Source organism: Falco cherrug, chromosome 3, assembly GCF_023634085.1.
Source record: "Falco cherrug isolate bFalChe1 chromosome 3, bFalChe1.pri, whole genome shotgun sequence".
NCBI classification, from domain to species: domain Eukaryota; kingdom Metazoa; phylum Chordata; class Aves; order Falconiformes; family Falconidae; genus Falco; species Falco cherrug.
Window position 1 is genome coordinate 97,961,623 of NC_073699.1, and position 241,241 is coordinate 98,202,863.

At 44.3% G+C, this 241,241-nt stretch overlaps 1 protein-coding gene and 1 long non-coding RNA gene across 10 annotated transcripts; one reads left to right on the forward strand and one right to left on the reverse strand.

The window, feature by feature from the left end:
* Positions 1-14,801: 14,801 nt before the first annotated feature.
* LOC129735652 (uncharacterized) lies at positions 14,802-24,890 on the reverse strand. Its single transcript, XR_008731445.1, has 4 exons — positions 24,759-24,890; positions 18,397-18,620; positions 16,767-17,258; positions 14,802-16,426 (listed from the first exon to the last, which is right to left on the reverse strand). It is a non-coding gene; the product is annotated as an uncharacterized LOC129735652 (long non-coding RNA).
* On the forward strand, positions 24,782-237,115 carry ATXN1 (ataxin 1). 9 transcript variants are annotated; one of them, XM_055705407.1, is made up of 8 exons: positions 24,782-24,902; positions 47,705-47,803; positions 55,197-55,463; positions 79,952-80,076; positions 130,861-130,951; positions 150,648-150,771; positions 226,979-229,019; positions 236,220-237,115. In XM_055705407.1, exons 7-8 carry the CDS (start codon positions 227,139-227,141, stop codon positions 236,748-236,750), a joined length of 2,412 nt encoding a protein of 803 aa, XP_055561382.1. In that variant the 5' UTR covers positions 24,782-24,902; positions 47,705-47,803; positions 55,197-55,463; positions 79,952-80,076; positions 130,861-130,951; positions 150,648-150,771; positions 226,979-227,138; the 3' UTR covers positions 236,751-237,115. The 9 variants fall into 9 exon arrangements, with proteins under 9 accessions (XP_055561382.1, XP_055561381.1, XP_055561383.1 ...); XM_055705406.1 differs by lacking the exon at positions 55,197-55,463 and adding an exon at positions 94,322-94,461; XM_055705408.1 differs by lacking the exon at positions 55,197-55,463 and adding an exon at positions 126,181-126,322.
* Positions 237,116-241,241: the final 4,126 nt, after the last annotated feature.

Below are 241,241 nucleotides of genomic sequence, written 5' to 3' on the forward strand. Positions count from 1 at the left end.
CATTCAGTTCAGGATTATACATGATCAGCTTTAGGGCCTTGTAGGAGCCAAGAGAATATAAAGGTTGTCAGAAAATTGGAGGCTTTATACCAGGCTGTTCTGATTTAACTGGCAGACCATTTAAAGTTGCTGAGATCTGGGGAGAAGCAGAGCTTTTCAGAAATGTCAGTCTGCTGAGGAGAGCGCTGCAGTGTCTGACTGGCACCCACTCTCCAAAGCACTGACCCTAGCGCTGGCAGGAGAAAGGCAGCACCATCTTTAAGCTCAATTTTGTTATTATTGTTCAGAAGTTTCCCCCTTTTCTGAATAGATAAGCTTCCCTTGGAGATGTAGTAGCATCTGGGCTTTCTTGCAGCTGAGTTGAAGCCGCCTGGTTCCCTGAAATGAAGTGACAGCTTTTAGTCTTCCACAGGAACGTGTGAATGTATTCAGGTTCATTTATAACACACAGGGAAGAAAATTGATATTGTGGGGGGGAAAGAGGTAAGAGAAAAAAAGTCTTTGAGGGCTTCATCTGCCCAGGCCGGGAAGCGATGTAATGCATCCAAGTACTTCAGCCCACGTGAGCAGAGTAGTAATGGGATGCACACATGCACACGTGTGCACACACACACACACGCACACGCTTGCACACACACACACACGTGCACAAGCTGGGATCGTTTTCAGCCAGTTATTCCTTCAGTCAAAGGTATTTTTCTTAGTTCTAATAATAAACACTGAAATCTGGGGTCAGTGCAACATACAAAGATAGCCTTTAATATACACAACGCGGGTTACGTCAAACTGTATCCAGTATACAATGACCACATTGTTTCTCCTCTTTTTTTTTTTTTTTTTTGTTTCCACAAAAGTATAAAAGAGCATCATGCTACAGACAGCACATTTTAGTCTGAAGTGGAACTGGCAGAGGATTTCAATGGAAAGTTGATTTATTTCAAGGGATTATGGGAGTCCAGGGATAAAACTGGCACCCGGCCACAGGGAGAGCCCTTGACCTAGAAGCAGGAACAGTTTTCAAAGCTGTACATGTACATAACTGAGCAGAACACTTTAATTTAGTGCAGAGCATAACCTGAATTCCTTCTCTGAGGGAAGATGAAAGAAAGAAATTTTGATTCTTAGTAGGACGTTGGAAGCTGTATCCAAAGCTCTTTGCCTATTTTACATCTTATTCTGCAGCATTGCAGGAAGCAATTGTTTGTGACAAAAGGCCACTTTCTTCCCTGCTTAACTGGGAAAGCAAATTGAGCTGCCACTCATAAAACCAACTGGATACAGAATTAATTTGCTTTTCCTGATAGACGAAACAAGTTAACAGGCCACTGCAGGTTACTCTCTGAATCAACATATGAAACGTAATTTCATTGTCTTTCCTCCCCCCTTCCTCTAGGCCTTGAGCGGTAATTATAAAGACTTCAAATCTCCCTAGTGACATCAGCTGGTTAAAAAAATTTGGATCACAGGAATAATATAACCCAGAGCCTGCTTTCAGCAGCATTGTTCACACTCCAGAGAAGGTAATCCTATACAAAATGCTCTTCTGTAACTATGCTCTATTAATTTTAGTGGTAGTTTTCAGTAAGCTTCACACTGGGATTCACATCATCTGGCCTATTCCTTAGTCAGGAGGTACAAAGCAGAACAGCAACAGAACAAGTCTTTAAAATGATATTTTGGAGCATTTCATGAAGACCGTGTATTATATCAAACATGCCACAATAATTACATTTACTAAAACTTCCTGAGCAGTAATAGGCTTCTAGCTCGGCTAGCCTTGAAATCAGTCATAAACTTCAACCACCTAATTAAGCGCCTTATTCTGCAGCTTTTAGTCCGGCCAAACATTCGCAGGCATCTGTAGGTATCTGACCTGAATCAAGGGCTCTGGGTTTGAGCCCTGTGTTTCCAGACAGTGCGTCTGACTGATACTGCAAAACCACAAAATGCCAGATGGTTTCAACATATTACGTAGCTCCCTGTATGGGCATCCACTGACAGCGTGTGCCTTCCCGAAAAATTTCACATGCTGAAACAACTTCTTGCAGTGTAGAGACAACACTGCGCCTGAAAACAAAGATTTAACGATGTTGGCGTTGCTCAGCCTCTTGTCAACTTCTGGTCTGGGAAAAAATTTCAGCTGTTCTAAAATTAGAAGATAATGTAACGCTGGTTAGAATAGGGCATAGTCTGGGCAGGCTTCTTCATTATCAGCTTCCTTGTTGAACTTTAATCCTTGTTTTACAACCCTTCCACTGTTTTGGGTTGAGCTTGCATCATGGGCACAAGCTGCCCGTCGGGGCAGATTTGCAGAGCAGTTTTGTTGTGTGCAGTGAAACGAGACTCATGGATTCGTCTGACTTGTCACCTGTAACGAGTGGGACTGGGGGGCCATCGCACCACCCGGCCTGTGGCTGGGGGGATCCCACCTAGGAGGCTTGTGGCCTGGGGGGGCCAGGGCCAGGGAAAGCCATCCTTTTGCTATGTGACCTAAAGGAATCTTGACGGAGACTGGGTCCCCTTGCATGCTGACTGGTTTGCTGGTTTCCTCATAACTCGCACACAAATACCCTGGATCTCTGGGGAGATGGGAAAGAGCCATGGAGCCAGCTCTGTGCGACAGAGAGAGCCTCCCTCCTCAGTGTACGCATTCAGCCTTTTGCCAGGCTCTGGAGAGCAGGCCCTGACCCTTTGCATTTCCCGAGCTAAGTCTTCCAATGCTATGAGGTTCTCTGGGCACCCAAACTGTGCCTCTGGGCATGCCCTGAACCAGCACTGGCAAAACTGGTGGGCTTGGTGCCCGCTTTGCTGCTTAACCTGGGAAGGAGAAAGGAGGTAAACTCGGCTCTCAGAGGAGAGCCGTTCGGTTAGTCCTGCTCCCCTAACACATGCAGTCAAGCCCTAGACAAGGCAGCTTTACCCGTGTGTACCTTTGTCTAGCTCTGGCATTTGGGATCCAGTGCCAGGTACTGCAGGAGATGCAGGCAGTGCGAATGGACGGGGTAAAACCTGGCTGTGTTTGTCCTGCAGGGGAGTTTGAGACTCCCGCCCAGGAGCCCCATGAAATGCAAGGGTATTAAATCCTGCCTGCAGACAGCTGCCAGAGTCTTTTCTTGAGCATACCAGCTTCTTCCAAAGCTGTAAGAATCGGGCCTTGCAAGTCTGATCCTGAAATGAGCAACACCAAAGTGTCTCCCAGCACGTGCTGAACACAGCGATGAACTGGTAACTCATTTTAGCCTTCATGCAGGGGACGGGCAGTTGCACGCGTTTGGTAAGGCCAGCTTTGTGCTCAGCATCCCCACTGTGATGTTCAGGAATTCCTGAGAGGCTGCCATTACAGGGCAGGTACTACCATGCTATGTAACACGGTGTACATCCCTTTACCCCACGTCCTCCATGTCCCTTCTGAAGAAGTTTTAGATTTGAGATGTCACAAGTAGTCTAGATGTTGATGCAGACCTTGCAGTCTAGGGTATTTACCCTGCGTGCATCCTGCTGAAGAACTCTGCATCGGGATTTCATGAAGAGATAGGGAGGACAGGAGATATGCATTTTCTTTAAAGGTTGAAAAAAAGTCATCCTGGTGTGTGGAATGCTTTTTGCAGCCAGGTTACCAGGGACATTCTGTATGCTTGAGCTCATTTTCAGCTTATGTTGTAACTCCCCTCCTTGGCATTAGTGCTAGTAAGTTTGTAATCAAATACATGGCAGCCACACCGCTGTGCCAACAAGGTTGCTTTTAATTCACAGCCCTGTCTGTGGTTTGGTGGGAAAAACATAATTATGAAATCCCTTGGGAAAGGGCTGTCTTGATGTGGCCAGACGTCTTACCGGTAGTAGGTATTTATGTAGCATCTTTTCTACTGATAGAAATTAATAAAAAGGAAGACTAGAAACACTTTCTGTTGCTTTTACAGAGCAAGGAAACATGTAAATTATTTTACTGTGTGTTGCTTATAATTACTCTCATATCTACTAATTATGGCAAAGAACAGGAGAACTCTAATGACAGTGGTGTTAACTGAATAAAATTTTAGTTACTTTAGCTTTAGTGAACAATTTGTCTTCCTCAACTTGATTGACTAATATCTTAGTTGACAAGACTCCCCATTCTGTATATTCATTTTGTAGTTAGAGAGGGATTGTTTATAATTTACCGTTTAAGTCTGAGTGCTATTATTTTGTGCTGTCAAAGAGCATCTGTTACACTAGATAGCTCTTCGTATGTTAGCACCACACAAAATAAAGCACACCATCCACACCAGCTAGCTGGTTTGCTGGTTTGCTCAGAACATTATGAGCACCCTGCAATGTTCAGCTGTGTAAAGGTGAATTTCTTTTGAATGGACAGAAAATGGAATTGCGTAAGTGAACTCTGGGCGGTCATTTACAGCAGGCTGAGCTTGGGTTACCTGTGTAGCGCTCATTCACACAAGCCGTTCGATCCAGATTCAACACTCTGGTTCTCTGGGTGGGGTAAAAGCCAGGCTAAAATTTGGTTGTAGGGATTCGATTGTGACTCGATTATCACTACAGGCATCCCAGGGTTTTAACCACAAGCTTTCCAGAAGGTAGCCTATGTACTTGCTGCTCCTATAGGGCAATTTATAAGCGGACTGTAACTAGAAGAGCTGAATTAGATACAACTGTGTGCAGGCAAACTCTGGCATAGCTTTCACGGTTGGCTTTGCCCATACAGACAGAGCCAAGCCATTTCAAACCACATCAGAATTAATGTCGTTTACCTTGTGACAAAACCTCAAACCCCTTCAATGAACCCTAGCAAGAGACCTGTCATATTCAGGGCTGGTTATGAAACTTCACTTCTTTTATGCTCAATTATAAGTCTTTATTTCTGTTTGGTTTTTTGTTTGTTTTTTTGTTTGTTTGTTTGTTTGTTTGTTTGTTTGTTTGCCTGCAGAGTGCAGTAAAAGCAGTGGTTTATGAGGCTCCATTTCCCTGTACCTCAGTGGAGAAGGCAAGCAAGGGCTTTCAATAGCGCAGCTGGCACCAGGCACATCTCATTTGCCAAAAAGGTACTGTGCAAGGTTTTACTACTACTGGCAAGATCAGCACCCTTGTTCAGTCATGTTACAGCGCTGAAGTCATAGAACATACCATCACTCTCATAACATCACTATGAGCATGATGCTTCTTCCTACAGAAATATTGGCTGTGTCCTCATAGACGAAGTCAAGTCATACACTGACTGTAGGTGGGTAACTGTGTTCGGCACGGGGCTCCTGTGCAGCTGAGGTGGCAGCCCAGCCAGCCTTCATGGAAGCTTTTCCTTTTCAAAGCAAAGCTGACCATCAAAAGCCCAGAATACACAGTTCATCTCAGCTGTGGTTGTGGATCCCCATAATTTTAAGAAATCAGGACTTACGTTACCTGTTAGAGACCACACAGCTTGTCAGTAATGAGCATTGTACTTTTTCCAGCTACTCGTAGACCCGCAAAAGTATGAGGTTTAAAAGAACATGAAAAACTTTCTTCAAATGTAATAAAGTATAAATAACAAAGAATTGCACATCACTAGTTACATCAAGCATTTATTGTTCCATTCTACCTCGCATTTCCTTTGATCTATTTTTAAGTCATTACAAACTTTGTTAAAGTCCAAATTCCACAATCTCCCCCCCATTCCCAAAAGCATCCTTTTGCCTTGGACTCACATTTTGAGAAGCCTATTTCTTTTGTGTTACTAAAATGCCAAGATTTTAATGGAATGCTTTATTAGGTTTCCAAATGCTTCTGGCCAATAACAAGCAAAGTTCAGCTCAGTAGTTTTAATCTCAGAAACATCAAATCTGTTTTCCCTGCATGTGAGAAGAGCCATGCAGCTCTTAAGAAGATTAAAGCTATAAATTCTAACATTACAGGGGCCAGTGCTTTCACAGTCCAGATCAGTCTGGGTTATTTTATGCAAGTTTTTCCTCACGTGAATGTCCCAGACTATTGATAGCTTTCAGTTTTGCCTGGGCTTCCCCCACCGCCCCCCGGCCCCGTACTCAGGTATGCTATTTGTAGAAGGTGGATACTACATTGCTTTTTCTTTTCTTCTTTCTCTCTGCTTTATTTTAATGTTAAGAGGCAAATTATATCATTTTCATTACCAGTGCAGCTCACAAAACCATCTGTTACTCAAAAACATCAGGATCAGCAGTCATCCTCCCTCAAAATAAGCAGCTGTAAATCTAGAGTGCCTATACTTTCTAAATGCAGAGAGGCTTTTACATTAATCTCCCGGACTTGCTGAGTAGCTGGTACGGTGCCCAAACACAAGTAAGTAAACTCAATTAGTAAAAATAGACATGATGGTGCAGTTCAATATATGGCATTTAAGCACGTGTGCTACAAACCAGCAGTGCTCGGTTCAGGTCCCAGAGACCCTACTTTGTACATAGGATTTGGTTGTTTTCATGTTTACAATGCCTTGTGAAAAACAACGGTAGCATTTTATTTTCACAAAGGTGTAGTACTGCTGTCATTTACACAGGTGTAAACCTGGAGAAACTCAGCTGACTTGTTAGGCTCTGGATGTTCAGCAACTCCAAAAAATTGCATTTTTCAACTGGCGCTTGAAAGCCAGTACACAAAGTAGCTTTAATGTTCATGTGTTTTATATATGCAGAATTACACGGAATGTACTACTGTAGGCAGATAAGAAACATTTGCAAGAAACAGATACTTTTTGGAGCTTTGTTCTGCATAACAGGGCAAGTCTGGGTACATTAATTTGCAGCTTAAGACTGTAGAGAAAGTCTCCTTCTTTACCCCTTTAGCAATTTAGCAGACTACACCTCTTTTTTTATGGCAAGCTGATCAAAGCCAAATTATTCAAGCACAAGTTCTCTAAGATCCCTGTGCTCCGCTGCGTAACAGAAGGGCTTAGGTCTGGGTGTGGTGTTCTTGACCTTCTAGTCTTTTGTCTTTTCAGCCTGTTTTCCTTCCTCTGTCTGCCCGGTTTTAGCCAGGAGAGCGATCTAAAGAGACCCTGTTTGTTTTCCGTGCACATTATGATAGGCTGCCATTGTGTAACGACATACAGTATGCAGGATAAAACACCCTGCTTATTATAGCGTAGTTAAAAGGCCTGTCACTGTTTCCATTTCAAATTCCTATTTTCAGGAGTTCACTACTGAGCCGTAACAAATTGCAGGCAGGAAACTTGGCAGTCACATTCCCAGCCTAAGAGCAAATTCTTTTACCAACTTTAAATAAATTAATTAATTAATATTAATGGCATGTGCTCCCAGCATGCAAAATAAAGGAGGTTTTGTTATTGTTTTGCTTTGTTTTATCCTTGAAACAAAAGATGAAGATTAAGGAGAGTATTTACATACTGAGTGTCCCTATACAAGAGTTACACAACAGACCAGGAGCAGTGTTACCAAGTGATGGAGAGCATTATCTGGTGGGCATTCCTAATTCTCCTAAAAGGAGTATCAATACAGAAGGGCTATTAATTAACACATACAAGAAAAAGCTGGGAAGAGCAAGAGGCAGTTGTATATCACAATTACTTACAATGCTGACAAACTACGGCTTGATAACCACGATGGGTGAGAGCGAAATTCTTTGGGGTTAACTTAAAAGGAACAAACATCAAACCAAAACAAAATAGTAACACCGCAGAGTTGAAGGGTTTGAAGTAGAATAACTACTAGGTGAAACATTTTCACGGTGAGCATATTTTCAGTATATTTTAACGATCCAGGTTTTAATTATACAGCCAGATATTTCAGAGTCTGAAGTCCTGAAATAAGCAGAAAACAGTTTCTGGTCTGTTGTCCAGATAGCAGAGATTTCACAATGGTACATGCTCCTAGCTTATTTTTCTCTTCACTGAGGATTTGAGCACTATAAGCAATCTAGGAACTAGTGACCATAAACTACATGAATTCAACATGTTATTAAGGGAAGGTGAGTAGCAGATTCAGAGGAAGCAACATACTGGAACTTAAGAAACCAAATAAACATTTTGGCTTGTAAGAAGCATTAAAAATACTAACATGTAAAAAGATAGGTGAATCCTCAGAAAGCATGGTAAAGTAGGGAATGTCAAGTTGCAGTTCTTCTGAAGAGGAAGAAAAGGGGCTTGGTGGTTGTTGGAATTCTTGTTTCATTTTGTTTTCAGGAAATTATATTTTTTTGTAGGTTAAAATAAGAAAACACTGTTATTTCACCTTTGGAGAAATCTGCCTTTTTACCTGCCGATCATTTGAACTTTCTGAAAAATCAGCTGGTCTCAGAACCGCACTCTTTTCTCAGGGGATAACTGTTCTGAGAGATACATCAAATAATGCAGTACCTGGCTGCATCATTTGCTGCAGGCAGCCTGTGTGCCTATGTTGTGAACTCTCTGGGGAGGAAACTTGGCCTCACATAAGTGATCTGAGCGTCTAGTTCAGAGAAGAAAGGGGCCTTGATCCTCATTTAGGGATCTGAGGGGTTATTAGAATATGAAAAAAAGATTTTAGGAAATCACCAAGGAATAACTTCCATGAGAAGGCTTTCATTTCCAGCTACACCATGCAGATTTTTTTATCCATTGGACAGACCTTAAATGTGTTCAAGGTTGAGATAAATGTGTCTTGGTTCAGATGAGTGTTTCTGAAGGCCCAGCCGTGACTCCTGTACAAATTGAAGCTTTCAGGGATTCTTACGGAGGCTGCCAGCTCCTCTTCTGCAGTTTTCAGGATGATCTCTACAAGGGACTCGAAGAAACCGTTCAGCTTGGCAGTGACTCATGCTGAGCTATAAGCTTCTGGGAGCATTCTTGGGAACCTCTGATACTCTGAAGAGTCTCTGGCGAGAGACAACACTGGGGCTGGGATGCTTGCCCAGATTATAAACTGTGCAGGAATTTCTCTACAGCTGATAAACTCTGTGCAGGACCCTGCAAAGTATATACCTTTTATAACAACACCTACAGGCTCTCAGAAGTACCTTTTGGGGCAGCAACCACCGGCATACAGTACTCGTGAGCTCTGTCCCTTCTGCCCACTCCTCCCACACTGGACACATGGTTTGACTGTGAGAGTTAAGGCGTGACTTGCTGTTTCCCACCCTCCCTGCTCCCCCCCCACTATACATTTGTAACCAGCAGAGGGAAACAGAGGGGCTCCACAATTAGAGGAAGCATGTGTGATAAGCGATGAAGGCTCTACAAAGAGTATATCCTACATTAAAAAAGGGCTGAAGCCTTAATGCAGCGGAGGGGGCAGAGTCTCTTAAATACAGCTTCAATTTGCAAGATTATAGGGGGGTATAAAAAAAAACCTATGGTTTGAGCTGTGTGTGGAGGTGGCTTGCTTTGGAGGTGAGGGAGGTGGTAGTGCTTGTTTAGCCATCATGTTTACTTTGGGGCACAGTGTTACTGCCGGGGACAGACCGGCAAAAGGAGCGGTATCCAGAGAATAACACCAAAAGCGACTGTGGAAGGGGCAGAGGTGGTCTTGGCTGGGACTCTCTCTGGGCTAACCCAATTTGCATCTATTGGCAGGCAAAGGGTGTTGATCTGTGCAGTTACTGCAGAGTAGCTGGTGTCCTGTAAATCCACACCCTTGACTGCCTCACTGCAACATGTTCATGAAGGCATTCCCCCAAGCACATAGCTAACTTTATATGTATGATTCAGAATCATTAAGACAACGGGACAGCTTGTATACCTTGAATCAGGCACCAAGTTTACACACCTAGCTGAAGACGGGCCAAATAAGGGAGAGAAATGACTTAATAGTTATTACCTAAGAAATGAGATGTATCATGGAAAGGAAAGAGACAGATTAAATGGCAGGAAAACCATCTGGTAATCCCACTTTTGTAGCATGTTGTGTTTTTCAGACCCGTTACGCATGTAAGTGTGTGAAATAATCTCCTGAGGTTGGTGGGAGATGTCCTATCACTTCAGATTTTTAACACCAGAGTGGGATGGTTGGCAGAGATAGTTTACGAAATGGGAAGGGTTTTAGTCAGTCTGTGTTGCTAAACAAGTATGAAAGAAAACATAGATAGAATCATGGGTTTATTTTTGTTTATATTAATACTGCTTTCTCTTCTCCTTGATATGTGGAACTGTTGCTTTTCTGAGTCCTTGGCTCAGTCTTGGGGAAAGACAGTATTCTGTATTGCTTTAATAGTAGTAATACTTGTACTTCACTGTGTCACCACTGTTCCATGAGACAAAAGGATAATTTTTACTATCCTTATTCTACAGACAGAAGAGCAGAGGGAGTGAGGATGTCACAGGACTAAGACCTAGGGACTAAAAACCAGGTTAGGATTGCCGGTGAAGCAGCGATGTCTTTAATGGATCAGTTTGTGTCACAACCTTTCCAGCTTGGAAGAAGGATAATTTAGGGGGAATATGACAGATGTTTGCAAAGTTCTGGGTAGCATGAATAGTATGGGTAGGGACTGGCCATTCTCTGTCTCGGTACAAGAGCTGGGAACATTGAATTCCTGGAACTGGAAGCAGGCAGGATAAGGTGATCCTTCTTGCCTCAGGGACTTGACCTGTGCAGCGTGACATAGCAGACTGTGGATGCTTAGAGCTTACATATGCTGATGGGGGAGACCATACAAGTCTCGGAAGGTAAATCCATTGAGGGTTACTAAATAGGCAGAAATCACATCCTGCTCAGGAAGCCCCTTAAGCTGAAAATAGTGGGAGGCTGGAGAGTATGGGGGTGGGGGTGGGGGGAAGTTGTGTATAATGCCCACATCTCCTTAAGCATCTGTTTATGACCACTGATGTCTTGTGGCCGCTGTGTGGCCCTTCTTATGTCCTACTGCGCAAAGAAGACAAGAATATAAACTGTGCAAAATCCATAGTGAGGAACCTTTCCAGAACCAGCATCTCTTGAGTAGAAACAGCTTGTCCTGAGATGGACCTGCCCCTAGGTGTCCACTCCTCTCTTGGCTATTCTTGACCCCATGGCAGAGCAAGCCATGCAAGAGTGACTCTATCCCTGTGATGGAACCTACACTTCATGAGGGTTTGAGAATTACAGTTTTTGGAGAGGCCCTGCAGCAGAAGATGTGCTCTGGGAGAAGGCTAAGAGGTGCTTTAGGTGAGCTTTAGGTGTTTCTGGTGTACTGGGTGCTCAGCTAAGTTCCATTTCAGAAAACTGCTTTCACACTGTTGTGTTCTTCTCGTAATTGCACCGTGCCAGGGCTTCTAGAGCTTTGAACAGGCATCTTTTGTTACCTTAAGTATAAATAAATTAATAGTAGCATATGAAGGTGATGTGACAGCAGATCCAAAGTAGGAAGACAGGTATAAATGGGAGCTCTCCTGTGGAAAAAGCGGGCAGAGTGAAAGAAAGAGACATGATAGGACATTTCAGCCAATACGGGAACAATTATTGCCTTTAGTTGAAAGGCCTTTGCTGAAGGGTAAAAAAAGAACACAGGAATATGGAAAATCACTGAGGGAAAGATGCTGCCTTTGTGCAGCAAGAAGTCAAAGTGATGCCAGTCTAGTTACAAAACGGTCTGCACAAGCAGAAATAACTCCAATTTAAAGTGATATCCTACCTCAGGCTCCCTGTCACTTTTCTCAGAACATTTAAAAAAAAAACCCAACCAACTGTGAAGTTACAGGGTTCTTTGGACATATCCCTGTGACCTTGCAGAAGAAACAGGAAAAATACCCCCTCAGCTTGTAAGTGGGTGGAAGGTAAATGTTTACCATGCTCACCTAGGTTGCTGGCCAAAGCCTTGCAGGCTGAGGACTTCTTACCCTCCGGGCAATACACTGCCATGCCTGCAGTCCGCCTCTGCCTGAAGATTTTCCAATTGACCATGACTATGGATCAGTCTAAGTGGATACAGCAATCCCTTCATACCAAAATCATCACACTGAAATTCATGTTTATGCACTGTCCAAAGTTGCTACTCCTGTGCTGCAGGTGACTGCAGTTTAGTTGCAGACAATACCTTTCGAAAACAAAGAAATACAGTTCTTTCCTGTGTCAAAGATGCCTGTATTTCTGTATATATAAATATATATGAAAGATTACTGTATTTCTGGTTCATACTGTATTAGTTATTAGTTTTCTTTTTGACAGCATAGTGAAAACATAGATACAAAATAACTTTGGTCTTGGACATAAAGCAAAATTTACTTACCTCTGTCTTGGAACCAAGGCATGAGCCCAGGTTTACCAATATTGGCTTAATTTGGTAAACTTCAGTTCTGAATTCGCATGATTTTGTTTTGGGGCCAAGGCCTATGTGTATCACATTTTGTGAGGAGGTAGAGACAGTGAGAGTAGAAAATAGCTGTAACTCATATGTTGTGCTTTTTCTCAACAAAAGATCAAGATTTTTAGTGTGTGAACAAAACGTGCAGGCTTGGCATCAGGATTGATCACAGTGGCTCTGAAGGTCTGGTAGGTCTATGATCCATGAGGTAGGAAGGATTTGTGCAATAGACCAGAATACTCAGCTGGAGCCATTAAAGGACTTAGGAGTCAAAAAATCCATGTTTTCAATTCCCAGGTCTGCTCAAAGAGGTAAGCAGCCCATTCTAGCCCGTTCCCACCCTCCCTTAAAAACTGATTGCACTTACCAAAACATGTATAGCATTGGCCAGAGTCTTTAGAAACTACATTGCCTTATATACGGGTAAGACGCTTTAAGAAAGGTCAAGAGTTATTTCCCAACCCTAAGTGTTTACACGATAGATGCTAATCTAATCTGTCTAGACCATAACGCCCTTAACAGACAGAAAAAAAACCCTGGCAAGTGAACTCCCAGATAAGTCTCTGTACCAGGTATGATTTAAAGGGACAACACGTGTCTCTTGCAATGGCTCGTGGCCTCTGGCTGCTCCCTGCGAGCAGCTGGGAGCCCTTTCCCAGACACCAGCCGGGGGATTCTCCCTAGGTCTGCACTGTGATTTTGATAGAACGTTAAGCCTCATTAACAGCACTGCCTTGGCATCCCTGGAAACCAAGCATTTTCCACAGAGTAGAGCTTCCCCTCTGTGCCCTGCTAGTGTACTTTGACCCCAAGATGAGGTGATCACTTCTAGGAATAAGACGTAGTTTAGTTTCCATTCGTGCTTGGCCCTTCTGCTCACACCAGCCGCTGGGGTAACTGCAGTGTCAGAAGAAGTGTACAGAGACCAGGACATGGAGGGATACTTCAGATGGCTTAAGTCCACAGGCTATAAGCACCTAACAGGTCCTAATAGTTATTACTTAAGAGGTGTCTACAGCAGTTATGCACCTCTAGAGAAGGGCTTAGCACTTTTTTTGTTCCACTGGTCACTGCTGGAACAGCTTATGGGGCTAACTGTGGCTGTGGTCCATCCTGGCATGGTCACTGGTAGGTTAGCTGGTCTTCCCGACAGATCGATGACCTGTAACTGACTGACAACTTATTCAAACGACTAAATCAGTCTTGATTTTAAGACTTCAGAGGATTCATCAGTTTTCTTAATCCCTTGATGAATTGCTTTTCCTGTTTGAAAAAAGCAACAACAAAAGCTTCTTATTTCAGATCTGCATCTAAGGACCTACTGTTATTTTAAAGCTATTGAGAAGCTATTGTTATTGAGAGAGGACTTTGCTTCTTTTAAAAAATCAAGACAATGATAAAGTAAACATTTTTTTACCTAAATATCCCATTACCTATACGATAAAGCTTGACAAATAATGATTTGTACAGCAGCCCTACAACCCATACCTAGCCACAGAGTGGTAAAATAACGGAATTAACATCAGCCTTTCCTTTGAATTCACTTGCAAAGGACCTCAGCATTTTAGACCATAAGATTTTTCTCTTTGAGTCACAGTGTAGTACTACACGTTTGCTTAGTCTTTGTGAATTCTTTGCTCTTATTTCACTAAATGTTAATTCGCGTGAGATACTTGTGGCTTTAAAGGGACAGCATTGGCCTTCTGTGTCTACCAGTCTAATTTCCCTCCACCTCAAAACAATCGTGGAGTTCTGCAGAACATCATCAACATCCCTGTTCTGACAGGAGGTACACTCATTTCTGTGTGAATACACAAAAAATAAAGACGTTAGTCATATTTTATTATGCTCACACAAGTGGCACTTCAAGTTATACATTCCAGATACATTAATTGTTCAGATTGTGTACATTTTTAACTTCCCTGAGGAAAGCATACCTTAATTAGCCAGCTGTAATCCAAACTATAGTTTCACATTTGTTAAAGCTGTTAAAATATCAGCCACATATGTCTGAAATAATGAAAATAACTGCATTAGCGAAAGTTATCTGAATGCGAGAGGGCTATAAATAGATAGGAGGTGGATTGGACAGTCGGCGGATTCCGAGTTGGAATAAAAACATCTTACTTAAGCCAAAAACATGGCAACCAATATTTTCTGTTATAAAAATATTTGAGATGAATTTCATTTTTATGAAAGCTGTCTGAAATGGAAATGAATAGCAGAAGTTCTCTCTTTATTTACAAGCCAGTGTTAACACCTTAAGTGTAAAGCAAGGCACCTCAAGAGCAATGGCAACAAACCTTTGATTGTATTAAAAAATCCTTTTTGCCAGGGGATAGGAATGACTGTATGGTCATGTTCTCTCAGCGTAACCTCCACCTTGATAGTGCTTGTCATCTGAGCAAATTGTACTATAGGTCTGTGAAGTGGATTACTACTGTCCACTAGAGGCTGTAATGAGACCAACAATGTCATTTTATGACAAATTGAAGACCTAGACTGTAATGATCAAAAATTGTGAAATTACTTATCACACTCAATACAATCACCGGATTTCCCTGAATGTGAATTTTTTTTAAAAAAAATCTCTAACTTCTTATACCTCTTATTCACCCATTTTTTGTAGATATTATTAATGGTATAAAACATGCAGTGTAGATGACACATTACAACTAGTGGATTGAAAGACAGTTTCTTCTAGACAGTGGACATCTTGCATGTCAAATTGATTAATATCTTTTGGTCAATACTGTATTCAGCTGGGAGTCATATCAGTTTCAGCACATCACCAGCAGTAAATAAAAATGCTTGAGTCAATGTGGGTTCATGTCCCTCTGACCACCGTGGTGTCAGAGCCCCTCTCTGTACTGCACTCAGCCAGCGGACTAGCATCTATCTTGGATCTCTGCTCTCTTTCTCTCCCTCGAGGGGCAGGAAGGTCTGCAATGAAAGAGTTTTGTTTTGGAAGTTTGCTGCTGCTTTGGTGTATGTACCTCTTGCTACGTGCCCTCCTCGGAGGGGGCAACATGATGGGGTTTAGGGTGGCTCTTAGCTGCTGCGAGAGTACACTGCAGGAGTTTTGGGTAGCCCTTGACCAGGACCTGACTGCTTCGGTTCTGAGTTCTCTTTATTCCCGTTGTCTGAACTACCCTGGTGGCAGGTAAAGTCACATTTACCTTCTACAGCAACTGACTTTCTTCTCTGGCTTAGTTCTGCGCTTCTGGGTCAATAGGCTGCAGTGCCTTTAGAGACACTGAGGGTCCTCCGTCCCAGCCATTCAGCAAAGGTCACATCAGGTGCTGTTTCCCACCCCCACTCCTTCACCGGCACCCCCATATTTTGTGGTATTCTTTGTGGAGGGAATATATAGAGCCCCCGTGTCGGCCCTCAGCAGGGGAGCTGCAGAGGCACAAGGACATATTGTGACATGGCGGTATATCCTGTGTTGTCGGGCAATGTCCGTGGAGGCGTAGTCCCCTCATTTCTTGTCTGTTAATGCAACCAACATATACCAAGTCAAAACAGAGGTGAGGAATGGCTTGTGAACCTGACATGGTGGTGGCAGTTGTGGCACTTCCCAAAGCCATGGGCTAAGGCTGCCTGCTGGCTCAGGAAAACAATATTGCTTTGACTTACAGTGGACTTAGATTTTAGGGGTCTCTTTTCAACTCTGAAGCAGAAACACAGACAATGGTGTAAAAGCCTGGAGTGTTGGCAAAAAACGTGGGTCCTGTGGCAAACACCATAGCCACAGAGTGGAGGAATACACAAGCCTCTTACATGAGCCTGCTACAAAAGGGAAAGTTGCCCAAAGCTTGCTTCAGCATGAATGTGGCTTCTCTTTCTCTGTGTGTGCCACACCTCTTGGCAAGGTGAACCTTTGAGAAGGAAAGATTCCTTTCTCCTGAGGTAACACTCTGTACAACTGGAATAAAAAAGGTGGCAGAAAGGGAGAATGCTGCGTACTCAGAATTAAACCCTGATGATGGGTCTGCAGCCTCTCTGGGGCTTTCACTTGATTTTCAGTTATCTCCAGTCTCTGTCTCTCTCCTTTGGTTCCTTTTATTAAATCAATGAGCCTTGCATTAGCTGGGTAAAGATAATTTTGCTGTCTGCTTTGCTGCTGTAGGTTCACTGTCTCATAGTGCTGAGCGGCACGTTAGTCCAAACATCTTGGCCTGTTGCTGCTTCTGTCCCCAGACCTCTCCTAGAATGGAAAACGATGTTGGGTTTCATAGTGAACCTGAACTAAAGATGCAGCAGGCGCTGTGGTAAAAGATCCTTATGTTTCATGGAGCTAGTCTACATTACAGTATCAACTCTAAATCAAGAGCACTGCAGCTTACAATGTTATTATTACGTTCTTTAGCAATTACGGTGAACTAGTGCAGTCATTTATAGAAGGGACCACTTTGCTGATCTGCATAATGACAGGCTGAGTCCTAGGGTACTTTGCATCTAGACTCTAATGCTAGATTTAATGCTAAAATCTAATGCTAATATATAATGGACACATAGGAGATATACCTGCACTAGAAACACGGTACCTTGGAGCTTATTGTTGTGGCAGACTGGTACAAGCCGCAATGAACAGCCTGGTCTGGATGGCTGTGTTACAGGGAGTGCACATCTGAGGCCTGTGACCCCGCAGCATCCCGCTCCACGGAGCTGGTACATAACAGCCTTTGCTATTCATGCAACATTTTTTGCAATGTCCTTGGGGTGGGGAGAAGCTTCATCTGTGCTGTACCTCCCTTCCTGATGCCAAAGCAGAGAGTGAATGGCTCCTTATGGATCACTGTCAGGTTGCATGCGAGCATAGCAGCCCGCTGTCCTTCGGCTCTATTCCTCCCATTCATTGCTTCCATAATTTTGTTTCTCTAAGTTGTACCTGGCTCGGTAATTTGATGTTTTGCCTTTTCTTCTAAGACCTGAAGACCAGACTGAGCCAGTCCAGAAGGAGGATACTTCCTCTGGTCTCTGGTTTGCATCCGTGCTCCTTATTTGCCCATCGCTGCAGTTTATGGCACTGCAGAGACCTGTGTTCAGAGAAGTAAGAGGGTAAGGAGCTGATGCTGGAGCCACGGGGAAGTGTAAGTTGACTTGGTGGGGGTGGGGGTGGGGGGGTGGCAGCAGATTTGGGAGAGGCTCACAGTGGTTTGCGTGCAGCTGGGAGAGATGCGAGGGGATCTTTGATGAAATGCGTGCTGAGGAATCCAGAGGGAGTTAGTACCCAAACATGCGTGGTTCAGCCCTGCCTGTCTTGTAGTTCAGTGACGGTATGAGTCAGAGCCTCTTTGGTCTGAATGAAGTGGAAGGTACTTTCTACAAAGCAACTCAAGCATATGCCAAGGATCCGGATAAATAAAACTAATTCAGAAAAAGGGAGTGGGATGCAAGCTTTTGCTCTAAATCACTTTGCAGCTCTCCACAGCGAAATGCAATATGGCATCTTAAACAAAATCACCCTCTTCTGACTCTCGCAGAGGCTGCTTCAGAGCATTCCCTGGCTTCCAGCACAGTTTTATTTCCTCCCTTAGAGAGACAGACCAGCCTTGACTGAGCAACTGATTTTCATGCATCCTTTAAACCAGCATTCCCTGCCATTTCTGAAGGACAGCACGCTTCGCTAGCTGCCTCTTCCTTCCCCCTTAAACAATATAGGGTTGGGGATTTTTTGTGGTTATTCGGTTTTTTTTCCCCCCTTCCCAGCTCATTTCTTTCCGCCTGCAAAGTGATTTGAGATCCCCGCGCCGCAGCCTGCCACCGGAGCGGGGGGACTTGCGTGGAACAGTGGCGCGCAGGGCTCCAGCCCGCCGTAGAGAGCCAGCCTGGCCTTCCAAGTGTTACAAGGGGCAGGAGGGAGGTAAGTGGCGAGGCGACCCCCCCCCTCCCCTCCCCCCCAACCCCTCCACCTCTCCCCGCCCCCGCCCGCTCCCCGGGCCCGTCGGTGCCGCCCGCGGGCAGCGTGCGGCCGCCACGCAAAGGGTTAAGGCCGCCTTGGCCCGGCGGAGCTGTGCGTATGCAATAATCTGTGTGGCTCTCTTGGCCGCCTGCCAGAGTGTTGCCTTGCCTCCTCCTCCTCCTCCTCCCTTCTCCCCCCCCCCCTTTTGCATGAAGTAGGATCCTTGAGCTGTTGCAGAGGCAGCCAACTGCTCCATATTTGGCTTCTATTACCCATTTACATGCTGGAGAGAGGAGAGGGAGCGAGCGCTGGTACCGCAGACATCATTTCTACTACAGTGGTGGAGACATCCCGGACCTGTGTCACTGCAGGGGGAAGGAAAAAAACCAAACAAACAAAAAAGCAGCCCCAAGCCCCGTGATCAGCTAGGAAGACATTTGTGTGCGAGGTCCCCCCCCCGCCAACCCCACCTCCACTGACACTTTACAGTAAGTGGCTTTTTCTTCCTCCTCTGCTTTCTGCCTGCCCCCCCCCCCCCCCCCCCCCCCCGCGGCTTCTTCCCTTGTTTAGACTGCGAACCGCCGGCGATTTCCAGCTGGAAAAACACGGGGCCGCGGGGGAGGGGAGCGCACTGCCCACCTCGCCGCGGGGCTGCAGCCCGCCTCGCTGCGGCCGCCCCCCGGGCCGGCCCGGCGCGGCCCGGCCCGGCCCGGCCCGCAGGCGCTGCTGCCGCGGGCCCGGCCCCGGCCCCGGGGGAGAGGGAGGGAGGGAAGGGAGGGGGGGGCGGCCGCGAAATGGCCGAGGGCGCCGGCGGAGGGAGCGGGGATGCGGGGACACGGGGCGGGGGGGCCGGGGCGGCCCGGCGGGGGCAGCCGCTCGTACAGTCCTGTCCCCCCCCCGGGCACCTTCCCCCTTCCTCACACGCACCCCCCCTCGCCCCCGGCCCGGGCGGGGTGTGGGTGGCCGCGGGGCCGGTGGACATTTTGCGAACGGCCGCTGCCCCCGGTGCGGCGGCCGCGGGGCGTGTGTGTGTGCGGGGCCGTGCCTCAGCGTGTGTGTGTGTGTGTGGCAGTGTGCGGGGCCGTGCCACTGTGTGTGTGTGTGCGGGGCCGTACCTCAGTGTGTGACTGACTGTGTGTGTGTGTGTGTGGCTGCGCGGTGCGGGGGGGCCGTGCGGTGCCCGTACGCCGGGCGGGCCCGGCGGGGCGCAGCGCGGGGCTGGGTGCCGGCAGGGCCGGTCGCCGCCGCCACGGCGTATGTAGTACGGGGCTGGGCGGCTGCCGGAGGGTGAATGAAGCGAGGAGGAGGAGGTGGCGGCGGCGGCGGCGGCGGCGGAGGCGGAGGAGGAGGAGGAGGCGGCGCTGGGGCTGGGATGTGCCCGGCGGCAGCCCCGCTCCGCTTCACTCAGGGCCCAGGCCGGCTGCAGACGCCACCCGGTACTGCCGGCCGGGAGAGCGGGGGCGGGGGGGCCGGGGCGGGAGGGAAGGCCGGGGGGAGAGGTGGGCACCGGGGGGGCCGCCGCCTGCCCGCGGGGTGCCGGGGGGAGCGGGCCAGGGTTCCCCGCCGCCGCCCCGGGGCCCCGCTCGCCGCCGGCCGCGGCCGCTGCCCGCCCGCCGCTCACCTACCGCCGCCCCCCGCCTCGGGGTGTGCTGGGGCCGGGCCGGGCGGCTGGGCTAGGGGGCTTGCGTTTGTTCCCCCCCCCCCCCTCCCCCGGCATCGTAATTTACCGGCAGAGAACGAATAAATGACCCCTTGTATGTTGGTGGGTGCTGAATCCGTCAGTGCGATTCCTGAGAATATTAAAGTCTAAATTAAAGCATGCTGGAAAACGTTAGCTCCTACTGTAACTGTAATAGCGATAATAATAAAATGACAGAATTGGGAGCGATTTACATGTTATTGAAGAGGAGGAATTACTGGAGAGTAATAATAGAAAAGAAAACAAGTCGGAAGCCCGTTATATAATGCACTGTGTAGACAACGAGAGCGACGGGCTATTTTTATTTTGTTTACCGTATGCTGTGTAATAGGGACTCCTCCGAGCAGCATCTCTTCCCCCGTGAGCCCAAACTCCAGATAGAATTGGGGGAAAAATTCTGAGTGTTCCTGTTACGCCCAGACGAAGAAATCCGGGTGTGTAAAACCTTCCTCCTTACAAACGTTTCCTGCGTACGGATCGGCAAGGGTGCAGGTAGATGACCTTTGCTGGAGACCTCTTCCCTTTGGTATGGTAGAGAAATTCATATTTTGTAGCGCAGGTTATGCTTTAACACTCATGGTTATGTATTTTATGCAGTAATGGTTACTTTACGTGTCAGATGTGGTCAGGCATAGTGAGTTACTCTGCTTACACACCGAGAAGTCAAGGACTTTTAATTTCAGTTTCGAATGAAGCCTTCCCCTAAAGGAAAATCCCGGCTCTGCGTTAAGCTATTTCTGTTCGGGTGATGGAGATAGTTCGGTTTTATGATATGGAGCAAGGGTTATGAATGAGGGAGAGGGAAATTGAGAATGGCCAGGGAAAATATTACGCTGTAGTTATTTTTGCAGTGCTGTGAGATAATAGTAAGTTGTAATTGCATGTTATTGCACCTAATTTGTTTGTAAAACCGGCCGGTATTTTACAGGCAGCAGTTTTTTTTGTAAAGGGTGGCTGTAATCTCCTCACTTTTTACATAAGGCAGAGGTCGATAGATTTTCCTCCGCGCTTGCCTGTCTGTCTGTCTCTCTCATCATGTAGCGACATGTCAGCAATGTAGGCTTTCAGCACGCTTACTCCAGCCCTGATCAGTCATGTAATTAGATCAGGCTGCCATGGTAACAGACGGTATTCACGGTCCAGTCAGGTGTGTGCGCGGCTGGCCGGCAACCCACCGGGCTACCACCAGCCACCCTGCCTGTGCCACCGCGGTGCTGCACAGCCGGCATGGCTACCACCTTGGGCTCGCCAAACATCGAAGGATGCTGGTGGTGGTTGCCTAATGGTTGAACTTCTCGGGAAGGGTGTTCTTCGCTGGCTGTAGTGTCAGGCAGATGGGACGGTACGTGGCACGCTTAGCAGGTTAGCCAAATTGCCAGTTCGACTTGTATTTATTATTAGCAAATTCACGAAGGTGTGGTATTTGTAAAAATGCTTTTGGCTTACAAAAGCTTGCATAAAAGTTTCTTCCGAGTGTGTGTGTGTGGTTTTTTGTTTTTTTCTCTTCCCCCCCCCCCCGCCGGCCTGACTGGTTTAACTGTTTGGTGGCTGTAACGGTGTTTGTGACGGTTCACATTCCAGCTTTCACATTTTAGGCCACAGGCTTGTTAGTCTCCACTGGCATACTGTACTTTATACCTTCTGGCCAGTAAAATGAAAATCAGTGATACCTGATACCACCATTGTCACTTGGGTCTGTTAAGCCTCTTCAGAGCTCTTAGCAAGGTCTAAACCCTTTCCTGTTTTAGGTGAAAGCTGACTTCAGTTTCTCTTGATGAAAAACCTAAGTATGTATTATTAAAAACAAGATTCTCAGCAAATACTTTGTTTCCAACATTGGTTTGTTTGGTTTTTTGTTGTTTGTTTACACCACCACCACCACCCCCCAAGCTAATTAGCTTCAGACTCTATACTGCTCTTAAAAATGTATTTACCCGAGCAATGTCTATTTGTTTTTAGTGTTTGGACATCACTCTTTTAAGCCACTTTTTCACAAACATGGGTATAATTTTTTAAAGGCACCAAATTTGGCACGCTGTTCCAATGTCATAAATCTGGAGTGACTCCAGGGGACGGGATTGTGAGGCACTTACATGGGTGTATATCTAGAATAACTCCATTTATTGGACTTAATCCAGACATGTAGTAGAGTAACGGAGCTCAAAAAGTGATCTGCAGCGTATCACTGTTATTTTTCTTTCTATCTTTTTACGGCAAAAAGCACTGTGGCCTTAAATAGGATTTTTGCCTGATTACGGAGCTGCATTAAGCGTCTGCAGAAGTGGTTAACACCCCTATTCCAGTCACTAATCTTGCATGCACTTACACTAATATTGAACTTGGCCTGGAGGATTTCATGTCTCGATGATGAGAAATCATCAGCACCCACAGCTCCCGAGCGTTTGTAGTACCAGGCTGGAACGTAATGCAATCCAGAAATATCTCAGTAAAATAGATATTTTAATCGCTGTGATGGTAAAGCACCGGAGCTGGAGGAGGTAATGAGGAATGCCTGTCGGTGGTGCAGCTCCTGCGGTGCCAGGCAGCCGGTGGTCTGGCATTTGGTGTGACGAGTTTGCAGGTCTCAGCCTGGCTGCTGAGCAGGGACGTTTCTCCTTGGAAGGGTGAGGGAACAGGGAGCTCATGGGCAGTTTCCTACACCCTAAGTGCAGCTTTTCAGTGCCTCAACTAACTCGCCTTTCTTGTTAGGAGAGAATATCCTCCTCTGCTTGGCACGGCCGCCTCCGGTTTGGGCCTCCGTACCGAGGAGGTGGCTTGAAATAGAAGAGCCTGTTCGGGGGACTGGCTGGAGAGCGTGGAATAATCACGTGCAGGACGACTCCTGTAGAGTGAGCCTTTGTGTATCGCGTGCTGCTTATACATATTTTATTGTAAGACAAATTACCTGTGTGACAAAGAGCATTAGAAAGTAATTATTTTCAACAAGATCAAATATACAGTAGTTAAAAGACTTTTTGAAAATAAACAGTGTAACTTTTCTCTCTTGCCCTTCTGGCCTGATCGAATTTATTTAGAAAGGTTGAAAAAAATAGCCTTGTTTTAAAAGACATTTACAAGGGACCTGGAATTTCACTTAAGAAAAATTTTTATGTAATAGATTCAGTGGCCTAGTTTCCTGTTAATTAAGAAAATAGACACTTAAATGCAGTCACCTGAAAAGCAACTAAGGATTTAAACATTAGAATTGTTTTAGTAACGTAGCTAGTAAAGCAAAATCAAGGCCTGATTTTCCCCTTGCTGAAGTTTAGCATTACATCTTGGTAGACGACAGTCAGGATTTATCATTGTCATTGTTGGTACAGTGCGCTGCTTTTGTTGTGGTGTACTAATTGAAGGGGAAATGCAATAACGAAGTATGGCAGGCTGTAAAGGAAATGCGTGTCAGAATTGCATGGATGGTCTGAAGCACTGGCTGGCTGCAAACCTACTCCAGCGTGTGAGGCAGCTCACGCTGATGCTGCTTGAGGGAAGTCGGGCTGTGTGACAGCCTCAGCTAAGCATACAGGTTGTGAATGATTTGGCTGCTTTGGAGGACTGTACAGGTACAGTGTGTGCAATTCACAGAGTGCAGACGACGGATTTTGTTGTAGGTCTCTTCTGAGATTGCTGTAACCAACTCTGCTTTAACAAATAGAAATATAATTAGCATGAGAAACACAAGTAAAAGGCTTGGCACAGGTAGATGCTTCATTGCAAAGAAATGACATGCTTTATTCCAGTGACATCAATAGCCTTAGCTTTGCAAACTGAAAATCCTGACCTCATCCTTTCACTTTACTTTTATTTAAAGCTCTAAGTGTGGTAAGTAGGTATTTGGATAAATGCACTGTATTTTGGATTCTTGTTCAGTGGTTCATATTCTGTATATAAAGAAATTGGAAGATTTTTACTTCATTTTGGCTGAGCTGGTACGTGACTAATGTTTTAAAATGCAAGAAACTTTGCAGACTCCTGACTTTTGCAGAATGACAAAAACCTGGTCGATAACCATAATTCCTTTTTGATCTTAGTGCATGTGTTTAGAATGTAATGCTTCATGGGTTTTTGTTTGGTTTTTTTCACCTCAAAGCTGTAGTCTGAAGTGGTTGTAGAACACATGCAAATCTGTGTTTGTGCATTGGTCCCAGTCTGCAAAGTTACTTTAGTACATGTCCCAGTGAGGGGTTTGCTGAATGAGGGTTGATTAAAGAACCTATCAAGAGTTAAGTATGTGTGTAAATCCTCCCATAAATAGGAACGAGTAAGTATGTTCATAAACTGAAACAACAGAAATGCTTCTCAGTGAGGGAGAAATGGTCCCACTAAATCCTTTTATTGTCCCGAGAGTGATAAAAATATTTGGTGAGACTCCAAGTGAAAAACTAAAATGTATTTTGTTTAATATGTAACGTCAGCAGAAATTCAGTGCTGGCTCTTCATAATTTTACTGAGCAAAAATACAGAAATAGAAAAAATCTCCACACTGGTAAAGTTTTCCTTTGTTTATATTATTTGGGAATTTTCAGTAATATGCATTGAGTCTAGCATGCCACCATTAATGAGAAAATAGCGTACAAGGTAGCGGCACGTTCCCAAAGCTGGTTATTTTTCACTTAATAGTAGCAGTTGCAGCAGTATGTTTTCTGGATGATGCTCCTCCTCAAATAAAATATATTCTGTTGGCAGTGAAGACAGTCATCTCAACTCGCTTAGGATTCTTCACCTCATTAAGATCACATTTAGGGAGAGAGCACTCAGTTTGGATAAATGGCCTCTGCTCTCTACTGTATGTGCTCTGCAGAATTAAATGTATAGTTTATTTGTGCTTGAGTAATAGCAAAAGCAGTCTCTCAGTTCTTTGTTGGGATGTCTTAGCATGTTGTAAATTGTTTGACTCTTAACTGTGTTTTTGTTTCTTTTTATTTTGGTTTCCACCCTCTCAACTCCTGGATCAACAGTCACATTGCAGGCCAAGCCAGATGCGCAAGCAATACAAGCTGTGAATTTATTCTTGACCCCTGCAGGACAGTGACCACCTTCGTTTTTCTCTTCACCGTACAGATATGCACTGCCACTAAGGTGAGAATGTAATGCTTTTTATTTCCTCTAACCAGTGTACGCTGTCTGCTCTGGGCTTTAATCAGCGTGGGCACCTTAGGGTGCCCGTGGGGTTACCTACCCGGGACACTTCATACTTCCCTTGCCTGGCAGTAGAGGTCCTTGAGAAACTCTTGGTTAAAAAAATTCCATTAACTCTGGTGACTCAGTTCGGTGACTTACAGGACAGTGGGCTCCAGATGAGTGGTGTTATGCTCACCCCAGGTCAGAGCATATTCGGTTACTAAAAGATGATGGTATGAATGGAAAAGTTTACAGGTTTTGATTTTTGTTGTCAAATGCCACACGTAAAATTGTATTAATCACTTTTACGAATATTTTCAGTGGTTTTTGTTGCTTGCAGCCTGCTTGACTTTTCCAGTGTCTTGAGTTACTCCTGTGCACTGAACTTGGTCCTGGCATTGCGATACTTCCCAGGATAACTAGTCACTACTGACGTGCCTGGTGTCTTTAACTGTGGTTTGAGGAATGTTTTCAATTCTTCTGATTGTTTTCCCTGAAATGCTGTAGCCAGACGGGATGTATTAGCGCACATATATCAGTCTGCTCTCCCTCTCTCCTCTCTCTCCTTCCCATATGGTTGTGGAGAATACCTTGAAAGAACCAAGTGTCGAGGCTCAACGAACATACTGCCAATAAAAAGAACATAAATTTTTATTTTATTTCTTTAATCTGATTGTCATTAAGCCAGCCTGGTTTTTTGGACCTGTTACATGATTTTTGAGTGCTTGGGATTGGCAATACTGCTAATGCTTAAAAAAAAAAGATAAAGGGTCATAAGAAAATTGCCTGTGTCTTTAAATAAAAGAAAATGAAATGTAGTGGTTACTTGCAGAAAATCAAAGGATTTTTTTTTTTCTATTTACAGCCAGAAAAATTAATTACTCTAGCATTCTGCTTTTGAGGGGCTGATCAGAAAGTCTCCATTGCAGAATAACTTTTTAATGTCTGCGGCATGTCATGGAAAAGTATGCAGCACATAATTTACATTTTATTGTGGCTGAGGGGAAGGGTGCTGTGCTTTAAGGGGAAGTTGTCTAAGAAGTAGTTACATGCAAAGACATGCCTGTTACGGTTTACAAATGAGCTTGAATGGTGGGGGTAGATTGTAACCACTGTATCTCTTCAGAGCAGTAAGAATTTCTTTAGAGTGGAAAACCAGACAAAGTGCCTGGGCACTGACACATTTCGTCTTTCCATTTTGGAAGAAAACTGACTTGGTAGCAGCTCTTGACTTGGGAGGTGGATAGAAGGAAGCGTTTTGTTATGACATTATCGTTTCCACAGAGCATTTCATTTTTTTCTGAATTAGCTTGGGCTGTATGAAATTGTATTTATTTGCAGAAGTAATTACTCCAGGAAAGACTTACAGCTCTTAATTAGAAGTAGTAATCTTTATAGTGTATTGGTCAAATCCTATGAATAATCAGATTGTGTTATCCACAATGTGTTGCTAAGTCACCTCAAATATTTTAGCATCTGGCATTTCCTGCAGTTGCACGAGAGAGAATATATTACGTGTTAGGCAAACAGTTTGGGTAAAAAATATAACCTAGTTAAGTCTGGTGCAGAGGCATGACAGGACTGTAGTACTGTACTGCTTTTTTCTGTGCCAGCGCAGCTTGCAGTATAGTGTTGTAGTTCTAGACCTTAGATCAGATTTGTTTTGGCTTCTTTTCTTGTCGTTGGACATTTTAGTCACTAAGTTTGGGGTACCTCTGTTGGCCTCATTAGTTAGTTCTCATTTTCTCTAGGGAGCGATCAAAATCAGGCCCACTGTATAACTAGATGAGTGAAAGAAGCGTTGCTGAGGTGGAGACTGCCTGCTTACAAGCATTCTCTCTGTCACTGGATGTAACAGGGGGGAGCTCACAGTAGTGACACGTGAAAGGAACGTGACCTGGCGCTGTGCAGCGAGCAGCCTCAGATAGGTTACACGGCTTAAGACAGAGCATCACATGCAAAAACCCGTTGTCTTTCTGGCTTTCGTATTTGTTTCGGGGTGAAGGTGGTGAGACCCTGCTCCGTTTTAGGCAGGCCTGGGTTATTACCATCCACAGTCTGTCAGAGGGATCAAACATGGAACGTGTTTGAACGCATCCAAAATGAGATCTCAGAAACCTTGCTTTAGTCCTGATGGCCCTACACGTGCGTTCGTGGCTTTACCAGCGTGAGGAATCATGTGGCTTCAGGGAGTAATGTCGCTGTTGTGTGTGAGCTCCCAGTGTGCTTACCCTTCTAATTCAAGCAGCATTCTTGCAGAGCCTGCTAAACATCTTGCCTGAATAAGGACATGGGGATTAGTAAGAATAAAATTAAAACAAATACACAGAGATACAGCTTTTTTTTTTTTTTTTTTTTTTTTTTAATCATGACTTCAGTTAATTTTTGCCTGCTCTACAAAACAGAGTTATTGTTATTTGTTCAGAGCATGCACTGCCTCCTTCCACGTAGGCAAATGACTCAATGCTTTCTTTTGAACAGTTGCGTTGAGAGGATTTTGCATGAGAGACTGGACACTTTAACAACTAAAGAGTTCTTTTTAATCTTTTCCACTGTCAAGTCACTTGGTATCTATTAATCATATTATAATATTGGGTTGAATTTAGAGCCGCAGCCCATTTCTAAGAATTTTTTTTCTGATTTTTCCATGAGTATGCCTGTACACTACCTAATGTAACTTATTTTTTTATGTAAGACATAATTTATGTTTTATGCAGACTTTTGGCTACTGCTCTCTGTAAACGGACAACAATCTGCCCTTTTAAAATACTTTGTAGTGAACATAAAAAGAGCTAATCCGTCTCTATAATAGTGTGTCCAGTGGTGGCTTTTTGATTGCCATATCTGTGTCCTTTTATCATAACTGGTTTTGTTTCTTCCTTCTCATACTATTTATGAAGGCTTACAGTGGCTGTAGGGCTAAGGGAAGGTAGGCGATGGAGATTTTTAACATTTTAAGAGCACAAACGGAGATGTGAGCTAGGTTTAATTGGGTAGTAATTAGAAATAATTTTATTTTTTTTCAATTGGTTGTGTTGTGTGTAGCTTAAAGGTAAATTAAATGAAGTGATGTGAGTGCAGACTGGTGTCTTAGGAATGAGGCTTTGTGGTCCCCTCAGCCCTACCCCATCACCTCAGCTGCGACCTTTCATGTTTTTGCTCTGCTGTTTGTTCAGCAGGTATTGAAGGTCTGGTGTCTGGCTGATTGAAGGTTTTGTAACACCGTCTAAAGTGTAAATGGAGTTGGTGGTAGTGATCTTTCTACATAAAAACACAAGGTTCACGTTCCTAATGTGCTATAAAACATGACCTTCCAACTTCTGTTTTAAAAAACGTGTATCTGCAAGTGGAACAAGGGACTTGCTGTCCCACGCACTGCGGCTTGTTGGCATTACTTCAAAGCGTGGGCTTTTGAATGTTAGTGTAAGTATTGAGAGATGGAGAACTGCTACGTGCTGAGGGCCAAAAGTGGTGAGATGACTAGATGCGATGTACAGTTGAGTGTGAGCCTCAGCATCTGTGTGCGCCTTCCTGCCCTCTCCCTTGGCGGTGTGTGTTGAGCAGGGGTGTGCCGGTGAGTTTTGCTGTGCCTCGATACCAGGGGCATGCTTTTGGGTGATGAAGGTTAGCCCCCGGTACCAGGGGTATTTCGGTTGAAGGTTAGCCCAAGTGGCAGCTTCTGCATTTGAATGTGTTGGCTGAGGGGTTTCTCACGGTGAGATGCTGTGATGGAGGCAACCCCCAAGTCTGATAATTGCTTCTTTATCTTCTGAGCAGTTACTTAATGGTGATCAACCCATTTTGCGGCTAGCTGTAAGCATGACTTAAGGATTTATTGAGTCACTTTGTGCTCTATAAAATAGAGTACAAATGTTGAAGTGTTTCTCACTCGTATGGGAGCGTGGTTGTGACTGTTAGCACATTTTTGTTTGTCAGGTACCCATGCGTGAAAGCCCTTGTAGTTTTGTAAATTTAACATTTTCTGTGAGGCCAGCTACTTGAAAGAAAGTCAGGCTTTAATGGAGAAGGATAATTACAAAAAAGAAAGCTTAATCCTCCTTTAACGTGCTTGGAAATTTTGTGCTAGTGAATATTTTCTCATTGGTGTGGTTCCTTTTTAGTGCCATGTGCAGTTGCTGAGTAGAGAGTGATTTTTCAAATTATTATGGTGGTAAATGCATTTCTCCTCTTCCGTAGCCCCTGAGCATATCACCTGCCTGGTACTGTGCCATATTCATAGTTTTCCCCAGATAAATCTTGACAGCAAGTAGATCCGGAAGAGTTTGAAAATTTACTGTGTGCAAGAAAAAAAAATCTTAGTAGAAGATTATACTAGAAGAAGTTGTAAGTTTATTCTCCATGTACCACTAGTGGTTAAAAACCCGTAGCACTAATCATATGTAATGCATTTTTATTTACAGATTAGTAGGCTCTACTCTGACATATGACTAACAGGGAAGCCCCTCCCTTTAACAGTTGTATGTCATCTGCTTCAGAGAACTAATTACTTGGCAATTCCCATTTGATAATTCCCTCTTTATTTTCTGATGAGTTACTTAACAGTGATGAGCTTGTTGAGCAGAATACCGTGCTTAATCTGTGCTTCAGAAACTACAGTGCGGGCCTGGGGATATCATTGTTTCCTAAATGCTGTGTAGGCTTGCCATAGGAACATTGAAACCACTCTAAGACATGTTAACAGTTCACAGTCAACGGTAAGCTTAACGTGAGCAGTGCACAGCATTTGCCAAAAAATAAAAAAGGGGTTTAGATTACTTTTGCACTGCAAACAGAATGTTAAATAAGTAATGTCTCAAAAAAAACCCCGAACTAAAACCTAACATAATTTAGACATCAGGAAGCAGGAACTTGTGTCAGAGAGACCTTTCGTGTATCATTTCTCCTCTCCGTTGAAATAATCAATCAACAGGAAATTTTATTCTTTGAAAAAACCCACTGTTTCTTGTAATATCTGTTTGATAGTTCAGCTGATACTGGTAATTGTTGTGTTGTTTTAATATGAGAGACTTAAGTAAATTGTCACTCTGTTTTCTCTACTGTTACCTGTCTTTTTTTATTGTTCCCCAATCCCTTTTCACATTCTTTTACTGTAGTGGCCACAGCAACCCTTGTTTCTGCCTGGGGAATGCATTACAAGTCTTGCTGCAAATGACAACATTGCAGTGTTCCTAGAGGGTACCTGAGTTCAGTGGTGCTTAGCTACAGCGTCAGGCAAGGGGATTTATGGGGTGAAGTGACATCAGCCTGCTCATGGCAGTCCTGGTAAGGTCAAAGTCTCTCCTGCAGATCAGGAGTCAGATGGGTCCTGTTCAGGCCCAGTGTCTCTGAAATTCAACCATGTGGAACCATGCTATTGAATTTGATTAAAATTTTATTATTGACTTCAGTAGAGGAAGGTTTGTGGATCCACTACCTTCACTTTGACTCGCTGGTGGCATTATCCCACAGATGCTGGTATCTGAAGACTTGTATTTTAGCTTAGCCAGTGCTATAAGCTAAAAACTGGGCTATTTTTTCTTTTGCTTGAATAAGAAGTGTAGTATTTTGTGTATTAGCTCACATGACATTGCATCATCGAGCTTGCTGATTTATTAGATATTCACAATGATAGCTCTTGGCCAGTACTGGAAGCTGTGTCACAAGCTTGTTTTATCAATGAGAAAAATGCATTTGCACATAGTTACATGTGTTTTTTGTAAAATTAATCAAAGGAACAGTAATTTTATGAAACATAGAATTCAGAACAGATTAATCTACTTTAATTGTGTTCATGAAGTACACCAGCTATAAAATCTTCTGAAAGGAATATTAATCAAGTTGATCAAAGGTGGCTTGAAGTACAGAATTCAAATACAAACACAATTACTTTCTATCTGTCTGTATGTTTGCTGTAGCTTGGGTGATTATTTGTAAATTTTTAAAATAGAAAAATAGGTTCCATTTTGCTTTTTGGATTTTTTTTCCCCCCTACAGAATGTGTCACATTTTAAAAGCAAAGATACAAGAGGGTAAAACAGATAAAATTTTGCATTTTATAAAATGCAGTAACTAGGGAGCATAATAAGCTGTTAAAACCCAACAGAAGGTCACTGAATCATTTTTTCAATTTTTTAGAATCTACTTTTCTATCCTATGTGATTTTTTTAATGACTCAAGGTATCTCAGGTAGTGCTGTATAGGCATTGCTGAAAACAGAAATCATCCGTCAGAATCAGAAAAGAAACGCAACTGTGAGCAGAATGCCCCACCTGTGATCTGAAAGGTTCACTTACATGCCCTGGGGTTGTCCCTTGACAGATCCTTCTTACAAACCATTACAGCTGTTGTGGAGGGTCCCATCCCACGCCGCAGTGTCATACTCCTTTTAGAGAGGCACCCAGAGTTACTTAGATGGTAATTTGGGCTGGTCTTCACCTGCTCAGAGGTGCCCTGTCCAAACCACGCTCTGTTCACCTTGCTCTTCAGGCTTAGTGGCATTTCCCAAAGACTGAGACTCTATGCAGGCAGCATTGCCTATGATTTCCAAAGAAATGGTACCTAAGGACTACAGATTTGGTCCAGGCTATTTTCTTCCCTCAGCAAGGGGAAGCAGTGTTGGTTGTCATTAAGATTGAACTTTTCAATAGTGTTTGGGCCCTGACACACCGATACTGGTATTTCTATCAATAGTTATGCAAGTAAAGCACTCCTATATGAATATCATGAACAAATCTTTCAGTTAAGGCAAGATTTTAGTTATACTAATGTCTTAAGATTTAAGCATCTGGTTTAAAACAAACTCAACTCATTTACAGTGGAGGTTTCTCTGTTGACAACTGCTGTGTCTCCCTGACACCCGAATGAAATGGTACCTTGCCCCCTAGTTTACTACAAATGAGAGAACAATATAGCCTAGATTTTGTATTTCTTTTCTCTGGATTCTCTTTTCCCTTTTTTCCCACCAGCTACCCTGGGCCGTGTTAGCATGATTCCTCTGTGAGCAGTGCTTGCTGATGGAATAACCAAAGATGAACTGGTGGATCTGCACAAACACTTTGACTTTGCATTTCCCAGTTTGCAGAACTGAGATGCTGCTTCACCTCTTCGCTTAGGTCTTGTCTCTCTCCTCGTTGAATCAGGGATGAGTTTCAGGTTTCCTGCTCAGTCTTGCTAAACTTTTTTGGATCTCTGCTGTGATCTGGCCTGATATTCTTGTTGTTAAGGACACAGTCTTGGAAATTACTTGTGATACCCTTTGTGAACTTGACAGTTGATTGATTAAGTTGTGGGGAGGTAAGTGACATGGCAGTGCCGTCTCTGTAATGCGTCTGTGTTCTATTTTACAGGGAAAGAGTGTGATGGTGGATCTTATGGACCAATAATCTATAGTTTAAAATTGCACTGTGTGTTTGTTTGTCTAGCGCACAAATATGTTATGTAGTGTCTTAAGATACATGTGATGCTACAATACTGTAAGGACTGAAGGAGGAGTAAAGTCCGTATTGTGTTCCATATTTGCACAAGCTGACGATAACTCCATCCTGGTGCCTAGTCTTCAGCTGTGAGAATGATACAAACCAGCATGGGTACATCCTGCCATTTGTTGGTCACCGCCAGTTTATTTTGATTGCTGCTCAGCAGCAGTTTCAAGGGGAGTACAGTGTGTAGTGACTGAGTGAATTAATTCCTGAGTGGAATTATGACATTTGTTACATGACACTGCTATCCAGATGTTGTTATCTGTTAAGAGTACAGCCAGAAAGGGCCCTAAGGAAAATTGAGGTGGGTAGAAGGTTTATAGTAAGCATCTGAAACACATTAAACAGCAGTAGTCAAGTACGCCCCTGTTACCTAAGGAATCACTTGTTGAATGTCACGTTGGCTGTGTGGAATGGAAGAAATGCAAACTAAGACACGCTTCTGCTGCATGTGTAGCTCTGCGATGAGTTGCGTTCATCTGAGCTGTCAGCTGGCTGGCTGCGGTGTTTGGTGCTGTTTATACAGCTCAGCCAGAGTGTCTCTATGAAACCAGTAGTGCTGTGCACCCTCTGCTGCAGCAACCAGGGTTTTTATGCTTCTTATCTTGTTTAACGTGAGCTGTGCGTATTCTGCGGAGGCGCTCAGCCAAAGGCTGTGGTGGAATAAGGGGTCAGGTCCCCATCTGTTACTTACTTGGATGGTTTAAATGGAACCACGTGGATGTCAATGCGGTGTGACAATACATGGGATCTGGCCTAGGGTCTCTGGGGTGTGTCGGGGCCCTCCCGACTCAGAGCTGTTGCTGACAGGTCAGCATTGCTGATCAGACACTGGTTGCTTGTTAGATATAGCAGCTGAGCATTCACTTCTCTTTTCCTCCAAGGGAAAAGGGAATGAAAACCGTTCCTCAGTCAGGGATCACCGGTTGTCTTTCCTTCCCGTGCTTCAGGTGGGTGTGTTTGTGAATTAGACAAATCTTGCTTTATATAGCTTAGACAGTGTTTTGTCCTTTCCATCCTTCTGTCCTGTTTTAACCTTTTCTAGACTTTATTCATTTATCGCTGGCCAATTAACTTTCCTCCTGATCCCCTTCTCTACCGAGATTCTCCCCTGCTCAGCAGTTCTCCCTGGTTGTGTGTCTGACCTACTTGTACAGCTCCCTTGCCAGGTTACCTGCACGATGCTTCATTGTGTGTTGGCCCTTTCTTTGGCTTGATTTTTTGTGTGTTTCTGTGTGTCTAAAACCCATTTCTGCTCAGAGGGTTTCAATACCTCAGTAATTTTCTGCAGAACTGCAAATTTGAATGTTGTTTCATCTACCTCTTTTCCTTCCCTGTTAGTCGTAGCCGGACTCTGAGCTTTGCAACCCCGATGATCTGCCTGGACAAGCCTTTCACTCCATACAGCCTTCCCCTTCTCCTCATGGGAAAAACCCCTTTATTTCTTCTCTGAAGCTTGACTGTTGGGTGCCCATTTCCCTGGCTGAACATTGGATTTTCAGTCCCACGTGCCCCTGCCCGTCTTCCCTGGCTTCCAGCTGCAGTGACTTTTGACCTGGCCTCTCGCTTTTCAGGCTTGTCAGCTGGTCTCTTAACAAATCAGTTGCATATATTTGTTTGTATAATTTTATATGCTGGCATTGTACAAAAAATAAAAATAAAAATCATTCAGTTGTTTTCTCTATAACTGAGCATGAGGCAGGAGCCACCCCCTTTGGGTCATTTGTTCATAAAATAATGGGGTCACTGTTACTTTAGTATCATATCGTATGGTCTGCTAACCAAAGGATTCTTCTGCTGTGTTAATAGAAGCACTTCAAATTGTTAACTTTGGTAAGCTTTAAAAATATAATAAAATTTTACATGTTGTACTGGTGGGACAAAAGTAACAGCTTGGATAGTTTTTCCTTGAGCTTCAAGTCATTCTCATACCATGACTGTGCTCCAGTGGCAAAGTTCTGTAGTAACAGGTTGCAAAACTTTCAAGATAAAATGTAAGCTAAACCAAAAAAGAATGTTTGAAAAGCACTTCATTCAGAAAAAGAAAAGAAATTGAACATGGTATGCATTTTGAGTGAGGCTCTTCAGTGAGGGAAGAATTCCTGGACTGCTATGGAGAAGCACAGGAATGAAGTACCCACTGAATGAGTGAAGTTCACAGAAGGTATGAAGTGAAAAAATGTGAGGGGTTGTTGTTGTTGTTGTTGTGCAACACTGGTTTTGCCAAGAACTGACTATTGGAAAGGTATTGTGGTTATAGCAGATTTTTAAAAAATAATAAGTATTTTGGTTGATAATTTTGTAGATGGTATGTTTTCTCAAAAAACTAGGAACAGAAAACTGTCAAAAATAATCCTTTTATCTGAAAATTGGTACGCCGCCTTCTTACAAGTAACAGCAAAAAAGATACGAGCTAAAGGATGTAAAAGGAAAATACATGTTTTCCAAATGGAATTTACTCAGTGTACTTAACAATAGCTTGAGCATAGCTAGTTCCACTTTTCCTGTACATAGCTAACAGTTTCCCAAGGTGAGTGAAGCATCTGACAATACCCCAACCCCATGCTTACCAGATTACAAAAGTCAGTTCAGGGAGCTCGGGAGGTATGAGTTACTACTTTTAAAATCCTCCATTAAAAGTGAGACTAGACTCCGTATTGATGGAGTCCTTTTAAAGGCAGTGCCCTTTTAATCAGCAAACAGGTCCTCTGTGCATCAAATAATTAAAAATAGAGCAAAGTTTCTGAACAAGGCGTCTGGCAGAAGCGTCTGTACTTCCATCTGTGCGTGATTAGCAGAATGTTTCATGATATTTAAATAGCACCAGCTTTGCTCTCTTTTTTATTATTTGTTGTGCTGAAGACCTGTTTGCTTGTTAAGTGGTCTTTTTTGAATAGTTACTGGCAAGGAATCAGGAAAGTGTATGAAGACATCTTGTACACACTGCAAATGCCAAATTGTCCCTTTTTTTTCAAAGAGACACTGCCCTTACTATTTTGTTGAGAGGAGTGTTACCACATCCTTCATTTGGTTTTTAAAATTTCTTACGGACCAGTTCGTTTCAGAGGGAGTTGGGCATGTACCGTGGTCACTGCCTATGGACTACAGTTTCACTGATAGGGTTGTTATTTTTATAACGGCGGAGCTCGCAGGCATGTTGCAGCGCGAGTACGCACCAGGGTGTATTTGCAGAGTACGTGTGGCGGTTCAGATCTGCAGCTTCTGCTGGCGGTGCTGGGAGCCACGCATCTAATCTGCCGTGCACATTGCTCTGCAGCCTTACCCTTTCAGCAGGGACGTAATCAGCCAGGCAACAGCTTTCCAAGTGGTTTGGAGGCCTGGAGCCGGGACTCCTTGCTGGCAGCCATTCAGCATCAGATTGTGCACTCTTGGTCTCTGGCTAGCAACACAGCGCTTCGCAGTTGTAGCCACTGATTTCCCTACGTACTAGTGGAGTTTTCATGTGTGTGTCTTTTACAGAGACCTGTGTGAGTAGGTACGCGGTGGAAAGCTGCGAGGTGCATGGCTGTGGCTGGCGGAGGGCAGTTTCGTTACGTGCAAGTGCCCACTTGTTCGCAGCCAGCACTCCGATGGGTTCAGAGGTCCTTTGTGGAGAGCCAGTATTCAGTCTTTGGGCAATTTGTGTTCTTGGATGGGCATGGAAAATAAGAGCTTTTGTGGCGTGTATAAGCGGGGTTTACTCTCTAGCTGGGCTTTTTATTGCTGGTTTGTTTTGGTTTTTTTCTTGTGGTGTTTGAGAAAGGGTATGGTGTGTGATGTGTGAATGCTGGCATGGGTCATCTCTTAACTTCAGTTCAGGACTTCAAAAGAAATTGTGGTTACTGCTGAGGGGAAAGCTGTTCACCTGTCAACAGAAGCGTAGAAACTGTGTGTGTTTGTACCTCAGACAAAACACTGAGAAGCTTTGGCCTTGGGGAGGTAGCCTGCTACGAGTCTCCACGCAGGGTTCACCTCACCTAGCTAGTGCCACGTTACTGCTGTCTGCCGTGCTGTTTCTGGCACAGCTTTGCAGAGCAGCGTGCTCTGGGGTCTCAGAGCAAGTTCTCCTCAGCAGGGTTAGATCTGACGTGGGCAAGCGGTTGAAAATTTGGGGGGAGCAGCAGTGGGACCATTTTGCAAATGCCTACACATGGGGTGGTTTGGTTCCCAGGCACCCAGGGAGGCCGGGGGATGCATGGATAGGTGTGGAGGAGTTCTGGGAAGGGCAAGAGAGGGAATAGTCATATTTTACTGTAAAAGCTCCGGGCAACACGTATGCCCATTCCTTCAGCTAGACCTCTCTCAACTAGCACATGAAGCAGTTCCACTCACATTTTACCCACATTACTCCTGAAAACGTAATATTGGTCCTCTTAACAAGTGGTGTCTGCAGAAAGAAGGAGAATCGCTTCTAGAGCTGATTTGTGATCAGTGCAGTTTAGTGGGCCTAATATGCCTTCCTGCTCCTGGAGCGATGCTAGAAGGAAGACTTCGGCTCATTTTAGAAAGATGTATAAAGTTGTGTTGGTAGGTGGGTTAGACTAAGCCAAGTTTTGTGTTTTGCTCCTAAAACTTGTTCTCAGAATATACCATAACGTTTTTTTTGGAACAACTTCAGCTTATGTTGTGAATGTGAATTAATTAACAGTAGTATGAATTGCATGTTATCCAACGGAATTTTTTTCCCCTGTGTCTTCTGTCATGCTCAAGGTACTTCAAACACGTTAAAATAATGAGTTCAGCTGTAATGGTGCCGTGGCTCTGTAGACAAACATAGCCGTCTTCCTGGGTACAACAGGAGATCAAATTCAAGGACAGTTTTGCTGATCAGAGTGGAAAGAATACTGGTGGTGATGTTAGTATTACCCCTGCTATTTTTTAAAAAGCATCTGTGACAGGCTCCTTATTTTGGCAGACTGGGTTTTGCTGTTTATTACTTCATTTGTAACTCTCTATGCGGTGTAAACAGAATGATGAAGAATTGCAGGGCACATTATTCATAAGCTGTTGTTTAAACCTCATTGTTGGATTTCTAGCCCTGATTATTTCACATCATGACAAACTACATGAAAAAGTTGATAGCCCTTGATTTCCTGAAACAAAACCAAAGCTTCCTTTTATGACCCTGCAAAAGCACATTGTAGCAAAGCAGGTAAACCAGATTTCAGCCTAAGATGGTAGCATCCTGTTGATTTATGTGAAAAATCAGGGTTCCATTAGTTGTCTGCAGGTCTCTGGAGAGCCTCAACCGCTCAGAAACAATTCCTTTCAGCTGGCTGGAGAGAAGTGTGGAGAGCATCCAACATTCAGACATCCCCAAGTACAAGGATTATACTGGAAATGTTGATGACCAGTCAGTATAGAGATATTAGCAAGTATTTATGTAACTCAGAGTTGTTGACTACTGTAGACATGTTGTTTTAGGCCCTGTTCCCACTGGCGCTCCTCCTGTCGACTTTTGGAGGGTTGGGATCAGACCCCTTTCACTCAGATTTGGACTGGAGTTAATTAAAACTGAAAGAAACACGCACATTCTTGAAATCAGCTCCAGTTTCAGAGGAGAGAACAGTGGAAATAACTGACCTGTACAATGATACTGAAGTACTTTATTGCATGGTCAAGCCATACACTGAAAATAAAGCTTTTCTTGAGTTATTTGGGCTATTTCATTTTGTTCTGTAGCTTGTAGTGTTGTCTGTTAATGGAAGGTTCAGTGCGGTTTTTGTGCATTCCTTATAAAGCTGTTCTTTGACAAAGAGGAAAATGTATCTATCTAATTAACGCGCACCTTCCTGTATATGGCAATAGGCATTCATTACTATCAGTTTGTACTATTGTGTGAAAGCTTCTCCAAAACTTTGGCAGCTTGGTAGGAAGGAGTGGCAGTTAAGTGCATTTTCAACTCTGCAGCTCTAATGTATGTTGCTTTTAAAGACACCTACATATTGTAATAAAAATACCCCTTATAGCCAAAGATATGTAACCACAGTCTAGATAATTACAAAAGAAAGAGACTCAACTAAGTACTGAAACAGGAAAAAAACCCAAAAAACAAAAAAGAAAGATCCTTTTTTTTTAAGAGCAGTAGAAATGATAAAGGAAAGAATTACTAGTCCATAAGTACCAAAAAAATAAAAAGCTCAGTGGTTCACTGTATGTTAAAGTTGCTATCAGTTAGGGAATAGGTGTGGTACAAAAGTGTGAAATACCAAATACTATAAATTCAATTGATATGCAGGGCTCACTTGCGCTCCAGAAAAAAGAATAAATGTGTAGCTTTGCTAAAAACAGCAAAAGCCAATTTGGGGAAGTGTATGAATACTGCTAGAAAAGCTGAACAATACATCTCCATGTAAAACTGCATGTGACTGGTGTAAATGCTGCTCTGTCGCAGCTAGAGCTGCTGAAATTGTAAGCAGGTAGCAAAAATTTACTGTTTAGTATTTCATGGATAATAATTGTTCCGAATGCTTTAAATAGCACAGGAAATGTAGTGTCACAAACTTGACATTTGAATATTAATACTGATACTGAAACAGTCTCATCACAAAGAATGTCAAGACTGTAGGACGAAGGACAGCGTTTTGATCAGACAAAGACAGAAAAGTTTTAAAGCCGTTTAGATAGGTTGAAAAAATGCCTTCTGAAAACTGGGGCAAAATTACCTTTCAGGATCGGACATTTAATATCTAGTTTGGGCAATATCGCTATACAGGTAAAGTTGGAAGCAAAGAGATATTTTTCTGTCATTTCTGTCTTCCCTCCTCCTCCTCCATTTGCTATTTGATGAAGACTGTCTCAAAAAGGTTAATAGTCCAGGCCTGCAGAGTGTTTTGGATTCACTTGTACAAATGTGAGTGGGGGGGGGTTTCAAGAAAAGATGCATGGACATGTATAGTCTTTACTGTCCATTTTTAAACTTGCTTGAGATGTATTGTAAGTGATCTTCTGTAACATCAAGATTTGGTTATGAGTTACTTTATTAAAGAGAGACCTTTCTTTTCTAAGCATAAAGTAGGGCTGACACTTTTTTTTTTTTTTTTTTTTTTTTTTTTTTTTTTAACAAGCAAGCTTGCTCTGCCCACGTCTGGTGCTGATGGGTGTGTGTACAATCCCTTACTGTAAATTCTTTATGGCTTGCCTGGTTCTTACAAAAACATGTGGTGAGATCAGGAGAATACAGCACTTCACATACAAATACTCAGTAAGTTGCAGCCTACCTACATGATGGAGCACAAGGACCGTCACCTTTTTGCATGCACAGTGTAACACACTTCCCCCAAAGAAGGTGCAAAATAAAGATGGAGACTGGTGAAAATCACTGATGATACCTTGCAAACAGAAGAGGCCAGCCAAAGCCAAGCCCACATGAGGAACAGGAATATTTCTGTTCTAGGGCGGTGGTGTGGTGGATGGTACCCCACTGTTGGTAAATCTGATAGCTCTTGGCATTTCTTTTGTTATGTAGATGATTTGCTAAGTCACTTAACTGGTGGTAGTGCTGATAGGTACACTGCTTTCCAAGATTCCTTATCGCAGAGTATGTAGAGCATGTTTTTGGCTTTGTACTGCTGGCATAGGTTGTGCCACTTTGGTTCTAGCTGTTTAGCTATGTGCAAGCTAGTTAAAGGGATTTTCTTTTTTTGGGACAGGAAGGAAAAGTTTGTCAGCCGCCTTTCTGAAAGTCTTTTGGTAGTTGTGACTTCTTTTTCCCTTCAGAAATGTATCTTGCACTTTCAGACTCTTATTTTCAGATGTCTTTAATGGTAACTTTTATCTTTACAATGAAAATGCAATTTTAGAATACTTTTGCACTGTATAATACTCCTCTCTGCACAAACTGCTTACCAGGCAAATTAAAAAGGTAGGTATGTATTTAAAAACCAACCAACCAAAACCAAAATACAGTTTACCTTCTGAAATATTTATATGCTCACAATTGTAGGTGCTGCAGCGTATTTATGACGAAGTGGCACCATTCTGCTCTGCCAAGTGTATGCAGCTCCCTTTAGCTGTGCGTTACGCGCTGTAAGCAGGAGGAGGAACCGGGCAGGTCACTAGAACCCTTGCGGTGCCTTTGTGTGTCAGTGGCAGTAATATACGCAGAAGCAACCCCGCTGATTGCAGGGGGATGTTGGGGAATCCAGGATCCCCGACAGTCATCAGCATTCCTGTCCAAAGGATGAAACAGCAGCATTTTTATTAAGGAATGCAGATACCCTGCTGCTGCTGTGTATATACAAATGGGATGGTCTCCTGACCCCCAGGTGATGCCAGTGGCATTTTAACCTATCCAAGTTGTGGAATCCGTTAGGAACAATCTTATTTTCACTAGGGAGACCTGGACAAGATAGTAACACATAGAGATCTTACTCTCCAGGGCTGTGCAGTTTGTAAGGCAGTTCACAGCACGTACAGAGTGGATGGGAAATGTTGTACTGGAAGCATTCCAGTTTGTTATTATTTTGAAGTCATTTTGCCCAGTCACAAATGCTGATGATTGTTTAGGGAACCTCTAGATCTACAAGAGTGGAAGGTGAATCTCCCACACATTAGGGTAGGTTGTAACTAGCAAATGACATTTTATTTTGTGGCCAGCTATTCAGCCCACTATCCAGACCTCTGTTCTAAATAAAACCCAAGAAAACAAAATACTCAGGAGACTCTGGCCTCTTACGAGGGTTGCTGCTGCAGATGATTATATAGATCTGTTTTACTGCCTGTCCCTAACACCAAGATTTAGAAAAGCATCTTGATTTTGGACTGCCCAGAAACACAGCCTGAACTAGGATAATCATACTGAAACAAATTACTTTTTTTTCATCCAGTATTTCTTCAGCTGTTTCCCAAAGTATCAGCTACATCAACTGCCAGTGGTAGGATAACAGGTTAAATGAATCTTTCTTTTATTTATTTATTTTATTTTTTAAAAACCCCTAGTATAGCTACTTTTAGAGACACAAAAGTAAGTTGTTAAGATAACATTAATATTCTGATTTAGTGCCTGAACCTGCCCCCTTGATGTCAGTGCAAATTAATGGAATTAGGATCAGACCTTCAAAGAATAATAATAATAAAAAACCCCCTCTAAACCCCAACAGTAGTGTCTTAGAGCTGTCCAAGTTAAAAATATGAATGAAAAATTGTGACATATGCCTAATCCTCAGCTAATTTTCATGGTGAATGGAATAATCTTCCATGGAGCTGTGAGTGGCCAATGTGTTATTGTACATCGGGGCCCTATTAATCCATAGATTATTGACAGAGCATATGGTAACTGCTCCAAAGCATGCCATATACAGCATGCTTTTATCTTGGTATTATTGTTTAAAACTACATTCTAATATGTTACTGGGGATATATGTAGTCTTGGGAAAACTGTTTGCACTGTGACATTTGCTAGCAATATGGTATGTGGCCAGGATGTACACTAGATATTCAAATTATGTATGCTGCAGAAATTGCAGAATTTGTGAATTTGTATTTAAAATACTTGCCATTTCTGGAAATACCCTGAGGTGTAACTGTCCACAACTTCCCTCTACTAAATAATTTTTAAATATTTGCTTTCAAAGCTGACTCATTAGCTAGCTGGGGAGCGAGTTACCCAGCTAGTGATTTTAAAACCTTACAGTTAGGACTGTGACCCAGAAAGTTTTTTTTAGTGTTATTACTGTCCTGTTCATGAATACCTGTGCAGTACTGAAGCCTGTTAGTCAAATGTCCAGCCTCTCTGAGTGCCGTTTATTACATGTAATGCCTTTTAGAAAAATTGAGAGACAGCTAGGAAGAGGTGCATGCAAGACCAGAGACCCTGATGTAGTTTTAATCTGGAGATGTTTCACCTGGCATCACTTGGCCAAGGAGGAATAAGTTGCTCATGCCTCTGGTCACGCTACCTAATTACACTGGTGATTGTAATTTGTAACCCCTTGGGAGTAGGTATTCAAAGCCTGGCAGAATAGACTGACATCTGTCCTTCCTGGGGGGATATTTCAAGATGGGGGGGTGGGTTATGGCAGTGTTAGGGGTCTTTCACCTGAAACTATGAAAGCTGGAGCCTTGCTTGCCTGCGTGCCTTTGAGGGACGGGGAACTGCCTGGGGGCAGACCACCAGATTCTCATTTTTCCCGCCTGCCCCTGCCCACCCTTTGCTGTTGCATTTCGGTGAGACTGATACACGTATATTTGTGGGATTTTTGTGTGATAAAGAGCACTAAATGCATTATACCTGTATCTTACTCTTGTAGGTATCCCACTAAGTTCAGCAATAAATCATCCATCCTCAACCTTCTAGGCAAGTCCACTGCACTTTGGGCACTTGACTTTCCCAGGGGCTGCAGGCAGGGGTGTCTCCTGCCCTCCCCACCCTCCAGTGAGCTGCACCTTAGGGAGATGCTGGTGGCAAGGCCACTGAGCCTTTCCTGAAGCTCCTGGGATCAGGGACAGGAACCCTACCACCCGCATGTCCCCAAGTGCCTGTGGGTGCATGCTGGAGGCTGGCTGCTTCCCCAGCCCCGGGTGCCTTTCTGAGCCCCAGCCCGGCCGCGGTGCCCGGAGCAGTGGTGGGTGGGTGGGCATGCAGCGAGGTGCGCCCTGCTCCTGGGACCCCGCTGCGCTCTGTGCTCCCACGGTGCCGCGGCTGCTCCCCAAAGGGGTTGTTCTGCTGCTCTGTGCTGCATCTCATGCTGCATCTCGAGAGCGTGCTCTTGTGGGTGCCTGATGCCGGTGGTGCAGCTGGGGTGTGGGTTAGAAAGAGGGATGAGGCATGTAGGGGCTGCTTATCAGCCTGCACAGTCTGCACAGTTTCAGGATCCCCCCAAAATACTAAGGCAATTAATTGCTGAGCCTGGAGTTTGTTTAAATACAACTCTGGTATTGCATAATGTCTATAACCCAGATTTTTCTGTCCTTTAAGAACGTGGCTCCTTTGGGGTAGCTGGATACCACATGGTATCACAGGCACAACAGTGTTGCATGGCACCTGCGTAACTGCGGGGAAAGTATGCGCTGTTGTAGTCACCGCTGGGGGCTGCGCGCTGCAGAGTGTTGTTGGTTACATTGGTTAATTGGTTTGCAATGTAACGGTGGTTTTTAGTTTGTACTCGGTGGTGGCAATAGTGACCAGTGACTGTGGTGTGTGAGCTGAGCCTGCTCTGAGGAGCAGTGACTCGGGAAGGCAAGCTGGCTGTCAGCTGGCGCTGGGTGCTCTGTGGAGGGCTCCTCTTTCACTGGGAAAACCTTAGGCAAATGGAAAAAGACTGAAAGCCTGCTCAGCTTTTACACAGGTGAAGTGGGATCATAAAATTATCTTTTAAGTGTGCTGATTGTTTTGTAGATTGTTAATTGCAGGTTTTCACGTCCTTTCTTCTGCTTCTTTCCTGTCCATTTTGATCTCTCTTTCTCTTTGAATATATGTATGGGGTTTTTTGGTATCCAAAATTCTTTAGCGATCTAATGAAGTAATTAAATGGAGTGACTTTGAAAACACAGTAGGATAGCTTAGTGAATTTATTTGAAAATTCGTGTTTAACATACAATATCTTCTGTAAAGTTACCAAACATTCTGCAAGCAGTATTGTAGTTATGGCTGTTTTCAGAGAACTTGAGAGTTTGGTGGAAGAAAATCATACTTCAGAGTAAACTATTTTCTACTTGTTTTCATTATGTAAGGGAATAAAACTGTTGCTGTCAGTGTTTGTGGGAACCCATCCATTCCCCAGACCTTGTAGTAAATGCTAATACTCCGCAGGCCATTTTTGACATACTGAAGTGTGGAAGTGAAAAAAACCTTATTTCATTATTTACATATATGCAAATAACCTTTTTTCTTCCTTTTTACACTATCTGTGACAGCTTTTTAGAAAGTCCACTGCAACCCCAGTAGATGGGCCCGAAACAGCAGAAGAAACCAGTCCTGAAAGTTCAGCCTGGTTCATATCTGAGTGTGCCACCTCTCTTGCTTCGTTGTGAATTCACATCAACCCACTGGCACGATAACATGGAACGAGCTGCAAAGTCATCCACCACTTTTAATCTTGAGCAGTCAGGCTGGCAGGAGAGTAGAAAATGCTCTTCAGCAGGAGGTTTGATGTCTAGAAGAGTCTGAGATGGAGCACAGACTTGTGCCACATATGGGAGTAAATGGTCGCTGGGATGAGGATAGCCTTGCTCCTGTCCCGTGCCTGGTGGTGCCATGGTGCAGGACGACAGAGGAGGAGCAGCAGGTCGTACCCCTGGAGCAGGCACCTAGCTGTGTTCCCCTGGTGCTTTGGTGGGCCTCGCCCACGCGTGGTGGCAGGGAGGTGCCCACCGGGGGCTTCGCTCAGGCACTGTTTGTCATGCTGGGGCAGCTGGGGCTCATGAAGCTTTGCTGGAGTTGAAGTGAGCTGTATAACTGGTATCATTTTAGCTTCCAGTCATCTGTAATAGTACCAGGAGGCTGTTTCTGCTTTGCATAACTTACTAGAAAAGATATTTTTACTTTCCTATATGTGCACCTTCTATAGAACATGAGGTGTAGCTTTTTGTCAGGAGACAACATGAACTGTATTTTCCAGTGTCACGACCGGCAAGTGTGAAATCTGCATGAAAATGCTTTTCCCAAGCATCCTTTAGGCTGACTAGAGAGAAGTACTGCTGGGTGTGCAGGATGCTCGTACATGAGTTTGGGGCAAGTAACTCCTCTGGTCCCCGCTGGTGGCAGTGGAAGTTATCCATTGAGTTGGTTAGTAGTCAAACTGGGGAGGTGATCTGGGTAATCTCCCAGCCTGAAGGATGTGAGGTAGGAACAGGTGGGAGGAACCCTAAGTGATATGAGGGAAGCAGTAGGCTGGGAGAAGGAGGGTTCAATAAAATCAAATAATAAAACACACCCATGAAAGTGCAGGACCTTAAGTCTGAAAGAGTAGCTCTGTGCTTACATACTCGGCACAACTTTAGTTTCCGATTTGCCTCCTTCCTTCAGGCTTCCTCCTGCCAGAGAGGTGGTCTGCGTGCCTGCTGTCTGCAGCTGGAGGGTCCCTGCTCTGCTCATGCCAGGGGTGGCAGGGGGCCACAGCCAAGGGAGATTGCTCCTGGGGGGGGCACGCTTGGCTGGTTTTCCAGAGCATAGACTTCAGGCAGCAGGGCATTAGAAATATTATAGGCTATTAAATATATTGTTGGGAGTATTTGGTTCCACTAACTGCTGCTTTTAATAGAGTTCAGATTTGAGATTTTTGGGACTGAGAAGGTTTGGATGTAAACTTTGTTAATTTGGTTTGAAAAAGGAAGTTCTTTCATGCTTTGAAGGGGAAAAAAACACAAGAAGGCAGAACTGCAAGTCTCTTCCTTAAATCAAAGTTTTCTGCCTGAAATGGGAACAGCTCAGCAGAACAGTTTAAGTAAACATGGCCATAGCTGCTTATCTGAGACACTGGCATCCTCTCTTCTGTGTTGCTTTTTTATGGTATCTTGGCGTCTCTCAGTCACTGATGTGTTTGTTCTCACAGCACCCCCTTCACAGCCATATACTTTCATGTCCGTTTGATACTTGCTGCCAAAATTTGAGGCTTCATCTGATGAGCTCGCTCCAGGAGTGTAGGTTTTCTACACCTCTGTAGGTGAGATTTTTGGTTTGCTGTCTGAAAGGTCTTTCCTGTAGCCCCCACTTTCTTTCTCCCTCTGTCGTGGCTTCTTCATTTATTATGGGGGAAGAAACAGGTAACTTTCCCTGAGTCACCTCGAGGTTAGTGTTCAGCACAGAGCAGGATATAACCTAGGCCAGAGACGGCAAGTGACTACTGATGATGTCCACTTGTAGCCTATGTGGGAGGTCAGTGAGTGCAGTATAAACACTGGGAGACTTGCTGAAAATCACGTATGTATGTCAGAGGGCGAGGGGTTAGGTACTGTCCTCTAAAGCCAGTGTCTGAGCATGGGATCACGATTCTTCTCCTAGATAGAAAAAATGCGTCATATTGTGGGAATGGCTTATTGATACCTAACAGTACAGCTTGGGTTCTTGCCTGTGTGTGTGAAAATGCTGTAGTCTCACACTGGTTCTCTTACCCAGGAAGCACTGCCACATGTTAAGGAACTTTTGTGCATGAAGTGCTTCCACTGTACCGTTGCTTGAAACTTCATTATTAAAATTATTTTTTATTTTGAGTTCATATTTTGTTCTTACAACCAGCTTCTAAAGGAACAATTTGTTTTAATTTGTATGTGAACAACAAAAATGTTTTAGTTACAGAGTGTAGGGTAACAGTTTATTTGATAGGTCTAGTAAACTAAAAAGTTCTGTGATATCTGGTAGAGTACTTCTGCGTGTTCTGTAGATGTTCTTTAAAGTAATGGAAGAGTAAGAAATGAGAAGTGAGAGAAGCTTTTTGGTTTTTCATGGGAATTATTGTGTGTATTTGTGAGGCTCTAGTATATGTTCTTCCTCTTTTTGGCTATGTTATGAGGAATAAATAAATTAAAAAAAGTAAAAGAAGACTGTGCCTCTCTGCCAGTTCTGTCATGCTTCAGACAGTAGTGCATCAGGACATAGGAAGTGATCTCAGCCATGTTTCTAGTCCTATTTTTAAAAAGAGATGCTTCTTGATGAAACAGTCTCCAAAAGTATAAAGCTAGTACACATGCAGATCTAAGTATATTGCGTTGCCAGCGTCAATCTAGTACATAAAGAGCTTCACAACTGTTTGGATCTGCTCTTCTTTCATAATGGGCTGCAACTTGTTTACTAATGCTTGAAAGCATGTACACATCAAATAAATCTCTGGTATTTGGGCCATAGTGTACCAGCATTATGCAAAGGGAAGATTAATCACACTCTATATTAAGCTACGATCCACTTTACTCTTGATTCCTAACTATACTAAATCAACCAAACCATCAAAGAACAAAATTAGTGGAAGTGTTCCTCAGACAATACATTAATTTTCATGTTTATTTGCCTTATTGTTAAGAAAAGGGCAATCAGAAGAGCAAATCTTGGGGCTCAGGGCATTATAAATTAATCATAAGACACAAAGTGAGCTTTTGGGTGTGGAAAACTAGCAACAGATGGAAATGCTACATAGCTGCATCATATGGTGCGTACGGTGTTGCTGCAACACCTGAGAGGATACACACTCCCTTTGCTGGTGTTGTTAATAGATAGTCTTTAGCACGCATTATTGGCAAATCTGACACAGAGTGAATTTGCAGCAGTGACTCAAAAGACTTTCCTAACATGAAGCATCTTTACTGCGTATCATTTTAGCTCTTTCCTGTTTTTACTCTGCTCTCTTTCAGCGAAAAGGTCAAGAAAAGCAGTAGCTCAGTGGCTGAATTTTTCAGAAGTGCTTTACAGCAGCGAAAGCTGGGAAACCTCTTAAAGTGGTGTCTTACTCAGTAAGTTAAGCCTTTTGTTCTTAAGTTCATTTAATTTCCCTATTTTTTTCTTGAATCCTAGGTATCAGATTAATTGAAGTAGCTTCTATGGTATCTCAAGGCAGGTGCGGAACCCCTCACCCCCCCCCCCCAGCTTTCCCCCTCCCTCAGAGGTGGCCTTTGCCACACGAAACCTGTCAGCTTACCTTGTTAGACATGGTAGCGTTGAGTCAGTTCTGTAGTTTCATAACATGACTGTCTGTCTGCACTGAATGTGCTTGGTTGCCATATTCAGGTTCGGAGAATTACAATATGTAGTGTGTGCCTCTTTTTTTCTTCACTTTCCCTGCACACGTTTGTTTGTGCATGCACCCACACGCTTAAATAACGCTTTCCCTTTGCCGTTGCACTCTGAAAGCCACCAGCTGCATTAACGAGAGGTTTTTCAAAGCCCAATCAGGAGCTTTTGGGCTTTCCCTAAAGCAGTAAGATAGGTATATTTGATATTGCTATCACTATAAGGAATTAAAGAGAATCCTTTTTAAAAAATCCTTTACTTTACAGTACTTCACAGTAACAGAGGCACACAGGAAGATTTTCTTGACGTAGCTAGAGCTTCAGCTAGCACGGGTGCCTTACTGTTGATTCAGATTGAAGGTCAGAGCCTTAAAAAGTTAAGTGCTGAATATTAAAATTTAATTTATAGCATTAAATTAGGACTGCTTATAAGTTTAACTAGCCTTAAGGGTGCTAAGTATTTCCAGCTGAGGCCAAAAGGACTTTCAGCTGGTCAGCATTTCTTGTGGTTGGGCCTGATACTACTTACTGTAATTTTCTTGCACACCTGATCTTGCTGCATTTTTCGCAGGTGTGAATTTCTTTGCTCGCATCTTTTCATGCCTCATTTGCTAACTCTTCTGTTCTGCAAAACTGGCAGGATGACAGCAGGCAACTCCCTCATCTTTTTGTGTTAGGATTAATCCTCGGGGTTCTTTCTGATGTGTCTCCAGAAATACGTATTCAGCTTAGGCTGAATGCTGATTTGATTTGTAATACTAAAATGTGGATGATGCAGATCACTTTCTGAGTATTTTCTGCCTCTTAAAAAGAAACTGTTGTAGAGGTGTAGATTAACAGTTCCAGAGTTTTAAGCTCTCTGACACATAAAAAGCGTTCTTAAAATGCAGGTGTACTTTGGCATGTGCCTAAGTACTTTGCTGAATCTCTGTGTTTGACTTCATTTAGCCTACTTGGAGCTTTACAAATAACAATTAGATGGCTGGTCATTTAACAGATTGTGGTATTTTAGTACTCTGAATCGTGTTTTTCTGTTTTGGCATGATAGACAGATTTTTCTTTCAATTTCAGATTATATGGTTTGTTTTTACTTTAGTCTTTTTTTACTTGTATGATTTAATAAAATTTCTGTTTCAAGGATTGATAGTTGCTTTATTTGATACCTGTTTATAGGCATTTATTCATTACTTTTTCAGTGTACTGATATTTGTCAGAAGATAATGACACTGTTTCTTTTGTCAATGAAAATGAGGCTATAAATTACTGTAATTTGGGGATACATTTCTGGTGTGAGCAAACGGTATTCCCTTAGCGAGTTTTCCGCTATGGAAAACTGGGTTATGCATAACATATTTTAGAAAAGACCTGTATTCCTCTAAAGAGGAATGGCGTTTTGCAACTCCTGGAAACGATAAGAATCCAAATGTATGTATATTTGTATTCAAAGTATGCCTCAGGATTTGCAGAGTTGTTTCTCCTGGTTCACATAGGGGACTGGAAATGGTTGGTTGCGGGTTCTGTTCCTGATTTATTTGATTTTATTTTTATTATTTTTTTTTATCCCAGTTCTGTAGGACACGAGGTGAATAGTTCAACTCTTTGCACCTTAATGCAGTCACTTGCCATGTTCTTCCCAGAGCTGGCCTGCATCTGCCACTAGTGCAGCTGCATTAGGTCCTGATGTCATGATACTCACCACCACCAAAGATCGAAATGAAAGTCACACAGATGTGTGGCTTATTTTACTGACAAGCACAAAAGGATTTAGCAAAATTAAGACTGAAGAGTAAGCTGTGGGAGGGAGGATATGATGTATTCTTCCCTGCTAAAATCATAGCATTAACATTCTTGGCAGCATCACTGAGCTCCACAGTAACTTCTGGTTTACATTTTAAAAACGCACCAAATAGCATATACTGTTTAATTCCGTGTTGCATTACGCAAGAGAATGCGATTGCCTCAGAGAAGCACATCTGCATTGCGAGAGTAAATTCTCCTGGGAAGTAAGCGCATCTTCTGCAGAAGTCAGTGAGGCGTGGGCAGGGCATTGCTATTTTGGCGAGCAGAGGGAGCCCGCGTTGGAAAGCTGCCTCACCTTTCACTTTCCATGGAACTTACCCTTTCTCCCTGTTTCAGGCACCAACCACTGCCACTTGCTTCTCCTACTGCTGGTGTGGGGCTGGGGATGCTTTCAGTGATCGATTAAAGCGTTAATCCGGGTTTTGGGAGTCATGGCCTTTGCTGTCTGTCTGGCTCGGCTGTGATCCCTGAGCAGGACAGGCTATTAGGGAGCAGTAAGGAATGCAATTCAAAAAACATCTGGAAGAGCTAAGAAAATGAAGAACCCCAAAACCACACTTCTGTGATAGTATCTTCTTTAACTGATAAGCTGGCAGCAGTTGATGGCAGGTACGGAATTCCTGGCATTTTTATAATGTCTTTCAGTTTGCTTCTTCCAAGGCGCTCTCTTGCTGGAAGCAAAGTCAGGCTCCTGCTGTCTCAGTTCAGCTCAAGTTCTTGCTGTCATCCTAAAGCTTGGTTATGAACCCCCCTGTTCCTCTTATCAGCACGCATGATATTTTTATGGCAGCGTTTAGCAAAGACTTTCCAACAGCGCCTATGACAGTGTAATTGTACCTCTCTGATAGAAATAACTCCCTCTTTAATGGGGGGCTCTGGATGCTTTCTAACACAGCTTTCTTCGGAGCAGGCTGGGCATCTGGTCGGCTGGTCTGTAATGTGGGTGCACAGAATTTCTATTTATATATAAATACATATATAGTTTATATATAAATTTCTATTTATAGATTTTCTATTTCTCTCTATATATTTATATAGAAATTATATATAATTTTTAATATAAGGCACTGTTCAAAGTAGTTATTCATAGTTTGCTGTTAAACTGCAAGACTGGAGTGAGAGAGATTCCACAGGGGTCTGTCCTGGCTGTGGTAATACTCATTGTTTTCATTACTGGAATGATTGATGGAGCAGAGAGAGCAGTTATTAAATTTACATAGGATAAGAAGCATAGAGGGGGGCCGCAGGCTCCTTGGAGGGCAGGATTAAAGTTCAGAGCTGCCCTGGCTAACTGGAAGAATGGTTTGGGGTAGAAGAAAACGGGGTACAAACTTAGAAGCGCTGTACAGGGGTAGAAATATCCAGTCGCATGACACGGGATGGGGAATGGCTGACTCAACAGTGGTCCTACAGAAGAAGGTCTGGGAGCTGGAGTTGGGCTGTGTTGGAGGCAGTTTGGCCTGGTTTAGTTGAATAGGGTGTTAAAAATCACAGCTGGTTCCTAGACCACCAGAGAAAACCAGCCTGCAGCAAGTCCTGCTTTCCTGTCCCTTGGGAGCTGGGCTGCCAGTGCGCTGCTGAGTGGGCAGCTTTTCCTTCCCTCCCCTGTCTCTGTGGCTCTGACCCCGGAGCTGGCAACCCTGCAGCTCCATCCTGAGCGCCCGCGGGGCAGAGCCCCGGCTCAGCTCCCTGCCATGCTGACCCGTCTGTGCAGGGCAGTGCATCTGAGAGAGAAGGGGATCGTAGACCTGAGGCTGTAGGTATCATACAGTCATACAAGGAACGATTTTCCCATCCCTGCCCCTCGAAAAAGCACTGTTTTGGGGTGCGTAAAGAAAAAAGCACAGAATGACCCATCCATTTCACTCAGTGTTGGAAATGGCTCAACACCTAGTTTGGGGCACAGCACAGTCCAGAGCCAGCTGGATGGTGGCCAGGGAGAAGGCATGATCAAAGATTTGGAAAACATGACCTGGGGAAGAAGATGAAAGAATTCTTGGAAAACATGACCTGGGGAAGAAGATGAAAGAATTGGGATTGTTTAGTCTAGAGGGGGGAAGGCCAGTAACAGACATGATAGCAGCGTTCAAGTATGTGGAAGGTTCCTCCTACAGGGAGGAAGGGAATAAATCCTACTGCACAACTGCTGGGGTCAGGACAGGAAGAAATGGGCTTAATTGGAAGGTGGCAAGACTTAGGTAAATGTTTAAGAAAGCTTCCAAGTGATAAGGGTATTTTGGTGCTGCAGTCATTTGCCTTTGAGAAAGCCATGGAAGCATCATCACTGGAGGTTTTTATAAAACAGACAAACCTCCTCCAGGAATATTTTGGGCATTGCTTTGGAGAAGGAGGTGGAATACATGCTTCTGAAGGTCGTTTCCCAGGAAATCGTGAAGCTTTTTTTTTCTTTTTTTTTTCAGTGATCCTGTGAACTTAGCTAATCTCTAATAACCCAACAAATAACTAAGATAATGGCAATTCATTATTGCAACATATCAGTGGTAAATAGACAGCTGATTTATGCACAAAAACCGATGACGATGATGATATGCTTCTGCTCTCTGTTCTAGCTAAAAAAAAATAATAAAATCTGAGTAAGCTAATTTTACTGGAATGTTTCAAAAGGCTGTTCCTGTAAATATATTACTCTATACAGAAATAGAGGAAGTGATGTTGGTTGGCTCTGCTTATTGAAATATTGTGCAAACACAGTCAGTAGCCGCTAATGCATAGTGTGGCCATAGTAAAGCCAGCGCTGCTCCAGGAGGCACGGGAGTTTTACACCAGAGCGTGGTGTTGTATTTTCAACCTAGATGTTTGTGCACTTGTGTACTTCTTTTATGTGGAGTCAGGGAGCAGGCTGAGAAGAACTAGGCTTTAATTACCTCATTGCTATCTATACACATGAGTTATTCTTCTCTGTTGTCTCGTTACATTAAGTGCATGAGGCAGCAACTGAAGAACAAACCTCAAACTTGTCCTTTGCTTCTTAAGCCAAAAAGCACTTTGGCAGCTCCTGCAGCCATTGTGATTGCATCTCCCAATGTGTTTGCTGTTCAGTGTATGGGGGTGGCACGGAGGGAAAAGAGAGGTTCTTCCCCATAAGTGTAATCTTCGGCCTTGAGAAATTGCTTGCGGTGTCCCCACGGATACTTTCCTCCTCTCTTTGTTCTCGCTGGAGGATCCCCTCCATGACTTTGCAAGTTTCTGCAGGTCCTCTGAAGTCTTCTAACTCAGGTTTCTGTGATAGAACAAAAAAACATAGAAGAAAAGAGTATTTTCCTTTTAGAAACACTGCACCCCCCTGTCCTTGTTGCTGCGCAGGGCGGGAAAGAGGAGGTCAATGCCGCTGTAGCCCATGGGAGCAACCTGGGTGGTGGAGGGTGCTACACGATGCCTGTAGGAGAGACTCCTGAGTAGGTAGGGCCAGGCAGTTTGGGTCTGGTGAGAGCAGCCAGACTCCTTGTCTCCAGCTCCTGGCTCGACAGCCCTGAGGGGGTGTTTTGTCACTGTCATCCTGGGACTAGGAGCACTGGTGAAGGGTGGTGCAGAGTCACCATGTGCCCAGCACGGATTTAGCAAGGCTTATCGTAATGCTGGCAGGATCCACACTAACTCTGCGTGGTCAGACATCACCACGCGCTCACGTCCCAGGCCCTGCAGCTCTGGCCACACAGTGCTGCGTGAGGAAACACCAAGAAACGTGCTGCTGAGCCGGTCCTGGTGCTTCTGTGTCTGGAAGAACTGCCCTGAGCACTCAAGAGTTGCTGACCATCACCTCTTTGCAAAAGCTTCCTCCTTCTAATCTGCTGCTGTGCAGGTCTGTGTCCTGATCGAGCGTGATAACAAAATGAGGGCATGCATGTACAAGTGCACATACAGACATATATTTTTGGCCTCTTGCCTTTTTTTTAATTTGAAATACTAGCATGCGTTTGCCTCTGTCCCAGCCTATCTGCCATGCATCAGCAAACTAACATTCTTCATGATCTTGAGTGTCCCATCTCACGAGAAATGAATCAGCGCTGCTCTTCCTGTGGAGGGTTCTTTAGGGGGATTTAAATCGTTGATTTCAATTGTGACTATAATCAGCAAGCAGGAAAACCTTGTTAAAATAATCAGCTTCTAAATCTTGTTTTGCATTTACTCTTTATAGTTATTGTCCTTAAAGAAGGGAATGCTTTCAGTACTTGAAATAATTTTATATCTCTTTTTTTAAACATAGATTACATTATATTTCTACAGATGTTCCATCAGTAATCCGCTCCAACGTAGATTTCTGTGGGTCTCTAATTTTTCTGGTTTTTATTTTAATCAGTGGTGCATTTTCTGTTCACTGTTTACTAGATTGTATTTTTGCATGTGGCTTGTATTAGGCTACATTCACATGAAAATAAACGTTCAGCAAAAAAGGAGATTTTGAAACATTTCTGTCATGTAACTAAATGGTTCCTTAAAATAAGAGCTGGAACATAGAAGGGAAAATAGAAGAAAAAAATTAAACTTGTTTTGCCTTAAAATTAAGCCATTTTTAAAAAGAACAGTCAATTGTAGTTACTAAGTATTTTTAAATTATTATTATTATTATTTTTATTATTATTTATTTGGTCACAGTATCTTAAAGAGTTTTGGGAATCATAGATCCTAAACTCTTGCACATCACTTCCATTAAGAAAGTATCTGACTCTTATTAATTTTCTTCAAGTTCCTTTCTGATGTTTGAGCTAAGTGTTTAACTCAGCCTGCTAAATGCACTGAAATGATGAAGATACTCTCCTGTCTGGTCTGGCAGGAGAGACTGCTACTGCAAGCTGATATAGGGGTGTCCGTCAGTCCTGATTTTAGAAGTGTAGTCAGTAACTGCTGTCAGTACCAAGTCTGATTCTCTTTGAGGCTTGAGCAGCAAAGATCCTTCTCGAAGTGCTACTTAAAAGAACCACCTAAATTCAAACAGTTTCAATAAATGCAGTATTGGAATCTAACACAAATTGTCACAAACTAGTTCAGAATATGTCTCAATTTATATACATAAATGCATGAGAGAGAAGTCACTTCTATATTAGTCTGCATGTGGAAGGTGGTGACCTGGCCCAGAGGGAGAGAAGAGGGTTGCATAGCAGACCGAGGAGAGGAACAGGGTTTGGGGCTTTGCTGTTGTGTTCCTAGTCACATTCTTGGATCTTGCAAAAGCGACTCTTGCCTTTCGAATTCATGCAGTTGTAAATGAGGAAGTGAGACTGAGCCTTGTTGGGAGATCTTAGGAATAAACTTTTAGGAATATACTTTGTTTTCTGACATGCTACTTCATCTCCCCCAGGAAAAGGCAGCAGATGGCTGTTGGTCCCATGGGGGGCAGCAAGCTGAAGGCACACGTGGATCAAGCTTGATAACACTGATCACTTGTGGAGTCTGGCGGGTCTCTTCTCAGAGAGCTTTGCAAACATGAGCTGGAAGTAAAGATACTAGACAAACTCACTGTCTTCCCCTAGTGTGTGTATGAAGGCCAGTTCTTGGAAACTGGGGAAGGAATTAAGGATGTGGTGCCGAGATAAATCTTCAGTGATGTGCATGGGCAGATGATCAGGTGATTCCCTCTTCCATTTCTCTTAGCCACGACTTCTTTTGCTGCGCACCCTTGCTGGCATTGCTCCTGGTCAGAGTTCATGCAGGGGGAGAAGTTATTACTCCTGGCACATACTGTGCTGCTTAACTTTTAGCAACATGAGCTCTGCGCTCTATCACTTACACCTTTTCTTCTGTTCTCCTAGCTTGACACCCATCCTCAGCCAGCTTTGATGCAGGGTATCACCCTTGCCTAGCTGTGTCTTGCATCTCAGGTTAGATGGATGAGTGCATCTGATGGCTTCTTTTGAAAGCAGATGTGTGGAAGCGTGTATATTGCCAGAGGGCTGTGGCCAAGAGACACAGGAACCTTTTTGCAGAACTGTCAGTAATGGTTTGTCATCCATTCATCACTCTTTAGCAGCCTCCACACTGGGGGTCTGAGAAGCCCCGTGGTGGGAGTTACATAGGTGCAGCACTTTTACAGGCTGAGGGCAAGGGAGTCCTCACTGAGCCTGTGTCTGAATTCTGATCAGAATTTGTCACTGTCTGCAGATTAGTTGACGCTCTATGTCCACATGCAAATTGTGCATTGCATTTCAGGAATCGCCTGCAGAATATATAGAAGCACTCACATCGTGAGTTCAAAAATAAATCAAAGAGCCCACAGAGTGTGAAAACCAGCAGTAAAATGGGTATAAGAGTGTTTCTGCATGGGAAGACCCCAGACTGAAAAAAAATTGTGCATCAGCATCCATGAATCTTATGCCGGTTTTGGGTTTTGGTTGGGTTTTTTTGTGGTTGTTTTTTTTTTTTCCAAACAGATAGCCGGTGGAAGCTGTAATCAGCAGTATGTTTGTTTATAGAGTTACAAGGGGGAGTCCAACACAGTGATTTGTGGTTGCAGACTGATTCACTGCTGCTGCAGCCAGCGAGTGGTGGGCAGAGTGGGCTGGATTTCAGGAGCACAAGAGACACTCATTGTAGGCAGCTTAGAGGGACCTTCCGCGAGCGAGTAAAGAGAGCAGCTCCTCTGCAGGCAGGCCAGAAAATGGAAGTAGCAGCTCGCAAAGCCTCTAGACAAGATTAAAACCGACAGGAAATGAAAACTAACTTCACTGTTTTACTTACAGGCTGACCGCCCTCCCCCTTCGCTAATGCTCACGGTGTCTGTAGGAGAGCAGTTCCCCTACCTACTTCTTGGAATGCGCACGCTCGGGTTAGAAAAGTGCGTGACCAAAGTGCAGAGCCAAGCTCTGCTGTCAGTGGGGCTGCATGAGCCTTGGCTCTCCAGGCAGCTTTATTTTAGACACGCAGTTACTGTCATTATCTCTGTAAAGCTGCATTTAAAAGCAAGGATGTGTGTAAAGAAGGAAAGTACTTCTCTTTCCTCTCTCCCCCTCTCGCTGCCTGTTAATCTGTTACAACAGATCTGTTGCTGTGCAGAGCGTGTTAGGCTCAGCAACTGCTCTCCCTCGGCGTACCTGCCAACTTTTGAAATCTATAAATAAGGATGTTTGGAGCGGGGGGAATAGACACACCTTCGAACTCCATTGAAGTACTTGGACACAACATGCTTATTTTGGCAGGATGGATTGGGAAAAATGGGGAAAAAAAATATATATTGCTACAATATAAGGACTATCTCTCCCAAATAAAACAGCTGGCATGTATATGTGGCTAAAGCAGATTTGCTTAGATTTATGCTAGTCATGCTGTGAGCTGCACTAAAAGAAAATGAAACAAGTCATCTTTCATCCCCCTCAAATGCAGACCTTTGCCAAAGTTTGTTTCTTAGAAACTAAATGAACCTGATGAAGCAGGATCTTGTGCCTAAAAATAGAGCATTTTACTTTCCATCTTGCCCCTCACAGGCAGGGTATAATTTTACCTCAGCCAAGAAGTGAGATGAAAGGAGATTTGAGCTTTGCCTTATATCTCTGTCCTCTTTTGAGCTTGTGACAGAGGGACCTCATCTTTCCTGACCAAGTTCAAAAGTGCAGCGAGTAGGGATCCTAACAGGAAAGAACCACCATTGCAAGTTATGCGGTCAGGGCAGCAACTGCATTTTGCAGGTAACGTGGCCTTGCGTATGACTACATGGTTTCTGCTACCCAAGAATGTGGTGCTTGCTCTCATGGGGCTAAATGTTCTGCTCTTGGAGCAAAATGACCTTTGCAATCCTGAATGAAAAGATGGAGCTTTAAACCTAACTTTTGCAAAACCACCTGAGCTGCAGGTATTCTGGAGCATAGCTGCGCAAATATCCCCAGCTGTGCTTTAGGATTCTCGAGACGCGTGCGAGCTGTGTGGCTGCGGCTGCCTCCCGGCTCTGCAGGTGCGTGCTGGTGGGGGCAGAAAGGGGCCGGGGGGTGTGTGTGCTGCAATGCTGCAGCCTTCTGCCCTTGGCACCCATCAGGAAGGCAGAGCCTGACTAGCAGGCACAGAAAAGCTGGCCATCGGCCAGGTTGAATGCCAGGATCCCAGTGACAGCTTCCTTCCCCTCTTTTCTTCCACCCCACCCCGCTGAGTGGTTTGGAGGGTGGTATCCCAGGGTGCTTGTCAGGGTGCGTGTGTGTGTTGTGGGGTCTGTGTGTGTGCTGTTGTTTTGCTTTTCTGTGCTCCTTTGCATGTGGATCTGTCTGCACCTGTTTGCCTGCTGCTTTTCTAAGCTCGCGCGGCGTTCTTTGATTCATGGGATCGCAAGCGTACGAGCCGGCGCGCGGCAGCTTGGCACGGCCGTTTCATTAGAGCAGAGGAGGCCTGTGTCCTGCAGGGTTGTTTTAGTAGAGACATGTCCCATCTGCTGCTTCTTATCACCCTTTTTATCTGTGCTGCTGACTCATGCAGTGTGGTCTGCTCAGCTCTCCGTTGCAGTCACATCGCACTTTGAGTTACCTTTACTATGACTCATGCTTGTTTTTTCTCTTGCCAAGTGTCAAGCCAAAAACAACCCAGTCTTGTCCCTCTCTCATGTGTTCTGTCCTATCCTACCCTTTACTTCCAAGTCTTGAACCTCTGTCATAATCTTGTCCTTCCCCTCAAGTGAACCACCTGTAACTAAGTTTTAAGCTGTGTAATTTCATCTTCCATAGCATCTCTGCACTCTGCACCTGAGGTTAGCAAGATTGCCAGGCTTGTCCTAAAGTATGTTAGTTCCTCTTACTTGCCTTCACAGATCAGTTTGGTGGAGAATTTTTTTTTTCTTTCCTCTGTTTAAAGAAAAAGCGTGTTTATTAGTGTTTTGGTATGAAATTTTGCATTGGGACAACATGTGCATATTCCACGTCTTCATATGTAGTATAGGCATACAGATCCAGAGCCTCTTGACTTGAAATCTGCCTGCATGTTGGGCTAATGAGACCACAGTTTTGGACAACTTGTGCTGAGGTTTCCCTTGCTTGCTCTTGGCCTGTACTTCCAGAATCAGCCCATAAACCCAGGCGTGCTTCCTGCATGGGCAGTCAGTAGCGTGGTACACCAAGCCTGAAATCCCTACTTGAACTGCTAGTGCATTGTGTCTAGGTTGAAGAGGACAATCGAGTTGTGCTACTGAAATCTTGGCATTTCCTTGTTTCAGATGAGGGGAGTTTTGCCAGTGATTCCTTTGTGGACAGATTTGTGTCCCCTTGGCCCTTTTCAGTGCAGAGATCCCTAAATCCTTTGCAAACGAGAGCCTGGTATGTGTTCCACCGAGGAGAGATGATTGGCAAAGGTTGCCGTACAGTTAAACTGATGCCAGGTTCTGTATCTTACTGTCCTGAGCCCTTAGTCACGTCAAACTTCTGCTGAAGATGGGGTGTCTGGTTGAAATCTCTTTGCCTTGAATAAACCTTGTAGAATTTGGCTTGTGTGTTGCTGTTGTGGTAGCTATTTTGATGTCACAGAAATTGGCCTAGAAATGGACGAAAATTATTGGAAAAATTTTTAGAACAGAAAGTGGGGGTAATGCCAGATTTTTTTAAATTTTAAAAAACCCCACCTTTTCCTCATCGTCTTCCAGCAAAACACTAGACGGGTTTAGATTGCTGTGTCAATTTTCTTTTCTAGGAACAAAATTAGAGTTTGGGTTTTTTTATTGGGTCATACACAAATGATGAGAACACACAGCTGTCTCTTACAGACTTGTGTGTAGAAAACTCTTTTCAATGATAAACGTGTCACATTTTTTTAGACCAAGCTGCTTAAAACTTTTCCAAAAGCTAAATTCCTTACAGATTTATCTGTGCCCTTGGATGTAGCCTTTGAAGCTGCACCACCTGATCAGGCAGACTCTCCAGTCCCATCTCAGCTCTCTGAGGTGGACAGAAGTCTTTTCTGTACCTGATCTGCAGGGGCCACGTTGGTTGGAGACTCGGTAGCTCCTTCCCATGGAAGGCACCGGACCATGTTTCAGCATTTCCCTTGTGGTGCGTGTGCTAAACAGTGCCTTGGATGGATTGAACCCTTTGCTGATAGCTGTTTGGCCTGAAAATATCAGGGGATATGTAGTAAGTGCAGAAGCTTTACCCTTCCAAGCTTGTGGGACTGACCAGCTGTTGGCTTTGGGCTCTGGGCAGGTATGTCATGTCCTCCCCTGTTCCCAGCTCTCCTTCCTATTTAGCTTGAAAATTTCATGGTTCTGTGAATTTGCTGTTGCTGGGTGTCCCTGGCAGTGTGTGCTGCCAAGCTTTGTTGGTCCCTGGTGTAAATAAATGGGGCTGATGGTAAGCACACTACTCCATTGTTTCTGAGAAGCATCTTGTTTTCTTGTAAGCCTGAAGGAGTACGGTCCCTGACTCCAAACCATGACTGTATGGCCCTCCTGCCCAACACATGGCATCTGAGTAGGAAACAGGGGTTGCTCGTTCAAGTGCTTGACCCTTGGAGGACAGTGGATGGTGTGTGTATATATATATCTATATGGTGCTGTCCCTGACTGCGGATGGTGCTGAGGTATGTCCCGGACACGCAGTCACATGCCATGGCTGCACCCCTGGGAAGACGGTGGCATGTGGAGACTTCTCCATTTTCTGGTTTCATTTGGGGCATGAGGGAGGAAGTGTGGGTGTGCGGGTGGCTGGTGCTGTGCCCTCCTGCCAGCTACTGGGGGGTGGCTCTCACTTGGGCAAGAGCAAGGTGGTGCACCTCCTGCCTCAGGACACTGGGCAACATCCATACAGGCTTAGGTTTACTCCATGGCTCGTTTTACCCATATGCAAAACAGGTGTCTAATGATACCTGCCTTTGTTGTGGAATTGAGGCTTAATTAATTAATTAATTGATGTTCACTAAATGCCTTGAGATCCAAGAATCACTGTGTATGCCCCAGAGCAGCAGCAACGCTTTGAGGTTGGAGAACCATCTCCTCTCCCATGGTGAGGTTTCCGAAAAGGGAGAGGCTCCAGCCCCTCCCTCCCTGGCTCCTCTCCGTTTTTTTTGGATGAAGCGGTGCCGTGCTGCACGTTAATTGTATGGCTTGCTCTCACTGACTTCTGCCTAAATCAATCAATCAATCAATAAATAAATAAATAAATAAATAAACTGATGTGCTTAATGCAGTCAGCACGTAGGGCACTTGCCAAAGAATTTCACAAAGCAGCCGAGCTGGGTTGCCAAATGTCATGTCTTTTATATAAAGCATTCTTCAGGAAGCAAAGTTGCACTGGGGGAAAAAAAAAAAAAAGAAGAAGAAAATGTTATAAAAACTCTCACTGTAGTAAGAAACATTTTCTTCCCCCACAGGGAGAATGTCTGGGCCGTGTCATGGTGGGATCAAGGGAGTCTATTTTTATTTCATTTTAAAGGCCCCTCTCTCATTTCTTTTCTGCACTCTCCCACCCGAAGAGTAACTCTTTACCCTGCTGGCTTGGGGAACTCAGTTTAGATTAGCATTCAAAAGCAGGGTTGTGGAATGGTCATCTTATATGTGAAAATACTTGTCAGTGGATTTTTGGGTGGAGAGAAGGCTATTTAAACAGTGTTGGTGTCAGAATGTTTATTAGTTTAATACAATTAATGATTGAGGAAAGCAAATGGTTTTTTTTCTTTTTTTTTGTGGGGAGTGTGGGGTGGCAACAAAACTTGCACATCAAAAAGAAAGTCTGGTGTAAATGCATATGAATGTGTTTTTATTGAGAGAGCGTATACATGCAGTTTATACATTTAGGTGCCTGTGTTTAGCTGTGCAGCGTGTCACCTCTGCGAGCATGAGCGGCAGTGGTTTGACCCCGATTCTCCTCTGACAGGTGAAGTTTGCTGTGGGATCTGCTGTATTCAGAGAGGTTTGGTGTCAAACCCTGCTTGAACTGCACCCCACGACTTGCGGGGGGCTCTCAGGAGCCGGGCAGAGCTGCCCAGGGTGAGGTGGCCCCTGCTGCATTTCCCCAGGGGCAAAGGATGCGGGAGGGTGGGTGGGTGTGAGCGGGTGGCAGGCTGAATCCGGTGTTTTGGGGGTCAGCGTTGTGGCCCATGGGCTGTAGGCTGGGCATGGGTGTCCTGGGCATCTGGGCTGAGCACCAAGCAGGGTTTTGCCCAGTTTCAGGGCCCTGCAGGGGTCCGACAGCAACCGGCTGCTGCTGCTCAGCTCGCCCAGCTGCTTTCTGGTAAAGCTGTGGGAGGGTGAGTTTTGGAAATCTGTGCAGACCCATAGCACTGCTTCTGTTCATCCCTGTACTCCCAGTTCCTATCTTGGGGCGGTTCTTACAGCTCCAGAGGCCAGAATTTTTTGCTCTAAATTAAAGCTTTGTTTTGGCAGCGTGTTGTCTGTGAGTGTCTGTGCTCCCTACGGTGCTCTCAGCGCTGTGCACTAACCAATTGACTTTTTTCAGCCTGGTGTGCGCTTGCAGTGTAAATGTGATTCATTGAATCGGTATAAATAACAGAGAATTGGAGCTATACTGAAGTTTACAAAACAGCGTTGAAATTGATTTCCTGAACTTCAGTCCTCTACGGTATTTTAGCTCACGGGAGTATTTAATCTAACAGCGTAACATTTAGGCAGTAGTGTAGTCTCGCAACTCAGTCCTCCTCCCTTGCTATAGCTACAAACTTGACTGAATATGAATTTAAACTATATATAATTCTGATTCTATCCATATCCATCAGAACTTCCATCAGGCACCACAGAATTTCCACACATGAAGCACCACGTGAATATTTCCATCACATGAACTTCCGTACATGGCACTGCAGAATAATTAACAGGGTATACATTAGCGGTATGTTACTTTGTCCTGTATTTCATCGGGAACAAATCAGCACCAATAATCAGGCGGGCAGCAAGAACTTCTGCTTTTGGATTCTTAATGCCTATATTGCAACAACCCAACAACTCATTGGCAGTGAGTCTTTAGTAGAGTTAAATAATTCAACAGTGTTGTGAATAAAAGGCTTCTTTCCTCCTCCTCCTCCTTCCTGTTTCCAGGATGGAAACTGGAATTCTCTGTGGCGAAAAGCCCACATCTTTAGGTATGGTGTTACTGGGGAAGTCCTGGCCACACAGTTTGTTGTGACAGCGCTTCTTCCGAGTTGCGCTATGTCAGAAATAGGGACTCTTTAATCAGACTTTTTCTTCCTCCTTGTAATTACAGAGTTCTGAAGTCCTGCTCCTCTCCTTGGGTTGTAAGCACTGAAATTTTCACTGCTGCTGGTGTGAGTCCTCACCCACGTGTCTTCTGTTGTGTGTTGGACTAATGAACAGGGAAGGAAAACCAATTAACAGGCTAGTGCTCAGACTTTGGTGTACATGGTGTCTTTAAATTTAGAGTGCAAGTGTTGTAACATAATTCCCAGATCAGAGAAGAACATTCTGAACAATGATTTCTAGTATGTAGTTGTATGACCAGTGCAATTAGATTGCGAATCAATATGGTGTGTATTATATAAGCAACATTTTAGATTAATTTCTGCATTAATAAGTCACATAGTCCTTGGAATATATGGAAGTGAAAAGGATATTTGCACAAAGTGAACATGATAGGTAACCTTTCCATTTATACTTAAGGACAGATGGTGTGGTGATGAGCATGGGAAGAGCCTGCATCGGTCAGTTCTGCTAACCTAGGTTTGCCATGCGCTCTTTCCCTCTCATGTGCCCTCTTGCTTACTGCTAGGGTGGGTTTTTTCCTTCTCCCCTTTTCATTGGCGATTTATTTCTCTTCTCAGCATTTTGTTTACATTGTCAATAGCAGTGTTTGTTCAGCTCAGACCTGGGGAGGTATTTGATTTTGCAGCTGACGTTTATTTACAGGGTCACCTTTTAGTCTCTGTGTTGGATTGCCATTCATTATGAGCAATATTTCAAAAGCAATGTAACCTACTAGCTTAGAGGTCCCGTAGAAAACCATCTCTTTCTCTGAGTTCCCGGTAAAAGGCGGATGGAGGCATACCTGGCCTTGACATTATCACTTTTTCTGCAGCTTACATCATAATTTAAGAGATGAGAAGCCTCCAAGATCACATCTGGTTGAAAGTTTTCTAGTAGTGTACTACTTACTGATGTGTGTAGCTTAGCTTGTGTGGATGATTTTGAAGGAATAGTTTTGAGCAGCCCGATTTAGTGAAAGATGTCCATGGCCATGGCAAGGGAGGGTTTGGAGTAGATGAGCTTTAAATGTCCCTTCCAACCCAAACCATTCTGTGATTCTGCAGATCTCTTAAGTTTTTACTGCTATTTTTCTCCAGTGCAAGGATCTCCTTCGCATCTTCTGAGTAGTTACTCCTTTACTACTAGGAGCAGAGGGTACTGTGTCTTTGAATGTTTTGACACTCATTGCTTTAGTTCTTGAGTCATGACTTATGTAAGTCTCTTGAGTAGGTTTCAGGTTGCTATTTAGAGGTGATGATATGCTGCTTGTGGAGATACCATGGAAGCAAGGAGCTTTAAGCATTTATTGTCTTACTTTCTTTGTCCTTTTGTCATGATTTTTGATACATTTTTGTTGTATGAATAGTCATAAACGGCAAAAGGGGAGAAAATGGGTTCTTGGAAGATGCATGTCCTTAAATACAGGTGTAGGCACATAAATAGTTTTATTCACATTTTAAATTTTGCTGATTGTCAGAGTGATTAAAAGAACAGAAAATCACTAGGGATCTCCAGGTGAGTGGCCCCTTGAATATGAGACCATTGCTGTTAATTTGCTCAAGTATGAATGTAGGAAACGTAAGTCCAGGTGTTCAAGGTTTGAACACTTTATGTAACATAAAAAGGGGAAGTGGAAGGAGGGAGAGTTGGAAGGTAAGGGACGGTGGCTTGTGGGGAAGCATCAGATACTCAAAACCAGTTACTCTAGACTTAAACATTTTCAGCTTTTAAAAATAACAACTGTGTGCACCATTTTATTTGACTTTTTGTCACAATCTTCAGGCTTCCCCATCTTTACTTTTCTTTACAGCTCTGTAAGATGGAAACCTAAGGGAAGAGGGAGTGAATGTGACTTAGGGTCTCACATTATCAAGAATGTGGTGGGACAGAGGGGGAGAAGATGAATTTGTGAATAATACCATGGAAAAAAGTTCAGAACCTTGGAACTACTTCAGACCATGGACATTCCTGTAAAGTTTCATGCCTTGCCTGTGTAAGATGGTCAGAAAGTTACTTTCTTCCTGTCTGAAAAAAAAGTGGCTCCAGACTTACTTGAAATCTTGCAGTATTTGCTAAAAATCATTGAACTTGGTAAAAAAAGTTCAGGGTGAATATAGCAGTTAACTCTAGATAGATGATTGTTTTGGCTTTCTGTCTTCATGCTTCTAAACCTATTTCCATTAAAATACTTGTTAGACTTGTAAAATATCATTAGAATCTTCATAAGGTTTCTTGAAATTGTCTGCAGGAAAAATATTAGGACTGTGTTCTTTATGAAAATTGTTTAGATTATTTACAGTGTGTAAAATGTGTATATATATAAATACATTCGTCAGAAGGACAACATACTTCTCATCATGAGTGTTTTGCTTTGTTCAACAGCTTTCTTGTCAAATAGGAGTGCAAATTTGGGACAGACTGTGGCTTTCTCCTGATATTTTTTGCTTGGCATTGCACACCTGTAGGATACGTGTTTGACTTGTACGTGAAATACCATGTATGGCTGTAGGAGGAGTTATATTCAGCGTTTTAAGGACTCTGTAATGTACAGACCTGATCTTTAACATGTGGTTTCTTTCTGTTTACTATGATGGGGGCATTGCTCTGTGGTACTAGAACAAGTTTCAGGTTTTTTTATAGTAGTAGTGATCTTTGCTTGCCTTGCTACAAATATGCTGAGTAGGCTTTTCAGGAATGAGATTTACTGCTTACTTCAGCAAGTTCTGCAAACAGTATCTGACTTAATAATTCTGCTTTCTGCTTGTAATTACACGTCACTTCATTTTGGTAATGCCTTCAGAACTTCTCAGTTCATTATTAAGTCTCAGAACATAATTTTAGGAATAACGTGTATCCTGACTGGTCATAACGAGGCTGAAATTCCATCTTGGGCTTCTGGTGTCATCACAGAACTGGGATGGAATTACAGCTTTAATTTATGTACTATGGGGGATACATTATTTATTACTGTGCATTAGAAAATGATTAATCTCTGCTTGTGTTGCAAGACTGTCCTACTGCTCTGAGTCCCCAGGAAGTGCTGAGACATTGTAGAACTTGGTGTGCAGATTACAGCTTTATGAAGCTGCCAAAAAGACCATTGCATTATTCAAAAACTGCTAGAGGTGATGAAAATTTACAAAGCCACTATGGTTTTTTTCCGAACTAATAGAATGCCTACAAGGATTTAGTTTGCTAAACCTGAGCATTTCCTTACCTTTCGTCCCTTTCAAGTGTTTTCATTTTGCCTAAAGCCGCGATCAGATAAAAGGGTTGAGGAGCACTGTGTTTTGAGGACCCTGATTCAACAAAGCACTTTAACCATTGTCAAGCTCCACTGAAGATAACGGGAATCAATTATATGCTTAATTGCTTTGCTTAATCAGTTCTTTAATATCTACTTCTTGGGTTGTTCACACAACCTATTTCTTGGTTTATCCTCCACTTCCCAAAATTGTGTGTGTGTGTATGTGTGCATGCGTGTGCATGTATGCATCCATGAATACGGTGAAGCTGCAGTGGAGCAATATGAGCTAATGGAAAACTGCTATAAAATTAACCGATCCTTACATTTTTCATTCCAGTGACTTTTCTAAAATGTGTTTTGCTCTGTTAACATTCAATATTATGAGCATTTTCAATACTAGGAACATCTGTAATCAAGTTCTGGTGTGTCATTACTAGTATTGTGTAACTAGTTGTTATGTCCACAGCTATGGCTGTGATGAATTTGAGTCACAGCATTCCTTCACAGCCAGTTATCCGTGGGGTTTAGCCTTTCTACAGGAACTGAGAATTTGTCCGTGTCTGTTTCACAGCCTGTGGACATGTGTTGTGCAGATACCTAGTACCAGCTACTACACCGTGCAGCTGTTACCAAGTAATGTAACTAATCCAAGCCTCTTTGTGAAAATTTGGTATTTGTGTGTGGGCAGGGTGCGTGTGCAATTTTGCATTTGCAACGCTGTGCCCTGGTTTGGAAAAAAAAAAAAAGATAAAAGAAAAAGCCCCAAAACCCCAAACCCTAAAGGTTTGGAGGCATTCTAATTAATAAGCCCTAGCAAAATGTCTTCAAAGTACTCAGCACAAATAGATCTGAAGAAAAGAACTAGATATTTGTAAAAGATCAAACAGATACAAATATGTTAAGAAAAGAAGCCACTGATGTAAATTAACTGAATGCTTTATACTAGTACAAAAGTATTATAAAAAATTAAATACTCCCACTTTCTAAGGTGGCATTTTTATCTAAGGCTCTGACGACATGTATAAACCACTCAAGTTTCAGTCTTGTGGGTTATATTGTCACCAGAAGCTCTTAATAATAATACAGTAAATTCTTACAAACGACAGTTGGATATAGTATGACTCTAAATTACTTTTTAAAAAATTGTTTTATTATTGTCATATGTTTAATAAAGAAGAGAGAAAGTTGCAGTGCCTACTGACTGATTGGACCTAGTAGGGAAGTGTTATCCTGGATTTAATTTGGGTGGCCATATTATAAATCACAGATGTGGAATCTAAAACCCAGTGACAAAGCTGATAATCCTTGAGGTGTAAGAACCTTGAAGCTGGTGTAGAGAAAGACGTACAAAACACGCCAGCAGCTCTCCCCCACACAAAATTAAAATGATTGTCATTTTTGCACGGAACACCATGGGAATCAGAATTAGAGACATCCACCCCGCTTCATTTTGAGAGCTGAAGAGATGGCTGCAGTTTCTATGCAGAATTTCAGCCTGCTAGAGCTGTATAAATAGATCGCTGGCGCCGTGCAGATCTGTGCAGGACCAATTGCTGTTCCCTTCTGCATCACGAGGAGATGCAGAAGAGCGGTCCTCTGTGGCTACCTGTCTCGTGCCACTCATCCTGACCAGTCAGGCTGGGACTTCTGAGAGCAGGAATGCTTGCTCAGATGATGCACTCTGCTCTGAAGGAGTCAGGCATGAGGCTTATGCAGATTTAGGTTAATGTTTTACAGCCTCAATTGGATCTTAAATGGGACATGGCATTTGTGCTAGCTTTCTGAATGAGTTGCAGCCTTGGGCAAATCCAGAATCATGTGAATCAAGATAGTGTATCACATCAACAGAGAGGAAACCAGCTGTTTAGCATTGGGGGAATTGTTTAATTGTGTTGTGATAGATACATGAGACTGGAAATAAATACCGAGCAGCGTGACTTTTATACATACGCTACAATTGCTTTTCTGCTTGCTAGTTCGCTACAAGTATTATTGCCAGTTTTGTGTAGGGAGGGTCTTTAGGTGTGATACGAGAGGCAGAAATGAGGATGAATGTAAAAGTTTTAAGGGTAGATTTCTCAAGGTCTTTAAGCTGCCTGTCAGTCCTGCTAGTTGCAGGGCAAATTATGTTGAGCCATCACAGTCCAAAAGAGTTGGATCCTGCTCCTGGCAGCCAAGCGTGACGCTCTGGACGTACATTGTGCACACACGCAGAGGACTGGATCCCCAGTTCTCCTCTGTGTGAGAAGCATAAGCTCAAAAGCAAACTGGAGGAGAGGGAAAAGAATGACAGGATTGGAGTCTTAACAACTTCTTGGCATAGATGCCCAGCTGTGGGAAGTGAGTCTTAAGGTAGCATTGTTAGACACCTAGGAAAGTGTGCCAGCCACTCCTTCCTCTGAAAGCGCTTGCCTCTCACCTTGCCTGCAGAGGTAAACTGGAGAGACATGGCTATGCTCACTCCAGCACAGGATTAGAGCCAGTACAAGCTTTGTTCTTCAGAGCATGAGCTGGTTTATTGCCTGAGGTTTGTTTTTTTTTTTTTAAGATCAGTAAAGATTGGATAGTCTTTTTGTGCTGTGCTGACACTTGGGGCTGGGTTGTGCCTGCCTTGGTGCACTGCGTGAGCTTGTGGAGTTGTGTAATTGCAAGTTTGCTGTCATACGACGAATGACTGATGGCATAATTTGTATTTTCAAAATACATAAGCAGCTCAACCTAATCAGGTGGTGTGGTAAATATTCCAGAAGATAAAAACAACGTATTAGGGCAGGGAACAGAGTTATAAACTTCCTTTAATGAGCTGCATATTGTTTGATCATGTTTTTTCATATATATGAGCTTCTGCATGCCAAATTCTAGTAATAATTGGCAGCTACTTCACAGTCCTGGAGAAGTAATACTATAAATACTGAAAACAGTAAAAATGAGTGGATGTGTCAGTTTGCCTTTCAGACTACTGAGACTAATGGGCGATTAGTACGAATAGTAGAATGCCCGTTTATCCTCATTGCTCCTGGAAATACAAAGAGGGAGGGAGCTGAGGGGGCACGTTCAGCTCCTCCAGACAGTTAACAGTGGTACCACTGACTGGCTTGGATTACAGTTCTGGCTGTGCGAGTCTTTAACTTGCAAATCTGAGCAGTGCTGCTCACTTCCTGAAGCCCCTGAAGTTAAGCACATAAATGGTTTGGCGCCTGAAAGAGCCTGGTTGGCTCATTCTGGAGAGTTTGCAGCAAAACCTGATGATGCAGGAAACCCCCGAAATTACAAGTCTTTTCCCGCTTCCAGTGGGTGGCTCATGATGTCAATGGGATGTGAAGTGGATGGAATCCATGTCTGTTTGTTCATGTAATCTTCAATGCTTCTGAATGTTGCAACAAATTGAAGTATCTCATGTTCTTGTGTGTAGATCAGCTGCCGTTAATTTTTCAGACACAGATTTTAAATACCAAATCTTAATTTAAGGAGGTTTTTTTTAAGGTACGTGGAAAGTACTTCTGAAAAAATACACAAAAAAGAGTAGAGGTGTGGTTGGTTGGGTTTTTTTTTAATTAAACATTTTTCTGTAGTACAGATGTGTCGGTGAAAATCACACTCATTGGAACTTGGGAGAGCAGGGGGAACAGTTCACTCTTACACAATGAATTAACAATTTGGTTTTAATGATAATGAGAAGATCCCAGTAATAACTGTGGAAAGGCCTAGGAAAATGATACATTCATGGGTGGATGAAAACCTTATATAGAGTTTGGATGTCTTTCTGAAAATACTGTGCTGCACATTTTTGAGCTTGATGCTACTCACTTACATGCAATGGAAGGATGATACCCACTGTGGAGGGGATTCTAGGCTGGAATTGTGTGGTCTGTCATATGGATTAGCATAAGCCTAAAGGAGCATAATGGTCCTTGCTGACTTTCAAATTCTCTTAAATTTTGCTTAAAGCCTTAAATCTATTAATGTAGATTATATTACATTTAAATATATACCTATATATTGAGGCACATGCATTTTGGCATAAAATGCCAGGAACTAGTACAAGGAGGTGTGTTTAGCTTTTTAGACATTGCTGTTCTTTTAAAGCAATTATGTAACAAACATTGGCTTTTTTTAGTAATATACCTGTTACTGAAAGTGGGAGGTTGTCCATTTTCCCCATTTGAAATAAAGTTGTGTGGTTGGTTTCCTTGCAAACTCTGGTCATCCTGCAGAGACTGGCTGAAGGGTTACTGGTTACTTTCACTTTCTGCAGTATAAGTTCTTTCTTCCTCTGTAAAATCGAGGAATGCTGGAAAAGACAGTATCATATTAAAATTGACACTAGTTGGTGCTGGAAAATGAAACTGTTGAGTGCTGTCATGACAAATATTTGCGGGTTGAAAGCAGTTTTGTCCTAAGTCTGAATAAATGCTGGAGAGATTAGACTGTACTGCAGCCCACGTTAGTACATGCATATGTATGTAAAAAGATACAATATCCTAAACAAGTTAGAGGTTTGAGGGTTTCTTCTGTTTACAAACTCTGTTCACCAAAATTAATAAGAAATATGTAGCCGTATGCAACACTGTGGATGTTCCACAAACTTTGCTTTGTTCTTGATGGTGTCATCATCTGTTTTGTATTATGAATCATGTTAAGGAAAAATACCTTTTTTCGATCCTCCAGGGGAAAAACCCTTTCTGTCTCGTCTCTCCCCAAAACCCCCAGACACCTACTTGTTCTGTGTCATCTGAAGCAGATTTGAACCTGTTATCTGAACCTAAATCTACAGATACACTTTTCCTATCTTGTGTAGGAACAAAATGTTCTCCCACATTCTGTAGTTGCAATTTAGTAATGTTACAAACAAGTTACAGTAGTAAACTGAATGTGTTAAAGAAATGGAACAGAGGAAAGTTTACAGTTTAATTCCCCCCCAAAATATACCTAATATTATGCATAAGCAGAATGCAATTCACAGTAAGTAAAAGTAAAGCTGTGTTTCAAACCAGCATAAGTTAAAACGAACTTTCCTGGGCAAGACTATGCTTGGATTTGATACTAATGAATCTTGCAGAACTGGCACTTCATTTCCAAGTTTCAGCATCAGATCCACTTGTTTACCTTGCCAGTTCAACATCATTTTTCATGGGCCAATACAGGTATTTTAGTTTGTTTTCTTTCTGGAGTGTGCTTTCTCTCTCTCTGTCTCCCTGCAGTAACATTGGAATCTGCTGGCCGGCTCCAGCTAAATTTAACAGATGGGTTGAGATCACAAAGTCCTTGAACTCCTACCAGTTTTGTGAAACAGGCAGTTGGATATAGGACAATGACAGAAATTACTGGCCTTTCTGAAGGGAAGGCTCGCCCTTGTTACCACAGATACAAGAGCGCACTGGGGTGCAAGCCGTTGCGAGTGCTTCCAGCACAGGGCTAGCTTTGCTCAGGGCGTGCGTCTTACTGTGCGTGGGTTCACCTACATGCAAGAGGGAAAGCCACAAGAAACCAGCCTCCATGGACTGCACTGCTTACGGAATTACTTGGTCTTTTAAGGAGGGAGAATATCTTAGCTCCCTTTATTTCTCCCACATTTGCCTAATAAATGTAGTATTTTAGGTTCCCAGCTTTCCTCTGCTCTAAACCAACAGCATCTTCACTCGTCTGCCGTGTTCTGCAGGAGGCACATGGAGCCTGAGACACACAAAGCGATGTGAGCAATGTGACCACGGCTATATGGGAGACGTAACACGGCACTGGCCTCTGCAGCTGAGCTAGGAGGTTAGAGCCCAACCACTCACCTTCTCTGTCCTGTGTGTAAAGTCACTAATGAATGTGGTCTAAATGCACAGATCAGTTACTAAAGGGCCTGGGGAATGCCTCTTGAAAATGCAAGATGAAGAGTTAGATGCAAAGCTGTGCTGTCTTAACAATTAACCACATTAGTAACCATGTCTCTGGCTGGTTTAATACACAGAAACAATTATCTCTGAAGGAAACTAACAGATCCACAGTGCTTTGTGGAGAGAAGACCAGCAGCATGGTAGCAGCCGTGACATGGCCCAGCTTCCCCTGCTGACTTTGCCCTTTTCATTCATGAAAATGGACAGTCATGGTGAAGCGAGACTGGATTTTACACATACTTCCTCTGTGCTGGGGCTTCCTGCTCTCAGCGAGCTCGGAGTCATCTCCCATGTGGAGGGCCGGTGGAAGGCATGTGAGGGCAGAGGGAAGCTTTCAAGAAGTATTTCAGTACTAGGAAAGCATTTCACTTGGCCTGGGACAGGTCCTCAGCACAGTGGTCAGTGTCACTCATGCTCACGAACTTGACGCCAGGTCCAGAACCGTTGAACAGACGGAGCAACGAGGTTTATTTGGTTTCCTGCACCAGGAACACAGGGAGGTTTCCATCACAAGTATTTCTTAGCAACTTCCAGTGAAACTCTTGAGTGTTACGCTCTTGCTGCTGCTAGGGACAAACAACTTATCAGGAAAAAAATCCTCTTCCCCTTCCTGGTAAAGTTTTCAACAAATGTGGTGGATTGTGTAGACAGGTGGCTTCTAGTCAGTGGTCTGCAGACCTCCATATGGCCTGCAAACTTCTATAGGCTCAGCAGGTACTTCTAATAGGTGGCAGAAGGTAACTGAGATGGTTATACATCATGTCATAGGATTCTTAGCCTTTCATGCACTAAAAAAACAGTGTGATGACTGTCTTATTACTTGAATTAGTTATGAAAAATTACAAGATTTTGGTGGTCTTTTTAATGACATTTGGAAAGAGAACATAAGATCCACCGTGAGAAAAAAATACCAGAGGATGTTTGACATAAACTCAGATGACAACACAGTCACCTTAAAAAGCACTACTGCCTAAAATTTTCTGCTGGCTTTTTTTACAACTGATGCCTAAAGTTTATTGCTTTTGCGGGGTTTTAGTTGGAGAAAGTTAGTGTTTTTTCTGTCTTTTTATCCAGTTTGTTTTACTTTTTCCCTTCTCTAACCATTCTTTACTATTCTAGTGCAAGACAAAGAGAAAATGTTTTAGAGAGTGGAAGAACTCATTGTAAAACTACGAAAATTAGGTTAGTTATTGTAGCTGAAACTACTTTGATCTATCCTGTATTCATTACATTGTTCAAGGTGCTCTTGCTGCTGTCACTATTATACTATTGCAATCTTACTGTAGGATATAATAATATCATCTTACTTGGTGGCGTAAAGATGAATGACAGCAGAATGTTTAGTTTTTATGATTATGTCTATATTAGCAAGTAGTGTGGACCAACTGGGGAGTATCTGTATAGTGAAAAACGTGGTGCTGGGATCCTGAGGTTCATACCAGGCAGTTTTTAGCGTTGCTTTTACTTCTGAGCAGTCTGGTGCCACTGCTTCTAGTTTAGATTCTCCCAAGAAGGATTCAGTTCACATGCTCCAGGACCACACCACAATGCAACCAAAAGGCCAGGCAGGACTGATTATCTGGAGGTTTGATTCAAAAGCTACGTGCCTGATCCTGAAAAAAAAGCAGTGAAGTAACTGTGCCCTATAGGGACTTTGTGGGATGAAAGCAGGGAAAGAAAGGCGTATTTCAGTGAGGTGATCTTGTAGTTGTACCAGTTAGTAAAACACATTTCATAACTTTTCTTTCTTAATGTTCTTTCTTCCCTTTTCTTTGTAGTTATTACTGAAAGGGGAAGGTTGTTGTGAGTAGGCCTCAGAGAAGGAAGGCTGTTTTGAGAAGTTAGGAGGAATCTTCTACTGAAAGGATTGTATCTTCTGTAAGGAGCTTATACAATGCTAAGTACACATCAGATGCTTAACCAGTAATGACCCATGTCTAGCAGTTTGTGCTTGACTTGCTGACATGAGTGCGTGCTGCTGGAGACCGTGCTCATGCCCTTGAAGAGAGACACTGCACTGAGCTGAGGCTGTCAGTCACTGTAAGACTTTGGCTGGGCATCCTTTATTTAAAAGTATGTAGGCCCTTTTTGGTGTATGTCCTGAGGCAGAGAAGGAACATATGGTGAGATGTAATGGCATATTATTACTAGCGTGACTTGGAAAAATATATGATGTTACGATGTTACCTTAGAGAGTAGGTGTGAGAGCCAGTCTGGCAGATGTGACAGTCCTGCTTTCTGGATCTGACAGTTGGCAGCCCAGAGAACCTACTGCCAAACCTGGTATTTGCTGAAATGCTGGTGTTACAACTTGTGCTGAAGACAAGGAAGTAGAAGTGGAGATGACAGAAGCAGTAGTACAATATTTGTTAAAAAAGAAAAAAAAGTCTGGACAAGCAGACTTACACAAAACCTTCGTCTTTGTCAGTGTCCTATCTCTCCTTGATTGAAAAAGTAGATTTGGCTACAAAAGCCAACCAGATCTTGTAGCCAAGCAACTCTCTGAATCCAGGTGGAGGACAACATTTCTTCCTCTGCCTGGAAGATTTTAGTTACTAGCCAGACTGCTGATCTCAAAAAGTAAGACCAAACTACAGTAGTGCCAAGCTGGTTGTGGCTTAGTCAGATTTCTGTTCTAAAAAAAAAAGCTTATGGTCAGGCCTCCAAAGTTTCCTGCAACAAAGGTCACCGCAGGTTTCTGCTGAAGTGTCCTGTGCTCTGTGGCACTGGAGACAGGTATAAGGAATATTGACTGTTCAGTATTCCTATACAGAGCAAACAACTACATCTGAAAATCCAGCCTCATACAGCTAGAAGGTAGGTGAGCTGAGTAAGTAAAGCAGAAAGTGAGAGGAAGAAAATACCAGACTCGTGTGTCCCAAAGAACATGAAAAGTCTTCTTTTTTCTCTAGAGCCCTTCATTTGAAGAACGCAGAATATATCTGGGCATTGCAAATCATTTTCTTAACACCTTCTTCATTTTCTTAACACCTCTTTCTAAACCATACGTGCCTGTTAGCAGAGAGATGCACTTACCTGCTGCTTCCCATGGGCACACACCACGGTTTTACAGAGGGCTGTTGCTATTCAGGCCAGCGAGGGAGAGGGCGGGTGGGGGTGGTCGGTGCCCCGTCACCCCTCGGCACTGCTGGAGCCGGGAGCTGAGGAGGGCTGTGACCCACTGAGTGCAGGTGGCCGCACGGCTGGGACGTTGGCCGCAGGGTGAGGCCACTGGCTTGTGCCCGCAGCCTCCCGCTGGCCTTCGTGCCATGCTCGGGCGCTGGGGCCAGGGGTCCCTTGGGTGCCGGGCTGGGGGGGTTATGGCTTGGGAAGAGCTGAGCCCCCCCAGGTAGGTGGGCGAGTATGGCTCTGCGTCACCTTTAAACGGGCTGCGGTAAGGCGTGGGGGCGGTGAGCGTGGCCCAGTAGCCCTCGCTCCAAAAATCCTGCTATAAAGTGGCTCTCGGCTGTTAGGAGAAGAGGGGAGCCTAGGTCCTTCCGAGCAGAAGGCAAGAAAAAAGGGTAAATACCGAGTGGGAACATGTGCCTGAGGCAGCCAGATCCCAGGCAGAGGCAGGGCAGCAGGCCGGTTCCTGTGAGACCTGGGGAAGAAGCGTTCCTGTCCCCGTGGCAGGAGGCGCACAGGGAGCCTGGTGCCGCCATTTCTCCACCCTTCATAGCGAGTCCCAAGATGAGGTTGTGTTTTAGCGATGGGCTTGGCTGTGATCTGGCCTCGGCTCCATGCCGTCGCACGCGGCAGTGCCGTGGTGGTGCTGCCCAGGCCCTCCCCAGCGCCGCTTGCCCAGGGGATGGCGAGGGGGGCTGGTGGTGCCGCCTGTCTCCCGTGCTTGGGGGTGCGCGGGCCTGCCCAAACCCAAAAATACCAGCTGAGTGTATCTCTGTAGTTTGTCCTGGGGTTTCAGTTCATTCTTTATGTGATTCTTTGTTTCCACTGCTGTGGTTTTTCATCAGGTTTGATCAGTCAAGTCATGCTAACATGGCGGAAGCACAAGCTGGCTAGAATGGAAAATGGGCTCATTCCCCTCAGCGCCATCGGCCTTTTGAGAGAGCCACCACTGTGAAATGAAGTCTGGGGGAAAAGAGGGGTCCCACTGTGTGGCATTTTATCAGGCTGCTACTCTTGTGGTATTTGAGGGGTTTTTTTAAGGTCCCAGGCTGCCAAAACAAGGGGTATTGTCTGTCTTGGCTTTTGCTGAAAAGCAAAATATTTCTGCTTTCTGAGTGCAGACCGGCACAGCACCTGTTGTGTTCCTGATGCTTGGAAGCCAGAAGGCAGAGAAAAAGCCCTGGTGATTTTTGTCCAGTCTCGTAGCTTTTGAGGGAAGTACTGCATTTTGGGGAGAAGTCTGCTGATGGACCATCATTTAGTTCTGGGGGGTCAGCAGTACAGCATGCTGCAGCTGGGATGGGCTGCTGTTTTCAGGGGAACCTGGCTGAATTTGTAGTCTTTGCAGCTGGCAGGGTTAATGCTGTGTGTATGGGAGGAGGAAGGGGGGTTTGTACTTCAGAGTGAACCTTAATTTGGCTCTGCTGGGGGCTAGAGAAGCCGAGCACCGCCTCAGTTACTGCACTGGGAAGAATGAAAGGGCTGATGAAATACTCCTTTAATTTGTTTGAAGCTGCATTCATTTCTCCAGAAGGGGGAGAGTGGAGTAGCTGAATGCTGGGAGGAGAGTGCCTAATTCAGGACTGTCCTTCCTCCCTGACTAGACAGGCGCTACGGAGAAAAATCAAGACATTTAGAAAGGGCTGTCAAATCTACTCACATGTGTTTTTGCAAAGGACAGCATTATCTGACTGTCGTGAGACTTTGTACGTGTGACTGAATAGTTCTGTATTAAGAGTTCACAGTTGGTTTTGAAACCATTCAGGTTACTGAGCAAAGATCATAAATGCACAGAGGTGCAAGCCATGAGTGGACAGTGACTGCAGGAAGAGCACGTGTGTATGGCAGGCCTGCTCTTTTCTGATTGTGAAATTTGGCTCACAGTATCATGATAGCCTATGTAGCAAAAAACCCCAAAAAACCAAACCAAAACCAAAAGCCCTCCACCAAAAAAAACCCCAAACCAAACAGGAAAGTGGGAGGGCAGACCCAGTTTAAAGTATTATTGTTACACTGAATTTTTAGAGTTTTATTATCTGCTGTATAAATTATTACCTTTTTAAAACAAACAAACAAACAAAGAGACAAACAAAATTTCCTCCATCACAGTTAAATGGCTTTTCATTTGACAAACCCTGATTTGCTGCTCCTGTTTCTGTAAGGATCAGATGGGTAATGGAAGCTGTACAACAAATTAATGTATGCTACTCAAGATAGTAAAATGCAGGGCTACAATAGGCCTTTTTACAGCAGCTGTAAAGCTGTTGTGTGACTACAGTGAATCCATTCAGTCTCCCCCACGCTTGCTGGGAGCACCCGGGAGAAGAGAGTCGTACTAGTGAAACGACTATCCACCAAAGCAGTTTCAGAGGGACAGGCTGATGACTCACTTCTCATTTTGGTTTACAGGGTCCTTTTCTGTGGATGCGAAGTTTCAGCCTCACATAAGTTAAGAGATCTGTAACTTTGTCTGCGTTACCAGATTATCCACTAATTCAGCGTGGGTGTTGTATTCCTCACATCAGCCCCTCTGAGATGGGGAAATACTGTTATCTTTGCTGTAGAGGAAGGGAAAACTGAGGCACAGGAAAATTGGGGTTAAGTGACAATGTGCATCAGGAGCCAAACTCTCATACTTTAGTTGCACTGTAGAAGCTCAAGTGTCACGCAGAGCTATTTTAGCCCTTCAGGAAGTGTCACATAGCATTTACCCATAGGTCATGCAAAAAGCCTGGAGGATAGCTGGGAATCTGTCTCTCAAACAACATTATTTGTCTCTTTAAACAGAGCATTAAAATGTAAGTATGTAAGTGAGAACAGGAGGATTTTATGCTGATTTTGATCTTAAAATAGAATCCTCAGCCACCTTGTAGTTGAGTCAGGGAAAAAAATGAGAGGCAGAACCTAGTTGATTCAGTGGGGTGACACTGTAAAATAATCCCTTTAACACTTTTTCTTAAATTAAGAATGGTTTCTAGGTGGCATGAATCATGGACAGACTGTCCTCATTTCACTTTGAACTTCCAGCCTTCTCTGGATTTGTGTCACAGCTTTAGGGGGCTTTGTCCTCTTCCTGCAAGTCTGTAAGCTTGGCTGTTGCAACCTTTACTCACGTTGACTGAGAGCAGATTCCTTGAAGAAAGCAGCAACACCACATAAGCGAGAACAAGCACGGTGGAGTGGGGGAGCAGGGTAATTTAAATGCAGCATTTTGGATTTATTTGTACTGTAAGCAGCTTCGGGGAGTGGTGACGTAGATGCAGCCTCTGTGCAGGTGTCAAGGGAATCCCACTATCCCCCTTATTTGTGTGTTGGTCTGCTCAGAGTTTTGGGTTGTTTTCTGTGTGTGTGTGTGTGGGAATAAACTGTGATGTAGAAAGCTGTACTTTTTGAATTTCTGACTGCTTTTGGAAAGGTTGTATTTTCTGAAGTACATACAGCCACAGAAAGCTGTGGATAACGATTCCGTTTCTTAATTAAAAGCAACGGAAAAAAATATTCAAAGCTGTCTGTCCTAGCTGAGGAAGAAAACCAAAGCAGTCTGGCTTATGTGCACACAAGGTCAAATCCTCTTCGTGATGTTGTGCATGTTTGTTGGCTTCAATAGGGATAAGCACAGGTGTAGCCCCGGGAACTGTTTGTCTTTCAGGCTTTTAGCAGAGCAAGAATGCATATAGTTGTTGGTCCTAAAAGTTGTTTGTAGCGAAATAACTGGGATGCCTGTAATCCGGAAGGGCCGTGCAAATGCAAGACTGTGCTCTCAGAGGGAAAGTGAACTCTGCACTGGCTGGCAGCGTTTGCTTCTCATAGCCAGGGGATTTTCCTGCTGACAGAGCCTGGTCTGGAGGCTTACGTTACCAGCCGGCGCCTGGCCTGCCGTGCTGCAGGTATGGGAGAGGGAAGAGGGTGAAACAGCAGGCAGTGAGCAAGTGTTCTGGTAGCAGCATTCGCTGAAAATTCAAAACCCTTGAGACCTTTTTTGGTGATGGTGGAGAATGTCAAGATTGATTATTTTAGAGACCTGCCAGTTTCTCTTACTCATTTGCTTCGGCGCTCCTCCTCCCTTCCTTCCTCTCTCGTCAGCTGGGCTGGGTTTCATAGTGCTAATGCTGCATTGCTTCTCCAGCACAGCTACTACTTCCCCACGCCACTACTACAGAAATACTACAGTAACTTGGTGAAGATTCAGGGAGTTGGCTGTATATATATTATTAGTGATAATGCCAGTGGTAGTAATAATAATAAAACATGATTGCTCTCCTGTGTAACAGTTTGATACTTTACATAGCGATTTTTCTTCTGGGTTGTATCTCTGGGCTTTCTTTCCTTTTCACCTTCATAAATTTATGGAGTTTGGTATATACTGGATTGTCCTTTAAATGAATACTTTGTAGTGTACTATCTTGCAGATTTTAAGAATAACATGTTTTTGAGTGGTCTGAAATAGTGGAGGTTTGGTGTTTAGTGGTTGGTTCTTGGGGGTTTTTGTTGTGTGGTTTATTTTTTTTTTAAAGTACAGCCTACAGAAGAGTGTTCATGCTGCTTCTGCTGGGGGAAGTTATCACACTTGCTTTAGATAATGAAATATACATTGGAGAAAGGTCAGGGATTTCCCCTGAGCCACCCACCAATCGCTTGAAATGACATTTTCATTCTGAGTAGGTTTTTTTGTTTTGTTTTTCTTTAAGATCCTGGAGCACAGGGAAAGAGTTTTAATGCGAATCATCAGAAAAAAAAGGCTGCAACATCTCCTGTGAAAGAAGGGAAAAAAGGAGATTTACAATTGCATCTTGAAACACTCGTATGATTTGAGGTAAGTGATTGGAGGGTCTTGTCATAAGTTACAGTTAGTTTTTAAGTAAATTAATCATTATTTACCTCAGAGTGCCATGATATTTCTATAGAAGGAGATAAAAACAGATGGGAGAGGGAGGGAAAGAACTTCAACGGCAAACCCAGAAACAGCACTAAAAATACAAAATGTATTTACCTTTTTGAAAATGGGCCCCATGAGGTCCAGTCCCACAACGAGACAATCATTCTAACATTTCTAAGTGTTAAACCCTGCTTAAATCAATGAGGCTATTCTCCCTGAAAGTTAGGCATGTGCCTAAATATTTCCAAGTTTGGAATCTATATTATATGGGAACTCTACAGAAGAAAGCTATTGAAGAACATACAATGCACAGCCAGAAGACGCATATACAATTCTCTTACTGTTAGAGATAATGTCATGAGTAATCTGATTTTACAGCATTCTTAAGTGATATTTTTGTATTAAATACATAGTTCTCATTTTTATGTTTAAACACCTCATTGAAATACCAAACTTCTTAACAGAGTCTGTAAATTTTACACCAGCTTTAATAATACGTCTGCCTTAATTGCTTCATCAGTGTGTCTTTGAACAAGTAGAGTTAAATGTATAAAGAAAATAACGTCCCCTTTCATAACTAGAGTTGTAAATTGCACTTGCATATTTGAATAGCAGCTGAACTAAGACTGAGGCTGAATTGTGTTGTCCTGAGTTAATGATTTTTTTTAATAAAGGCAGTTACGAGTGACAGGGAAAAGCTCACCTTTTCTTTCTAGTTTTATTTTTTTATTTTCATTTCTCATTAGAAAAGGATGGCCTCTGAGTCTTTTTTGTCTAGTGAAGACAAAATGTTACAGCTGTAAAACTTAACCACTGAAAGTGCTGCATAAATGAAACCTAAAAGCCACCAGCCTCTTTCTTGAATAAGTTTATTTACTCTGATCTTTGCCGCGAGTGTGCTGAAGGAGACAAAATTACTGTAAGAAATCTGCAGAATCAAAAAGACCCACATAACATGGAAGAAGCAGGGGATACGACCCCACAAATGTGCAGAATATCAAAACCCTTTGGCTGGTGGCATTTGCAGATATTTGTTGCTTACCAGGTTTCAGAAGAGAGGACAGCATAGCTGGCCCCTGGTGATTGCTCTGTATTTGCTTTGTAGGAATAGAGCTATTAAGTTTCTTTTGAAATCAACAGCCTCGCTGCAGGGAGCTAAATATTTCCTTTCTGGTCAGTGGACAAGAGCCATTGCTTGGGAAATTGTAATAGTCCTGTAGGCATTTGTACTGATTTATCCAGAAAGGTCAAAACTTTTGCGAATCAGTGTAGCCAACTTCTTTTTACGTGCAGGTCTTCCACTAGGGACTGTGAGCCCAAACAGGAATATCAGACTCTTATCAGGAGGAGTCCAAGGCAATTTTTGTAATTGTGAAATGAGGTACTAACGCAAATCGGTTTGAAACTGCTACTGTACAGCTCTTAGGAGCTCCAGTTCTTACCCTCCCCTCTGTGCCCCCCATCCCTGCAGTTCAAGCGGGCAAATGCCTTGCTCTGTGGAGCGAGTCCCGTTTCAGGTGTAGGGTGACCAGCCCTGGCCAAACCAGTGAGAGAGGAAGAACCGCAATGCAGTAACCCATGTGTAATCGCTCTCAGCCCACCTTTGCTTTCTCTGTGTCCTGCTCTCCTGGTGGCCAGCATTCCTCCTCATCTCTGCAAAGCATAAATCAAAATGCCTTTATTCCTGTCTTTCTTTCATCAATATCAGACCAGGATAAACATGCATGGTTTTCCTTTCACAACTGCCTTCTTGTTCACTCTGAGGAAGCGCACGTTGAAGTGCAGGGGAAGATATCTTCGTAGCATGTGTGGCCTTTGTAATCATTTGATCAGCTCTCTGTTGCAGTCACAAAATTGTTGAATCGTTTTTAGTTTTCTTTGTATCGGAGAGTGCAGGAGCTCATTGGCAGAGTATTAAATGAAGTTCTTCGGTGGCGAAAGACGCAAATTAAGATATATTAAATTGTACCGCTACTCCTGCCCTTTCTTGATAATTTTTTTCAGCACGTGAAGAAATAATGCCCCCTTTTGTGTACCCAGAGAAGATCCTGTGGTGTGTGCCAGGGAGTTACGTGGGTGCTGAGCTGAACAGGCAGAGGGACCGACTTTATCCTGCCTTGTATTTTTCACTGGAAGTGAATATGGGAGACTGAGCCTGCCCAGATTAAACACATGCCTGTTTTGTTTTGCCTTTCTCTGCTCTTCTTTCAGCTGTCAGCATGCCATGTTCAGATGGCAGTGATCAGTCACAACTTGTCCCCCGTCCATGCTCCTCCGCTCTCCTAAACCATTAGTTTCGTGGAGCTCTTCAACAAAGATGGCACTAGTTCGATTCCTCCCCCTGCCCCTGCCCCAGCTAATGGAAAAAGGGGTTGTTTGTTTGTTTGTTTGTTTGTGTTTTCCCTTCAAGTCAGCTGCATTAGGTCCCAAAGCAACTTGGGTTAAGTGGAAATGAGGCTTTGATATAATATGTGGGCTTGCTTGAGACTTGCTTAGATTTTCATTTTTTTTCACCCCCCTGTGTACAGATCTTTTCAATGGGGTGCCTCTATTGTGAATCAGAAAGAAAGTGCATGGGCTGCCTGGCGCATAATGGAATTGTTAATTTGTTCCTGTGAGTGTGTGTGAGCCTTTGTAAAGGAGGAGGTGGTGGGGACAGACAAGGGAGCCCTTTGCTGCAGGGAGCCAGGAGAGTGCAGTGGCACCGCGCAGGGCACTGCTGTGGTGGGACATGGCCATGCCTGTGCTGCTCTGGTGGGCATTACCTGGGACTCACACTGCTCAGCACGTCACGTGAAAATGGGTGAAGCTTACGCAGTCATTGACTGTGCTGGCTGTAAACCACATAAGGCAAAATATTCGAAAGCTGTAATATTTCCAACACTTTCTTAAACCATGTGCATTGGCTTTCAAAGGAGTGATGTAAATATGAACCATGCCAATACTGTGCTTCCTCACTGAGAGGCTATTTATTATAAAGGACGTATGGTATAAGTCATTTTAGTATGGAGCAGATAAGAGCTTGAACCAAAGCCTTGGATCCAAGCCCACCAGCAGCTTTGCAAAAGGCAGGATCCAGCTCTGAAATCATGGTTCACACAGTTTCTAGTAGAGAGTAACTTACTCCATAAAATGGGAGTAGCCAGAAGTTTTAAACTGAGGCTTTTAAACAAGTTCTTGCCTTTTTCTTACCCACCGGTCTCTGCCTTAGAAGGTTATTGTGAAAGTACACCAGCTCTTTTCTCCAAGCCACTGTGGCCATGGCACACCAACTCTGGGAGTGGAGAGGGGCCTCTGTGGTGATTGCTGTTATACAGCCACATGTTTGTATTCCTGAATTTTTCTGCTGAGGAGTTAGACCTCTCTTCTGGATGTGAAGGTCTTTGGGGTCATGGTGGAGGCTTTTGGGGTAGGACCTTGAAGTTTCACAGACACCAGGAAACAGCTGATAGCCTTCCATGGAGTAAACCAGGCCACTGTAGCTGGACTCCCCACTTCCTAAAGAGCCTTCTTGGGATACCGTAGCTCAATTAGAGACCTGAAAAGTTACAGCACTGTAGGCTAGAAATTTATAAAGCCTGAACTTTTCTTTTCCTGCTAGATATGGGACTCTGTTCTTATTCTCCCCCTTCCCCTTTGCCCTTGGACACAACATTTTTAGGGCTTTTCAGTCTCTAGCTGTGCATTTACTAGAGGCATCTGGTTATGTGTTACTTTACACATCTGTTACATACGTCAGAAAGTCAAATCCAGCACCCAGAGACTTTTTGTGGATTTGCAGCACTCCCTGTGGGACTTTGAATCCATAAGCCAATGAATGGCATATGAGGATACAAAAATGCTATATTTCAACCTACTGCATATATTACTGCAGTTTATTGCATATAAATACTACAGTGTCCTTTGTGTTCAGCAGAGAAAAGCTGGTATGGGGAAGATGAGAAGTGCTGGTGAGCTGGGAAGTATTTAGGTAAGGCAGTTAATGCGGTCGCTCCTAAAAACATCATCTTTCTGGCTGGCTGTACAAAAAAGTTCCCGTGATTAGATACTGCCCAGGCAGTGTTTGTGTATTTCAGACTTGACTTCAGAGTTGTCGGACTGGGGGAAGATGCCAAATACCTGAGGCAGGCAAAGCTTGGACTTTGCAGTTTCTTCTGGAGAATCTGTACTGTTCGCAACCTATATAGGAAGCATGAATTAGAAAAAGTATCTTTCATTTGAACAGCATTTTCTTCTCCGCTGACCTCGCTGTTTGGCTTCTACATTTCTTCTCCTCTGATTGCTATTTCTGTGAGTGCATAAAGTTTGGAGAAAACATGTGGCTCCTTAGCTGGTCTTTTTTTTCATGATCCATGTAGAAACCAAATGTGATAGATGTTATTTCGGCAAGTGATAAGCTAGAACTACTGATTTGTGTGCTGTACATGCCAGTGAGCAGATGGACTTAATTGTAACTTTTGGGGGTTTTCTGTTTGCCCTGGCGGGTAGAGTGATTGAGAAGAGCGTCACCGATAAACTTGTTTGCTGGTTGTCTCCTGTTTTGCTGGTATGTCGTGGAGCAACTGCTCGCCATCTAGGGAGGTGAGTGATAGCAGTTACAGTGGCAGCACATGAACACCAGTGCTTGGGAGCCTATTGCTACCCCACTGTTAAAACCTTTTGGCAGAGTGTTATAGGGGGCTGGGTAACACAGGGGTTAGCGCAGAGGAGCTGGAATGGGGAAGATTTTATTGAATCTGAGACACTGAAAATGCAAATTTGGCGGAAGGCACACTACAGCAGGAGCCCGAATGCAGAGCGACCAGCATGCTTCCCTTCTGCTAGAGGGCTCAGCAGCTGGAGCCCATGTGGGAGCCCTTAGCTGCCCAGCAGTGGTCCTTTGTGCCCTGACGGAGTGGAGCTGTGGGTGCGAGGAGAGGCTGTCCTGAGGGCTCGCAGACCCTGCAGACCGCTCACCCTCTGCAGCAGGAGTCCTGCAGCTGGCTGCCCTCTCCTCCCCTGGCTCTCTGCGACATGGTTGCTGTGGGCAGGGTGCTGCAGCTGCTTTGTTTGAAATGATAATATTTTACGCTGTTACTGTGGAATACTGCAATATTTTTTGTAATTACGGGCCGCATGCCAGTAATGTACAATAACATTTTGCTCTTCCTGTGCTGTTGCTACTGTAGGCATTCGTTCCAATTTGGGCTACATTTGCAGTATGTGGGGGTTTTTTTTCTAGACTCTGCTCATTATCTATTGTGGATATTTTTGGATTATTCATTTCTACACATGACTGTCTGTACAAATCTATCTCAGAAAGCACTTCAGAGAGTGGCAGTCTCTGTTGAACAAGCAATTGTTGTGGCTTTCACAGAATTACGTTCTTGTGAAAGTATGAGGCAAGAATGAGATGAAAATAAAGATGAGAATTGCTTTGTAAGTTTAAAAATGGCTATGGTTTTAAAAATGTTTGAGGTAGATACAAGGCTAAGCCTTTCTTTGACTAATGGTAAGCATATTTAGTGCTGAAATCCTGGTCTGCACCAAAGCCATAGGTGGCTGAAACGTCTGGGATGGCAGAATCTAGGAGGCAGTTCACATTGTCAGAGTCTGTAATGATTCTCTGCAATTTTGGTTTTAACTATTACATTTTTCTTAATTTTATTTCCAGAGGAAAGTAATCATAACTTGGAAGATGGTCAGTAGCATTCATGCCAATGATTGTTTAACATTATCATGGGCTGGAGATGAAGTTTTTGTGAAAGGGAAATTAAAAGTCCTAGACATTAGAGTTCTGAGCTAGTAAGCCGGCACAAAGCTGGAGGTTGAATCCAAAAGGAAACGAAGGAGGCACAACACAAAGGTAACTTTGGAATAAAATACAGTGTGTTACACAAAAAGGATTGCACTTTTCTCACATGTGATTTTAGAATCCTTTTTACTGTGCTGACTCACCAAAGTACTTCAGTTTCAGTCTGCATTTGGTTTAGATTACCTCAGAGGCCTGCATTTGTATGCTGCTCTGTAAAGTACTTCTCATCCACAATCGAGATTTATTTATTTATTTGTTTGGTATTTCAGCTGGCTTGTCTGTTTCATTTTCCAGGTCTCTCTTTCACTAACACTTGAGACCAATCACTCTGTGTGCCTTCTTGGGCCATGCAATAGGGAAAAAGCCATGTTGCAGCAACAGACAGAGCAAGGAGTGAATCGCTGCTTTCTGCCTTTCCATTAGATTACCTAAACCACTATGCATAAATATTGCTTTATGTATGATATAGCAACATGATTATCTCACTGCACTGACGGAAGAGTGCTGGAAGTGAATATAATTCTTCTTCTGTTACATCTTTAATGAGCTACAATTAAAAATAGTGCGTTGGTGTGTCAGAGTAGATGTGTTATTCTCAGAACTTTATTGAAGCCATTCCAGCTGTTAGATGAAGTTGACATTGTGTTGTTCAGGAAACTTTAGGAATTTAACAGCAGAAAAATGTGCTTTGCTAGGTGAAAGTTAACTGGATGGTAAAACCCATCGACTGAAAACATTCAGGTCTGTACTGAGTGCAAAAGCCTGCTTTTTGTCTGTCTTTGAGGGTGAATTTTCTACTACATAGTAAAAAAAAAAAAAAAAAAAAGTAAATCACAAAGCAGCAGGTTGCTACAGAGCTCCATTTAGGTCCCAGGTCTCTTGACACCTGTGGCAGCAAGTCTGAGTCACAGATAGCACAAAGCTGTGAAGCCTAATACTCTCAGTATTCAAAAGCACACCTACGTAGGAGCTTTAATTTCAAGTGCCTCTTTTAGCTCTGGGTGTCTGTGTCATGTCATTCCCCCCCTCGCAGCAAAATTTAAGAGTCATTCTTAGAATTTTGCAGAGAAGAAATTTCTCAGCACTTGTGGCTTGCTGAGGTATTGACATCACTCAGACATCAGAAAACAGCACTGTCAATTTTCACTTGATGGCATTGCATTCTCTGCTCTAAAAACCTGATGAATAACCATGGCTGAGGCAAAGATGTCTTGAAGTCCCCTGTCCACCCCACTCCCTCACCCTTGTGCAAATCCATTGACATTTTAAGCAGGGAGGGCAGTTCTCAAAAGAATGTCCATGTACTTGAACTGTGATTTCTTGAAAGTTCAGAACAAAACTGAGTTGTGTCAGATGACAACAATTACTGTGTGTTTCTATGCATTTTGGTAACATTACATGAGCTTTATTGAAGAGTCCACAGTAAAAGGCAGGAGGTGTTGGATACAGAGGTGTTGCATCTCCAGCGACATGGAGACCTCCCTGTTATGCCGTTTGTTATGTTGTGATGAGTTTTTGCTTAATTATTCTGTGTTTTATCAGCCGTGCTCAGAGAAGTTGCCTGACAAAAAAAATTATCGGTGGATATGGGAGACTTGGACAGGCTTGAAGCGCTTGTTGAACCACAGCATCCTTCAGTCTTTGTCTCATTTTTCTGTGTGGAAAACAAGGATTCTGTTCTTACGTATTTTATCAGGATGTTAAGAGTAGAAATACTAAGGACAGAGAATTGTGCAGGTACTACTGTTAGCTAAGTGATTTGGTGTGTTTAAGATAAGCAGCATTGCCAGCTGTTCTTGGCAAAATCACTGGGGTTATGATGAGTGAAATTTTTAACTCTTGAGTATGTTTTTTTAAAAAAAAATTGCAGAAGTGGCCTGTATCAGTCATATTCTGACATGTCAGAATGAATGTGCAAAGTGTGAAGCTGCTGAAAGGAAATATGACGGGGAAGCAGATTAAAGTGGTCATGAAAGGAGGATCTCTACGCTTTTCCTCTGCAACAGGTAGCTTGTATTTTACTTAAAATTGATAAAAAGAAAAGAGAAAAGGAAAAAACGCAAGTGTCCCCTTAAAAGCCGCTATGTCACATTTGAAGAATGATTTGAATTCAGTCATTGAAGTGTGAAATGGAGAGATTTTAGTTCTGCTTTAAATTATGCATCTCAAATTAACCTTAGCTACAGAGTCTCTGCTGACGCCCCCATAATGACACATTATTGGTACTAATGGCTTCTTTGTGACTTGAGATACAAACAGACTTCGTAGACAGAAACATTTTGGCTTTGAACTAAATAAGACACATGGCGTGCATTTCCACCTTGGGTTTCTAGTGACAAAGCCCTGTTTTCCTGGTGGCTGGTGCTCATGAGTTCTTCCTTCCAGCTTCCATGTGCTGCTTCTCATCCTGGCAGGCGAGGGCAGCTGAGTGAAAACCTGCTTCACAAGCTTGGAAGAGCAGGAAGGACAGCAATAAATTTGGAGCAAGTGTGGAGCCCATCCAGACATGGAGCATTATGGGGAGCCAGGACAAAAACTGGGGTGTAGGTTGTGGACAGGGAGGGGGAACTTCAGTACATCATAGAGTTATTCAAATTGGAAAAGACCTTTAAGATTCTAAGTCAAACCGTTAGCCCACGACTGCCAAGTCCACCACTAAACCATGCCACTAAGCACCACATCTACATGTTTTTTGAATGCTTCCAGGGATGGTGATTCCACCACATCCCTGGGCAGCCTGTTACAATGCTTGACCACTCTTTCAGTGAAGAAATTTTCCCTAATACCCAATCTAAACCTCCCCTGGGAGGAAAAGGACCCCAAATTGTGAGAGAGATGGAGAAGAGATGCCAGGGGAATATAAGCAGTAGTGTTTTGTTAACCCTTTATGTGACTTGCTGATATGAAAAGGGGCTGTATTTGTGGAGCTCTGTGCACGTAAATCTCCCTTCTGAAGCTTACCATCATCATCTGAAAAACTCCACCTCTACCCAGAATTTCACTCGGGTTTTACAGCTTTCCTGGTGCTGCTGGTGTCTCTCCTGGGACAAGAATGATAGTTACTGCTTGCACATGGCTACTGGGTGGGCAGCCAGAATGTGGCTGTGAACGAGTGAGAATGGCACAGCCTGGGGAGCTGTGTACAGAAGATGCACAGAGTTTTACATGTTGATGAAAAAGGAGGAGTGGATCAGCAAGGGAGGCCCAGAACTTAGACCCTGGCTTCTCTTCCCAAAGATACTTGCTAGCGCATTGTTTTATCCACATTTTCTCAGTGGAATGTCACGATGGGGGATATAGGTTACCTCCCTTTTTAAGCTGCAGCTCTGGGAGTTTGCTTGTTGGCTATGGCAGGAGTGATGCTCCTGCTCCGTGGTTGTGTCGTGTGGTCTGTTACAGGCTGTGTAACATTGCGTGATTTTCTGTGTGGGTCTGCTCTCAGCAGAGATTGCTGGGGAGTCAGTATTCTGGATCCAAGGCAGGATGGCATGTGAATGTGTAGAATCAAATACAAGAACGTATTCAGATGCCTCCTTTGTATTCCTCAAAGGAACCATGTTCTTGACCCAAGACTTTAAAAAACAAAAAAAAAGTAGAGATGCTATACATCAAATTTACTAATGCATCACAGATATTTGTATGAATAATTAAAACACCATTTAGGATTGCCACAGTAATAGAACAGAATGTGTTTTGTCATTTTTCTTTTCTGGTCCTTTTTGTTGATTGATGAATTTATTGATTTCTTCCATTAATTTAGAGTAGGTATCCTAAACATTATAGCAAATTAGCAAGGCTCTGTTTTATGTTAATAAGCTGTTGAGAGTGCTAATAGAATGAAGTCAGAATTCAGTAATAAAGGTCTGAAAAACTGAGGCCCTGAAGACATATCTAGTATTTTGCATCAAATAGGTTTGTAAAATACTAGAGCCTTTCTTTGTTCTAAGTGTTAATTAAAAAAAAATATTCATTTGATATTTATTACGAATAACCTAATTGCACATTGGAAAAAATGGAAAATAAAGGCAACAAGCTACCTCAGATTTTCCATTGTATTTGTAGTTAAACTTAATCTGGTTGGAGTCAGTGGGAGTATGTTGTGTGAATTGGAGGACAGAACTTCACTGTTAGAGACAGCAGTACTTCTGAAACCATGCATGAAAAAAAAAATAAACTTCTGAAACTGAGACCTGAAAAGCACAGACAGGTGTGATCCAAGACACCTGAAGCAGGAATTGTATTCAATCTCACACACATGTGCACACGAAATCTTTTTGTGTTTCTTAGCTCAGATTTCTTCTGATTTATGTCTTTGAGTTTTCGTTATTATTTAATTCATTAACCTGTTGTCTCATATTTTTTTCTACCATCAGAAATACATGGTTTATGAATATGCTACAATGTGTGTTAAACATGAACACTTAACAATTGTTAGGTCAGTGTTGTTACGATCCTTTTTCAGGGCCGTGTTTCTGTTTTCCAGCTACAACGGACAATTTGTCGTTAACACTTCAATTAGTATCATATGTTTTGTTTGCTACTATTGTTTTAGCCATGCTTGAAATACGTGTTTCCATATGTATTTTTTGGCCCAGTTTTGGATGCAATAATGTGATGACTGGTACTGAATGATACTTAATCCATTGGGTTGTGTTACCTTTTGAGTGTTTGTGACATGTCATGTTTGACAGTATCGACTGATCTTCTCCTTATGCATCGTGCTGTGTAGTCTTGAGTTTATTTGTCATTGTACATGTTATTAACATCATGGGAAATGTAATGAATAACAAAAAGAACATAAAATACAGTGGGTGTTTGGGATGCATTTGTCTTTTATTGTTTGGATATGGTGTGAGTTGGGTGTGTTTTGTGGGGGTTTTTGTCAGCTGTTTTTTCTTTCCCATTGATGAGCAATGGCTGGGGAGCGGTGCTGTCAATCAAGTTCTCTGCTTATCCCCACAAGCCTTCTGCTAATAGCAATACATGCTTACTTCTTACCTAGCATTTTTCCAAGGCATTGCAAACAGGAGCTCATACCTTGTAGTGTCTAGCAGCTGTCCTGCATGTGTGCCATCCCAAAACAGTGTGTTGCTTGGGGCAGGAATTGGCCCCGCGCATCGCTTGTTCTCTTGGTTGCCTCTGTTCGGAGGCAAGAGTTGAGCCCTCAGAGGCTCGTGCTTCTGCCTACCAGCTACCAGCGATGTCCAGACTTCACTGGGGAGGAAAAGTTGGTCTGGCTATAGATGTAGCCACTCGTTAGTCTAGGTTTTAGCCCTGATTCTAGGGAATGGTTACTGCTCTGGGCTTAATTTACAGTGCCTTGCTCTGTTGCCATAATACAAAGTGAGCTATAGAAACTGTCTGCTGTACAGGGGGATGCAGAATAGCTGTCTCAATATGGAAAGTGCTGTATGAAATTGTTCCACTTACTGTTGTTACATGTAACTCCTACAGTGACTATAAATGAAGTCTATTAAGGGGGAGGGGGGAAATCATATTATTTCAGTTAGTTTACTTTGTGCATATTTGACAACCCTCTGTGTATAGTCAGTTACAAAATTTCCTGGGGTGGTCAGATTTCTCTTTATTTGTGTGGCTCTTTCACCAATAGCAGAAAGAAAATACATAAAGGATCAGAAAATGTGGCTGTAAAGCCAGGAAAAATTGTCAGCAACTTCAAGAAGAGATCTAAGTACATGGAACCGCTTTTGACTCATCTTCCAAAAGCAACTCAATTCTGGAATAATGGTGCCCTTTTGGGCTACATTTCAAGACAGCATGATTGTACTCAGACAGGAATTACAAGGATCGATAGCAAGCCCAACACATCCTTTCTTTTCATGACAGGTTTGGTGATTGCCACCAGAGCAATAATAGCACACTGGTCAGCATAAACCCAGAAGCAGTAATCATGGATTTTTGTCTAGTCCATGGGGAGAGAGAGTTCTTTTTGCCGTGCACCTTCCTCTCTTGCTTTTGCGCTTATACCCTTCAGTTGGGGCTGGGCTCTTCAGTGTCTTTCCAGGGACAGAGCAGGACAAAAGAGCATGCGTAGCCAAAAAGATAAGAGAACAGGTCATTTTGAGATATCAATGTTTTAAAAGGTGCTTTTTTTTTTTTTTTTTTTTTTTTTTTTTTTTTTTCCTTATCCTACTTAGGAACTAGTAAGGAGCAAGATTTTTCCCTGCTTGTGTCAGGAGCCCTTCTGCGTTGGGGCTGTGGTGCAGCTGAGTGCGTGAGTTTCTTTTCCTCAATGGAAGGCCCTGTGTTTTTACTCTGTTTTGGCCGCCTGACATGGCAGCGAGTTGGTAACCTGTGTGTATGTTGTTTTGTTGGCTTTTTTTTTTTTAATCTGTCTTCCTCGCTTAACTGAAGCTGTGTGACTTTTTAACCTGCTGTCTGTAGGCCGTTGTTTTACAAGCCTCATTAAGGTGGCCGGGATGGCTATGGCAGCAGTCCTGCCCCCCCCTTGGGTGTTCATTAGATGGCTTCCTTGTGCTGACATAAGCGTTGTGTAGTTGTGCTCAGAGCCAGGTCTGGGAAAGGATCCAAGTCAAAAATAATCCCTAAAAAAAAAAAAAAAAAAGAAAGGAAAAAAAAAGGTATGTTTTCAGCAGGATCTGTTCCCGGATCTAGCTCATCATTGTTCTCACACTGGCCTGCAAAGCATGAGGGGTTGTGCTGGCTCATGGTGGGTGGTGATGAGCAGCCAGGGTGAGGTGGCCAGGCGTGCTGCTGGCAGCGGGGACGCTGCGGTGGCAGCCTGAGGAAATGGGGCTCTCGGGGACCTTGTGCCCATGCTGTCTGTCTTTCCTCGAGTCCAACAGTCAGGCTGCACTTCCAGTAACTTCCAAAGCTGTAAGGCAGTTTTGGCCAAATTTGCCCGAAAAGCAGTTTTTGAAGGTGTGAAGACTCCAGCTCAGCGATGCGTTGTTGCTGGCAGAGAGACCCACATTGACTCTCCTCAGTGATAAAAAGTTGTCAGTGGGGGCTCAGCTGCTGATCTTATCAGGCCTCCTCTCGAGCGAGACACGGTCCTGCTGTCCCAGTTTGGTTGAATCGTGCCCAGTTTGGTGTGGGGGATTGACTGATGAACAGCCAGAGAAGAACAAAGTGCTCTCTGGGAGCAACAGTTCATTTCGAGGGGCAGGAACGGTTCACCTCCTGGGTCCTGTCTGCCCAGGGGGCTGCACTTCCAGTTACGGGGTGGTTTTTTATTTGCGTTCTGTGTTTTTAGTTTGGTCTAGGGATAGAAATTTCTGGAAGCTGGGAAAGTTGGGAGGCGAGACTCCCTTCAGTTTTTGTTTGGGTGGCCAACTTTTTAATCCTGAAGTCAAACAGGTCTTTCTAGCCCCACCTCGACATGGCTTCCCTTGAACCCATGGTGGCATCTTTGTGCCCAGGGTCCCAGTTTCCATCGCCATGGGGCTGCGCTCCTCTCTGCCTGGTGTGCCTGGGTTTCACCTGCCTGGCCTGCCCTGCTGCACAGGCGGGCCTGCTCTGCACCACCACCGAGGAGCTAATATGAAGACACACATTGTGGTTTCCTGCTGTTTTGCTTTGTAACCAGTCCACTGGTAAATATAGCTTGTGTGTGGTTATAAATTCATTCTCTCATTATGGGCGGTTGTTGTGCAATAATTATGTAGAAATTACAACTGAGGATTGTTGTGGATGGTTTTTTTGTTTTGTTTTGTTTTGTTTATTTATTTATTTTTGCGCTTGACATGCCCTGCAGTGGGAAGAGCACGCTTTGGTATCTGCCCTAACGAAGACAGGGCCACAAGCAGGTGTCAGGATTCGGCATGGGCGCAGGCACCATCTCGCAGCCTGCTGACTTCTGTGTGGCTCCCTTTGCGTGGTGGCTGCACAGGCACTGGGAGGCAAATTGGGACCTGCACTATTCAGACATCTTTTTATTCTTGCTTTTCTCTGTCTGCAGACGTGCTGTCCCTCCCTGCAGGTTTGCTACTGTACATGTGTTTATTCTGAAACAAACCCCTCCTGTCTCTTTGGAGGAGTCAGTGGTGCACTGCCTGAAGCTATTGTATTTGACTGCATCCAGTCCTGCTCTACGGGCACAGTCCTCCGGGTCCTGCTGCCTAGCCAAGGCCATGGGCTTAGGGTCTGTGCCCCCAGCAGAAACCCTCAGGTCCTGCTTCCCAGAGGTCTTCCTTTCAGATGGGGTCCCTTCTGTGATCCCTCCCTCTGTTCAGATGTGGAATTAAAATAAGGGTGGATTTTTTTTGTTGACCCTCCATTTCCCCACCCCCTTATTTAAAATTCCAGTCGAGCAGATCCAGAACAACACTGCTTGTCCCTCCTGTGTTCTCTTTTTCCTCCTGTCGCTCCTTTAATTTTACATTATCCCCTGCACTGTGTTTGCAGGCCATATGTGTCCTTTGAACTCTGAAGAAGCTGTGCCAAAAGGAAGCCTTCCTCTCCTCCCTTCCTCCCATCGTGGAGCCGCTTTTAGATAATTGCAATTAGTATACAATGTGGAGCAAACCCATAAGTGAAGTTCATGGGTGAGTGTCTGCAAATTTCCCAAGAGCTTGAGAAAACGCTTGCGCTTGCTCTTTGCTTTTGCTTTTTAAACCTGCAGCAGTTCCTTGAATCCCACATGGCTGCTCTTGCTCTGGGAGGTGTTTGTAACCCAAATTTGCCTCCTGCACCCCTGGCAACGCACAGGGATGCTGAAGCTGCTGGCAGGGTGCCACGGCTCTGCCAGGGCCCCTGTGTGGAGGAAGGTGGAGCTGCTTGTCATTGTGTTACAGCACTTGGCAGCACCAGACGGGGGAATAAGGGGCTTCAGAAGCGTGCTGGAGTAGGACAAGCCCGTAGCTGTGTTCAGCTGGGCCACCGTGGCCCTGCAGCTGCTGTGCAGGGGGCTAGCATCAGCCACTGGCTCAGCTGGAGGGATTGCTGTTGTGTTGGGCTTCCCTTTTCAAAGGGAATGTCCTCCTCCATGGAGACGGGTGACAGGTACCTTTTGAGCCCCTTCCCCTTCAGCCTCTGATAAACATCTTGTGCATTAAACCAGGTTTCTGACCTCATTTCTCAAAGGAATTTTAAATGGGGAGAAATAGGAGTATTAATTAGTGCCTCATTAAGTATTTGTAGTCAAGTATGATAATTTTCTTGAAAGGATAATGTATTAGATGAATAAAAATACTCTCCATTAAAAAATGAATACAAAGTCATTTTAAACCACCAAGATTATTGTACATTTCTGAAAAATTAATGTGATTAAAGCAAAATATATTTAATAAATTTAAAAGACCCTGTTAGGCTGTTTAACTTGTTGGTCTCTAATTAATTATTCTCAAAGGTAGTGCTTCAGGACTTCAGCCTTACCTGCAGGGACAGAAAGTAGTTTTTCCCCCACTTCCTTTTTTGGCTTGTAATTATTAGATCTGAGTTGTGGGTGTGGTGATTTTCCTTTTTTATATTTTTTTTTCTCTTTCGTCTTCTGATGTCTCTCTTGGAGATTGGCCACGATGAAAGACTAGAACCTAGGCAGGGTAGAGTGGTGATCAGAAATGATACAGAAATTTCCTTGATGGGTTTGATTAATTTGACCTATTCATGTGTTGATTGATGGATTCGAAGCTGAGAAGAAATATTTTCACCTTTGTTCCTTTTGTCTGTGACATGGTATGGTATTGATCATGTCTGCTAGGATCACATAGACTTCCTTCAGTTAATTCATATGACTTAACACAAGTTAAATTAATTTTTTCCACACGTATTTCGTGGTTTAGATTAGTTTCGGATTAGGCATTTCCTTAACTCTCTACTGAGCTGCTTGACGTTCAGCTACTTAATGAGAACTGCTGTTTATGTTGTGGAAGACGATAAAGTAAATGGTTGGAGCTGGAGACGTAACCCAGGTCTGTGGGTTTACCAGCGCTGGTGTTGAAGTTCATGTATTTCTTTAGGGAGAACATAACTAACGATAAGAAAGCTCAGTGTAAAACAGCGCAGGTATTAGGTTTACAGCAACCTATTAAAAAAACTTTGGGTTTTGTGACATTAGGAATGAAGGCACTTCCTCACCAGTCTCATCACAAACATTGCAAGTGTTTTATCCCCTCTTGCTTGGCATGTTCCGTTGGTCAGGATATATACAGGGCAGGTGTCTGGTACTCGAGTCCCCCCAAACACTTGTTCCTTGTAATGGGTCTGTAGTACAGATTCAGAGAATGCTAGCAGTCTATTTTTTTATGATTTAGGAACCTGAGATCCATATGACCTCTTGAAAATATTAAAAGTTGTCCAACATGCTAAAATATACTGTCTGGGAGTTTGGGTATCATACCTGGCTCTCTCTCAGGTGCCTTCTGAACTGTCAGGCTGTTGGATGATGATGACTCCGGTTTTCTTCCATCACAAGACACATCTTTATGTATTCTCCATGTCTAAGCAGACAGCCTTTGCTTCTGATTCTCCACCCTTGTGTTTTTCTTTCAGCTTTCCTCTTCTTGTCCTATTGCAGCTCTGCTAAGTGTAGGCAATTAGGGTCATAGTTGCTGCCTTCTGTCGATAGCAGCCTTGATTTCTGTTGCATCTAAAGGTGCTTTTTCTCAGCAGAGCTGTCACAGGCACAGTGCCCTGAACAGCCCTCTCGTTCAGGCAGTGATGTGCGAGAATGATATTTTTCTTGTCTTTGGGACACTTTCAGAGCCTGCAATGGCTGGATAATTGCCTATTGAATGTTTTCCCCTTTTGTTTGAGAAGATGGTGGTAGCCAGGGCTTCTTGGTGGTGGATGGAAGTAGCTGCAGTAGATAGCTCCAGAGTTCAAGGAGCCTGTTGGCTGTGTGGAGCTGTGATCCCTCCCGTACATTTGTGTGAGTTCTGTTGTTACTATACAAAGTGCCTCCCTAGATGAATAGTCTGTGCTGCTGTAATGTTCCAATCTATGATTATTCGTCTTTTCTGGTCTTAAATGAGACCAAATCTATCCGTTGACTTACCTTGAAAATCCTCTTAGTGCAGATGATCTCATTCTCAAAACCACCTTCTAAGGTTACAACTCTTAATGTAAGCACCCAACTGGCTGCGGCTGTTCCTGCACCACGGCTGCTGTAATGACACCCCCAGGTGTAGCCATGCAGCTATGCCTGTGCAAAATCCATTTTGTATGGCTCCCAGCATGCCAGTTGCCTTCTCTTGTTGTTTGTGTGTGTGTTCCCCATCTCTCGCAGAGGACACAATCAGGCTATTTAAAAAAAGAAAATAATTTGTGACATTGCAGATATAAATCTGTAAAAATTGCAAGGGCATAACAAAGAGTAGATCTGACTGATGGCACTGTTAACTTTTTCTTAGCATTTCCCTGCAATTGTATCTGACATCGTCCCTTAATATAAATACGTTATTTGCAAGAAGCTCTGTTTAAGCTAGCAAATTATTGTGGCAATGTGTGAGACTAATGGTACCTGAGAATAAAGAGTGGTGCGGCATTTATGATGAAAAAATAATTTCAAGTCATGTCTGGTTTTTTCTTTGTGTAGTTTTTTTTTTATTACTGGTGCTAAAATGGCTCTTGCAGCGCGAGTGAGAAAACCAGACTGAACCTCCTGGTTTTTTTGTTGGGCTCCCAGCTGGAAACGCCTCCCTCAATTTTTCCATTGATAAACGTGTCACAGAGGGAATCTAGAGCAGAGAAATAGGTGGAAATAGAACAATATGAAGTCTTGGACTTCAATCACAAAAAGAGTTAACTGATGTAGGTACAGTACTGGACAAGCTGCTGCTCCTTTCATGACCAGGTTCATTTAACTGTGGTCTTAGCATCCGTGGATGCCCTCAAAGCCACATAACAAATCATTTTTTACAATTTATTGTCTTTTTACTGCGGAGCCTCTTTAAAAGGATGTTGCAGAGCATTTTCTTCTCGCCCTTTCTACAGACCACTTTATCTGACCTTCAGGAATTCAGAGTCGCAACAGGGGCCAAAAACCTCACATACAAGAATTCTTGTATTGTTAATTTATGAAATATGTCTTTAATAAAATAAAGATGAGACATTTATAGAGCTCTGATAAGGAACACAGCAGTAGAAAAGGCCCAGGTCTCCTACTGTTCAAATTAAGAACAGCTGATTTCAATGAGAGAAGAAGCAGGCTCGTTAGATGCGCAGGTTGACACATGCACTTGGGTGTTCCCATGATGCTCAAAAAACCTTCTAGGAATGTTTTGCAAGTATTGAGAAGTAACTTCGTAGAGGACTTTTCAGTTAAGTTACTGAGAGTGCTTTGTGCTCCTTCAGGATGTTTGGAGGGGGAAGATTACTTAGTTCCGTTAGGTGGTTAAGTTTACACTTTTTCTGGACATTCTTAGCGTTGTATCACTGAAACAGTGGCTTCTCTATTGCGGCTGTGTTTGACCTCTGTGTCAGGGTGGGAGAGCTGACTGATGTTTGCTGCAGTGTCTGCGTGGTCACCTCCCCATTGCACAGCATAGGTGAGTGCCTACATGCGATGGTGGTGAGGAAGGGGCTGGGAAGCACCGGTAGATGACACCTGGTGTGTATCTTGTCATGCTGGGTGCTTCAGGGAATGCAGTGGTCCATGACCCAGAAAGCTCAGTCCTGAGTAAGGCAGAGATCTGCTTTGCATAGCTGCAGGGGGAACAGCAGGTGCCCAGCACTCCAGATGAGTGCAGAGCACCCTGCTTGTTGCAGACCTTTTGGATCTGTGGAGTTTTATTGTGATGCACAGGGTTGTCCTGTTGGTGTACCTTCCCATGTGAAAGCGTTAAGTGCTGCTCTTGTTTTTCCCTCCTTTTCTCCTCCTCTCTTTTTTCCCCTCTTTCCCTTTTGCTGTCTGTCTCAAACTTGCCAAAATGCCACAGAGCTGCACACCGAAGTCTTTTTCCTTTTTCTGACAGTTTATTGTGATGGTGTAACAAGAAGGCATGCAACTATTGAAGTATGGGATGATAATATAGCAGGAATCGGTTATGTAAAGGGCAAGTAAGTGGGATATGGTTGGCCTATCCATATGGTACTGCAAGGGTATAAAGGAAAATATGCAAAATAGTAAACGACCAAGAAGGAAGACTGGAAGTAGTATTTAGATTTAATGGACATTTCCAAATTCTTCATCTGACCCTATAGAACAGAGCTGTTGTATTTCGTTCTGTTTTTTCTCATTAAGTTTTTATTGGGCCATCCTTCCTTTAGGCAAAAAAGGGAAATGCAAGAGGCAAAAATACTTTCAGCTGAAAAATGAGTAAGAATAAATCATGGTGTGCTATCTTCATGATGCTATTAAAAAGTTGCTTTCCAGTGAAACAGACTGAAACCTAGGAAGAGTAACTGCTTGCTTTAAATGATATAATTGTCTACCATTTTGGCTTTGCAGGAGTTTTTTCTTCTTGTTGGTGTACGGAGATAAGAGTTGGCAAAGTTGGGTTTCTTATTGCTGCCGCTCTGCCCAACATGCTATTTTCCATGCAGAGGGATGGACTCTTCATATCTATGCCTTACTCATCACAGTGAAAATATATGAAAGGCAAAATATGCCCTTGCCTAAGATATGTACTCATGTATGACTAGATACGACAACAGGCCATTTATTTTGATTGCTATTTTGTATAATATGCAGTAACCACATGCAAACACCACATACAGCAGAGGAAAATGCTAAAAGCCAATTCTTCCTAGATGCTAAATGGGATACTAGTTGGTGAATGATTACAAGTTAAGGTACCCCTCATCATCCTTAAGAGACTCAGCTTTGGAAAAAGCATGTTATCTGTAATGGTGGGCAAAGCATCCACTGAATCAGAGCGTTTTGGTTAAAGACAGGGCTGCCAGCCGTTGAAGGGAGGGGAAGCAGTATTGCTTTTTAATGTTCTTCATGCCAAAGAAGCAGAACAAGTTAATAGAGAAAAGGGGTAACATTCTGAAGGTGGGGTTTTTTCCTGTTACATAAAAAAATTAGATGTTTTTCAGAAATTAAGGCAATTTAGTTAATGTTATGCTTTGGACAATTCTAATTCTAAAACACTAATAGGACGGAAGCGGTATGAGCAGTAGGTACAATTATAGCTGCAGTTACGAAGAGAAGTCCATGTTCAGTTATTTGAATGCATCAATTCCCTGTGTGCCTGAAAGGCAGCAGAATGTTAAAGAGGCAGGGGAGGCAAGTTGTACTCCTTTATTTTATTGTCCACATGCTTTTTTTTGAAAAAGCTTGTATGTGTCATTCATCCAAAAGATCAAATCCAGTCTTTCCCTTGCACCCAGAGCAGTTTAAAGAGTTTAAAAAAGAGAGTAAGTATGCGTTAAAAAAGTAAATATATGAAAAATTAAAGTATTGGTACGAGAGCAAAATGGAACTGTTGAGTTTGTATTCCATGCAACTCACTAAAACTTTCGGGTCATGCACAAATTATTCAAACGCTAATTTCCATTACATTTGTCATCAGGTTTCTTAGTATTGTGGCCCATTATTTGCTTCCTTTTGGTGATGTGTCAACAAACAGATTACTTTTCTTTGTAGATGTGATTGAATTTTATTCATTAGAGAGATTACAACACATGAACAGTTGTGTGTTTAAAGTACTGGCATTTAAGCTGTTTATAAGGAATGTGTTTATGCTTTGGATAGAGATCACTTGGTGCTGGTGTTAGTGAAATTAGGGCTGAAGTCATGGAAATCTTGACTTTTTGTTCAGTTCACAAGTTCTGGCAATTTAGCATTTTTAGTGGGCACCTCACTCATTGCAGTTTCCAAATGTAAACAGATGGTGTGCTCAGAAAGACCAGGACATAAAAAGACATTATTAATACTGGTTTTGTCTTCTGTATCTTATAAATGAAGGGGGCGGGTGTATGGCTGGTGTAAACTGGCATATTCCCATCAAGTAAAGGCAGAATGAGAATCTGTCCTCCTGGCCACTATTTTTAAAGAAAATGCAGGACACTGTTTGTGTAGTTGTCCCTGCATGTATGTTTCTTCTGTTACCTTATATTGTCTCTGTGGCAAAAGGTGTTCTCAAGTCATCCTTTGTTTTTTTTCAGATCACCAAACATACTTTTCCATCAGTCTCACCCTCTTGCCCTTCTCTAAACTCCTGTTATTTCCATTTTCCCCATTTTTTCAGTTCTGAATACGAAAGTAACTCCTCCCATCCCTACATTTCCACTTATAGCAGAGGGATGGGATGTCTTTACTCCTGTCCTGCCTTTCTGTACCCATCCCTCTGGATTCACACATCCTGAGGAACTGCTTGAACTCAAGCTCAAGTTGTACCTTCATCCACATGATGCAAAAAGCCCAGTAAAATAGTACAGCTCTGTGAGCTGGAAAGCGTTGGTCACATTTCTGTAGTGCAGAGTGAGGGGAAAAAGTTGTTGGTGCAGGTTGTGCTAGGGTTTGCTGTGTGACTGCATAGGTGCTTTGCAAATCCTGCCGTACAGGCTCACACTGTGTTTCTCTCTGGACTTCCCAGTGGGTAACGTTGCCCCAAATTGGATGAGCTTCTCCCATTCAAAATGTCAAATTTGTGTTGCTTAATTTCCAATGAGGATGTAATGTGATAGTAAAATTGTTCTGTAAGGGGTCATACACTGTTCTACTGTCAGTTTGTGAGGCTCAGACAGAAGGAAATGATCAAAAACACTCGATGCTCATTATTTATTAATTGAGTTCTGGCAGAGCCTTGCTACATTCTGGCTTTTTGTTTGTTTCTTTGTTTACAAACAAAAAAAGAAAAGCACAGTTCACAAAAAAACGAAAAGGGAAATTTGTTAACAAAGATTTCTGACAAGGAAGAAATGGCATTTGGGGGCATTTGAGTGGAGGTGCCTTGGAGTACAGGGAGGGCAACTTGGCAGTGCAGTGTCACCCTCTCTGAGTTGCTCCTGAAAGAGAAGAATACTTTAGGGAACAGTAGACCACGAATCTTTGATACAGGCATGCTGGGTTACGAGAAAATATTTACCCTGGTAAGTTCTGTAATGGGGTGCTTGTACTTTGCTGCTTGTATGGATGGAGTTTCTTAAAAAAAAAATTTGCAAGCTAACAGGAAGCTCCAAGTGTTTCTTCACTTTCCTGTATCTCTTCCTTGTTTCTGTACATATTCAGGGAAAGAACAGTACATTTAAATAATTGTATCTTTCTTTACTCTGTAGTTTCTTGACTTCAGAAGTTCCAAAACTGCTACTGCTTACAGTCTTTTGTTCTGCAGTGAACCCCACAAGGACAGATCTTTTCATAGATGCCATGGCTGGTATGGAGCTGTATCGAAGCTTGAGGTGTGAAGTTTACGCTGATGAAATATCTGAAGACTTGAGCTGCTGGTCCTCCCCCCTTCGCCCATTTCCACCCCCAGCCCCCCCCCCCCCCCCCCCCCCCCGATTTAAAATTAATGAAATGTAAGTGATTTTTCACAGGAATAGCTAAAATCACATCTCTGATCAGCAGAACTATTTTGCCAAACTTTCAGGCTTGCTCCAGAGCCTGAAGCCATTTTTATATCTCAATAAATCAGTGACAGCAGCAGCAGCAGCAGCAGAAGTAAAGTTAACACAAAGCTGTGTATTTATTTGCCTACTCTCTTTCTTCAAAATGGCTGAAAATCTGTTTCTGAAACTTCCCCACAAAAGATCGGTCTGAGGCAGCTGTTAGCATGAAAGATTTTAATTAAAATATCTGCCAGAGTTGTAAAAAGCTAAAATGAAGGCTTTGGAGGGGGAGGGTTGAATAGTCTTAAGTGTCATGGTTGCTGTGTGAATTACCTTCTTTGGGCTGCTGGTCTAAAGGTGGGTCTTCAGCTGCAGCTGCAGCACTGTATACCCTGTCCTTGTGATACCCATTTCTCTGCCTTTCTCGTTCCTCTGCTACAGTTCTGTGGAGTGGTAGAAAAAATTGGTCCAGGAGATCATTTTTTTCAGGTCACTTAGATCCGCATTGTTTCAGCTCCCCTTATCTGCTTCTTTGACTTCACAAATGTTTCTTTCCTTCCTTTGGATTAGAGGCGTAACTTAAAAAGGCAAAATACGCAGCGAGGCCCGTTGGAATTTGTTGTGATCTGGCCTTGTCCTCATCAGTTGAGCCCCAGGGGTTCTTCAGCATCATCCTTCGTCAAAAAACAAGAAGCCATTGTCAGCTGCCGAAACTCCTGCTGCTTTGCTCTGCTTTTACCCCATCAGTGCTATGTGGACAATTGTGGAAGTAGCAGTACCCGACAGGGGTCTGTTTGCGGTTCCTCTAGCCCAGCTGAGTGGCTGCGGTGGCTTTTCTTGGACCATGTCAAAACCACTGAGCCCTCCTGCTTTCCAGGTTGTGAGTCAAGGTCCTGTCTCTGGTTGTCTCCAGGCCACCTCCTACTTCTGGGCAAAAACTCTACTCAGCTCTCACTGCTGGGTGTCCGTGGGGAGGGAGCTCCAGCGTGGGGGTGGGGAAGGAACCGCAGTACATCCCAGCTGGGCCTTGTGGTTGGGGCAGCCAGGACCTGGGAGGTCCCGCAGGGTGCACCCATGTCTGCACACTGCCTTGCTGATTTTGGCTGTGTAACTAGCCGGGATACAGAAAATGTTTGCTCATTTGGGTCTTCTGAAGAGAACAAGCAGGGCTTCAGTTTCAGGCTCTGGCTTATAGCGTGTCTTGGAAGTCAGTCAGGGCAGGACTATCAAAAGCACTTGCAGACATGCAGGTTCCCAGCTTTCCCTGGCTGAGAGCTGGCTCCCTGAAGCTCTGCTGAAAATCCCCCTCGCCGTTCCTCTGTGCTCAGATATTCTCCAGTTGAAGCTGAGAGTAATATTTGCATACCTCACTGGTTGTTCAGGCTGAATTAATATTTGTATAGCACACTGTGTTCCCCATATTGAAAGCACTACATGAACGCCGCTGTTTCTAGGCAGTTACATCCTATTCTTGAATGTTGTAAATGTACTTAACCAGGACAGACAAGAGTAATCGCATTTGTTTAGAAAAACCCACTCAGTCCTTCAGTATATGTGTGAATGGATTTTTTTTTTTTAATTAGGTGTTTATAGTAAAATGGTAACCCTCTTCTTCTGAAATAGTCCTATTTCAAAGGTTGTTTTTTGTGTTTGTTCGCCATTTGTTATTCTGGTTGCCAATGCTTTGCATGCTGGGGGGGAGTATATGTAGTTTTTTCAGGGTCTTCCCCTGCTTATAGAAACCTTTCATGCATAAATCTTCTAGCAATGCTTTTTGTTAAGCTGAGAACATAAATAGAGTAGATAATTGTCCAGTAAAGCTGATTGGTATTCCTTAAATCTTGGATCTCATCCCTTGCTTATTCACACATCATCTGCAGATAAGATATTTCTGCTCTCTTCTGAACTCTGTTTCACACAGTCCAGTGAGATGTTAAAAAATAATTTATAAATCTCTGCAAAACCAAATTAGAGCATTACATGAAATGGTGGGGTGGGGGCTGGGGGAATTAAATAATTAATTCAAACTAGTAAACATTTTTCTGGTCGTAGATGGTCAAAATTCTCCTGAAGCACAAAAAAGAGGGTGATTTCTCCAAAGGTCCAGCTTGCAGAGAACCTGCTGGAGGTGACAGCATCAGGAAAAACAGAACCAGCTGTGGCATCAGTGCTATTGCACAGTTAGCATCATGGCCTGCAAGGGCAGAGCAGCACGGTCTCCTGCAGGAAAACCTGGGCTTGTAGCTCTTTACAGCCGGGATTCTGCTTGTCGTGTCATGCTGCCGTAAATCCTGAGCAGCTCCATTGAAACAGAGGGAATTACTCCAGATTTATGCCAGTTTCGATGAAAAGAGGCTTTCTGCTGAATGGATCTGGGCAGCCACTCATCAGGTGGAAGGGAAAGAAGTGACTCAGCGTTCGGCAGTTGTTGCTGATGGCTGGCTTTTGCCAAGTGCTGAGTCACAATTTCCTTTTTTTTTCTTTCTTTTTTTCCCTGCCCTTCTCCTTTTTTCCCTGGGTGAGTGGCTGCTTTGTGCACCCCACAGAAAAGAGGGCTTAATTTCTGATGGAAGAAGGGATGCAGGGGGGCCTGCGTCCTTGCTGTGAGCAAAGAGCTTATGGAGGGGCAGACCACCCTTGCTAGGAGCAACTGGCTGTTTTTTTCAGAGCGTGCAATATTGACTGCTGCTTCTTACGCCCAGGAGATGAGCGTTTGTAAAAGGGATTTAGCTGTGTAGGTGGCCTCGTATTTTCTGTCTGTATGGTAATAACCCAGCAAAGGCCAGTGACGGCAGCTACTCCTGTGGGTGCACACAAGGGAGCAGAGCGTGCAGCAGAGCAGAGTGAGGTGCAGCCTGGTGCTGCCTGAGCAGCCTCTTGCTTTCCCCCCATCTGCTGCCACCCTGCTCTGCCTCCCCAGCAACCTCACCTCTGAGCCAGCAGCAGTGGCCATTACCTGCACCTGAAAAAAGGCAAAGGAAGAGGGAGAAAAACCCCATAGCTAGGTTCTAGGGCCACGTGCTGGTTGTGTAAATATGGGGGTTTATTTGGGTCTACCCAACAAGGGGACTCCAAGTTTAGAAATGGTGTTAAAGTACTGCAATGAAAAAGGGGATTTAAAAAATCTAAATGGGGAAGACAATAGCTTAATGTAGATCTTTGAAAAACATGGGATGATGAACTGAAGCTCCCTGAATGTTTCAGCCCATCTGTCTTGTTAGTTTCTGTGTCTTAATCATGGATTTCATGAAGTGTCTAATTTTCTTTTTTTAGCTTTCTGTCTTCCTCTTGTACAAAAGTTAAGGCAGGGAAATCATCTGAGCTGGATTTACTTTTGCATCTGAGAGAAAAGCAGTCTATAAAAAGAAGTGAGTGGTGTGTTATGCTGGGAAACTGTCTGCTTTGGATTTGGGGGGGCAAGAATTGCCCACCCTCACTTTTGCTGCTGTGGTGGTTATTTGGACAGCTGGGGAGTGCAATTGTAGGTGCATACCTGGTAGCTGATTGTTTTTAATTGTCTGGCTGTAGTCTGTGGTTGTCTGGACAGGGTGGACTGGCTCTGCTGAAGTCACCAGCAAAATTCCTTGCTGTCCCTCCCACTGCTGCTGCTGTTCCTGGCAGCTGTCGAGATGTACTGGCTAGTCCATGCTCCCTCTTGAACCTTGGGAAGTCTGCAAGGGCTCTTCCTAACTGGAGAATTACTTGCTGTTTGTATCTGTGGGGGGAAGAAGCACAAACCAACCAACAGAACTCCAGCCCGCCCCCCCCCCAGAGTCAGAGCATTTTAATGACCTCTCAGGAGGGTTGTGCGTCTCCACGTTCTTCCTGTGTGAATCCATCATGTGGACACCACTCATTTTTTGGCAACAGTGGAAATTTTTGCCACATAAGGCCATGTATATTTGCAGTGTGTACTATGCAGAAGACACTGATTGACATTAATTAGGAGTGGGTGGTGTGAAAGTGTAAAAATAAAATTCCTTTCTGTCAGGTTTACTATTAGAAGTGAGGTACATGGTGTGACACTGCGCGTGAGCGTGCACGTGTGTGTGAGTGTGTGTGGAATGGAGGGTGTCTATTCAGCATTTAGAACAATAGTGGGAGTGAAGCATTACAGATTTAAATGTCTATGAAAGTCTGGGATTGCAACCTTTTTCTTGTAAGCTGCTCAGTGAAATGTGCTGCAAAATTGTTTCTTTTCAGTTCTAAGTTCAAACTGCTGTGCTAAAAACCATACAATGCTGCCGATTGCAACTTGTGTCTGTTTAACTGCCTCTGCCTGCTTTGTGCTGTTATGGTGACTGTTTTGAGAAGTGATCAAGAGGGACAATGTTTTCAGTAAATTTTAGCAGGAGCAGCATTTTGAAATTAAGTGGATCACCATTTAGCAAGCTGGTATTGCTTCAGCTGATGATACTTATTAACTCCTTCTCTGTGTGTATACTGAGAATAAGAAGCAATAAATGAATTCCACAGCATTAATGGTTCGTGAAGTCTGTTGTCGGATGTGGCTGGCCTTCTCCTATGAAGTAAATGGACAATCAGCTGTGCCATTTTAAAAACATATTCTTTGGATCTTAACTGTGTTATGGTATCTTGAGTTCCAGGACTACTGCCTATGAAATTTCTTCAGTTATCTATGTTTCGTGTGGGTGATGCTGCCAGAGGGTTATCTGTGGAGCTTTTAATAGCTGTCTGTCTGCTCTGCCTGCCTGTTTATACTTATCCTTTATAAAAGAAGATAAGCTTATATATATAAAAGAAGATATACTTATCTTTATAAAAGAAAGTTCAAAACACAGACACCTTCTCTGCCTAATTCACTGGTCACTGCACCAAGTGACACTGAAGACCTCTTCCCCAGTGGCTGAGGCTTTTCCATGCCAAACTGCAAGTTTGTGTTTGGTCTTCATCGATTATAGCTAAAGGACAAGTCTCGTTCCCTAACACCTCTGAAATTATGTGTGTTCCCCTAATTTGTGCTTATTTAAGTGAGCTCTTATAAAGTGGATCCTTTTTTATTATTGCCCCGAGATTTGATGGAAATGAGTCGTGAGTCTCTTCATTTCGTAGCAGAATCTCTCTCTGTTGACAAACTGAACATTTTCTGGGGGAGAGGGTGGGAGTGACACCTCAGCTCTGCTCTCCAAGCCTGCAAAGTGCTGGTAGTACCTGCTACGGGCCCTGTGAGCTGTGACTGCTTGTGCTGTGCCTGTGATTGAGATACAGAGCTGTTACTTAGGCCTTCTGGCTAAGTATCATTTTTTAGTGCATTACTGAAAAGTAGATTTAACGTGTTGGGTATTAAGTTAAGGGATTCTCCTCCTCCTCGAAGAAAAACACCAAAACTGACATACCGGTTTGCACTGGACTAACATTGGTGGTGTTGCTTTAGCATGGTAATATGTCATGAGAACTGGCTCAAAAACCCCCACCCAAACCCAGCAAACCCTCTGTCTTGCTGACGCTGATCCTTCCACTTACAGGCTGATATTTTGGGTGAGTGTCACGTGTTGCACGTGGCTTCAGCTACGAGAGGTTGCGGACCATGGGAACGTGGAGCTAAGGGCAGTGCTTGCAGCTACTTTTCAGCCAGCTTTGGTGTCAAGTGTACAGAGTGTATATGGTAATGCATTTTGCATTTCTCCACATGTCTACCAAAGGCCCCTTTTAATTAACCTAACTGCACGCGGTTTGTGTAGGGGTGTGTAGGCTTGTCGGCAAGATGCTTGCTGCTCTGTCTCTGAGTGAGCCATTGGCATGCCTGGTCTGCGACAGCTTGATTGATGTGGATGGAGAAAATGTTTGAATTAACTGCAGAAGCCTAAAAAGCAATTCATAGGTACACGAACACTGAGGTTTCCCCTGCATGGGACAAGATGCTGTAGTTTAGTTAAGGAAACCACAAGGAGGTTGATTTCTGGGTTTTGGTTTTGTTTTATTTGTTAGTATAACAGTTTGCTTGTGTTTGAAAGGGTTAGGCAGATATAAATTCATGGTTGAAGCTGCAGTGGTGTGCACATAATGCATAGCGTATCTGATGTCAAAGAAGTTGCTTGTAATCACATATGGTAGATAAAAATACACTGATATTTAAAGCAGTGGGGTTTTTTCCTGGGTATAATTGCAATGTTACTACCAGCTAATCACAATAGAGTTTCATGACTATGTTTTCTTGCTGTAAATCTCAGTTCAGTGACTTGAGCAAAGATACGTGAACTGTGAACAAAAAAGAAAGGGGAAAAAAAAAAGCAGGGGGTGGGGGGTGGGGTGTAGGGCGCAGGAAGACCATGCTTGAAGTCATCCTCAGACTGTGTCTGTGTTGAAAGCCCAGTCAGGTAGTGTTCTTGGGAGAGTTATTTAGGACTTAAAGGGTGCAATGTATATTCAGTGTCTCCTAGAATGAGATCTCCAGTGACGAAGAACCTTGTGGCCTTTGGGGACTGTATCTATATCTGAAAGTATAGATATGTTCCTTCTTGGGGACTGTAACCCACTGAAGATAAACCCACCAGTATAGCAAAGGGGTTTCCCACCAGTAACGTAAAACATACAGATCCCAGGTCTTGATCCTCATGCACGTAAAAGCCACTTTACAGTCTTGAGGCATGTAAAAAGATCTTGAACCAGGTATAAATCATCTAATTAATTTAGCCTTCTTGCACTTTTCAACACTGATTAATATATTAGGCTGTTTAAACATAAAATACACAAGTAAAATGTGTGTGGGAAAACACTGTGTAGGTACATATCCTTCAGTGATTGGGTAGCTATTTGTAAGCTTGAATTAATTAGTTGGGCTGACATGTGCAATCCGTTCAGTTTTGTGGGGGCTGGACAGTTTGTGGGCAAGCAGGAGGGAAATCCTTTAAGGGATGTGTCACTGTAGGACTTTCTTACACTAAAATTTGAGGGGGGGGGAAGGGAAGTACTATTAGAAAATCTGCTCATGATCCTTCATGCCATGAACATCTTTTAAAACCGGAACCTGTGTTTCATATGGTTGTTCAGTTGTCATCGTGTTTTTCAGTTCCCTGTTATAAAACAGAGCGTTACATTATTTTTAACATAATATATAGAGACAGAGCTTGAAATAGTTTGTAATCAGCTAGACCGAGTCATGGCTGCATTGCTAGGTGCTTTCCTGTTAGTGTTCATAGAAGAAAATGGTGTTTGCACAGTTCAAATACTTTTCATGTCAGCGCTGATCACATTTTTTTGCAGCCTAAGTAAACAGAACATCAGATTTCACCTTAAAATATTTTAACAAAACTTTTTAATAATCATTGATTGTATTTCACAAACATGGTGGTACTGAAAATGTTAGCATAACTATAGCCATAACATTAGAACAGAGCTGCTGTTATTTTTGGAGTATGTCTAAACCAGTGGTTTTTCAAGTGGAAAGGCTGGCAGAATTTCGTTGTGTATGTTCCTTCTTCCATCCTCTCCAGTTTTAGTTATGTGCTTGGTGAAAAGCAGAATACAGCAACGTGGGATTTTCTTTCTAAGGACCATCTAGGGACTCTGCATGCGGCATGCCAGTAAATAACGTAAGCATATCAGGCTTCCCTGTGTCTGTCCCCACAGTGCTCCCCTCAGATGGGGAAGCTGTGGTGCCTCTGCTACTGACGGCTGAATGAAGCCTGGCGGTAGGCTCGTGCCCCAGCCTGAAGTGGGGTACGGCAGGGAGCCGAGTCTGCATCTCCCAAGTCGCACCCTAGGGCTCTTGGCCATCATCCTTCCTCTGTTCTGCAGTTTAAAGACCTGGGATGGGTTTAATCCTGACAAACAGTCATAAACGTACTCTTCAGCGCCACTGCATGAGTGGAACTCACTGCATCGTGAGAGGATGCTGTGGAGCTGCTGACACAACTTGTCCGGGAAGCTTTCTTTGCTGGAGAGTGTTAGAACGGTGATCATGTTTCCCCTTTGCTGGGGTGTTCTTTTGCTGTGTGCATCAGTGGTGCTTTGGTGGGTGTGTTGCTCTTTTCAGACTTGCACTTAAACAGTAAACCAACATTTTGTAACACCAGCGTTTTCAAATCCTGTGATCACTGAAGTTGCCAAATGATTATTTATTGGGAATAGAGGTTTTTCGTTGTATAATCTTTGTGCTAAATCAGAAGGAATAGTGCTTCAGGTTTTTTTTTTTAATAGAAAAAAATGATAGTAACTTGACATTCCATGGCGCACATAAATTTTTGAAAGTCAAAAGACCATTTTCTTCAAGGCTGCACATAATGATCTCATTTGTTATTATGTGGTTTGCACGGGCTACTCTCAAGACGTGTAGGATTTCTTCCTCTCTAATGTTTCTGCATCAGTGTAATAGATCTGAATACTCCATAGATATTTGGCCATCTGGTTCTCTTAATTCTGCTGAATTTACCAGAAGAAAAAGTAACGGATTATGCCTTTCTAAATATAGTTCTTTTTCCATGATTGAAAATTGAATCACTTATTCTGTGGAAGACTATGGTATTCTGTAGTTTTCCTTTGTTGCAATTTGAATATTCTTAGGAAAAGTAAACCCTTGATTTCTTGGTACAAGTATTGCAGGTTTTTTAAAAATTTCTTTTGTTGTCATTTTGGGATCCAGATCTTCTCCAACTCTATAAAACAAGTAAAGGTATCTGTGACCTCTTTTATTCTCCAGATTATAGTAAAAATAAATATCTTAAAATGCCTTAGAAGGAAAGGAAGGCAGTGTAAAAAGAAAGCTAGCCTGCTGGAAGGAGTAATGCAAAACAGAAATTTGAGGCCTTTCCATAATAAATCCCAAACCTAATAAAACTCTTTGTCATTGGGGTTGGATCTTGGAATTGGATTTCTAGTTTGGAGCCTTCCACTGGCCCAATCTCTTGTAAGAGGGTTTGGCGTGTGTTTTGGGGTTAGTGTGAGCACTTTCAGTTCTGAACCCAAGTTGCAGGAGGCATGCTTGAAGCGGTACAGACCTTGCCGTGAAGCTGTATGGTGATCTCAGTGAGTGAATATGAATGCAACGATCTTCTCAGTGCCACTAGGAAAAAGAGTGGTATTAATAACAATGAGGAAAAGAGGGACCAGCACTTGATGCAATGACAGTTTCTGTTTGCCAGCCAAGTAAATGTGTCAGGAGGTCACCAAGGAGTATCTATGGCAACCGAGGGACAGAGGATGGCTCTGCTGGGCCAGCATTGCTTGTTGGGCAGGACCCCAGGCAGTGAACTGTGATGTGACCTGATTAGGACTAAGCTACTAACTGAAATTGATAGTATTTATCAGCCCCAGTCTTTAAAAATCAGTGGAAAGCTGAAAAACAAACAAACAAACTAAAAAAAATCAGCTGAAGGGGGGGGGGGAGAAAAAAAGACCAAGGAGGCTTGTCTGATATCTTTCCAATTAAAAAAAAAAAAAAGTAAATTCAGTACACATTAAAATGTGGTAGCCTGATCTCTGGGGAGAGACTCATTTCTGCTAGGAATGTTTTTACTCTGTGTTGCCTTAATTTTATTTATATTTTTTTAAAAAGAAGTCAGGCTTGTCAGGAATTTTACAAACCAACCCCAGACTTGCCATTGGGCCAGCCATAAGTTTTGTAAAGTGTCATTTCTTGTGTGGTTATTAAAAAGAAAAAGAATATACGAAAAAGCACCAAGTCTTTCAAACCTTTGATGGAAAAGCCAGCTGCTTAAATATCACTGCAATCCCATCTGTGGGGTGGGTTAACTGAACTCCCAGTGTCATGCTATTAAAGCAACCATCTTAGATAAGAAATGGTGATATGTTGTTAGGTAAGAAATGGTGATACGCTGTATAACTCACTTGAGGGGTCATTATTGTTGGTGGGCCTGAAAGCCAGTGCTGTTTTCTGGGCTGTAGAGAGGAAGATGTCAGCCTGTGCCGTGTGTGCGATCTAAGTGGCATAGCAGAAAAGCGAGGGCAAGTTTCCTTGGTGACCACTCTGGATGCAGGTTGGAGAGAATTGCCAACTGTTCCTTTGGCCTGTAACCCAGAGTATGAAAATCTGCTATGGAAGTACTGTATGTTCCTTTCCCTTCACCACCCTCCATTTTGGACTGCGACGTGGAAGCCCAAAAAGTAGTATTGCAGTGTGGTACTTTAGGGTTCGAAGGGTTGTGACATTACACTGCATTATTGAGGGGATTAATAATCTGCTGAAGACATTGTAATTTGCTTTGTATTAATAAACAGGCACATAACGGGTAAAAATCTGCATAGAAATGCCATGGTAAAAATCTGCATTTTCCTGGGCATCCTTCTTTCCAGGGGCCTGCTGTACCCTTTATAACCCAAAGTTTTGCATCTGAAGCATTTCTTACTGCTGAAATGGCCTTCTCTAGCATGACCCCACGCTCTGATCCTTGGTTTGTTCAGAGCCAACCTCAGACCAGCTGTCTTGTGAGCATTGCTCAAATCAAACCCTCATTTTGATTTGCCATGTTTCTCCCTTTTGTCAGGTGCCAGCTGGCACCGTGGCCCCGTGGGTGGCATCTGGAGGAGCCCAGGGTCACCACGAGCTCGGTGGGACGCTGGCTGCTGCAGGGGTGGCACCTTTAACCACAAGGGAGCTGCGAGGGGGATGTCGTGTTGCTCTTGAGATGCTTCCTCTGCATAAGCATGGAGCAACACGTGTAGACTTCTAGGTCTTCTGTATCCCTGCCAAGCAGAATGTTGCTACAGTGCACTGTCATTCAGTGGGAATAAATAGAAATAAAAGGCGAAAATGTTTGCAGGATCACAAAGCTGTTGACTCTCCCAAACCCTACAAAAGTAAACGACTGAACAAGTCTACAGCTGGTTCAGTAGGGATGTGCAGCTTAAGCTGTAAATTTCTATTCCAAGATAAAATCTGGTTATTGTTTAATGAAATAGAAAGTCAAGGCTTTAAATTATAAACAATTCAGATGTTTTTCTTCCACAAGATTGTGTGGCATTTGTTGTTTTGTGTTCTGTCTCCTCATGTCAGTATCTAAAAGTTTACTGTGGTAAGTCCAAGTGACAGAGAAAACATGGTTTGTTCTGGCACAAGGAGGACAGCCGGGCAGTGTTTCTCCAGGTTCAGAAAGCCTGGAGGGAGGGAGGAAGTCAGTCAAACTTGCTGCTGCAAAATGTTGCTGGAAGATTACTTCATAAAGCCCTTCCCAAGTGCCCATGAACCCGAAAAGCTTTTCTGTGCTACTGAATTTACTGTGCTAAGGTTGTGTGTGCTGGGACAGCGCATTCTAGCAGAGCTGGAACAGAGTGCTTGTCTGTGACTCTAAAATGACCTTGTTCATATAGTCAAGTCCAACTTGCTTTATAAACCTGTCATGACATTGTTGTATTATGATATGATACTGTTTTTAGTGGGGGCAGGAGTTGAAGTAGAACTTTACTGAAAAAAATCTCCGGTCTGGATCGTGACGAGTTTGAAATAATTTCTGACTGATGGTTGTAGTGCTGTTTGCATCCATACATTTGATGTCTGTGAAACGTGTTACAATGGTGATTCTTAAAAAACCCAGCAAATTCTATTCCTCATAGTACACAGAAACTGCCCTAGAATTTTCCTTGTTATCTGTTTTTGGATCCTGTTTTGTTGGCAGTATGGTACAAGCTATAGCTGGCACCCACCTCATACAGTGCTAGGCTTTGTGTAAAAATACACAAGAGTGAATGTGGGCAGGGCCATAGCCTCTGCAGTTGCTCTATTTGTAGCACAGCTCCTTCATCTTTTGCATGTGGTATTTGGACAGATTTTAACAAACCTGGCTTAGGGTCTGAAGTGGCAACCAGCATCGTATCAAAGCACTTAGTATGTTGTGAAAGGAACATGCTTATACAGCACAAGTTATGTATAGCTAGCTGTTTTGTTTGACTGACATAAGGAAAAGGTATTTGGGAAGTATTTTTAAAATCTACAGATTTTTATTCCATGTCAAAACGCCATATTTAGAAATCTCACTGTGAAAGCGTGTATCAATAAAAGCATCTCCCCACTCGGTTTTAGGGGATATCTGTGACGTGAAGGCCAATAAGTTCAGTTTCTTTCACTCTTTGTTGATTTTGGAGTACCAAAGGACAGTCCTTGGGCATGGTCTGTTCACCAGGATTCGGTGCAGAGGGTCTACCCTTAGTAACGAGGTGAAGCTCTTTAGGGAAAACAAAGTGTTTCAGCAGATGCGATATGATTGATAAAACCAATGTAGTGTCACCAACCCTATCTCCTGCTAAATTTGACTAAAATGTTTTTAAGAAATAACATTGGTTTTCTCATTGCTAAGCACTTGACTTGAAATATTAGGGAAAATAAAAGTGGATTTTCTCCCTTCTAAATGCCAAAGAGCGACTGGAGATGTGTTTAAACAGGCAAACTACAGATTCAAAAATATGTATAGCTAGTTTATCACAAACAAGGCGTGCTTCTTTCCTCACTGCTTTGCTTCAGAGACTAGTTAACTAGTTTGCTTTCTGAGACCACAACACTCAGATATTAAACAGAGAATAGTAGAAAGTAGAGGACTAATAGCAGTGATGGCAGAAACACCACTTAGCTTCTTATTAAATAAAAATTCTTTTGCTTCTGAATTCTTAAGTTGCTGTAAACTAACCTAGTTTGCCCAACCTCTCTAAGACATTTGTTCTGCTCAAAGATGCAAAGAATTATTTTTTTTTGCCAACACTTCATTGGTTTAGATAATAACCCTTTTTTCCCATCATTTTTGTTCAACATGTGAGATAAAACAGTTTCAAATTAAGGCTTGGCCTTTATTAATTAGAGTTTCAGGAAGCAGAAGAATGGAGTGATAACAAATAAATCATGATTAATTGCATGTAGAAATGCTCTGATTTCATTTGAATATGCTTAACAAGCCTTTACTGACTACCACCAGCTTCTGCTCTTTGAGAGTAAAACTGAGAGTACGTAGCACCTATTTGAATATATGCCTGGTCCTGCTTTTGCTGCTAGAAAGCACAGGCAGTAGTTCTGCTGCAGTCTGCTGTTGGTGGTGAGAAAGAGCTGTCAACAAGAGCAGGCTGGATCCAGAAACTGGACATCTTGTGTGTACAACGCCGGTACAGTTGTTCTTCTTCCCCAGCAACAGTGAGCATCAAAGCCTTTTATGAAGGAAGATTCTGCTCTGTTCACCTTCATTTCCCTGCTGCATGCCCTTTTCCCTGCTCTCTCTTTTTAAAAAAGGCCTTTTCCAGTCCCCTACCCATTGCACCAAAGGCTTTCACAGCGTTAGTTGGCCATATTTGATTTTTTTCATTGCTGTCAGAGCAGCTTGCATGATACACCTTTCTGTGCTGTCAAGCACATTTGTAGTATTTCTGTCTGTGCACTGTCACACTTGGGACTTTGGGAACCTGGCCATTTTGCAAGGCAAATTCTGCCTTGCTTGTGGCTGCCAGTGTGCAGTTCAGCTTTCTCCAGGGTCCTTCCCTCTGAAAGTCACTCTTGCCATGCCAGCAAGTGGAAGGTGCTCATTTTGAGGGTGGGAGGGAATAAAGGGTGAAAAGAGTAATTTTCATGCTCTAGGCTGCTATCGCTGAAGTAATGTCACATACACACTGTGTCAGCCATCGGTTGAGCTATTACACCACTTTACTGTTCATCATCGTCATCAGTGTGTTCAGCATTTGGTGATTAAGGTTAACTCGGGAAAGGAGATTGCAGTTTGTTGAGATGCGCTAGAGTGAAACCCTTGTTAAAAAGTGGCAGCCAGAAGAGCCATCCCCCCAGCCTCAATAGATAATGTGTCCCCAGAGAACAGTTGCTCTCGCTTTGGTGCAATACTTACCGTCTTTCTTTAACTGAGGTCTGTGGTTAAGTGAGAAAGGACAGCAGCCTTCTACAGCTTTGTCATACTTCACAACTAGGGAAGGAGAAAAGCTTTCCTCTTAACAGCTCGATGTAGCCAAGATCCAAGAAGCCCCAAATTCTCTGTAGTTGTGTTGTTGCTGCCAATGGGCAGTCTCATTTGGGGGCATTATGCTTAATTGCTCTGTGTCTCTTTTCCTCTTTTTTTTTTTTTTTTATGCTGTGGGGTTTAGATCCCCTCCCCTTATACATGGGAAGGCTTCCTGTAGGAGTCAGTTGTGTGGCATTTTCCATGCTCCATTCTGAGCAACGCAGCCTGAAGATCTCCTAGTTTAAAGTTGCCTTCTTTCTGAAGTCATGCAATAGCGAGGTGCTGTAAGCCCAGTGCTTAACTGGACGAGAAGAGCTGTCAAGCCATCTGTCCTGAAAACTGATTCCAGTTAGCTTGCCTTTGATGATATTTTTCATGTCCTGCCTTCTAAAAGAAGTAAAGGCAAAAGTGATGCTTTAATCTGTTATCAGCGCCATAGATTCCTGTTAGGATTTTTTTGAGTTTTCTGTGTTAGTGAAAAAAAAACCAACAGGGCCCATTACTAAAAAACGGTCATCAGCAGGGAGAAGGAGCAGCAATGGAAAAGCCAAGTAACATGGGAAAGAGCTACAGGTTGAGGTTTGGGTTAGAAAGATACAGGAGGTGGGAGCAACAGCATCAGTAAAGTGTGTATAGGATAGCTGAAAATATCAGACAGGAAAGAACGAGAGGAGAGAGTGGAAAGCAAGTGTTTTGGAAGGTGCTTGCAGTGGATTTGAGGAGTAGGAGGCTCCTGAGTTGTATATAATAGTTCAGCAGTGTAAAAGGCTGGAGTTTAGTCTTGTTGATGAGCTAGTAAGTGCTTACGCTTTTATGTCTTGCTTGTCTGGAAACAGTGGCTGCAGAGTGAAGAGATCTGCCACAGCAGGCATAAACTGGTTGTTGGAAAGGTCTCATCTTCTCTCCTTATGCAGTCAAGGGAGTTGTAAAGCAATGGGAATGTTCAGAGATGCATGCAATTCCTGTCCTAATCCTTGTCCCACCCCATCCTTTTGAGTTTTCTTAACCTTAGCTGGCTAATAGTCCAGCAGCAAAATACAAATACTGTCATCCTTGCTGCTAGGAAAAGTGATGGTGTTTTAAAATGTGTTTTAAAGGAATCCAACAGTGAGGTGCTTCAGGGTAAAGCTTTAATTTTTAGTTTGGTTTTTTGGATTTCCAGTTTATTCCTCCTCCTCAGCTGAGCTTGTGCAGATTGTCTTTCAGATAACTGGACATTATTTCTTCTGCGTTCTCTTGCTCTTTCCTTCTTTTTTCTTAAATTAACAAACTGGCTTATGAGAAACACATTTTGAGAGGAAAAGGTTATTTTTCTTGGAGTTCTCGTGATATCTGAGACTAAGGTATCTCACTAGCAATTAATAGCTTTATTTTTCATAAGCATATTGTACATCTTCTTGTGCCATACATACATCTTCTTCCAACCTTCCTCATCTAGCAACTTATCATGAAACCTGGCTTAATTTAGTATTGGTTGCAAGTTTTTGCATCGTTATTCTAATCTTAGTTCTTTCCAGAAGAAAAGCAAATTACAGAAACAACCCTTGTGAGATACAAACTCTTAGATGATGATATCAATTTGCTTTTCACAGTCAGGCACAATAAATTGCTTCTCATTGCAGGTGAAACTTGCTGCACTGACATGTTTCCTCCTCCACAAAACACAGTTGGGTTCCGAGACAGGGATAAAGAGCTAGCAGTCATGAAACTGAAGCAGCGTTTAACTTTTTATTTAACTTCATATTTATCTGCTTGATAAGCTACATGGTAAGCTGTATGGATGGATTATTTTCTTATTGTATTTTAATTTCCTGTTACCTGTGAGGAATTTGCACTTAACTTTGTGATGAGCTTCCCCAGGGAGCATAACAATATAGTAAAAAAAAAAAAAAAAAAAAAAAAAAAAAGCCCCAAATCCTACAGGTCTTGCTTTTTCAAAATTCTTTGTGTGAAAAAATAGAAGAGCTTTTCTGCATAGGGAATGAGGGAGGAAATCTCTTGAGTCGACTACATTTTTGACAAAGCAGATTTTATTTTTTATGACCTGATTCAGTATTAGATTATTGCAGCCTCATTCCATCTTAATTTCATCAATCAGTGGAGTTATTTCAGCATAAACCTGGCACGGGAGATGGCTGAGTTAGCCTCTCCGTGTGTAATTATTCTCTAGTCTGCAAGGGTAAAAAGTACCTTCTGGAGGCCCACGGCACTGCCCTGTTAAAGCTGCTGTGAATGTGATCTGAGGCATTGAACACCAAGGATTTATTACAAGAAAAACTGTCTAATGCCCTTACCCTGTAATGAGCCCCGCAGAGGCAAACCTTGCTCGCTGTTTACTCTGAAGGCAGTACGTTTGCTGCCTCTTGGTGAGAGGTATACAGGAGTGGGCCCTACCAGAAAAAACATAGTTATTATTAAGTACTTTGCCCTAACCTGAAATAAAAAAGCCTCTTCTCTGAAGTGAGTTCATTGCAGTTTCTCCTCTGATGACATGCTTTTACTGACTACTTCTGTTAAAGACGACCGCGCTCTCTCTCTGTGTTTCTAAGGAGAAGATGGAGTGATAGGCAGTAAATATCCACTGTTTGTGTCTGACAGTAGAAGACAGGGAAGGTTGCCTGTCCTTCAGGTTGTGCAGTTATACTCTACAAAATCAAGTGTTTTAAAATCCAGCATTTTGAATGGCCAAATCAGTTCTTGCCCTTAGAGGCATTTCAGGACATACAGCTGCAGCGTATATATTTGTAAGATTCAACGTTTAATTTATGCTTTAGAAACCTCATAAAATTTCCACGCTGGTGCTAGAGTCTTCTCTGCATTTCACAACTCTATCTGTTAAGGTCAGAGCTATCAAATCTGGTTAGTCCTGGCCTGGTTTCCAGAGCAGGCAAGTCGCCTGCAACCCTCCACATTAATGGGCCTCTGGGTGAACACAGCAGTACCGTGAAGGAGGCCAGCTATGTAGGTCCTGAAGTATGAATTGGTACCTAATTTAGTGTATCCAGGGGTGAAGATGTTGGCTTAGTATTATATCTCCCTGGGACTCCTGTTTCATGTATTGCTCTTCGTATTTGAGACAGGAGCTGTCATTCATTGTATGCCTGTACAGAAGCCAAGTAGGTCAGTGTTTTTAGGTACTACTGTATATTACTACTGTATCCCCACATGGGTGGGTTACCACCCTCTAGCAAATCTTCCTGTAGGTGTTTTTGCTGCAATGTTTTAGTGGGGCTCTGCTCAGGTTACTTTGGTTCTGCGGGCTGCTCGAGCCCTGGATGAGCAAAGGTGAGCAGAGCGAGCTCCAGCTCTGCAACAGGTTCCCGTAAGGGGTAGCGAGGCAGTTGCCCCTTCCTGGAGACTTGAGCCAGAGAGGCACAATGGCAGAAGCAGCCAGAAGACAGACTCTGGGCCCAAAATGCATATAAATCTCTACCCTAAGCTGATTTGTTGTTTAGTCCAGCTTTTCCCTCTTCCCTGAGCCTTTTTTGCTCAACTTCACTCGTAACTGCCTCATCTTTATCCTCTTTTGTTCAAGCCTTCACTCACTCTCCTGCCATTCAGCTGAACTCTTCCTCACTGAATGCAGAGCCTCATGTTTCATTACCAAAGCAGCTGCAGGGGAGCAGAAGACCCAAGGGCTGTCCATTCATGCATCTTCTGCTGAGACACAGTAGCTTGCTTGCTTGCTCCAGGTCTGTTTCAAGGCAGAGGAAACTAAAATAGCTTAAAATACTTAGCCCTCTTGAAGGTGAACATGTGACTGCCTCAAACTGCATCACCACGAAAAGCTTACAGAAATAACATGTGGTCTGCTGCCATCTGCTTACACCTCTTTCCTCCACCCTCCGTTGCTCTTGTCATCTCAGACTGCTGCAAGCTCTTCTAAGCAAAGACCATTTTCTCTGTCTTGCAGAGGGCGTGCTGCTGTGGCACCTTCTCCACACCACCTTTGCTTAGCTCTCAGTTTGCACTGTAATACAAATAATAGTAATAGAGTTGACAGTTTTATAATGTAGTCTTAATGGGGATGTGGGTTGAACCAAACAGGAGTTTCATCTTGTGGTATCTGCCCAGCTGTAACTCATCCCTAACATGAATTTGTTGGTAACGCTCAGATCTTAGGTATTGATCAATGATGTAATTGTCATCCTATAGTAGGACAGATGATGTAATCCTTACCCAGTTACGGAAGACAGTGACCTTGAGACAGATCAGATGGTTGAGCAGCATAGATGTATCACTGATTATAAAATGCTCTTGTTTTAAAACTAAACTGTCACCTGTTAATTGTTGGGGAGGAATAACTATAAAAAAATGCCAGCATGCTGCAGAAGATACAGCATTTATAGACTTTCACCAGCAGTTACATACTCTTGCTTTGACAGGAGACTTTTGGTAGTTTTACTGCATTGTTGCTTTGCCCGTCATTTCAATTTATGTCAGGGTAGCTTAAAAGCTGACTTTTGTGAGCCCAAGGAAAATATTTGTTTGTGATAACAAGTCACATTTAAAAAAAAAAAAAGGAAAAAAGTAAAGTAGAGGTGGATGTGATAGGAGAAGTTCTGGTAGATGGGAGAAAAGTATGTGGCACAGTTTTGCCAATAGGAAAGCCTAGTCATCCCACCTTCCTCCCCCACTGGAGATGGCTTGAATATACATTATTCTTGAATAAGAGGTAGCATCATTTTTCAATAGAATACTTAATAAAAGAAAAAAGTGATAAGCATGGACCAGCTTTTTCTTTTAGATGAACAGTAGGCAGAACTCAAAAAAGGTCATGAAGAAAAAAGAAATAAAATCGCTTCCTTTGATTGCTGATAACATGGTTGAGAAAAAGACATATTTTTATCTCAGTGGAAAGAGACTCTGAGAGACCCCAGTGCAAGCGTAAGAAACATTCATTTATGAGAAGCATGGATACTGGAAAGAAAAAATGGAGAGGTTTGCAAAGACAAATGGTTGAAGAGCTATTTTTGGTTCTGCTGGTGGTATTTTCTTCTTAACTACTAATGCATTTCTGGCCTCACGTTTACTGCTTTGTGTCAGAATTTTCTGGATTTTTTTTGTTCCTCTTTCCTTAGTAAACTGGCACATTTGCAAGATAACTATTAAACTGAGGAACTTGCCAAAGACTTCTCTTCAAGTAGATCCTTACTGAAAGTAGTGGAAGAAGTTAATCATTTGCACGATTTTGTGACTTCATAAAAAAAGACTACAAAAGAGTGATCTGACTAATTAAGTACTGTAATTAATTGATCTTAGGAAATCAGAGACATCACTCAGTCAGATCCTGTCTTTTCCACTTTTTTTTGAGGAAAAATTTCTCCTGTAGCTTGCGTTTGAAACTAATGAGTATTATGGGCAAGAATATATTTTTTCTGAGTTCTACGAGTATGTGCTTTGTATTGTTGAAATACATTTCCCTGTTTCATGGACTTATCAGATCCGTTTTCCTACAGTATTTGCTTACGGATAATGTTGCATAATGTCTAGGGGACTCCTAATGTGTAAGATCTTACAGTCTGTTAAAAGTAGTTAAGATGTTAAAATCTGTCCAGTTCTTTATGTGAAAAGGGCCTTATGCTTGGAAATCCTTCATGCTGTGCCTTAGTGAGAATTTCAGGTTTCAGAGGGATGAAATAAGAACTTTGATGGATGTGGTCCCTTCAACAGTATTTCTTTTCTAAGTGTGCAATAAATCTAGATGTGGATAATTGAAATTGTGAGCAAATCATGAAAAGAAGGAAATTACTTTAATCCTGTGATGCCAAAGGAAACAGAAAATCTCTCACACACAGTCTCTGTCCCAGGGATTAAGCATGTGTCTTCATTTTTAAGCAAGCTTCTGTAGTGGGGTGCAACCACTTAAAAACTCAAGTTTCTTAATTTAATTTATTATTTAAATTCCTGTCTATTAAGACAGGAAGAGGCTCTGGTTGCAGGGGGAACCATTCTTCACTGAGCTGTCAGCCCAGCTTCTGAGTGCTCTGCTCTCCTTTATGGTTTCATTCCCACAGCTGTGTATGAGCTAGGCAGCTGCTCTTACCCCTGTTTTAGAATCATAGAATCATTTAGGTTGGAAATTACTTTTAAGATCATTGAGTCCAACCATTGACGTAGCACTGCCAAGTCCATCACTATACCATGTCCCTAACCACTGCATCTACACGTCTTTTAAATACATCCAGGGATGATGACTCAACCACCTCCCTGGGCAGCCTCTTCCAATGAAGAAATATTTCCTAATATCCAATCTAATCTTTCTAATATGTGGCCATTCTTAGGTGCTTCTGTGGTTTCTAACACATCAATAATCCTTGTGTCTTTGCTGCTACATGGATCTCCATCCCCTACTTCCACTGAGATGGCAGACAGAAGAACCTTGCTAGCACACCCTCCTTCAAACACGACTGTGTTGCCCCCGGCTGATCTCTAGTGAGCCTGGTTTTATCCCTTTCCCCCTTCCAATCCAGTTTAAAGCTCTTTCAGTGAGCACTGTGAAATCCTATGCATGGATCCTTTTCCCACTTTGAGACAGGTGTATCTTGCCTGTTGCCAGCAGGCCTGGTGTTGTGATCAAAAAACCCCAAATTCTGCCGGTGACACCAGGCTCAGAGCCAAGTATTAATCTGCTGGCTCTGCCTGCTGCTTCCCTCACCATCGCCTGCAGCTGGAGGGATGGAGGAGAGCACCGCTCGTGCTTCTGATCCCTTAACCAGCCATCCCAAGGCCTGGAAGTCCCCCTTGATTGCCGTCAGACTTCTTGCTGCAAGTTCCTCACTGCCTACCTGAAAAATCAGTAATGGGTAATAATCTGCGGGCCGTACCAGGGTAGGAAGCTTTCCCTTCCCACCTTTAGCCCGGGCCCCAGGGAGGCAGCAGACTGCCCTGAGAAGTGTGTGCACTCTGCATATTGGGCCTTCTGTTCCCTGCAGGAGGGAGTCTCCTGTGACAATAACTTGCCTTTTTTACTCTACGGAAGCAGTTTTGATGCAGGGGGTAGACCGACTTAACTGTGGCAACACCTCCATGCTAGATGAACCGTCTTCCTTGTTACTGTTGGGTTCCACTTGCAAAGCCTCACAGCTGTTACACAGGGGCAGGTGGGGTTGGCACAGAGGGGACAACCTGCTGCACCAGGCAGAAACTTGTCACCATGGCCCCCTGTCCCTCAAGTGACTGTGTTCAGCCAGGTGGAGAGAGGACAGGGAATCCTCTCTACCATGTGTATCATGTATCGTGTTGGGCCTGTCTCGGGGAAGGTTGGGTGCCTGTTACCTGACTCTCTGCCACACTCCCTGATACTCCTCAACCTACTCCTGGAGCAATATCACTAAGCGGAGGAGTTCCTCTACCTGGGCACACCTCTCACAGATGTGCTCACTGCTGCCATCTGATACTGGCATCATTTTGCAGATGAGGTACAGAAATGCTGAAGGACAGGCTTGTAAGAGCTCAGTGATGTTGCGGTTTGACAGTTTCCCAGATCCTGGGCAACTATTCTATCCTGTAGGTCACCCTTGTGCTTGAATCCTTCCCCAGTGTTTTTTGTTTGGTGCCAGTGGCATTCAGTTGCTCTCTGCTCCAATTTTTCCAGTGTGGTCACAGCTCAGTTAGCTCGCTCGCATCCTTGACTAGGAGCATTTACGCACTCAAGAGGCAGTGACAGGTCACCGAACAGTTTCTGCCTCTAAAGTAGTGCTTCAAAGAGTGAAATTTGCCCCAGGGCTGTGGAGCAGACTTCAGGCTGTGTATCAACTCCTAAAGTCCAATCTTCTTAACTTACAGCACACCCCCTGCGTTTTGCTTCTGCACTTAATTGAATTGCTTTGTTGTTTCAAAACAAAATGGAGCAATGTGTCCATGAAGCTTCCACTTATGCAAATTCCTTTTTATTTTCTCTGCCTTTGTCAGCTACGGCCTTGCCTTCCAAGTTTAGACAGCAGGTTTTGAGAGACTCAGACCTTCAGGTGACCCTTTACATTAACTTTTCTGTATCTTTCTCTTTCTGCTTTCTAGGATATCATAAAAAGCCCCAAACGTGCAACAAAAGCATAAAAAGATTAAAGTATTCGTTCAAGATTTCTCTCCTTTACAGCTTTTCAGAGCTGTTTTGCAGTGTGGAAGTGGAGGCTGAACCCTGGGCTGGTTTTGCTGACCAGGGAGTTATGCATGGCATGAATGACAACCCTGTTGTCCTTGTTCAAGCCTGCTCTAAGTTAGGTGGGAGAGGGGAAGAGCCCAGACCTGTCCCATACCATGTCCGGTGTGATCTCAGACTCAAGGATGCTTTTCCTAAATGCTCACATGTGCTCCAGGAAACTCCCTTTTCTTCAGAGCCCTTTGCTCTCCTGCCCTGCACCTGTCTCAGACATGCTGCGTAGGCTGTCCCTTGAGATTTCCTGTTCCAAAGTTACTAATGTTTTAGGGTATCTGTTATGGCAAGTCCATAATGATCTGAACTTAAATAATTGTGTTTCATAAGATACAGGGAGGGACATTCTCATCTGTCGTAAGTTGCTGTAGCTCCTCAACCTAGAAGAACTCACGTGGGTTTGTACCAAAGCATTATCTCTTGAATTACGGTGATGGAAATCTTCCTCACACCCCTTGGTAGTCTGCATTTCTTTCATGCTGCACTCAGGAAACTGGGTCTCTGAAATCAAAACATACATCCTCTGCTTCCTAACATTCTTCTTCATAAAGCTGTGAAGAGGCCTGGACACAGTCCAGGTAATTCTGGGTTATTTTCTTGCCCTGAATTTCTTCACTAGTCAGTGGGGGTTTTTTTCCACGCCTCTTCACTGCTCTGCTAGCCAAACTGAAACATTATGGGGACTTGCTGCATAGTCTAGAGACTGATGAATTGTCAGGACGAGAGATCTGTATATCTGATTTTCTGGAAGACTCAAAGCAAAATCAATATAATTTTAAGGACATGGAGGGTGAGTCGTTACTGCTTACCTGCCTCAACTATTGATGTAAGTGCCTGACACCAAGCGATGTATGTGTTGGTGGGTAGAGTATCAAAACCTCATGTGAATCAGAATTCACTCCAGTATGCGCCATGAAATAAAAGTCAGGCCATACACATCTATGCCTTGTCTCATGTTCCGAACAGTTACTCTTTTTCAGAAAATAAGCATATTTTTGGACTTGGTTTGCTCTTTCTGGCAGCAGTTCTGCTTGTGAGTGAGAGGATTTGGGTAAACTTGTTGCTCAGCATGGCACTTGCATCAGGTTGCAGCTACATTCCCTTGTACTGCGTTTATTTTTTCTGTAGTCAAGAGACATTCACCAGATGGAGGAATGGAGCTCTCCAGCCAGAGACCTTACCATGAGACTTTGGTAGAATACTCTTGGTTTGGCTTAGTTTCATTTCCTCTCCAGTTGGAGGAAGGTTTCCATTTTCCTTGCTGCTTCTTTGATCTTGCCTAACTCTTTAGGGTTACTAGGAAAGCCTGCTGACCTGTGCTTGCATGCATTTTGGTGCTTTCCATATATATATTTACCTTTCCAGTGGAAGAAAAAGTTTAGCTTGGTTTGTATAATAGACCTATATAATGGGTGAATGCAGAAGACAAGACAAGAATGTTTGCAGAGCTTGTTTGTTTGATTCAGATAGATGAGAGCCAGGAAGTCCAACTTAATACAGTAGTCAGCAACTTAAAGCTGTGTCTAGATGGGGGGAAAAAAATGCACAGGCTTTCTTTATAATACAGCTCTCAGCATGGTCACAAAGACACGGCGGTAATGGTTCATGCTCTCCCAGTGTAGATGTAGTCTGTTACGGTAAAAGTCAGGTATTTCTATATTTACTGTTAGAAATAGGTGGAGCTTGTTGATGTTTGAAGACACCTGAACAAGACGAAGTTTGTGTCATACAGTACGATGGGGCTTAGATCCCTGACTTTTATCTTTCAGCTTTCAGAAAGTCTCAGCAGTGCTTTAAGACCCTTTGAAGACTTGTTCCCAGCTCCCTGGTTTCTAGTGGAGGGCCTGAGAGATCAGACCATCTGTAGGTCTGCTCTGCCCATGCATTTGGAGGCTGCCTGCCTGCTGCTCTGTAAGAGTCTTCTGGGGTTTAAATCATTCCTGCCAACGTATGCTTTGCCTCTTGTTGTGGGGAGGAGAGTAAGTAGTAAGCACCAAGGCCACAAGTGAAGTTTGTGCTGATAGGAAGGTGCCATCCCACAAAGGGAAAGATCCCATGTAAACAGGACCTGTTTTGCATTTTTCTTCTTTTCTCTGCTTGTACACCTTTCTTATAATCTGAGAGATCTGGCATTGGTCTTGAAAGGATGCTCTGCAAAGCATGGATTTGGAATGTTCCATGGGAGAATCTGCCTGCCTCTCTTTCAATAAAATTAAGAAATTAGACCTTTCGCTTCTATTTTGGAAGTATTACACAAAGAGAAAGCAACTTTACAACTCCTCTCTCTGTCATGCCATAAAACTGGGTGGTAGTAACCTTTGGGGAAAAAACGTATAATACCTCATTTGCTCTTTTCTTCTGAGGCTCAGCAGCAGCGGTGGTCCCCTCTGCAGCAGATTTCAGGCGCGCAACTGGCACCCTAGAAAAGGAAAAACACTTGAGTAATTTGCATAGTGGATCAGAATCCAGCCTGCCTAGCTGCCAGAGCAAAGACCACAAACTTTCACATTTGAGTCATCTGCTGAAAACCTACATACTTTTGTGAAGAAGGAACTAAATGTTTATTTTAAAGTAATCTTATTTGCTTTGTTGTAGGTGAATCATCTGACTCTTAAATGGTGAAGGTTATGTATCAACAGGATTTTCTTGCTGGCTTTCAGTGTCTGCTGAACTGCAATGATCGGAGTTGACCTTGCTTCCAGTCATAAGAACAATTGTTTGATTCTAGTGTGAATATCAATGTTTGTGCCTATAGAAACCAATCAACACTTCCTTCTAATTTTTGTAAATAGGCTGTGACTGTGACACTTGGATTTCCTGTCTCTTGCATATCTGAATCAAAAAAATCTCTGCACATAATGATGTCTTGACTTCTGCATTCACCATCTATTGTGCTGTTAATAGGCAGAGTCTTTATTACAGTCTGTATTTCTCCTGTTGAGCTATGTCCAGACATCACTGGAGGCTATAATCTTCTTTTATTTTTATTCTACACCATAGATTTGTTTAAGGGACTTTCTCAGTTATAACTGTAGGAAATAGCAAGTGATTTAAGAAAAGCTGGTTGAACTGCCAACAATCAACCTCGCACAACTTTTAGCATTTTCCCAAGATAATCTTTTAAAGTGACATTTTTTCCAACTTGGTAGCAGTTTCCTATTGATTGTTCTTCCTTTTTACATTTTAATGTGAATGATTTAGGTTGTCTTGATAACAAGATACAAACCCTTGCATTTTTGTACCTTTTTTTAAAAAAAATTGGCCAGCTGTGTCATCGAGTAGCTGTGTAGCACCTTCAAAATTGGGTGTGGATATTTGGAATTGGGCTGTAGAGTTGCCCTGGTATTGGGTATCTGCCTTCTCATTTGCAGGAAGATTTGTCCAGCGTCAGTCAGTTTATAAACTCTGAAATGGCTCATTTTGTACCTACACAGCAGGAGCTCATTAGGTGGTGCTGCACTGAGCATACTGTATGTCAAAGCTGAAGGACTTGCTTTGATACCGCTCGATGTGTCTCCCTAGGAGTGCTGTGGACCTAAGCGTAGGAAGGCAGAGGGAGGAGATGTCCTCCTGCGTTTTCAGCAAAGCTCTTGGTTGCCCAGACAGGGTGGAGCAGGAGGTGATGGAGAGAAAATACAGGCTATGGGACATGTGCTCAGGAGAAATGTTGGGGAACATGGAACTGTCTGAACAAGGAGATGTGGGGGCAATTCTGGCTCAAATCACTAAGTGTGGGGACAGCATTTTGGAGCCATTGTGATGGGATTGTTATTAAGATGAGGTCCCAGGAGGAAACTGGGGTGAAGAGTCTGATGAGGGAAGCAGCAGAAGCCACAGAAGGAAAGGTCAGAGGGAAATTTCTGTTCTGTACATTGAGATGGAGTTTGTGACTCCTGAGGCTGCAGTTGGGTGCTGCTTGTCCCGTCTGGTGTGAAGATAGAAGATCATTGCACCTCTGTTTGTTATAGTCCAAGCACTTGATACAGCCTCACAGCCCTACTGAAACAGCAGATTGAACTATGCAGGTGCTGTCCGTCTGGGTCAGTGCAAAAACCCTGGTGTGAAACCACACAGTTTAGCTTAAACTGCTGCTAAGTCTGTTCCAAGTGTGTAACTTTGCACTGAAGTGGATGAGGAGCATTCATGCAGTTTGTACAAGCAGCTCAGTGGTGAAGTAATCTCCAAGAGGGTGCAGCAAGTGTCTTGCTGGCAGTAGTACCTCGTGTGAGCGTATCTCCTCCTACCTGTTCATATCCCTTAGTCTTACTGTTCTTGTGCTGTCAGCGTGAATCTGCGAATGCACACTGCGTGTCTTAACCCTGCAGTTCTGGTTCACATGAGGTCCAGTCCTCTGCTCCTGCTCGCAGTAATGTTAGTGCCTCCAGTGGAAGAGGTCTGTTTGTTTCCATTTGAAAGTTTCAGCCCTGGTAATGATTTTGCTCTGGTTTTATGTGCACATGTCCTCTTCTGGGTCTGCCTGTGTCAGCACAAGCTTCGACATGCTCACTGCACCTCCCCTTGGAAATGACCCTCTGTAGGTCTGCTCTGGGGTGGAGCGAGTTCTCCCCAGCTGTTGGAGGCAAAACTGGGTTAGCATAAAAGAGCATGAAGAGTAGTTTGTAGCCGCTCCGGTTTATTTTCACCATAACGGATTACAAAACGCTTTTACACCAGACTGCTAGCACTTCTGAAGGGAGACAGTCATCACAGGAAGAGGGGCAGCTGGTGCCAAGCATGTGTGTGGGAGGAAAACCTCATCGAGTGGCGTAGCTGTGTTTGGAAGGGACCTTTGTCCACAACCTAAGTCTCTGAGTCTCAGTTCAGTCTGTGCAATGGGGAAAAATCCTTCTTACAGGGATGTTGCGAGCATGTGCTAATTTTAGTATATCAGGCAGTTAGGTAATAGGGTGACAGCCAGAAAATAACCCATAAGGAAATAGCTTGTTCTGTTTTTAAAGCATGGGTTTTAGGACCAATTTTAATAGTGAGAATGAAGCAAACTACTGAGTGTTGCTTATTCAGTAACACCAACTCTACTATACCACGAATGGCACCATTTCCTGTGAAAAAAACCCCTATGTGATCATAAACTTAAGAAAGAAGATGAGGTGTTGAACAATTGGCCATATTTCTGGTATTTCCTTGTCTTTAAGTTTTTGACTTAACATTCTTGCCATGTCTGTGTATGCATGTGTAACGAACTGTTTGTGACCAAGTTTGCAGTTGCTCAGTACTTTCTATCAAAAGATGTTAAGCATTTTAAAGAGGGCTTAAAGGACATTAAAGCATTTTACACTTCTGCCAGCATGCTTTCTTAAGCAGATTTCTGTCTCTGAAAGTGCTTACCTCTGGTTGCTGAAAATGACTGCATCTTTAACTCAAGGAGACAAAGGGGAAATGTTTTTTATGTCTTAAGTCTTCTAAATCTGATTGATAGAAAGTCATTCTTGGTCCAGGTCTCCCTGATAAGTCATTTCCCTATATTTGTAAGTCCTTGCATAGCAACAGGTGAGTGAGAGATACAAAAAAATAAGGCTGTGAAACCACAGATGATGTCAGCAAGGAAATAGAGCTGGGTTAACTCTCATAACTAGGCTTAAATCGTTTTGAAAATGACACCATTTGAAATTGTCTGTGTTGCTTGCTTGCACAGTGTTCAAGGAGTTGAGTGTCTTACTGTATAGCAGAGGAAATGGGTACACTGACAAGTAAAAAACAAAATTATCACAGCACCTGTTGGTCACTTCCCGGGGTGCTGAATAGGTATTGCTCCAGCTGATTTCAGAGTTACGAGGATTCAGCAACTCTGAAACCCAAACATGCAGCATTTCAAGGCGCAGAAAGAAGTTGACATGAGAAAACGTTGGTCTTGGCAAGTTTTGCCACAGAGTAAATGACGTGTGAACTCCCCCTGTAAGAGCGACTCCTTAGTAACTGCCCTTGTGTGTGCTATTAGGCCAGTGGATGTGTGGTGAACGAGGCGGCTCACCACCCTGCCTGGAAGGAGTTGCCCTTCTGTGTTTACTCAGGTCTGAGATCTGGCGGTCTGGGCAGCTGCTGCAGAGCCTGTCGGTCCATGCACCCAGCTGCCTTGTTTCTCAACCCATCTTGCTGCTCTTGCTCTGGCTTCACGAGATTGTCTCTGTCTGTAGCACAGGTAGAGCAAGCACAGTGATGGGAAATGGCTTGGGCTTTTTCTTTTCTTGAGGAGGTAAAGATGCTGTGCCTTGTCCAGGCAGTCTGAATAGTTTTTGTTGTTGGGGCCATGTGTTTAGTAATTTGACTTTGCTGTTAATCTGTTTTATTCAGTCAGAGGCATACCACAGACCTATTTTTTGATCAGGCAGCATTCATGTGCTGTAATAATTCAAAAGCAGCGTTCACAGATTAGCGTGAAATGCCTGTTGCTCACTTCTGTACATGCGTGTCTTGCCCTTGCCTTCCCTTAGGTACAGCTTACTCTGCAAGCTGTAAACTCCATGGAGCAGGTGCTGCACAGCAGGATCCAGGTTTCATCGTGTTTTCTGGACATGCCGTAATGTAAGTAAGGATACTTTGTCTTGCTGAGTAATTAGAATGGTTCACAGTAGCTGAACTTGCAGTGTTTCCTGTGTGCGGGCTGGTGCAGAAAGGGATTTTTCTTTCCAGGCTGAGAGAGGGCTTTGCAAGTGTTCTCCAGGTCACAGCAGCAGCTGGGTGTTTGGGTGCTGGACAAAGATATAATTTGGAAATAGCTTCAAAGTTTAGAGATGGCCCTTTGTGGACTAACACTCCCAGATGAGTTAAGTGGGGGAAGTTCACACCTCTCAGTGCTGTTGTTTCAGTCTGCCAGGCTGCAGACTCGGCGAGAGTGCAGCACGCAGATTTTTGTAGTAAGAGCTTTTGTTGCTCCCAGAAGTGCTAGAAACTTAATTGCTTTCAAAGGCAAGCCCGGAATCTGGAGGACCCAGTACAACCTGCTGAGAGAACATAAATCATGAGATACTATCAGGTTTCTGTGCTTGGGCTTGCGTGGAGTGAGTTTGCTTTGTGAGCGAATGCCTTTGGAATACACTGGTATGTGGGTTTTTTGTTGATTCTTAGACATAGCAGTAATTGTTGTTGGTGTTGTTAATGGGCATCTATGTTCTGCTCTGTAGTTACTGTTCATGTTTACTAAAAAGTGTGCAGACAAAAAGAAATACTTGTTCTGCCGTGAAATCATGAAAGCATTTCTACGTTTAAATGGATTGACAGCCGTCATCCAGGTGGTTCCCAGCCATTGTCCCTTCAAATATGCATGGAGAGAGAGTTGGCCAGTTGTCGTTTGACCACTGCTGTTTATCTTTGCTTAGAGACAGCACTTAAAATGCCAGTATTTACTTTTTTTACGCTAGTTTGCCAGCCACTTTTGTCCCTAGCCAAATGAACCGTGATGGCAACTGTGAAGAAACTGCCTTTTGTGGATAAGGAATAACATTTTCAAATGTCCTTACATAGCGTGGTTCCCGAGTTTTATTTTCCAGAGTAGCTCTTGTGAAAATCTGTGGAGCTGGTCCTTAAGTTGGTCTGGGTGGGGGCTGGGTTTTTTTCTCCACAACCCAGTTTTCCCCATTGCCTTAAATACTTAGTTTATAGGCTTTCCATTGATAGGAATACTCTTTTGATATATTTTGCATGGAAACTAAAGCAGGAAAAGGTTTCAAGTTAAGCCAGCCAAATAATCTTAGGTCTTTTGATCAGTTTCCATTTGTATTAAACCAGTAACCTGACCTATTAGACGTTGTTTGAAAGGAAGTTCAGTGTTTAAAGAAGATAAACATACCAGTTGACATTCAATATGCCTTCTCAAGTCACCAGCAGAAACTGCGCCGAACCTTGTTGGCAGAAGTGCCTTCTGCAAAGGGTTCCTAAAAACACCTCCCCAGCTCTTGGATTCGTTTCTGAAATGCTCTGGCACTGCCGTGGGTCTGGTGCCAGTGCTGGACACTTGGTCCCGCTCCAGTTGGAGCTGAAGAAGGGCTCAGTTTTAAGACCTCTAGGACGCCTTTGTGTCCAGAAGAAACCGAACACGGGAGTAATGTGTCATCCAGACTGTGGTATTCCTAGAAATTGATGAATATGCTGTTTTAATTTGAGGAGCTTATATAGCTGAAGTTAGAGATACTAGTGCTTAGAAGCAAGAGATCTGCAGCTCTTAAGACTGCCTGGTGCACAAACAAGCAAAGATCTACATTGCTTTGAGGTGCTGACAGTTATCACAGCTTTGTGCAGACACACCTTTGCTGGTACTGACAAAACACAAATACCAGTTTCCCATCACTGTGCTCTCCTTGGCTGGTGTACAGCTTAAAATGGTATACCTTCACAACTTCAGCACAGAAAACGGAAACAAGGGGTCAACATCGACAGTGGTCTCTTATCAAATGGTTGATTTTAAATGCTTTGAGTAAAGACAGTATTTTAAAAATAAATTAGATCTATTATTTGAAAATTGGACATTTAATGTGTTGCATCACTCTCACTCCAGGACACTCGGCTGAAGTTGCACTGGATGCAAAGGCAGACTTTGGTCCTGATGGGGACAGTAGCAAATGAAGGAAAAATAGTATTTTCTTTCTGCAACAGTGAGTTCCTCCAAACATCATAGATAACTGAAAAGTCTGTTTTCAAAACAGCTCTGACCCTATATGCAAATAAAATTTCTGTGATTTCAGCTTTTGCTAGAAAACATATCTATTATGCTTCTGTGTGACAAAGCACTGGCATATTAAGAACCAAGTGCTTCCTAAAGAAACTAATTTGAAATCCAGGGTAGGTCACAAGTGAAAAGACATTGAGACTCGCCCGAATCCGCATCATTGTCCTGGTTTTGGCTGGGATGGAGTTAATTTTCTTAGTAGCTGGTGCAGTGCTGTGTTTTGGCTTTGGTGTGAGAATAATGTTGATAGCACACCGATGTTTTTAGTTGTTGCCAGGTCCCCTTCTCCTTCCTTTTCATTGTAACTGCTACTATTATTATTGGTTTTGTTTTATTTTATTTCAGTTATTAAATTGTTCTTACCTCAGCCCTTGAGTTTTACATTCCTTTCCGATTTTCATCCCCATCCTTCTGAGTGAGGGGTTTGTGAGCGAGCGGCTCCGTGGTACTTAGTTACCGCCTGGGGTTGAACCACAACAGTCGTGGACCACCATGTATTTCAATCCGACTGTCAGTAACAGCCTACCTGCCCATAAAAGTTTCACATTAAGATAAAGAGTGTATTGACAGATTTCAATGTATCTTATCTCATAAGACTACAGATTGACTGTTGGGAAAAAAAGTGTGACAATTAGGCACTGCAGGGGCAAAAATAGTGTTCCCAGCTGCTGTTAGCACTGCATTTAATCTCAGTACTTTTTGCCATCTGCTATTCAAGCACTGCAGACTGTTAGGAGAGTGGGAGACGGCACTGGCTTTGGGTAGCTTTCAGAAGAGCTGAGCAGATTCTTTGATTTGCCGTGGTCAAACATCCTGATTGCCACAGTGTCACTCAAGTTGCCTTTTTGACTTGGTGACTGAAGTCTGTTGGGAATCCTTCTAATGAAGTGGTGTGCAGCCTTCTTGAATTAAAAGTTAGAGTGGCTCTGCTCGCCACATGCTGCAGTGGTGGCACAGTGGCAGCGCTGACCAAAGTCTCTGCAGTGGGTGCGTATCTGCTACTTATATGTGTTCTGCTGGACGTTACCCCTGTGCCTAAGGACAGCAAGGCAGGCCCCACAGTGGGCATGCAGCACAACCAAGGCCTTTGCCAGCTGGAATATTTTCTCCTCCAACTCATCTGTTATGTTTCTGTTGGAACATGCAAGGTGCTGTAATGATTTGGGTGACTTTTTTTTTAGCCTATGACCTGTGTTTGTATCATTGCAGGCTCTGAATAGTTTTATCAGTTCTGGTTTGCTTTGTGCCTTACCTGGGGTAGGTGGTTGTCTCTTGCATCTTCATCAAGCACGAAACTCACAAGCATTGCTTGGTAACAATGCCAGGTAAACTCGCCTTGCCACTGTTACAATTCTCAGTCTTCTGAAAAGCCAGTAGATGGGGTCTGTGCAATGCCTGTGCAATACCACTGCACTTCTCAATCCAAAGATCTTTGGATTCCAACTTAAATTTTTTCATTTTTGTTGCAGAGAGGTTTGTTGTTGGGTTTTTTTCTGTTAGGGGTGGCCTTCCACATGGATCACAAAATTAAGCATCCCTGAGCAGAAACACCCAAAATTCTTGATTGATACTTAGGCATTAAATACTCTGAGCATGATCTACTGTGCACCTTGCAATACAGTTAGGTCTTTGAAATGTGGGTATGAGTTTTAACATAAGCTTTTTTCCTTCTCTCTCTCTGTCTTTTTTTTTTTTTTTTTTTTTTTTAATTAACTAGTCATGAACTAGGAATGTACTGGATAACTGAAAATTACCACAGACTTCTGCTTAACTTGAGGTTCCAGTATTAGGTACAGATGCCATTGGGCCAACTATGAAATTCACTTCCTCTGTTTGTGTCTCCAAGCCCAGCATCTAAGAGTAAATGTCTGTTTGTATGCGTAATTCTGTTGTTTATAGATATGAAAATTGAATTTGCTAGCAGTGTAAATTAAAATATTTTGCTGTTGTTAATAATGTTAATAATGGTTGTGTAAATAATAATGATTAAATTCAGGCTGTAGAAAGGGTTGCTGTCACATCGCGGAGTGGATTTCATGCCTATAGGTCAGTTATGGTAGACTTGAAATAGGAAAAAATGTGAAAAAGGAGATGAGTGTGTTTGGGACAAGAGGGTCCTGAATTGTCTTCTTCAGGGGAAGGTCACAGCAAAGCAGAGCATGAACCAACATGGAAATAAGCTGGCCCAAGGTCATTTATGCCATTCAAAATGAAACAGTCTAGAGATTAGGTAGGTCTTGGCTGCTTATACCTGATCTGTGATGGAGAAACCTTCAAACGATTTGGTAATAATTAACCAAGGGAACTCTGCTAGAACACGATCTGTGTCTGACATGTATGCATGTAAAGAGGGAGTATCTCCCCAAGAAATAAGTTAAAATTAGAAGACTGTATCAGAATTCAGTTATCTTCAGAGAAGAAGTATGAGTGCTGATGGCCAAGACCTACAGCTTAAGTTTCCCAAGAGATTTTGGGAAGAAATGACGTGCATACACACGTACACTCTCCTCCAAGCTATTAATGCAGTTGCAGGAATGTAAAAATCTGCAAATAGCAGAGTAGCCTCGATTAATTAAAAAGAAAAGTTTAATAGTGGAGTATGACAGTCCTGAAGGCACCGGTTTCGCTTGAGCCTGTGATGAAAGGGGCAAATAACACAAACCTGTTACCTAGCACTGCCTTTCAGATGAGACCCCGACTAGACGTGTTTTAATCTGGTGTGGTAGTGTGCCCAAAATACTCTGAGCGTTTAGCAGTTGCACAAATGATTCACTTTCCTAGCAGTCTGATTTTGTATTATAGCAGAGTCTGTTTCCCCTCTGTCTTTAATGTGCAATTCTGCTGAGTGTGCCATTCACGTGGGTTGCCTTGGGCAGACTGCAGGTCAGCTTTTGAATGTAGAATTCATGAAACTTAAGTATTTTGTGTACAGTTAACGGCAGTTGTGCAAGCACAAAGGCTTCGCTTTATCAGCAGATGTGGTCTAGGTTTACATTTATGTGCACACGAAATTCTTACGTTTATTGCAGCTGAAGGAAAAAAATCAGGAGCTTGGTGCAGTCTTTTAACAATCTGCTTTGGTAGCTGGCCAGTCCACTTACCCTTGCATGAAGCACATGCTAGGGTGGTTCTTTCTTACATTAACTCTTTGAAGCTGGGAAACGGGGATAATTCACATGACGTGGGAAGGGAGGGGAAAAAATTAAAATAAATGCAAGATTAGCAAAAACTTTGTACTCACCTTGCACCAAGCCAGGAAGGGATTTGTGTACGGTGGGAGTGATTAGGAGGTAATGTTTGCTGGACTGCTGTGGCGGACAAAGGATATTTGAGAAGGTGTTCCAGCTCTGCTGGAGGCGGCAGGGGTAGCAGAGGGCAGCCTTTCCTCTTGGAAAAGACAGCTGCTGGGTTGGGCACTTTTTGGTTAGTTGCTGGCTGTTGTTTGCCATAGCTCAGCTGTTTCCCATGTGACATGGTTGCATTTCCTCACGTCTTGCCCAAGCTGGTGCTGGTGTTTGGAGCAGAAGGCACTTGGCCAGCATTGCTCCTGTCTGGTTAAGGCTTTTTTTTGTTTCTTTGTTAGTTTGTTTTTGTTTGGTTTGTTTTGTTGGACTGGAAAGAGCTGGGGAGGAATCATAGCCGTGCATGGAGAAATGGTGTTGAGAGGAGTGCAGAGGGAAGGCCACATATCCCAACTTCCCAAGTGCAGAGCTTCTTTGTAGCGCCTCAGCTTGGCCCAGCCAGGTGCCCATGATGCGGTGGTGAGCTAAGAGTGGGCTGGGACTTCCTTGCAAAGTGATTAATGCAATCTCCAAATGCTATAAGGGGGAGTCATTCCTGAGCAGTGGTGGGAGTTTTTTTTCCCAGGGTTAAGCACTGTGCTGTTCTCCTTTAAACCAGAGAGATGAGAGTCCGGCAGAGGGATATGAAAAATAGATTAGCTTAAATTGAAACATGGCATCTGGAACACCTCAAACTTTGGCAGACCTCGAGATAATACTTCAAAGTTGTTCAGCCCCACAAGGTACGGTATAATTTTCTGTTTGGTGAACATATTACTCTGGAACTGGAGTCAGTCTTGGGGCTTCCCTGTGCTGGGCACTGTCACTCTAGCTACAAGTTAGCTCCTGGCTGAGCTGACTGAGCTTGCATGCTCTGAGCTGCATACATGCCTGTTCTCCATCTCCACAAATATTTAGCAGTAAACATTTACCCTGAATTGGTTTTACCACATTGAGCAACAAAGTGTAAATATACCCGAGCCTTACTGAACTAACTGTCTTTGCTCTCCTGAAATGCTCTTTCATATTTGAAAACCATTAAAGCCAAAGCAATGTCAATATTCTTTGTTTCATGACAGCGTGAAAAGAGCATGGCATCCTAATTAACCTGCAATTCAGATGTATGCAGGGACACTTGGAAAGCGCTGGGCTCCCTCAGCTCACTGCAGTTTGGCAAGTATCTGTCTCACTTCCTTGATCGGATCTGGCCACTGAAGAGAATTTAGCACATTATCTGTCATTCTGGCATTGATGAGGTGATTCCCCAAGTTTTCCAAGGGCAGTGAGTGCCTGTAATTGTCACCATAGTACGTGGACCTGCTGCTTTGAGAAAGCAAGTCAGCCTAGTTCAGTTTGCTTAGCCACGTGAGTCTGGAGCTCATTCTGAAATACAATTAATATATGCCTGCATATAGGTAGGATTGTAGGTTGTAAGACTACTAATTGGTTTCAGTGTTGTTTGCTGCTTGAATATTGGGGGTTTTGTTGTCTAAGGTAAAAAGAACATAATTATTTTTAGCTTATAATGAAAACCACATTTCTCTTAAATGTCTTGATATGAAGTAATTTAAACTAAATTTCTGCACAAATAATTTCCAAGAGATTGGCTGTCAAGTATGATAAAAAAAAATCTGTACTCTTGCAGGGACCCAATAAGACTTTGCAAATTTAGATTTATTTTCAACGTTAAATGTGGTTGAAGATGTCATTTTTTAAACAGCACTTTTAGAAGTAGTTAGCTTGAAAGTATAGCAATTCAAAGCACAGAGGGAATGATTTTGAAGTGTAAAGTCTTGAAACACAACGCAGAGGTTGACAGTTTCACTACAATTAGAAGCAAGGCAGGCACAACTCCCACTTCTGAAAACTTTCCTATCGCACTGCTTCCTCTCTTGGCCTAGAAAACCTCAAAAAAAACCCAACCCTTTGAGTGGCTTTGCTTATTGACTTAGCATAGTTATACTCAATAGCATTAGGAGACAGAGCAGAAAGGGCTGCCAAATCTGTCTGTAAAGAATAATCTTTACAGAAAGCTTCACAGAGGTATTTTTTTCACATGCTTTCAGTCTCCTGAGAGTGCTGCTTTTTTTGAGGAAAGCAAGTTTTAGGGTGTTTTTTTTTTATTTTATTTTTTTAACAAGGCTTGTTTTGTTAGGAAACCACTCCCTTCTGCTTCTGCATTTAGACTCTCTGCTAATTGCCTTTTGGTCGATGACATTTTCCATGAATTGCCACATTCTCCCACACTGTTACAACTTCACACTGATTATGTTATGTTATGTGGCACTTCTGCCTGCTGTCTTTGGGAGGAGTGACTGAGAGAAGGATATGGTGTACCTGGGAAATTGCAATTCATTGCTTTCGGAGTGAAGTTTGCTGGAACCGAGTTTTGTAGCTGCTGAGACACGGCAGAGGCTGTTCCTCCCAGGCTGAGCTAGGTGGCAAGGGTAGGTGGGATCAAGAGGGTACCCTGTTACTGTGTCAGTTTAAGCACCGCTCTGCTATGTGCTGATGCTGAGGGGTTTGCATCAGAAGTCATGACAAGGTGGTGTGTGGTGTGTCAGGCTGATATTTTTCATCCTAGTTGCACACTGTAGTGGGAAGCCAACCCCAAACCCTGGTGCCAGAGAGGGTGTGGGAAGGGGCAGTCATCGTGGACACTTCTGTCTCACTGAGCCCCTTGGGGTGCCCACCGAGCCCAAACTGCAAGCCTGTGTTTCTCCCAGGGCCTGGGGACAGCTCAGGTTTGTTGTTAGCCCAGCTCTGTCCTCTGCAGCAAAACCTCCCAGAGCTGCATGTAAGATCATTGCTGATTGAAGCTCCAGTGCTGCCGACACGAGGACTGGATGTAGCAGGGTTGTTCAGCACAGCTAATCCACTTAAACCGTGGAGCTCATCTGCTGATCTGCGGGGTGACGGCACTCCTAGTTGGGGTGGCTAAAGAGGCTTTGGCTTGGGCTAGCACTTCAGGGCAATCAAAACCTGCAGCTAGAGCTGAGCATATGGTTATAGTAAGTTGGCCCTGACTCAAACAAACATGGTTAAAAGTGAGAGGTTAGGTGGGATAACCTTCTCTACTTAAGCCTTGTCTTAGCTCATGGAGCTGATCAAGACATTCAAGTGCTTTTCCAATCTAACTGCTTTGATCGAAGGTAGGGCTTACTTGGCCTGTGAACTGGGATGAGCTTTGCCAGTAAAAGCCTGATTTTTTAACTAGGATAATTACATCCACAGTGCTAGCAGGTAAGGTTTCTGCTTTAATCGTATCACTGCACATAGTCTTTTACAGGTAGAAAACCTGTGATTTCTGACGTAATAAGCGTGGTTGGGTCCCACCTACGCTGTGGCTATTGGCAGCGGTGCAGGATGAACAGCTGGTGGTGTAACAGGATCTCTGAGTACATTAGTCTGTTGTCCAGCCTGTGACATGAGGGTTTTCACCTCAAAGTGGTGGTTAAAAAATTCAGGTCCATCCAACATGCCAGCAGCAGTGCCAGCTGCAGGCAATCTCAGCGTGGCCTTTTCTGCCACGTGATGGTTGGCAGGGATGGCTGCAGCCCACCAGAGCAGGCAGTGGTCACTGCTCCTGCCCTGCTGCTGTTTATTCTGGATAAAACCTTTGTTTATTCAGCCTTACCCTTTTTTGTAGTTGAGGGGAAAGGGAGGGGGAGTATGAGGAGCAGCGTGCAGTACATGTACACTGCTGAGTCCTCTACTATCCCTCCTGCAGTACTAGAAGGCGTCTGCAGAGGCTAAAACTTGGTTTCCTTTTGCGAAAAGGGCTCATAATGTTCCCACAGACCAAATTCTTTTCTGCTGCTAATCCTTGCTTGATGCAGGGAGGTGGAAACGGGAGTGCTGTGGGTCCAGTTGATTCTGGTCCCACTGCAAGCCGATGAAACCAGGGACCACTCTCATGCCACCCATGCAGCCGAAAGAGGCAGAAATGAAGGCAGGGCTCTTAACTCTCTCTGAATTTCAGGAAAGGCCGAAACTGGTCTGTTGGAATGAGGTGAGAACCAGGAAACAGGAGGACCTGTGTTGCATAGCTTTGAGCAGGTCAGTTATCTCTTCTCCAGTGAAATTCCCCTTTGCATAAGGTATGAATAATAATATCAACTTACCTTGCAGGGGTGTTACGGAGTATGCAGTTAATTTTTCTTTTTTTTTTTTTTTTTTTTTACAATGTTTGTAATATCTAAAACCCTAAATGAGTGCAAAGTATTATTGGGATTTAATTTTATTGAGGGTTAAACATTGGTGACGTGCCCAGCTGAGCATTCACTGGCAGCAAGCTAGGCAATTGACCAGCAGCAAGCGTGTTTGGCAGCAAGCAATGGACAAAAAAGGAAAACAGGGCTAACTTATTCCAGTCCTATGTATTTTTTTTCTCTCTTAGCACCATACGTTTCCCATGAAGCAGATGGAGGTGATCAAAATATCAAATTGGAATTCTGTATTTTAATAGACTTGAATTTTACTGTATAAAAGGCAAATAAAGGTTAAGGGCATGAAGATTTGTCTTGTAGGAGGGTGAGAGAGTGGAAGTGCCTCCAGGCATGCCCTGAATGGCCCTTAAACAATGGCTTTTGGAAGAGTAGTTAGGTGGCTGATTTTGCACTGGGGTGGGGGGTGTGTGGGGGGTAGCATGCCAAGGGTGCTGGTTCCTGCACGTTTCATGCTGTTGCTGATGAAGGTTCTGCAGTGGACTAAAACCATGGAGGGAAATCACTTGAACAAGGTTGGTGCCTTGTGGCAGCAGCACAAGACAGGGGATGTGCAGGAGCTGGGTGTGTGTAGGGGCTCTGTGTGCAGGCGCGCGTGTTGGGGGTTGCTCCCGAGTTTGAAACATGAGTCAGTGCCAGACTCCAGCGTGTTTCTGTGTTAGAGCCTCTGAGTGTAAGAGAGGGAGAGACAGTATGTGTGATTTCTCCAGCTTACTCTTAATTTCGCATGAAATAGGGGCTTCCCAGTGGTGGGGTTACTCCAAGTGCGATCGCACCAGCAGGTCTCGCGTTGCACCTCGGCATGTGTGTGCCTCACATGCATTTTGTTACAGCCTGCTCATTCTTGTTAATTTTTATTAGGTGTGAAATGCAAAGGCTTGTCCTAATTACCACTGGTAGATGATAACACAACTGAATAACAATCTTCTGATAATCAGGGTTAACTTCTGCCCTTGGATAATTACATGCCAGGATCACTGAAACTGGTGTATTCCTGGTAGAGAGGCAAAATATGTCCCACACTTGCTGTATGCGTTAATTCAACTCTGTAACGGTGTCCTGAGGGACAGGGGCAAAGGTCAGCAAAGCAGAAAAGGATCTTTCCAGTGTCTTTTTTTAAGCTTTAGGCCAAAGTCTGCATCCTACCCTTGTTCTCACTGCATTTGAAAACATTGCCTGGCCCTGGATTTTCTCAAGGTTTGCTTTCTTCCCCAAGTCTAAAAGCTGGCATGGTCACTTACCCAAACACAGTGACAGCATCAGCTCCACAGTTAACTTCTTATTTAGTGGTGTTTCTGAAAATGACAGTTGCTGCATGAAAACAAATGGTAGAGATGCAGCATATGTTGCACATAATGATAATTTATTGTCTTTTTTTAAAAATTACAATATAAAATTTAGGGGGCACATTTCCAATCCTGTGAAATTCATGGCGCAATGCCAGTTTATTTGAAAGAACCTTGTATTTGTCCCTAAATCTTCCAAGTCCTTAACTACAATTTCCTTTCTCACATGCCACTCACCTTTAAGACAGTACTCCTTTTTTGGCATTATTAATTATCATTATTGTTGTTGCTGTTATTATTCCAGGAGATCTGTATGGAAGGAACGCTGAAATCTGGATTAAAAATAGCATTTTCACGTCCTCCCACTCACTGTACTTCGTGCACAGAATGCCTTTTATAAATGCAGACTTGCTGCTTGGCTAGATAAAAGAAGCTGTCACTTCATTTCCATAACGAAGTCGTTCCCAGGAGAATTTCATTGTTTTAGCAATAAAATTTCTCTAAAAGGCCTCTTATTTTGCCTGAAAAAGGTAACAGAAATGAACTTCTGAGTGGTTATTTCACAAAACAATTAGGAGAAAGCAAGACTGTCTTGATTTGATGTAAGGAGATTTGTATGTGTATGAATTCCGTTTCGTGTAAGATAAGAATACATTCCTAACTGAAAATCAAGTTAAAAACACCTTCCCCACAACCTTACACAAAATCACAATTTTTTTTTCCTGTGCTTGCAGAGACATCACACTTTATCAGCGCTCTCCTGAATAAATTTGGTCATATCCCTAAGTTCAGCCCTGTTTCAAAAGGCACTTGTGGGACTTCTGATTCAGATGCGTTCCTGAATTAAAGGCAGTCATAGATAATCATTACCAATTATTACAGTGCATTAGTTTTGTTACCGAGTACGTTCTTATTTTTGGGAAGGAATGATGGCTGTATGCTGTATTGAGGCTGAGTGCTCGGTGAAGCAGGGGCTGTGCTTTTGCTGTGTGTACATACACTAGCAAGTGTGGCAGCCCCCAGTCCCTCCTTGCCTGAGTGCAGCATGCTGCCACAGCCTTGCTCACCGCTTCTCCAGCATTTCTCACCCCTTTTCTCCAGCTGGTCTGTGTCCCGTGCCAGCATGACGTTCCTTTTCTCTGAATGCTGAACATGCTAAAGCATGTCAGAATTAGAGAAAGTCCTGATGTAGAAAGCATATGCACTAAGTGAAAGGACCTATGGCTTGTGTTTAGTTCTCTCCCTTTTTTCTTTTTTTTGAGGGGGTATCTCTCATTTGTCACCTGTTTTGAGCCATATTTGTGTTTTATTGGGTATGAATCGATGCACTTACTACTTCAGTCACCATAGACAGCCTACTACTCACAGCTAGGTACATGTGATCAGGAACAAAAGGGAAGAGGGGAAAAACATTTTCTTTGTAGTCAGGCGAGCCTTTATAGATTTGGCACCACACTTAAAATTGCGTTGTATTAAAGAAATGCAACAATTTCGGAAATTATTATTTATAGGAAGGTTTGTGAATTCAGGATGTGATATTCTGAGTCACCCAACAGCAAACATGTTTGCACTCCGGCTGGTATGACTCATGCTGGCATTTGTCTTAAGTGTGGCAATTGTTTTAGCCCTCTGCTTGGTGCATGATGAATGAAACGGCTGAGGTCCCCTGTTGCAGATTTACTACGTGCAGCTATGCTGGTAAATCTCAGGCTCAGCTGTAGAGTATTTCCTGTAACACACACACACACACATGCACACACACGCACATACGCGTGCGCACCCCCCCAAGTAATACTTTACTTTTAAATACTAGATTCATAGAAAGGAAATGCATAATTACAGTGCTGGCTTTTGCACCACATAAAGCACCCCACATCAAAAGGTGTTTGCCATTAATGTTTCAACAGGTAATCTCTGGATTTACTGCCAAGCCATGTTCCTGTTACTTAGCACTCAGTGTTGAAATCGTTGAAATCTCGGTTGTAAGCTAGCATCGTCATCTTAATCCTGCAAAAAAGTTATTCAATAGTGCCTTTGTTTTCCAGCACTGTTTCACGTTGCATCAGCAGCACAGAAGATGTGGCCACGCTGGAAGCGGGGAGAAGGTTAAGGGTGGGTTCTGGGCTGGCTTCCTAAGGAAGCAAGGCTCACGTGGTGGCATTGTTTGTGCCTGCACCCATGTGTGTGTCCCCAGCCTGGCGGCTCCTGTTACTTGGGTCCTCTTCAACCCACCCTGCTGCACGGGTAGAGGCTACAGGGAAGCTGCTCCCTGAGAGCTTTGTGTAAGTAGGCAGATGAATAGCTGTGGGAAGCTGTGGCTGAGCCCAGTGAGGCCCCAGCTCAATTCTTACTGGCACCAGGGAACTGGTATGGTGGGCACCTGCTGGGATTGTTGCTGCCAGCAAAGATCAAGCCTTTTTGCTGGTGTTTGTTAGTGCTGCAACCCACTGAACTGTCTTTTTCAGGTGGTTTTCTCTTTGGCTTGTTAAAATACTGCAAATAAACAGAACCTCAGCCCGTGGTTTTGGTGCTGCTGTGCTTTGGGGCTCAGGGCATTTGGATTCCCCCTTAACACTGTTTGTTTGCGGGAGAGCTGTGGCCGTACGTGTAAGGAAGGCCTAGCCCTTGAGCTCGTTCTCGTCTGCAACAAGTTACAAGAGTGCTGCAGTTCTTCAAATACGCAGGAGGCTCATTGTCTCAACTCAGGGCTGAGCTGCATTTTTTGCATAATAGCTTCCACAAAAGAAAAAGAGAAATACTTGTCATGTAACAGAAACATCCAGAGTGGTTATTTTTATTGCTTATATCTGTTCAACATAACTGGCTCTGAGCCTGAATTATTATGGACCGTTCGCATTCTTTTTCCAATCTTTTCTGCACAGAAGACCTGTAGGAATGACTTTGTTACAAACACACAGACAATAGAGTTGTTTGTACTTAAAACCCCTGTGCGAGAATGAAGAAAGTTGGCATGCTAAGAAAAATGTAAATCTGAGTTGAAATCCCCCCCACCTCCCACTATTCCTGGTTTGACAGCCATGAGAAAGTGGCAAATAGGGGGTGCTTATGTTATAAGGATAATATATAATAGGGATATATATAAAACAGGGATGTTAATGGGGTGATGGATTTTTATTGAAAAATACATTGACAACTGATAGGAGGTATTTGTGAGGTTTTTTCTTCCAGTTCTGTACTGTTGCTTCTTAAGACAAAACAGTCTAGACATGATTCTGTTAGTTTTCTTTTCACCTGGTGGCATCGTGTGTGGCAACCCCTGCCCACCTCTTTACTTGCTCTCTTAATGTCTTATGCTACGCTCTCGTTAGGGGGGAAATCTCATAGAACTTAGGAACTAAGCACAGGGCTAAGCACAGTTTAACCTCAAGTCTTGTTGGAGAAACTGGGTATTACTGGTAATAACAGTTATCACTACATAATATTTAATATTATATAACAATTACCAGTAAGTACATAAAGGGTATGGTTGTGATTGATGTTATTTGTATAAAGGGGATGTCTCAGATGTGCTGGTCAAATTTGTATTGTTATTAAGCATCATGTAAACAGAGTGTGAGTTCAAGCTGGCATCCATGTTTTCATATATACAACTGCCCCCATGGTGTTGAACCTTCATCTGTTTTCCGATTGATTGCTCGTTTGAAGGTGTTTGGGTTAGGGATAGGGTAACGAGAGCAGTGGGGACCACTCTGGGAACAAAGTTGCTTCCATGGTTTCCAGATAATAGGTTTGGAAGGATGGATATCCAGTGAGCAGGGCTGAAAAATCCCATTCCCAGTGTGCTTGCATAGGTTGCTAAAATGACAAGCAGTTTTCCTGAACCTTAAGTCATGAAAAATACCTGCTGTGGATGAAATAATGATGAATAATGTTTTTTTAGATTAAATCTTGGGACACCGATTTTTAGATGACTAACAGTTAACATTAGTTGTGCAGAACCATCAGTCATCTTCAGCAGTGGCTCCTGCACTGGAGGCTGTGAGCTGCAGCCTTACCCCTTCAGCCTCACGTGCTGGTGCTGTCTGCCTGCTGGTTGCAGACAGGTGCTCCCATCCAGCAACACTTCATTCTCCTAGTGAGTAAGCACTCACACTGGCAGTGCCATTCACACAGGAAAGATGTGCTGGGCTGGGGCACAGCCCATGGATGTGTTCACAGTGCTGGGGAAGGTCACATACATGAATTATTCCCCCTGCTGCAGATTGTGGGGCAGGATGGATTGCTTCCTTGTCTGACCCCCATGGTCTGCATGGTTTTCTGGTTTAGGTCCTGCAGGGTATGCCAAGTACCGACAACTTGATTTACTATTCCCTTAAAGCCAGATACAGTTATTCATGCTGCACAGAGCAGGTGTAATGCCTTGTGAAGTTGGACACTTGACTATGGACCACATGCAAAGCCATGGGAAGTGCTTGTGTATGTGACAAAGCTGTGGAGAATCAAGCTTGAGATGAGGAATGGATGCTAAACAAAAATCAGAGTGATGCCTGCCTGCTTTATGCAAACAAATCCCATTTTGTGCTAAGGTGATACTGCTTCACCATAGCCTTAAAGTGTGTTTGAAATTGTGATGTAAGTCTTTTTTACACTAGCAGAACAATTGATGTAAAGATGACTTGACCCCATCAGGAGCAGCCTTTGTACACTAGATGTGATGAGATTTTCAAATTGTTATGAGATTTTCAGATGGGTAAAGCTTGGCATGGCTGGTGTCGAGAAGCTTTTATTAACTTGAAATCTGAAAGATAGTTAATTTTTGGTTGGTTTATGGGTTAGGGTGGGTTTTTTTGTTTGTTTGTTTGTTTCCATTAGAATTTTTTCTCTATGTGTAAAATCAGCAAAACCTGTTGAAAATAATTTAGAAGTTTTTTCCTGACATGATAGATGATATGCACATTAGGTAATTGAAATCGCACATGCTCCAGGAAGATGCAACCTCGCCTTTCCCATTTGTGGTGGGGCAGGACTGAACCTGTCTAAAACTGTTTCGGGCAGAGGGGAGAATAAAGGAGGAAATGAATTACGGTTTTATTTGAGTTGAAGGATTAGTTGTGGGATAATAGCAAACAACGAAACAATTTGGGAGCAACGTTGCCATCTCTTAAACATTTTTATTAGCTTATGCTGATTTGTGAATTAGGAAAACCGAATGACATGATGCAAGAGAGCAAGGAATGGCAATTAAAAACCTGCAGGAAAGGGCTAGAAAAACAGTAATCTCTCACTGCCTGCTCTTCAAAGCAAGATGGAGAGCATGACCTTTTCGTGGAATAAACACAGGGTATTGCACAGAGCTGACTTCTGGTTTTCAGTTTTGCCAATTTGCAGTTGCTCGCTTGTACTGTGGTTCTTACATGTTGATTGCCCTGGGGTCCAATTTTACTATCTTAAATACTCCCAAGAAGTACTTCCATGTTCTTTGATTTGAGGTCTCTTCATCTCTCGGTTACACTTCTAATCTCTCAACTCAATGTCCTTTTTAGCACTCAAAGGCAGGGCTATGCTGTGATGTTTGAATAACCGTAATGTTGTAGGACCATGAACAACAGCTTCCTTGTGTAACACTTCCCATGTATAGCTGAGATGTGATCAGTAAGCGTGATACTGCTTCACCATAGCCTTAAAGTGTGTGATAAGGATTCATTGATCACATTGAAACTTCAGTTGCAAAGCCTGGTTAAAACCTAGTTGTACTGCAAACCAGCCTTCCTTGATGGTCCCTCCAAGTTGTGACTCTTTTGTATATTCCAAGAAGAGCAGCTGGTCACATCTGCATAGCAAAAAGATTGTCTCAATTAGGGAATGAGTACTCTGCCTTTCAGGCGAGGATTGTGCTTCAGTATCTCCCTGTGCGTCCGGAAGGTTGTACTCTGCTGTCTTTAAACCTTAAGCATAAAAACATCTGGGAACATTTGCAGGCAGACGTGCCTTGCCCCTTGCAAAAAGAAGCGCCTACGGGTAAGGTCAAATGTGCAAGTTGTAGCAGATTAAACTAGCTTGTGAAACTATAGCGAATCATCTGCTCCATAATAAGCGGCTGTGTGTGCAGTGCAAAGGCACCCTATGGTAAATACAAAGTCTCTCTCCCTTTTTTTCCCGGAGAGGTAGGCTGTCTTGCTTCATGTCATCTCTCCTATGAAATAAGACTGCATGGAGATGGGTGTCTGCCACAGAGCACCACTGCACTGTGTCGCACAGATGCTGCTTGTGACTTGTTCCCATGTCCACGTGACAGCAGGGGTCTGCAAGACAAATTCCAGACTGACAGCAAGGTAACGGCAGAGTTAGCATGCAACACTTGCTCCTGTTTCGGTGGTTGGAGCTCCAGTACAGGCAATTTGAGCCTTGTTTAACTTGAACAGAATCAAAATCCTAATCTTGCCTGTTGAAGTTCGTGGAAGGACGGAGTGTGGTGGATTTCAGCTCAGTGTTGCATGCAGGTGACTCCCCAGGGAGGCTCAGAGGAGCCTGTGCAAGCAGGAGCTACAAAATCTGACATGGGAGTTGAGGTGTGCATGGAGTAAACTTCCCTGGTCTTACTAAAAGTAATTGGAAGCAATCTAATTATGGCAGAAATGTTAAATATTTTCTCGTACTCCTTTGGATTCCGTTTTCAGGTTCCCCTGCATGTTGAATGGCAAGAGATGAAGATGAAACAAATTGAATTTTTAGATTTTTGGATTGCCAAATTATTGGGGAAAAAACCAGATAATTTTGAAAATGGTGACGTGTTTCATTTTAACACTTAGAAACAAAATGTTAACACTTAGAAACAAAATATTTTCAGTATTTTGAGCTTGGTTGTGGATTTTTATTTTCCAGTCCTGAGATTCATGTAGTTTAAAGAAGAAATAAGCAGATTGAAAAATTGGTTTGTGTTAAGCAAAATTTTGAGGGCTGACTTAAAAGTAGGTTTGGGTTTTCTTTCTCTTTTTGGTCTGCGTTCTGAAGTTACAAAGCTTGTGAGATCATGCCTGATGGTGTGCGTCTGTCTGATAAGCACCAGAGTCCCATTTTAGTAGAGGAGAGAAGCTGTTGACCGGAGTCCTGGAAGTGTAGCCAGGACCTGGGTATCTCAAGGATCTTGGGGTTGCAGTGCCTCTGTCACACAGCTGTTGTACTTCCAACTGCAAGTTTCTTAAGCCGTGAAGACTTTTGTAATGGGTATCTTGCATTACTACAGTCCATGAGGGAGGGGACAAAGACACATAACTGAGACTAGTGGTCACTATCATCATTGCCAGCGTGCCTTGGAGAGTCCAACCATCTGGACTCTGCTTCACTCACTGCTCTGTGAGAGCTAAGCCTCAGCCGGTAAAACCAGTAATCTTACCCCAAAGCTGGATCACCTGGGCAAATACTGGTTCAGGTTTTGGAAGGTTTTGGAAGAACAGCACTACCGGCTTCTCCAAGGGCTACGCCTCTGCGAGTACGTCAGCAACGTCGTCGTTGCTTTGTATGTTTGACTAAAACAGACAGTCTCAGGGCTGTAAACTTTTTTGAATAGTTGTCATTGCATTGCCTTCCCTCTGCTCTTCACCCATGAACTGCTCCTGTCCATCTGTCTGACTTGTTTCCTGCCATCACGTAGGGTGAGATTCATCTGCATTCATCTGTAGCCATCTAATCTGAGCTCAGTGTCTAGACTCACTTTATGGAGGGAGAGCAGCAGACCTTTCTAGAGAGTGATTCATTCTGTCCTAAAGCAGATGCTTAAGACAGGTCAAATTAATCATTTTCTAGATTGCCTAGTTTCCTCCACTGAAAGTAAGGGAGCTTGTACTGTCTCAGGTGTAGACTTATGTCCTGTGTGTGTTTTCGGTTCAGGGACGTGGTTTCCACCATAGCACTGACAGGATGGGATCCATGGGCACGCATCCTGAAATTACATGTGAAATGTTTGGGGAGCCTTATGTCAAGGAGATAGGAAAGGTTTGTGGCACAAAGTGAAACTAAGACTTTAGGAAGTACAGGTAGACCATGGGAACCTGGCTGACAGAAAAAAATGTTCAATTTGGGCCCTGTGGAAATACACTATTTTAGTATTCTTTGTAGGGTTCACATAAAAATGAAGCAGAGCAGTTTTCTCAGGCCCAAGCTGAGGATAGTCTGATACCTTGTACAGTAGGTAAAAAAAATTAAGAGTTGGTCCAGAAAGAAATTCCAGTCAAAAAATAAGTATGAAAGAATCTGCACGATATTAAAAATCTCAGGTGTGAAAAATACTTCCTACTGAGGAACAGCAAGTGTGTGTGTGTGTTATTTTTGGTTTCAGTACTACTCTGTTGCAATATTATAGATAACTACAGAAATAGGTGTTTGTGTCCCCTTAGAGGAATTCATTGAGAACAAAAATCTTTCTGTGTGGATCTCTCTGCACACCGTGGTCTTTGTTTGCAGACACTTTTCAAAACAACCCTGAGTAGTTTTTTCGTCCGTCCTCTTGTTATGGCAACAGAAGTATCCAAGAACTATTTTAATTATGTATCTGCCTCAGCAACTCTGAACTGGGTTTTAATTGTTGGTAATATGAAGTACGGAGCAAATGACTCTTCCTATCCTAGATCAGTGTTTGATGTACATGCATTCTGTACTGGAATCTCCATTGTGGGAGCTCATTAAAAATGCATTTGCTTCAAGGAGATTGAGGAATCAATTGTTCATTTGCTAAGCAGCTTTATGGGTTTTACTTTTTTTATTCCTTGCTTTCCTTTCTTACTTTGTTTTGCTTTTCTTTGACAGCTCCATCTTACTTTATTTGAAAGAAGAAAGCCAGTGAGGACCTGTGAGCAATCCAGCAGCTTCTGAAAAATCTTCATGCTAAAGGATAATCCAGAATTCCCCGAAGAAGAACGTAGTGAATGTTGTGAGTTCCTAGCAGTGATAACAAGTACTTGCAATTGTGTCTTTTGGGGGGTGGTATCTGCACTGTAGTGTCTGCTCCCCTCCCTGTGATGTACTGGGCATCTTTTTGTTCTGAAAACAAAGGCAGGTGTGTTTGGATTGGGCTGCAAAGCCAGACTTGAATTTCTCTCCCTCTCTTTTTTTTTCTTTCTTTTAATGTCTTCAAGGGCAGAGTGGTGGTGTCTAAGGAAAGCCGCTGGGTTTCTTTTCCTTGGACTGCTATGGTTATTTAAAACATTATTACTGCTTTTTGGTTAAATATCTTAAGACTGCATTTGAATGCCTTGTGATTGTGTAGCCTAATAAGAGTGGAAAATATTATGGATATCAGTTAAGCAATCTACAGGTCAGATTCAGGAGTTTTATACCTGCTTGTATAATGTTTGATATTATTGGGCCACTTTCAAATTAGGGGAATGCAAATGTGGTTATTTATGCCTGGTATTCCAAACTCAAATTGCTTTGATCAGTTTATTATATTAATTTGAGTATTTTCAATACAAGTGCTCCTCTCAGAGGTTTGTGTTCATGGAAGTTAGAGTAGCACACCTTTCAGAGGGAAACACAGGCATACAACTAAGATCCTCATCCACATGTGGCATTTAACAAAAGAAACTGTTCCCATGAGGGACGGCTAAAGAAAAGGCATAAATATTTTTATGTTCATTGTTTTTTACATGAAGCCCACTGCTTTTCTGGGTCGAAGTGGGCAAATGTGCAGATCAAATGTAAACATCCTTACAAACAGAGGAAAACAAGAATTCTCTGCCTTCCTGGTTTGAGAATAATCGTTATTTTTGAATGAAGAAGGAACCTTGGGATTTTCAAAATTAGGTGAGTTAGTATTTAAATCCTTATGTCCAAAGTATGCGATGGCCCTTCAAGACATTAGTAGTGATAAAACAGCTGCAGATTCTTCCAGTTTGAGCAAATTAGTTTTTGCACTTTCCATAAATTTAGTAAATATAAGTATTTCTTCTGACTGCTGGGCATACCTTCTAGCTCCCTGAAAGCTGGATGCCCTCCTTGGCTCTGCTTTTCCCTTTGGGTTCAGGCTTTGGGAAGCAGATTGAGACAGAGTCTAAGCAGTGCAGCTTTCCCAAGAGCTACTTGCAAAATAAATGTTAGAGAAGACTGAAAAATCTTTATCATCTCTCCCCTTTCCTGCATGCTTTGATCTATGGTGGAATTGTTAAAGCTGACATTTGGACTTGTTAGTTGTTAGTACCACTATACTGCCAAGTTAGTAACTCATTGAGATGAATAAGGGGCCTCTGAGACCTGGAGCTTCGCACTGTCTATGTATCCAAGCAGACGTGGCCATATCAGCTTATTCCCACACTTGGAAAGACTTCCTGGAAACCACACGGGCTTACTTTGCACGCTGACATCCTAGTGCAGGGGAGGGCAGCCTTAAATAATAATGATATTAATAAAAAACTGTCCTAGCATGCAAAGCTTTTGGGATAACAGGAGATGTTTGTTTGAGATGTTGCAATCACCTCCACTTATTGCAACAGCAGCACCACCTCATACAGAGAGGAGCGTTCCTGGGTCCTCTTAAGGTATGTGGTGTGCCAGATCAGCCAGATAAACTGCATGAGAGGAGGAGGCAATCGTCAGCCATTACAGGGGATGGAGTATCTGTCGAAGATGCTGTCGGTGTGATTATTACATTCTGCCCTGTCCAAAAGGGTTTTACGTGAGCCCACTTAAAGCACAGCCTGGTGGTCTGCTATTGCGGCACCAAACCCTGAATCACACCCGTGAGGCCCAGGTTTGCACAGAAAAAGCATCAGTCTTCTTACCAATGATGGAAAGAAAGTGCTTTTGAGAATGGCTCTCACCCTGGCATCCAGGACCGGTTTCTTTCAGGGAGTCGTTCGTAGGTGATGGATTGCGATTTGAAAGTTCCTTGAGACTCTGTCTTGTCACCTGGCTCCTGCTTGGAGGACAGTGCTGCAAGGAGGAGGTGGTCGGCAAGGCTCCTCCTCTCCCTTCTCTTTCCTTTATCCTGTCGGGGAGACAAGAATACCGGATGAGGAGTGATGGTGTTTCTGCTGAAGGAAATGCCGGTATACAGTGATTTTACTGAAAAATACTGCTCTCCCTTCCATGAGTTGTTGTCACCTTAAGATGTGCAGAAATGATCATCCCTTGTGAGCAGGAGCTGTTCTCATCCCTTCCACTGCCTCCTCCTGCCACCCAGGCAAATTTCAGCAAAAGGGGGGCTCTTGAGGAGGGAGGGGGGCAGTAAATGAGGAGCAGTGTCTCGTATCCACCTAGAAACTGCCTGTTTACTAAACAGTACAAATTTCTCTCTTCCTTTCTCCTGCTCTCATTTGGATGAAGCGCATTTCTGGAATAGCAGAGGTTGTACAAATCAAGTCCATATTCCTCTTTCACAGAGAGAAAAAGGGATGTCAGGAGGATTTGTTAAGGAGGAACATTTATTTCACTTAGTGAGGGGTAAAAACAAAGCAAGGCGAGGCTCCTTTGCTCTAGCAGGAGGGTACCTTGTGAATCCCAGCATACAGTTTTGTAATTTTCTGATAGGATTTAGGTATCCTGAGGTGGTTTTTTTTCCATCCTGAAAACATATGCCACAGCTTTTTTGGAGTGCTAGCCACACAAGCACAAACACATTCTGACAGGAGCAATGAATAAGCTCTTCGTGTTCCTCACTCGCAGGCATTTCTTCACTTCTTTCTTTTTTTTTTTTTTTTTGCATTTACACGAAAACCTCTGGCACGGTTTGTGGGAAATGGAAAATAGATCTCTAAATCCAGTATGTGTCAATAACTGAAACGTCTTCAGTTGATCTCATATCTGTAACTTATTTGGGGCAAACTGCAGATGGCAGGATAGTAAACAACCCTGCTCCTTGCTCCAGCAGGCTGCCCATGCCTGCCTCAGTGGGAACCTGCCACCCTAAGGGCTGAGCCCGGGAGACAGTCTTGTGGACTGTGGCCGCACAAGGCTTAGCTCAGGACCCATCCCGTTTTCAAGCTGCTGCCTGCTTTCTCCACTCCTTGGCCCTTCTTGCTCCCTTCACCCTGGTCCTATCTCATTCATACTCCTCCTCTGGCCACCGGCTGTTTTTCCTGGCACCTGGACCTGCAGCAGGGCTGGGAGCTGATGTCAGTGCTGCTTCCTGAGCTGCCCGGCCAGGCTGGCCCAGCCCGGCGCACCCTCTCCCCAGAGCATCACCTCCCCTGCCTGCCCCCACTGCTGCTGCAGCAGCCCCTCGGACAGGAAGCATGCACGAGTGCCGAAAATTGAACATTAGCAAGCCTTTTTTTGTGGTTTTCTGTGAGCGGCCATCTCCCACGCCTTGAGCCTCAACACTGAGTTTGTGGCATGGTTGGAAGTGATGCCCAGTGGTGAGCTGTGCACACCTTGGAAGAGCAATGGGAAGTTTTGACACATGCAGCCTTCATGTTTCTGAACCTCTTCCCTTTTGAATCGCTTTGGTATCCGTATGCTAAACCATGGTTTTCTATGGAAATTACCAGGCTGCTGACAAAAGAGAGAGAGCTCTGTGTGTGTCCGTTCTTCCCAACAACTGCCCAGTATATGCCACTTGGTATTTATAGGGAGAGGGAAAAAGGGAAGAATTGTTGTCATTTGAAAAATGTCTCTCAGAAATGGCAGTAATTTGTTCCCAGGCATTATTCTTCATTAGGAGCTACAGACAGCTGCAGCTTCCCTTTAAATAGAAATTGCACTCTGTAGGCATGCTATACATAGGGCTTCAGGTTTCTGACATTTCTCTGCCAAAAATCAGAAGTATTTCTCACCAAATAAATGTTTATTCAGAAAGTCTTGTTTCCTGGCTTTTCTTTCACATCACATGCTTCCGCTGGCCAGACAAGAACGGCTCAAGGCTGACATTTGAGAGAGGAAGCTGAAACAGTTCAGGTCTCTTGCAGGGCTTCAAAAAGAAGCCTCTGACCGTGACTCTGGGCCATCGGTCTGGCAGTTTATTTTAACTGATGAACATTGGATTAAAATGGATGTTGCAGAAATACAGCAGAGCCTGCTGTGTCTGTGCAGAGGCGGTGGCAGATGTTTCTGCATGTCAGGTTGGCTCATCCCCTCTCCCAGCCCCGAAGCCGCTGTGCATGGGTGGCAAACCTGCCTTGGTGGCACGCAGCATCCAAGCTACGTGGGGATCCCCGTACGGTCAGTGTATGGGCACCTATAGGCAGCGCAGGAGGGCTGGGCTGTGTCTGCTGGCCCCTGTCACCCACTAGGGATGTGGCCAGGGTGGCTTTGAGTCCTGCAAAGGGATGTGCAGCGACTGGGCCATAAGCCACCAGCACTCAGGGAGCACTGCAGGACCAAACACTTTTTTTGTTCACGGCCATGCAGCTTCCTTGGATTCACCTCTCTCTTCTCCATATTCTTGCTGGATGGCTCGTTGACACATGACTTCCAAACCTGCCTTTTTCCTGCTGTCTTTTCCAGCCTGGACTGTTGAGCTTCCTCCTCCCTTGTCTCCAGGGTTTATCTGGTGGATCCGTACTTTCCATTTGGTGTGCCAGCCCCTACCACTCCAGGAGGTGATTTTGCTGTCGTAGCAGCCCCACTTTGTTGCCTTTTGTAATTTGTGGCCATGCTGTTCTTGTCAAATACAAGATGTCTTCCTCCTGCCCATCTTCCCTCAGTTCTCTCCGCACCCCTGTTTATGGCTTACAGTATGCAATCCATGTATTAAAATAATTTTTAGTTAGGTCATTCATTACTCTCTGCTTTCTTCTCGGCTGATACAGCTTCCAGAGAACTGAGAAGTTGTAATTTCTCCAGGGCTAAAATCCAACTCTTTGATAGGCAGGCATGACGCCTGGGGCCACTACATGTTGCTACCGGTTGTCAGCTTTGTAAAACTTACCCTGCAGAGCAAAGAAATCTGGGCACAAAGATTGTTCTCTTCTCTAACTGCAGCAAGCTGTAGTTTCTCAGTCTGTTCTGCCTTCCCTTCATTGTCTTCCAAGCAAATGGCTGTAAGATTATGACTCCCATGTTTGGACTGAGAACAGCTTTTGCCTGAACAAACAGATTTCTCTTTGGCAGTCACTTTAACTGCTGCCCCAGCTTTTCGCTGTCAGCTTTGTTTCATGATTTGGCGTTAGAGAAGTGCAGGCAGTACTAGTGCATTGGAGCGAGTAAATGCAGCAAGGAAGGCAGGTGAATGCGCTTGTTAATGATTACAGTACCAGGGTGGCTGCAGTGTGGTCCATGAGAGAAAAAGAGTCTCATATTGTTCAACAGTGCAGCTTATGGTTGCTCTGATTTGTAACTTGGTGGTGTCAGCAGAATAGACTTCAGGTCCTTGCTTGCAGCACTCCTTGGTCCAAGAGACTTCCAGTGAAGCCAAGAAACAGCATTGGGAACCAAACCCAGCCTTCGCAGATTGATAACGTGAAAGCTGCTCTAGTATTTGCAAGTTGTGTCTGGGATGAAGCTGACCAAAACACCGGTTCCTATGCCTGTGGGAATATTTCTTCTGCCTCTCCTCTTTTTCAGTGCTGCTTTATTATGCTACTGTGTTAGTGAGCATCACTGGTGAGCTGGTTTGTTGTGCGCACGGTGACCCTAACAGTATCTAGTAGCCTGCTGATGCTTCTCTCAAAGCTGATCATGTTTGTGGCAGCAGCAGCAGGAAGAGAATATAAATTAAGCTCTCCTAGAGGGGAGGGTTTTTTCCATTTTCTGCTTGGAGTGTGCATTCAAAAGGAAAGGCTGCTGCTACTGGTAGGTTAGTTAAAAGGGATCACGAGCCCTTTGTAGCAGAATACTATTCTGAACAAATTGTTCGTAGCAGAATACTATTCTGAACAACTTGTTCATTCATATTTATTGCAGGTTTGTTTGCAGCTTGCCAGGCATATTGACCCTGGATGCTTATGCTGGGAAGGAACGTTAGATAGTCTTAGACAAACTGGCAGTATTGATGCTATCAGTGTTGCTTGTCAGTGAGTTTTCTGTTTCTGGTTGTTAATGGGCATTGGTGTTTCCAGCTGCAGACACTGATGAGTGTTTCAGAGACACCTGATGGCACAAAGGTCAAGAGGAAGAAGATAAAGCAGCGAGTTGCCAGGGTTGCTCTTAGCTTCTTTCCCTGTTGAGATGTCAGAACTAGAGACAGGGTAAGGAAACCTGATATGCTGTAGTCTTTTATTTCTAATGGATTTTCCTGGCAGCTCTTTAAATAATAGAAAAACCCTCCCCACTATGGCAAATCAAGTGTATTGCACAAGTGCAAGTTATTACCAAGTTATTGCACTAGTAATAGGAGCAAATTTGCTTGGGGAGTGAGGGTTGCATTAGATGAGGAGAGGAAGGTTATTCATGGGTTTCGGTGCCAGGCGACCTTCAGTCAGAATTGGGGTGGCGATGTATAAATTCCCTTTGTCTCACTTCCAGTGTTGGGACTGCAGTGAATCCTGCTAAAGCATTATGAAAGCTGTGCCAGTTGAAAGAAGCTGGGCAAAATGTAGTTTGGCTTTGCTAATGTGGACATTTGTGACCAGAACCATGGAGATACCTTGCAACAGTGAGGTGTCCACCATGGAGGCAGAGGGAAAACTGTGCTTTAAGCCTTGAGCTGCCAGGAGTTTGTATCGCTGGCAAATAAAATGTTCTTTTCTCAAGAGCTTGGTTTAGCATTTCCAATGCAAAGAGTTCACAAAAAGAAACCTCAGGTAAGATGAACCTCTGATGAAGTCAAAGTGAGTTTGACATTTAGGGTGGAGGAACAGGAAGAGCACTGGAGGAGCTAATGCTTTTCATGTTCACAGTGTTTTGGGTTGATTTTACATTTTTTTAAAGGAGGGGGTTTTGTTTGTTTACTTGCAAAACCATGCACTGTAAGCTACTTGGTTAAGGAATCAGCTTTTTATTGGGGAAAAAAGGCAAAATAATGTCCTCTTGTCATTCAGTCTGCATCCCATAGTGCTGCTCTTTGAGGCGGTAAGGTCCTCGTTAACTCCCTTCTGAGTTAAGATCCATCCATTAGATCCACAGTGAAAATTACCAGGTTTCTTTTTTACTTTTACTATGTTTTTCTAACTATCTATATTCAACCTGAGAGATAGCCTGCAGAGCAATCAAGGAGCTACAAATACAAGCACTTCCTTCTTGTTATCATTGACCAGTTAAACCAGTTCAGCTGAAGGGGTTTTGCTTGGTGAGCAGTCCTACTGCTCCTGATGACATTCATAGAAAGGGTGAGTGAGCTTTATGTGTCTTCATTATAGGGTGAAGTCTCTTCTCAAATGAAGCAGGCAGTCTTCATTAGCTCTGGGGTTTCTTGTTACTATTATTCTAATGCAATTATCACTTTTCTTCAGCCAGCCTTCTGCTTGCCTACTTACAAACAAACTCTTTCCATCTGGAGAGTATTTTGAGATGGGGAAGGTACAGTGAAGTAGTGAAGCTATTGTTAGCACCATGTTCTTCCTCTCCTTCTCTTCAGCTACCTAGAATGCTATGCAAGGAAGTAGAAAAAAACAAATACAGGACAAACATAATAGGATCCTCCTCTCTCAAAAAAGATTGTGCAAAGGAAAACTGTGATCTGGCTAAGCACATGCAATGGGAGAAAGCATCATACATCAGTCTGTAAGACTCCTGCAGTTCTTCACTTTAAAAAAGCAGCATTAAGAACTGAGGAACCACTCGCTCTGCTCTCAGATGACAAGACACGTTGCTTCAGCAGTAAGTAGTTCTTGGGCATAATGAAATACCTGCTGACTGCAGGGAGTGAGAAAGGCTCAGTCACGATGGGTACATCTATTTGTGCATCCGAGCCCTGTGCAGAGATTCCCAAGCTGACAAGGTGCTTTGCTCAGGCTAATTAGCCCTGCTTCTCCCCTTACATCTTCTCTGATTATGCTAATTAGACTAAGCAGGGTGCTGCCTGACACTGGTGAGAGTCAAACAAGTGTGTCTGTACAGTCTTGCCCTGCAGCGTGGCCTCGAAACGCCTGAGCCCACTCCACACAAGGCTGCGAGTCTGTGCTGTGTGGCTGTGCAGCACAGGTATTTACTGCAGGTTTAATGTATGTGCTATCAGGAGCCACTGAGCTTTGCGTGGCTTGCTGAGACTGCAGTGGAAGGGCTGAGTGTTAGCGGAGGTCTTGAATGACAACTGCCTGTAGCCTCCTTGCTCTCAAAAAACACGTGCTGCTAGTGTCCTGTTTGTTTTGTTGCATGTGAATGAGTTCCCTGGTTCTGGAGGTGGTGTCTGGAACTCCCAAGCTGGGAAGGGTGGGGAATGGGATGGAATGAGACAGAAGGACCCAGGCAGAGAATCAGAAATGGTGAGCCTGAGGAATGAAAGTGTGAAGAGCTTGGACTTTCCGCTTTTTACCTTATTTACGTGTACAGGACTGGCAGAGAAATGGGTTGGCAGGTTGAATTAGATTGTGAAACCTCGCTAATTAGCTGTGCGTTTCCCTCTCCCTTTTTCCTTCCCAAGTGGAATTCTTGCAGAATGAAATGAGTGCAGAGAGAGGTGACTTTCATAATTTGGTGTTTTAACGCTCAATTCCAGCTGTAGTTATTGCAATATAGTTAAGTTTGCTATCAAATACTGTTACAAAGACATTGACTGAGCTTACGGAAGACAGGTTTTAGAAGAAACAATCAAAAAAAGCCTGACAACCCCAAAATGACAACAAATAAAACTATTTTTGCTCATTATAGTAGAAGTGGCTTTTTACACTCCTGACTGTTCTTCCTCTGACTGGCACCTTCCTGAGAGCCACGGTTGGGAATGAATGCATATGTATACACACATACACACATGCCTATCTATATATACATTGATCTTAGTGAGCCTGGGAATGTAAAAGCAAGTGCAAAAACGTATGCTGGTTTTGGCAAGTTGTTTGTTTTAGTTGCACAGTTTTGTGATTTTCTTCATTTAAAAGGTGCGTTAATGTTCTGTGTATGATGCCTGAAGTGTGATAGATCTCTTGTCAAAAGATGCATGTCCATGTTTCATTCCATATTGTGAAATGGTAGTCCTTAAAATATCGCGTCAAGCCACTGCCATGAATAAATAGCTGTGCCGTATTATTTTGGGGAGTAGCAGTTTCCAAGACAGTCAGTATGATCATAACCATTAAGTGAGCAGACAGTGTTCTGAAAGAGTAGAAAGAGCTTTGTTGATTGAAATGGTTGGGTCAGGGCTGAAAAGGAAGAGTTTGCTGTTTTAAAACATAGCAGACATTTTAGACATTCTTATCGGGAGGCTTCAGTAACACAGTTGTGTGAAAGACTGATAAAGGAACGTGCAATAGCAGCCTTCATAATTTAAAGTGCCCAAACTTGGCACATTCTGTGGTAATGTAGAATAGTAATAAATATAAATCTCATGTTCTGGAATTCCTGGGTCTGCTTATTAGCAGATCAGTGTGTAAACACTGGCTCAGTGTATCTAGTACTAGAAAGATGTGTTTTGTTCTTGCAAAGGGATGTGTGTGGCTCTGCCCCCCTGGAGCGTGTATAAGGCAGGCGAGATTCAGACTGAGCTGTACTCCCCGTTTTCTAGAGAAAGTCTGTTTTGTATAAACCACACATGACAACAAGCCATATATATTTTTTCACGATAACAGGTATTTCATCAGTTTTAAATCATGACTATTAGTTACTGGTTTCACTCCAGCTGCTTAATAAGATCTTGTCAGGAGCACCTGAACAAGACAGCTCAGGCAGAATGGCAGATTTATGTTTCTCCATGGTCAGACTGGGACTGGCAGTTTCCAGTTTGCTCCCAGGTCTGCACCCATTAAGTGTATAAAAATGAGCTGAAAGAGTGGGAAGAGCTTTTGTTCACTGAAATGACTGCATTGGGATTGAAAGTGGAGAGCAGCAGATGAAAGAGCACTGGACTACTAGTGGCAGGGGATGAATCCCAGCATTTGCACCCAATGGCTCCCATAGGCCTGTAATAGCTTTTTTTTTGCTGTTACAAACTTGAGCCCTGAGCCTGCTTGTTGACCTGTGCATGCTCTTAAGGCTGTTTGGCATGTCAGGGCTGGAGCCTCCAAGCAGTAGGAAACTGTGTTTATCCGTGGTCAAGGAGTGAAACCACTGTGCCAGCACAAAGCCTGTTGTTTGATCAGGCCAGTGCTAAAGGCAACCTGTAAAGCATTGGTGATTGCTTCTTCAGAAGAGCAACTGGAAGCAGGATAAGTCGTCCTTAATTGAGTTAGGGTTGGTCTTTTAAGGCTTATGGCATAATGCATTTAAGCTCTGTGAAGGCATTTCTTTTTAAATGGTCCTTCAGGACTTCAAAATGTTGCAAAGAGCAAAGCAAACTATCTGGTTAAACTATCTGGTTGTGGTTGTGCAAAGCTGGTACGGTATCAGTGTTGCTGAAACTGAAATTGCACTCACATGAGTTCATCGGTGCCTGTATTGTGCTGCAACCCCCAAGGAATTTGGTATAGAAAAGATTTGTCATATTAAAGCATCTCTTTTTTTGTTCTGTGGTTTTTTGTCTTTCCATTTTTTTGTTTTGGGGAAGATGGTGTGGGGGATGAGGAGTTGCAGATTGGTGAATGTTTGTCTGTGAACTGGCCCACTGGAACAGGGCCTGTAGAGGGCTTTCTTATGGCTCTTAGTCAGGCCAGCGCCTTATCTAAACAGTATTTGACCCTCGAAGAGGCTACATGTGGCTCTCAGCCAGCCTACCTGCCTCATCAGGGTGGACGGTATGGTCACGCTTGCAGCAGGGTGAGAGGAGCACTTATCTGGGGAGCCATTCCCATGCATCAAACCACTGCGTTCTTGAAAGCTTTCCTTTCTGAGAGCATCCTTTCACTTGATTTATTTGAATGTAGCTCAGAGGTGTACCAGGACGGAGAATTTGGTACCTTGATGAAGGAAGTCACAAAAAGAGAGCGGTGCTGTGTCCTGGCATCACCACATGGTACTTTTTTTGACATTGCATTAATATGCAGTGACTTGTGGTGGTAGCTATGCAGCAGCTCAAAACAAACACTGCAAAAACTTCGGTCTCTGGCAGTGTTTGTCACTACAAATGTAATTACCTGTGTGGACCATCAATCTTAAAACTAGTAATAGCAGCAGTGTGGGAGAGCTTGTGGTATCTAGTCTGAGGCATTTCTACCCTGCTGATGTTGAACAGGCTGACAGCAGGTAGGACACTGATGGCAGAGGTCGAGTCTTGCTGGGCTCATTACTTGCCTTCTGTTTTATGGTGGAGCAGCGGAGAAATTGTATCCTTGATCTTTACCTGAAAACAATAAGGAAGGAGGAAATACAAAGGAGGATATTCAATTAGAGAAATAAAATGGCAATTCACGCTGCTCTTTCATACTATTTCTTGTATTAAAAAGTAAATCTGATAATTCCTGTCCTATTTTCCAGTCTTTTTAGATTCAACATGTAATGATAGGAACATTCTTCCCTGGGTAAGAAGTAATTCTGATACGCAAAATTTGAAACCTAAGGGATAAGACAAGGGAAGTTGCATGGTTTTAATAAAGGAATAATTTAAATTATTCTTGACCAATTTTTGATTACTTCATCTTTTCACATGCAAAGGGAACAATGGAAAATTGTAAAAATGTAACCGTAGTAAGGTTTGGCTGAATACTGCTAAGCATGGCTAGAGCTGAAGCGCAGTGCAAACATTATGGGTTTCTTGAAGTGGGTCCCCCGGGAGTTTAAGAAGGTGCCTGATCAGAAAGCTGGCGTTCAGATCCCACCTTCTCCCTTGCTCAGGCTTCTTTGGGTTTCTGTTTTGGTTCTGTCTTGTTTCTTCTTTTAAGCCAACCACCTGTGTGGTGTATGCTGGTTGTAGCCAGTCTTGCCATACGTTGCCTTTTGATGAAATACATCTATAACACCTAGTGCCCTGAGCCTGGTAGAGGCAAGTATTGCCTTTTGAAAGGAGAATTGCATTTCTTAGTTTCTATTGCACCTTTAAATTTCTTCCCTTTCCTACCTGTCTGCAAAGAGACTAGCCAGCATTTATGTAGTCATGTATTAACTCCTGCAGAGCTTTCCTCTCACGCAGCCTGCGGTTTGGGATGACTCCACTGGCAGGGCACTTGACTTGCAATCAGGAGACGTATGGCAGAGCCAGCAGGAAAAGCTATCTGATGGGTGACTTAAGGCATGCCGTGACCAGTCAGTGCTGCAGCCATAAAATGGAGATAATGGTACTGATATCACTCCTTGGTAAAGCATTATGAAATGTTTTCATGAGTATTTCTTCTCCAGAGCCTGGGTGTTTTTAGTCTGGATTCCAGGCGAGTGAGGTGTGTGTGGTGGTGGTGTGTGTCTGTCTGCTCGTCTGTCCCCATTCCCTGCCCCCCATAGCACTGAGTGTCTTGGCTAATTCCCACCAAATCCACCAGCAAGTAGAAGTCTCAAAGACAATTAAATTCCAACTTTTTTATTTTTTTGGTGGTGTTGCTAAACTCAGCAGAGAGGGGAGGTGAGAGGCATGAGTTAGTGCTGACGCTGAGGGGGAAGAGGCAGCCAAGCTCTGCCCTTGCTGACTCTGGCGGGTGGTGAGCCCCACTGCTGCATCCAGCAGGCATGGCAGCCCTGGCCCAGGCGCCTGGCCAGCACGGCAGGCTGTGGAGCAAGGCTGGGCTGTTGGAGGGTGCCGGAGGGGAGCAGAGATGGGTGAACACGGAGGGATGGCAGAGACACTGAGCACGAATCCTGCTTTCTCTGTTCTTCAGTAGAATGGAACGTGTTACTAGAATGGCTCCAACTGAATTTGCCATTTGAAATCCTGGTGGTGGTTTTGTTGCTGGCTGCTCTGAACACGCCTGCCTCGTGTTCCTGGGATGTTTTCACTGCTCTTCTGTGCAGACCTGGGTTCCTCTGCCACAAGGAGCTCCGAATATTTCCTAGCACCTTTGGCAAAGCTGCTATGCCTCTTCCCTTCCACACTGCTTACATTTTACTTCTGCAGCAAATGCAAATTTAGAGCTGCCTTCTTTCCCTGTAGCTGTGGGGCTTCTTCCCACGTATCCCAAGTGGAAGAGCCTTCCCATTCCTAAGAAGAAACTCTCTCCTGGTGGTCGTTGTACACATTCAGTGTGTGGCAGGCCATGTTTTCAGTGACTGCTGCCTTTCCTCCTTGCACAGCTCTGTTTGTGCCTCCAGAGCGCTGTCCTTTCTCTGCGCAGGGCCTCTCACTTGGCACAGCTCTCTGGTTTTGTACTGCTCTGTACATTGAAGGAAGCTACCAGGTAGTAGTAATAATTGCAGGGATGCAAATTCATTATCTCATGTTTAGTAACTCAGTGGGGGCATATGTTTATCTTGTACACTTGAGTGCTGTTTTAAAATAGTACTGTATATACAATAGATAGATTTAAAGTTGACTAAGCAAGAAATCCTCAAGGCTGAAAAAACAAGCATGAAAGATATGCAAGAGTTGCAGCCTGGTTTTTAGCACTGCTTTGTGTCTGGCATGCTGATGTACATGGCTGTAGCAGTTAGATGTCTCATTTATGCACCCAGGTAAAGCCAAGATAGTTCAAAGCAATCAGATTAATCTTGTGTCTTGGAAGAAGTTGTTTATACTTTGCAGGAAAGAAGAGATTTGCAAATTGAAATTTTAAAAAACAGGAATATTTACATAAGCATCCTTTCACTGGGAAGAAGGGACAGGTAAACAAGTGGCCAGATGACCACAAGCTCTGTGGCTTCTTCAAGAGATAATTATATGAAGACCAAGACTGACCTTCAGGTCACTCATTTTCAACTGTGTTAGGTTTAAAGTTCTGTTGCATTGAAATGGAGAAGCCGTGACCAGAAAGGAACATGACTGGAAAGCATCAGTCATGGAAAAATACAGTAGCCTAAAGTCAGCTTTGAAGTCTCCAAGTCTTTTTAGTGACTTCATAGACTTCAGGTTAGGCTTTCAGTACAGAAATTCAAGATCAGACCTGTCTCTGAAATTATTTTTCAGGGATTATTTATATGTGATGTGTACTTCTCTGCCTTTTTAATAAGAATCTCTCATATCGGACTTGTTATTATTACTATTATGGCATTAGGTGTATAGGCCTTGGTCAAAGCCCATTTTGGCTAGGCATTTGAATACTTAAATGGTAATAAAAAGATTCTCCAAATCAAAGAGATCGTGATGTACCTGTGCATATGTGCATGGGGGAGAATGGAGGTTTTGGAGCATGTGTGCATTGACTCCCCAATCAACCGACCTTTGCGGTCGTTTTGTGGATGGTGACCTGGACTGTTGTGCAGGGAATGGACTAACTAGTTCAGGAAGATCACCTCGAACTTCTGTCTGAAAATCCCATCTTTGATTCAAAGGGAATTTGACTAGAGTAGTTTCAGATCTTTGTCAATTAGCTCATACTTGATTATTCTTTTATTTTTATGTACCTCCTGTTTGCATTGAAGTAAGAGGTGCAGAAGATGTGTTTATGTAGATCATGCCATGTGCGTTTTCCTGACAGGACAGTTCCCTGCAAGGTGTTTTGAAGTGTTTTGTCTTACTGTTTCCCGTGCCCAGACCTCGTGGCTTCCTCCACTTCTCTTAAGGTGTTGTTAATAAGTCTTATGTCATATTCAGCCTAATTTTCACATTTTAAAATTTTCCATTAGTCTTAAGTTGCCCAAGACACCATCTGACATAATCCTGTCTTATTCAGTTATGATGTCGGACATGTCAGCAGGGGTGGAAGCAGCAGTCTTCCACCTGCACGTCATCCGTCCCTTGAGGACGATGTACTGGAAGATGCTCCTGAGAAGCTGTTCACATGGTATGTCAAACTCCGAAGTAGAGGGAATGTGCTCTGGACAGGCACTGAAACTTTGAGATGTTAGGGTTTATCTGAAGCAAAGTGACTGAGCCTTTTTTGTACTGGCTGATTGAAGTGGTGTTGCTGCATTTCAAGATTTTTGAAGGCCTCATATCATCACTCTGCCTTTCATTTCCTTCTGCTGCTCTCAGTCCCTTCTTTTCCTGTCAGTCCTATATGCTCTCTCAACACCAAGTTTTCATTTCTTCATTTTTATTTCCACAGTAGGTGGGAGAGTCACATCCCACATGGTTCTGCCATCTGGAACAACTTCCCTGACTCATACTCCTTTCGAGTTAGAGCTTTATCTGTGGCCCCTGTGTGTTAATCTTCCTTCTAATAAAACAATCACATCTTATGCCCAGAGGCTTCCAGTTGTTCTCTGTTCAGTCTTTCTCCTCAAGACACGTAGCTTTTGATACCATTTGATACACAAGGTGTATTGTGATCTGTACTTATTATTAGACAAGGAAGACCTATTTTAGAGACACCTAAACAGATGCTTATGTCCAGTTCCTCTTCAGGGCAACACTTTGGGGCACACTTACCTTTTTAACACCCCATTATCCCTTTGTTTTCAATCAGCTTCACTGATTTACAGTTAGGCACATGTTTAAGTACTGTGAACGTGATAAAGCCTCAACTGTGAAATGTATTTTTTGTATTAAAAAAAAATACATAAAATCAAACTAAAATATATTACACAGTCTGAAAATAATGAAAGATTCAACAGAGAAGTAAGATTTCAAATCTGATACTGCATCTCCTTAAGTCTCCTCTTGAAAACGTCAAACATGCTGTAAAATCAAACAAAAATCCAGCAGTCTTGCTTTTCAGTCTGTTGACTCAAAATATTTTCTGCTGTACACTGAGATTTTCAATAGCTGACAATAGTATACAGTAGTTCTTGGTAAATTAAGAAAGTCTCATGTTTTCTGGGTTCCCATAGTAGAACTGCTGAGTTGCAGTACTTGCATAAAAAAATCGAGGTTAGTTTATTGAGTAGTTAGACACAACTTGCAATGCTACTGCTTTTCTCCAGGTGGTTGCCTTAAAGCTTCCTTGAGATGGGGGGAAAATACAGCTAATAGCAAGCTGTGCCTGGGCACCACACAGTCCCAGCTTTGTGTGGAGCACGGCTTTGGCATCCGGAGTGGAAGCTCGGTGCGTATTGGCAGCAGAACATTCATTGACATAAATTGCTGTTGGAGCGATGGAGGAACACAGCTATGTATTTTGTGAGCACTGGACATGGTCTATCTCAGACTCACTGTGAGATCATGGAAGATCTGCTCAAACTTGCGTCTCAGACTGTAAGTCTGGGGTACGGGGCCTTGCAGTTGTGTAACCACTCACTTTTGAAACAAATGTTAGCTCAGTTGCAGGGCTCCTGCCCATTTTTCCCCACGCTTGCCTCTTTCTTGTCACTCCCTTCTTCCTTCTAGGCAGAAGGTCTGTCCAGAGAAGGACACATAGGAACACACGTCCCTTATATTCATAAATAGTGAGGAGAGGGAACGATGGCTTCAGAGCAACCCTTTACAGGAGGCTCATTTAGAGGCCAGCCAGTATTGAAATTGGCTGTCCTTGGGGAGAGCGTGTCACCTTCAGTGTGTCTCCCACCAAAACCAAGAGGGGCAGATGCGTTCCCTTTTGTCCCCAGGTGTAGAGCTGCCCTGGTGTGTCTTAAGCTGCACCGTAGGAAGTCACAGTGCTGCTGAGGAGAAGGGGCAGGGAAGGGACAATCAAAGCAAAGTGGCTCAGACTGCTCTTGCAGTCCACAAAAGCAAAGCTACCAATTAATTTATTATGGAAACCTGCATGGTGCCTCTCTGGCCCAGCTTTGGGCAAACCAGTATAAAGAAGAGAGTAATACTATAAGTTGTGGAGTGTTTTCATAGAGTTCTCAAGGGTTTTTTGTTTGCTTTCATTTGATTTAGGTTTTTTTGCTTGGTTTGCTGTCCCTACCTAAGCATCCAACTCAAGTTCTTGCAGTCATAGCTGTCCTCTCCTTGCCCTGGGTCACTGAGGGGTGATACGGTGACTTCTCATTTTCTTCTGGAGTGGCGACACAGGCAGCGTTATAGCATGAGAATTTTTTTGGAGCCTTGAGTGTAGGGGTACAATTGTCAAAGTCAAGGAGTCTTCAGTATAGTATTTGAACCACAGTGCTTTGTTAATGAGGGGTTTGCCTTTGACCTCCTTAAAACGAGGAAAATAACTGAAGGCTGTACAATGTTTGGTTCCTTGTGAATCATGGGGATTGCATGGCTAAAAGTGTATTTACTGAAGTCCTTTTGAAATGCATTGCTTTTGTGCCTCTCACGTAGTTCCTTGTCCAGGATACCATGGCTCTACTTTTTTACCTCTATCAAATGCTCAGTGGATGTGAAAAACCTTCCTATGTGTGGAGATGCTAAGGCAAGTAAAAAAAGACTCGTGTTCGTTTTCCCATTCATCACAGTTCTTGGAGATTTTCGTGGAAAATTTACCACCGGAGGACCAAACTAAGCCTCCTTCACATCCATGATTAGACGGTAGGATTAAGCCAACCTCAAGCAGTGTTTTGTGGAATTTCTGAGAAGTCTGTTGTCCCCAGTGAAACCTCTTTTTACTCTGCTTCCTGTTCTGCAGAAAGCATATTCCTCACACCAGTGCTGCCATCCTCGTCAGTTCAGCAAATGTTTCCTTGGCATTGCACTTGCTGTTTTTGAACCATGAAATGCTTTTAGGTAAAGTTATCATAATATAAACTGAAAATTGACAGGCTGAATAGTTGTGGTTAGTATGTGCTATAGTGGTGATGACATGGGAAAATATGTTGTTTTTCTCCAGATGACTGTTTGAGGTTAGTTCTAGACCATTTTGTTCATGATGTGCCAGCTAAAATTATGAGAGCATGGCTTTGAAGTAAGCAGGTTAGTTTGATTTTTTTTTTTTTTTTTTTAACCTGATAAAGGCCTGTTGTCAAAGAATGGATGATGCTGCTGTTTTGGAATTTAAAAAGAATGGAGCCAACCATTAGGAGTAAAAGGTTGAAAGGGCTCAACTGCCCCTTCCAAGAAGTTCATCTCACTATAATCTAAGCAAAGGTGTCTCACTCATGGGACTAGCATGGGCAAAGCGTGGCCCGCAGGGCAAAAGCCGGCAGAGTTCAGGTGCCTCTTCTTCAGCAGAAAATGGTAGTGTGAGAGGGGGATGGGTAGCAGCAAGCAAAGCCCGTGCTTTCTACTGGCAGCACAAACAGTACTTTGTAGACCTGTTCCTGATGTACCTTTCTGGTATTAAAGACCAGACTGGTACCGCATCCTGCCAGGGTGGCAGCTCAGCAGAGCCGTGCGTGGCATCTTACACACTCCATCAGTTATGGGGCTACCTGCGTGCACCAAAAGATGCCGTGGTGCTGAGTCAAGCAGGCAGTGCTCTAAAGGACCTCAGAAACATGTGCCCTTTTTATAAGACAGAAGCAAGAAGAGAAGGCATTAGGCAGGAGGTGATGTTTGATGTCTTCATATCTAATGATAAAACCAAAAGTGACTCAAATATTACTTTCTTCCCAAACAGAAGTCTTTTTGGTGTGGGCTGCCAGTCCTTGTTAGGAGTGGTATGCAAAATATTCAGAATTTGTGTGTGGCTAAATGATGGTTTCTTTTCCTTTCATCTGCCTCTGTTTCATTTTGTGCTGCAAGGCTGCAGTTGCATGTAAAAGACTTGACATATTTAATGGAACCTTGAAACAGCTCTAGTGAACTGCAGCAGCAAAAGAAGTAGAGGAAAGCAGAAGGATGACAGAAGACACGTTAACGCAGTACGTTTTGAAATAAACCCCTGTAGTTCTGGAAAAGCCCTTACTCCACCTGCTACACCAGTTGTGTGAGTTTGGGGGTTAAATCTGCTCTAAGGTCTTTGTGGTGCTTGGGTACGGAGAGGCCAGTTAGCTGTGGAGGAGCAGCCCTGAAGGTGAGTTTGCCTGCTTTACTGCCTCCTGAAATGCTGTGCTGAAACGAGGTTGTTAGGACAGCCCACTCCAGTGAATATTCTCCTGATGTTTCCATTTTTTCTCTACTTGTATGGGCTAAACTTGTCTCTTTTTGGGGTGTGGGGCAGGTCACGAGTGGAGCGTGTTGCTAGCATCTCCCCTGCTTCTGAGCTGAGGAGCTTCTGAAGCTTCTGGAAAGTTAGACCATGCTCACTTCTGTGTAGTACCCTTTAGCCCCAGCAAATCCAAAGAGCATACAGTATGGATGGCTCCCTTCAAAACACCACCTGAAACCCAGAGGAATAGACGGTCTTCTAACCCTAATATTCTAATTCTGATGGTCTTCAAATGACTCCTGAAGGCAGCATTCCCTTTCTCAGCAATTCCTTCTTCACTCTTTTGCGTACTTCATGTCAGTACAGCTGGTACTCTGAAGGCTTTAAGGCCCTAACTCAGAAAAGATCCTGTTTTCCCTACTTTGGGCTAAATATTGTAAAATATTTGAATCTGTTTCAGTTAAAGTAATGATAGCATATTGATTATACGATGACATTGATAATACGGGTTGTTTAATGAGGTTAAGCATACTTGGATATAAACAAAAAGGGCAACTTACTCAGGAGCGATGGGTGGTTATGATCATCCAAATGGTGACCTTTCAGGGTATGTCCAGACATGAAGGCAGGTGGAACAGCTAGCTGCTTTCCTCAGGCAAATATCCTTCAAAGTTCACTGCAAGGAAAAACTGTGTCATTACACATTGTGCATCTAAAATAAAAGGTGAGATTTTGACAGTTCCCCAAATCAGTTACTAACCCATATCTTCTCTCTTGTCTGGGGCCTTTCACTCCACGTGTGATTTTTTTTTTTTTTTTATTCACTGGATGATGGTCCCGTTTATAAGATAGAAGCAAGAAAAGGCAGCAGTAGATAGGGGGGGATGTTTGTGTGTGTTTAATGGTAGAAACAGAAGTGACTCAACTGTCACTTTCTTCCAAAATAGGAGCCTTTTTGGTGTGGGCTGCCAGTGCATGGTAGGATGTGGTGGCTTAATGCACCTGCTTCGCTTCAGCACGACTAATGTGCTTTTAATTTCCCCAGCCTCGCTCCCCGTGTTCGGGGCAAGCACTTGCATAACAGTTTGCAGGGACGGGGCCTTTGCCTCAAAATTATGCTGGGAGGACATTCAGGCACATGCAGGGGGATGCTGAGCACAGTGGGAGCCTGATCCTGACTGGGGCCTCTGGGCACGATGCTGTCATAAATTTTAAATAATAATAATACTGTAAAAAGTTAAATAAATGTGTCAAGTTAATTTTATGCTCCCCTCCCCTCAGGCAAATTAGCATAAATTGAATTTGCTAATAATTAGCCCAAGCAGTTATCACCGAAGAGAGATACCTGATTTCTGTGAATTGTGGTGATACATGGAGGACTAAGCGTGCAAGGAGCAGGGAGGTTCCCAGAGGGACCTGGCAGGATCAGGTCCCGTTGGACAGACACTATGGGAATGCACTTGCCATTCCCTGCGTTAGTTATAGGTTGTGTGTGTATTCCTGTCCAGTTCAGATTCTGGTCACTTCCATTTACAGCCTTAGAAAATAATGCACTGAACTGTCTGCACCGGGCTTATTAAACTGTCGTAATAAACCATTTTACAATTCCAGGCGGCCATTCCCAAACGTATCATAGAGCCTATTAACAAACATCTGTCAAGTTCAATTGAAATGTCTAAGTGGTCTGATCTACAGTGTCTGCTGCTGTGCCAGGGGAAGCAGGGCTCGCACCGCGCGCCGGCTGCATCGAGGAAGACATGAGGTACTTGGGAGCAGGATGGCTTTGAGGAGCTCTTGCCTTGCCTTTCAACCTGGTGGATTTTGGTAGGAAGCAGTGAGGAAAAAAAGAAGGAAAGAATAGGTTTGTGTAAGGCAAACAGCCTTTCCTGTTCTCTTAACTGGTGGTGACGTAAGTCTCGGCACGTTTCAAGCTTTTTGTTCTTCTTTTTCTCTCCTTGGTTTTTTTTGTGTGTGTGGGGTTTTTTTTGTTGGTTTTGTTTTTTTTTTTTTGTCAAGTTAAGATACAGGAGTGTAAACAGATCTTTTCCTCTGTGGCTGACTTGAATGAGGGCTGGCCCCTGGTACACGTGTGAAAATTGATTGGCTAGGAAAGATCTAATGTTCGTTGTGTTGTAGGTTTGGAGATAAGGTCCAAACTCCCTAGCTGCTTGGCTTGACACGGAGTGCTACTTGTATGTGTTCGCTTCCAGAGACTGAGCTTACAAAAGAGGAGAGGGGGAAAATTAGCCCAGTAGCATCTCAGAAATGTTTGTGGAAGGCTTTTTGTTTCGTGTTCAGGGATTTTTTTTCTCTCATTTTTTTAAAATCATGAACTCCAAATCCAAGGAGGCTCAGCAATCGGCAATCAGCATGTTTGAATGCCAGCCAAGAGACTAAACTGGCAGCCATCCATTCTGATATCAATGTGAGTGAAATGTGTACTCAGTAACTGGATTCAGGCCCTTCATAGTTTGCAAGCAAATATTTCTGCTTTTGCAGATCAGATAAAAAACAGAAAAAGCTGTGCAGCTCTCGAGCATGTGAGAGAGAGGGGTCTGCACCTTTGCAAAGGGACATTAACATTTCTGTGTCACAGTCAAAGTCTTGTGCCTTATGTTGTCACATTGAAGGCTATGTTCTATTTCCAAAAGGCATTTAATTATATCTTTTAATGTTTGAACTACTAAATCTGCCTTGCATAAAAGCTGTAAGTACCTCACACTGGTAATAAGCTGTAGGAAAGTGAAGTAAATTGGCATTTTGTAAAAAGGTTGTACAAGACCAGTGGAAAGCTATGCAAATCAGCTATGATACAGCCAAATTTGCATTTTGTCTTGGGTTTAGTGATGATATGCACAGCATGAGTTTGGCAGGCTTGCCTCTTGGGATGATGCATGCACTGGTGGTATGGCCCTGTAGGGTCAATTTAACAAGTGTAACATGATTTTCCATGCAGTTTCTCAGAACCACTGAGCAACGTGCAGAAATAAATAGTGACAGAGGAAATCGATTTTTAAAAGTAAATGTATTTAGTAGGAGGAAAACGTGTTATACAGATCTTTCGCCTTGCCAAAAGAAGGTTAGGGTTTTGTTTGGTGCTGCTTAACTTTCCAAAGTGACTCCCTTCTGCTGTCTTACTTTTTTCTTTGTTACACTTTGGTTTAGAAGATGTCAGGATGAGGCGGTGATGTAGAGGAGTCCTACGCGCTGGGTGCTCAGATCATTAGAGCAATATACAGGGGAGGGCAACATGTTACAAAGAGCTGAGGGTGCACTTTCACAGCCTTTGGGTTCATTGAACCAATGGCAGCTCTGAAGACGTGTTGTTTTGCCCAGCTGAGAAGGAAGGTGGGAGCATACTTGAGGTTTCTAGTGATAATAATGCTGTTCAAGGGAGAACATGTATGCTTTTTTGGTGTTGCTGGAAGGTACCTCTGAAATAACCTTACTTGCTTTCTTCCTCATATAGGTTTTGTTTCATTTCAGGAATTCATTCAGTATGTTAAATTGGAAGAAAACCCCAACAAATCTAATAATAATAATAATAAAAAGATTAATTGGAATTTTTTGGCATTGGTCTTCACATGCTGCATGTTCTCTCCAGCCAGTGATCTGAACACAGATTTGTTATCTTTTCTGCAGTGAAAATGGACCAAATAAAAAATTCTGTATATGCTTTACTTGGCACAAGGGTGAATTTGCTCCAGCATCCCTTCTCAGTTCATTGGTGCTGTGTGATGGCTCCATCCTGCGGGATGTCCTGCTGGACACCTGAAAGAAGTGCTGGGTGTATTCATTTCCCATGAGGTGATCCTGCATCCCTTGAAGTGAACGGAATGACAGCTGCTAATCTGCAGTAGGCTTTGGGCTGGAGCCCTACAGGGGCTGCTGAAGAGCAGTCTGAGGGAAACATCTCTCCCTAAGGCAGTAGGTAAGCAGCATCTCTCCTTAAGGCAGGGCTTAAGCAGGAGTTCAGTAGTTTTTGTACAAAGCATCTGGTACAAGGCTGTCCCGAATTTAAGCACAGGCTTAAGTACTCTCTTCCTGTGACCTCAGCACACCCAGTGCTCGGGTAGTTTGCCTTACAGAAGCAGAAGGGAGTTTGGCTGCTTTCAAATGAAGTCTTCAAAAAAACCCCAACTCAACCCAACATTGACCCCCCTGCCCCAACCCTATACCCCCCCCACCCTACACCCCCCACCCAAAAAACCCCAAACCCATAACCAAACAAAAAAACCAGCCCAGCAAGCATCATTTTTTCCCCCCCTCCCTTGGCTTCTCTATAAAAAGTCAAAACATTTTTCAGAGCAAGTTTAGTTAATGTTTTGTGGTGGTGAGTGAGCACTGTGATGCTCCAGTATGTTTTGTGCTCCTGAATCTCATTGTAAGATGCTTGAGTGTAATTTAATTCAGGTTTTTATATGAGAGGAAGAAAGAGTGCTATGAAGTCTCGTCTGCGTTTTGTCATTGACTTCATGAGAAGTCCTTTGAGTGCATTTGGGAACAGTTTGGCTTCTCATTTAGCTGTATCATTGGATACATGTTGAAAGTTTTCCCTTCTTATCCTTACCACACAGACAATCACGTCATTCTTGAAATGAATGCTCCTTTTGCTGTCCATATGCAAGAAATTATGCGAACATCTGTGTAAGTCGCAATGTACAAGAAGGCAAATTCTTGGTGGCAGGCTGCAGAGCCCGTCTTTCAAACCCCTGTCTGCAGAGGGTCTGTGCACAGCACTCAGCTTTCTTCTTGCACTGAATGCTGACTGTTGGTTTTGTGTTCCACCACTTTGCTACTAATAACAGCCAGTAGGGTTTTGTCTTCCGCCCCACCCCCACCCCGTTTTTTTGGTGGGTTTTTTTTCCAAGCACCAAATGTATAGTTTCATTTTGGCAGCTGGTTTTATCAAGAAAATGGTATCAGAATCGTGTGGGATTTTGTGAGTCATTACCAGAAATACTGCAGTGGGTGGATTAGCCCCTTCAAAGCAGCTGCTCTGAGTGTTTTCAGGGTAGCAAGGTGCAGGGAAAATAGGGTCACGCCTGTGATTTTTTTTTTTATTTTTTTTTTTACATGCACCCTTGGGAATACCCTCGGTGAGGGCGATGTCCTTATTCTGTCGGTAGCTCTCTGCCGTTTCCTACTGGCACCAGAAGGAAGATGCTCGCTGCTTCTCCGTCTCCCTGCAGTGTTTCTCACGGCTGTCCCTGCATGACAGGATACTTTAGCACAGTACGTGTGTTTTGGTTGTGGGGCTGTGTGACACAAGCCTGTGGTGTGAGAAGCCGGGGCAGCAGCACTTGCAGAAGCACCCAGAAGAGCGTGCTTTAGGTGCTGAGGTTTTCAAATCAGCCTTTGCCAGCTTGTAGCTGGGTTTATTTCAGTTGCAGATATCAATACTTCTTGCTAAAGGGTTGCTATCTCGCTACCTGTGAAATACAGCCCTGTTTCCATCCCCAACCTTGTTGGAGAGCACTTTCCCTAAAGTAAATCCAACCCAAGCCCTCTCCCTGAGGGCTCTCACCGTCAGCCTGGTCTCACCAGAGTGACACATCCTCCTGGTAACAGCCTATTAGTGGGACACTTGTAGAAAAGTTTGCTGGTTTCATCATGTGTTGTGCAGACTTCTCACAGAGGGAACCATTCAGGAATAATGTGCAAGACTTTTTTGGAGTCCTGTTCCCTTCCAGACAAAATTACCGGTCTTTGGAGGCCAGCACCAGGAACTGCTGCTCTGAGCCTACTCTGCCAGCACACGCGTTTGCATTACTAGCACGTCCCACCACTGATGTGTTTTCTCTCTGATATTTTGGATAGAGGCTTTCCTGTTAAGTCCTAAAGTATCATACTGTCCTGTGCATACAAAAAAAAAAATTTTTTTGCTTTTGAAGAGATAGCCAAAGCAATGTGGGGAGAATGTTTTGAGGAAATTGGAATGGGGGCAGAGAGGAGCAGCAGAGAGACCCATCTCCTGCTGGTGTCCAGTTAATGCTCCTAACGAAGTGTAGTCCAGCACTCTGACACACAGCAGAAACCTGCTTCCATGAGTGATGGCTTGTTGTGCCTAATGCTCTCCTAAGCATAATTTATGACAGATAAATATGCGACAGTTTTCCCTACTTCTTCCTATTAGCATTGCTTTTTTTTTTTTTTTTGCCCTCTCAGTTTGGGAATGTCAAAGAAGAGCAGAGTGGTGGTGGTGCCGGCCAGCTCCTGGAGCTGGGGGAAGCTGTGGTGGGAGCAGGGTGCAAGTAGGTGGCTGTTCTCCAGCCTTCCTATGTGAATCCAGAGTACAGCTGTCTCCCTCAAAAGTCACCCAGGTGGGGACTGCCAGCCCCTCGGCTGGGCTCTCTGGACCGAGCTGCGCTGAAGGCTGCGGAGCTGTGTGTAAGGGGGGGTGGCCTGGCTCTCGGTGGTAGAGACAACCCAGGGCAGTGCAGCTGGCTGGCATCTCAGCCGCCTCGTCCTGAGTGAGGTGGGCAATCTGCAGCTCTTGTTGCTTTGCCTGGCATGCATGCATGCCCATAAAGTGGTTATTTGGTAAGGTTGCAAACTGTCTAATCGTGCTGTACTGTAGTCCCCACAAAGCGTAGGAAGAGCTGTGGCTGTGGGTCCCAAGTGAAGTGGGGGAAGGAGGCATCCCTGGCAGTGAGACCGATGCCCCCTCTCCATTCTTGGGCAGGCATCGTCCCATGTACAACCCTCGCACGTGCACCATGCCAAGCAGTTGGTTGGTGTACCAGGGAAAGACTAGCCTCTCTTCCCCCTGAACCATCCCCATAGCCTCTTTACGCTTCTGGCAGGTCACTCACACCATGGGAAGGGCAGGGCAGCTGTGCAAGGCAGACGCTGTTGCAGCGAGCAGAGGGAGCGTGGTAGATATGCTCTGTACCTGGCTCCCACTGCCGATGCACCACAGGAGGCACCGAGACATGGCGTGAGGGGCGGAAGGAGTGGCTGCTCCGTGTGCTGCTGGAGCTTGATGGTTGTGGCTGCTTCACCACGTCAGGGTTCCCAGCAGCGATGGCTGGGCAGCAGCCCTGCCGTTTTCTTCCCTGCCTTGATGCAAGATGTGGCTGCTGCTGATGGGCAGGGGGGGGAACAACTGCCTGTCTGCAAAGATTAAAAACCCGTTTTCAACATGCCACTGGAGCAGGTGTGGGGATTAGCCTGCCTTGGCACAGCCGCAAGGCGAGATTGGTTGCAGCCTGCTGGGGCTCCTGTGAATGAGGAGGTCATGGTGGTGGTGGCCTGTGTGCCTGTGGGTGGGCTGTGCGGGAGACCTGTGACGCGCTGTTTGCAAACTGAAGATCAACAGGGTGAGTCCTCCAGTGCCACCCCACCTGCGGAGAGCTCGTACGCCGAGGCCTGGAGTAGCACCGGTTCTGGGGATGCGGCATGGCAGGGAAGTGGTGACCCGTGTGGTCCCCCAACAGGGCAGTGGGAGAACTTCTGAAATGACAGCAAGGGTAACAGCTCACTTGGAGAAGCAAACTGCAGCTTCTCTGAGATGCTGCAGGGAGGGCAGGGCCAGGTGCTGTCCTGGTCCTGGCAGAAACCAGACCTCTGTGGAGGACTGTCCTATCCCTTGTTGTTATGTGAGCCTTATGTAGAACTTCAATAAATATATTTCTGGATTTCCCCAGGCATATTGTTCTTTTTCCTCTTTCCTCTCCTTATTCTTCTCTTCTTCGCATCTTCTTCTCTTCTCTTGCCTAGAAATTTGGCCTGCTTGGAATCTGAGGCTTGTCAGAAAATAAAATAATAACAGTATTAGGTTTTTTTCCTTGTTCTGAGGTGCCTGTGATGGCTGAGTTGGAGCTGTAGTACAGTGTCTGAAACGTTGTGGATTTAGGTGTGGTAATACCAGCCTTTCCCCTGCACAGGTACAAACAAAAAACCACACATTGTGTGTGTACTGTAGGCCTGGTTTGTGCAATCTTTTTGAATCCAGAGCGTAAGACGCGAACCTGCACACTTACAATGTATGCATATACATGTGTGCACTTACCTGGCAGCTCGTGGTTAGAAACAGGGCAGCCCCAGACCAGGAGTCTCTCCATTGAGAGCAGGCAGCGCTGCTTCCCGGAGCCAGGAGCTTCTCTGTTCAGCCCTGGGGAGAGCATCTTTCAGCCTTGCAGCACGGCATCCCTAGTCCCTGATGCAGGACAGCATTTTATGTACATGCAGACGTGCCTTGTCATGTTGCCTTTTAAGTCAGTGCTTTATTGTAGGATGGAATATTGCCGCTATGTTTGAATGTTATTCTTTGCAGGGTAGTCGGTTGCTTCGTGCTCAGAGGCACAAATGCACATGTGAAGGATTTGCAGAGGCAGGTGGTAGCCTGTATTTTTCTTCCGTTTGCAGTTTTTAAATTAAAAAAAAAAAAAAAAGTTCTACACTGTCAAGAATGTGGGTGTCTGGCTGAATGAAAGAAAAATAAAATAAACTTGCATAATAAATACACTAGTAAATTCGCAATTTCCCTAAACTCTTAGCATAAATACAACCACTTTGGGGCATTGGTTTACTTGGTTGCTTATCCAGGGAAGAGGGGCAGCTTTTGAAGAAAGTTTCCCTGAATGCCTTTCCTTATAATTATGTTAAACATTAACAATGTACATACTCCAGTTACAGCATGAAATGCTAGTTTCCGACAAAATCAGATCTTTTTTTTACATCATATCACATGCCAAGTATGGAACAAGACTCCAAAGGCCTTGAGTATATCTGCATGTGGGTTTTTTTTATATTTCTTTATTTAATAATGTTATTTTTCCTTTTTCAGCGTTTTAAAAGTTGACTGCCTAGAGGTAGGCACCTGGATTTGTATTTCAGGACTGAAGTAAGTGGGATGGCTTTCAAAGGTCCTGCGTACCTGCAGCTCTCGGTGAATTAATTAAAACAGATGTTCTTTTTGGCAAGTTTGACAGAAACAAGAGGTGCTGGGTGCTCAGCACCTTTGAAACTAGCAGCTTATTCAGATGCCTAGAGACGGAATTAGGCGTTTAAATTTAGGCATCGCAAGTTTTGGCCCTGTAATCATAACAATGACTGTCCCCTCCGTCCCAAAGCGCTGTAGCAGAGATTCATCTGAGAAGCTGGAGGTTCATATGTGGGAGTGAGCAGGGACAGAGTATGTGTCTCGCTGCGGTGGAAGCGAGCTCGGCTGCCTGCCTTGTAGCACATGCAAATGAGGGTCAGATGGCTTGACAGTTGGTTATGAAACTAAATAGAAATTATGCAAAATGGGATTGATTTTGCACATATTTTTAGGTTTTGTCTTTTAGGAGCTTGAATCTTTAATTAAAATACCAAAGAGGGAAAAAAAGTACAGGCAGCAACTGTTATGTTTCACATACATACTGGATGTAAAGTAATAGCCTGCTATGCTCTTTTTAGGGATCATTTTTATCCCATTGCAACTGAGAATATAAAGCCATCTTACAACTTGCCAGAAGTGACACCTGCTTTCATACTTCCTAATAATTACTTTAGCTTTGACAGAAAGTACTTGGCAGGGTGCATACAAATTATGACTCGCTTCAGGGTACAAATAATGTCATAATGACTTTAAGAGTTTCTCTTTATGCTCAAGATATTTGCATGTACATGTTTTGTTGGTATGAAACGAGCGAGTAAAGAAGAGTTTGGGGTGACTTCTCTAACTTCTGAAAAAAAAGTGTGTTGGATAGTGTAAGCATACAAATAAACTAGAAAAGGGTAATAGTGAGGTTTTCAGTGGCTACTTGAGCATGCTTTTTTTTTTTGCAGCTCTCTGTTACTATGAAAATGCCCTAGACTTTTGCAAGGAATAAAATTACTTCTAATGCTAGATACGGTTGTCTTACTGTGGGAGAGAACTTGCCTCTGGGTAAGTGGCATCAACCAGCAAGGACTTTTCTCCCTCTGCCCTGCCTTGCAGTGAATGAGTGTTCAGTTTGAAGTGCATTTGGGTGTCGTTATGTGCTCTTTTCTCCTGTTTTTTCCTATTATTGCTGTGCTTAAGTAGAACTTGAAGTCACTGTATTTATCTGTCTGCAAAATCAAGGTCTTTATTTTATATCTGGCCCCAAACTGTAGCTAAGAAGTTAATCTTCTGCAATGGTTGGTAGTTACTTGAATAGCCTTTAATGTATTCAGGGTTAAACACATTAGAGTATGTATTCTATAAAAGCTCATTTTGGAAGAAGGTAGCAGCTGCACAGAGATCAGTGATACACTTGCCCAAGCTCAGCCCAGAATCTCTGGTGGAGCAAAGATGCACATCCACATCAGGGTGCCAGGAGTTACACCATGGGCCCCAAAGGAGATGTTCCCTTCTTTGTGTAATTTTATTGTTCCATCAGTAACGTGAAGTTCTAAAATGCTAAGGAAGGAGAATGTCGAATTGTGTTCCCCTGTTCCTATCTGTGACCTGTCTCCCTGCCCAGTTTTTATAGCAAAAGGGAGGCAAAAGAGAGAGCGAGGGGGCAGGTACTGTGAAGCGGCTCACTGAACCGTTTCTGAAGGCGAGTTGAATGATTTCTGAAAACCAGGACATGAAGTTTCCACGTGAGCTTCCTTAAAGAACTGGAAGAGGAAGGCATCGATAAATACACTGCTTTTGCAAGGCAGACTGAGCAATTGTGGAAAACAGTTGGGAGTCAGGCAGTTTCTTATCTGAAAGAAAGTACAGTATGTTACTTTTCCACCTCTGTAAGGGGACTTAAAAAGACAAATGCCTTTTGCTTTCTTATAGAAAGAAGCTAAGCTCTTTCTATAAGAAGAATGAATTCGGAAAACGTCTGGTGTTTCTGTGTGCATGTGTATTAGTCCATGTCTTTTATCACACGGAGCTTTAGGAGACAAAGTTCATATGTGCATGGGTCTTTCATTACCAGAAAGACTTGGACAAATTGCAGGGAATTCAGGCAGCTGCAACAAAAGTGATTAATGGACTAGAGAAGAGAAGAAAGATTAAGAATTAAATACATACGGTTTGTCTGAATGTGACAGAGGGTGAAGGAACAGTGTGATGTTAAAACTACCAGTCCGATTACTTGAGGAGTATAACTATCCAAGTTTGGAGAAGAATCGTTTTGGGTGGTCCAAGGAGTACAACTGGGAGTAATGGGATAAAATTCAGCACAGAAAATGTAGGCTGGAAATCCAGAAACACTTCCAGATAGTGAGATCTGTTAGACTGGAGAATAAACCCAGGTGGGAAGGGGTGGAAGCCACGTCACTCAAGCCATTTGAAACAGACTGTACAAAGGCAGAGCTCCCAAATACGACCAAGGAAAGGTCCTGTGTAGGGGAGGGGTCCGAGCATCAACTTTGAGGCATCCCCCCCTCCTCCCTGTGTTATCTGTGGGTGCTGCCAACACTGATAGTGGCTGAAAATCGCAGGGGGGATTTCTAAGAGCACTGTATTTTAGCATATATTTGAATAGGGATTTCCTTGCAGAAACACAAAAATCCCTCCTCTGTTCAGCTTTCTGCTCCATAGCTGTCTCTGCTTGTTGTACTTGCTAAAAAAAAACCCAACACCACACACACACACACACAAAATTAACGAAAGAGAGCGAAGTTGCCTTACTGTAAAACTACCTAGTGATAAACTTTTTTATACTTGATTTGGAACAGGCTCATCAGGCTGCTCTCAGAGGCTGAGGAGGAACTGTTGGCAAGCAGAGTACAGCCATTACAAGTGAGAATGACTGAGCAGAACAAGCCTGTTTTACTCATTCACTTTTCTGCTCTATCTAAGCAAGTCATAAGTTCTTAAACTCCACTTTTCATGTAGGGGCTTGGTCTCCACAGTTTTGTCTCTTTTTTTTGGTTCGTTTGGACATAAAGCTAATTTTCCAGTGCATGGCTAGAAAGCTACAATGTGTATGATGAAAACTGGGAACACTTTTTTTAATAAGCCTACAGAGATTTTTGTTACTTACGTTTGCAGCACCATATCCACCATAGTTTTTCCTTACTGATAGGTTCTCCTTAGAAGAATGACAACGGAAAGGAAATATTTACCTTTCCCTCCCCACACTGCTGTAGCAGTGGGGCTGTGGATTACTGATGCTGTATTCTCTTTGCTGCTCCATGGATAATCTAAGGAGATAAACCTGTCACCTCTTTCCTTTCACTTCCTTCAGGTCAAGCCTGTGAAATTTTAGAGAGGTATAAGTCTGATATTGAGATGGCTGTTCACCTGAAGCTTGCACGCTTGCATCCTCAGATGCTTTGTGTTCAGGAGGTAGGGGAGTGGGTGCACGCTCCTGCGTGGTGTTCCAGATGCAGAGCTGCACTGTGGGGTGTGGACCAGGCTGGCAGCATCCTCATCAGTAGCTGCCTGGTGTTTCGGTACTCTGTGCGCTCTCTCTGAGCGACCCCTGAGCTGGGAAGAGCATTTTTGTGTGGCTTCATACAGGCTTAGATGTCACAGCTGGGGTTTGTACGGTTTTCAGAGTCTGTGAAAAGCAAGGTTAACGATTTCCTGCTGCCACCTAAGTACCAGAGCATGGATGGATACTGAAGAGAAAAATATTGTCAAGGTGTTGTCAAAACATTTATTTCCTTAGCAAGAAGTATTGATCCTGCAAGCTATATTCTATTACAATGGCTTTATTTCTCCTATATTAAATGACTGATGCAGACTATATTTATCAATTTGTGTGATGGATGTTTGCAGACCAACGTAGAGGTTGGTCACCATGCACATCTTAGTCTCTTCTGGGTGTTTGGCTGCTTTCAAGAACCCCAAAATAGGGTTTGGCCTGAAAATCAAGGTTTTAAAGGTTTGTTTTGTCACTTAGTAATACACTGGGCTTTGGTTGTCTGATTTACTCATTTTTTTATCAGGGTTTATCGACACTGAGTAGTGCCTGCAAATAATGAACCGTGCTTCTGCTTGTTAATGTGCTTTTGTTGTTTTCATTGTTTGTAAGCCTCTTTCAAAGGAGCAGTCGGGGTCATCTCTCAGACAGCATTGTATCTTCCTAAGTGTATGCTTGTAGAAAACAAAAATGGTTCAAAACTGGTTGGGAGCCTTTTGAATTAAAGCCCATGTGCCAGAGCTTGGAGGAAAGGAGTGATTTTTTTGGGGCCATGTTTGTGAGGTGTTCTTTGCTTTTTATTTGCTTTTAAAATTCGTAATACAGTCAAGAAGCTGAATGGCAGCAGTGGTAAAGAAGGATAGAAACAGGAGCTGTGTCTCTGCTAAGTCCTGTAAAATTTAACAGAAAATATGATCCTCCTTCTATTATCTTAAGCTTTTCTGTAAATAGTCCTGCTAGCCTCAGGTTCTGAGGTAGTTTTTAAATGGACCTGTCTGTCATTGCAGTCAGATCTCAAAAGAATTGTGCTGGTTTTGGCTGGGATAGAGTTAATTTTCTTCATAGCAGCTAGTATGGGGATATGTTTTGAATTTTTGCTGAAAACAGTGTTGATAACACAGGGATGTTCTGCTTCCCACCCCACCGGGGCGGGGCAGGGGGGGGGGGGGCGGGAAGCACAAGGTGTTGGGAGGGGACACAAGCGGGGACAGCTGACCCTGACTGACCAAAGGGGTGTCCCAGACCATATAACATTGTGGTCATGCTCAGCATACAAAGCTGGGGAAGAAGGAGGAAGGGAGGAAGGGGGGGACGTTTGGACTGATGGCATTTGTCTTCCCAATCTACCATTACACGTGATGGAGCCCTGCTTTCCTGGAGATGCTGAACGTGCCTGCCCGTGGGAAGTGGTGAATGAATTCCTCATTTTTCTTCTTGTGCATGAGGCTTTTGCTTACCTATTAAACTGTCTTTACTTCATCTCACAAGTTTTTATCCTTCCAGTTCTCTCCCCTATCCTACTGAGGGGTGGGGAATGAGCAGGCGACTGTGTGGTGCTTAGTTGCTGGTCAGGGTTAAACCACGACAGAATCTCCAAAATGCCCGTCTCCCCCACCCTTTGGTGAACTAATTTTAACCTGATGGCCCAGCTGCAGTGCTGCCTTCCTCAGCACCATCACAGGGGGCACGGTACCACTTTCTGTGGCACATGCTTAACTTGCTCTTCAGAAGCCAACCTGTTCGTCTTTCGAGTGAGTGACAGTACTTCTGTTTGCTCAGTGAAGCTAGTTTCTCAGTTGGACAAATCATTTAGCTGGTAAGTGGTTTTGGAGGGTTTCTGGGGGGTAGCTTCCCGTTACTGCTGTCCTTCTCACTCCTTTAGTGCCACCTTCTTTTCCCTAAGGAATTGGATGAGGATTTGGGGTTCGGCACCGCTGACAGCAGAACTGGAAGGTGAAGATCCTGATTTTTTCCCCTTCAGGGGCTAAACAGAGAGTCTTGCCCCTCCCAGAGGGGGAGTGGGAAGCGAGGTGCTCGCTCTCTCAGGCCACCTTGGGTGCATGAGCACAATTCAGCCAGGGACCTGCTGGTGTGGCTGCTTGGACTGATGGCTGGGAAGGCTCCAGCTCACCCTGCCCAGTGGCGGAGGAGTTTGTATTTCCAGGCTTCCCGTGGCTCTTGGCCAAAGCCTTCCTGCACAGGCACACTGACTGGGACTGCCTCTGTTTATCATCTGCAGAGGTATGGGACCGTATAGAAGTGGAGAGCAACCTTTCCTTCACCAGTATAACTCATCCCTCTCAGCTGAGGATTGGAGTCCTGGTCCTTCAAAGGAACTTGCATGGTCTTGTACCTGCCTAGCACATTGGTTTGTTAAACAGGGACTTTTCAGTGACTAAGGCAGACCGAAAGAGGATGCAGTTTCTTCCAGCACAGCGAAGAGGATGGAGAGCTTGCCTTTAACTTTTGGTAGAGGAAGGGAGTTGTGCTTGGCTCCTCTCCCTGCTATACCTTGGTCTCTAGAGCTGTAAGTCTGACATTGTTCTCAGCTGAAAGTTGCTTAAAATAAAGAGGAATAAAGGAACAAGAAAGATACTTGGAGAAAAATTGCCAGTGTTTCACTAACAAACTGTAATGTGCAAAGTACTGTTTTTGCAGATCAGGGTAAGCACACAAAAATTAAGAAGCACCAGAAAAATTGCAGCGGGTCAGCAGAATATTCTCGTAGAGATTCCCTCGTAGATTTAAGAGGCAGAGGAAGTGAGCAACAGACAACCCAGGCTTCGGCCTGACATTTGCGGACGGCATATCGCTGAGTCTGGGTTGTAACTGTAAAGGTAAATGGGACACTGATACGGATGAGGTGGCACTAAGTGCAGAGCAAATCAGCCTCCCATGGCAGCAGCTCCCTTTAGGACTCATCAGGTGTGCCAAGTGTGAGACAAGCATCTTGGATGAGATATAAATGGTTCAGCAGTAACTAACTGTATTTCACGAGTCAGGAGCAGGCACCAAAAGGTTATGGGAGAAGCAGGTGGAAATGTAAGAAGCCAAAGGATGATCGCGAGGGGTGAGATTATTCAGCAGAGGGAAAACCCCACACACTGGTCTTGTGATGAATAAAAATACATGTTTTGGTATATTATAAACAGTCTTTGCGTTTTGCACGCACATGCATTAACACATCTGTAATTACCAGCAGGCTCACCTCAAAGAAGGTGGTGTTACTCTTTACTTTCCCATCACATTTAAATGCTCAGATTGGTGAGAGGAGCTGGGGAGTCCTGCTGTGTTTCCTGGTACAGCTGTGTGCTGAAGGTGCATCCTTCCACCTTCCAGCAGTGTGACGGGGATTTCTGTGCACACTTGGGGACAGACTTTTTCCCTGTACGCGTGACCTTTCTGATAGAAAAGTTTATACATGTGTGCTTATGTAAGGCTGTATGTGTGCGGCAAGAATTATCAAACCTGAAAATTACTTCTTTTTTTTCCCTTTCGCAACAAGTTTCAGAATTAATTTTTAAAGCTTCAGTGCACATTGGAAAGACATTAAAAAAACTTTTAAAATTCTGGATGTTAGAGATTTGGGTTTTTTCTTTTTGCTTTTTTTACCCAAGGGAAAAAAGCACTGCACCGTATTTTTCTGCAGGAAAAAGAATAATTCAGTTTCCTGTATTTACTTCTAGAAAAGAGACAAATGCTTCTGAACATGGCATGTGCAGTTCCTTTTTTTGTTGTGAGAGGGGGCTTTTTAAAGCGTTTAAAAAGCTGGAGGTGAAATGATTAATGTAGGCATCATCTCATAGCTCTGGCATCAGCAGATCTCTGCTCCCCTTTTAGTATCACTGGGAGCTTGCTTGATGCAGTTTGAAGAGAGTAGCGTTGTGCAAGTGATTTTTGTGTGAAAGGAGATGATCTTTACAGTTCATCCTGTCTCTGTCCTGTGTAAGTTGAGCAGCAGTGGAAATAAGCAGTCTGATGTTACTTTTTTCTGGGCTTGATCCTGGGTCTGTTGCCAGATGGTTTGTACTGGTTTGAGTGTTACTGGAGTTGCTCCCTGACATGGAAGGGGAGGGGAAGGACCATGGTGACCATCATATGTGCTGCCAAAGTGGGGAGAAGTGTCAGTCTCTTGGTACATCGTGATAGACAGATGTCTACCTCCCCACCTGTGACAGCACAACAAAAAAAAAAAGTAAACCTCCCCCCCTGTCCTGATCTATTCTGGCACAGCAGCACAGTCCACAGCCTCCTGATAGGAAATGAAAAAAGAAAATCACCCGGTTGAGTGGAGCCAGTGCCAGCATGACCTAGCCACATGATTGGGAAAAGCACCTTGGGATTGAGTGGAAGGAGTGTGTTTTGCCCCATCTTCTGGGGTTTAAAATCTTTGATCTTTGGCTCAAACATAAACTGAGTAATCCTCATGGTTCAGCAACCCATCCTGCAGCCTCCGAGTGTGTGTTGTGGGGCAGGGAGGGTGGAAATTTGCTCACTCTTTTTGCATGTAATGGTGCATCTTGGGAGCTGGCTGCTTGCTGCACAACTGCGACATGGTGCCTGGTGCTGTGTGTGCAGCCCTGGCTGGTGTGCTGGGCTGGCCCCACTGCCCTACACACCCTCTCTTTTTTTATGTTTTTGTGCTAGGCTGGGGAAGGGAGCAGGGAGCAGACGTGTGCAAATCCATGGCTGTTTCAAAGCAAAACCTGGTATTTTGAGTTTCCTGACAAGCTCTATCTTGGGCAATTTTGTGTATCGTAGTTGCGTTGCATGCCACGGAGATAGTGTACCCTTCAGGCGTGTTGGACTGAGTTGCACTCTTTCCCTTTGTGCAGTGTTGCCAGTTTGTTAGCGGCAGATTAGAGACAAAAGCTTTTACAACTAGGATTTTAATGGGAGAGAAGAGGAGTGACATTGTGACCCGCTTATAAATGTGCCTGAGATCGTCTGGATTTCAGCCCACACTGGGGAGAGTGAAGTCCTGTTTCCTGGGGGTTAGTCCAGAAACCCACTCCTTATTACCAGTTCTCACCATTTCACAAGCCCAAGTGAGCATATTCCGGTGTTTCCAGGTGTTCAAGAAGCATATGCCTTCCAGTTGTCCGATTCAAGAAACTCCAGATAGCACGGGGATCGTTTCAGAGTCTGATGAAGCTGAGATTTCCTAAGTGCAGTATTTACAAGCCCTCTGCTAGAGAAGTGGAGGAAGGAGCTTCTTTCCAAGAAAAATGTAGGCTGGGTAATCTGACATCATTCAGAGTCACATCACCCTACACCCACCAGAATTCAAAGATAGAATGGAAATGGCATAATCTGTTCTCACGGTAACACTAATAGTACTGCTCCCGCAGTTCATTGTGCGTTGTCCCCACCCGCCATCGCCACAATTAACATTTCTTGCAGTGACTTTGAAAAGTGTTGCCATAACAAGGTTGCTGATCAGCAACTACAAAAATCTTAACGAGGTACCTAATGGAGCTTTTTGTTTCCATTATTTCTGCTTAATATATTCTGGAAAAGTCAGGAGGTTTTAACCTTGCCTTCAGCTGCAGTACCCTGGTATGTTTAATAGAATACCACTTCATTTGTACTGAAGCTAGCGAACGCTAAAAGGGCTTGGAGACCCCTCTAACGTAGTCAGTCAAATTGGTGCCTGAAGCAAAAAAAATGTATATCTGAACACATGTTTTTGGTCTTGAGCTAAAAAAAAAAATGCACTTCATGTTGAATAGCCTCCTCCAAGTGCCGCAGTTAATAAGCCATGTTGTGTTTTTACTGGAAAAGTATGCTTCTAGCCAAGCATTCTTTGCATTTTTCCCAGGATTTAGTCATAAAATCGCTTTAGACATATTGCAAGTATGAAATGTGTGCACATCAGATAAAGGGCAGCAATTTTTGTTTTGCTGTAAAGCTCCATGGAAACATTTTTTATCACCGTCAAATGCATTATCCCAGGAAGTCTGGCCCCTTTCTTTACCATTACCATCTAGCTGGATAAGAAAACACTGAAGGACAGAGACCACGCTAACAAACTCTAGGTGATGGCAGTTTGGCAAATGCATGCACGGCACCATCTCTGTGAGTTTGGTGGCATCAGAATCTGGCTGCATTTTTCCATATGGTCTCAGACGCAGGTATCCGGTGCTAATAGCCTGTGTGCAGATGTACGCCTTCAATCCTGTCTGCCTAATTCTGCATGCATAAAAAAAAAAAAAAAAAAAGTGAGAAACCTGGAGACTTGCTGAACTATTTTAAGCGTTATTATTTCAAGAAATGATTTACGCAAGCGAGAAAAGCCTCTAGCACAGTCGGCAGTCGCAGCCCTTCAAGGCTGTTGCATCTCACAAGACACTCTCGCAGCCCCCTCTGGCTGATGCTCGCAGCATCGTTGCTCTGCACTGGAGCCAGCTGCAAAGTCCTGCTGGAGGCTGGAGTGAGCCTTCCCGGGGGTGAGAGGGGTGAGATTCCTGGAGGGAACCTCTGCTCAAGTCAGCAGCAGGGAGGTTTTAAAAGAACAAGTGTATACGCGGTTTTATGTATTGGAATAGAGTGATCTAGCTATCAAACATATGTTCACACATACACAGTATACAGAGTAATGTGTATATACCACCTCGCCGAGCCAATCTGTGTCCTGAAGAAGCGAGATATTTAAAGCAGCTCTGCAAACTTTATAGCATTGGGAGAGACTAGCTGGGCTTGGCTCTGCGGGGACTTGCAGTAAGGCTGGTCCGATCTGTGTTTCTTTGTGTATACAATTTGGGTATGTGTTTGTGGGTAGCTACAGAGATGCTGAGAAGCAGGCACATGGATTAGGAATACAGATGAAAGGGAAAAGTCCAAGGAACAAAACAGAGCTTATGCAGCCCAAAATCTCACTTGAACCCCATGAAGGTGTCATGGAGCAATGAAGTGTGGAAGGAGGTCATTTAAAAGCCGTCCCCATGGGCTAAGGGACTGCTGAACCATCACCACCTCATTTCTTTGAGGCCAGCGTCTTTCTCCTCACTTCCTGGGGCAGGCAGCTGCCTCCCTGTTTTGAAGAGCAGGCAGGAGCCAGGAGAAAGCCAGGACTGACTGTTCTGTGCTTGGGCTTCGCGCGGGGAGGCCGAGTGGAGGTAGCAAGGGGACAGCTACTTGTTTGTCAGCTCGGCCCAAAGGAGTCGGGAAGCCCTGCTGTGCACCCGTCGTGGTGCAGGGTGCTCACCACCTGCCCACGGTGAGTCGTACTTCTTTGACAGATGAGTTTTCACAGAGTAAAACATCAGTGCTGTGATACTTGCCCTTAATCATCTTGGAAAAAATTAGCTGATAGGTCTGGGGCCTTTTGCAACCCGCACATTTGTTGGTGAAATTTTTGGTACAGTGTAATGTGTTGGGGTAAATGTTACAGGTGTGTGGGGATCCAGGTTAGATATCGAGTGCAGTTCTCACCTGGTGCAGAAGTCTATGATGGGAATGTCAACAAAGTATTTTTGAGTATGCAGCATTCCCATACACAGCATACAACGGAACTGGTGGTCCTAAACCATTTCTTCTGCCATGGCAGCACCCTGTGAAAGAGCTGTCTCTGTGGTTTTCAGCTTGTTATCAGGGCAGCTCTCCTCCACCCCTGTCTTCCTGGGGAAAAAAACAAACAAACAAACAGCAAAACAGTTTCTAAGCCTAGGTCCCCTGAAACAGCCCCGAAGAAAAAGAAGAGATGGGGACATGGATCATCAGAGAGGGCTGGTTCCCTGCAGCATCTCTTTGCTCCCTGGCATCCTGGCTGGGATGTGTCTGCTGGAGCCTCCTTAAGGAGGGGAGCTTGCCGGGGATGATCTCCCTCTTTTTTTTTGCTGGCCAGCCTCCGCTGACAGGAGCGAAGTACCCGCAGAAGTCAGAATAAGGTCTTGAGGGCAGACATCACAACGGTAGTGAGAGTGGTTGGGTTTTCCTTCGCAGGGTCACATGCTTGAGGTACGGTGCAGGTTTGTGTGTGGTTCACCAGAGATATCACACTGCATTCATTCTGGATCAGATGGGGCTGAGGTTTCTCCCATTAAAAACAAATCTCTGAATCTCCTTACTGGTTGAGTATCTGAAATATTTGAGCTCTTTGCCTTTTTTGACAACTTGGCATTTTTTGCTCACATACACTGTAGCAGCTTTCATAGAGGAGGAGCTGCTGTCTTTCTAAATGCCTTTTTTTTTTTTTTTATTGTACCTAATCAATCTTGCTGTGTTACTAAGAGCAACATCCCCGTCGGCCAGTCAAAAAGCTGGAAGTCTTACATGGCCTGGTGTGTAGCCGGGCACAAAGCTCCCTTTCATGGCTTCGGCTGCTGCATTACCAGCCGTGCCGAGATCACAGTCCCGATAAAATGGTGTTGAAAGCACTGAGAGTTTCAGGCTTCGTGCTCTCTGCGGAAGGGATAATTTTAGAATGTTCTTCCCCTTGATAATAGTAATTTTGCAGCAATGTAACTGTTGGATTTAAGAGTTAGATCAGTGTAAATGAAGGCAGAATCAGATCATTTCTTCTGAGGCAAAGAACAAAACTCTTTATATCAGCAGTTATAAATGTGTACAAAAATCCAAATGTGCATACACACACAAAGGTCTACATCCTCTTAAGGCAAGACTGTAAATAATTAATATAATAACCTGCTTACACATTCAATCTAGGTATATTAAGTTTGTCATGACATCTCAGAGTAGTTCTTTTTTTATCTTGTTTTGCTTCCAGTACCCCCATGAATGCAGGTAGCTTCCACCTGCCTGAAGAGCATGAAGAGCAAGCAAGCATTTTTCCTTCTGGTTTGAGAGCTGCATTTTCAAAGGTTCTTCTACCTCTTTTTGTGGTTTCCAAGCATATTTTTCTGGTTTGTTTTTTTTGTTTGTTTTTGTTTTTCTATGCAGCATTTTCTGTTTCTCAAAAAAAAAAAAAAAAGGCAATACATTGTATCCACATTCCTAGGGGCAGATTTTGCAGCTCTTTGCAAATAAAGCACTTAAAAGACTTCTTGCAAGGTGATTGTACTAAACAAATGTAGTAAATAATCCTGAAATTGCAATGCATCTCATTTACACTTGAATGGAGTTACTTAGATGTGGGATGTTGGTGGTACAAGTGGCTCCAAGTGCGCTGTTTGGGGTTTTGTGTTCACTAATACAGGCAGCTTTATCACTCGCATGTATAAAAAGCATGACACTTTGAAAAGGAAACAAATCTCACTTGACTTTGCTCTGCTGTGGGAGGCTGAAGTTAGGGGCCTAAATAAAGCTGGTCCGGTACTCGAAGGTACTGAACAACTGCGTCTTCTGTGCCAGTAACAAGGAGATGCAGCTGCTTGGCCCGTCAAAAAATCAAGCATTATTTTAGGTTCCTAAAAATGGATTTAGAAGCCTACCTTAAGAATATGAGGTTCAAAATACTGGTCCACACAAAGTCAGTTTTCAGTGATGAACTGAGCAGGGATGCAGAAGTACTCCAGTGTTTGTGCAGAGCTAACTGTTGTTGTTACAGTAAACCCTTCGTGGAACAGTGTGGGACAGAAAAGGCTTGCTTCAAAATACTGCCTTCACAGAGTTACGGAAATTCCTGAGGGGATTTGAGGACCCACAGTACCCAAAATCATTTTGCTTCTTGCAAAGAGAGCTCATGAGGTAGAAGCCCCAAGTTCTGATCCTTGAGGACTTTAAAAAAAAAACAAAACCAAAACAAACCACTTATGCTTCTCCAGAATACAACGGTTGCCTCTTACCAGCACTCTTTTGCATCCTGGCTTTGGTATGGTGGTGTGGGTCATGTTGTCAGGGGTGTAGGCATAGAACATAGCTCCTTCCAGATGTGGTTCAGGTAAAGAACCAGGTTGAATTAGACCTCCTCTACCACGACCTCGATGCAGGATCTAAAAAATCCTTGCCACAGTTTACTCTGTCTGCAAAGGCTTAGCAATTTTGCAGTGGTTGGGTTTTTTTAGAAGTTTGGTTTTGGGGGGGGGGGTGTTTTGGAGTTTTGGGTGGGGTTTTTTGCAGTAGTACAGTACCCTGAAACTTTCCTTATGGGCAATTCAGTGAGTGTCTCAGAAGGCACTATATGTAGTTGCGTATGAGTTGTGGAAGTAATACGTTTACGAGAGACAATGTGAACCAGCTGTCAAGCTGTCTTAGTGATCTGGTTCTAAGTTAGATGAGCTTGTAGTGCAGTGGCAAAACCTTCCGCTGTGCCGGTGTTGTCCACTTCGTTCCCTGCTGCTGCCAGAGGCTTGCCCTGGGCTGGGGACTGTTCCATATGCATGAAGGCAAGAGCGCTGAGTCCTCCAGAAAGTAACTTTGCTAGGTGCTATTTTCATTTAAAGGCAGAAGAACGGTGATTCCTGCTCGCAGCTACTTGTCAGCTGGCCCTCTGAACTTGTGTTAGATTTATTTATCTCCTGATCTAAGCTGTGAGCAGACCCTGTGCACCAGTAACGGCAGCATTTATATGCCATTTGCACAGCAGTGAAGTATGAGACAACATGACGCTTCAATTAGCATTCTGCTCACTGACAGGTAAGGGCAGATGCTGTAGCATGTAGTAAACCCTTCCTGCCTCTCCTGCTTTGTAGGATCCTGTGTGTAGTGTTGTGATGCAGCTAAACGACCTGTAAACTCCTACCAGATAAATCTGGTTAATAGCAGTGGCTTAGCCCACCATTCCTTTGGGCATGTGTCATGTTAGACGATATTTCCAGAGGGAGGCTGGCAGGCTTAGATCCGGTAGGTGCAGAAATGGACTTTAGGGATGAGTGTATGCCCCTGATGGATTTCAGGGGAAAGGTCCTCTAGGGATTGTACAGTCATCACGTGCTTAAGAGATCACTGCTGTGGCCTGTGCATTTCTGAATAATGGAAGAGATGTGCTCTTGGTCACGCAGCTGGACAGGTTCTTGAGCACCTACTGCCAGTGTGTTGACAAAGGTAAGTTATTCTGGCTGGGCTGACGTTGACTTATGACCTTATAATACGGCTGGAGCCTTCTTGCCTTATGTTACCAGAGAGCGTGCATACCTCCCTTGCTTTTGCCCTTATTATGTCCTTTTTTGAAATTTGTGCCCACTCATGCAGCTAGGTTTAGATAGGGTGAAATGTCCTCAGACCATAGTTAGGTTACAAGGAAGAAATAAACACGCAGTTGCATGCATAGCTTCGTTTTATTTTAGAAGAAGGGTTTGGAAGATCTGAGAGTAAAATTTAGCACAGAATGTTTAGATTAAAAAAAAATATATTCTTTGGTTGGCTTGCCTTTGAGCATTTTCTTAAAAGTACTAAAAGAACTCTTTTAATGAAGCATAAAAATTGATTGTTTCTTGCCAGGAGGAATCATCTTCAATCTTCAGATACTAAAGACTTCATGAGAACCACAAGAAGAATATCTTCTTGAATCATTTACATTTTTCCCCTTTTGCAGGCTTATGTAACCATGCAGAAAATCTAATAATAAGTGTGCTATTAGTATCCAGTGTGGCACCTTCTGCAAGCTGAGGTGTCATATTATTACAAATAATAGTGCAGAAATGTTGTAGATGCAGAGAGCTTCCGTATGTGGCTTATTTGAGTAACCTTTATCAAAAAAGATCTTGGGCTAATTGAATCCTTCTTTGCTTCTGTTTTACTATTCTATTTTATTGTTTGAAGGAGGAAGAGCCTGGCTGCTTGCTTTTGTTTCTGTGAAGTCTGGCATGCTATTAATGGTGTTGGAAGGAACAGGCTAGTAGCAGTACTGAGAACCAGGTGTCTTGTGGTCTTTTATTTTTGCATATACACCCACCCCTTCTTTGTTCATGCACCCACAGGCTCTTGAGGATTAAACTTGACCTACAAGCATCCCTTTCAGTTCTTGTCTCAAGTCCCTTGAGCAGGGATTGTCAGCCTTGTGACAGACACTCACACACGCAAGTGCTGGTCTGCTCGTACAACCTTATGTGTATGAGTTCAAATTTGGCTCAGCTCCACGGTCCTCACTGAAGGGACTGCAGGCATGCCTTGAAGATGGGCAGCCTACTGAGCAGCAGCAAGCGACCGGCAGGGTCTTTTCTTCCCTAACTGTTGCAAGTGACTCAGTCTTTTCTATTGCAAGCAACTCCTCTTGTTTTTTTTGACTGCGTGTGTCTGTCACCCTCATACCCTGCCAGCAGTGATACCCACACCCAGAGCATCGTCGACCCCCTTTGCAGCTGACCACGGCGTGCTTGCTCTCTAGGCAGTTCCCTTCTTCCTGGCATCTCTTCACCTGGTTTTGTGCAAGTTCTGCACTCAGTTGTTGCTCCAGGTGAATATTTAGAGCGTAAGCCCTCTCCTCTGTGGTTGTTACTGTATGCTTTGAAGACAGTATAAAAAAACTGTAATAATGAAAAGTGCAATGCTACTTTTGTGTGAATTACCTCTCAGAGCTGACCCCGGAAATAAGGGAGAGCATGAAAATGCCATTGATGGCATCTCCCTGCTCCTGGAGTGCCAGCGTGCTTTTCAATCAAAAATGGTTTAGAAATTGGCTTAGTCACCAAAAGAAACTCCAGAAACCTCTGGGTATGTCAAATGTCCGCTGCCTGTGGATGCTTAACTTCAGTCCCTCCTTTGTTCGTGCAGTGCCTCATGAACACCCACCCTGGGTTTGCTCGGCGGCAGCAGAGCGGTGCCAACCCTCCATTCCCGGCTGCAGCCTCCCCGCTGCCAGGGGCTGCACCATCCTCCCTGGTGGAGTCCTGCTGAGCCCCGCAGCCTCTGTCACTCAGTGCCAAGCCTTTTAATCTTGAACTGACACCCCAGGTTTAAAAATGTGTTTAAATGTGCGTGTGGCCTAAGGCACAGGGGATGTAACCACAGCCTCACCAACCTCGTCCCCCAGCAGCTTGGAGCAACTGGTGCTTTGGACTGGCAGGCTATTCAGGGTAGTGATTGAGAGGGATGGTTTGGGATAGGAGGTAATCATTCCTTGCTTTTATAAGCAATAAGTCACTGAAAAAAAAGTGTAAGTCCCCCACCCCAAAGCACAGAAGAAAGAGCCTCGTTGTTTAGTGGGATCTCACATGAAACAGCTGAGAAAACCAGTGCGTTTTTCAAAAGCATTCGGTAATCTGCATCAGCGTAGCAATTCCAGTTTGGGGTGTTTAATATGTGTGTTATTGTAACAGCTGACAGTATTCAGTTATATGTAAAAGATTGTGCCTAGTGTAACTCTCCAGGGTTGTTTTACTGTTGTTTCCTCCTGTGTGTTTTCCTAGACAATTTAGCTCTTTGTGGTAGGGACCTAATCCTGCAAGTTACTGAGCACCATGAAATCCCATTAAAGCCAGTGCATTCAGCTCCTTGACAGATTGTAACTTTATTTGATGCAGGTTGCGGTGGTGCTTTGGCAATAGAAATAAAGCTATTTTTAAAGGTCGTTGTGTTGTAAGCTTTTACAAAGCTGTATTCACACAATGGATCTCTCTTAAATCTGTACTTCTCCTTGCTAATCCTGGAGACTTATTTCTTCCCCCTTTGGTGTTCTTGCTTTGATTTTTTTCTTTTTTCTTAATAATGAATTTTCTTTCGTTGCTTCTCCCAGTTCCTTAGCTTTGTAGCCCTTCTCCTGCTTGGGTGGGTCTTTCTATGTCTTTGTTAGCTGGGGTTAGTTTCCCAGCAGTGGTAGCTATGGGACTCCTGAGGTCTCTGCCACTTGAAATGCTCATTCAGAACCATATTGGATAATTTCCTGGCTCATTTCCCTTCTGTTTTACTTTTAAACATGCGATAAGTTTGTTTACAGAAGTTAGGGTGGTTGATGCCAGCCTAAAGGAGGGCTGTATTTGCAGGCAGGCAGCACGGCAGGAGGGCTGAGCTGAGTGACGGCGATGCTCTTGCGCTCACAGTAATGCAGAGGGAAGCTATCGCAGACTGCAGCTCTAAATCCCAGTCCAGTCCTGAACCCTTCCCGGGAAAGCTTGGATTTTGCTGTTCAGGAGTCATTTAGTGTAAGGTATTTGTACCTTGTCACATGTATCTTTTCTATTTGTTTTTATTACAGGGATAGCGACTTACCTTAAAACTCTCCTTCAGGTGTCATTTAGAGGCTTTTCCAGGCCGCTTTTTTGAGAAGAAAACCGATTGTGAAACCTAGGCAACAGAAATTGCTTGCTGAACTGGCAAAAGCCATTCTCCGGTGTCCAATCCTTGTAAAACCTTCATGGGGAAACCCCTAGGGACAGCAGTGCAGCTCTTTCCTATACCTGCGAGGCGCAGACCTTTATATTGCAGGTGCGTGGCCGTGCATCTCTTTGTGCAGCGGAGAGCTTGGTGCTGGAGGTACACGGTAGCACTTCTGCAGGGGAAGAGCCAGCCCCTCGCACGTGGGAGGGAGAAGATTGCACTCCATCGTGTATCGTCTGCTCTCGGGTTTTTGTCCCTTTTGCTCCCCGGTTAGGCTTTATTGGCAAGAGGAGTGTGAGGTTAAGACTGCACTGTTCATTTTCCTTCTCAGCTAACTAAAAAATACAGCCTTGCCTCACTGCAGCGTGCCAGGGACCAAACTTTAATGGTCAGTGTTTTAAGTGACGCCAGCTGTTAGGTGAACAGCGTGAAAGGTATGGGCGGTCAGCCCTTCCTTCCAGCAGCTCGCTGTACATCCAGGGCTATCACCCCATGCTCCCAGACGGCACGTGGTCGGCCAGTGGCCAGAGGGGAGCTGCCATGCCAGGAGACCTTGGACTTAGCTGCTCGCCCATGCCTACTGCAGAAACCACCTGTGATGGGGGAGGAGCCGCTCTGCGGTGGTACCCTGCACTGCTTCTTGCAGGTTCTTCCCCTCCCCAAAGTGCCAGGACTTTGTTTTCTGAGGATGTGAAGGCATGTCCGTGTGGCTCTGGGAAAGGCTGCTGGCACTGATTTAGGTTCAAGGCGGCTTTTCAGAAAACCCAAGTGTAAGGGCCTTGGTCATACATCCAGAAATAGAGGCAACCAGAAGAACAGGCTATCAGAAAGCTTTTATTAAGCCGGTTGTATTTCTGCATCGTGAAGATGACATGACACTTGCTGTGAGGTGGCGCGATGAGAGATGCTGTGTGCTGGGCGCTCACGATCGCTGCTAGGAAGCTGTGGGGAGGAGCAGCAGGCTTCTTCCCTTCACGGGTTTCACAAACGGGAGCTTTTCTGGTACTTGGTGCTCATCACATTCCCTCTCCCGTGACAGGGAAGGAGGCTGCTCCCCTTTCAGCCTCTCCCACTCGTAAGCTGTTTATTCACATTAAGTGATGAGGAGGCTGGATCAGCCGTACTTCTGTGGTGTCCTTAGTTAACACAAGGATCTGACAATTGTATCTCCGATTACTCTCTCACCATCCCTACCTTTCAAAAATATTTTTCTTTAATTGCTGCTTTGTCAGCTGTGTAATATTGTACTGGGATCCAAAGGTGCTTGTTAAATAAGGGATTTGAGGCTGCAGGGGATTGAGCTGATCATTATGAGTCTGAGAATGGGACCTATGAAGCATGTTATCTGAGGCCTCTGTGGATAGTTAAATTAAATGAATGCTTTTGTGATAAACAGTTTTTTCAAACTAATCAATTGTGTGAAAGCAGGGAGTAAGCCTTAGCAAGCTGGCTGGTGAGGGCTGGAGAGCCACCGCTGCTCCCTGTTTCCATTGCAATGCCATGAAGGAGCAGTTGAAGACTAGATCCCAGTCCAGTGTTTCTAGATCCTTTCCTTTTTTTTTGCATTGCCCTTGCTTAAAGGTGGCCCAGAAAAGAGGCCAATAGGCAGAAGGCATCGGGAAAATGGAGCAGGGAAACAATGCTGTGCAGTCGTCCCAAAATGTCGTGGGGCTGCCATCAGCCTTCCCAAGTTGCTTGCACAGTGGAGGTGGTCTGTGAGGGAAAGGAGCTGCAGGGAAGGGGTGGAGAGTGACAAGGCTGCAGTACGAACCGCAGCTCCTGCCAAAAAGCAGTGTAACAGCTGTCATGCCTGCAAAAGACTGTTTGCTTTGAGCATCTTTTCTTTCCTCTGTGTAGGGGATGGGTCGATCGACAGGCATCGATATGATGCTCTAGCGTATTGCTTGGGCCCATCGGGTCTGTGCCTTCCCTGCACATTAAACTCTGGATCTTCTTGTGGGAAGCAAGTACAGCCCCTGATTGTGAATCAACATGCTGCTGGGTGCCACACAGAGTTGAATGGTAACTCTGGGGCCTGTAGACCACAGTTTCCATGGGGGACCCTGCTGAGAAGGCAGGAGGGGAGGCAGGGCAGGCTGCCTGCGGGCAGAGAAGCAGGGAGCCCTGCCCCAGAGACATCAAGTTCCTGCCTTGTTTGCTCTAATAGTTATTTTTCCAAAGACCTATAAAAGTTGAATTCTCTTTTATTTTTGCTTGATCATCTGTGCTTTAGAAAATAAATTAAAAAATGGTTTAGTGCCACCCTTGGCGAGGAGTAGCTTGAGCTGTGCCCTCCTGTACAGCCACAGTGAGAGGGACAGTGTCAGGCAGTCGCAGCTCCGTGTGGCAGGGTGGATGCATCCACAGATCTGCCTTTTCCTGGGCTTTGGGAGGTACGTTTTGGATGGGAAGCAGGTGAGAGGGAGGCAAATCTGGAAAAGGTCTCACGCAGCAGAAGACAGCAGAGGTTCTCCCTGATCTCCGCATAGGCATCAGATGCAGTCTGCTGTATGGGACTGACTGGCCAGCAGGAGCAGCGTAAGCCCCAGGGAAAAGGACCTAGCTAGGGGACACAAAAGGTGAGATGGAATATACGAGACTGCCCTGAGAGTACGAAGGTGGTCTCATCAGCCAAGGGCCAGTTGGCTGCACAGGTGCCTGATTTCATTGACTCCTTGCATCAGGGCCAATAGCGTTTGTATTGTGTCACCGGTGGAGGTGATGGTCGAGGGTGATCCGTGTTTGCCTGAAGCTCTGTGAACTATCCCTTTGCAAAGGGAGGGGGAGGGATGCGCAGGGTGTGGGAATGCCCTCTTCACCAGTGCATTTCACAGACAAAAATGTTACCCCTGGGTGAGGTCTGGACTTCCCAGTGGCTGCAAAGGATGTCACGGGTGGTAACAATTCTTACATCTGTTCTCTGTTGCTAATGTCCATGGTTTCACCATGCATAGGCATGACCCCTTTGGGGCAATAAAAAGCTAGACTTCCTTCCCTTAAGCTGTCAGCAGTAGGATTTTTGTTTCTTTTTTGGTTTACTTTATCGTTGTTTTCTCCATGAATATAGAGTATGCAGCCTTTCTTCAGGCTTTCTCCACTCTAGCCCCTGTACATTTGGTGCATGGGGCATGTATTTCTTCTGGCTATCTCTCTCTTCACATCTGTAATTTAGAGAAGGTATGGGTTTGTAGCACAAAAAAACAGTGCTACTTGCCTCGTGTTTTCTGTTTTCATTCTGCACTGCTCAGCCAAGGCTTTCATGTGGCAGGAGTGGTGGAGCCTGATCAATGAGAACACGAGTTGATAAGATCATAGGGAAGTTTGAATCCACGCCTTTCTCACCTTCTAGAGATCTCCCAGCTGTGAGGGAGAGGTTTCCTCTATCTGTACACAAAACTGGGAGGTCCTTAGATAAAGGAGCATAGAGCACTTTACTTTCATCATCTCTCCCCTTTTCTCATCCGGTGTGGTTTGGGAGCAGCAGCTGTGGTCAGGCTGAGAGCTGTGAGGGAATGGGGGTTTGTGCCTTCTGCAGGTAACCTGCTTTCTGTCCATGAGTTCGTGATCTGTGCTCCTTTTTGCTTGCTACAAAAGTAGAGCTTTTTCTGCCATGCTTGCCTCCAGAGCTATCCAGAGGTGAAATACGCTTGTTGGGACGTGGCACCCCACAGCTCTTAGCCCTGCGGGGTATGTGTTTGCTACGGTGAATATAGACCTGATGATGAGTAGAGGGACTGTTTGACTGTCTCTCCTCTTCTCGCTTCACAGGAAATCTGTTTGATTTGCCATTTTGAATTCTTAAAGCAGAAACAATAAACAGCTTCTGCCTTGTGTTTAATAGTGCAGGGACTGAGCAGCTTGTCCATGGAGCAGTGCAGGAGGCTATCGAGAGAGGGATGACTTCAGCCAGGCAGTCTGGAGGAAGCACGATTAATTTATTTTCTTCCCTGATCTGTGAAACCCTCTCAGTCACCAGGGCATTGAGACCTTCAGCTGTACGGCATGGTGGATCTGCCCTCACACACCTCCCCGTGACTGCCCGACCCCTGGGGCTTCACTCCTCACTGAACCCGAGTGCCAGTGGTCCTGTGCCTGGGCTGTCCCCAGGAACGGCTCTGTAGCTGCGAAAGGTGACAACTGCAAACCTGGGAACTCCGTAATTTATGCACCCCACACAAACAAACATGCATAAGCCGTTCACACTCCGGGTATATTAATAGTGACAGAGCAACATGTGTTTTCTGCAGGAGCAATGCACCTGTTGAGGTTGTTCAGGGTCACCGAGCGCTGGAGTGATGCTTTACTGCTTTCTACAGGCTCCAGTGTGTGTTGAGGAGGGAGGGAAGGGGTTTTATTAGGCCAAAAGGGGCTATGGGTTGGGGAGACATCCAGACATTTCAAGTCCACCTGCTAGACTCGTATGTTCAGCCCAAGAAGGGGGGGCAAGTCAAGATGCTGAAGCTGTTACCTGTTCTGGTCTAAATCTGGCATTGGTGATAAGGTAAATGCAAAGTCTCCTGTAGCAACTGAAGGCAGCGTTTGTCCTGTGGGGTGTATGGCACTCCCCTGCGAGGTGAGCTGATAAATCCCGTTTGTTCCACAGTTCCGTGTATCTGCAAGTCTGAAGCCACTGTCGCAATTGCTCTCCCCCATTTTATAGCCCAGAAATGGGTTTTAATTAAAGCTCCTCTGAGATTGTTTAAAAATTATCAGATCCTCAGTCACTGGGCGAGTAACTCAAGGGTACAAAGGCTGCCCTTGTGTGCATAATGTGAAACAACGTGAGCCAGACCTTGCCCAATATTAAGAGGCACTGAAGGCAACCCCTAGTACATGGAAGCGGTGACTTAATCCTCCTTCGGTGGCATTTGGGCGTTACGGTATCCCTTGGGTACGATCTTCCATGGATTTCCTTCTGCAGAGCAGAGTCTGGAACCACCATGCTTTTTTCCCTAGAGAAACTGCTAGGGGTTGAGCTTGCAGAAAAGGAGAGGAGCAATGTCCTAGCTGTTTGATCTGGGCACTTTAGAGAAACAGCAGCGGTAAATCTGAAAACCAGTCCTGTCTGAAACATGGTAACTGGGGAGGAGCCTCATACATGCCTCCTGGATTCCATCTGCCCCCTAAAAGGGACCAGAGCAGTTGTAAGAGGGTAGGTAGGAAACAGAGAGCAGGATATGCAACCAGCCCTTTCCCACTCCTTCCCACGGGACAGCAGTATTTGGAGCTCTGTCTGTTTAGGATATTGGCTCAGGCAAGATGTGAAGAAACTGGAAGAAAGTCATTTGGTGCGCTCCACCTGCTAATGCATACAGAGTCTGGGGGAATTTTGCACAGAAATTAATGGTGACCCTGTTGGCACTGTCATCGACAGCACCCTGATCCTTGCAGGTGTACACAGATCCAGAGTGAAAGGTGGTGGTGGTGGAGGGCAGGCAACAGGCTGGGGCTGTGGGAATTGTCTCCAGGATCTACAATTTGGCTGAGGCCCAAGCTTTCCCTGGTAATTAGGGGCTTCTCCTGAGGGGCTGAGAGCTTTTTGTACCCCTTCAGGTCCCTGAATAGGGTCTCTTATAAGTTACCTCTTTCTCTCTAGCCTTGCTGGTTTGGTTTTCCTTGATTTTATTTTACTGGGATGAGGGGCAAGATTTGACCTACAGAAATTCTGTTGTTTCTGAGTAATCATCCAGGTCTTGCAGAAGAATTTGATGACGGTGTTTAACGTTTTATAAATGCAGGCCATCTTTGAGTTTTCCATAGACCAAATTATACAAATTAAAACTTCACTGCTAAACAAAAGGGAAACTAACCAGATAAAATGAAGAGGAAGCATTAAGAAACTGGATTAAGAAAATTACATTTTTGTCATTTCTATTCTTAACTCATATCAGAATGGGCAAAAATACCTCCTTTATGTCCCCAAATGTTCAGCCTAGAGTTACTTAGAAAGAATAGCTGTGAGCACAATATACACCCTGTATTCCTCATTGTAGTTTCCATTGTGGCAATCCCTGCCAGTGTTTTCTGTTCCCGAGTTTTATCAATCCGAGCAAGTCTGTTCCTGAGGCTCTGCTGAAAGGCAAAAGGGTGAAAGAACGTTATGTCTGTGGAAATGTCAGGAGAAATGCTTTCCAACGTGCGGCAGATCATTAATTTGGCTTCAAAGAAGTGTTTTATACTTTGGGATTTTACACAGCAGCTACATAGAGGGTTTTTTACTATTGGACAGGGCATGTTCCCCACAAAGTAACCTTGTAAAGCATTTTCTCCGCTAACGGGATTGCAGACAAATGGTTTCTTGCTTTTATCCTCCTGTTTTATCTCTGCTCTCCCCAAGAATCCCTCTTAATTCCTTGGTTGCTTTTCAGGGTAACGTAAGGACAGCGTACCCAAAGTGGAAGGTGAGAGAAACGCAGTGTTAAAACAAGCTGAAGCCAGGATGCTTTGCCAGGACTGGGGAGATAACCCATGGGATCGGGGTCATTGCACAGACATCAGGGGACAAGGTTCAGGACTAAAATCTGCTATTAACGAATCTGAAAGATAGCATTGCCCTGAAAGTACTGAGTCGATCAGAAACTGCTGGAGTTTTCTACTCAGTGACATCATCAGCAATATTATTATGAGAAAACAGAATGTCAGCATTTATATTTCAGGGGGTTAAAATACGTTGCTTCCCTGTTAAAGTCAGTTGAATAATGACATTAAATGGTGTGCAAAGGAAGCCTTTTTTGTAAAATAGGTGATGATTTTTGATGATGGGTGAAACTTAACTCTTTCTGTTACTTTGCATGAAGGTGTGGTTTGGGTTTTTGTGGTTTGGTGGTTGTGTGTTTTTTTTTCCTGGGTGGCTCGTGCCAGTGCACTGAAGAGCTTGCAAGTACATTAAATAGAGTAGTGAAGAGGGTATTGACTGAAATGCAGTGCTGGTAACTGAACTGGCAGCAGGTTCCAGTTGTCCACAGCTCACCTCCCTCCTCTCCCCTCAGCCCATTTTGCTGGAGATTCGAATGCGATACGTGCCTTTTCCTCAGCACCGCAGTTTTCAGCATGACCTTTTAATGCAGCCTGCTGCCACTGCCTGTTTGCAGCATCCCCTGAAGAACTCAATGCATTTCTTCCCATCTGTGAAGTGGAAGTAATAAGAAGAGTTCTCACTCTGCTGGGATACAATGAGGTTATGCCATTAAAATTTGGAATAGGTTCCATGTGATTTAAAGATACATATACATATTGTTACCCTGTGAGAAAATGGAGAGTTGGAAACATGAGAGTCCAGAGTTTGACCACTAAGCCATTCCTTCCAAAGAGAAAGTATTTTAAGTGCAGGGATTAAATTAAAAAAAACCCTCAACATATGCATGACCAGATAAACATCTATAGCAAATACCAGCAAATAAAGCAAAAGCTGTCCTCTAGAGCTGTCAAGGTTCTGTAAACATTTTTGTTCGTTTCTGCCCTTTCTCTGGAAAGCGTGGTTTTCTCTGAAAACCCAATCTGCAGTACCACATCGTATGAAGTAGTGCTGAGGAAAAGAAGTATTTGTTGCATATGTTTGTTCACTTTAAAAAAAAAAAACAAAAAACCGCCGAAGCGTACTCTTCCCAGGTCAGTCACAACTTCATTTGCTTCCCAGGAAATGGGTCTGTTGCTTTGTTGTATGAATTCACAGCGCACGTAACGTGGGCTCAAGCTTGAAAGTTGCGTGGTTGCATGAAGATCAGTTACATAGTTCATTGCATTGAACCTACTCACTCTGCATAGCAGCGGATTCCCAGGCTCCCATCTGCCTAAATGGGATTTTTGCCTCCACCTTCTCTCAGATAGCCCTGCCTGGTGCAGTGGCAGTCGGGTCCAGAGGCTCAGTGGCCCAGTTCAGCAGAGAATGTAAGCCTGCCCTTCCATCTAAGTCACTAAATGTTCCCTGTGATGGGACTTTAAGCAGGCTGGCTCCCCATGGTTTCATGTTAATAAGCACTCGAGCGGTTTTCTAGGTCTGGACTTAGAGAAACACCATCTTTGGTCTCTACTCAAATGAGTTGAAGTCACTTGAGCAGCTCTTTTGTGCAGGGAGATGCGCAGTGACTGGATCTGTATTAGAAACATTGTGTTTGGCCATGGACAAAGGTTTCTGCTAGGGACAAAAAGTCATTACTAGATAAGAAGAAGATCTCAAATTTAAAATTGAGAATTATTGTTTATACTTTAGGGGCTGCTATTTACTTTTATAGATTTGTTTATACAAGTTTTGAGGACGACTGCATTTTTATCATATGAATCTACTCAATTCCCAGCAAACTCCCCTAGAAAAATTCTTAGGAGTTTTTCCTTAGGGCTGTTAAAAAAAGAAATAATAATAATAATATAAAAGGACGGGGTAGAGCAGTTTAAGAGGTGGTATGGCTGTGCAAAATTGTGTTTGCTTTTTCACCAAATCTCAAGTAGTTGTAAATTATGCATAAACATGGAACAACCATAACCAGTGCTAAGAAGCGGGAATATAAGCATGTTTTGAACAGTTTCAAAACTGCACAGAAATTACTGTCCCATGCCTGTGCTATTAACACCCAGACTTTCCTCCTCGTACAGTTGTTTTCCACATGGAAATCTAAGATAGTCTCTATAAGATGCACTATTTCTTGCAGTCTTCTGTTGGACATGGGGTTTCCATCTGTTCCTTTATTCCTAGGACCAGCATAAATGGCATCCTGATCATAAGACACAGAGATGTAGTTCATGTGTAAAACTGGTACACTCTTCGGAGAACCGTGCTAGTGGCCCAGCAGCCAGCAGAGTCTTGATGCTGTGTGTAAAAAAGGTATTTTGGGGAGGGAAACCTCCCAGGATATCATCAGACAGCTTCTATTTGCATAGCAATATTGATGGCAGTAGGCCAGAAGGCATGTGGCAAAATCCTGAACCTGACAAATTTCACAGAGGTTTTGCCTTTTGTCCCTCTGGGGCCAGGATTTCATCCGTGTTTCTAAATCCCACAAACCGGTGCAGCCCTGGGGAGGATAGGAGCTGGCTTAGAGGAGGTGATGACACCTTCTGCTCTCCCAGTCTGCTGTTGACTGCAAACGGGGATAACTGGAAAAAAGAGTCTGAACTCAGATCTTCATCCCACTTCTCACAAGTGTTCCGCATTCAGTGGGACAAGGCGAATGATTCCCCAAAACTTACAGACTTGAAAAGTAGGTTGTAAGCAGGAATGAGTGCTCTTGCCTCAGCAAGAGCTGTATATCCATGATGCATCGCACCCCCACTGCGTTCATGCCCAGATCGTTATCAGTGTTTGCTGGAGCAGCAGCCACTCATGTGAGCAATGCAATCCAGCAGTCAAAAGCAGAAACTGCGGAGGTCAGATGAAGTCTGTTTTTCTGTTGCTTTACGCTCTTTCTGGCTGCCTAGTTGCATTGTCAAGGCTTTCATAGTTTTGCCTTTCTGTGAGGTGCTGGGTGTTGCTCCCACCCGCACTCTGGGAGGCCAGATGTGCTGTCACTGGGGGAGCACTTTATGAATTGACCAAGAGCACGTTCACTTTGTTTTGCTGGAGGTGTTGCACACAATGAGTGCCGGATCAGTTCACCAAATGCTTACGGTCCAAATGCATGGAAGAAAAGGAAGCCAAAACTGATATAGCAAAAAGTTACGGGGAAAATATGCTAGGTGTGTAAACTTGTGGCCCAGTTTCTTCTTCCATCTTCAAAGCAAGCTATTTATAGGATCAGTAAAAAAGCTGTTTGTCTCAGTAGTTCTTCATTTAAAATCAGAAAATGGAAGTAGATACGTGACAGGTACTAAGGATTTCTTCTTCATTGCATTCATTCATATACCTTCATTCATTCATTTCTTATTGCATCCTTTCGTGGTTTAAAACTTAAGAGTGCTAAGGATAGTTCATGCTACTGGCTCATGATTGCTACAAGTTTCTGGCATTGCTGAAAAACGTGAATTCATCATCTCTGCAAAGTTGTTTTGGGAAAAAAAAGTGGCGGTCAACACTGTGTTGTCAAGGGCATGTTTAAGCAGTAGCCTACCATGAGATAATGATGACTTGAGAAGAAATACCCTTGGGAATCCAAATGCACTGTCTAAATAAAATGTCAGTAGAATTAGCAAGAAGAGATGGACCTCGTTTAATCCGATTGTATTGTTTCTGAGCTGATGTGCTCTTAATGCATGAGAGAGAGAGGGAAGCGTAAATGCGAGTGGATTATGCACAGCTGGCCATGGTGAGAGGACATCATTAAAGCCTGGAGGCCCAGGGCAAGGCCAGTGTGAGTTCATTTTTTCTAGACCAGACTTTGATCTTGGCTGCCCTGGAAGAAGACATGCCCCCTGGGAGAGAAGACAGTGAGACTTCTGCTGCTTCCACACAGCCAGGCCCAGCAAAGGCTTTTAACGCAACAAAATAAATGACTTTTCATCCTAAGAAGCTGTTTTGAAACAACCTTATGGTAGATATGTTCAGCCCATTAAAATGGCCAGGTGGGTGGGAGGATGACTTCTTTTCCCACGAGTTAGATGAGGAAACTTGTGATGGGGTATGTGTAACATTTGTAGAAGGTAACTGTAATTTTTAAACGTAATGGTTTACCCTTCCAGTTTCCAGTGGCACGCGTCCAGGGTCTGATGGCTGGGAAATGCAACTGGAGTCAAGGTCTCTCTACCACATTGGAGGGGCAGGCTGTTGGCTCCGCTCTCTGTTTCTCCAAGCTAGGTGGAGGGCTGTAGTGCTTGTCTATCCCTCCAGGGAGTTATGTGAGTGGTCAGTGTGTGTAAAGCAGTGATGAAAGTAAGAAGGCTTGATGAAGGTGGTGCTGGAAGGATGCTGAGTATCAGCATTGCTTGGAGATACAAGGTTGTTCCCACACAGGCGAAGGAGCTAGGTTAACATCCTCACGTTGTGTTTAGGTCGCCCAGGCTTCAGGCCCTGGGCAGGAAGGCCAGCAACTCCCGCCAGAGGTCATTGTACTTGGCTGCAGTTAAACCTTTGTGATGTTAAAAGCAGTCCTGGAAAGCTTTGGGGTAACATCTGGTCAACAGGAGACAATGCAGCTTGAAAAGACTGTGGCTGGCCTGGCCTGGACCTCCTTTAGCTTCCTGATGCCGGAGCGCGGTCTGAATGTCCGTGCTGTGAGGTCCCTGCGTGCTTATCAGCATCCACCACTTGTACACGGAAGACCGAAGCGAGAAGTGATTCACTTTGCATCCGGGCCCTGCAAGCAGTGCGTGCAACTGTGTGGTCTCTCCTCCTCCCGGCTCCTGCATCACCCCCGCGCTGCCTGCCACGGTCGTCCCCCGTGTTTTATAAGCACTTCTGAGGAGACATCCAGTTTTCATTTTGTTCTGCAAAACGTATAGTCCAACCTGGAAATGGAGTGTGGTTAAGGAAAACCGAAGTGCACCCCCCTCCCCAGCAGTCTTTCCCTGCCTGTCTGCCAGGCGGGAGGAGAGGCACTGGTGGGGTGCGGGCAGAGCCAGGAGTGCCGGCAGCTGGTGACAAAAGTGGCCCCTCCTGCGGGGGCCGGTGGGCAGCCTGGGATTCGGGGGGACACTGGGGAAGGCAGTGCTCCAGTTTCACGGCTTGTGCATGGCGGGGCTGTGAGCAAGGACCGTCAGCTCCCTCTCGCCAGCTGGCTCGCTCAGCAGTTTTCGCAGGAAGTGTGAAGAGAACACATTTTATGGGAGATATTTATCATTACCCTGTACTGCTTAAATATAGCCTGTGTAGCAGGTTAGAGCTTGTTAGGCTTTTATCTTCTCAAGTTGGAGGATGATGTATTAATCCATGAGTGTTGCAGCCTCAAGTGAAATACAGAAAGTCATCCCCAGTGAGTAAAGATAAATGACACTTGGAAATTAACCCATTACATAGTCTCTTCCAATAAAGTGCTTACTAAAATATTAAATTGTAAATGAAGGTGCTTCAGGTCTCATCTGAAAGTCAGAAAGACACTTATGTGTCATTCCAGTACTGGGTGGCGGGTTGGTTTTTTTTCCTCTCAGAGATCTCATTTCTCCTGAGAGGTTTGGGACTGACAGCCCCGGAGGACGGAGTCTCTATTAATCCACTGAGCCGGCCCAGCAGCTCCAACGCGAGCTGCTCTGCCCTGCTCCTGTGCCACAGCCTTTGCTGAGAAAGGGGCAGTCCTGAGGGATGTGCTGTTAGCTTAGGCTTTGCATCGTCCAACTGAAAAAAAAAGAAGAAAAAGAAGAGTTGTTCAGCTCCTTATCAGCCCGCACCTGCGTTAATTCAGCTGGGTTTAACTGTTTGTTTACTTGGGTTTAAGGTGACCTACTGGGCAACACAGACCCACTATAAACTTTTCTGCCATTATAGGTCTTCCGGATTCAGCCTGACCCAGGATGCACCTTGAAGCTGAGCCTTGCTCAGATATTTTAAGAATGAGAACAGTACTACTGAGATGCGCATTCAGCCATAAGTGTTACTAAAGGCTTGGCAGTCCTAGTGGTCTTTGCTGCTCCACACCAAAGGAACTGGGTTGCACAGGGGTAAAAATGCCCCTGTTATTCCAAGGCAAGTCATTCTAGTTTAAAACCAATATAAAGCGCATGCAAGTCTCCTACAGCCACCACTGGTGAGATTTACTTTGGGGTAAACACCCCTGTATAAATACCCTAATTTCAGGCTAAGATCTATTCATATGTGAACAAAAAGCTGGAGATGGAGTGGTTTCAAGAATTCCCATCTATAGCACACCCCATTGCTGTGGTGATGGTTTTTATTCTCTGAACGTGGAACTGGATTGAGCCTGACAACATCAGCTCAGTTCAGAGAGGCTGCCCAGCAGGAATGACTTTCACTTCCAACCTGAGCTGGCTCCTGACCAGGGACCCAGAGGGCAGAGCCTCTCCTTCCCATTATCTATCCTGTAAGGCATCAGAGCCAATTTCCCATGTTCTTTTAGCGCTAGCAGCTTGATGATAACAGAGACTTATTAAAGACATATAATATTAAGTATGATGGTAATTAGATAATCTCCTGTAGCTGCCAAACGGTGGTTTTTTTAAAGACTGTGGTTCATCACTGACTTTTTCTTTTCTGATGGTGAAAGACAGACTTTGTCTTCCCTGTTTTACAATCACTGCCACTGCATGAATATAGCCTGTGCTCATGGAAGGAATTTGTTTCTGCTCATTTAATTGCTTTCAGCCCATCCCAGTTCTGATCTTCCGTGAGGCTCTCAGTTACCCTCACTTGAAGGGTATTTAGGAGAGCATATATGGCCCGTGGAGGCTTGGTGTTGCACAGCATTTTTCTTGGGGTGGTGAGTTTGTGGGAGGAGAGAGATGGCTCCTATAGGCACAGGTTTGATTTGGAGGTTGGCTCAGGTTGTCCTTTTGAATAAGCGTGGAAACAACTGATACCACAACATACCCAAATAATTTTGGACTTGAGGGTCTTGGATGTTTTAGAGGTGTTACGGAGGCAAAATTAGCCTGTGCTTACTGAAATCTTTGACGTACAGTTTTACAACAGAAATCTCGAAAAGTCTGGTTCGCTCTTACAGCTGTTTTCATGTGAACATCACTTGTGTGCTATTGCTGTGATTTGGCTTATTGATAAATTCCTGGTGCAAGAAAGACCTGATCTTGTTCCCGTTGCAATAAACAAATCCTAGCAGTAAAGGAGCAAGACTTTAGGTAGTAACTCTCAAAAAGTGTTTTATAAGTTTCACTTTCTGACCGGAATCATCCAGGTTGTGTTAGCTCCTCTGCACCAAGGGTCTTCCAGGCCACATTCTGCAGGTAGCAAATGAAGAAAAAGCAGAGGCTGTCTTGCATCAACTCTTCTCTTTAAAGATTATACTTAAATACCATGAAATCCAAAACAAATGGCAATTCACATGCATATTTAACGTTGTTTAATCCCTGTTTGAGGTGAGCAGTTTTATTTTTTTAATGGAAATTTTGAACTCAGCTGCCTATGAAGTGTGTGGATTCTCTGCAACGAACATGAACAGAATTAACTCCCCCTCGTAAGGGTACAAGAAAACCCTCACAGGAAGGCTCCTTCACCACTGGCTTATGTGGTTAGAATGGGAGTAATGCAAAGATGATCAACCTTAAGAACATGTTGACAATATGAATTAATACCCATGAGCCTGCCAACCTTCTCAGTCTGTTTTCCATAGGCTTAAAGTTGGAGGGTGGGAACAGACAGGACAGAACAAAGCTTTTTTATAGAGTGACACAATGAATTCTTCGTAACAATCATATACATTTTTAATGAAAGACTGTGGTGGTGCAGTTGTGTTGTTCTGGGCATCAGTGAGAGGGGATGTAATCCACAGTACCTTTTTTGGCTTTTAGTAATTTTTTCCTAGAGTCAGAAATGAGTTGAGTGCGCAGTCTCAATTCTGACTCAGTCTCACGCTGTTAGTGATAGTGGCATTTTAACTGATATTGAAGCGAGGACAGAAACTAACGTTTAAGAACAAGCAAAAATGACAGAAATGCTAAGATGAGGAGAATAAAGAAGAAAAATGCTAAAACAGTAGTTCAGACCAGAACAGAGTGTGAGGGGAAATAATTTTAGACCAGAACTGTAGAAACAGTACTTGACCACAGACTGAAAATTGGGAAAGCTGCTATTTCTTGTCAGACCAGCTTGATTTTGAGTCTTAGGCTGCTGAGTGACAATTTTCCTCTAGTCTGATCCTGTGTCTTCTAATTAACCAGAGTTGTCATCCACATCTTTGAGATTTTGATGTGAGCGGGAGCTTGTCTCTGTTGATTTGCTCAACACTCTGCCTGTGCAACCAGCAGCTGCTGCTGGTGATCCCAGGGCTGATTTGCCTGCATGTTCCACTGGAAATATTTCCATAAATGAAATAAGCTGTGCGAGGAGGCACCTAGTCTAATTGGAGCGTTAGGTCTGTGCAGTAGGTGGTACGCAGGTGGGTTTTTGTTCGTTTCCTGTCAGCTAGTAGTTTATTCATGACGTTTATGGGGTTTTGATGGATGTAGGTAGTGCAACTGCATGGAAGAATCATTACGTGCTGGTGCAGCGTGGTCGTGCTGTGTTTTTGGAGTGCTTTGCTCCCCTTGGGCTCTTTACACATCATACACTTTGAGTAGCAGCTACCATGGACCTCACTGGGGGTCCTGGGCAGGATCTTGAACTAGGTGATGCAGGTGAGTCAATAGTTATGTTACCCCCACCTTTGTAGCTTCTTACTAGAGTGGTTTCAGCACAGTTGTGCTGAGTGGCATCGCAAAACATAGCCATCAAAATTACCTGCTAAAATCTATGATTTTTGAGAGTCTTCCAACATTTTTGGTGGATAAGTGTAGCAAGCATATTCCCGTCCTTGCCAGCAGCCCACTAGGGAACTGCAGTTGTCCGAGACTTTGCTGATAAAGCTGTAGCAGTGCAGCCCACGTGAGAATTGCGGTTTGGACTGCCAAAAGATCTCCTTGTAAGCTGACTTCTCCAAACGGCAAAAAGCCAAGGTAGCCTCACCCGACGGCCAAGAAGTTCTGCGGTGCCCCTTCCGTTAGCCACGCCAGCAACTTTCAGCAGCAGTTCAGGCAACATATGTCTAGGAGATGTGTCCTCTCTCTCTCCTTCCACACTGAATGGGATGGACCAGCAACTGTGGCTTCTGCTGAGGTGCTGCAGCTCCTTCAGCCCCAATTCACCAGACAGGCCAGCAGTTCCCTTCCCTCTCTTTCTCCTTTTCCTTCTCATTAAACCAGTGGTGGTAACTATCATCTCAACCCAGCTATACATGAGAAGAGTAAGTGTGCTGTTTTGGCAGGAATCGGAGTCGAAAGGAAAGATTTTGCAGGCAGAATTAGACCCTTGGGGGGTGAGTTGAATGATGCCATCACAGAGGAAGAAAGACTCTTTTTTTCCAGTACAGCTCATGGTTTTTGCCAGGCAAAAGCAAAGATGTGAATTTTCATATACATGGGTAATCAACCTGGCAATGTTTCAAAATGCTTGGGTAGGTCTTGCCCCAGCTAGGAAAGATTTAAATCTAATTAGAAATCAGAGCTAGGAGGAAATTATATTTCTGCCCATGAGAATTTCCAAGATCTCAAAGAAATGTCTCATGCTGAAATGGGAGGAAAACTTGAAAAGCTGAGATACAGTGAAGACTAGACAATAGGTTAAAATATTATACAAAACTGTAAGAAAAGCTGATATAGCTCTGTATTCTAGTTAGAAGATAGTTTCACTTCAAACCAAAATTCTCCTGCAGTTACAGCATTTTTTAATTACACCTTTGTTAAATGTTTAAAACAAACCTTAATTTTGGGCCAAAGAAATGGATTATTTTTTTTTCCCTAATATTACTGGGAAAATATTTACAAAGACGTTCCAGCAGTTTTCCCCAACTGTAAATGTATTCAAACATTTTTGCCTCCAACAGATACAGGTTTCAAAATAAGCGTTTCCTAATGTAAATTTTCATTGAAAAATTCCTGCCACTTCTATTAGAAACCATTCGTTCTTGCTTAATTTTAGCCCAAGGGCAACAGTGACTGTGTACATTATTTCAGTTTTAGTTTCACTAGCCTTATAGCAGAGTGTTGTCAAGTTTTTTGCTCCATGGGAGTTGAGTGAGTTGTGACCAGTGATGTTGTTTTAGTCACCGTGGTTGTATGATCTTGCAGTTATTCTGTATTTTCCTATCATGTCCGTTGTACCAAAGAGACTGTTGCATCCATTGCAGTAGTTGTTTCACACTTCTAAGAAAATATAACATGCATACACAAGCGAAGGAGAACAAAAGACAGAAAAAACGCAGCATTATATTCCGTATCTACCATAAGGAGTCTGTGAGTCAAAAACTACATATGAAAAAGAAACCAAACCAGATTAACAGATGTAAAGTCATTATGCATTCAGAATTAAAAACTGAAGTAGGCAGAGAGAGTGGTAAACAGATCAGATGCTGGAGAATCACTCAGTCCAGGACTAAACGAGTGTAAATAAAACCAAGGGGGGGAAAAATCCCTTTTCCTTTTTGCCATAGGAATGGCGATGGTGGGTAACGCCGCTGCAGCTGTCATTTCTGAAGTTCACAAATGAGAGGCAGGGTGCCTGCGCCGGCAGACTTGCCTGACTGTTGGTGTTCCCTCTTCGTCCTGGTTGGAGCGGACGTCTTGGTGAGATGAGGCAGTTTTTGCAAGGGACTCCCCCAGGAGGTTTCTTCTCCCGGGAAAGTCTCCCTGTTGGGTTCTGCTTTGCAATGGGAGGATCTGAGCCTATTTTAACTATTTTCTTCCCTGGGAGAACATCACTTAAACACTGGTTTGAAGAGGAACGCACAAAGGTTTTGAGCGCTCAGATCCCAGGCTGAATCTTTTTCTCTTCCCCTAATGTAGTTAGAGTGCTGCTGAAAGGTTCTTCGCTGACACAGCAACTGAAATCCTGTCATTAGTGAGGTATCGTTGGTTAGAGAACAAGCTTTCACACTAGTCCTTGCTGTACCCCCAGTCTGGAGGGAGCACTTCATAGCCCAGTAGGTAGTACCCACTGAAACACGTCGGCAAACTGCAGTCAGGCATGGCTGTCGCTACGAAAGGGCTAAATGCGGTTTTGCTGGGCACAAAATGCTGCCCTAGCTGGCAGGAGAGCTTTGTCGGTAGAGGATGCACAGTCATGAGCTGGATTTGCTGGCATGGGTCCAAGGAGTGCCAATAAAATCTGGAAGTGCACTGTCATCTATTTGTGTATGAAAGGAGCTGTACAGCAAGTTGTACCTGCTGTGTATAATGTGATACCGTGAATTTAAAAGGTCGACATTGCAGTCTGCTGGTGTTAAAAATAAACCTCTGGGAAGGTGGATTTCTGTGCTTAGAAAGTTGTGAAGTCCCCTGTTGTAGCTGAATCATGAGATAATAGATTTTAAATGAACCGCTAGGTTTTGATTGCCTCTGCCCCACTTTCTAGTTCAGGACAGTGGATACAGCTAAAGCCACCAGCTTTGATGAATAAGGGAATCAACATTTCTCTTTCAGGCTGTGTTTATATAAACAGGCAGCTGCCTGAATATGCTGAAGTGTGGGGAATGTGAGCAGAGAAACAGCAAAAGAGAGTGGAAATCTCTAAGAAATACCACTAATACATTGGACTGCAGTTCAGCATTTTGTTATGGGCATCATTTGGATTTATACTGTCAACACCGGGTGGATGAATGGAGCTACAATAAATGATATGTACAATTTGAATTTTTCAGTGTGTGCTCGAGATGCAATTCTGTTTCTCCAGCAAAAAAAGATGATTTTTTTCCTGCCGTTTCAGGGATTAGGTAAATCCCATGAGTGATGACAACAGACAGAACTGGGGCTTGCAGAGATACAGAAGGGAAAATATACTTGACGCTTGTGAGAAGTGAACTCTGAGCTGGTGGTATGATTAGACACGCAAACCTCGTTTCACAGTGCTGAAATATTGCCTTCTCATTCTCCTACCTTGAATCATGAAACCCCACATTCTTCTAATGATGCTTTCAGAGGGAGGAGTGAAATGATTCATATAAAGAACCAGAATTGCTCTAACCATATCCCTTGTATTTATCTAGACCAAACTAGAACCTTTGCCCAAGTTCAGATTGTTTGGGATGAAAAAATACAGTGTTTCTGGGCTGGTTTCCCTTATGTTCCTGTCCTTCTTCTGATAGCCTGCGTTATAACTCGTGTAGCTACTTACGGTGTCAGAAATCACACCCTGCTGGATGCTCCCATGTATGGAGGAGAAGCTCAGAAGGTGGAATCTCATGGTGTTTTGTTGCCCTGATGCCAGGAAAGGAGGCAGCTGCTGGAAAGAAGGCTTGAGCAGCTGTTCGGGCAGGAGAGGGGAAGATGGGCATGGGCAGAGGAGGAGGAGGGATTCGCATTGTGTCTTGAATGAAGTAGTTGTGTCAGGGATGCAAGAGAAGGGAGGTGAAGCGAAAAGGAGGAGCCGCCAACCTTTGGACCCCATATAGAGAAGGGTTGGAGATGGGGACAAAAGTAATGAAAGAGACACGGTGCTTAAGTGCTTGGATGGTTTAAAGGCCCTTAGCTTGAGATTGAACTGGTGAAGGAGGCGGACTTGGGTGTGGAGTACGATGAGTCATGCCCTACACACTCTGGAGTGCAAGAAGGCCAAGGGCTAAGAAATGTGTCACCTTCAGACCCCTTTTAATCTCTTTCTCTTTTTTAATTCTATTAATGCGGTAAAAGCACCTTGAGTCGTTTTTGTTTTCTAGTCAGCAAATCCGACTTGCTGTCATGTAGCCGTGGAAGAAGCAGTGTTTAGCCACACGTCGCTGTTCACTCACTGATGAGCTGCAATGTGTAATGTTCACTTGTAGCCCTTACATATATCCACAGCTGGTTCCCCTGAAGCTGTGTGTTTGTCTGCTAGGTACTTAGGTGCTCCTCAGTACGTCTGCCTACAGAGAAATTCAAGAGGTGCATGGCCTTCTGCGGTATGGTTGGAGAAGGCTCAGGGTCAGAGTAATGGGTGGGGGTTTTGGTGTCTTTCACATTATGCTTTTCCTAAGTGCATCTGAACTGCAGACCTTCAGCTAAATGTTAGCCTTACGTTAGTACCCCTTTTTGAAAGTTTTTGATTTGCTCTTGTCGTGGTTTAACCCCAGCCAGCAACCAAGCCCCACGCAGCCGCTTGCTCACTGCCCCCCACCCCGAGGGATGGGAAGGAGGATCGGAAAGGAATTGTTGCTTGGGGACTGGCTGGGCATCGGTCAGCGGGTGGTGAGCAGTTGTACGGTGCATCACTAGTTTTTTTCTTTTTCCCATCCTTTGGATTTTACCCTTTTCCCCCCACCTTTCCATTTTGTTATTTTTATTATTGTTGTTGTTGTTATTATTGTTCTTACCTCTTTATTCTGTTCAAATTATCAAATTGTTCTTATCTCAGTCCTTGAGTTTTACATCCCTTTCTGATTCTCCTCCGCATCCCTCTGAGCGAGGGGCAGTGAGCAAGCGGCTGTGTGGTGCTTGGCTGCCGGCCGGGGTTAAACCGCGACAGCTCCTTGTATCGTGGTTTGTGGCAGTGGCCATGGAAGTTCTGGGTGTTGGGGTTTTTGTTGGCAGAGAAATCACGACGTGGAGGCTAACAAGAGAGGAGGCAGTTGAAGGTCCTGGAGGGAAGAGTTGTGCTCTCCATGATAACAGAAAGTGGAGGGCTGTGAGGGCCAATTTGTATCACTAGAGGAAGGTGGGGAGTGTGGAATTGTGGGGGCACGTCAGCCAGGCCGGTGGCTAAGGATTTGCCCTGGGGTGTATTGTTTTCATTATATAACATAAACACTATTTTGACGTAGTCTCGGTGCTTTGTATTTCCATGTTACTTTTACGGACTTGCTCAGAGTAACCTGCCATCTGGTATTTTTTCACACAGGGCAGAATGAGGTAAGGGGGAGAGATGCTGAGTGCTTTCACGTTGTTGCTCAGCTTCCGCTGTGGGAAATGTAACACCTCTCCCCTTGCTTAATGCCCAGCCTCGCTCGCTGCATGAAATTCTTCACAGTAAAGTCAGAGCTGACTCTCAAGGCCTGCTTTTTGGAATAGTCTTAAAGCAGCTTTCTTGTAGCTTGCTGGGGGGGGGGGGCAGGGAAGAAAAAAAAAGGCAAAAAAAAGCAGTGAAAGTCATTCTGATGACAGCTAGAGGGAAGAAATAACATTCTTTGCAAACTTACATGCAAAGCCTAAGAAAAACAAGTGCAAGAGCTGTGCAAAGGGAGGGGACTCTTTATTTGATGTTCCAGTGCTACACGCCTGTAGGAAGTTTTATGTTTACAGATCTGGGGGTCAAGCAGAGATTTCCATTACCAATTGCTCTTAACCTTGGTTGTGTGATGCTTCCCTTCGTTTTGTTTTTTTTCTTTTCTTTCTGTTCTGCTGCGTTCCCTTCTGTCTGGATTAAACTGTGCAATGTATGTGGTATGTGCAAAAGAAACCTTGCACAAAGTGAGTTGAGTTGATCCTGCCAGAATTCTTCCCCCACCCCCACCCCCTAAATAATCAAATTAATTAATTAATTAGTCTGTTGCTTTGGGGGAGTACTTTGCTGCCTGCTGTCTGTGCTGACTTACAGGGCTGCTCTCGATTCCATGGTCTCCAGTGCCGGCACCTGCCCCCTCCCCCGATGACTCCCGAGCCCTCCGTGCCTTTGGGGGAGGCTCTGGCGAAGGTGCGTGTGTGCCCAGGCTGCCTGCAAAACTAATACCCCTCTGAAAGCTTGAGCAATGCTAGGTTGCCCTTCTTCCAGCCCCAGTGGCTGATCTGAGCATGCTCGTTGCATGCATGGCACTGGCTATTTGCCAGGTTTAGTGTAATTTTATTATTTTTTTTTGAATGAGTGAGTGAATGAATGAATGAATACCTGATTAAGTTAATGAAGCCGAGCCAATGGTGGGAGGGAGCGACTTGGCTGCTGCCTGCTCTAAGAGATCTGCCAGCACATTAGACTTGCATAACGCTTTACAGCTCCATGCTGCGCTCCATATGAGCCACAGGAGAGGGCTGCAATAATTACTCGGCTTTTCGATTGAAAGCAGCTGCAGGTAGCTAGTCATCCTTTTGTCCATTTCACTGGTGTTGGGGAGTCACTTGTCTCTGTGCTGCGGATTTTCAGTGGCCGATGGGTAAGATGCTTTCACAGAAGTGATCACAGCGGTGAGAAAGCATGTTCGTGGCTCAGTGGCTTTTACAAAAGGTCCATTTGGATTTCCAGTCTGTGATTCATTGGACCCACATGTCCAATGGAGGAATGTTTTCAGTTCCGGAGTTCAAAACTCCTATGTAAATAACGTTTATGGAAGCTGTGTGATTTTTAGTTTCTCGTTCCTTCTTCAGTTGGCTGGGAGAAGGGGAGCAAAAGGTTATCTTGTATGTGTTTTTTTGTAAGAAAAGTAATTTTTAAATCCTTCCAGTTCTTTTTGATTGCTGTTTAAAGTGAGTTCTTCCTGGCAGTCCTGGATGGTACATACCTTTGTTTCTCACATACTTAAATTAAGAGTACTGGCACTGCCTGTTAGCGCCCCGCCTTCATTTGTCAACGTTCCCTGTTGAGAGCAGCGCTGATGATTTGCATTCTTAGTTGGAACGGGTGGGTTTTTAATTGCAACTGGAGCCTGTAACTGTGGAGCCTGCTATGTAGTTATAAACCTGCATTGTTTCATTTTCTTTTAATTGTTTTCTGTGTTGCCTTGTCAGATAGAACAGTCAGGGCAATCTCGCCCTGGCCATCCTGGCCTCAGTCAAGTGGCGCTGATGATGGAGTTGGCCTCTGTGCCCATTGTATCTGCCAGCCACGCTCCCCGTGAAGCAGGAGGGAGGCTCCCTACAACACTGGGTCGGGAAGAGTAACTGGTCACTTGGGTTTTGTGGGCTTCAGGGCCAGAGCAGGCGTTTTACGGCGAGAGAGGGTGCAGAGGAGTTGGTCTGGCATTTTTTTGCCCACGTCCATTCGTACATGCAGTGGCCGCTACGGCGCTGCCTGGGTTGAGATTGCCAGTTAGAGGGTCTGTGCAGGACGAGTGAGCGGTGCTGCAGGGCACACCTGTATAGATGACCCTGAATGAAGAAGAAATGAATGAATGAATCGGAGAAAGAAGGAAAAAAGAGGTGACTGGGGAGGGATGCTGAGCTCGCTCTCCGCTTTCTGCAGTGGTGGGGGAACACGCTGTGTGCCTCGAGGCTGCGGTGAGTTGCTGGTGTTTTGGTTTTGTCAGTGGTGACGGTTGGTGATCCTGATTCAGGAGGGCACCGAGCGTGCGCTGGGGCTGTGAGCATGGGCTCTGGCAAAATTGCTTCAAGTTAAAGCTTTGCTGAATGAAGCCCGAGAGAGGCAAGGTGTCGGAATCCATTTTAAGGGGAATTTAATGTCAATTCACGTTTCGTACTTTAGAGATGAGCTAATTATAGTCTAATTTGCTAGCATGTGAAATCTACCAGAGGAGCAGTCTGCAGGGAGGACTTCCAAGGAAAGGCATTGAGCCTGTGGCTGACCTTTCCAAATCTGCCCCTAAAGCTGGGCTCTCACACCGTCCCCTTATCAACCAGGCTTGAAGGTGCATTCCTCCCCGTGAGCGCCTGTGCTTATCTGTGAAATGGCTGCTCCGAGTTGGCCGCAGCTTGCTGGTGTTACTGGCTGGATCTTTAAAGGGGTGAAATGCCCCTGCTTTCTGTAATTTTTCATGGGGGTCTTATTCATGTCTTCTGGCAGTGAAGCCAGGCGTCTCTCTTAATTTTTTTTTTGCTGAAGAAGGAGAGAATGTTAGCGAGCGTTTTCAGACACATGGAAGGAGACCTGTGTGACTTATCTGTGGTGCAAATGTGTTCATACAGGCATGACAGTTTCTGTCACAAGTTAAAACGAGAGGCGAGTGGGTGTCGCTACGTTTGTAGTCACTCGTGAAATTTTCAATGGAAAATTGTGTAGGCAGCTCCCATTGTAGCTGGGCACATTTTAGATAAATGAAAAAAACATCAACAAAGTAATTTCAGTATTATACTTGTTTATAAATGAACTCTATTCACTCATTTAAGCTGCAGAAGCGCCTCTAGGGGATGGGTATAAGAGTGAAGGATGTCACCGTGCGCTACCAGACGGGCTCTGTAAAGCTGCACTGGCTGCTGTCGGTGCGGTGCAGATGAAAGGACAGCTGCTGCATCTGGCCGCTTGCAGAGAAGCATCGGTGGGATCCACCTTCCCACCCTGGTGTCTGTGGGGCTGAAGGAGCATTTTAAAACTCGTGTGTTGCTCCACTTCTATGCTGCCACCGAAGGCTCTGGGTGTGTGTGAAGGGGAGCGCTGCCTTCCCGAGCAGCTTGGGTTGGTGGTCCTCGTGCTCCTGGCACAGCCACCTCCGAGGCTTCGGGAGCAGGGCTTTGCAGGAGTTCGGCAGACCTCTGTCAGGTTGTAAATGCTTCGGCGTGGCATGGTGGTAAAACGTGCTGCTGGAACGTGCTCCAGCATCACACCTGGGTCAGCTCTGCCCACGGGACCGTGCAGTCAGCCCGAGCTGGAACCCCAGGCCTACGCAGCCCCATTCTTCCCTTCGTGGCTGCAGATAAAGGTGCTTCTTGTAGGGTCAGCTGGGGTACCCTTTCTGCTGTGCAGTTGAGAGAGAGCTGTGCATCAAGTTGTGCACACTCAGGTGGCTTTGCCCCAGGGCTCAGGCCCTTGCCTGGCAGTTAAATCCTTCTCCCGCTTCCTCCGTAGGGGCAGAGGGCTCGGAGTCCAGCGCTTCACCCTCAAAGGAATGTCAGTGTAATCAGCATTGTCAGCTCTTGCGTTTTGATCACTAGTCTCTAGATATCTGATGCTGTTTCACAAAACCCCAGCTCTTGGTGTCAAATGATGAGATGGGAAATTCCACTTCTAGCTAAAATAGTAAGTTTCTGGTATTGTGGGTTGCAGGTAAGAGCCAGAGACCTCGAGCCTGAAAGGCCTTACGCAGCAGAAGGGCAAGTCAAAAGGAAAAATAATAAAAAAGCAAATAACCTCTGCCGTTATCATTTTAAGAAATCTTCTATTTGTAAACCGGTATCATGTGTTTCAGGGGCAAGAAGCAGGACCTGACTCATGACACTTGAGGTTTGGCACTGTGAGACGGGGGATTTCTGTGCTGGGAGCAAGGGGTGCTGCCCACGGGGGGGGGAGCTGGGGGGTGGCAGGACAGCCAGCACACCCAGCCCTCTGATGGCAGCCCGGCCGTGGGGGCAGCTTGCGGCTCTTGGAGCAAATGCTTCCTTGCTTCCAGCCTGCCTGGCATCTTGTGCTGCACTCTGTGGTACCATCTCTCTGCAAAGCACGCTGGAAGAGGAGGGATCACCTTTGCTAATGACTTTGAAAAACTGTGGACTAAATGAGTAGGCAGCTGTGAATCTACTCAGATCACCCATGATACTCACAGTCCTACAAGGCTTATGTGTAGCTGCATCGCTACACTTGTGCACAGAAAGGTGTGCTGCACATCCAGAGCATGGCATGACTTACAGATGCTGAAAATATGGGCATCTTTCCTGTTGCAGAACCCTGGGTAATGGCACCCAGACGAACTGATGGCATTAACTTGCAAACTTTTGAAAGTTAATGCCAACTCTTAATTCAGCAGTTAGCTTAACTAAACTTGAAGCTAATACTAGCACTATAGTCTTGTGCAGCTCATCAGCACCTATCACACAAAACAACTATGTGTGCCTAACGATAGGTCTGACTGTAGTAAAACAGGACTACAGGAGGCACATGCCCTCCCGAGAACATGCAGGTCTCCCCTTATCCTCAAAATTCAGGAGCTAAGTAGCAGAAGTGGATAGTTTACCACTGGAGTAGCTTTCTAATAATTTGTATCACCTGCATTCAGTGCCATTGAGTGAACGGGTGTCCTGGAACTCCCATCTTCTGTCCGTCCTTTTGGGTCTATATCTTACACTGTTTTTTCCTCCTAAATCTGCTTCTCCCAACTCTGGTGCCTACATAGTCGCATCATAAAATTTCATGGGAATGTCAAATCATTGGGCATCTCACATCCAGTGATGTGCTTGCAGAGGTTTGCTCATATCGCTTGCTTTTTATGTTGCGTGGAGGCTGTCTGATCTGACCAGGGAGAGGAGGGACATGCAGAATGGCTGTTCACTCTGCAAAAACCTGTAGCAATTTGCTATGGCAGATTCCCAGAAGTATAATAAGAGCTAACACTGCAGTGGGCAATCTGTCTGGCAGATGCGGTGTTGACCAGGAATCCTTTCGTATCGGGAGGAGAATTTCAAGTTTTATTACAGGTTTTCATGTTTCTTATTAATGGATCTCTGCAGTTGGTCCTCCTGGGAAATCTGCCAGAGCGCTGTGAAATTGGTGGGATTGGACAATAAACTCCTATAGCTGTTGTTGGCATGCGCTGAGCTGCACATGGCAAGGCTAATGAAATCTGTAGCAGTTACAACTATGAATATGTAGCTGGCAGCGGGCAGGGTGTAGAGCGGGGAGAAAGCTGGCATATAGATCTGAGAGCCAGAATGCAGCTGCCCTCTGCAATGTGTCTGTCTTTTAATCTCTCTGAATCTGATCCGGCAAGATGCCACCCTCCTTGGAGAAGTGGGAGAGGTGGGACAAAGTGCTGTCCCTTCCCACTGATGTCCTGGGCTACTGAAATTATCCACTCATCCTACAGTGATGGGATGGGAGGGTGATTTGAGGCGGGAGCGTCAGACTGCGCTGCTGCTTCTGCCCAGTAACAGCCCAGACATAAGAGCCGTGTGTCAAACTCGATTCAAAGAATTATTTTTTTGGTGTGCTCTTTGAATGAATATTGCATTGATGTCCACTTGCCAGGCGGAGCAACAGTGTCTGACAGAGGGGAGGTGGTCGGATAAATCTGAAATTTCACTGGTCATACCTGGAAGGTGAAAGTTGAAAAGTTGTAATAATCTCTTACTAGGATTTGGGGTCCAAGGAACCTTTTGACAATAAGCAACTGGTTTGAATTAAACAACCCTGAGGCTGGAGGCTGATGGCTGCCCCCCTTGAGTGACTGCTCCACACAATAAAGCAAACGAGCAGGTGGTCCTGTCCCTGGCTCCTGGTGGGACACATCTCTTTGAGCTTGTTCGCAACTGCAGAAGGGTCAGGGACCAGAGGGGATGAGGGACTGGATTTTTGAAGGTTTTAGAGACCTAAAAAAACCATTAGCTACATCATGGGACAGCAAAAAGTGCCTGATGGCTGAAGGCAGTGAAGGTCCCACAGGTTGGTGCTGTGGTCTGTGAGTCTGGCCCTAAGTTCTCTGCACCCCAGGACTCAGTCCTGGGCAGTGGGATGCAGCGTGGGATCTCAGTGTTGCTGGTTTTACCTTTGCTGCAGGTAGATAACTGAACTCCAGATAAACAAAGGAGGTCAGCCCCTCAAGCTACAACCCAGTATCCTCTCACCATTTTTAAATTTATTAGATTAGATAAATAGAAAAATACTGTTTGGGGAGGCATAGTGAGGTTTAAAGTGCCTTGCAGAGAGACACTGGAGTTCTGCATGAAAAATGCACATCCTGAGCTCCAGTGAGCAATCCCTTTGGGACCAGAGCAAGCCCAGATGGTGACTCCTCCAAGTGATTATTTTTCTGCCTTAAGCCTTTCCAGGAATTTGAGTGTGGGCAGGCTGCCAGCGGACACTGGCTGTCCAGACACTTTAGCAATGTTCCATGTGTACTCACTGCCAGAGATACCAAAGTCCAGCAGCTGTCCCTGATCTCTTTGTCCCCTTTACCTTCCCAGACATAATTACACAGGCATGCATGCACGCACGCACGTGTGTGACACACACACACACACAGCAGGAGTAAAAAATCACCTGATCTTTTCTACTTGTTTGCATATCTTGCAAATTGTGATCGACAGCTCTGAAGTTAAGGGGAAAGGAAATCTTGAGAGTCAGAAAAATAACTTGGATACAAAAAAAAAAAAAAGGCGTACGAATAACAAACCCTGCGGCACACCGCAGAAGGCAGGCTGTCCATCTTTCTAGGACAGGCAGCAAAGAACAATTTAACCAGGTCTTGTACCTCTTGCCTTTGAGACACTCTGTGTTGTCTCCCTTTTATTGCTTCCCAAGCAAAATCACTCCTGTATTATCTTTACTGTTGCTGGAGCTTAAATTATGCTGAAAACTTACCGTTTTGCTTTTAAGTCTTGAAGTAGACGTATAACCTGTTTTATGCTGCATATTTGTGTTTTTGCAAATCCAGTCCTGTGTCTGTTAAGAGTTCAAAGTCTCACTGTGAAGTACTTGGGCTTGGAAAAGTGGGGCAGTCTTCACCGTGCTGCAGCTGTCTCATCCCATGTGTCTGTTAAGTTTGTTCATTCCTCGTGTGCTCTCCAGGAGATTTTGGGCAGCCCTTTTGCTACCAGTGATAAAGAAGTCAGCCATGTGAAAGATTTACACTAAAAAAAAAAAAAAAAAAAAAAAAAGAAACAACCCCAAGCCCCAAAAGATTTATTATTTGGTATTTTTGAAGGATGTTAGCTTTGATGTTGGAGGCTACCCAAAACTCAGTGGTTCAATGCTGTTTAGCAGAACAAAACCTTGGCTTCAAGCTCCTGCAGAGTAAAACTTCACCAGGTTTCATACAGCTTCGTAGTAGTACTCTTGACACGGAAAAGCTGAACCCAGACGCCTTAGGCTTTTGGAACGACTAAAACTCAAGACAGAGCTGGGGAGCCTGCTCTGTCCATCACAGCCGAAGAGACTGGCCCTGTTCAGTCCCGTGTACAAGCTCCCTGCTCTGTTGCAGGCAGAGGGGCCAGACCTCTGCTCCTAGCTTTTCCCCATGGGAGTGTATTTAAATTCTGGGTTTGCAGCTCATGTCCATCTCCACAAGAGATCGAAGGACGGTGTAACCCCACATGAGCTCCCCATGGCAAGGGCAGCAGGACAAGCGCCCTGGGTCAAGGGCATCCACCCCGGTGTCCCCAGGCAGCCGCCTCGGCCGGGAGCTGCTGCCGTACCTGCCCGAGCCGCCCGCCGGGGCAGGGGCTGCAGGGAGCTAAAGTTAACCAAGGATGACTGCGCAAATGTGAGCTCGGCGATTTTATTTTTAGTCAAACTTAAAAATAAAAATCTGTAAGTCATGTGTAATGTAATAATTTTAGCTGTTGCCAAGACACGCTGAGCAACTGTTAGGAGGAGGGGGAAGACCCGTGCTGATAGTAGTGGGGGACCCTGTCGCCTGGCTGCCCTCGTCCGGCCACGGTTGCGGCACCGAGGCGGTGGTGCTGGTCAGGATAGTGGTGCTGAGCCACCGTCCAGCAGGTGCCGTTGCCTCTGAGCCACCACGCTCAAGGCATTGCTGGCCCTTACTCTTTTGAGGCTGCGCGGAGTCCTTTCGTCCTCCCTCTTGCCTCAGGGAATCCTCCCTGAAACAGGGCTTTACCCCCCCCCGCCTCTGGGGCTGGTGGTGTTTCATTATTGTTTATCAATATTTAAATAACAGAATAATTAAGACTGATTATATCAAACCATTAGAAAGTTTGGACTTTTCAGGCAGGCTTACAGCAGCTTGGAGGACCATAAAACGTAAAGAGTGCTCTTAACGATAAGTTTAATCTTAGTCTAGTATGTCTTCGAAGTACTGCATGCGCATACAAACATCAGGCTTATTGTTCATTAGAAGTGAGGCAGCAGGGAAAGAAAACTCTCAAAGGAATATTACTTGCCATAAGATAAGTGTCATTACTGCTGCTCAGCATTCACTTTAAAGTGAGCTATATCCTGTTTCCATCTTCTTTCACATCCCCTCCTAATTCTTCCTCTGTCCATTTTTTTTCCATATAATGCATGTTTTGCTTGTTACAATGCCGGTCATGCGAGGTGCGTGGTTTCTCAGCACCCGTTCTTGCGTATATACATCAAAATAGCCAGAAATGTATATCACAACGGTGGCTGGGCAGGAGCTGGGGAATAGTTTCACTCTCCGTAAATTTTGTTATGGAACAAGGCAAGATAGGTTTCAGGGTGGTGGGGGGAGACTGTCAGATCATTTTATTTTTTTTTTCAAAGCATGATGCGTTTCAGTTACGGTAGTTTCCTTAGCAGATAATGAAAGAGTTAGGAAGACTTCGTTGACTTTGTGTTGCCTTTGGGTGGCTGAAGTCACCAGATTAAGTGATGCAGAGCAGAGAATGCAGCTGTTTTGCTCCAGTAGCAAAATTAGCCCAGTATGAAATTGTGAGCTTTTACAGTGGTGGGAGCTCCTCGTTTGGATCAGGAAACCCAAATGTGGTTTCCCAAGCGTCCTGGCAAGGGATCCCCAGGGCTGAGTTTACTCAGTGTTTGGACGCGTGACCATGAGTGTGGTACCCACAGCCTCCCTGAACCGGCAGTCACTAAGAAACAGGGAGATCGGATCCCATCAGAGATGGAAACGGTGCTGGAGCCTGGCTCCAGCCAGCCTGCACGTGGCGGGGAGCATCTCCAAGCCCAGAGCCCTGCTTAGACACCTGTGCATGAGGTGTCAGTAGCAGAGGGAGTTCAAAGTACTGGGGGGAAAAAAAACCCTCACACGTGGAAAAACCTGGCTGAGAGCCATCTCTGGCTCTGGGCTGCTGCTGTAAGTAGATTGCGTGGCCGAGGTTTGTTGCCAGAGTGGTAGACGAAGGGCACGTGTGCCTGTAATGAGCCATGGCATGGAGGGGGGACAGGGGGCAGCTGCTGCCTCCGCAGCCCTGCCCAGTGTGACATGAACTCGCCCTGCAGGTGGGTGACTCTGGGGTTCAAGGGTTCTGGAGTGACCCAACACCTTCCCTCCGCACCACTAACAGCTCCTTGTTGCTAGCGTAAATATTTTCTCCATGCGTGGTCCTCGGGGCTCCCCGCTGCGTGCCTGTGCTTCTTAGGACGCAGCAGGGTGAAGGCAACATTGTCTTTGCAGTGGAAGGGGAGGCTGGAAGAGCAAACCAGGCACCTTAGGGACACAGAAGGTTTTCCCAGAGGAAGGAGAAAGCAACACTTGGGAAATAAGTAACCACTGCTACACGTGACAAGTGATGGCCAGAGAGTTTCTGATGTGCCCGAAGTTTTAATCGTTTTCCTCCTGCATTAGCAGACATGCCCAGGATTTTCCCTGCTGTTCACAGCGCAGCTGTCAATTACTCCTTGACACAAGAGTGGCAATGCCTGACTCTTTTGTTTTCTTTTTTCTTTTTCTTTTCTTTTTTTTTTTTTCCCTAGAGGTTTTTCTTTTACTTGCTTGCTGTTTTGGGTTGTCTGCTCATTTGTTCTCATTTCTCAGTGCTGATGATGTGACTCCCCCCTCCCTTGCCCACCCTCTCGTTGCAGAATCCAGAGGAACTGTCGGAGGATCGTGCTCACAGGGAGATGATTCCTCATGAAGTCACTGGATCCCTTGCAGAAATCAAATGTGACTTTCCATTTATCAGACTGAAATCAGAGCCAGCCAGACAGTGAAGCAAGCACAGTGGAGGGGGGACGGCGAAAGATGAAATCCAACCAAGAGCGGAGCAATGAATGCCTGCCACCTAAGAAGCGAGAAATCCCTGCCACCAGCCTGCCTTCAGAGGTGAAGCCGGTCCTGCCAAACGAAAACCACCGTGCAGATAACCTAGCATGGCTCCCCAGCACACCCAGCAGCCAGGGGGGCCTGGGGGGCCGGCACCGGCCCGGGGGGACGTCATCGGTGGAGACAGGCTTGCAGCAGGGTTTGCACAAGTCGCTGTCTGCAGGGCTGGACTATTCCCCGCCGAGCGCGCCCAGGTCTGTTCCAGCCTCCACCACTCTTCCCACGGTGTACTCGCCCGCCCTCTCCCAGTCAGGGACCCCTGTTTCCCCCGTGCAGTACACACACCTGCAACACACCTTCCAGTTCGTTGGGCCCCAGTACAGTGGATCATACACCGGATTCATCCCCTCGCAGCTGATTTCCCCGACAGCCAATTCTGCGACTGGCGCCGTGGCGGCGGCCACAGCCGTTGCGACCACTCCATCCCAGCGCTCCCAGCTGGAGGCTTATTCCACTTTGCTGGCCAGCATGAGCGGCTTAAGCCAGCAGGGACACAAAGTTGAGCCGCACCTGGTCAGGACACCTGGACTGATCGCCGCTGGGTCTCCTCCACCCACCCAGCAGAACCAGTACGTCCACATTTCCAGCTCTTCCCAGAGCACTGTCAGAAATGTCTCTCCTCCAACCATCCCAGTCCCCCTGCACCCCCATCAGACAGTGATCCCGCACACCCTCACCCTCGGCCCTTCCTCCCAGGTGGTGGTGCAGTACACCGACTCGGGGGGCCACTTTGTCACCAGGGATCCCCCCAAGAAGCCTGAGAGCAGCCGGCTGCAGGCGATGCAGGCCAAGGAGGTACTGAATGGTGAGATAGAGAAGAGCCGGAGGTACGGCATTTCACCCTCTGCTGACATGGGTCTAGTCAAAGCAGGCAATAAACCAGCTCCCCATCATTACGAGACCAGGCACGTGGTGGTCCACTCGAGCCCCGCCGAGTACGGCGCACGGGATTCCTCAGGTGTCCGAGCCTCCGTCATGGTGGTCCCCAACAGCAGCACACCCACGGCAGACATGGAGGTGCAGCAGGCCACCAACCGTGAGACCTCTCCCGCAGCCCTCAACGACAAGGGAAGCTTGCACTTAGGAAAGCCAGCCCACCGCTCCTACGCCTTGTCTCCGCAGCAGGCTCTGGGCCATGAGGGGGTGAAGGCAGTGGCCACGCTGTCCCCTCACACTGTCATTCAGACCACCCACAGCGCCTCCGAGCAACTCCCCGTCGGGCTGCCGGCGACAGCCTTCTACGCCGGGACCCAGCCGCCGGTGATCGGCTACCTGAGTGGTCAGCAGCAAGCCATCGGGTACCCCGGCAGCCTGCCGCAGCACCTGGTGATCCCTGGCACCCAGTCCCTGCTGATACCCGTCGGCAGCGCGGACGTCGAGCCATCAGGAGTCACGCCTGCCATCGTCACGTCGTCTCCTCAGTTTGCAGCAGTGCCTCACACGTTCGTCACCACCGCCGTCCCTAAGAGCGAGAACTTCAGCGCGGAGCCCCTCACCACCCAGCCCGCCTACCAGGCCACCATGGTGCAGGCGCAGATCCACCTGCCTGTGGTGCAGTCCATTGCCTCCCCCGCCGCCGCCCCTCCCACGCTGCCCCCCTACTTCATGAAGGGGTCGATCATTCAGCTGGCCAACGGGGAGCTGAAGAAAGTAGAGGACTTGAAAACAGAAGACTTCATCCAGAGTGCGGAAATTAGCAACGACCTGAAAATAGACTCCAGCACTGTGGAGAGGATTGAAGACAGCCATAGCCCAGGCATTGCTGTGATACAGTTTGCGGTTGGGGAGCATCGAGCGCAGGTAATGGCAATGCATGGTGGGGAGGTCGGATTGGGGTGCACGCTGTGTTCCCTGGGTGCAGCTTTCCTCAGCTTTGGAACCACGCGGGGCTGGTTCTTCATCGTACACATCCATCCGTGAGGCAAACTCTGGTCTAGAAATCATCCCTCTCTTCATAAATGCAGTCTCTTGGATATAAAACGGGTCTTTCTTAGAGCTGGAGAACATGCAGGAAGAATTAGATGATCTTCACGGGTTTGGATTAAAATACCAAATGGTGTAAGCAGTATGAGAGCATGGATTTTGCATTTTGATAGGTGGGTTTTTTTGAGTCAGCTCAAATCCTACCCTTGAGAGAGAGTTAGGGCACAAGGCAGTGAATTTCTGTGGCTTGAAAACTTGGAGTGGCCTGGGAATAGCTCCGTCACACATGTAAGTTGCTGAAACACACCACAGAGTTTTACTGAGGCTTCAGTCGCGCGTGGTTTAAACGCTGCACGGCTGACATAAACTGTGTCTTCGAGGGAAATTTGGAAAGAAAAATGCCTAGGTGGCTGGGCACGCTGTGCTTCTGGTCTTTGTTTCTCACTGGTTTGCAGTGTAGGAAGAAAACCTGTAACTTTCCTCAGGTATTTTTAGATTGAGCATGAGTGCATATTGGTCATAAAGTGTTACCCTGGTGCTGTCCGTCTGCTGAGTGATTTAGATTCTGCATTGAGGCCGGAGCAGTTCAGGTATACAGGATAGCATTTTGCCTCCTGGGGGTGCTCAGTTTAAATAATCTTGTTTCAAATCTTTTTGGTTTGCTTTGAGTGAACCGCAGCATCTGCAACCTTGGTGCTGCACCCTCAGCGCTGGAGAACCAGAATGAGAGAGAGGGAGAGAGTAGCTGGACATGGACACGTGTTAAAGCACCTCAGGCTGGCAGTTTGGAGAACAGAAACAAACAGTGGTGGTACCAAAGAGCAGATTACATAAAAAATGTCTTGCAGTCGCAGCAGTCTGTGGCCTGGCCTTCCCCAGTTGGGCATACATGGTAAATTGCTATTTATGACACATCCCCTTTCTCATGTCAGGTGTGCACATACCCAGTGTGGGTTTGTTCATGTATCATGCATCTGCACAGCTGATAGAAGTCGGACCTCTGGAGCTTCTACTGTAAAGATGTGACTGTTTCCCCACCACTGACCTGTATTTTGGCGTATCTCTGGCTTTGTGATTAGAGGAGCTGTCCTTGGATCGGGACCAGTTACTATAATTTGCCCTGGTGCCTTGAATCACAAGATTTCAAAAGTAGCAATCCCCCATCTGCAATTTTCATCTCGCTCTCACGTCTCCCCCAGCAGCCAGGCCACCGGTCTCCGCACCAGCAGAAGAGGGACAAGTTAGCAGGTGGCATTTGTGCGTCCCTTGGCAGATCTGTGGGCGCAGGCGATGCGCTGCAGCCCTGGGCGCGGGGAAGAGAACCTCTGCAGGGGGTGGACTGCCATCCTCCGGCAGAGAGCAAGCCGAGCCTCAGGCACTACAAACCCAGGGCCAGGCACACGGGTCTCACCCAGCAAAGTGTCACCTTCGGAGAAGCCGGAGGAGAAGCCTATCAGCAGCGGGCTGACATCATCGCAGCTGAAATACTCCCCAGCTGTGTTTCCCACCGGGGATGCTTCCAGAATGGAGGGCGAGTCACGTAGAGATATGATTAGAAACGGGGGTTTAATTTAGGTTTCCTGCAGATTCCAGGACTTGGGTCTCTTCCCAGATCAGCTGTGTCCCTGCATAGTGGGGATGGCTCTGCCGGTTTTCCCTTGCCTGGGGAGGGAGAGAGAGATTGTTTCTACATGTTTGAAGTCTCCGTGACCTCACCCTCAGCCCACCGTGGCTATATCCAAGCATTTCTTCTTACTAGCAGGCGTGTGGCAGTCAGTACTTGTAGAAAATTGCCTGCCTGAAGAGGTCTTAGTCTTCTCCTTGGCAAAACAGCGTTTAGTTGTGCCGCTGCGAGCAGTGGCACTGTGGGGCTGCTGCATTTAAATACATCTTGGCTCTGGAGTACAGCGGGGCTACATCTGCATGTGTAGCGTAGCTTTGCAAAGTGTTTGATTACAATTAAGTTTCCGTTGCATACATATTTCTGGAAGGAAGGAGCTTTTTGAATGGTATTATCAAGGTGAGTGCGAGTTGTGAAGATTAAGTGCTAAACAAAAATAGCGTTGTTATCATTAGCTTTGGCTCACTTACGTACTCCTCCCAGGGATCTCTGGGAAGTCATGATAATATTGATTAATTTGTATTTTCAGACTCTGAGCAAACATTAGCTTATTTTTGCACCAATGGAGGGACAGAGGTAGGAGATTATTTTTAGCTGAGCATATACAACTGTAATGTAAATAGTGAGGCACCACGCAGCTGCTCTAGTATTGTATCACTGCAGGCCCACAGCTGCCCCTCCCCAGCACCGCACTTAGGCAGGAAAAGGTCATCCTCCCTCCTTTTCGCGTCTTTGAATCACCTGGCAAATCCAACCCTCTCCCAGGTATGGAAACCTAGAGGAAAATTAACCCACCTAAAGCTACGTGCCTTTGTAGTGGAATAACTAGCCGTAGCCCTGGAGGGATGCTAGGTTTCCATTTCACAGCATCCCTGCTCTGGGTTAGGAAGAAGTCAAGTGTCAGCTGGACCAGAACCCAAAGTCCAGCTGTTACTCAAGTTGCCTAAAAGACCTACGGATCTGCATCTCTTTGTAATTCCACATATTATTCTTGTAATAACACTTTCAGCGTTACTACCTGCCCATTCTTTTGCTGCCAAGAGCAGGCAGAAGCCAGTAATTCACCTCCACGTTAAGGTCAAAACCCGCAGGAGACGCAAAATCCATTCTCTGAAATGTTTGCTTTCACCCCTGTGTTTCAGTTCCTAATCATTCCTAAAGTGTAGTTTAAAAAGAGAAGATGAACATACAGTTCTTTATTTTCCTTTTTTAAAAACCAGAATCATAGACACTAGAGATAGAAAAGTCCCGTTAGAGCACGTAGTTAGTAGCCCTAACTAGTTTAGTTTAGTGTGTATTTTTTTAGACCATCATCTAGTTCAGTTTTCCTCTTCTGTGTCTGCACACACCCAAACCAGTTACTTTCTCTTGTACTCTGGGCTCTCCTTTTCATTATCTTTGGCACTGTAGCAGACACAGAGTGGGATGTTGGTTCAGTCCGCTGCTGCAGAGGGAGATCTCTTCCAGCCTTCCCCTGGTGTGATCTCCGCGTCCATGTCCCCTGGTCACGAGGGCAGCAAGTCCTTGTTCCTCTGAGTGTCGGGGTGGCTGTGGTCTCTCTTCAGATGCGTGTTACTGAATTCTGGGAGTGCAGCAGATAAGAGCTCAGGTGATAAACTCAGCAGCCAGTGGTCTGGTGGGCAGAGGTGGCTCCTCTCGAGAAGCGCTGGGATCACGTGGCAGTGGGAAACTGCAGCTCCGAACCTTCAAGCCCTGGGTGCGTTTGTTATAATAATGGTTTACTGAAGCTGGGCTAGATGCAGCCCTGGGGGGATGCCCACCCAGGCATCATGCCGGGTAGTCCCCGTGGCACGAGATGCTGCCTACAGCCCCAGAAATCTCTCAGAAGAAACCCACTCTTGTGAAGGCAGGTATTGTTCGGGGTGATGGGAACATCAGGAGTCCCAGAGGCTCTGAGTAGGGGGTTCTGTGGAAGCATGGCACTGCAGAGCCTTCCCTCTGTGGGAGAGAGAGCTGCTATCCCACAAATCCACCTGCTTGTATTTTGGACACAAGGAGTCTCTCGGCACCCACAGCAAGGCCTTCAGTGGAGAGCTCCACCACTTCATTGCACCTTGTTTCCAGAACTGCTTCCTTCCCTTTGTTTCCAGCTCGCCACTCTGAGTTTTCAGTACATTTAATAATACCAAGGAGAAGAACACTTAGTTGGAAAATGTGTGTTTATATTTATCAAAATACAGGTCACACAAACCACTTCTATTAGGCACCTTTTGCTTTACTGCTTGTTATGTTGGTTGCAGCCGTCAGCCCCAAAACTGAAGTTGCTGTGTCCCTCAATGATGGGAAGGGTATTTTCTGAGCACCACCTTCCAGCTCCTGTCACCCCTGTTCCAGTGTCCCTGAATGATGGGACGGGTATTTTCTGGGCACCATCTTCCAGCTCCTATCATCCCTGTTCCAGCTCCAGCCAGGATTCCCTCAGCAGTCTGAGTTGCCTGCCTTACCTACTGAGTTTAGCTGAGAAATAAAATTATAAAGGGTTCTAGGAAATCGCAGATAGTCAGCAGCTGCACTGAAGAGTTTTGGGTGTTTTCACTGGTCACTCTTAAAAAATAAAAATAGAAATGTAGCTTGCAGTAGAGCCTTGGTGTGCTTGGAGAGGGACCAATATTTTGGTTTCTTGCTTTATCATCTTAGTAGTTGGAAAGCAGTTCCATATTTCTTTCTCTCCGGCAATAATCACAGCAAGATATTGGGGGAGGGAGCTTTTAAATTTTTTTTTTTGTGTCGTAATGCAGTGGTCAGAAAAAAATTATGTGGGGCTTTTTTTTACTGAACTTTCACACTTAAAAAGTTTTTGACTACTATTGCTTGTAGAGAGTGGTTACCTGAAGTCCAAAGTTAGCTGCAGCCAGAAGCAGCCAGCTAAAACGGGTTGGTAATCCGTGACGGAACCCATTTCAGGTTGATACTGATACACGCATGCTGTGACCGGATCGTGGAAATTCTGCCATTTCACCATCTTTATTATTTGGCGTTATTCATGATCACCACCACCAACTGTGGGATTTGTTTCAGTGATTGACAGTTCAGGCAAGTGTTTTGGATGCCGTGTTAAAAAAAAAAATAAATCACAACATGCGGTAGAAGTGTGTTCACATTAAGAGGAGCTTGTGTGTCAGTGAGGATGATGCACGCAAGCATGTTTGATTCCCACAGATACAAATAGCTTTTGACAAGGATGGGAAAGTAGAAAGGAAAAATCCGACAACCCCAGCAGGCAGGAAGAAGGGAAGAAAGAGGAGAGACACAGCAATATAAAGGAGAAAGCTATGTCCACTGGTTGATCCATGCTTGGAGAGAAGCCTACAGCTTTGTGTAGACAGCAGTTTCCATGGGAGATACTGGATATTCACCACTTCTCCCAGTCAGACCCCTTACTGAGATGCGTATTTATGGAACAGGATCCCAAACTCTGGGCAAATATTTCTTCAGATCCTGGGGCTGGAGTGTTTATGTCCAACGACATGGAGAGATGGGACTTTCATGGTTACCTTGCTCCACTTTCTCCATAGTCCAGAGCATAAACCAGGCCTAGAATCAGGTCCCTTTCCACTGTTGCCGTATCTGTAGTTGACTGTTGGTGGGCAGTTGTGGCTGGTAAAGGTTTAATATGGCAGAAATTGATGGGGGAGTATCTTGTGCCTCTAAACTGCTCCTTTTGAAATTCCTTGTACAGTGGCTGACTGCGCTGGGCCGGTGGAGTGGCAGGGTAATACGCACAGTGTTATTTGCTGGCTTAGTTGCAGAAGTATGTAGCATATATTTATAGACCGTATAAGTTTTTTCCAACAGAATCAACTGTCTCATAAACTGCAGTTGACTGCTGGTGCGTGGCATGGGCTTAACCAGTCGGAGGCACAGTAACATCCGATGGGAATCTTTGGTTTCCCGGTTGTGGAGCAGGAATTGATGAACAAAGGTGTTTAAGAACTGGAGTGCAGCGTGCATCTCAAACTGCTTTTATTCCTGAATGTAGAAATGTATTTTTAACAACACAAAGCCAAGCTCTCTGTGACAGCGTTACTTGCTCCCAAGGGTGAGAGGTGGTTTTGCAATGCTGTGATATTCCTTTCAAGTGAGTCCATGTTCCCGGAGAGCAAAGGCTCTCCAGGTGGCTGGTGTGCTCCGTGCCTGCTGAATGGCTCATGAATGAGAAAAGCACATATATTCAGGTGTCCTCCTGCCCTTTAGCCCCTACCAAATCAGGTTTACACTATCAGAGCAGGATTCTGTCCCCCATGCCTGAGAAGAGCTCTGGAGGACACAGGGAGACCTTGGGGGCAGGGCAGTGGATATTGACTGCAGCATACATCACCTCCTCAGAGTTGACCTCACTGGTGTTGCACACAGCAAGTTAAAATTTTTCAAAAGTATTAACCAGAACGTGATGCCCTCGTTACGGCATGCTGGGGGTGCTCAGCCCCATGCGTTGTGAATCGCCTGAGCCCCCGTCAAGTGTTGGAGCCTGCAGACGCAGCACGGCGCGGTGGGCGCTGGGCTGCTGACACCTGCAGACATCAGCTGGTGTTTGGTGCTTTATCACACTGGGACCTCCAGGCCCAGCTGTCGCAAGGTCAAGGAGCCGTGAGCACCTGTTGCTGCGCTGTTCTCCAGGCTGTGGCAGCTCCCTGGAAGGTGGTTAGATGGGATTCATAACCAGGTGTGTTTTTAAAGGGAGGGCGGAGGAAGAGGGGACACAGTGCAGAAGAGGAGGAGGAGGAGAAATGATCCTTTCCCTGAGGGAGTGCAGGACATGAACTCAACAGCAGAGTGGGAGAGCAGGTGTAGAAGGGAAGAAGCTGTACTGGTGACAGCACTGCTGGGGGCAGGCAGGTTCACGCTCACTGCTCGTACAGCTACAGCTCTGTACGTACTCATGCCCCCCCGCCCCCCGCCCCAGAAATCAGCGTGCCTTCAGCCGTTTCACACCGTAAATATACCTTGTTCAGGCAGAGGTGAGGATGGTGTACCTGTGGTCATTTAGGAAACTGCATGTCAGAACTGAGAGCTTCCCTTGAGCCGTCCTGTGGTTGGAAAGTGTCTTTCGATGTGGATGACGGGCTCGAGGTACCACAAGGGGATGGTGGGGAACAGAGTTTACCAGCTGCCAAAGCTGTTCTCTTACCTCTTACGCCTTCTCTGAGCAGCTGAATAAAGGTAAAGCTTGATTCCCGTTGCGGTCTTGTGCTAAGAAGTGCTGAGCTAAGAGAACCCATTGACACTCGTGATGAGGACAGCCGTGAAGTCTGGTGGTCGATACTGATTTCGCAGAAACCGAGCAGCGCTTTTGCAATTTCAGCTTTATCCCTCCCCCCCGCGCCAAGTGCCACCTGCCGTGCAGGTGCGTGAGGGCGCACAGGTGATCTCACGCTCTCCCCTCTCTCCCCCCCTTCTGTCTCTCTCTCTCTCTGTTGTCCCCTCTCTTTCTGCAGGTCAGCGTGGAAGTCTTGGTAGAATACCCTTTTTTTGTATTTGGACAAGGCTGGTCATCCTGCTGCCCTGAGAGAACCAGCCAGCTCTTTGATTTGCCATGCTCCAAACTCTCGGTGGGGGACGTCTGCATATCACTCACGCTCAAGAACCTGAAGAACGGCTCTATTAAAAAGGGCCAGCCCATGGACTCAGCTAGTATCTTGCTGAAGCATTCAAAGAATGACAGTCTAGCTGGAAGTAGACACAGGTATGCGGAGCAGGAAAACGGGATTAATCAGGGAAGCGCACAGATGTTAGCTGAGAATGGTGAACTGAAGTTTCCGGACAAAATAGGATTGCCTGCAGCACCTTTGCTCACCAAAACAGAACCCAGCAAGCCCCCGGCAACGAGGAAGAGGAGGTGGTCAGCTCCCGAAACACGAAAACTAGAGAAATCGGAAGAGGAGCCACCTTTGACTCTTCCCAAGCCTTCTTTTATTCCTCAGGAGGTTAAGATTTGCATTGAAGGTCGATCCAACGTAGGAAAGTAAAAGTTGTTTGGGGAAAGGAAATTAGGCTATCCCTTGTCATTTTTATCCAGATTACTGTACTGTAGACTAAATAACCCAGTATTTACATGTTATCATCTTATTTTAGGTTTATGTTATAACCTTGTTGTTATAGTTGCAGCTGGTATTATGCAGGAGACTGGTGCATATGTTTTTCCACAAGTGTTTGTCAGTGACTAGGTTTATCGAGAGCTATGGAAGGGGCAGTATCTGCTTCACACACCCTTAGTGGAAATGAATGTGTTGTCATGGCTCCTGTTTTCTAACACCTCGTGTAGGACAGGGTCCAGCTGTGATTTTGTTTTCTTTTCCTTGTCTTTTTTTTTTTTTTTTTTTTTTTTGGGGGGGGGGGAGGGGGGGTGGGTGGGGAGGTGTTTTGTTGTTTTGGTTCCTGTTCTAGTTTTTTGGGGGGGAGGTGAGGAGAAGGGAAGTGTAGCAGAGGTGTATGTCACGTGTGGGGTGCGTGTGTGTGTGCGTGCGTGTGGGTACCTGCACGCCGGTCCCGAGGAGGGACGGCGGCTGGGCAAAGAGGTTTCCTCACCCCGGGGGAATGTTGAGGACACAACCCATGGGTGTTACTGAAAAGGATCAGACAGTCTCTTGACATTTTCAACAAGCCAACTCTTACTCAAGGCTCTACAGTGTATGTATATATATATATATCTATCTATATATATATATATATATATTTGTGTGTGTGTATATGTATATATATATTTCTCCCCCCATGGGGTCTGACTGCACTGATTTTTACTCCTCAAGCAACTGCCACACCAACGTTTCCGTTCCGCTTGCTAGTGCAGTTCCATTGCCCAGGCTCAGCAGACGGGGAGGCTGTACGGACCCTTGCACTGGTCAGCCTGCAAGGTGGTCCTCCCTGGCGGGGGGGGTGTGTGCGTGCGTGTGGCGTGGGTGTGCGTGGGTGTGCGAGGAGGCCTCCGGCTCCACGGATGTGCCTGGCTCAGGCTCGGGCCGGGCTCAGGATCACTCCTGTTTCTGTGCAGTGTTAGACAAATCGACCGGGTTACGCCATTGACATTTGCTTCCACAAGGTAGACGCATACTGCCCCTTTGAGATCACAGGCATCCATCGTTTGCAGTTCGGTTGCAAATCTTTGTCTTTAACTCTAGTACTGGTTTTTTTGTTCATGATTATGGACAACTGGTGCCACTTCTTTCAAATTGCGGTGTGACACAGGAATCCGCTGTTGAAGATGAACCTAGAATGTCTTTAAGCACTTAAAATGCTGTTCACACTTTATTGCTGAGCATCCTGGTCTAACACTCAGTACGTACTGTATCTCACTTTAATCTGCTCAGAAAGCAACAACAACAAACAAACAAACAAATTTCTTCAACACTGTAACTACATGCAACTGTGTAAAGTTTTCTCACAGGCAAGATGCTGAAAGTTTTAATGTGGTTTCAAAGGGATGAATGTGAATTATTGAACTAGTATGTGACAGTCATTGTCCACAAAGGACTACTTAATAGGAGGCACTTTTTAAACTTTAATGCTTGAGAAAGAGTTAAAGGCATATGCGAGCTGACATAATAAAAAAAAAAAAAAAAACAAGAGAAAGGAAAAAGGAAAGAGAAAAAAAATCATTGTCCAGTGTTTTTGAAAAAGATGGACTTTAAAGAATCTTGCAATTTGCACATCTTGAGTTTATCATTTGTGTGGTATTCCTGCAGTTTTTACCTAATAATGTTGTGGGTTGGGGGGGATCTGAAAGAGCATAAACAAATGTAGCAATTACTCACTAACCTGCCTATGCTGTAGGCCATTTCGTAGGGTTACGTTCCTTTCAAAGTTCATTTTTTGGTCTTTCTACCATATCTGCCACACAGAACCAGGTCCTACCAGGACAACTCTGAGAATTTTTCTTCAGACTTGCTGAGAGAGTTTTCCACAAGAAACATTTCTATACTTAAGCCAGGTGTTTGTTTTGAAAACAAACCTACTGTTATTTTATTATTATTTTTATTTGTTATTTTAATTGCATCGTTTTCCATTGGAAAGGCGACATTTCAAGAGTTTGGTACAAACCAAGTAGGGGTGGGGGGGGATTTGTGCCGTTCAGTCTTTTCTTTCCCCAGGTAGGGCCGGATCCTTTGAGGTGCTGTGCACCCAGCCTCCTGCGCGAGCCTCGGGGAGGTGCAGGTATGAAGTACCGCAGGGCTGATCGCTAAAGCCTCTTGCTGCCGCTAGAACGATCCCCTTGATTTGGGTGGGATTGCGCGGGGGCCCTGCATGAGCAAGCGTTCGTGTCGGCGGGTTTGGTGGGCGAGTTCACATCCTTCAGGTAGTTGTGAAGAAGCTGTACTGATAGGGAGAAAAGGAAATAAAAGTCCATCATTAGAAACGCAGTAACCTAAAGTGAACAAATTTATTTAAAATCTTGTTTTCCCTCTCCCCTGAAATACAGTGCTTTTATTTAAGAGAAGAAATGTTAACCCCGGACCCCAGCTTTGACTCTGTTATTTGTTACTTGAAATTTAGCTCACACCAGACCTAATTGTTTTTATACCATATTATGGGGTGCACCAAAAAGCTGAAATACGTTTAAAATAGCTTGAAACTTTTCTTGAATTTCCTTGAATTTTATTAACCTCTCAGCAGGCTACCAAATAGCTGAGTGGGTTTCTTCTCACAGTCACACTGCTTAGTTAGTGCTTATTTGTTAATATTTCTGCTCAGAGAAGTTGCTTAATCTTCCATATACTCTGCTCAGGGCACTTGCAATTTATTGTTTTGTTTCCTGTTTTGTTTTTAAGCTTTGATGGTAAAGGAATAGAAAGAATTACAGATTTTAGTTCACAGTCATACCACTATTTCCATACTTCATGTGTACTCGGAAGGAAAAAAAAAATCTCAAGTAAAACCATACGTATACACATTTGTGGTTAATAAGGAAGCAGGGGCTATTAAACTGACTGGATCTATTCAACTAACACTAAAAAAATATAAAAAATAATAATAATAAAAAAATATGTTTGGAGCAATAGGAATGTATTAGTTCTGTGCTTGTATTTCAGACTGAAGAATTCTGAAATAACTGGTTCTTTCCAAACAATTGTCCCTTTCCATGCTTTGGCTTTTGTAGGATGTGCAATACTTTACGTGCCAACTTAGACTCACCTGTGCGGTGTTAGCTAGATCTCATACCCACTTCTGATTTCCCCAGTCTTGTTCTTTTTTGAGTAGTTTCTTTCTTTCGACCTTTTTATTTCCCCTGTTAATAACTCCCTCCTGATCCCCCTTGCTCCCCCCTCCCCCCCCCCCCAAAAAAAAAAGTAAGTAAAATACAAAACATATTAAGGGCCAAGCATCCCTTGCCCTGGGAAACACAAACCGGTTTTGTATTTGATGTTAAAAAAGATCCAGGAAGAAAAAAAAAAAAAAGAAAAAAGAAAAAAAAAAAAGTTGTATTAATGTTTGCGTGCCATCCAGGCGGAGGGTGGCACTCGGCCACGTGGTGCCCCCCGCCTGGACGGCACGCAGGCGAAACCTGGCTCCCACCCAGGAGAGAGGGGTCCCCCTGGGGACCAAGTCCTTTGCAAGGGGGGCTTTGCCTCTCCCCCTGGCACCAAGCGTCCCTTGCAGCGAGTCCCCATGCCTGGGAGGGCCATCCATCCCCGGCTGCGCGCTGAAACACCGCTCGCAGGCACAGGGATGCTGAGGCCGAGCCGGAGGAGGAGGTGTAGCCGCTGCTGCTGCGCGGCGGCCGCTTTGCAATAGTAACTGACAGTAGTTTTCTTTTCCTCTCTGGTGGTTTTTTTTTTTTTTCTTTCTTTCTTTTTGTAGCAGGCTTTTTAGTTTACAACAAAACGCATACAATCACCAAGAAATTAGTCAGGGCAAAGAAAAATAAAACAAGAACCTCTTTATAGGGATTTCTAAAAAAAAAAATCTATCTATCTGTCTATCTATCTTATCTATCTATCTAATCTATATATCTATATATATATAAAATGACTGTTCCTTATAGTGTTTAACTTAGGCATTGTTTCAGTTTGTCTGGGCCACATCACAGGGAATTTGAGTTTGATGTCACTTACCTCGAGTCCTCTGGTCGAGACCCACATCGGAGTCACCGCTGACCTATTTTACCATTTCGTACGTTGCCCTGGGGCTTGCTTTCCCTCAGAGACACAGACCTCGGGAGGAGGGGACACACACACGTTCCTCTTTTTTATTCCTTTAATTCCTTCGTTCCATTGTCGCTTTGTTCGACCTGTCGTTCCCGTCATTTTCTCAGCATGGGGAAGTGACATCACTACTCTCTTTTCCCTTAAGTCAAGGAACATTTAGAAACCTTTCACACCTTTTACTCAGGGATGGGGCTGGCATATGTGTGGTACACTGATGTGACCAGAAGCAGCACTTTTACTGCTCCGGAGTAGGGATGTACAATGTTCGTGTCAAGTTTGGATTTCCTGCATCTCATCGTTTAAACTTTGTAGATCTCA

What these genes read in the sequence shown, in the direction of transcription:
- ATXN1 (XM_055705407.1), top strand. Translation starts at nt 227,139, where the DNA reads ATGAAATCCAACCAAGAGCGGAGCAATGAATGCCTGCCACCTAAGAAG. An exon ending in TTGGGGAGCATCGAGCGCAG is followed by an intron (nt 229,020 to 236,219) that starts GTAATGGCAATG and finishes CTCTTTCTGCAG; the next exon opens with GTCAGCGTGGAAGTCTTGGT.